Source organism: Anoplopoma fimbria, chromosome 5 (genome assembly GCF_027596085.1).
Source record: "Anoplopoma fimbria isolate UVic2021 breed Golden Eagle Sablefish chromosome 5, Afim_UVic_2022, whole genome shotgun sequence".
Taxonomy (NCBI): Eukaryota; Metazoa; Chordata; class Actinopteri; order Perciformes; family Anoplopomatidae; genus Anoplopoma; species Anoplopoma fimbria.
In genome coordinates this window covers 8,661,481-8,929,862 of record NC_072453.1, presented here as the reverse complement: position 1 = coordinate 8,929,862, position 268,382 = coordinate 8,661,481, and the positions used below count along the sequence as shown (strand labels likewise).

At 40.0% G+C, this 268,382-nt stretch overlaps 7 protein-coding genes and 1 long non-coding RNA gene across 11 annotated transcripts; 5 read left to right on the top strand and 3 right to left on the bottom strand.

Moving 5' to 3' along the window:
- Window positions 1–23,136: 23,136 nt before the first annotated feature.
- Window positions 23,137–32,153, top strand: pdk2a (pyruvate dehydrogenase kinase 2a). Its single transcript, XM_054598429.1, has 11 exons — window positions 23,137–23,358; window positions 24,229–24,370; window positions 24,937–25,008; window positions 25,458–25,642; window positions 27,218–27,307; window positions 27,529–27,606; window positions 28,017–28,096; window positions 28,205–28,303; window positions 29,669–29,779; window positions 30,583–30,696; window positions 30,854–32,153. The coding sequence occupies exons 1-11, from the start codon at window positions 23,241–23,243 to the stop codon at window positions 30,995–30,997; spliced, it is 1,233 nt and encodes a 410-aa protein (XP_054454404.1). The 5' UTR covers window positions 23,137–23,240; the 3' UTR covers window positions 30,998–32,153.
- A 5,092-nt stretch (window positions 32,154–37,245) lies between these two features.
- myo1d (myosin 1D) lies at window positions 37,246–140,631 on the top strand. The gene is made up of 22 exons (XM_054598522.1): window positions 37,246–37,688; window positions 58,509–58,717; window positions 59,720–59,813; window positions 61,928–62,093; window positions 62,916–62,969; window positions 63,427–63,522; window positions 64,148–64,264; window positions 65,336–65,539; window positions 65,893–66,038; window positions 66,956–67,070; window positions 67,614–67,784; window positions 81,579–81,649; window positions 83,610–83,684; window positions 84,959–85,091; window positions 85,180–85,346; window positions 88,693–88,900; window positions 99,273–99,496; window positions 100,314–100,452; window positions 101,570–101,674; window positions 101,863–101,976; window positions 111,400–111,554; window positions 135,538–140,631. Exons 1-22 carry the CDS (start codon window positions 37,594–37,596, stop codon window positions 135,692–135,694), a joined length of 3,015 nt encoding a protein of 1,004 aa, XP_054454497.1. The 5' UTR covers window positions 37,246–37,593; the 3' UTR covers window positions 135,695–140,631.
- A 5,284-nt stretch (window positions 140,632–145,915) lies between these two features.
- On the bottom strand, window positions 145,916–146,824 carry cdk5r1b (cyclin-dependent kinase 5, regulatory subunit 1b (p35)). Its single transcript, XM_054599387.1, has one exon. The coding sequence runs from the start codon at window positions 146,822–146,824 to the stop codon at window positions 145,916–145,918; it is 909 nt and encodes a 302-aa protein (XP_054455362.1).
- A 3,575-nt stretch (window positions 146,825–150,399) lies between these two features.
- psmd11b (proteasome 26S subunit, non-ATPase 11b) lies at window positions 150,400–159,571 on the top strand. Of its 2 annotated transcripts, none has more exons than XM_054598697.1 (13): window positions 150,400–150,540; window positions 152,051–152,152; window positions 152,257–152,453; window positions 154,543–154,600; window positions 154,878–155,072; window positions 156,406–156,550; window positions 156,647–156,707; window positions 157,051–157,113; window positions 157,383–157,508; window positions 157,949–157,984; window positions 158,096–158,147; window positions 158,258–158,400; window positions 158,499–159,571. In XM_054598697.1, exons 1-12 carry the CDS (start codon window positions 150,450–150,452, stop codon window positions 158,398–158,400), a joined length of 1,269 nt encoding a protein of 422 aa, XP_054454672.1. In that variant the 5' UTR covers window positions 150,400–150,449; the 3' UTR covers window positions 158,499–159,571. The 2 variants fall into 2 exon arrangements, with proteins under 2 accessions (XP_054454672.1, XP_054454670.1); XM_054598695.1 differs by having other exon boundaries at window positions 150,401–150,540; window positions 158,494–159,571.
- Window positions 159,572–161,216: 1,645 nt separating this feature from the next.
- On the top strand, window positions 161,217–189,337 carry LOC129091093 (vesicle-fusing ATPase-like). Its single transcript, XM_054598557.1, has 22 exons — window positions 161,217–161,324; window positions 164,533–164,618; window positions 164,722–164,818; window positions 165,566–165,605; window positions 168,458–168,624; window positions 168,841–168,948; window positions 172,328–172,403; window positions 173,353–173,508; window positions 175,344–175,543; window positions 178,021–178,186; window positions 178,298–178,372; window positions 178,547–178,734; window positions 179,940–180,035; window positions 180,508–180,664; window positions 180,795–180,928; window positions 181,178–181,244; window positions 181,340–181,419; window positions 183,092–183,226; window positions 183,431–183,544; window positions 186,987–187,042; window positions 187,193–187,259; window positions 188,764–189,337. The coding sequence occupies exons 1-21, from the start codon at window positions 161,313–161,315 to the stop codon at window positions 187,215–187,217; spliced, it is 2,235 nt and encodes a 744-aa protein (XP_054454532.1). The 5' UTR covers window positions 161,217–161,312; the 3' UTR covers window positions 187,218–187,259; window positions 188,764–189,337.
- Window positions 189,338–193,004: 3,667 nt separating this feature from the next.
- Window positions 193,005–213,559, bottom strand: wnt3 (wingless-type MMTV integration site family, member 3). 2 transcript variants are annotated; one of them, XM_054598613.1, is made up of 4 exons: window positions 213,480–213,559; window positions 200,143–200,384; window positions 197,116–197,381; window positions 193,005–193,484 (listed from the first exon to the last, which is right to left on the bottom strand). In XM_054598613.1, exons 1-4 carry the CDS (start codon window positions 213,557–213,559, stop codon window positions 193,005–193,007), a joined length of 1,068 nt encoding a protein of 355 aa, XP_054454588.1. The 2 variants fall into 2 exon arrangements, with proteins under 2 accessions (XP_054454588.1, XP_054454589.1); XM_054598614.1 differs by lacking the exon at window positions 213,480–213,559 and adding an exon at window positions 209,338–209,357.
- A 10,886-nt stretch (window positions 213,560–224,445) lies between these two features.
- On the top strand, window positions 224,446–230,815 carry ormdl3 (ORMDL sphingolipid biosynthesis regulator 3). Of its 2 annotated transcripts, none has more exons than XM_054599206.1 (4): window positions 224,446–224,692; window positions 225,496–225,738; window positions 226,868–227,019; window positions 230,397–230,815. In XM_054599206.1, the coding sequence occupies exons 2-4, from the start codon at window positions 225,565–225,567 to the stop codon at window positions 230,530–230,532; spliced, it is 462 nt and encodes a 153-aa protein (XP_054455181.1). In that variant the 5' UTR covers window positions 224,446–224,692; window positions 225,496–225,564; the 3' UTR covers window positions 230,533–230,815. The 2 variants fall into 2 exon arrangements, with proteins under 2 accessions (XP_054455181.1, XP_054455180.1); XM_054599205.1 differs by having other exon boundaries at window positions 225,493–225,738.
- A 5,347-nt stretch (window positions 230,816–236,162) lies between these two features.
- LOC129091699 (uncharacterized) lies at window positions 236,163–245,772 on the bottom strand. The gene is made up of 3 exons (XR_008531231.1): window positions 245,698–245,772; window positions 237,884–238,015; window positions 236,163–236,904 (listed from the first exon to the last, which is right to left on the bottom strand). It is a non-coding gene; the product is annotated as an uncharacterized LOC129091699 (long non-coding RNA).
- Between the last annotated feature and the right edge of the window lie 22,610 nt (window positions 245,773–268,382).

The window sequence follows — 268,382 nt, the reverse complement described above, 5'->3', positions numbered from 1 at the left end:
TTTATGTAAAAAAATAATCCAATCTCATGCAATAAAAAATGTAATGTAAACTGAGCATGAAGCTGCAATAGACGGAGGTTAACTCCAAGTCCAGCCTCTATTATTATAAGAAATAAAGATCTATGAGAACCTGCTTAAGAGAGAAGTGTTTAATTGGCTCCCAGCGCTGATACGACAATCTGTGTCTGCTGATTAATTAATGCTGCTGCTGCTTGTTGGACGAGTCCAGAGACGAAATTATGTGTGTGTTGGGGGGGGGGAGCACTAGCTTGGATCAGAAAGAATATATGATCAACATGAGCAGTGCATTGTGGGAGCAGAGCGTGTGTCCCCCCAATGTGTGACATCATCTGTATACAAAAGATGTACCTCGGATCATCCAGGTGTCGTTAAAAAGACAATATGTGTGACCTCTGAATGAGTATTTGTGTGTGTGTGTGTGTGTGTGTGTGTGTGTGTGTGTGTGTGTGTGTGTGTGTGTGTGTGTGTGTGTGGTGTGTGTGTGTGTGTCCTCCTCTTTCTCGAGGCTTTAGCACATCATGTTAATAGAAGTCAGTGTCCTTGGCAAAGGACATAACCGCTCAGCCAGTGAAGGCCACTTTTCTGTTCCCCCTGTCCACACACACACACACACACACACACACACACACACACACACACACACACACACACACACACACACACACACACAGTCTGAGGGGAAGGGAGGGGGAGTAAAACTGAATGTCACACATAAGAAAAACAAACTAATAACTGAGAGAACTTTTTATACACAGAGACATTCGGACACAAGTAGATATTTGTACCATGGTGCTGGTTATCGTTTAACAACCTGAAATTACGTTCCAGTATAACGTAACTGTGCTGTGAATTAGGTTTCTGTCACAGTTCTTCCTCCATACTGCCAGTAGCTCCATACTCCCTGTCACACTGTCTCACTCACCTAATTGGCTCACTCTGTTCACCTGCCTGTCACTCTCTCTCAGTTCACTCCGGCCACTCCCAGTTCCACTTCCAGCTCTCAGCCCCGCCCCCTCTCTCTCTCACCACACTCTCCCTCACTCACCTAATCAGCCTCATGCAGTGCAGCTGTCTGCCACACCCACCTCATCAGCACAATCCCTCCCACCTGCTCACTCTGCTGCACCTACACCCAGTCAGTCACGCACTCGCTGCCAGATCGTTCGTTGCGTTTATGTCAGACCTTCCAGCAATTTCCCGTGGACTGGTTTCCCGTTGCCGACCCTGCCTGCCTGTCTGGACTTCCCTGCCTTGCCTGTGCCCCGGTCAACGACTCAGCCTTCTGTCCCCGACCACCGGATTCCCCTACCTTGCCTTTGCCTCGGTTAGCCACCTTAGCCTTCTGTCCCCGACCACGAGTTTAGCCTCCGCTTCCTCTGGTTTCCGTCTGCCTGATCCCCTGCCTGTTTCCCACTGTGAGCCTGACCCTGCCTGTCTGTCTGCTGTGTGCTCAGCTTTAAATAAAGCTCCAGAACTTTATCTGTCTCCTGGTCGTACTGCTTTTGGGTCCACACCACATCTGTGACAGTTTCGAAGGAAACATATTTTGTTGAGGATTACGTTTGCTTTTGATGTTTTACAAATCAATTTCAAATGACTCAGTTGATGTTTGCGTAGGGAGGAGATCTGGATGGAGGATGGGTTGAAAAAACACAGGACTTTCACCCAGGAGACTGCTGTTATTGACCCAAGTGCTTTTGTTGCATTTTTGTTTTGTTTCAATTTTGTGTTTTGTATACTATATATATTTAAAGCTACAGTATACAAACTAAAATAAACACAAACTTAAAAAAAAATCCAGCAGTAACATGCACATGAATGCAGCATAGTATTAATTCAAGAAACATCATAAATGAGTTATTTTACTTTTGATGCTTGACGTAGACTTTGCTCATACATACTTCTTCTTAAGAGGGGTTTTGAATGCAGGACTTTTACTTGTAGTGGAGAATTTCACAGTGTGCTATTAGTACTTTTACATAAGTAAAGGGTCTGAATACTTCATCTATCATCAGTCACATATACTATCTGACTGCTGAGAAGATTCTTATGCAGCTGCCAGCAGAGAGAGAGAGAAACAGAGTAAGAGAGGCATGCAACACTTGTATTACTTGAGGATAAAGCAAACAACTACAGTAGATTACAGCACAGCTGACAGGCCGAACAAAGAGAGAAGAGGGAGAGAAGGGGAGGATGAGAGGAGGAAAGAGAGGGTTCGTTTGCTCTGTTATTGGGAACATGTAGAAGGGCTGCATTCAAAAACCAATTATTACACAGCCACAACAACAGACTTGTTATGGAATTGAACCCACATGTTACGGTTCACCTGTCTCTGCTCACTTCACACGTACAGACCTCGCCATTAGCTGGAGGAACACCATTCATCCACCGCACAGAGAAAAAAGGCTCCCAGTTTGTTCTTTGTAGGAACATAGTGAGCTTCTGCACACATGTAACACCTCTCTGTCTTTGAATCGCCTGGCGTGGAATAAAAGATGCACAGGGACGCGTTGAAAAGAGGTCTTTGAACGTAACATCAACCACACAATGAAAGAAGGTGATACATGAGACAAAATGAAGAGGACAGTATGGAGATGGATCCTAGTGATTTGTCAATATCATTGTGTTGATTTGCACAGGGAAATCATTGTCTGCCTCCTTTGTGTACAGTTCATCTGGTTATTGGCTTTCAGCACCACGGACAGCAGCCCACACAATCAGAAACACTACCAAGGCTTTTCTGCAGGAGACACAAAGTGCTTGTACACATTCTTGGACCCAGAATAGGTGTGATATTGTTTTAATGAAACAGAAAAGTCTATTAGTCTGGACTCACCACATTTTATGAAATGATCATGGATGTTTTTTTATTATTCTTAAATGTTTCTTCAGATTTCTGTTCTGGAAAAGTATGACAATTAGCACATATTTATTAAGATACTTTTACCATTTCAGAAAACTTGTAATACAAAAAAACTTGTCTTGATGTAAATAATCAACTGGGAAAGTTTAATGTTGACATCCTGCAGCTACACTTGTTTACCCGGTTCACCTGAGGTGTCTTCCCTTCAAAAGAACTGTGGAATAATGTCACAGCATTGGAATAGCAAAAATGTTCTCACAAAACACTGTCGGGACATTTTCAGACCGTGAGTAGATATCTTTAGGAGCACCAGAGGGAGTTTAGGCAGTCGAGTGACAAGCAAGTGGGTAACCTGGTTTTTCTGAGACACAAAAAGAACCGTGTGAATCCCCAGAGGGCATGAAGACAAAACGGACTTTCTCCTTCTTTCTGGAACCAGGATATCTCCACTGTTTCACACACAGAGGCTACTTCCCTCTCTTTTTACTACAACTCTCCGTAGGTACTTCAGAGCCCTTCTGTCACACACACTCACAGTCATCGTTGCCTTTTACTCCACATTATGCCTCCGCGGTCGGCTCGGAGCCTCGCGTGGGCCGAGAGAGTGAGTGGTCACATTACACTGCAGTTACATCACATTCCCTCAGTCTCCTAAGCAACCAGGTGTCCTCCACAAACAAAAGCATCAACATAACTCGGTTGTGTCACCACCGCAGTTGTTGCACAATGCTTGCACACACCAAAAAAACGCGTCATGGCGATCCTGCTGTGCGAAAAGGCGGTGGTGGCTTTTAGTGCAGCCGGTGGGGCTAAAAAGGAGCCGGGCCGGGCCAGTGGGAGGTGTGAGTTTGTTGCTTCTGAGAGCAGCGAAGCAGAGTTTGGGAAGAGGTGAGGCTTTCTCTTCTCTTAGAGAGAGAGAGGGAGAGGGAGAGAGAATGGCAGAGTGACTCATCTCAAGCCAAAACTCTGATAGAGAGAGGATGGCCTTGATGCAGGTAGGCCGCCCATGGCTTTTCTCAGAAGCAAGAGAAAAGAGAGACTCAGTGGTCACTGCCTTGGCCCACAGATATTACAACACAGTTACGTAAAAAAAAGAAGGTAAAGTGTGGTGATGGTCCTGAAGCATGAACATGTTCACATATTCTTTTACTGTGTTCAGGCAGATATTAAAGCACGGTTTGATTGCATGCAAAGGCAATGCGGCAATCTTTTATAACCTGATATTAAAGTTGCAATACGCCTGTACAGTTGGAGCATTGGCAGGTTTGGTTTGAATTAATACAGACTGCACAAGCGTTCAAATTAGCGCAAGGTGAATGTCAGGTGATATCTTTCTGATTACCGTAATGGCCAAGAATGCATCAATTTTAAACAGGTTTGAATTTGTATTACTACTGAGGAGCCGCATGAAAAGAAAAGTCTGGTTTTTAATCAACTTGGGTCCTATTTTTGTAGTTTAAACCATCATTTCTATCAGTTACGATAGTATTGTTAAAACTGACGGGCATGAAAAATGAGCAGTCAGACAATCAGTGTCGCCAGATTATCTGAAACACTTTAATTAGAGGTAAAACTGAAGGTGTAAGCAATGACTATGGTTAAGTGCACATAATGTTGTTTATCGCCCATATTCTGAAACAGACGATATTCCCCCAAAATGATTATTCCACTCATATTTGACGGTGAAAACGCAGCCTCCCTCTTTCATTCCTTCAACCATCTTCTTATGAAGGTCAGGCTTTGCAATATTTGTTCATATCAAAAAACTGTTTACATCAAAGTCTTTTATTATATTTAAAAGTTGGTGTGTTTCTCCTTCCAACCAGAAATGTGGGCTTTTATTTTGGGCAAGCATCTCTGCAAACTGTTGGTATATATGTCACAAGAATGCTCCTAAAATATATCCCACGTCTTAAATGGAAAATGCTCCATTCAGAATCAGACCTACTTGGTATTGTCCAAACGAAATAGGCTGTTTACATGACCAGTTTCAGAAATTGTCATAATCGGAATTATAGTGGAATATTAGTGTGTGTGTTAACGTGATCAATGTCATTGAAAATCCCTCATTGTACAACAAAACTGCTCATATCAATTACCCCTTTTGTATAATTTGCACGTTTGTTGTGTTGTTATGTTGTTAGCTTGTGTTTGTTTTGGCATGTTGGACTACATGCATGTTATTGCCGACAGAATTGATGACCAAAACTCCCTTACACATGTTCTAACATCACATGAACACAAGCTGCCGGCTCCACACTAGATGTCGGGAACATCAAACAGGTGTGTGTTTATGTCGATGTGTGTGTATGCACCACAGGGATTCGACCTTGTTGTCTCCTGAAGGTAATGGACAACGCCTCAGAGGAGTTGTTTCCTGGAATTATCAAAAGCTTTGATTTGGCACAGAAACGTCCTTCAGGTGTAGCCGGTCTGGCAGCGTTTTGCAGCGTGCCATAAAGCAGATTAGCCCATCTGGCTGGACTTTACCTCCGTGCTGCAACAGCTGGCTGTCTGTCACTGACTACACTTTGGCGGCTGTTTACTTCTCTTTATTTGGGGGATTAAAAAATGAAATGAAATTGACTCAGTTTGCACTTTTATCAACCGCACTTCAAAAGGAGACTGTTGTCTCTGCTTTAGTGCTGGGGAGCCTGAGGACATATTATGGTTAATTGGATTTCGGCACTAGCTGTATAGTAATGAACTCACACTTAGTCAACGGTCGTGACTGGTTTGCATCTTTAGGAAACGGTCATTACTTCCTGTTTTCGCCCAGAATGATGATTTTAAAATGATAATTTCACAGAAACCTGCTGCACCGACTTATGAAGCAAAACATCTGACACACTGCAATCTTTTGACTTATTCAAGAGCCGTTCCTAAATTGAAAAAAATGTAAATAATAATCTGACAAACAATAGGGACAGGATCACAGCACTCTCTGTTCTCTCCCCCATCCTTTACCCCTGGTGACCCTTTGAAAGCCGTCTATGAATATTCCATCAGCCGCCAGCGCCTCTGCTCGCCCTCTTCATTTAATGATGCGGTCTGCAAGCGGCTTACATAAAAGTCCATATTTATATATATGAACATAATCACAATTTAAGTGTGTAGCTTACGTAAAAGTCCATATTAATGTTTATGAACATAATCACAGTGTAAGTGTGTAGCTTACATAAAAGTCCATTATAATGTATATGAACATAATCATAGTGTAATCGTGTAGGTTTCGCAGCGAGAGCAGAGCAGGAAACATTAAAAATGAGTATGAAAAAGTGACAAAGACATTGGAGGGAGATGGAATAGGTTTTGCATAAATTAGCACTATGTGAATTATGTCAGCACTGTTACCAAGCAGGACACTTCCTCAGTGTGTGTGTGTGTGTGTGTGTGTGTGTGTGTGTGTGTGTGTGTGTGTGTGTGTGTGTGTGTGTGTATCTGGTCTAATATATGCTGCCCACCGGTGAAGAGCCTGCACAGTGAGATAAATGACCTCATATTCTCATGTCTGGTGCTCCGTGAAAACTACAGCATCATCTAGCTGCAGAGTTATTAATGCAACTTTTCAGAGCGCAATATTTACTGTAAAATGTATTCTTAATGATCTTAAGCTTGTTTTTTTCGTGGTTAAAGTGATTACATTTTCCAGGGATAAGAGATGGATTGTAGCATCACAACAAGCTTCACGAGCAGCCTGGCGGTGGGTTAGTCATCGCAAACTTTGTTCAAACACACAGAACTTTATTTTGTAGTAGAGTGTAATGAGTCCTAAACCCTGGAAATAATTCAGCATGTTTGCACTTCCTGTTCCATCGTCTCGAAGTCAATGTGATGTTGGTTAGATGTCTGAAATATAGTCTGTGTTTAACACAAATCTCTCTGAAGAGATTTTAATTTTGTTCTACAATATATAATATGTGAGTAAATATCCCTCTGGTGAATTTAGAAGCTTTTACATGATTAAATGTCCTCCTTTAGCCTAGTGGTGATGTGAAGTCATGTGACCGTGGTGTAGTTACTTTATAGCCTAACGTTAGCTTTTTACTTCTGCTGATTGCATTCATGCTTCAAAAATAATAAAAGTGGTGTTCATTTGTGAGTAAGCATCATAAACATTTTCTTTGCAACAGAGATTATTTTCTGCAATAATACTGTTGTTTTTTTTGTTCGAGGGAAACAGTGTCAAGTTTCACTCTCAGTTCACTCTCCTGTTGGAAAGGGTTGACTGACGGCCAGATAAATCAGTGAAAATATTCTAAACATAGCGTCCACTTAAACAGATATCGATTTTTTTAGGTGGGTCTTTCTTTTAAGTGGCTAAAATACGTTTTGCAGCTTCAAACCGCCAGTTACTCTCTGACAATGGATAAGTACCTCATACAACCCCTCTTCAAAACACCCTTTACCCTCATCAATGAAGCTGCCCCAACGTCTGATTAAGACACACAATGCAGCTGATGATCAGTAAACTCTCAGCAGAGACAGGAAATAAAGCACACGTTTTTTTAGTAATTCAAATCCAATCCTGTTTTGAAGGCCGGTTTGAAAAACACAACCTTTAGCTCGAGCAGCTCTTCACTCATAGAGCTGAAAAGCCGATGCTTGCACCAATTAATTCTTTTTTTTAATCCAGTCCCTTTGCTTTGGCAGAATCTTTTCCCCCCTTTTTCTGAAAGAAAGCAACACATCTGATGGTTTGGTATTATGGTCTGTCCTTTGTTCCGTTGATTGGCTTCAATCTTTTTGGGAATGTTTTGGTGCATTATTATGTCAGAGCTGTCTCTGAAAGGACCTTTTTAGTGAAAGAAGATGAACACAATTATGTAAAAACGTGATGTTACGACGTGTTGCTCTCAACAAGTTGACAGCTCTAATTCTCAGATTCTGTCAAAGAGGACAGTCACATTCAGGGAGGGAAACAACAGAGAGTGCTCATCCAGGCTAGAGGTGTCACAATACACCAGTATTGACAGTTACTGTAATTCTTAAAGCCACAACAAAGAACTTTCATTTTGTGTTGATTTTGGCGGTCCCTGTGGACAAAAGTGGTAGTGTTTCTGTGCACCAAAGTCCTTTTAGAAAACCTATTATTTTACAGTCTTCCCCGCTTGGTCCTGGTTCTGGTTTTCTTCCCGCTGGAGTCTGATCTGAAGGAGTTTCTGGTGAACCTGCATGATTTCATCTGATTTCACCAGAATCCGACCCGGTGGCTTTAAGAATAACTTTATAGAAACAGACGATCTTCTCTCTGATGGTTTTGTTTACTGATGGAGGTCACATAGAGGATCAGGACTAAACTGAGACTGATTCAGAACCAGTTAAAAGTTCCTCACTGTTACTTTAAATTCTGAATATTGATATAATGTTAATAAAACACACATGATAATAACAGTACATTTCCGTCCCCTGCTCCCTTCAAGTGATTTTGTCTCAGTTTACAATATTTTTTATTCATCAGTTCATCTGGTTGCCTTTTCACTTACCATTAGGGTAATTGCTCTTTTTGTGCAGTTATGGTTAAATAATCTCTGACTCATCTGTTGGTGGTCCAATTTCATTGTGGGTAATGTAGGCTCCAGTTTTGACAGAGGAAAAATTTGTGGAATAAACAAATGCCATTTCTGGTTCTTGTCTGCTGCATCGACTTTGATTTTTTTTTCACTGTTAATCATGAGTTCAACAAAATCATAGGAGTGCAATGCTAAATTGCTGAGTTCAATGTAGTTTTTCTGCCTTCACCAAACCTTAGTATTGACAGATCAAATATGGATCATTTGTTTAATGATTTTGGAAGCTACTGACATACTGACAACGTCATTTATTGTTTAGTTTGGAGGACTTATTAGACTCACAGCTGCAGATAGTCAGTCTTATGGGCTTTACATTATATATATAAAAAAGTCCAATAAATGCTTACATTTGACATCATTTATTTATTAATTTATTCATGGAAATAAGAAAAATAACAAAAACTGAGCCTTGCACCATTCTGTATGTAAATGTAATGAATGCCATCGTCCATGTGTTTGGGAGAAGAATACTGCTAATGATAAAAATTTAAAAAACACATTTATATATATATAAACTTGACAGAATTTATTGTGCAATTTGCAGAAGAAATGCAAAGTGTGCCACTTTCTTAACAAACCCAACCCTAGTGCTGAGGCAACACTTTGCAAATGCTTCCTTTTTGAATTAAGGGTTAAAAAGTATTTTGTCAGATTACCTTTTTTGAGTCTCTACAGTGCAATCTTGTTCTATTAAATAAGATCCACCTGGTTTAATGTACAGATTAGATTCTCCAGATTCAGCAGCGTTATCCATAACATGGAACAAGTGGTGCCAATGGCGGCTGTTTAAGCTGTGATTCATTTACTTCTGCCAGTTAATTCATTCAACAGAGAAAAACACTTCCGCTGTTCAATCGAAGGTGCCAATGTTCTCAGTCTGACTGCGTCAGTACAAAACTCCCCTACCCCCCCCACCCCAAATACGAAGGTATACACACACTGACACACCTTCTTACGACACTTTGCTGGAGTTACTCCAGAACAACACTGCTCAAGGTCATCTGGAACAAAGCAGCTCTAAAGAACACTCTAATTAAATGAAACAAACACTTGACGTCTGTGTCTGTGATTATGAATCATCCGTGATACCGTAGCCGAACACAACCTGTTTGAATATTGAGGCGCGCTCCTGTAATATGTGCTGATACCATCAAACTAAATAAAAAACAAACACAAGGTATAATGTATTGGACTGAGTCCTCGGTAGTAGTCTAATACCTTTTAAAACAAAATCACACCAAGAGGCCATTTCCTGTGAATATAATCACTTGCATACTCATAACCTCTCTTCACAGCGCATCATGTTTCAGGAAAAAAACAGCATCAGCAGCGCTCATCAGCAGATAACAAAGCACATTATACAACAGCTTCAAGCATGGAGGAGCTCGCTGGGATCCAATTTAAAAAGTGCGAGAGCCCAAAAAAAAACACATGATTAACGAGGGTGAAAATGCAGAAAAGCAAACCCCAGACCCATGAGAGCCTGTAGAGCAGTACACCAGCTATGTGATTGGTGATTAGCAGGTAGGCTAAAGCCATGATACACTTCCTTAAATTAGCTCCTTTGGACACGATGCCATGGGAACTGATGAGAAGGAGGGCCTTAATGCTTAAAATGAAAGTGGTGGGAATCAAGTGAAGTGGAGACGGTTAAGATCAGACTCTTGAGTTCCTATTGCAACCTATTGACCTCTCTTAAAGGCTACTGCAGTGACTCTGACTGACAGACGACGGCTTGGAGCTAACTATCATCAGGCCTGTGTGAGCATGTGAAATAATGACCTGAATCAGAGATCTGAATGCCAACAACATGAGTAAGTAGTCAGAGCTGCTCTTTCACGGCCAGAAGTGATCAGCCCTCCATGTTTCTCTCAGAGACCGGCGAGGATAAACCCGGCGGCATTTCAGCACCACAGCGCTGTCCTCTCTTAATCCACTACAGGATTTCTTTGAGGACAATAACTGGCCTCCTTCAAGCATCACTTCATACCACCAACCCTGTGTGTTTGCTATAGAAGCAGGACTTGAGATTTGCAGCAATCTAATCTGATGTAGATCCAAGACAGAAATACTGCCCTCCCTTTATAATATTATGGCTTTTAGCCACGTTGATGATGTGGAGGTTAGTCGGTCCACCACTGTTGTGCAGACTGAAATATCTCAACAACTTTTGGATGGATTGCCATGAATTCAGCACAGAAACTCAAAAAGCATTCTTACCCAGGAGGCTGCTGTGAAGTATCGTCACTTCTGTAGTTATTTTAACCCAAAAGTTGCCCTATTTGTCACGCAGTTTAAGTACACACAGCAACCTCCGGTTCTGAAAACTGGCTCTGATGTGAAAGTGCCTTAAACTTGCATTCCTTATAGTCAGCAGTGGGCGACTCCTCTGGTTGTATAGAAGTCTATGAGAAAATGACTCTACTTCTCTCTTGATTTATTCCCTCAGTAAACATTGTAAACATGAGTTTATGGTCTCAATCTCTAGTTTCAAGTCTTCTTCAATTCAGCATGATGTTCATTTAGTAAATTATGGTCCATTTAGAGTCAAATAGACCATAAAGCAGAGTATGCTTTAGGGCGGGCTTACTTTGATTGACAGGTCGCTACCAGAGCCATAATCAGCTTCTTCACGTCACTCCTCTGCAGTCCAAAAATGGTCACTTCTGTTTGCTGGTTGCACAAAAAACAAGATGGCGACGGCCAAAATTACAAATTTGAGGCCTCAAAACCGCAGTCCACAAAACGATGGGTAACACCATGACGACTACGTAACTCCTGAGTAACGTTGCTGCAGTAGTTATTTTAACCCAAACTTATGACTTATTTCTTAGATGTCTTCCGCACTTTTTTCAACTCAAATCACGATCTTTTCCTAAAGTAGTTTCCTGTGAAGACGGAAGTTTATTTTGAAAAGTCTGTATGGATGTAACGAGCGACGTCAATGTCAACAAGTGTGAGTGGGCATTAGTTGGAGAACGCATATAAAATGTGGAATAACTTTTCTAAAGATACAATTGTATGAGGATATAATCCCTTAACTTTCCCTTTAGCGCCACCATGAGGTTGACACGTTTGTTTTCTAGGGAAATGACTTTAAACTTTTGGATAGACTGCCATGGAATTTGGTAGAGATTCATTCTCATTCTATTTTCTATTTTGGGTATTATCACATTAATATGATATTTGGACGGGATGACATACAGCACAAGTTAGGTTGTGATGCCTGTTTAGAGGCTTTTACCATAAATAATCATAAATATTCATTTAAAACATTATCATGCAGATGTTGAGCCAACATGCAAGATGTCCTATTATAAGAGCAAGCATTGCAGCTTTTTCTCTTTCATTCATCTGAAGCCATGATGCATGATGTGTTTTTATTTCTAAGCCCGAAGGGTCCTACAGCCCACGAGCACTTTTCACTTCATTTTTTTTTATGTGTGTTTTAAATAAATAGATACAATTTCAGATTGAAAATTAACTACTGGCCCTAATGGTCCTGAACATTCTCACCGGGTCTTTTATTTTTGCTGAACAGTAAATACTTTTTATGGTTATATCATCAAGCTGTCAGCCTTATTTTACTATTGTTATATCACTAGCATTCAAATCATAATCCGAGGGAGTGATATACACTCGAAGTTCAAAGCTGTGATGTATTTATAAAAAGGCTGAGAGCTGGAACCACTTTCATATTAAAAGGATCGCAAAACAGCATAATTTAAGATATCTACATTTGCATGCAAGCTTTTTTAATATAAGGAGAAAAGATGAGTTGTATATCCAAGACAAAATGTTCCAACAGCCCTGTGAGCACCTCCTTTCCTTTCCCTCTGTTAACCTATTGTGTCACAGGAGAAATTAGATAACAACCGAGTTTCGCTCTAAAAAAAAAGAAAGGGGGGCTATATATATATAAATATATCCCAGTGCAGTGTGCACATAACCTGATTTGTTTTTTGGCTGCACAGTTCAGCCGAGCTCACCTATTGTAAAACTGTCTTTCCTTCCCTCACTCGGACACTATATCATGCAGGGATGAAAACAAGGCCAGAGAACACAAGCAGCAGACAGATGTGGGCTACTTCTCTCTGACCGCTCTCCACCAGCTCCGAGCTCAAGTTGAAGGTTGCCCGCGGCCGTGGCATCGTCCCTCTCTCTATGTGCGTGTGTGTGTGTGTGTCGTGTGTGTGTGTGTGTGTGTGTGTGTGTGTGTGTGTGTGTGTGTGTGTGTGTGTGTGTGTTTGATGCTGCTGATGTTGCCAAAGCCCCCGCGCGGCTCCTTTAAGGAGATGTACGCATCAGCTGTGGCCGCTGCAAATAAACACAGCGAGATTATGAGTCTTTATTCTACCTGATAAATAGTGTGTTATGGCTCGTGTGGTAGTGATGGTGTCGATGACTAAACCCATTGGCTGTGACATCCAGCGCGCTCTGTATCCAACACAGGAAAGACACTGCACGGGTTTGTGTATATATGTATATATGTATATATATATATATATATACATATATATATATAAAGAGGGGGAAAAAACTCACGCGCTCCCGGTGATCGATCCGTAAATGCCATCGCTCGGGAGTGTGGGAGGCGGGGGAAGAGCACACACCCCCACTCCCCCTATAAATAAAAAAAAAGCGCTCTGTTTCCACGCGTGAAAAAAAAAAAAAAGAAGCCTGCTGGTCCGGTCCTGCTCCGGTGCTCCTGCGCTCCGGTGCTCCGGTGCTCCGGTGCTGATGGGTAAGACGCACGCCCTCCTGTAGCTGCTACCGTGCAGCACTGAGCATCTCATCCCACACCGTGGAGAACCTCACTAGTGTGGGATGATGATGTCGCGGGAATACGAGCGTCAGTCTCTCCTCTTTAACGAGAACATCTATGTCTGCTGCTCGAGGAGGCAGAGCCAATGGCAAAACAGACAAAGACTCCTGGATGCAATATTCTCATTTTAAATGTGTGGCCCCCTCCAGATTAGAAGAGCCAAACCCAAGAGAGTCCTCACACAGAGGGGACGAGGATGCATGGCACAGACAAACAGTCCAACAGCTTACATTTAAAGCCACATGGCATGCACCAATGGACATATCCGCTTTACATGAACACTTCACACCTTCTGTTTTACAGACTGTGAGGAAAACAAGTGTCTGTAGTGTCTTGAATTGGCAACAACTACATGAAGTGTGAGGGAGATGCCATTTAACTCCTCTGTCTCTTATGGCCTTGACCCTGATTTGGGTTGATGCCCCACTTCTGTGGTGCACAAAACTGAGATATGTTGTTTCACTGATATGTCTTTATTACATATTCAATTAACTCTTTAGTTTATTTGGTTTTGATGTTCACAAATAATTGTCTTCCACCTCTTCTTTGTTACTTTGTGAGGTTTTTTTTTTTTTACATGACTTTCTTTTTCAAAACATTGAAAATGATGTAGGTCACTCTGTGATGCAGCTAGATGAATCATTGTGTTTTTTCTTTCATTTTTAACATACACTTATTTTTATTTCCACTCCACGGCAGTCATGATTTCTACACTTGACACCTTCCCACATTTAAATGAATAATTCGGTGACGCTCTCTATAATGGAGTGTCTTTACTGCAGTATAAACATCCTAATAATACATTATAAACTTCTTATAGCACTATATAATTATAGTTATAAGCACACATAAATATTCATTATGCTTTATAACAACACAACATTATACAACATTGTATAATGATTTTTAAGGTGAAGTATCATACCACTTTTTTGCAAGGATTATAGTGTTTTATAATTCCTATAGTTGTCGTACATTATAATCTTTTCATAATGCAATATACTCACTGTAAAAATATATTTGACAATGTTTTGTGTGTTTTTCTTGCATTAACTTATATTTTTTATCTTTAAAAGTGCACATGCAGTGTTGTCTACATACTTTTGCCCAGTGTAAATAATTGTTATGGTTATTTACTTTCTTTGTTTCCCAACAAACCAAATATATTGAATAAACAGATAAGTACACCAGTGCACTTGCAGTTTACATACAGTCCACCGCACTGACCCCTGAGCCTTTTGTTCCACATATAGAACTTCCCCATATGACCTTTATTCTCAGAGCTCAGATGGCGTAAAAGATTATTTCAACCAAGATTAAATAGACCAGAGCCTGATGAACAATGGGATATTTTGGGTGCAGAATATGAGCTTGTTATGTTATAAAATATCATATGCATATGCTCCGCTCCTATAATCTTACTACTGTCTGCTTTGGGCTTTTAGCTGCACAGTAGGGTCACTGAATGAAGTGAATCACATGACGCTCCTCAGGAATGTGCAGCTCCATGAAGCCACCTGTGAGAGAAATGCAGTTTTTACTGAAATCATGAACAAAAGTTTCCTTCGTGATGGATAACCGCAGGCTTTACCTTTGGGATGATGGTTTTTATCACACCGTTTCACAACTCTCCCCTTCTACTGATCTGGTGCTATTCTTGTGAATTAAGCCAAAGATAGCTGCCTCATCTGAGAGTTTGATGACACAATTATCAGGATTCCTGCTTCTACAGGCCTGTATGTGACTCGAGCAGGACAGGAGAGCAAACACTGATAGCAAAATACTAGATACATACAGGATGTGGATTTACTTTTGATTATTTTCATTCATGTTGAGGCTCACAAATATTTATATATGCATGTATGTATATACGTATATATGTATTTTTTGTATGCATGTTTATGTTAACTGGACAAAAGGTTATATCAAGGTTAACATGTCAATGGAGTGATTGTTAAATGGCCCCTTTATGTTCAGCTGGAGGCCAAAAGGGCAAAAACAGTTCAATGTTATTGATACAACAGTGCTGTTTTAACTGATACCAATACTTTTGTCTTTACTGCAATTACACATACAGAATGTTAAAAATATTTTGTCTGTATTCAAAATGTGTTTGATTGTGCTGTTAATGGGATTGAATTGCATATTAAACTCAGTGGACATATGAAGACAAGTATTAGGTTTTCTCCATTAAAAGGGGTTCATACTGAATGCTGTTGTGCAAAACTCAAATTATTCTTAAAAACTGGATACTTTTAGGCAATACATTCTGGCGGAGCATCAAGCCGTGCATGTGCACTTCTGAGGAAATGGCCTTTAAAAAATCCTTCCTTCGACATCCCTACGGCATTAAACAGAGAAGATGAGCTCAAGAAACAAAGCCTCCAGATCAAAAACGGGGATATTACATTTGATTTTCTACCATCACTTTCACCCTGGGGCCGTACGTCATCAAATAAATAACATGCTTGTAGGTGTTTCTTATATAACATACCCTCATTTGTTGTGAATAATCTACTGATTCATTCATTTTTTTCCACTGCAATTTATTCATTCTCCCTCACAGCGGATTGAAACCAATCCAGCACACAGTGGGCAGAACGAACACAGTTTGATGAAACATCAACATTGATGATATGGAAAACATATAATGTTGAGTTCAGTGGAATGTTGTTGTGTTTTATGAATGTTGTTGTGTTCAGTGGAATGTTGTTGTTTTTAGAGTAATGTCGTTGTGTTTAGAGTAATGTTGTTGTGTTTAGAGTAATGTTGTTCTGTTTGGAGTAATGTTGTGTTTAGAGTAATGCCGTTGTGTTTAGATTAATGTTGTTGTGTTTAGATTAATGTTGTTGTGTTTAGAGTAATGTTGTGTTTAGAGTAATGTTGTTGTGTTTAGAGTAATGTCGTTGTGTTTAGAGTAATGTTGTTCTTTTTGGAGTAATGTTGTTGTGTTTAGAGTAACGTTGTTGTGTTTAGATTAATCTTGTGTTTAGAGTAATGTTGTTTTATTTAGAGTAATCTTGTTGTGTTTAAATTAAAGATGTTGTGTTTAGAGTATTGTTGTTGTGTTTAGAGTAATGTTGTTCTTTTTGGAGTAATGTTGTTCTGTTTAGAGTATTGTTGTTGTGTTAAGAGTAATGTTGTGTTTAGAGTATTGTTGTTGTGTTAAGAGTAATGTTGTGTTTAGAGTATTGTTGTTGTGTTAAGAGTAATGTTGTGTTTAGAGTATTGTTGTTGTGTTTTGTGAAATGTTTTGTGTTCTGAAATGTCGTTGTGTTGTATTACATGTTTTGTTTTGTGAAATGTTGTATTTTTTTTAAATTGTCTGCCAACCAACAACACAAAACTTTTGTTGACATGTAGTTCTTTGCTACGTGACCTTTGAAAGGTTGTTAAATCAGGCCTTTGCTTAAGTTTTCTGTATTCCACTTTTTTCATTGTTCTCAGTCAGCAGTTCCTCTCAAAATGATTACAATGACTCTCTAAAAGCTCAATTCAAATGCTTGATTAGCAGAACGTCTTCTTTAATTCCCATTTATGTAGTGCTGCCATTATCATTTGTTTCATGAATAGGAACTAAACACGCTGTGAATGTTGTACTGATTACGCCGACCAGACAAATTAAGGATTGGATGTGATTTAACCTTTAATCAGGGGGAATCTTTTGTTTTGAAGAAGTTGCTCTCTGTGCGGTTGACCACTGGTATTCAAATAAAGTTTCTTACTAAAGTGACCCCAGTTCTGCCTCGTGGGCCATCATCAGCTCCTTCCGGTTATCAGCGAGAGGAAATTTCCACTGGAGTTGTTGTTGTCCAGTTTCTGACTCTTCAACCGACACGGCACCCACCGAATGCCCAAACATTCTCGCCTGATATGCCCGGCTGTTTGTTGACAGAGGGGGAATAGGAGCTGACTGCTGCCAGGAATGTAAGCTGATGGAGAGCGGAAAAGTACTGGGTGCAGCCAACAACTACCCCCCCGCACCCCTGCACCCACGACCGGTTAAGCACTCTCCACTAGATGTGTCTCCAGGGCCAGTTTTTGAACAAGGGCAGCCGGCGCTTTAAGGCTTCAACTGAATCAAATCAAACTTATAGACTGGAACGAGTTCAAATCTGTTGTAGGGTTCATAAAAAAAAAGTATGTGCTGCTACTCTTAGCGACAATTAAAGCCATAATGATGAGGAAAAAACCCACTCAGTGGTTTCAGCAAAATGTGCTTTAAGTATCAAAAAGTGAAATTGCTCACGATGGAACCCTGAAAAGGACCCTCGGGTCTATAATTTAAGGGCGTATCAATCGGACCGTTTCTCTCCCAGTACCAAAAATAAGGCCATCTGCTGAGTATTTAAACTCTAACAGTGCTCTCCTTTTCCCACATTTAGAATCAGTGACAGCCCAACGTCATTTAATAAATGTTGCTGATATTGGACCCAAGACTTTTACAAGATACTGATAAAGAAACCATTCAATGTGGATCAGTCTCCTCAACTGATATTGTTACTATAACATTGTTATTGCTGTTACGATGCATTCGTGTGTAAGTGAAGTAGTACTTTAATGTTGTTGTTTGTCGAAGTGGAACTAACTTTTAGTTTAATCACTAATGATGCATCAAATTTAGGGTTTCAGCATATGTTTTAAGTTTTTAATCTGCAAAGTAAGTTGTATATATAGTTGTCCAATATTTCTGTCTTCAACTTAGTAGAGTCAAAGTGTCAAGTTGCATTAAGTGGAAATACTCAAGTACCTCAAAATTGTATTCGAGTACTTTGCTTGAGGAATAGTTACACCACTGTATTTGGACTGAGGGATTGAATACAGTTCTGACTGGACCACCTGATGCCCATTAGACCTCTGGGAATTGCAGTGCATGTAAAACATCATAGCATGTACCTTAGATAAGATAATCCTTTTTTAGTCCCGCAGCAGGGGAATTTGCAGGAGTTAGCATTAGTGTCACAAATATAAATCCAAAGAAATTCCAGAGTTTACCACTTCACAGTTTAGAAATGTCCCTTCAGATGACAGAGCGTCAGGTGATAGAAGCATAAATCATATCTCCAACGAACTTTTAAAATTCAACATATATTTGTTCCCCCTAAGAGAAACACTGTTTGCTCTGTCAGCACTGTTGTTTGCGCTGTTAGCTTCTAGCCGCTGGTTCAGCTGACGCCATGTTGAGAGCCGTTGAGAGGCAATAGAAATGCTCAATGCTCATGTATTGAGCATTTCTAATTGGGATGAACAAGAATGTTTTTAGAAACATTAATTGACATACAACTTCTTTTTCATTCCTAATTAAACGGCAGTAACAAAGATGGCCTTCTTGGGAAATATGAAATGAACTTGCCTAAATAACTTGTAGATTACTGCCCTCAATTTTTCTGTTGGCAATCTCAAATAAATCTCCACAGGTAATATATCTACTGCTGACTAAGCGCTTTCTCTTTCCCAGCAGCATCTCTTTCAGTTGACTGACATACTTTTGGCCTCCTGTACTCTCTTTCAAAGGACACATTGTCCTGAAGGACGACATATTTAGCTGTGACTGGCAGATTTTAAAGTGCTGCGTGACAAGTGACACATTCTGTTGCAAACTCGGAGGTGTTTTAATCCAGACTACACTGCAAAACATAAAGAAGAAAAAAACACCTTGATGCAAAAGATGCTGATATTTTGTATCACTGATGTCGTGCTCAAAATATCTTGAGCTGAAACAAGATTAAACCCTGTATCAGTTCTAGCTGATATAGTAGAACAACTACTAAAAAGCCAAACAACTGACATTTGAAAAGAATATGACTATCACTCTATGTTACTTTCAGGTTGCTATTGCCTCCCACATGCGAGAGTACAAACTGTGTGGGTTTTGATGGAGAAGCAGGACAGACTGGCTTTTATAAAGGACAATCCCGACTGCACAGACACCGCTGCTTATATAACGGGAGATTTGACCAGGACACTGTGTTCCCTGACGGAGGCAGTTTTATTCAAAACCAGAGGCGGCCAGCCTCCGGCGATCCGTTCACAGAGGGTGAACTTCTACCCAGCTGGAGAGGAGGAAGTAAACACGGAGCAGACGGCATCTGGGCCCAATATCGTCACGGTGACGATGGAAGTGGAAGGAATTCCCATGAACTTTAAGATGCATCACCACCTTAGCTCCAGATCTGTTTGAAAATGACTCCTGATCTCCACTTTAGGGATTGGCATCTTTAGTGTGCTTTCATAAATTCAATAATATAATAATAAAAAACTGGTAAATCAGATAGACCCACTTAAAACCTGGTCTTATGCATGTCAATTACACTGTAGTCACATGCTTTTATACGCTTTCTCTGAGTGCTTCTGACTATGCTCTGTGGGGACAAAAAGTGAGTAAATCTTTTTCTATGCATATAAAGTGGCAAATAGTTAAATCACTCATATAGTCGATTACCCTAAAACACCAAAATATTCACTGCTGTCATCATATATTTTAACTTTTAATGCACACATTTTATATTTGAATACATTATAAAGACATCTTTACATGTGCATACTGTACTATATAATCATCCAGTCCATGCGTGTCCTTTCAATATTAATTTATTTGCCCTATTTGTATTGTTACCAACTTATAGAACACTTGACTTGACATTTTATGTTGGTACTTTTTCTTTAAATGTATATAATCTTGATATATACACTTATTTTCATTACTTGTATTCAGTCCTTTTCATTACCCTTATTTCTCAAGCTTTGTTGTCATTGTCACTAGCTGTTATTTCTGTTTCTGTGTAAGTAATTAAGGATGCAAAATAACAGATTCCTTGTATGTGCACACATACAGTACCAGTCAAAAGTTTGGACACACCTTCTCATTCAATGTTTTTTCTATATTTATATTTTTATTTGTTTCTACATTGTAGATTAATATTGAAGACATCCAAACTATGAAGGAACACATATGGAATTATGTGGTAAGCAAACAAATGCTCAACAAACCAGAATATGTTTTATATTTTAGATTCTTCAAAGTAGTTGAATAAGATAAGATAAGATAAGATAATCCTTTATTAGTCCCGCAGCGGGGAAATTTGCAGGCTTACAGCAGCATAGAGTTAAAGTGCACACAAGAGACATAGTAAAGAAAGACAAGATTAAAAAAAAAAATGAAAAAAAAAAAAATGAAAAAAAAACAAGTATTATAAATAAGCAATAAAAACAGTAGAAAAACACAATAACTGAAATATAATATTTACAGACAGAAAAAAAAACTATTTTAACTATTATTGCACAGTGTTTTTATTGTCATGTGTCATGTGGTCTGCTGGGAGCAGAGTTGGTTGTGCAGCCTGACAGCAGCAGGAAGGAAGGACCTGCGGTACCTCTCCTTCACACACCGGGGGTGAAGCAGCCGGTGGCTGAAGGAGCTGCACAGAGCTGCCAGGGTGTCCTGCATGGGGTGAGAGGTGTTGTTCATCAGGGATGACAGCTTGGCCATCACCCTCCTGTCTCCCACCACCTCCACCGTATCCAGTGGACACCCCAGCACACTGCTGGCCTTCCTGACAAGCTTGTTCAGTCTCTTCTTGTCGGCTGCTGAGATGCTGCTGCTCCAGCAGACCACTGCATAAAAAATGGCTGATGCCACCACAGAGTTGAAAAAGGTCCTCAGGAGTGCTCCCTGCACTCCAAAGGACCTCAGTCTCCTCAGCAGATACAGTCTGCTCTGACCCTTTTTATACAGTGCATTTGAATGATTAGTCCAGTCCAGTTTATTGTTCAAGTGAACACCCAGGTACTTATAAGATTACACAATCTCAATGTCCTGTCCCTGGATGTTCACTGGTTCCGGAGGACAGTGTTTACCCCGGCGGAAGTCCACCACCAGCTCTTTGGTTTTACCAGAGTTGATCTGGAGGCGGTTCCGCCGGCACCATCCTATGAAGTCCTGGTTCAGTTCTCTGTATTCCCTCTCATCGCCGGCGGAGATGAGGCCGACAATTGCAGAGTCGTCAGAGAACTTTTGCAGGTGGCAGGTAGCAGAGTTATATTTGAAGTCCGATGTGTAGATGGAGAAGAGGAATGGAGCCAGAACGGTTCCTTGTGGGGCCCCCGTGCTGCAGGACACCCGATCTGACTCACACTCCCTTAACCTCACATACTGTGGACGGTTGGTGAGGTAGTCCAGTATCCACGCAGTGAGGTGGTGGTCCACCCCGGTCTGCTCCAGCTTGTCCCTCAGAAGCAAAGGCTGGATGGTTGAAGGCACTGGAGAAGTCGAAGAACATGACTCTCACAGTGCTTCCAGCCTTTTCCAGGTGAGAAAGGCATCTTTGTAGTAGGTAGATGACAGCGTCATCCACCCCGATGCCAGATTGGTAGGCGAACTGAAGAGGGTCCAAAGATGAGATCACCAGGGGCGGAGGTGCACAAGGACCAGCCGCTCCAGGGTCTTCATCAGGTGGGATGTTAAAGCCACCGGCCTGAAGCTGCTGAAGTCCTTGGCCCCCGGGGTCTTTGGGACTGGTACCACGCAGGACGTCTTCCATAGCTGTGGTACCCTCCCCAGCTTCAAGCTCAAGTTAAAGATGTGCTCCATTATCCTGCACAGCTGGTCTGCGCAGGATCTGAGGAGCCTTGAGCTGATGCCGTCCGGACCCGTGGCTTTTCTCACCTTTATTCTCTTCAGTTCTTTTCTCACCTGGTTAATTGAGAGGACAAGTTGGGGGAAGGGGGCTGTGTGCTGTAGGTTGTTGGAGTGGGGGTGGGGGTGGGGTGTTGGAGGTGTGCAGTGTTTGAGGAGTGTGGAGGGGAGCCGAGTGTTGTGGAAAAGGGGGTGGAGGAGGAGGAAGAAGAGGGGGGTAATCCACAGGGGGTGCAGACGATGGGGGCTGAATGAGAAGGTGTGTCCAAACTTTTGACTTTTGCATCTTTAATTACTACTTCTCCATTTAAGTTGATTTTGAAATGCAACAATAAGATTATTTACAATATATGGACAAATGAATGGCATTCACATTTGTGTACTTTTTGTTTTGGAGCTGTTTTTCCATGTTTGAGAAATCTCCAAATGTGTGTCTCGTTCTTATTTTAACATGACAATGATAAAAGTGTTCCCAGTCTTCCACAGAGCTCTGATGACCAAATTCAACACAACTGTGAGCCACATTTAGTCCATAACGTGGTGAGTTAATCACCTATTAACATACAGTACCAGTCAAAAGTTTGGACACACCTTCTCATTCAATGTTTTTTCTTTATTTTTATTTTTTTCTACATTGTAGATTAATATTGAATACATCCAAACTATGAAGGAACACATATGGAATTATGTGGTAAACAAACAAATGCTCAACAAACCAGAATATGTTTTATATTTTAGATTCTTCAAAGTAGTTGAATGAGAAGGTGTGTCCAAACTTTTGACTTTTGCATCTTTAATTACTACTTCTCCATTTAAGTTGATTTTGAAATGCAACAATAAGATTATTTACAATATATGGACAAATGAATGGCATTCACATTTGTGTACTTTTTGTTTTGGAGCTGTTTTTGAGCCATGTTTGAGAAATCTCCAAATGTGTGTCTCGTTCTTATTTTAACATGACAATGATAAAAGTGTTCCCAGTCTTCCACAGAGCTCTGATGACCAAATTCACTGTGAGCCACATTTATATTTAACTCACCATAACGTGGTGAGTTAATCACCTATTAATGTATGTAAGGAGAAGCTGCCTCTCTGCAGGAGACTCCAGACTCTCAGCACCATAACTTCTCTAGCCCCGCCCCCAAAGACTTCCCATTGGCCAGCCTGGAACGTAAATAACAAAATCCCTGCCTCCCCATTGGCTGACGCTCGCTTCTCTTCCTCGGGTCCTCTGCAGGGTGTAATAACAGCTCCGGTGGTCAGTTCGGGTCTCTAAGCTTTGCATCGGACGTTCTGGACCAGGACTCCTCCTCAGCCAGCATGAAGTTCGTCAGGTTTATCATGAAAAACGCAGCTTTGGCCAGCGTGCCCAAACACATCGAGCACTTCTCTAAATTCTCTCCCTCACCGCTCTCCATGAAGCAATTCCTCGATTTCGGTGAGTATTGATCCGCGTTTAGACCCAGACTGATCATTTCTAATAGAAACTAACCAAGTGATCGATGTGCAAAAGGTCTGTTTGATTATGTGCTGCAATTCAGATACATAATCTCCATTAATGCATGTTTGTAGAGTCACCATATGCCTGAAGCAGCACAGTGCTCACAGTGCAGTGTTGCATCATTTCTCTGCATTTGGGCCCGAGTTGCCCCTTCTAATAATTAACATACTAGTTGTTGTTGTTGTTGTAATAATAAAGTCTTTCAGTGGATTGCAAATGAGCTATCGTGCAAATTCTGCAGAGGAATCCAGTATTATTATTATTATTATTATTATTATTATTATTATTATTATTATTATTATTATTATATGCAGAGCAAAATGCTTTTATCCAGTATTTAATAATACTTATTCTCATTGTTAGGGCTGTGGCTAAATGTTATTTTCATTATCTATTAGTTATTTAAATGATCAAGTAGTGGTGTGGTCGAAATGTCAGATTGTATAGAAATTGCTGTAATATTTTAGTGCCCAAATTGTTCAACCATCAGTTCAAAATCAAGAGTGCTCCTTGTTTTAATATCAATAAAGTAGGGCTGAAACTAATGATCACATTCACTATTGATTTGTTTCCACTTTGACTCCGTTACTGTATAAAATGTCAGAAAATTGTGAGTAAATACTTAACATTTTTTCCAACCAACAGTCCAAGACCCAGATATGTTGAATTAACTATCATTTAAGTCGATAAAATCAGAAAATCTTCACATTTTGCTTGTTAAATTATTAAACCATGAATTTTCTCTCATGATTGGCTAATCAATAAATGTCCCCAGCTCTGATTATCATTCTCTCTGTGCTGATGCAGGGTCCATCAACGCCTGTGAGAAGACGTCCTTTGTCTTCCTGAGACAGGAGCTCCCTGTGAGACTTTCAAACATTATGAAGGAAATCAACCTTCTGCCCAACAAACTGCTCACAACCCCGTCTGTGCAGATCGTTCAGAGCTGGTAAGTCAAACCGGGACAGTGTTTTTTTCCCCGTGTTGTTGTGATGTGAAGTAACAAAACATCTCAAATGCTGCACATGATCCCAAAACATTACATTACATTACATTACATTACAGTCATTTAGCAGACGCTTTTTATCCAAAGCGACTTACAGGAAGTGTATTCAACATAGGTAAAACAAAAGAGCAAACTGGGACTCTCTCAGCCTGAAACCAGATTCCCCCCCCCGTGACTATAATGCCGTTTACAGTCACAGCTGTTGACTCTGTTTATGGCCATGTAGTAAGACTGTTGGTCAAGTTGAACTCTTTCCAACTAGCTCTGTGAAGGGGAGAGGCTCTCAGCTCTGAACTTTACCCTAGTTTCCTCTCTTTGGGTCACATGACCTTGTTCTCAGGAGCTGCTTTTCTTTCCTTTGTGAGAAATTAACTACGGCCTGCAAATATTTGGAAATCATCACCAGGAGCTTTCACTAATAAAACTCCTGCAGGGCTCACTCAACGTTTTTCTTGCATTTTACAACAAATGTGTTTGTGTGAACATCTTTATTTATGTTTTGTTGTCAGGTACATCCAGAGTTTATTGGAGATCCTCGAGTTTCTAGACAAGAATCCCGATGACTTCAAAGTCCTGGGAGAGTAAGTACTTCATTTTGCTCGACAATCTCACATTTGTTTATTAACATTCGCTCACCCTTTATATTTAAAGTTACTGTGAGGAACTTTTAACTGCTTATGAAACAGTCTCAATTAAATACTGATGACTCTATGTGACCTTAAAACAGTAAGGCAAGAGAGAACCAGTACCAGGACTGAGAGGGGAAGACTGTTAGACCCTGCTGCGGTTAAATTAGAGGTTTTCTAAAGGGACTCTGGTGCTCGGAAACACTACCGTTTTTGTCCACAGGGACCGCCAAAATCAACACACAACAAAAGTTCCTAGTAGCTTTAAAGGAAGCCTGAAGTTGTTGAAAGTACTTTTTGTGTTCAGGTCACATTCTTGAGAAAAGGAAGATGTAACTAATGATATTTTTTTAATGCTCTTAAAATGCTTATTTATTTGCTAATCTTCCTCCTGTACTCCCCAGGTTTGTTGACGCCTTGGTGACCATCAGAAACAGGCACAACGATGTTGTGCCGACTATGGCTCAGGGTATCATCGAATACAAAGAGGCCTTCGTTCATGACCTGGTCACCAACCAGAACATCCAGTACTTCCTGGACCGCTTCTACATGAGCCGCATCTCTATTCGCATGCTCATCAACCAGCACAGTGAGTGACATTCAGTCTTTTACATTTCCCTTTATTGCAGGTATGCAATGAAAACAGCTAGAGAGATCAACTTTTTTTAACCTTCACATATATATATAAGCTAAATAAAATGTCTAAACACTTAAAGCCGTAATCTGGTTTAGTCAAAAGTTGTTTTTTATTGTTCTTGCATTATGTCTGAAATGATTATTTTCATACCTGAAAATATGTCATTATTATTTTACTCACTCTGCTCACTGTCACTTTCTCGACACCCAGAGGGAAAAACTAAGTTTCTCCACCCTGAAATAATCTTTCAAAAAAAGTGTCGTCTCACAAACTTTTTTTTTTATTGTCACATCCATTATAGATTTTCTCGTGGGATGTTTTTGTTTGCCCGGGGAGCAGTTTGAGTTGAGTCAGGCTTCACATCATAAAGGTTATACTTAGACATGCAACATGTGGTGCTAAATTATTAGGGGATGTAAACAGAAGCAAACAGGATGTGAACAACTTCCTTTAGTTAAGACTATTGGTAGATGTCCCCTCCTCGTGTCTAAGTGTCCTTGTCTAAGACACTAAACCCCAAATTAATTCCAGTGTATGTGTATACAAAATATCTAAATTACTTCGGATAAATTAAATCTACCAAATTAATGTATTTCAACATTTTTAAAGGTACAGCATGTTTTTTATTTAAGGCAGAAATAGAATGTTATATGAATACTTTTTATTGTGTATAATCACCTGAAATTAAGTTTAGTTTCGTTACCTTAAAATAAGATGTTTATATCTACATACGGAGCTGATCCTCTTCACAGAGAAGGCTGCCATGTTTCTACAGTAGCCCAGAAAGGACAAACCAAACACTAGATAGGAACATTCATGTTTTCCCTTCGTCCACCTACTAGCTTAGCATACAGAATAAGTTTCAGGTGGTTGCAATCTGCAACCTTGCCGCAAGATGCCACCAGATCGTATACGCTGGCCCTTTAACTAGCTGTTATCTGATTTGGCTTAAAACACACATTTTATTGTCTTTTTCTTTCACTTATTCCATTGATTTCAGTTTTATTTTATTCACATCATATCATCATAAAAGACTCAAATACTTGACCAGCAGATTTCCTGCTCTATGATGATGACAACATGCTGTTCAGAGTCGTGTTTGTTATTTTGAGTTATCATCATCAGTCATGTGGAACAAAGATTATTGATGCATATCATGTTGATATAGTGTAATCTACTACCGTTATGTAACGTTATCATTTAAAGAATTTACAGTAGCAGCTCATATTTGTCTTGCGGCATGTAAGACTTTTCTTTGCCCTTATGTTATTATTATTTAAGTACTTCTTGTGTTATTAATGTTACTGGCCTGGGTATCAACATACTTCAATACTTTCTGGGTACCAGAAGAATTAAAATCAAAGAGCACTAAAAGTTTGACTTGTTTTTTCATGTAGAAAAATAGTTTTGTAGGGAAAAAAAGAGATATTCTTCAATGTTTCTTATTAAAGAAAAAATTACAATCTGTGCCTCTGTGACACACTTTGTTCTTTCTCTTCTTAACTTGGTTCTTTTTGTTCTCTGCAGCTCTTATTTTTGATGGAACCCTCAACCCGGTTCACCCAAACACCATCGGGAGCATTGACCCCCAATGTGAAGTCGGAGACGTAGTCCAGGGTAAATATGAAATATGTTTGGAGTTAAATTGATTAAATGAGCTATGGATAAGCTAGTTTGTCTTCTGAATAACAATATGTTAAAATTATATTTCTTTCTATGCTTTTGATTCTGGAGAACCTCTCTATTTATTACTACTTAAAAACCAAAGATGTACAGTTTTTTGTGTTTTTTTGATCATAATTTCTGACCTTATTATTCTTCTTTTTTTTGGGGGTCAGATGCTTTCCACAGTGCCAAGATGTTGTGTGACCAGTACTACCTCCGCTCCCCTGACCTCATTCTACAGGAGATGTGCAGTAAGCTTACAGTCCTTTAATCTGGCAGTTTAAGTAGGAACCCAATTTCTCTCTTAATGCCGACATCTCAAAGGGCAAAAGTCCTCGTTGTTCATTCACGAGATTTTAAATGAAGGACAAACGGAGCCGAGTCCTCTGGGTGTACACACAGAGTGAGTGTTTGTATGTGTGTTAGCGTTCAGACAGATGGACCTGAGAGGCCTCTAATTATAGCATTGAAGCTCAAGTAAAAGGCTAAGTGAGCCCAGCAGACTGCATCAGACAATATTGACACGCAGACCCTCTGGAAGTGTTAAAACCAGAGCGTAGCAGAATAATTGCTGCTGATGGAAAACATCCACAAGAGGTAACAATAATGCATTTTTAAATAAAGTGGAATAAATTAAGAAAGTGTTTGCTTTTTTGTGCAGGCAAGAAGAAGAAGAACCTTCCCATGAGCATCGTGTACGTGCCCTCTCACCTCTATCACATGCTGTTTGAGCTCTTCAAGGTGAGTCATCCTCCAGTTTGGATTTACAGACAAATTAATTATATGACAATGAAAAAAATGCATTTAAAAAACTACTTTTATTATGCTATGTGTTCCTTTTTTTTGTAGAATGCCATGAGGGCCACAATTGAGACTCATGACAACAGCAACAACCTTCCACCCATTCAAGTCATGGTGTCTCTAGGAGACGAGGACATGTCTATCAAGGTGGGTTGCAATTTAAAAGTACAGCTTCTTGAAATAGGAAAAAAACAACTTGTGAATAGCAAAGGGTGTCTCCTTCCTCCAGGGAGCTTCCTCCCATAATGTCCATGTACTTATTAATAGCAGTCGGATGGAGTTTTAAAATTGTCTGTGGGTGTAAATGGGTATGTGGGTGTGTTTTTATGTTTGTGAGCTCTGTGTGAACCAGCATATTTTTAACGAGTTTAATGAAGCCTGTAAAGATGAAACGCTTTCACTGAGTTAATCTTTTACACTGATGTTAAGCTCAAATCAGTTTACTATTAAATGAATTGATTAAACAGCCCTGTTGAACACAATGCCTCTGCTTTCAAAGCTAAGAGTATCACCTCTTTTTGTTGTTGCCACTCAAATCCTTCTATAAACCTGTTATGTAACGGCTTCACCCTCAATTAATCACAGTGCTGATCAGAAAAACAAAGCTACTAAGCTCTGACAGGATTAACTACATGGGTTTTCATAACTCGTCCTAATGACCGTGTTGTTACCAGGACATGTTACTGCTTGTTGTGACTCATTCATGAAGTCAATGATGAACCACACAGTTGGAAAAATATCAAAATACTTGAAGCTGCACTAGACTAAATTTTTATGGATTCAGTTTCTGTGTGTCATGTGAAAGGTGAAGAAATCACTGATAATCAACAGACTTCCCCTAAATTTAACCCTTGTTTTAATATCTTTAAGCTCATTGTTTTGGTTTTTACTGCCCACAACTGGTTTGGTTCTCTCAACACCATTCCAGCTGTTTTCACTTAAAAAGCTCAAATGAACCCCTAGTACACTTCCTGCTCATCACCAAACAACAGACAGACACAGTTAGAGACTAGATATTATTAAAGTGGAGCATTTAACAGCTAAAGACACACATATAGTTAGTGGAGTTACAAAATAACAGAGCTAACAATAGAGTGAATATTGGACTTGGCTGAGTTTAGCTTCGATTTTAATCAATCACATATTTTATTTTTACTTAAAAAACAAAACTATAGATTGACATGAAAACCTAGGATTAAAATGATAGCAATAAAGCCGTTATTGATTTAGTTTGCAATCCCTTTTTAATGAATCTTTTTTGTCTGCACTTGTTAAATCCCCTTATTATTATTTTTTCTCTGATGTACCTCCTCTACCAGTTGACCATTTACCACATTTACCACATTTACCACATTGATGATATGTGCACTAAACTGTCAGAGGGCCACTGATCTTCTACCGATGAGTTGAGGAGCCTCGACCTCTTCATGGCTCAGCACTGTTCAAGGACCTCACGTCTTTCTCTGTCCTCTCCCCGTCTCACCTCTCTGTATCTCCCCCCTCCGTCTGCAGGTGAGCGACAAGGGTGGCGGTGTCCCCTTTCGGAGGATGGAGAAGCTCTTCAGCTACATGTACTCCACCGCTCCAGCTCCACAGATAGGAGAGCGCACACGGCCTCCACTGGTACGTAGAGATGAAGGCGTTTTCACTCCTACATATACTGAAAGACAATTATTATATGTGTATATATATCCATCTATCCATATCTATAAATGTTTCTCTCTCTCTCTCTCTCTATCTATCATCTATCTTTATATTTGTATATGGATATGTGTATATACTAGATAGATAGATAGATAGATAGATAGATAGATAGATAGATAGATAGATAGATAGATAGATAGATAGATAGATAGATAGATAGATAGATAGATAGAATGAAGGATATACCCTTTTTTACACATTTTGTATTTTAATTTGTTCCTTTTCTTTTTTTTGTATTTGTCTTTTCTTTCATTTTGCACCAGTTGGCATTTTTGTGTTATTTCTCCCTTTTATACACTTTTTTTGCACAATTCAAATTTTAATTTGCTCCTTTTGTTAAACTTACACTTTGTTTTGTTTTCAACTCTAATGTGTCTTTTTCTAAGCTTATAGACCTGTATCTCTCTCTCTCTCTCTCTCTCTCTCTCTCTCTCTCTCTCTCTCTCTCACTATATATATATATCCTATTTTATTTATTTGCACCATTTGGCATTTCTGTGTCATTTCTATACAGCCTACAAGCATCAAAATGCTAATTTAGCCTTTCATTTAGACTCTCTTACTATTTAAAGATTTAAATCCTCATCGTTGAGGATCCACAAAACACAGAGCAAACTTGACAAAAGACCACGTTTGTTCCACGGAGGAGCGCTGCTGCTCGGAGAACAAAGCCTTTCTAAACCCTTGATTCCCCCCCCCTCTCCCTCTCCCTCTCTGAACAGGCTGGCTTCGGCTACGGTCTGCCCATCTCCAGACTCTACGCCCAGTACTTCCAGGGGGACCTGCAGCTCTTCTCCATGGAGGGCCACGGCACAGACGCCGTCATCTACTTGAAGGTGAGCCGGACGTTGTGACGAGACGCCAAAAGAGTTTGAGAGTAGAGAGAAGAACTGCCTTGAGGCAAAAAAAAATACCGAACTCTGCAGACCTGTAAAGCCAGGTGTGACAGGATATTTGAGATAACAAGGCGTCTCCCCTGTCTCCCCCTTCCAGGCGCTGTCCACTGACTCCATCGAGAGGCTGCCGGTGTACAACAAAACCGCTCTGAAGAACTACAAAGTGAGCCTAGAGGCCGACGACTGGTGCATTCCCAGTAAAGAGCCTCTAGATCTGAGCGTCTATAAGGTTCCTAAGTGAAAACGGCCGGGCGCTTGGAGCCTTCACACCAGGAAGCCTTCACAGTTTCTGTCTTCATATTCCCATGTCATCATCTGTCAGTGCAGATGCGTGCACCAAAACCTTTTTTCCAATGAGAGGGTCGTCTCCAGACTTATCTTTTTAGTCAGGTTTTAGGAATCTTCATGCTGCTTTCAGTACCAGTTGCCTTTTTGGGTTCTTCATAGGAAAATAGAAAACGGCTACTAACGGAGGAGACTTTGGGAGATGCTTCAGTGTCGCATCGTCTGCAGGTAGAGACAGAGAATGTTATGGGTTTGTCGTTGTGGCTAAAGAAAAGTGGGAATATAGGAGGACAGATGCGGAGGTGGGTCTAAAATATTCCAGTTTTAAGACACAACACATGCAGCAGATGTTTGATCAGCGACATATGGAGGTATTCAGTTGAACCAGATCCTGTAGGAAAAGTCACTCAAGCCTTATCGTAGCAACCTCACCCAAAGGCTCATTTCATCAAAGTACTTGGACCTTATTCATTCTGAATGTATTGTAACGCTGTTGGATCTGTAGATTTGAACAAATGTACGACTTGTAAATTGAGTTGTTTGTGTGCTCTCTGCATGGATATTTGTCAAAGCGTTTGATATTCCCGACTTTCAATCACAGTATTCGCGTTGACTGATAAGATACGGCGTTATCTGAGCATCAGTTTTCTGGACGGTGCTGAATGTAATCCACTCTTCTTCTGTGCATTAATTTGCATTAATTACGGAGACAAAGATGGGAGTGAAAGAGCAGCTATGGGGCCCGTGTTCTCTGCGATGTAGCAGGCTTTTAGAGCCAGCCACCAGAGGATCTGCCATGCTTTTGTTTGTGAGCTTTTTCAACGCTTTCAGCTGAGTTCAATAGAGGAGCAGTATTATTAAAACCCCCAGAAGGCAGTGCATGTCATGTTCGAGTGCTCTGTGATCCAATAAAGCAAGGCCAGTCTCAGATTGTGTTATTACACAGTGCTATATGAGGAGAAAAGTGTTCCCCGGTTCCACATGTGTTGAAAATGTTTTCTTTTGTATTAAATTTATCTTCATCATACAGTAAGTTAAAGGTTATTTTTATAGCTATGTGACTGAAATGATTGTACATAATGTGAATACAGTCCAAATATAAAGAACAACTTAAGTACAAAAATGCTTCTCTTGTGGTTTTTTTTATCCTGGTGTGTGTGTGTGTGTGTGTGTGTGTGTGTGTGTGTGTGTGTGTGTGTGTGTGTGTGTGTGTGTGTGTGTGTGTGTGTGTGTGTGTGTGTGTGTGTGTGTGTGTGTGTGTGTGTGTGGATTCATTAGGTGGACAGAGGTGATTGATGATATTGATCAATGGAGGTTCTTTTTACCTCTGTGTCACTGGATCTGTTCTGAGATCCAGAGACTCTGCCCTGCAGCCATTCCAGCTCCAGACCCTCAGGCACAAAACAAAAAAATCTCACCACCACAGAGAGATTTATGTCTGTAGAAGTTTCCATCCCGCTGGTGCTCCTCTCCGCCTGTGGGGATAAAGAGTAACAAGGTGGATCAGGTTCCTCAAACTTGGCCTTTTTTGGCCCAGAGCCCAATGAGACAGAGGTCATCACGGGGGAGACGGACGGGTCACGGTCTCGTGGTCGTTTGGGCATGTGAGACTCATGCAGCCAAATGGGTGAGAGTTTAATAAGTGAGTTCTAATAATAGATAATAATTCAGTTCAATAAGCTGCTCTGCACTCTATGAAAAGAGATGGAGGTTAGTGTGTAACTGCATATTTACTTGTTGCTGTACTTGCTTTTGAGGTACTGCCTTTTCTTCACTACATAATACACATATATATACGGTCCGGCAATTTCTGTGTATACGTACTTTGGCAGCCCTTTGTGTGTGTGTGTGTGTGTGTGTGTGTGTGTGTGTGTGTGTGTGTGTGTGTGTGTGTGTGTGTGTGTGTGTGTGTGTGTGTGTGTGTGTGTGTGTGTGTGTGTGTGTGTGTGTGTGTGTGTGTGTGTGTGTGTGTGTGCTGCTGGCTGCTGGTTGTGTACTATAATTAATGGGTTTTGCTTTGATTAAACATTAAATGAAAAGTTCTCAAAATCATATATATTTTTAAACTACCCCACAATATATAGTTGAAATAAGCTGCAACTGAACCAGCTACAACATTAAAATGCTTTCTAGTTAATTGATAAATTATAATATAATAATATTCAGTATTTCATAATATATGGAATAACATGACATTCTGAAAGAGGGCATTTTGCATAATAAGTACTTTTACGCAAACTTCACATACTTTTACATACTTTAAGGGAAGTTTTAGAATACTTCCTCCACTGAGCAATGATATCATTTGCACTGTAAACTGATAAACTTAAAGGAAAAGGATCAACAACAACAATTGGACTATTTTATTTTATTTTATTTTATTTTATTTTATTTTATTTTATTTTATTTTATTTTATTTTATTTTAAAGAAAGAAATAAAAAATATTAGAAGTCAAGAGTCCTTTTGATTTAAAAAAAAGTACAAATTTATCAAATAACAAACAAAAGCAAATGCAAATTGGGTAAAACGATCCTGCAGGTGGCAGATGTTAAGTGAGGCTCATTTTACAGTCGATCTCATTTACAGACCGACCGTTCAGCAACAACAACAGCTGATCTTTATATACGACCAGAGAACCAACATGTTTACCTCCAGGACACCACAGCTACACGGAGGAGTGGAAAGAATCCCACAGTGTCCTTCTCCTTATCTCATACAAACAAGAGGCTGATAGACTCTCCATAGCAACAGGGACTGTGTGTGTTAGTTAGTGTGTAACTGCTGTAAAACATAAGGTGAGCAATGTTGTTAAATAAGACTCTCCTGTAAGATTACACCTTTACATCTTATTTTAAAGACAGGTTTACTCTGCACTCATTTGTTAAGTAGCCTGTTTATTTGGATAATTTATTCTGTTCAGCACGAGTTGGAGTCTTCACATGCTGGTTTGACCATTTTCACCATTCATGCACAACAATCACCGTACTAATATTTATCTATATTTGCAACTAGTCTTTGAAAAGCACCTCTACTGAGTGGGAAAAATGCTGTTAAATGAAGTCAAAAATGATTCCACTTTTAATCCTGTTAACATCACACTATAAGTTAAAGTCAGACCAGATACTTTCAGAAATTGACCAGATTTTTTTGGTGTAGGTCGTCTTTGGATGGTGCTTAAGTTTCTCATTATGCTGAAATGAAGAAGAGTAACTTTGAACATTGAGTTAACAGTGAAACATACTCCCTTACATTGGTCGATGGTAAAATCTTCAGATATTCGGTATTTGAAAAGGCCAGGCAGTTATATTTAATAGGATTTATGATGATATTGATGTATTTTTCTTTCAGCACTAACATGGCCTTTATCCTGTGAACTGCTCTAAACATGGCCTGGTCAAGGTAACACACATTGTCTGCTTCCTATTTAAAAATAATGTATGTTAAATTGAGCTTTTTTTCCGAAAATATTGCTCATTTGATATTCTATTCCATGTGTTCAGTGATTAGTGAGCCTGAGACTGAATCAAACCGTATAATGTTGATATAATGTGTTCTTTTCATATATACACCCTTATTCTATAGTCCTTTATCATTTAAAATGTTCTGTCTTCTTTTTTGTAACATTCCCTCATATGATGTTGTTCCAATTAAACATCTACCATCTACATTTGTTTTTCTCATTACAGTGACAATGTGAACTTTTCCGCTGAAGTAATTCATCCCCAGTTAAAAATTCACAAGGCATTTTGGCAATCCTCAAAGAAATGCTGATACTAATTCAGTAGTTTCATGTGATTATACAATAAGTAAGTGAGAAACCATTTTTTACATAACTATTGTGCATCTGTTGTTGTCCCCAGATGGTCGTTTTAGCTGAGGCTGTTTGAATCGTTGTCATTTTGAGCAGTTGGCGTCTCGTGGAGCAGAAAGTCTGTGAGTACGAAGTCTGCTCTCCGATGTTACGAAGCCAGAAGCTTTAGATTCATACATTATGCAACAAAAGCTTTTTCTTTCCCCAGATGTTGTTCTGCACAGACAGAACTGTGCTGAGCTTCTGTCACACTGAGCGTATAAAGAGAATAGAACATTACATTATATTAAAGGCAATTACTTATAAAGTTGTGTCACAACTTAAGTTCTGGTTGACATGTCTTTTTTTTTTCCCAGGCTGAGCTGAAGCTTTGGTGCAAGTTCAAAATCAACGTACAGTATGACTGTGCAATAGCTTGATATCATTTAAAGAATTATATCAAACTTTCTCTGGCTCCAGCTTCTGAAATGTATTGCTTTTTTTTGTCTTCGTGTCCAGAAATTTAATATCGTTGGGTTTTGGCCTGTTGGTCAGAAAAAGATTCATTTTAAGACATCAATTTGGACTTTAGGAAATTGCCACTATACCAAAAATCTGTGTTTTTCTGACATTTTATAGATCAACGATTTTAGATTAATAGGGAGAATATTTGTCAGATTAATCGATAATAGAAATAGTTGTTATCTGCAGCTATAGCTGTTAAAAAATGTAGTTATGGATGGTATGCATATTGTCATTTATTATGAGGCACCTCAAGCCTCAAGTACAACTCCACCCATTAAAGAAATGATGGTATAGCAACCAAAAGAATATTATAATTTTTTGTCAAGTTAATTTCCCTAATGGTCTTAATGTTGTTTTAAAGCAAGGTACTAAATATTCTCATATTTTTCAATTGTTTGTCTCGTCCTCATGCCTTTACAGAAAGTAAAGGTTGTGTATCCGTCTGTTCTGGACTTGACATAAGCTGCAACATCTAAATCTCTCATTATTATGTTAATCATATAATATATCTGCAAGAATTTCTAGAATTTGAAATCTAAGCTAAAGAAAAAAGTGCTCAGTCTTCTGTTTTGAAGGAGACGGAGAGTCTCAGGAATAGAATGATTATTTGTGTTCTGAATCCTGCTGTACTCTGGAGACTTCATCCTTCATCTATTAAATTAAATTAAATTTATGGTTAAGTGATGACAATAATTTTTTATCTAGGTTATTTTATTATTTATCTATTATTTATCTATCAATCTATCTATCAATCTATCTATCTATCTATCTATCTATCCATCTATTAAATTAAATTTAGATTTACTAGCAACAAAAAACAAAAGTTAACAATAATATTAATATGAATTATCTATCTATCTATCTATCTATCTATCTATCTATCTATCTATCTATCTATCTATCTATCTATCTATCTATCTATCTATCTATCTATCTATCCATCTATTAAATTAAATTTAGATTTACTAGCATCCAAAAGTTCAATAATATAATATGAATATAAACAATCTATCTATCTATCTATCTATCTATCTATCTATCTATCTATCTATCTATCTATCTATCTATCTATCTATCAATCTATTAAATTAAATTTAGATTTACTAGCAACAAAAAACAAAAGTTAACAATAATATTAATATGAATATAAACAACTCTATCTATCTATCTATCTATCTATCTATCTATCTATCTATCTATCTATCTATCTATCTATCTATCTATCTATCTATCTATCTATCTATCTATCTATCTATCTATCTATCTATCTATCTATCTATCCATCATCCATCCATCCATCCATCCATCCATCCATCCATCCATCTATCCATCTATAGTACTTGCCTGTGTCACCCACCAGGTGGCGCACTAACATCAGTGTAGTGATAGGGCTGGTGTAGAACTGGTCGCAGTGTGTTCTCGGTTTGTTCAGCTTCTCGTTCAGACAGGAGGCCTCATTCAGAGTCAACACCGAGCAGAGCCCCCGCCTCAGAGCCGGTCAGCGGATCGATCCCAGCTCACAGTCCGCAGGCTGATCTGAGACAGACACCCTCCCTACAAAGCGTCCCTCTCATTCACATCCCATTGAGAACAAAAATTGTGATGATTTATAATTTTCCCTTTTATGGTAGCAGAGGGCAATCACACAAGTCATTACGTTTTTCTCCCTCCGACTGTTTTACAACTTAGAGCAGAGGCGCGTCATGGCAGAAGTATGTATGAGGAACAGTGGAGCTGTGGTCTCCACAAGTATTTGACCAGTCCGACCAGCACCTCTCACCACAGCGGGGCGGGGTTAGGAAGAGGCGGCTTCAATCTGATTGGTGGATGCTTCAGGCCGTGGACGACATGGAGAGAGAAAGTCCAGGAGAACGGACGGAGCGCACGGTGTAACGGGAAGGTTACGTTTGTGTGCGTAAAAGGGAAACTTTGTATGGACCCGAGGATATTCTGGGATGTTTTACTGCTTCAGATTGAAAAGCCGGACTCATTAGGGAAAAAAATACTATTTTTTACTATTTTAAAGCAACAGGGTATTTTTTAAACATTTTTTTTCCAGCTTAAAATGAATTTACAGTTTGACGGATGAAAATGCGCAAAGAGCGCGCAGCCGTCCACTGAGAGGACGCGTTCAGGGTCAGTCGCCACTTCAGAGCGACTTGTTAAAACTTTTTTTTTTTTTTCCCACTTCCCTCGAGCTAAAAAAACAAAACAAAACAAACAAACAGGTATCAACATGGCAGAGCACGAGAGCCTGGAGTATGGGAAGGCGGATTTCGTGCTTTTGGACAACGTGTCTCTGGAGGAGTTCATGGCGAACCTAAAGCTCAGGTAAAGAGGACATTCACCTTTTGTAAAAAAAAAAAAAAAAAAAAAAAATAAGAAAAAGAATCCACCCATGCTCCGGAGAATAACGAGAGACAGGTGCTACATGAGGGTTTCTACTCTCGTTTTGTTCGAAGTCGGTCGATTAAGGAGTGAGCACAACCTGTCAAACAACCCCAGAGAGACACCTTTATGGTCGGTCTCTGTCTCCACCTGCACACACACTGCACACATCTGACCCCTCCTTTCGATCAAACCGGTAATTCTGTTAGGAAACCTGCTGTCTCCACCCACACACACACACACACACACACACACACACACACACACTCACACACACACACACACACACACACACACACACACAGTGTTCTGCAGACGGTTTCTATCAGCTGTGTTGTCACACTCACAGATCAGTTGTTGGTTTCAGATTGTCCTTTTTCTACCTCTGATTCTGAAATGAAAGATCAAAGTGATCCCTGATGTCAGGCAGCGTTGATGTTGGCTTTTGTGAATGAACAGATCAGTTGTTGGTTTCAGATTGTCCTTTTTCTCCAAGTTGCTCTGATTTCTGGTGTGGATGATGAATGATCAAAGTGATCCCTGATGTCATCAGGTGAATGGTGAATGATATGTAATATACTACTGATTGTGATGTGGATGAGGAAAGTAATGTAATGTTGAGGACAGTCATGGTGCAGTAGATGACATCATTGGTGTAGGTTTCTACTGAAGGAAGTTAATTGGAGAAAGTTTCCTTTTATACTGTGGTGGGTCTCTGAGAGCACAGTGGAAGACGATGGAACAGTATCTGGTCTGACTTTAACTTATGGTGTGATGTTAACAGGATTAAACGTGGAATACTGTCCAAGTATGTATGCATAGAAAACCAAAATATGTCCCTGAATCTTTTTCTAGAAGCTGAGCTTATTTGCATTTTTGGAATTTATTACATTTGTGTGGGGATTTAATTGTGACGTGGCTTCAACCCGAAATATTCTGGAATGGTTGTTTTGATTTTCAATATGTTTGAGTTTGATCACTTTCGCTCCAAAGCCTGGAAAAGAGAACAAGATTTACTGTTAAATTAATCATTACCTTTTATTTTTCTAGAGATTCAGCTGTTACCACATCAGTCCAAGAAACAGTGATAGGAAACAGATAACAAGATGTAAAAAACAGCAAAGTAGGAAAATGAAGTAATTTACATTCTAAAGCTAAAAAGATACATTACAATATTTAGGCCATATACATAACTAGTGATGTAAATCAAAAGTTTCTTACCGTATTGATTCTTTATATATTTGCTGATGTCACAATTCAGGGGCCTGCGATTGATATGAGACGATATCTTTTGCCCATATTACACAATCTTTTTTTATTCCTATAAACTCACAAAAAGCAGCTCAAATATGATTTGACAGTTTTGTTACTGGGCTCCACAGGAAGTGGGTGCCATAAAAATATCACAATAAGGGTGTTTCTTAAAGGTGATGAAATGTGTCGATGTTGTCACTTTGCACCGATGATACTGGATGGATTGTCGATCATTGAATCAATATATAGATCCGGATTGATGTATCTATGGCCGCCTCCTCTTAGACGATCAGTGGACTGAGTCGTTTAGTTTTGGTCTCAGTCGAGTCTGATTTCTTTAGTCGATTTGTCATTTTTTAATGCTTTTTCATGCTGAATGACATATTTCCTAGACACAAATGTTTCGCTTTTGTGTGATTCTGTGTGGAAAATCTCTGCTGATTAAATAAACAATTCGATTAGTCGACTAAAAATTTTGCGGACAGCTCTACATGAAGGTGTGATAATCTGATTGTGCACGGCATCTATATTTTCTGATTCTTAGTAATGGATCTGGTTGGTATTAATTCTCAGTGTCTTGTATGCTCATGCAGGCTGAACAAGCTGCAGTTTCCCTATGAGACCGTTAATAAAAACCTCATCACCTCCAGTGTTCTAGACGCAGCGGTGACCTGTAGGATAAATATTTGGAGGGTTGAAAGGATGCAGGCTTCTCCTGTTGGCTGCAGGTTTTCCCTTCTATGGCCGCGTAGAGAGAGCTACAGGACTTATATTTATACTAACAAGAGGGAATGTTTCCTCCACACGAACATGTTTGTGTTTCCTTCCCTACCATCAGGGTTTTAAACATGAAGATAATATTCAAACTGAAAGTTTGTGTCAGCATTTCTTCATGCCGCATACTTTGATTTGGGTTAAACAAGTTTATTATGGTCTGTTTGTTTATGTTTGAGGTTCAATTTAATGCTTGGGAATTTGGAGCATTTAGGTTAAGAGCAGCCTGTGTGGACATTTTGTTTAAAAAAAGATTAATATGTCGCAGCAGAAAGGGTTTTGTAAGAGAAGTTCTGGCAGATATTCCTTTGTTGACAGACTCTATGATACAGGAAACAATATTCATCTATTAGAAGAAGTTTGAATTCTAACTATTCGGTCTTTCTTTGGGATATTTTTGTATTTAGTGAGAGATAAGAGTCCTAAGATGCCAAACTTTTGTTGCTTCCATCTTCTTAAATGGGCAAATATGCTGCTTAACCATTTCTTACAATACAGTAACTTTAATATCTCTGTGTTTTAGATTGTTTGTTGGACCAAACAAGACATTTGATGATTTAAAAAAATAGTGAAAGACATTTTTCACAGTTCTTTTTAGGTTTTCTAGAGGAAAATGATCAGCAGATGAATCGATAATGAAAAGAATCATCACTCGCCGCTCTAGACTTCTATGTATACCTCTGTTTAACTGTAGAAATGTGAGGCTGAACATGAAGAAAGTCAAGTGTGCATGTTTCCTAGAGGTTAAGGCCGTTCCGGTCAGAAGTGTTTTTGTTCCCAAACCATAAGTTTAGTTTGGGTGGAGCGTACAGAAGCTTCCAGCTGCCCGACATGAAGACCTGAGAGCAGCCAGACAGCACCAGTCCTCCTTTTCCCCTGTTTGTTTTCCCTCCTCCAGACGGTCCCGGAGGTGGCGTGTGCAGATTGTTATTTGTGTGGAGGGTGTGACCGTCCAGGAGCGCTTCCTTTCCCACTCTCGTCCGAGGGCGTGTGTTCTGCCGAGGTGGAAGTGGACCTCTTGAAGGAGGGATCCAGAGGGCACGGAGCTTCTAATGGTCTCCATTTGTCCTGGAACAGTTATCCAAAACATGCAGGGCCGGAGCACGTCTGCACATCTCTCCTGGGTCTATTTTACGCTACAGTGCATTGTGGGAAATGAGCCTGGCTGCACAGTAAAGCCCAGCTGCAGACCCACTTAACAGAACGAATGTTTCTGAATTTTATTTACAAGTTCTGGAAGAGCAAATAAAGCACTTTGTGTGTGCTTCGTCAGGCATGCTCACTAGAAAAGTGGGACTATTTATTTTTTATTTGAAGTGGGTCAAAAAGCCAAAGTCTCGTTGGCAACGTGAGTCTTCATTTAGCGACTCTCCCGTTGCCCGAGTTTGCCAAGCAACCAGCTGAAGTGCTTGCCACGTTGAGTTGTGGTAGTAAATGGAAGTTGCTGCATTTGGAAAAGATCTCTCTCTCTCTCTCTCTCTCTCTCTCTCTCTCTCTCTCTCTCTCTCTCTCTTTTCCCTCAGAATCGTTTGTTCAAGTTGACATTTACTTGAGTTTTGCTTTTGAGGTTGAACTGGGTGGCCCCGTCCCAGAGAGCCTCCCAGTCCCTAAATAGAGCCCTACAGATGCCCAGGCTCTTTTATAGAGATGTCTGGAAGGATAAAAGTTCAGGCCAAATTCCTGTAGCCTCTTGAGAATTTGCCTTAATTGACCAGTCAGCAGATAAGATGTCTTGGGCTGAATTCAGGATCACAGCATGTCACAAACTGAAGGGTAATACGGCATCACAATACATGTTCGAATGGTGATTGCTCTGATTTTCTAGATTGATTTTTCATGGATGCCCACAGGGATGCCACAAGTTGGACAAAGCTGCAAACTTTGCACAATATGAACATTTCAAGTCAAGATTATCCTCGGCCAAAATAAATGCAATTTACGATATTGTCCCGATAATGACCAAATAAAGTATGGACACTCTTTCATTTGGCTCTGAAACATTCTGGAAATCCCTTTACCTCATATTCTGTTAAGAAACAAATATTTTTATTGCATCGCAGATAGGACGCATTTATTTTCGGTGACAAAACAAACTAACAATCTTAAACGAGGTAATCATAAATCATGAGGTCCCCCTACAACGATAAAGGATTAAAAAAATATATATAAATCTAATATTTTTATTTTTCCACCCTTCTACCAAAATGGCGAGCTCGGAAGCTTTTTTCAGGTCACTTGTGACGATATTCACGATAAGTATTGGAAGTGGTTTTGTTGCATTCAACGATAAAGTCCTATACGCATCATGAGCTTCAAGTAACAGCGATTCAGTGACTTTCTCAAAAGCTGTGCAGCAGGATGGATGCCACAATGGCTTCAGTCTAGAACTCGTAGTTTAGTAAAGATAACTACAGACTAAATAGCGATACAGGAAGCCGTTTCAAACAGACGGCGGTGAGGGAAGGCTCTCTGTAGGTCTGATGGTCCTGTGAGTTTACAGTTTGTGTGCCAGCCTCCGTCTTCCTGCAGCTGAATGTCTTTATAAGGAAGCGTTGTTTTGTCGGTCCTTTGGAATCCAGGAAAAAAAACTTCCCTGCCTTGTGTTTCCCAAATAATTATGGAAGGATTTCCTTAATTCTTCCTCCAAATGGTTGTCTGGAACACGACTGCACTACACAACTTTTGAATCTTCTTTCTTTTTGTGCAGATGAATGAAACTTGTTCCAAGAGAACTTGACATCAGTCCGAGCTTCACAGGACGGGATGTTTGTTTTAATCATGCTGGAGTGCGTGACGGGTGGGGTTTATATCCCAAATCAAAATACAATGGGAGCACAAATATGTGCACTATTTGAATGTCAGGGTAGCACATAATGGTCTGCATTGCCCAGATGTGGAATGCACATCTATCTGCTGCAAATATGTTCAAATCAGAAGCTAAGAATGTTTAGCTCAGGACCAAACCCTCCTTTGGTTTTTCCACCGGAGGGTTATTTTAAGATAATATCAAAACTGAATAAATGTAAATACATTCTGAAAGCCCCCCTGTGTGTTTGACTGTATGAACCGCTCTGAGTGATTTAACCTTTGAACTCATCTATGGGGAGTTAAAGAGGCCTTTGAACAGGAAGTCTCCAATAATAGGGAGCAGGCAGACGGAGCAGGAAAGCTGGCATTTCCCCTTCGCCTTACCTCCTCGCATTTCATTGCTTCCTGCAGCTCCTCTTCGTAGCCCAGTTGGGAATCCTGTGTGCAGAGTCAGAAAGGCGTGTGTGTGTGTTTGAGATCTGAAATTGTGGAGATATAATGCTAAAGTAGCATTGATGCATGCTCTTAAGGGGTTATATAACTCAAAATCAAAGCGTTACAAAGTTTAAGTCGTCACTCTTTTTGTGGTGTTCCCACCTGCTGTTTTATGGAACAATGGTTCTCCTGTTTAACTGGTAGGTAGAGTAGAGGAGGTGTGGTGATGGGACAACCCGACTCTTAATAACCAGAGGGATCAAAGTACCCATGTGGCTCAGGTAGAGCAGGGATTGCCAGGGAGAAGGGTCAGACTTTGTACTCCTCCTGTGAGATACGGCTCAGTAAATAAGCCCGATACGTAAATGTTTTTTTATGGCGTAGGTTCCTTAAAAGGTAGACTCCTATCTGTTTTCATCCATGGATTTCAAATAGAAACGCCCACTCAGCAAAAAATGTGTGAAATAGGTTACTAGAGTAAGCTAATCAATAAGGTTATGATTAATAACTCAGCTTATGCTAGCGTTCAGCTCGGAACAAAACGTTTGGATCACAAACAAACGTTTCCGTTGTGGGTAACGGTAGCCCAGCAACTCCCTTGTTCTGCGAGGTATTAGGTTTTTGAATATTAGGGCTAAAAAAAATACTTTAAAAGCTTAAATAAATAATAGTAATAACAACAATGGACCTGCACCTTTTTATATTTTAAAAGTATTGGCATTCAGCCTCAAAGCATTTTGAAGCCAGTGTGCTTTTCCTCAGCTTGATCTCACATATTTGCTTTCTGTCATGCCTTTTGTTCTTTCCATCTTCAGCAATAAACCCAAAGTCCACGTGCAGAACGCAGAACACACAGTTCTGGCTGACATTCTCACCCTGCACCAAAGATGGAAATGGGCGATACTGTGCAGCAAATGCCTCTAAGAATATTTAATCCCAACCTGCTTATTAAAGTTATTTTTCCCTTTTTTAGCGGCGGTCAGTGACTGGAAGAGAAATATTTATAGATGAACGCTCAAATAGACGGCGGCTTTCTGCTCTTTTGTCCAGTAGCTCTTTTCTGTAAAGACAATAACAGTCAAAGGTTTAAAATCCTCTGAAGCCCAAACAGTCTCGGGGCGTCTTTTTCTCCTGTCACATTTGAATCTCTGTGGCAATATTTAAATCCTGTACGTCGATGGAAACGGCAACATCATGGCTAGAAGTAGAGAGAACTCAAACGTGTCCTTTGTGCAGAATATCACATTTGCAATGCCATAAATCATAGAAAAAGAAGAAAACAAAAGTTGAATTTCTTTAAAAAAAAACAGATTTTACAAAAATGCGAAACAATGGAATCTATAAAACCAACATTTTTCCAAGTGTCCACAAGTTTTATTAATGTAGGAAACATTTGAGGTTCCAGGTGACGTGGTTGGACATGGCTTCCCAGTTGCGCCAAGAAGCACAGATTTTAATGTTTTTTTACAGGATCTGGTTACAGCAAAAGGTTTATTTGGGGCAAAATCTGAAATGAAACATGCAGAATAAAGTGTTTTTTTTTACAAAATATCCCAATTTGAAACTTTGATATGGTTGCTAATTCTGACGGAAGAGTTTGTCGCACAGGATGTGTTAAAGGACCGTCGGAAAGAAGAAAATCTGAAGATATTGTTGTTTTTTTTAGCCACTTCTGGCGCTGATCAACGGTGTTGTGTTGGCGTTGGTAGAAGAAAACATGCTTTTCAATCCGGCCGGCAGGTTTTGGGGTTCAGACGGAAGGGATAGAATATGAGGAAGATGATGGTCCATTTTGGCTACTAAAATATGCTTATTTTATGTCTTAGTAGTCAAAATTCTTTATGCAAGTGTAACTTCAGTTCTCCAGACTCTCCCAGGACTGCAGAAAAAAAGCCCGGTAGACCCGCTCCCCTGCTATCCGGCAGTGAAAAGTCCAGTCTCGCCACAAGAATTTCCATACGAGCGTCTGTAATCTGAAACACATTACCGTCCTTACATAAACAGGGGCTGCGCTCGTTTAGCTTGATTCCCCCTCTGAAACAAGTTCAGCAGCTCACACAGGCGTCTCGTTTGTGGACTCGCAGGCGGGGTCGGGAGCGGGACATTCAGCTCAAACTCCAGTTCTTCTTCTTTTGGTGCCTCTGTGTCACAGTTTCCGACCATTTTCTCGTCTAACTTTATTCCTCTTATACTTATATATGTAATATGGGCGTCTGACGTACACGTAGTAGGTTTCATCACAGATATTTTAAGCTGAGACGTGGGGCTTTATGAGACTGGTTATCAAACATCAATATTTCAGACCTAAATGGGTCCATAAAAGTATGTTTGGTCAGAATATTGTTCATTATTCTTCGATATGTTCTGATCTTAAAATATAACATTAATAGCTGAGGTTCAAAGTTAATTCTAGATGTTTGAAAACAGCAGTTGAAGAAACAGTCTCACCACACAGTCCATTCAGAAGCTGTTCTTGGCCTTTTCCATCACATCACATGATCTTCGTTGTTTGATGGAATTGTTATGGATTCGTAGATGTTTGAATTTCTTTATTTTGTAACAGATTATTTACGTGTAGACTCTCTGTGTTCTCTCTTGTGATTGCAACTTTACTAATAATAAGAATTTAAGAAACCTACTGCCTAACGGGGCCCATAGGGCGAGAACACTAGTGTTTTCTTTAACCCCGCCCCCAAGCCCTCGTTGCAGCCTCCTTTTCGTTCTCATTTACATAAGCGGAGAAAGGAAAATAACTCTGGATTCAGCTATTAGTGCATTTTACTTCTTTCGGACCTAAAGATTTAAATGAGGGTTATTCATGTGTTCGTACTGGGAAGCTGATTTACCTATGACATCACATGATGGATCTGGAAGTTGTAATTCTACCATTTGGCCCCAAAATCAAACATATTGTGATGTTTAATCGCCATTATAAATAAAACTGACTTGACTTGTTAAGTTATTGCTCCTCAAAAGAAGAAAAAATATTCTGGTATCAGTACCAAAACTCAGGTATTGCTTTGCCACCTGTCATGATCATTTTAAACCTAATACCCGATAACCCTAATACCCTAATCAAATATTTCTGTTCTTGGATTATCTTTTAATATCGTGGTATTTAAGATAAAGCGTAATCTTCACCCTAACTGTTGCTGCTGTCTCACTGGAGGATTTAATGCTGTTGGGCGTCACATTGAAGCTGTCTGGCTCATGATTTAACAAGAGACCTCCTCCTCTGTCTGCAACATTACCCCCAGACACAACTTCCCAGAAGCCTTGTTCTCCCCCACACACACACACACACACACACACACACACACACACACACACACACACACACACACACACACACACACACACACACACACAGGAGACATGGCACTATTATCTCATATCAGAGCCTCATTCACTAAATCAGCTCGCATGTGGTCATGTGAGGGAATCCCTAACGATACATGTGACTCATATGGCCGATGATGCACATATGTGTGTGTGTGTGTGGGCGTACGGATGTTTTCTTTGTGTACTTGTGTGTGTGTCATAGGCAGCTGTGATGTCATCCTCCTGCTTCCTTCAGAGTTGCATTGTTCTCTTGTCCACCTGTTGGAGCTGAGCCCTGAGCCGCGGTGGGGGAGGAACAGAGTACTCACTTTCACAGCCAGAGCCTCACCTCACTTCACACACACACACACACACACACACACACACACACACACACACACACACACACACACACACACACACACACACACACACACACACACACACACACTGGGATGGAGTATTTACTGACACTAGACAATGCACACCTTTTTACCTTTAATACTCTTTAGACAGTGGTGGAAAGAGGTACTTGTAACTTACTTGAGTAAATCTATTTAATGATTCTTCATATCTTAGATCAAATGAACATAAAAGAAACATGATAATCTAATAAATAAAATGTAAATGTACATGTTGTAAATCTAAGAAAGTTGTAGTAATAGCAAAGGGTGATTTATCCTCGAAAGAATCAAATGTGTCTATCAAAACTTTTTAAATTTATTTATTGCTCCTTCCAAGTTCAAATGATCCGATACCATTTTTTCCTTTCCCATACCGATCCGACACCTGAACTTGGGCTTGGAGTACCAATCGGATACCAGTGCGTGCTTAATATATACATATATAAATATATACTATTTTAACATGTCAATATTCCCTCTGTGAAAACATCTCCTTAAAACAACTATTTATTCAAGTTTCTCTCCAAAAACTACAGTTTACATTTGCATTTGAATACATCACGATAAAGTTCTAATTTACCTGAGCCCTTGAACCCATCATAATGTAACTCAATGCAACCTCCTCTCTTCTTGTCACTTTCAACACAGTTTTGTTGTTCAGAATGTAGCATTAACAGGGATAAATAGTGTGCATGAAAGTGTTTAAACACAAAAAATGGTGTGTTGTACTAGTTTGCACATGTGCAGTAGCGATCCATCCTGTCTGTTCTGTTATTCTTCATCCATCCTTCTGTTTCTGTGTCCTTCTTTTACCTCAGATAGAAATCATAGTGCCTCCCTGAAATAGAGCCTTGAGTTATGTCTGCTTCTTGTGGATAAGTTTACTCTCTCTTTCTCTCTCACTCTCTCCCTATCCATCCAGTCATCCCTTTCCAAAGCCGAGGTCACTGATTTTCACATCAGTTGTGTGTTGAAGCGTAAACAGGTTCTGCATCTTGCTGCACTGGTGAAAGCTCTGTTATTGAATTTTGGGGGATTTAATCAGATTCTTCTGGAAATACATTTTACAGTAACAGCTCTGTTGGCGCCGTGTGTGTGTGTGTGTGTGTGTGTGTGTGTGTGTGTGTGTGTGTGTGTGTGTGTGTGTGTGTGTGTGTGTGTGTGTGTGTGTGTGTGTGTGTGTGTGTGTGTGTGTGTGTGTGTGTGTGTGTGTGTGTGTGTGTGTGTGTGTGTGTGTAAAGGGGTGTGGTGGACGGGATGGCTGTGATCTCAGTCAGCAAAGAAAGGAGCGTCGGTCACCTGATCTGCAGCAACAGGCTGTTTACACATGGCTCCCATTTCCCATAAGTCTCCAGACCTGAAGGCCTCATGGGAACATCCTGTAGCGTGATGTGAATGGGAGGAACTCATGCTGCTCAGCTCTGTTCAGGAGTCGCCTTATGGCTTTGCCTTTGAATCTGCTTGATGTCGGAACAAACGAAGCATGCACGCACCGGCTGGACTCAAGAAAACAAGCATATCGCATGTAATCTGTGCACATATTTATGTTCATATATAGGCAGAACAGCAGGTCACTGGGCATTATGAAGACGTATTTGCATCGGTACGAGTAAAGCTACACTGATGACTTTTAACTGGTTCTTAATCAGTCTCAGTTTAGTCCTGATCCTCTATGTGACCCACATCAGTAAACGAGACCATCAGAGAGAAGATCGTCTGTTTCTATATAGTTGTTCTTAAAACTCGTCATCGGAGCCACCGGGTCGGATTCTGGTGAAATCAGATGAAATCATGCAGGTTCACCAGAAGCTCCTTCAGCTCAGACTCCAGCAGAGACCAGTCCACCGTGGACAGACCCAGATCCAGCAGAGACCGCTCCAGAACCAGGACTGAGCGGAGCAGACTATCAGACCCTGCTGCAGTAAAATTAGAGGTTTTCTAAAGGGACTCTGGTGTTTGGAAACACTACCGCTTTTGTCCACAGGGACCGCCAAAATCAACACCAATTCGAAGTAGCTTTACATAAGTAATTATTTAAGGTTTCACTTACAACTTACTTACAACATTATGTAAAACAATATGATCATTTCATCACAATGCTAGGTTGCACTTCAATCTGCTTCTATATGGAACATCCACATATCTTGTCATCCACAAGATAAACAAAGTGTGTTGTTGCATGAGATACAGTGGTGATAGTGGAGCCACCTACTACAACATAAAGATGATGGTGTTGGGTAAAAAAATCAACATGTCATTTTTCCTGCTTCAAGTTAAAGATGGCTTGAGATTGCACTGAAATAGTTTTGCTTGTTGCAGTGATGAATGTGATTGCATGACATCGTGCACATCCTCATGTGTTGGCTTATTGTTGCGTTGACAGATGGGATGCCTGCCTCTCTCTCTCTCTCTCTCTCTCTCCCCTAATTAGATAACATTATATGATTTACTCTCAGACAGACATGGCATCATTACAGGGCAGGAAAGTGGGACACAGTTTTGTCTACGTACCTTATGTCTATTTTTAGCGTTAGAAAACGTCTCTGTAGTGAAACTCTTGATTCAGGATTTAACAAAACCTTCAGAGTGAGCACATCAAGAAGTCTGGATCCGTCTCCAGCCTCGGTGCAGGCCAGCTGTGTTGGATAGCAGGGACACTACCTCTCCTGGTCTTGGGAAGAGATTGATGGAGGCCTTGGGGAGGGTGGATGTGTTACGTGTTGGCGGGCTGCGTCTCCTGCAGACAGTCCGGGAGCTGCTGTTTAGCACTAAGCAGGCTTTACAAAGCAGCGGAAAATCCCCCCTAATGCAGAGTCCAGATGTCTGACGGCTGCGGACCGCGAAGGAGGCCGCCGTCACTCTGTACTGTACATATATGTGGTGGAGAAGAAGGTGGAGCAGAGCGACACTTGACTCACGTCTGGTGGGTTCCCCAAAATACAAACGACAGTGAGATGAGGTTAAACACCAACGTTGTTCCTGCCGCAGAGGAGATCTTTATTAGACACCAAGGAGCAATATCTGTCACAGAGAGCTGATGAATGGACGTCACATGACCCGCAGCGACAAGCAGAGTTTACACGTTTATCAGCAAGACCTCGTCTTCCTTTCCTCCGTCAGCTGCGTGGGTCTGTCTTGCTGTTTCTAGGGAGCTTTCACAACCTGTAGTCAGAATCAGAGCTATACGTTTGGTTTGTTTTTCTAGTTAGTCTGAGATTAAAGCAAATCAAAATCAGAAATGATTTGCTGACGGGCTCGTATGAAAAGAAGCAAATTTATCTTTTTTTGTCTCAAGAGCTGCCACTTCTAAGCAGAAAATAACAGAATTTGAAATATTGTTTAAGGGTTTTTTACTTTAACTTCTGGGTTGTATATTTTAGTACTTTGAAGCAATTTTGAGTTTGAAACTCCTATTCAAATCAAACTTCATAATCATTTTGACATTATCCTGATTTACTCTGTAATTAGACTCATAATTACATTTTAAATGCATTCATTTAGCCTAATGATATTAGCATTCATTTTAAATTGGCTATTGATACTGACACTATAACATCAATTTAAACATCTTAAACTATTTGACTTTTCACATTTCACTCTTCTCTTGATAGTGTTTTAAAATAAAGACTTTCCTTTATGGATCTCCTAAAGCAGGGCATACGAGGAAGGAGGTGTAGCTTTATATGGTATTATTGGGGCAATAATTATGCTCATTTACAATTATCATGAACACACGGTCATCACGCACAGGTGGCATTCTTCATGTTTACACTGGTCATTTACACATGTTATCTGATAACGAACTAAAAAAAGTAAAGTAATAAAGAAAAAGTTATCTGAGAAAGTGAAGATAAGAATACAAAAGTGTTAATTTTTCTGATAAGAATGTGGTCTTTCAGAAAACCACTTTTTTGAAAGGCGAGCTGTCCTTCACCCAGCAGCAGTGAGGATTAGCTCTGAAACAAGCTGCTGTGAGACCAAAACAAGAGCAGTGATGGTAAATGAACTCTCAGATAAAAGTGGAACAGACACAGATTATCTCCCTACCCTTCATAATGCCTACAATGACCCCGAAGGACGGACACACACACACACACACACACACACACACACACACACACACACACACTTTACATTACATTAAGCAGACGCTTTTATCCAAAGCGACTTACAATCAGTAGTATATTACATATCATTCACCCATTCACACACTGATGACAGGCTACCATGCAAGGTGCCACCATCAGACTCTAACTAACATTCATCATCCAGTCCACACCGATGGCAAGCCTTCAGGAGCAACTTGGGGTTAAGTGTCTTGCCCAAGGACACATCGACTGCCGAAGCCGGGTATCGAACCACCGATCCTCTGAATGGAGAACTACCTTGCTCTCCACTACGCCACAGCCGCCCCTTTACGCACGCACGCACGCACGCACACACACACACACACACACAGGATGACGACGTGTGCTGCTTCAATATGGGCCACAGATTGCTCCGTACAGACCCGATATATGACTCAGTAAACACTTATATGACACAGCACAGAAACACTTCTTGCATCTTTTATGGCGTGAATCAAAGTCTATTTAAGTCTTGCTGAACTTTCTCTGTTGAGTAGAACTTTACAAGCAGAAGCTAACAGGCTGATGAAGTTTTTACAACGCTGCAGCCATGCAGTACTTTTACATTTTTGGAATTGCTCAGCACATCTGTCCTTTTTTAACTTAGGCGACACATTTTAGTGTGTGTGTGTGTGTGTGTGTTAGAGGCAGATAATTAAACAAAATGTCATAATTACACCAGTGTGTCATGCCTCAGGGCAGAAATGTTGAGGGTGGCATTCTCACATCATTATCGAAGTCACTTTTACCTCTGTATTTGTCTCAGAAGGGGGAGGGATTGTTGGTGAGAAAATGTCATAAATGTCCCGCGCTCCTCCCAAAGTCAACCATAAAAAAGACCCACCCAAACAAGATTGGAGACAGTGGTTGTGCTCGGCTTTGCTCTGTAATTCACATCTGAAGGGAGTGTGTGTGTGTGTGTGTGTGTGTGTGTGTGTGTGTGTGTGTGTGTGTGTGTGTGTGTGTGTGTGTGTGTGTGTGTGTGTGTGTGTGTGTGTGTGTGTGTGTGTGTGTGTGTGTGTGTGTGTGTGTGTGTGCATCAGTGTGTGTGTGTGGCATTAGGGTTCCTCTGGTATTTTTGTTGCAGACGAGGTTCCTTGGTAGAGTGAAAAACATCGGTCACATTTCCCCCTTTGTTCTTGCGTAAGACAAATCTTTGACGTAACTTTTTTTTAACATCTTTGCCTCGTTGTCTGTGTCTGAGTTTGTGAGTGTTTGTCTGAAGGACAGGGGGGGGCAGAGATGTTGGAGAAGATGGTAACGATACCACCAATATTTTTATATCTACTGATATCGTCATTTCAGAGGACATTATGAGCTAGAACTGATGTAAATTTCCCCGCTGCGGGACTAATAAAGGATTATCTTATCTTATCTTAACTAGAATTCACAATATTATCGTGATATTTATCGAAAGTAAAAATAATAATAAAAAATAAAATAAATATATATATTATTTTTATTTATGTATTTTATACATTCTTTTTATAAAATTATATATATATATAATTTTATATATATATAAAATTAGGTAAAATAAAAATAAATTAATAGAAATAAAGAAACACATTTTTACAAATGGTCTCTCTTCATGCCGGCTCTCCATCCTCCATCTGTCTCCGTCTTATCTGTCCATCTCTCTCTCTCTCTCATTTCCTGGCAGTTATGGGAGGGGTCCTTTTGGGAAAGAGATCACACGGCTGCAGGTCAGACCGGTTCAGACTCACTTCCCCTCACAGACAGAGATGAAGGATGATGAAGGATGATGCAGAGGGAATCACTCTGTTGTTGCACCTTGGCTTCAAATGACCTATTTCAGTCTGAAAATGAATAAACAGACAGATGACAGTGTTACCAAATTTAGTTCTGATTCCATGTTACTATAAATAGTATTTTCATGACCCATGAGGTTCTCTAATCTCCTGTGTGTCCATATAAATCCTCCCTAATGAGAGTGGAACAGATGGATCAGTATCTCGGTTGACACGCACCGACTGATTGATTTTCTCCAGTTTGTTTGTCCAGTGTGTAATGTTTTACTATTGGGTGGGAAAATGAAACCCACAATGACAGACTGACACTCCCCTTGACGTAAGCTTGAATGAGGTCATTATTTGATCTGAAATGCTCCGTCATTTTTGTAACTGAATCTTGCAATATTAATCTTCCAATAACTGATATCTCTGTGGTTGAGTTGGGAAAAGTCTAACTCATTATTTTTGTAGATATAAGTCGCTTACCTGTCGCGTTGTTCAGGAGGGTGCTTTGAGTCAGTGTTAAACAGACATGGACCTCATGAGATCAACTATCAGACACGTTAGAGGTATACCTAACTTTAGTTTGACATTTTAGTTGAAATGACTCTTCGCTAAGTCCCGCCCCTCGAACACAGACTGGCCAATCGTAGCGTAACATCGGCCAGCTCTGACCATGATACGACAACTATTCAGATCCTTGATTTATCCTTAAAAACATTTATTGTTGACCTTTCTGTGTGCTTCTCTGTAAAATTGCTTTTTCTTTTTCCCAAAAATTGGATAATATATATTCAGTAAAGTTAGTGACAGTGTGGGCTCCATGGTAACCTGGCTCTGACGGCTTGACAGAGAAGCAGCAGGGGGCGGGGCTTAATTAGGAGTCAATTAACTTGAATAAAAGGCAAGAAGCTGCTTCGGTGAGCTCCCAGGGCAGCAGGCAACATTAAAAGCAACAAACCAATAAAAACATCATAACTGACTTTTTGCTTTATATTGCTATATCAACTTTGTCAGAGAGTTTATACCGGTAACGGAAAGAAAAGTGACGACAAATCATGATTATGCAAATGCACAACATGAAAAATAAAACTTGCTATTCAGGACAACCTCTTCAGTGATTGTCTCAGTGCTCGCTGCTGGTGGTGAACTAAGGGCTTATATTTTGGTTAAGTCATGTATATTTTTTATTTTAATTACAACCATGGTGAAATGAACAGAAGATATGGATTAAATATTTGTAATTAGACATATTAAAATATACAGATGGGTGACAAGTGAGTTTTCAGGCTGGTGTTTTATCACATTGATGCAAACATTCTGTCAGTTTATAATTGCCATAAATCACTGCTGCTCATTTGTTTATATCACTGCCCACAATGATGTAATAATACAAGCAGATACTCAATATTAACAGTTTAGCTAAATGTCTCCTCATTTCACTCATTATTAGTGGCATATTTAAATTCCATTGGAATAGTATAATTAGGTGTTTATTACCCATGTTTTGTTCATGTTGGTGAACATGTTCGTTCCCTGTAACACCTCTTTGTATTTATGTAAACTACCTGCATGGATATCAGAGCCTGTCTCCTCCTCTCTCTATGCATACCCAGCTGGGACTTCAGATAAAACCCCCCATCATGTAAACCATTGTTCAGGATCCCCCAGAAGCCTCTACACATGTGTCAACAAGTGGGTAGTGTTGTGTGTGTGTGTGTGTGTGTGTGTGTGTGTGTGTGTGTGTGTGTGTGTGTGTGTGTGTGTGTGTGTGTGTGTGTGTGTGTGTGTGTGTGTGTGTGTGTGTGTGTGTGTGTGTGTGTGTGTGTGTGTGTGTTACGTCTCAGACGTCTCAGACAAAGACCTCCGATTGACATCTGAACAATGGAGCAGGCACACTGCAGCCTCCTGACTGATATGAGGGTGGGGGGGGGGGTCACAATGGGTCTTTTTCTAAAGCGCCAGGGGAGGACGAGCTAGCACGTTAGCTTAGCTTAGAATAAGAATTGAAGTTGACCTGCTCATTCTATGCAGCTTGTATTAGCATTTGAAGTTTGCACATGTGACACTGACAGATGGTTGTCTTTATCTTTTTTCTTGTTCTTCAATGTGTTTTTTTTTTTAATGTAAACCCACATAAAAAGTAATTCATAAACTTTTAACTATACATCTTTGGACAATATTTGCAATTGCAAACCTGTAACTGTTGCAAGTTTAAGATTTCAAAATATGAATAATCTTCATGTTTCTTGAGAATTTTTTGGATGCATGCTGCAGAGATTAGATTTTTTCGAATTTATGTCCATATATTCATTTAATTTGCAACTTGCTTGAGTTGTGTAATCCGTCACAATGAACATCAGATTTCTATCGCTCTGTACATCTTAAAACAATATTCAGGTGCCCATATGAACATTGGAACAGGTTTTGCTTGCTTGTTCCTCTTGTTTGCTCTGGCCATTAATTATCACTTCCTGATGTGCTTCCAATGTAAGTGATTGGAAACAAAACTGTACTTGCTCTGTGCAAAAGTGTCATCAAAAGTCTATATGAGTCCTCAGCAGGGTGAGGGAGTCAAATCAAGTGGACTGAACTTATCCTTTAAGTGGAGACTGACTCAAGTCCTCATAAAGTAACATTGACAACAATTAATGCAGAATTAAAGGTTTAAGAGTCCACTTGACTTTCAAAAACATGGAAACCATCAGCTGCCTGAAATAGATGATGATGAAAAATTCAAATTTTTCAAAAACGACGACGCATAGTTTGTCAAACAATGCAAAGTGCACATGATTTGTGATAAAAAGGCCGTAATATACTGATACCTATGTCATTATTTTTACACTGAAGCCTCTTGTGCTCCATCTTCATGATCCAGTCGTCCCACTCTGTCCGGGACACATGAACGTCTCATGTCATTGTGGACCAGTATAGTACCAGTTTGTGCTCAGCTTTACATACAGTATGAATACATGAACTCAAGATGAGCTAATCGGAGCGTGTGCTGCTGTATACGTTGAGTGTGTAAAGCATTGTTGTGTCTAGCTATACGTATACTGTAGAGCGTGTAACCCCAGCCAGTAGTTACTCTTATTTTTATCTATTTAAACTCTGAAATACACATATAAAGTTTATGCTGCATGAAAAGGTATAGGCTGAAGGCTTAGCTCCCTCTTTCTCTTGTGAATGTACTCATTTTCAATTAAATCATTATCTTTCTATGATGGTATGAAAGCTTAACTTACTTCTACAATTCTCTACTCTCTTTGTCCCTATTTTGTTCGTCAGTGTGAAGAAATTATCATTCATCAACATCCAATTTTTATTTCTATATAGAGTGACTTAACTGTCATGACACTTTTTTAAAAAAGAATACAATTTAATGGAAGGTTATTCTTTAAAATAATGCCTTCTTTTTAAATATATGTTAATTTTCTAGTATATTTCTCTCTGTATGTGCATTTTACTTTTGATATAGTCGGATGTTTTAACAAGAAGCATTTACAGTTTGAGAGAAGATAAGATGGAGTATGAAGTCAAGGTTAGAGAAACACTGATAAACAAGAAGAGTGTCATGGTCATCCATCATCAGCCTCCACCTCCGTGTTTGTGTCGATGCTCAACGTCCTTCACGTTTGACAAATACTGTCCTCAGTGCAGAAACGTCAACACTCTTCTCCTGTGAGTTATTTTGTAGTTCTACCAGCGAGTCAGCATTTTAATTTAAACAAATGTAATCTCAATATGTGGCAAGTCTTTAAGCAAATATGAGAGCTTGATTTATTTTATCTGGCAGTAGCTGCAAACCCACAATCATCAGAAATGCTTGACGTGGGCCCGTTAGGAGCGTTTTGGGATAATACGCTTCTGGCCTCGTTTGAGAGGCAGCGGTCGAGGGTTTGGCAGCGGTGAAGAAAGAGGCCATTCTTCTGTGGAGAGACGCCGGGATCCAGGAAGGAAGTCAGAGAGAGAGAGAGAGAGAGAGAGAGAGAGAGAGAGAGAGAGATACAATATATGTCCAAAAGTATGTGGACACAGTGTAATAGCATTAACAACATTTATTTATGTAACGCTAATCACAGATTACAGTTACAAAATGCTTTAAAAGACCAAGTAAATAAAGATGCATGATGGTTTTGACGAAATACATCGATATTGATATTGTTGGGTCGTTTGTTGGTGCTTTTACTAGATATTACTAGAGTAATGTGGATATAATGACTAAGTGAATCTTCGCTGGGCAACATTTGATCAACGTTGTATCTCAATGTATCGCATCTGAACCCCTTATTTATTTAGAAAGAAAAAAATCACAATGTAGAGTAAAAAAAAAAGTACTGTACAGTACATAAACATTACAAAAACAAAACGTAAAACCTGGTAAGTGTACTCCAGGACGGGACTACTTCCTGAATGTCTATGGCATTTCACACTGCAGGAATAAGCCTAGCGGCTAGCATGCTTTTCCTTGGCCATAGCTCTTCTACTCTTACTTGGTTTAGGTCACTGCATCTCCAGACATCTCCAGACTCTGCAGTGAAACCAAAGATCAGGAGAGAGAGACTGTCTAGCAGACAGTAAATGACAGAAGAACGCAGTAAAGACTCACAATGAGCTGAAATGAAATCAAACTCCTGATTATGTTCTGTCCTTTCATCTGTGCAGAATCGTTCACGTCTGCACCGCGATGCATCTTAGAAAATCGAGAAATTTCTTTACTGAAACGGAGCCTTTAAAACCAGGAAAAGACAACATTTATGCCACATTAGATTATCTAAAATCTAAAACAGTATTTAGTCTAATATCACAATATCTGATTTATTGCCCACAGCCCTACTAAACATATGAATTCACACATAAGCTCACAGTCCAGTTCATCCTGACGCTGTTGGATGGTTGAGGTCAGGACTCTGAATCTACACCAAACTGGAAAACCACTTCTTAATGGAGCTGACGTTGTGTTGATACAGGAGAGACTAACACAGCATTATGTGGGCAGGGAGAGAATCATAAATGATATCCAACACAAAAGGTGTGAAAAAAAAATCTCCTGTGAGACTGTAACATGCAAAATATTCCCTCAGACAGATGGGACGATTGAGTTTAGTATATTGGCTTATTTACATTGTGGTGGTGTGAATATCTCATAAACTCATTTATGATGGGTAATGTTTAGCTTATCAAGTCCAGTGTTGTGATCACAAAGGCAAAAACAAGATCACAACAATATTTTGTATACTGTTAGTAAAGGTAATGTAGTTTAGTTTAATTAAAAAAAATACACAAACATATCACAGTGCAGGAAGAGGCAGGAAACCCAATGGGCTTACTTCAAGCCTCCACCTATATAATATTAAAATGTCACAATATTATAAAGAACGCAAAAGGAATATAAATAAGATATGATTACGTCATATTGAGGACAACGTATTTCATTATTATTTTGTCCCTGAATAACGCAGAGTCAGTTTCCATTCAGCTACACTCAAATGTAAAACCGAGACGATTTTTACATGAAATGAAATTGCAATTTTGTATTTTTAATAATAATTTGTTATTTAATGATTTAATACAAGAGATCTGCTGAAACTACTTTTTATTGTGACTCATTTATCAGATAGAACCGTCATTGGGTTTGCGTGATCGTTATATATATGATTGTATAAGTATGTATAAATATTCCAAGACAATGAACTGAAGTTTGTTCTATATGAATGCTTATTAATAAAGGGAAGTGAAGTGTTGTTTTTACCTGTTTGAACACAGACAGACAGAACAGTTACACAGTTAAAGTGATAATAATTCTGGAGTCAGTGTGGTAACAGATGATAAAAGTATATCTGATATTTGATTGTGTTCCTAATTGTCCATCCTGTGTGTCCTCAGGTTCGAGAAGGGGAGGATCTACAGCTACATCGGGGAGGTGGTGGTGTCCGTCAACCCGTACCGCGCCATGAACATCTACGGCCGCGACGTGGTGGAGCAGTACAAGGGCCGCGAGCTGTACGAGAGGCCGCCGCACCTGTTCGCCATCGCTGACGCTGCTTACAAAGCCATGAAGAGGAGGAACAAAGACACGTGTATCGTCATCTCAGGTAACAAGGGAAAGCCCCCCCGCACCGCCACACAAAGAGCACAAAGGTGTTTTACTCACTTGTACGATTCAAAAGAACAATAGTTTGGGAACCTATTTTTTCTGACCACTCTTTGTCCTATTTCCTTATAATAAAAGTATACATTCCTGCTTTAATAATCCTTTATTTCCTGTTAATGTTTATATTGAAAGAGGTATAGGAGGAGAGACTTATCAACAGATATTGATTTAACCTCTGCTAAGTTGATGAAACCGATCCAACTTATTGTTCCTGAAACTAATATTGTTTGTGGTCTCAAGCTGTCTGGCATCATGGAGAAAAAATTCAGAGGATGAGGCACCACCTAGTGGTCAGATAAGGAACTGACCCCCTCTAAAACACCCCAAATGAGGCTTTAGTTATAAGTCTAAATCAGTTTCAGGGTGTTTTTCACAATTCTGCGTTCTTCAGTGCTTTTATGAAGCCATGATTGCCTCAGCTGAGACCAACAGCGACATCACAAAAACTCTGTGAAACTTTAACTGAACTGCAGGCTGAACACAGAGCAGAGGAGGTGATAAGTAGAGGTTGTAAAACTGTAAACAGTTCAACATGTATAGCATGTGGAGCTCTCATTTGTTTCTATTACTGGTAACACTTGTGGGCACTTTGAAAAATGTTGGATGGATAGAATCCTTTTTTTCCAATTTTTGAAAAAGAAATAGTCAAACAATTCAACTTGTGTTTTATTTCACAGTTTTTGGCTTAAATTCTGTTGTTTTTCCTGAAAGAAGCGTTCATCACACATGAGTAGTTCAATGACTGTTTTCTTTGTCTATGATAAATGGGGTATTTTGGCAATTTATTAAATAAAACATTCCTGTTTAATGAGAGTTTGGTTCCAGAGGGAAAAATTAGCGACTTTATTTGACATTTTATTACATCTGATGTTTGGTGGTTTTAATTTGAAGGGGAAATAAAACATCATTTTTGCTCTGTGTGCTTTTGTTTTTTTTATTGCAGGAGAAAGTGGAGCAGGAAAGACAGAAGCCAGCAAGTACATAATGCAATACATCGCTGCTATCACCAATCCCAATCAGAGGGCCGAGGTAGAACGGTGAGCTGCTGTTATAGACAGTAGAACCTGAACGCTGCAGAAGCTCTGCAGACTTTTGTTTTAGTGTCTAACCTGCAGAATATTATCAGTTGTTTGTTGATGCATCATTTCTCCTGCTGCAAAACTATTCTCTTGAGATGTTATCAAAAAAACCCAGTCAGTAAATAGAGATGTGTTGTGTTTATCCTAATGAGCCAAGATACACAAGATATTTTGATGTGAGGTGAAAAAATCCTCTTCCTAAAAGTAGAGTTTCTCTAAACAAGAACAATCTATGTTGGTGCCTGACACAGCCACACAAACTTCATGACTCCTTCTTGATTATTTTCTAGGTCAGCTTTATTATCTTATCTCAGCTGTTGTAGTTATCAGTAAGTCATTGTCATATTTCAGGAATTAATATGTAGTCAAAGTCTCTTAGATCACTGTGAGATATAGTTACAGCTTAACTAGGCTTTATAACATATGACTGATACATAATGGTCCTATTTAAGTGTGTTGACATTGATGGAAATTAAGAGTAAAGCACAAGATAAGCTTTGCTTTAAACTAAACTAGATGTAGGTCAGACAGAAGATAAGAGTTGTGCAGGGAAAAGGTTTTTTAGGTCGACTTTAAATACAAACTGCTGCCGATACATTTGAGTATATAGAATCTACTGTTTACAAATTGTACACTCACTAAATAATCATTAAACACCAGAGAGGACGTACTAGTGTAGAATGTATTTCATCAAATGTAGGTCATCATGATCTATTTGGGGTCACATGTCAGTCTTATGTTTGAACTCTTGCATTGTAATAATGAGAAAGTTCACTTTTAACCCTGATGCATGACAAGAGACAATTTCTTTTTTTGTTTTTTATTCTTCTGGTCATCTTGGCTGTGTTAACATACATACATTTTGGCAAGAGTGGAAGTCTTGTTTTGGAGGTTGAACCTCAGCTCCTATAATAGGTTTATAATAAGCTGTGTAGCCAAAACACAGACACTCAAATGAGACACAAGAATGTCCCCAGTGAAACCTATTAAAAACAAAACTACGGTATAAAATCATACATTTTGTTATATGAGGCTTTGAATCTGTAGTTTTTACTATTTGACACTAGTTTATGGGGCAAATAAAATGCTATTTTCGAGGTCTCAGGGTCGTTTCAACTGTATTTTGCAGCACTACAGTGTTTGATGCAATGCAACATAATATGCAGCATAACATATCTAAGACTTAAAAGCTATCAGCATGCAGAATATAAAACAATAAAAAGGTAGTAAAAGCCAAAAGACATTACATAACCAAACTGGCATTTAAAGGGTTCAAATTCTGAAAATGAATGCATATTTGTTGGTTAAAAGATCCAGCTCAGTAAAAGTAGAAAATTAGTTTATTATAAAATGTCATGACAGTTTTTTTAGACTTTTTTTAAGAGTATGCACAAGAGTTAAAGTACTTTACTTCTTCTACGAGCTTAGTTTTTACAACACACTAAACACACATCCAATCTTTACAGCTTATATTGGAAAGCAGTACAGCTTAATCGTAGTCCAAGAGATTTGTGAGATTGTTGTTTGAGTCTTATCATTATCCTTCAGTTATATAACTCATCGTATTAAAGGTCACACTTTATTATCCAAAAACGCTGAATTGATGCCGCAGTGAGAATGTAGCAGAGGGTCACATTGTGAACAATGAGTCCTTTTAACTCCGTTATCCAGACATGACTGCTCCCAGAAGATTACTGTCTGTTTTCTGTCTGAGTTCTGTATCATCTTAGATTGGCCCTCTTCCTGTTCTGGTATTAATGGGTGTCAAGAGAAACTTCTGGTACCACTAGTGAATGGAAACATATCAGCAAAACTCCAGCTGTGTCTGTTCAAATCCTGACCTGAAGGAGAGTTTTATGTCTCTCTCTTTTTCATAAATCTGTTCATGTAACTTCTGTCTCCTGCTTTATTTATCCTTAATGGCCACTTGGGGGCAGCACTGCAAGGTATGAACACAACATTGGCCTATCATTGTGTTATAAAGTTGATATGGTGAACGTGTTAGCAAGCAGTTACTGATCTAGAATGCCAACCTCTTTACCCGTCATGTCATCCTTCCTTCTCCCCCTCAGGGTGAAAAACATGCTGCTTAAATCCAACTGTGTCCTGGAGGCCTTCGGGAACGCCAAGACCAACCGCAACGACAACTCCAGCCGCTTCGGCAAATACATGGACATCAACTTTGACTTCAAGGGGGATCCCATCGGAGGCCACATCAGCAACTACCTGCTGGAGAAGGTAAAGCAGCGTCGGCTAGCCTCAGAGGTGGAGAGAAGGGTAGTGTTACCATGTGAGGGCAAAGTCAGTGATTTAGTACGATAAAGTTTGTTTTGTAAGTGCAGATACTATTTAACCTATTGTAGCTTGTTAAGATATTACATTAGAGTTTGTATCTTAAAGGGGAACTTCTGCATTTTTCAACCTTGACTCTATTTCCAATGTATTTGTGTCTGAGTGACTAATGGGGAAAACATTTTTTGAAATTGGTCCAGTTTTGAAGGAGCAGGCTGCAGACAGCTGCTAAATGAGAAGTCTCGTTCTGGAGTCTCGCTTCACATCTACAATTAAAGAAATCATCTAAATATTCAGCCGTGATGATGAAAATCTTCTAGATTAACACGAAGTTTGTTCCAACACAACAAACTCTGACAACACCGACACTCCTCTCTCCAACTCTCACTCTCACACCGTTTTCGCAATAAGAAAAACCAAGCGAAAGGTAAAGAAAAAGTATTTTTCTCTCTAAAGAGTTCTTTTCATAATGATGTCAGACACCTATAATAACAATCTTAGTCTGTCAGTGGAAAAAAATAATAACTTTTAGTGGACGTACATTGACGGTGAGGAGTTGCTAGTTTAGCGTCTGCCGTCTGCAGTGTTCTCCTTTAATACCAGACCAGTTTCAAAAAGAGTTTTCCCCATCAGACACAAAAACACATTTGGAATGCTTGGCCGTGGTCATAATATTGCTTTTGGTTTCAGACAGCAGGCAGACACAACTTCCCTCACTTTGCTTAAAGACGAGTCTTAAGTTACACTGTCTTTATTTTCCTCCAACAGTCCAGAGTAATTTTCCAGCAGGAAGGAGAGCGGAGCTTTCATTCATACTACCAGGTAAGTGTGTGTGTGTGTGTGTGTGTGTGTGTGTGTGTGTGTGTGTGTGTGTGTGTGTGTGTGTGTGTGTGTGTGTGTGTGTGTGTGTGTGTGTGTGTGTGTGTGCGTGCGTGTGTGCGTGCGTGCGTGTGTGTGCATGCAGTCATTTTATTTTAGTCTGAGCTTGTGAAAGTCTGAACTTGGCAGCAGGAAATACGAATCCATGCAGAATTTCTGAGTCATCAAGAGGCCTTTTGTTCCTACACCTAGGAGTTTAGAGAGTTGAACGTGAGGCCACAGTTTGTATTGGAAGTAAAGATGCTTTAAATTCAAACATGATGGGCACTTAATGTTCATATTGTGTAAGTAAACATGTCGGAAATTACAGTTGTATTTAGATTTCAATGTGTTATGATGCACAAACACAACAGATGTACTGATTAATGTGTTAATGTGTTGATGTTTTTAAATCTTCTAGCTGCTCAGAGGAGCTCCAGACTCTCTGTTACGCTCTCTTCACATCCAGAAGGATCCGACCGCCTACAACTACATCAAAGTCGGAGGTCAAATCAAGGTGCTTCTTACATTTCAACTCACAGACGAACAAATAGAAGTAGCAGAGGAAGAAAAAACCCAAAATAAATGTCTGAGAGAGTAACACAAAGTTTGTTTGCAGAGGGATAAATATAATTAAACACACGACTTACAGAAGTGTGTTTCCTCGCCGCAGTTTACCCGTCTCTGAAACAAACCACACAAAACTCAAGTGTAAAGTATGTCATGTAGAAAAAGTATCTCTGTGGAGTGTTTTTCCATTTAGACCTCTGTTGTGCTCCGTCGTCTTTGCATGAGCTTAATGGGCAGGAAAAAATAAACCGCTTGACAGCAACAAACAGCCTGATGTCATGGAACACTATGCGAGCAAACAGCAGAGGCGGCGTTTTTTTCGCTGTATGCCACAGAGACACATCACAGTTCAGCACCGGTTTGTGATTTAGTTAACTTAGATTAACTGGAAGAGAAAAGGAAAAAGCTGTGACTCCGGGACAAAACACTCATCCACTTTTAAATATGCTTCAGCAGCAAAAAAACCAACAAATTCTCAATCTCTTTTAAAGACAAACTGTTAAAGTATCTTGCTTCAAAATCTAAAAAAACATTACAATGTTGATAACACGGTTCCTCCTTTCTCTCTCCAGTCTTCCATCAACGATGGCGCTGATTTCAAAGCCGTGGCCGACGCCATGAAAGTGATCGGCTTCACGGGGGACGAGATCCAGACTGTTTACAAGATCCTGGCCACCATCCTACATCTGGTAATCCCCCATAATACCAAAAGCCCTGCTCGTTCTCACACCAGCTGCGTCCCAATATGGGAGATACTGTGAATAGTTTTTAGACAAATGAGCGCCGTCTTGGCAGAGTGGAGGAGTTTCTCTGCCAAGATAGTGAGTGTACAGATTTGGAAATGTTTACTTTTTTTGTTTCTTTTTCCTGCTGGAGACTGTGTCCAATGAAAAACAAGCTCACAATTAATCCTACAAGGAAAGTCAGTCAGGGATTACTTATACTACTCGATAACAGAGGAACTTTCATGTTAAGAATTATGTTATTTCTTACTTATTTTAAGGAAATTAAAAACAACATTTAAACACATCTTTTTGTTTATTTAATTCTGTTAACTTAATAAGCATATATCGATTTTCAGATTCATTTCTTTATTTTTAACATATGTTAAATTGTTTGTTTGCCTCTGGGAGAAAAAAATCAATATTTTTGCAGCTTAACTGCTGTTTACTGTATAAAAGACACTCCAGGTTACATTATCCAGATAGTTTATGGACCAGAGTGTTTTTAATAAGTTGTGTAAATTGTGTCGTGCCAGCTAGATTATCACCGAAAATGATCTCTAGAAATTGAAAGTGATATGCACTGATGAAATAAATCTAACATTAATGTGAATGCAATAAAACTTTCTACTACTTTTTAAATAGCATTGAAAATATCTCTCTCAATATAACTTTTCTATTATAGTTTCTATTAGGCATTGGTTTTAGTATCACTTCTTATACACTTTATATTTTTACTCTTTGTTGTTGTATTTAACTTTTTCTATTTTAGATGAATTTTTGAAATGTTTGATTTACCTTGATCTTATTGCTATTGTGTTTTATTTTGCAATGGTGTTGTTATTATTTCTTTACACTCAATTATTGTTATTCTATTGTTCATACATGTTTATATCTTTATTCTATTGTTACTATTCTTCTGTTGTTAACTTAATGAAACTCTGGCACAAAATTTCCCTTCAGGATTAATAAAGTTCTATCTTATCTCATCTCATCTCATCTTATTTTATAATCCGTCCTCTCTGACTTCTCTTCCAGGGTAACCTGACGTTCGGGGTGGACGGCGATGTGACCTTGATAGAGAACAGAAAGCTGGTGTCGGTGATCCGGGATCTGCTGTCCACCAAAGAGGAAAACGTGGAGAAGGCGCTGCTCTACCGCACGGTGGCCACGGGCCGAGACGTCATCGAGAAGCAGCACACGGCGCAAGAGGCCGGCTACGGACGGGACGCCCTCGCCAAGGTCATTGTTGGGAAGACGTAAAATTACAAGTTTGTGGTCAACTGTCTTTGTAGTGGGAGGCACAAAAAGAAACAAGAAACAAAAACATTGGCCAGCTGTTGCCTGGAGCGTTGTGACATTCCACTTAGTGTTGGTTTTTTTCACACTGATTCACACAAACATGAGTCACAATGTTGTGACTCCAGACACAGAGGAGAAATGTGTGTGGGCCGTTTTCTAAAGCTGCACTGTGGGCTGTGAACTGAAGTCTGACTCACTGATCTATTGTGACCGTCTCTTCCAGACCGCTCTGAGCCCTTGAGCAAGGCAGCGGATACGTCTACCACACACTGTTAACTTTTTGTCGTCCACAGGCCATGTACGAGAGGCTGTTCTGCTGGATTGTTGGACGAATCAATGACATCATCGAGGTGAAAAACTACGACGCCAGAGTCCACGGGAAGAACACCGTCATCGGGGTGCTGGACATCTACGGGTTTGAGATTTTCCAGAACAACAGGTTTGGATTTTTTATTTATAAACCCATATTTAACAAGGTAAAACCTGTCGATCAAAGATCTATTTTGTGAACTGGACGTGGTAGAGACAGAATATTGCTCCAATATTAAAAGCATCAAAACATCTGCATCTTCATATAAAACATTTAGCTTTTGTTTCTATTTTGGGGTGAAAATCTTTCGGTATCTTGTGTTGCCATTCACTTTTGGTTATTGATTATGCAGTAATAAAGAGGCGGCTGTGTCTCAGGAGGAAGAGCGGGTCGTCCATTAAACACAAGGTTGGCGGTTCAATCCCCGGCTCCTCCCCTTCATATTTCAAAGTGTCCTTCAGCGAGAAGGACTTTTTATATTTGAAAGAATCAATCAACTGATTGCAAAAATGTAATAAGACAAAAATGTAACACTAATATTTGCTAAACTTGCCCAAAAAAACTTCAAGAATAACAAGTTTACTTTATAAATTATAGAAATAATATGATGCCTTTTACTTTAGATAAATATAATTGGTATGCGTAGGATCACTGCCTTTTTTTTCTCAAAAACTTGTTGAACTGATATTTTGTGTAATTTTTCAGTAAATCACTCAATGATGCTTGACTTTGACTAGGTGTGTAGGATTGCTGTCCATCAGTAACAATAAAAAATAAAAAAACAAAACGTTTTACTCATGTAGGCGTCTCTGCATACTTATGTGCATTGGTTTATCTGATCACTGTCCATGAAAAGGCAAATTTTTTTTATTTTTTTTGAAGTTGTGAATCGATACAGAACTTTCTTGCATTAATCAGTTTTTCCTGCCCCCACTAGTCTACATATTAACACATGATTTTATTTGTTGTAACACACAGCGATGATTACAACAATGAGTATTTCACGTAGCTGCATCCATAACTTTCTGTCTCCTCTGTTTCTGCAGCTTTGAACAGTTCTGCATCAACTACTGTAACGAAAAGCTGCAGCAGCTCTTCATCCAGCTGGTTCTGAAGCAGGAGCAGGAGGAGTACCAACGAGAAGGAATCCCCTGGAAACATGTAAGGAGGACGAGTTGGGTCTGTTTTATGTCTCAGGGTATCTGTTGTCATGTCTAATACAATTTGTTTAGGCGGATTATATAAAGGATGCTGGATGTCTCTCAGTTTGTCCAAAAAGTACACAGACAAATTTAAATAGCTTTGACTTTCTAGAATCACAAAGATTTAAATGAATTAATCACTGCATTTATTCACTTGTATAGTATATAGCCTTCTGTTATTAATTAATACCATGTGCAATATTATTTTTTATTCCTTTTTCAATATCACTGCCCATTTGCCTATTTTCATATCTTAGTTTACTAACTTTACTACATTTTTTTTATTCTAATGTTACTCTATTTTTCTCTTATACACATTATATTTATAACTCTAATGTTTATATATGTTTTGATTTTCTACTCTGTGTTTTTTTCTTATTCTTTTGTTGTATTTTTTGATCAATCTCTGGCCCAAGAATTTCCTTCTGGATTAATAAAGTTCTATCTCGTCTCATATTTCTGTCATCTTCACCCAGTGTCTTTCTGTCCTCTCTCGTGTTAGATTGATTACTTCAACAACCAGATCATCGTGGATTTGGTGGAGCAGCAGCATAAAGGCATCTTCTCTGTGCTGGACGAGGCCTGCATGAATGTGGGCAAAGTCACCGATGAGGTTTTCCTCCAAGGACTCAATATGAAGCTGGCCAAACACGTCCACTACACCAGCCGCAAGGTAGGAAACAATGAACACGGATCTGACTTCTTATCAGTTAGACATGAAGTAATAGAGAGAGGACAGGACTTTCTTCTTTCTTTCAAGCTGATCTGGGATCTGTATCATTCACTGGATACTCTTGTGTTAAATAGATATAATTTACAATATTTTCTATCCTACTTTAAGACTAATTACTATGTCAGTGTCTCAACTAGAGAAGTAATATTCAAATTATTCCTTTAACATAGCAACTATTTTCATGATGGTTTGAGTCATTTATCAAGCAAAAATGATATAGATAATTTAATGATTCTTGCGTCTCAAATGTGAGAATTTTATGCTGGTATTTGTCTTAACAATATAGACCAATCCATTAATCTATAATAGAAAAATAATCATTTCTTGCAGCTTGAGTCTCAGTGCTGAACATATAAAACGTTTGATCTGTCTTTTACAGTTGAACTGTCGATTTAACAGCTTTTTTATTTTCAGTCCCAGCCGTGACTTGCAAAACAATAAAATGAGCAATAAACCTTCATATAAACATCAAGCTCTATATGAGATTGTGTTTGTGAAGCTGTAGTAACGTGAGAACAGCAGAGGGCAGATTACACCGTGCAGTAAGTAACCATTACTGTCTGAACATGATCCTGTTAGCTTTAATAATCAGGAAGCCTCACAGTCTAATTCACTAACGGCCCGACTGAACACACAACACGCTTTCTGTTTGAGATCAGATGATTGGATAAGGTGAAAGTCACTCTGATCTGGGGTCAGTGTGTGTCAGTTTCTCTGCAGATGATGTGTTTGGAACAGCTGATAAGTGAAAACAAAGCAGTTTTATTTTTAAATAACTGCAACTCTCTGCATGGACACAAGGGGGCGTCCGCTGTCAGAGAGAGAGAAAGCAAGCAGGAGTCTGACTCAACACTTTGCACAAGTGATGTCACTGCCAGCCAATGGGAGTGTACAGTGCTGGTGCTCTGCTGTGTTTATAACGGGGTGATGGAGGAGGGAGAAGGAGGAGGAGGAGGAGAGAGGAGGGAGATGAAACATATTTATAAGGAGAACCAAGTGGAGAAGAGAGAGGGAGAGATGGTGATGCAGAGAACATGAGTGATACATTTTTTAACCAGTGAAAGCTAATGCCTGATTTAATACTTATGAGTAAGATCTTGTTGTTTTGTTTTTCGGGTTGTCTGTCCGTCTTTACGTATGAACGTCCATATCATTCTTAAGAATATCACGATATCTCAGGAACAACTCGAGGGAATTTCTTCAAATTTCCGCACAAATGTCCAACTGGATTCAAAGATGAACTGATCGGAGTTTGGAAGTCAAAGGTCACTTTGACCTGACCTCCTTCCCATTCTTTTGACAGCGATATCTAAGGAACGTCTGGGGCCACAAACGTCCCCTTGGACTCCAAAGGCAACTGGTTAGATTTGGGGGAAGTGAAAAGTCACTGTGACCTCACAAAACACCATTTTTGGTCAAAACTCAATACATTTTATGCCAATTGTGACAGTTTACACAAATGTCTAATATGATAAAACATTTTAGATAGACACATATTTAAACTGCAGCTTGACTTGTTGGTGGAGGAAAATAACGTGAGGCGTTTAATCTATATTTTTCAAACCGTGGAGTCTAAATTTATAGAATATATAGAAGTATTGAATCAATATAATCCATCAAATAAATCAAAGACTGCCTGACAAAAGATTGATAAACTACGGGTCAAAATCAAATAAAAAAAATGATATGCTACACCCAATCAGTCGCAGTTCCACATCCTCACAGAACGCACATTAAGTATAAATGATGGAATAACAAAAACTTTATGTTCCAATAAACTGCAAAGAAACAATATTGAGCCTTTAGAACACAGTTTAAAAGAGACTTGTGAAACTTGAGCAGTGATTCCTGGAACCAATATTTGTATGAATCAATATCAGCAAGGGATCCTTTTTTCTTTCCTGTCTGGAGTCCTGTTGCCAGGCAACATTAACATAATGGACTTTGTGTGAGGAAGTAGAGTAAATTGTCGGGGGCTTCAGTGGATCTCCGGGGATTCTTTTTGGATGGTGAAATAGACGGAGTGTATTATTATTTAAATTAACGTTCATGGAAGTCGAGGCTCCCAGTTTAAATGTTGGGATTGTCTCAACAGAGACGGAAAGCTTTTATTAGCACTAAATAAACATTACTACATGATTTGTAACACACTATGATGTGGCTGTAAGCAGCAATAAGGACATATTTTAATGTGTTTCATCAAATTCCAATTCATGATCTGTTTACACACCAGAGTTCTATTTGTTGACAAATGCATTAATAAATATCTCTATGCAACTGCAATAGAATTATTCATGGTGTTGCTAAAGTTAGCTATAATACAAGATATACGAGTTGCGTACGAGAAACTATGATTATATGAAATATTTCATTTTGTACTACAGGGAAACAGCTTTTCATTGGATTGACCCTGGAAAGAGACTCTTAGTTTCCATCATGAGAACCAACATAATCTTAAAAATCAGAATATAAAGGGGTTCATTTCATAAACATGGTTCTGTTCTAAATGTATTTGAATAGAAAAACTAAGTCCTTGCATCAGAAGTGTCTCACTGGATTCATACAATGAACACAAAGGGTCAAATGAAACCTTGTACTTTTCTGTTTTTCTTCATTCTGTTCCTCTTAGACTGCTTTAATTTGACTGATACAATAACAAGCCCCCTTTTCCTTTGTAGTTTACAGTGATTGATTATTGTCTTGTGGGTTTTTGCATATTAAGACTTTGATTGATATCTGTGTGATTCATTTTGAGCGTGAGTAATTGTCCCATATGGACATTAATTGAAAACGAGTGTCAGGAGAACTGTTAGTCATTCTGTTATCAGCACCACTTAGTGGTCATAATAATGTTTGCAGTCTTTTCTTTGGAGATTTGTGAATTGCTTTCAGCCGAATAAAACAAAAAAAGAGCAAGAAAATACCCTCCCTGTATATTAGTGTGACCCAAAATAAACATCCTAACAAACTCTCATGATGCAAATTAGCTTTAGGGAAAGAAACTTTAGAGGCTGTGAGGGTACAAAGTGTGCTCCGGCTCTGCAGACTTGAAACACCGACTGTGGCTCTGCAGCCTCGTAGCTCAACCTCCAGTCTTTCAAGTGTGTGTGCCGGGATGAAAAAAGCATGAAGGTTTGGGAATAAAAAGATGAAGTGCAAGAGAGAGGAAGAGAGGTGCGGAGGGGGAGACTGGGAATAAAATGTGAGAGGAAGTGAGATATTCACATCAAGGGAGAGGACAGGCTGAGGTGTGTAGGGGGAATGAAAACCAGAAATACTGTGAAATAGGACGGATGCAGCAGCTGTATGAGTGGTAGATTCATGCATATTCTAAGGTCCTCTCATCAATATTTTTCAACAGTGGATCAAATGATCGGTTACAGCTCCCCTTGTTTCTACTTCTTCTTTCTTGAAAACACAATTTCTTTATTTGACGCATTAATACGGATTACAGTTTACTCATGAATATTTAAATCAGTTGTTAACTATCAATAACTGCTCCCATTAGCCAATAGATTATAATTGTACCGTTTTTAATGCATTCTTTTTATATATGCATATCCTGTGCAATGTCCATATAAATTCTACACGCTGTTTTTACAGTATAGAGACATCTTTACACGTTCATATTGTACATAATCCTCTTGTCCATGTACATCCATTCAGTATTTATTTCTGTATTGCTTACAATTTACAACTTACAGAACACTTGACCCGGCATTTCATTTTATTGTTGGGCTTTGGTGCTTTTGAGATATATATTTATATAATATGTATATATATACACACCTACTTGCATACACAACCTTGTACAGTAGTTGAAAGCCTCAGAAACAAGTTATTATAGATTGGACTGTGAGTTGAATTTCTTTGTGTCAACTTGCTGTTTTTCGTGGTCAGTGAATGAATCTTGAGTCCTGCCAACGCCCCGTCTCTCACCGGCGCCACCACCACAAAAAAACCCACAGCGTTCGTATTGAGTTTCATGCAGAACAGCGTGAAGCATGAAACTGACCAGAGCTTTGCTTCCAAGAGTTAAGGAGCCATGCATCGGAAGAGTCTGAGTCAGAGATCTATTCTAGGAGATGTTCCTGTAACACAAGCTGTGCTGCCGGTCTGCGGTTCAGACTCTTTATTCGGCTCACCTTGTCCGGGCTAAACGCTCCTCATTCATTCATCACTACATACTGCATGTGCACAGCACCCCATGTCTGAACCTCAAGCGGTTTTTAGGTGCACCTGTCACATTTAACTATCAGTGGCCTTGTTTTTCACTGCAGTGTTTAAGTCCTGCACCTCTATGGAAACAGCACAATCGTAGCTATAAAAGCAGAGAGGACTCATAAATGTCTTTAATGCAGTATAACACAGTTATGATGCCATAAATCATATAAAAGAAAAATATGCAAATGGAATTTCTTTGATAATATATTTTACAAAAATTGGAAAACAATGGAACCTATAAATCCAACATTTTACAAGTGCCCGAAAGTGTTTTGGCACTTGAACAAAATCTATTAACAGCCTCTCCTGGCCTCTTATCAATGCTCTGTGCTCAGCAGCATGCAATTTAGTCGAATTTTCAAGGAAATTTTGTCACGTGACTGCCGGACTCGAGTAAGTCAATCATGGCTTCCTCATTGCGCTGAGGAGCACAGAATTTAATGTTTTTTTAAGTATCTGGTTAAAGCAAAAGGTTTATTCAGGGCGAGCATTTAAATGAGACTTGCAGAATGAAATGTTTTTGATGAAATATCACAATTTTAAGCTTTGTTTTGGTTGCTTTTTCTGACTGAAAAGTTGGTCGCACATGTTGTGTTCAAGGACCATCAGAAAGATGAAAATCTGACAAAAATGATGTTTTTTTATAGCTTCTGGCTACGATAACCGGTGTAGTAAAAAAAAAAAATATATATATATATATATATATAGATATATAAAATCCCGCCCACAGTTTTTGGGGATCAGAGGGTTAATGACTTGTGGCACAGAGTAACACACATGTCGTTAAAAGGAGCTGCTCACAGATTAAAGCAGAAGAGGAGAGGAGGAAAGCTTACATCGCTAACAGATGCTCTCTGTTGTGGCTTCAGCTTCTCAATATGTCATGTTGCTTTGCAGTCTGGTGAAGATACATTTATTTCTACTGGCCTCCAGGCTTCTCAGCCTCGTTATGAATTAATCAGATGCTTTTGATGCACGGGAGTCACGGGCTTGTTTACAGAGACGTCTAACCGAAAGAAGAAACGTTTAAATATGATGATAATGCATCAGTGGGATTTATTATTTCTTTTCTTGCTTCTGCGTTGGTGCAGTAAAATCAGACTGTCTACAGTTGTTTTCCATCAAGTTTTGCTTGTGAGTCTCTTCACTTTCATCACACTGAAATTGAACTCGTTTCATAAATGTTTTACTCCTGTTTACTGCCAGCAAACTGCATCCTTGTTTACTCGAGTCATACAGTGTTTTATGCTATTTTTAGGTCACTGCAGCACAACCAAAACTAGCTGGTTATTTTTCTTAATGTCTTATTCTCTGTTTTCCTCCATCATAAAGCTCCAATAATGATTTAACCCATAATTCTGCACCCACAATGGGTGTATGTGCACAGCTGTTCAGCAAACTGAACACAAATAGTTGAAGACAGCAGCTGGCCTTTGCAGTTATTATTTGCAGTATTGGATTAAAATAACAACAGATTAAGTTATATTTATAACAAATCTGGAAAATTTTGTGTGTTTATAATAAAACATTGACTATTAAATATCTTACATTTTCTCCCAAACTGCACCAAGTCACAGGACGTTCTCTCAATCCCACTCAAACAAATCTAAAAATAAAAGTTAAAAAAGTTAATACTTATTGAGCTATTTATCACCTGATTCGTTCCCCTCAGCTCCACAGAGCGTCTTTTAACTCGTAGTTTAGTTTTTTACGACCTGCAACTTTTGAGCGTCCAGTATTTCAATCTTGTTTCTGCTGACCTCTAGTGGTCAAAATAAAATCACTTCCTGCAGGTTTGAATATTTACATAGCATCTTTAAGATATGTTTGATCCAATGGGGTTTGTAGCTGAATGACAGACACGGGATTGGGAAATCAGAATATTTTAAGAGAAGGAATAACTCAATTTATAGGATTTATTTATTATATAATATAACCTCAGCCTTTTCCTTTAATCAGAACTGACCAACATGTGCCCTCGCTGTTAAATCTTTCATCTCTGTTCCCTCCTCTTAGTGGATGGTTAAAGTCTCCCCCCTTCCCTTCCCTCCCTGATCCCAACTCTCTCCTCATCTCACTGTACGCTGCTTTGATCTCCTCAGATGTGCTTTTCTTTTACATTTTATTTAAAATCATGCGCTGACACAGTTGTTTCTTTTTGGAGCAGCCATCCCGGCAGCTTCGTTTCCTGCCTCTCCCTGTTCTCTCCTCAGTTATTTTTATTTCACCATCCCTCCCTCAATAGCTCTCTGTTGCCTTCACTTCCTTTACCACCTTTTTTTTTTCTCAATTTTCTCATCTGCCTCCAGATTTACTTTTCACAAGAGCCTCACAGCACTTAGCGTGTACAGGTGCAGCATACTAATGGGAAGTGATGTCAATATGTGTGTGTGTGTGTGTGTGTGTGTGTGTGTGTGTGTGTGTGTGTGTGTGTGTGTGTGTGTGTGTGTGTGTGTGTGTGTGTGTGTGTGTGTGTGTGTGTGTGTGTGTGTGTGTGTGTGTGTGTGTCCTCAGCCTGCTGCCGCATGTATTTAATGCATGTAGGGGGTCGGCACTAAGTGGTTAAGCTTTCGAAGGGCCATGTGTACGTGATGCTAATCACAGAGCTACTCTGTTCATTAGCTGCAGGGAGGCACAAGGTCAACAGCAGCAGCAAGGACACGGAGAGAAGTCCAAGAGATGGAGAATAAATGTAGCAGCCAGCAGTTTATATGATGCAGAAGTGTCTTAGAACCTGCATTCTCTCTACTGACCATCAGGGGGCGACTCCTCTGGTTGTATAGAAGTCTATGAGAAAATGACTCTACTTCTCTCTTGATCTATTCCCTCAGTAAACATTGTAAACATGAGTTTATGGTCTCAATCTCTAGTTTCAAGTCTTCTTCAATACAGCATGATGTTCATTTAGTAAATGATGCTCCATTTAGAGTCAAATAGACCATAAAAGCAGGGTATGCTTTAGGGCGGGTCTTACTGTGATTGACGTATACGGCGTCTCTACGTCACTCCTCCGTTGTCCAAATGTCAGAATCTGAACTAGAGTCAGAAGGTGTTTATTGCTAAGTCTGTTACACATACAATGTGAAACAGTAAACACAGTGCAATAGTATAAGACATCATTTTTAAATATAAATATGAAAATGTGCAACAAATATTAATAAAGAAAACACAAGATATGGTAATTTATTTTCATTGGTTGCAAAAAACAACAACAACATGACAATGAGGCTTGAAAACAGCAGTACTCAAGCCAATGGGTGACGCCACGATGTCTACGTCCACTTCTTATCTACAGCCTGTGGTCTACAGCGAGGGTGTAGCTCTGTGTTTTAATACCCTGACAGCTGCCACTCTGTTGTCTGGGCACAATCCATCTCCTCATCTGCCGCCTGGATCAGCTCCATCGGTACCCACTGTGAGTCCCTGACGGGTCTGCAGAGCGTCAGACGCCGCTCATCAGGAGGTCTGGCCCTCGAACCGGAGACGGCTGTTTGATCCCGGAGATGGAGAGCAGGAGGGCACAGGTGGCAAACGGGATGGTAGGAGAGAAGTGGATAGTTAGGGGGGTCAATATGACCCACCAGCACACAGGTTTTATTTCTGTCTTAGAGGGACTGCTGGAGTGTCAGAAGCTGTTTGTGGTGTTTTGTAAAGCTGTCCTCACACTTTTTAGATTATAAATTCTCTGGTACAGCAAACAGTTGAGTTTGCCAGACCAAGTTCAGGGACTGGAGGCTGATTTCGAGTTGTACATAGAAGTGCTGGTTATCAGGTTTTGAAATAACCGTTAAGTAGAAATGTAGTATTGAAACTTCTCCAGTCAAAAGATACCAGCAAACTATTTTTTGGCCTAGATCGAGAAAAATTTGTTTGGTTTTGCCTGCAGGAAATCAGTGCAAAGTTACTTTACCTAAAATTACTGCAACGCAGAAAAGAGAAGATCTCTAGTGTAGATACAATGCGGTAAAGTATAAACCGGCCTAAATGATAGAAACCTGGTCATATTTGAAAAGATTTAGATGGGAGCCCAGTTCACCCAAATAACAATAACATATTTTTTAATTGCGTTACACATATAATAGTACTGGTAGCAGTAGTAGTAGTAGTATCCAACCATTACTAGTGGGCAAAATTGATATAATCTTCTACCTCTGAGAATGTATAATTTTTTTATTGCAATATTGAAAAACGTCACGATAGTTTATTTTCTGGAAACGAGGTTACGGCCGGTAATCGAATGTTTGCGACACATTTAATGAACGCATGTCGTGTTTCTGCTTCTTAGTCAACAAAAGGTGATCAAACACCTGTAATTTGTGATTATTTAAGCCTTTAGTTACGTTCAAATGCTGGAATATGAATTCTAATTTCATAAGTGGACAATACTTAATATATAGACTATTTTTATAAAAGTGGTTTTGGTGATCTGAGTCTTTTATCTGCAAACAAAATCTCAAAGAGCCGTCCCAGTAGTGTGAGTTAAAGGTGAACTGAAGCTTCTCATCATCACTTCCTAACACTTTGACACCTCCAGTGATTCTCTGAGCCGGTCGGTTCCACCATGTTCCTGTTAGTTTCTGTCTCTCGCCTTCTCACCTCACTTTCTCTCTCTGTTCACATTTCACCTCCTTTCCTTTTTTCTATTATTCCTGCAGTTTCCTCTAATTTAAATGTTCCTGTCTCCACCCTGCCTCTGTCTTTATTATATTTGATAAAACTAACATCACGTCACTCTTTTGCTGCATCTACTGTTTAAGCTAATTCATTTTTTTATCATGTCACCTTGACTCTCTTTATGTTTTTGCCTCAGTCCAGTTTTTAGAAACCCATTTCTTTCTATCTCCTTAATTAATCTGTTTATTTGACTATCTGGCTATCAGTAATTTCTACTTTACAGTCAATCCAATTTCAAATGAGAGGAGGGGGGTGAAGGCTAAGGAGGCTGTAGAAAAGATTGCTTCATACATATAAAAGATTATATATATATTATATATATATATATATATATATATATATATATATATATATATATATATTCTGATTAATAATATAAGTCATTTTAAAAAAACATGCTGGTTCCAAATTTTCAAATGTTATGTGATGCTGCTTTTCTTCATCTTATATGATATGATAAATTAAATAATAATCCTGAATTAAATCAAGAAGTAAATTGAATTGTTTCGGACTGTTGCATCTTGATGACCTCAATCACCTTATTGCTTTTAAGAATTTTAAAACTGCAGCGTTTTCCAGCGTGTTCTAACATTTTAATAGGTGAAATGATTAATCTGAAAAGTGATCATGCTAGTGGTATTTTATTTTGTAGGGATCGATGGTCTCGGTAAAAGCTTGCTGAGTTGGCTGTTTTTCAGCACTTTTCCTGCTTTACATTCATGGAGTCGTACGCCTGAAGCTGCCCAGCAGTCACTCTGCTTTACTGCATTTCCACGACAACCGGCATTAAGTTTTGTTGCTCTCCAGTTAATCTTAAAGGGACAGTCATTACATCATTCTGCCCCATCAGATTTGATCTGCTGGTGTTTCGGCTGCGTATGAAATTTAGGCAAGAACAGATATCTGATTATAATACCAATACTAAACATTTAGAATTTAAATGTTTTGCTTATCCAGTATATTTGCTGTTCCATAGGTTACATGTTGTTTGTTTTGTTCTCATTTCTCTTAGAATTTTCTTTTGTGAATGAGGAGAGGAATACAACATAACAAAAAATAATCGGTTAACCAAAGCATGTTTGTGCTGTGACAAAACAGACACTCACAACTTACATGAGTTTAAAGTAAAATACTGTGAGACTTTCTTAATAATAACTACTTATTCTACTGGCAGCATTACTGACATAAATAACGTTGAGTGCATCAATCCATCCGTATATTTGTCCACCCATTCGTCCATCTGACCATCCCCCTTTCCATCCATCCAATTCATCCATCCAATCATCAATCGGTCCATCAATCCATCCATCTAAGAAACAGCACAATACATCTTATATCTATCTAAAAATGACATCTACCAGTGTGTCCTGGAGTGATTGTGCCCGTGCTGTAGGTTATAATGAATATTGGAACGTGTTTATTTACCCTGTCCATTATTTATCTGAACTGTGTCTCTCTCGGCACATCCTTATGTTCCTCCCTTCCTCGTTCATTCTGACCTTGCTCTGTTTATATTCGTGTGCCTTCCCTTCTCTCTCACACACACACACACACACACACACACACACACACACACACACACACACACACACACACACACACACACACACACACACACACAGACTTCTCCATCACACCCTCGGTCTTAACACTAGGCTGAGTCCCAAACACAGAGGAGGTGTTAAATATAAAGCTGCCAAGAAGTGTGTGCATTGTGTGTGTGTGTGTGTGTGTGTGTGTGTGTGTGTGTGTGTGTGTGTGTGTGTGTGTGTGTGTGTGTGTGTGTGTGTGTGTGTGTGTGTGTGTGTGTGTGTGTGTGTTGGAGTGTAACTGATTGTGATGGATGAGGGGCTGTCTGTCTGTCTGTGCATCTGTTTCTCTCTTTATTCTCTGTGTTTGTTTTTGTTTGTGTGCATTCATTTATTTGTTTCCTGACAGTGTTGGAGGTATTTATCTCCCTAAAATGTGCGTTCTTGATTGCCAAATAGATCTCTCATACTCTTGAGACGATTAAACTCCATACAGGCTTGAAATTAAAATCTTGGTTATTGAGACCTTATTGAAATGATTTAAAGTGTTGCTAACAGGGTGCATTAAATTCCTCTTTTTTAATAACATTTTTATTTCCTTTGTTTGCTGAGCACTTTACTGTTGGCAATAAAAAGAAAAACCTCCAGACTATTACTGGAAGCGCCGATGCATCAGTAGATCTCTGAGGTGGCGGGGAGGTAAATAGTTTTGTGATTTCAGTGAGGATTTTCACTCGGCTGTGTCACAGATTTAGCGCCGAGTCGCTGTGTGGTTTTCATTCAGGCCTTGAATCAACGCCGGTGATTCATTCAGCTCTCTGATGTAAATCTGTCGGTTTCTCTGTGAGGTTTTTATTGTGTTTTCCTCTCAAATGGGATTGTTCCCTCTTTCATTGTGTGTGTGTGTGTGTGTGTGTGTGTGTGTGTGTGTGTGTGTGTGTGTGTGTGTGTGTGTGTGTGTGTGTGTGTGTGTGTGTGTGTGTGTGTGTGTGTGTGTGTGTGTGTGTGTGTGTGTCTCTGAGAGCACTCCGATGAGTCAGTCAATATTTCTACAAAGACCTAAAGTAATGGAACGTTTTGTGTTCGGCTCCGTCGACAGAAATAGCAGCCAGGTGGAGGCAGTGGGGCTGTAAAAGTTTTATTTGTTGGCTGTGTTTTTCACTCTTGCTCTCTTTTTTTCCCTCCATACCATTGTCCATTTTTAATGCAACTCTGAGAACATTTCATGGCCAAAAGAATGTGGACACCCACCCATTAAACCCATATGTTATTGGTCGAACATCTCATTCTAAAACCATGCTCATTATTCTGATGCTATAACCGCCTCCACTCTTGAGGGACGACTTCTTACAAGATTTGCTCCCATTCAGCCACAAGAGCATCAGTTAGTCCAAAAGTGATGTTTATGATCCAGTTCATGATAAAGTTGTTGGATGGTTGAGCTCAGGACTAAGTCAAGTTCCTCCACAAATGGGAAAACTATTTCTTTATAGAGCTAATTTGGTGCACTGTCATGTTGAAACAACCAAACACAAACTGTTGCAAAAGTTGGAGGCACATTCATATGTAAAATCTACATGTATGCTTGCATTTTGTTTTCTTGAAATTAGAGAAATAGTTCCACAATCTGAGAAATGTGCTTTTTTTTAATGCTTTGTTGAAGTATGGAGCTAGAGTCCAGATGTGGTTAGCCTAGCTTAGCATAAAGCCTGGAAACAGGGGGTGAAATATCTAGCTTGGCTCTTGTATTTCGTTTGTTTAATCAGTACACAAACAAAACAATATAAACAACAAGATAGAATCTTTGCTGTGAGGTTGCCAGGTTTGATATCACTGTGCCTGTTCAGAGACTAAAACTTAAGCTCACTGACTGAATCTGGCAACCACCGCTTCAGCTGGAGACGCTGTTTGCAGCCACTTCGGAGTCTTTGTGTTAAAAATGTTGAACTATTCCTTTAAGAGCTCCTTTAAAAACCACAAATGCTTTTAGCGCATTGTGTGTCACATTCACTTTAATCTCTCCTTCCTGTTCTCCTGCTACATGCTAATCACTTCTCTCTCTTTGGGGTTGTTGATGATGAAAGCGTGGGATCCCACTCTCCACTCCTCTGTGTCCTATGAATCACGCACACACACAACTTTACCCTGAGCAACACGTCATAAACTGCAGCTTTGCAGATGTGGATGAAACAGGAAGCTTAATCGTGGTCATCAGAAGCGGTTGCCAGGCTGTGACGGACCTTTCTGCATTTCCATTCATGCTCCTACACTCCCTGTTCTCCTGATCACTGGCCTACATACAGCCATCAGCCGTCAGAATCACACTTTAACATTCTTTTTTTCCCCTTTGCTTGCACTGTCTCTTCCCATCACGCCACATTCGTCTCTCTTCCTCTTCCTCAGTCCTCTTGTCAACTTTTCTCTTGCCCCCATTCTAGATTTTTTATTCATCACTTCTTCCACTTTGCCTCCTGTCTTCATTCCTCTTCCTCTTCCTCTCTTCTCTTCTGTGAGGCTTTATCCGTCCTGACAGTGTTGAGTGTTTTTCCGCATCACTGCATCTGATCTGCGGTTGCTCCTGCAGTTTTGCAAATCGTTCTCAGCATTTTGGTTTAACCTCTTTAGAGAAATAACAAAAGGGCTGCTAATGTTTGAAATTCAATTATGTGCATACATTTCTAAAATGGACAATTTACCCAAACTGTCCCGATTTGGAAAAGCCACAAATCTGAAACTTCAGAAAACATTTACTTGCAAATTTAATTTAATTTAATTTTAATTAATTTTAATTAATTTTAATTTAATTTATTTTAAATGTATTTTAATTTAATTTAATTTAATTTAATTTATTAGATTAGATTAGATTAGATGATATTAGATTATATTAGATTATAGCCATCATTTATGAGGAGAGACTTCTTCTCCTCTGCTCCAGGGTCGCTAGTTTAGAATCAGTCACTGTTTATTTGACTGTGTCCTTTGAAAACATTTTAAAGTAATGGGTAGAACTGCAGACTTCATATTTGGACTCAAATCACACACATTTGAATTTAAGACCCTCTAAAGACAAGAGGTGTTTCCTAAAAGCGTTACAACACTCTTTTAAATCATCAGTGATTGCCAGAATATGTGACAGTTGATGTAACGTTAATGATCATGTTTACATTTGATCACATTCATGGTCCTTTTGTCGTGGAGGTATTCCTTTTAAGTATACAGTATTATACTCCTTTGCTCTGTTAATACTTTCTTCTGAGATGATTCTGTATCGTTGCTCACTCTCTGCTCTCTGTCCGTCTCTCTGCAGCTCTCACCGACCGACAAGAGTTTGGAGTTCGACAGAGACTTCCGCCTCAGACACTACGCAGGAGATGTGGTGTGAGTGTCTTAACGTTTTATTTATTCAGGAGAAGCTCTTACCGGTGATTCATGCTCCTTTTCCCACATTTGTTCATTTTTACATATTCATGCATCAGAGCTGCACACTGAAACCACAGTCTTGTACTTCTGGCTGCTTCAAGAGCAGATGGAATTAAGAGTTCCTAAATTAAACTTGATGGTTGTTTGAATATGTGGAAGCACCACTCATGCACTCGTTTTGACTTGATTTTGACCCTATATTCTTTTCATAATCCATTTGACTTTTTCTATTTAACCCTCTGTATTTGAATAGATTGCATAATTGCATTACTTTAGATAATGTCTTGGATCAGTTTTTGTAAAATTGCACATTTCCATTTCTGTGCACCTATAAAACGATAACGTAACGACGTCTATATAGACCCCAGACCCCAAAATATTTTGGTTAACTGCACTGCAACATTTATTTTGTCTGCATTTTTAATGTTATATTTGATTGAAATAAAAGAGCTAACGTTGACAGAATACAAGTCATCTCACGGCTCTTAACAGCTCCATTTGACACTTTCATGTTGGATTTGAACATTTTCTGTAAAAATGAGGCACAACATCAAATAACCCAAAATGAATCTGGATTAAGTTCTCAGCCTGGGTGCTAATTTATTCTGTGTGCACAGACGTGTGCCGAATCATTCGGGGGGGGAGTCCACATCGTAGTCTGCAGCAGTGCAATAAAACCGAACTGAATCACATCCAAAATATTGTAATAGGCAGTGAAGGACACTCGCATGCACACACTCAAACATTCAAACGACATCTTCATTGCGCGACGTCCCCCCCAAAACAGACAGCACCACTTCCCAATCCCAGAAGTACTTGGGCGCCATTCAAATGAATAAATCACACACGCTAATCCCCCAAAAAGTGCTCTCATGGAAACGTGTTCAGCCCATTTGTGAGGGCTAATTGTCTGCCACCCGGGGGAAGGACTCGGGTTTGATTGATCCCTGGACCACTTAGACCGGGCAGGAGGCAGAGTGCAACGCCCATCTCACAGCACGGCGCTTTTTATAGCAGCTTTAACCCCATACATTAATGTAAAGTGTATATTAACATACAGATGATCTTATATTTAGATTAAACCACAGTTTATACACTTTACTAGGTACATCTGCTTGCTCATGCTGTTATCTAACCAGCCAATCATGTGGCAGCAACTCAATTGCAGACTTGGAAAGAAGTTCAGTTGTTGTTCAAACCAAGTATGATCTAAACATAGCTTGTATAGAAAAAGTGGACGTAGTCATCGTAAAGTCACCCATTGGTTTGCAGACCAAGGTTTTAAAGCCGTGAGTTTGTAATTTTGACCGTCGCCATCTTGGATTTTTTTGCCTTTAATGCCTGTTGCTCTCTCCTCAGGTCTCTTCCTTGCCTCCTCTGCTAGCTTCTCAGTTGGAAAGAACTAAGACGTGAGGAGAGGAGGCGAGGAAAGGAACAGAGGATGTATAAACTAAAAAATTAGAAGAGGGGATTGATTCTACCTTGTGTCAGCAGTTCAGACTGCTTGGCTGCTGAGCACATTTTAAACGCCGCTGCCTACCTGAGTATTGGATAACGTTCCATATCACAAAGCACACATCACCTCAAGCCTGGTTCCGCCAACATGACAGTGACTTCAGGACTTCACAGTCAACCAGATCTCAATCTGAATAAAGCACGTTTAGGATGTGGCGTAACGGGAGACTCACAGCTTGAATGTGCAGCCGACAAATCTGCAGCAACTGTGTGATGCTATCACGTCAACACGCTGCAGAATCTACCAGGAATGGTTGCAGCACATGGTTGGATCAATGCTTTGAATGATTCGGGCTGTTGTGGGGTCAGTAATAGAAAGGTGCACCTAATAAAGAGGCCAAAGGTCAAAGTGATGGAGTAGTTATGACAGTTATTTACCCCCCTCCTTGTCTCCTCTCCTCAGGTACTCGGTGGTGGGTTTCATTGACAAGAACAAAGACACCCTGTTCCAGGATTTCAAGAGGCTGCTGTACAACAGGTACGACACACACACACACACACACACACACACACACACACACACACTGAGTATTACGCACTGCTTCAATCACCTCCGCACACTGTGTTCCTTGCAGCACTTTACATGACACCCCTCCAGAAAGAACAGAACAGGACTAGTAGCACTAATCTCCTCTCAGCTGGCTTTCATCCTCCTCTGCTTCCAATCCTCTGGCGTGTCTCCTCTGCTGAATATAAATGTGAGGTCTGGTTATCTGCGACCTCTCTAATGTGCTTTTGATGATACTCTTTACTCGGGTCGAAAAGCACAATGTTTGGAAAGCAGCCAAAGATGTTTCAACGTGTGTTTTAAGGATCTAATGGAAATACTTTTTTGGGTTTGTTCGTCAAAGTCTACATTAATATTTAAATTGTCTAAGGTAGTAGCCATTCAAATAAAGGCTGCACAATTAGATTGAGATTCTTATAAAAATTGCAAAAGTCCTACTGCAATTTTTACTCACAAAATTTGTTACAGGTGAAATATTGGACTAAAAAACTATTTTAGTCCTGGCCTAAAAACATCTTTGTTTGGTACAGATCCCTGCAAAAATCATCAATCATCAATCCTGTTTTTCAATGAAAATGAGACAAATGATGTAAATATTATAGATTCAAATGTTTTTAATTGTGAAGCGTCAATTTACTAGACTAAACAAGTTATTACCATGCGTCTTTTCTCTACAAACTAACACACGTTATGTCAAAAAACACTGGAAGAACACATTAAATAAATAATTACTCAATAAAAAGTAAATAGATAATGCAATTAGAATATTCATAAAAGTAAATAAATAACAAAATAGTAATTATAATAATAAATAAAATAATAAAAACAATGATAATTATAATTACACCATAATTATTAAAATAAAGAAATAATAAAATAATAATATTGCTTATATCACTTCGTGCTTAAAAATGTTATTGCCTACATATCAAAGAAAAACAAAAAACTTCTAACGTCTGTAAAAATAATTCCCTCAAATTTCGCAATTGGAATATCACTCAAAATAATCAAAATTAGATCATTTTTTAAAATCTTTCAGCATTAATTCAAATATAATAACAAAATAAATGCTCATTATAGTGTTAAACCTGAAAACATAAAAAACAAACGTCTTTAAATGATCCCTGATGAACATTGAACAGCAAAAATCTCTGAATTGTGCTGTGATTGTTACCCGTTTTTACTCAGCAGTTATTTAAGTGTTGTAATCTCTATTTGTACGACTCTACCTTTCATGTTTCCAGTTCTAACCCGGTACTGAAGGCGATGTGGCCCGAGGGCAAACTGAGCATCACCGAGGTCACCAAGCGTCCTCTAACAGCTGCGACGCTCTTCAAGAACTCCATGATCTCGTTAGTGGAGAACTTGGCCTCTAAGGTGAGCAGTCTGGACGGATAAACCTTTTTGTTTCTTTCATGTGGAATTCAGATGAATGTGGTTGTTAACGCGGCGTCTCCCTCTGCAGGAACCCTACTATGTCCGCTGCATCAAGCCCAACGACGTCAAGTCCCCTCTGCTGTTCGAGCATGAGCGCTGCCGCCACCAGGTGGAGTACCTCGGGCTGCTGGAGAACGTCAGAGTGCGGCGTGCCGGCTTCGCCTACAGACAGACCTACCCTCGCTTCCTACAGAGGTACCTCCAATAATCACTTTAAACGGCTTTGGCCCCTTTCAATCATTTTGATTATTTCATGTCGGGCGTCAACTACCAATTATTTTCTTCATTGATCAATCAGCAGATTATTTGTATTCCTTCTTGTGAATGCAATAGCCCTCATTTGGAACATACCTCCACTTGAACTCAAGGATGATCTGATCAGTCAAAGTGTAGGGATGCCCCCTGGAACTCGGTTCCTAACTGGAACCGGCTCCAAATTAGTAAAATATCCAAGTAGCGATAAGGTCTAGGGTTAACGGTTCTGCTATCGGTACTTCACTTGAGTAGATGCTGAGAACTGTCATCCTCACAAATGCAATAAAACCCTCACGTTAGCGATGCCATACAGGGATTTGCTAATAAGAACAGGCTAATAAATGTAAGCTTTTATTCTTTTCTTAAATAATCATCTTTTTTTCTCACAGTATAATCTAAAATAACATATTAGAGTATTGATAAGGAACCGAAATGATAAGCAGTAATGATAAGAGTACTATTATTAATGTTTCCCATCTCTAGTCGAAGGTCACTGTCACTGTGACCTCATCTCCATCCCATTCTCGTGAACGCCATATCTCAGGAACGCCTTTAGGGAATTACTTCAAATATTTGCACAAACATCCACCTGTATTCAAGGATGAACTGATTAGGTGATCAAAGGTCAATGTGACCTCACAAATGATGTTTTTGGCCACAACTCAAGAATTTATATGCTAATTATGCTAATTCCCACAAATGTTAATAGGATAAAATGATGGAAAGATGACATTTGCACACATGGATGGATGTTATCTGCATGTTCACTGGTTGAGGAGGCAATTAATCATTGTCATAAAATGTCAAAAAATAGTGACCATTATAAACCACCTGCACTTTTGAATTTAGCCTTTAAACAACAGCAGACCAGGTCAATGAAGTATATTTATTGCTACTGATCATGTATGCAGTTGATTGGTGGATTAAGTCAGGCCTACAATTATTCACATTATAGGCATATTTAATAATTAGATGTAAAGTCAAATCATAAAAATATTTGCAGAATATAAAATATTAAAATATTTTGAAATAAATTTAAATATTTAAAAAAAGAATTAAATTTAAATATTTTGCTCATGGGACTAGCTTTAAAATCTGGGTCAAAATGCTGAAGCTGCTCACTGGGCAGCCATGAATGATTTAACCAGACTGTTTCTAACTGTTGGGTGTAAATGTGTGTTGTGTAACCCTCATCATCTAATTTTGCAGCTAATCAGCTACATCTCCAGCAGCCATCGCAAAACAACCCCTCATTTTGTCTGTTTTCCTACAAGCATAATATGTGTTTCCTCTGACCTTGATTCAAAAGCCGGCTGGATTGTTATTACTAGAAAGAGACGTGGTTATAAAACATGGTGAGTAACATGGTGAAGAAGCAAAACAACTGCCAGTCGATGACCTGCGTTAATAACTCATGTTTTATTCATAAAAGAGCTCAAGCACCTGATATTACAAGTCTGTTTACATAACAATCAGCACTAATTCGCTTTCAAGCGTACTATTAATGGCCGACATCTACATTCATTTTGTTTTGATTCAAATTAAATATCTTTGGGTTTCAGACTGTTTGACATCTGCAGACATCACCTGGTGCTCAGAACTTATGATGGGCATATTTCACTATTTTTGTCATATCTTATAGCCAAAAACTATTAATGAATGAAGATAATCGTTGGTTGCAGCCCTAAATATCTATAATCCTGATCATGTAAAGTGTCACACACAGGGTTTAAATTATTGCTTTTTGCAGGTATCACGTGTATTTATCAGGCAGATTAAATAATTAAAGGCCAAAATGTCCTTTTGGGAAAAATACCAAATAAATAAATACATTCATAAATAGCATATTTAAAAGCCTAATATTGTTTGACCTTACACTTTTTGTCAAACTGAGCGATATGGGAAACAAAGTCATTATGTAGTGATACTTTTTTTTTCTTTTTTCAGTACACTTTTGTTGAAGTTTTCAAATGAAGTTTAGAAGGTCGTTAAAATATCGTATTTTATGACTTTTTTTGACTGCAGTGAAAATGTTGTTTTTGACCACCTTTTGAAATATAAATTAAAGTACAATATTTTCTTACATAAATAGAGAGAATGTGGACTATCTCATGCAATGAATAATTTTTTTATAATAATTCAAATGCCCTTAATGCTATTTTAAAGTTGACAAAACGGAATTCAAACCGAATATCCTTTTATGTAAATGTTTGGACTGCCTCTCAATTGAACTTATTTTCAAGTTGTGTTAAATTTATGCTTTTAGATGGCTGTTTAAAACAAATGTCCGGTAGTTCTTCTATATGGACGTAACTCTGGATTATCAATGGACATATTTGCCGTCAAAAGTCTAGCGTGAAAAAAACCATCTTTCATAAGAAGCTCTCTCAGAGCAGAAAGAGTCCTTCAGGTCAGTTCTGGACTTTTAGAGACTAGTAAAGGACAGACGTGGATCCTTGGAGTCTCAAACGTCATGCTTCCCCCGCAGAGGACGATCTGGAGTGATATAACAACACTGATGTCGCTGCATAAAATCAGATAAGACCCAGAAAGCTCCACTTACACACATGTGATGCACATTGTGTAACAGATGAGATCTTAATTGGTTTGGCTCAAATGGTTTGATTTCTTTTCCTAACAATCATACAAAGCCCCTAAGTCGTAACATATCTCTCCAGATTTTGATCCAAAAAGCTTTTTAATAATCATCAGATCCTTTCGTAATGGTCCATAACACAATCGCACACATTAGACTAACCAACACTCGTCCAATATTAAACGCACACACACACACACACATACACACACACTTGTTGTAGCCTTGCCCTTATTCCCCAGCTGTCACATTTGCACACAGCCCTCGTAGAAAGCGTCGTGTTGGACGGAGGATTAGGTAATGAGTCTTTTGCATAACATGCTAACAGGTCATCAAACTCTTGGCACTTCAATCCTCCGCAATGATGCATTTGGACTTACGTCACCGCCGTGTCAGTGTGTCGGCTGTGAAATGACTCTGAATGTCTGTTGGAGAAGCGTTGGGATCTCTGAGGACGGATAATATCACTGCTGTCCTGAAATATCCTTTCAGGACAGCAGTGAAAGAGACAGACGTCTATTTTACAATGTGAACTAAGGAAGAAAATGCAGTTTTCTTATTGTACATCCATGGTCTTTATGTACAGTTATCCAGTACAGTTAGTCAAATCCTGGTTGTGCTCCTTCCTTTAGCAATCTAGATCTTAACCATCTACCATTTCCTGACCCGGCCATTTTGTCCCTCATCCAGATACAAGATGATCTCAGAGTTCACGTGGCCGAACCATGACTTGCCATCGGACAAAGACGCGGTGAAGAAGCTCATGCATGGGTGTGGGTTTGACCACGACGTGGCCTACGGAAAAACCAAGGTCTTCATCCGCACGCCACGCACGCTCTTCAGCCTGGAGGAGCAGCGGGTGGAGATGGTCGGGAGAATTGTCCTCTTCCTCCAGAAGGTGAGAGTCTGACCGCCTCATGGTCGATTACGAACGAGCGAAACTCTGACCCCATGGGGGGTTTATTACATTTCTTTCTTTCATTAATCTTAATTTTCCCTGATTTGGCCTCGACTCTAAACCAGTGAACCAAATATACAACATCTTTTTTCAGTGTTCTCATACAAATTCATGCATACAAATAACCTTGGAGGCTAGAAAAACTCAAATGTTTATACAAGCGCTAAGGTATTTTGGAACTGATATATTCTTGTATTATGAGCGCTGGAATCTTTTATCGCTCAGGTGAAAGGCTTCGCCCACACAGCTCAGATTTATTATTATTTTTAATATATTGAGTATGGAACAAGGAACTATACGTTTATTATGTTTTTTCCAAAGGTATTCATGTTCTTGATAACATTTTTCACCCATCTTAAGAGGATTTAAAAACACGTTGATGTCCACAGTGCATACAAAGAGTAACGGTATTTTTACTACCAGAACTTTTTTCTTGTTTTGGCTTGGGTGTGGCCACATGATGTGTCTCATTTTATATGAATCATTTTTATCAAATTTGCAGTTGCTCATGTTGCTCTGTGACAAGCTACACCTTCAGGAGAGGGAACGCCAGTTTCCCGGTGTGATCCTGTTGTGTCGGATCGGCGTGCAGAGCGGTTACTTTGACAGATGGAGGCATCGGTTTGTGAACCTGGTTCTCTGCTCTTCCCCGGCTGTCAAATTTCAGATGCACCGTGCAAACCGCCTGAACGCTATCTGTGAGTGACAGGAAGGGAGCTCAAAAACGTCTTGAAGCTCTATATCCTCCACAGGGGAACCATGTGATTGACACCTATACATAACCTTGTAAAGTCATTATATCAGAATCATGTTTGCAGATTCCTCCACACGCTCTGCTTTCATGTCCACATTTCTCAAGGAGTACCTTTCAGACTTGAAAGGGCTTTCAAGCCAAATTAACCCCTGTTGCGGATTGATTGGTCGACCTTTTGTATTGATCCGTGTGACCTTCTGTTGGCTCTTCCCACGGAGTGTTCCTTCCACCTCTCCCTCAGGAGAACCCTATCTTGTATCTCCCAGGATAAGCAGGCCTTGATAGCGAAGGGAAACCTCAGAGGAATCGCCAACAAAAAAAACAAACATCACAGAGGTGTCGGAGCAGGCGTCTTTAATCTCGCCCTCTATCAATATTGAGGCCGAGCGTGCAGTATGAGCTGCATGCACTCACTGACACAGGAAATCAAACAGCGCTGTGACAGCAGCACTGACTCCTGTATCTATCATGCTGTTACTCCAACAAACATCCCCGCTGAAGTCGGATCTGCTGCGCCAAGCAATCCCCCTTATCAGCACCGGGCACACCACGCAGCCTGATGCCAGCCGGGCCACGGCGGTGCCAGGACTGTCCGTCAGACGCTGACTGAGGCTCAGACACAGTCTTGTCCCTCCGTTCGCCTCACAGATTAATAATAATAGCAATTAGTTTGCCCCATAAGCCCACTAAGAAACACAATTTGTGAATCGGCACACTCTTTGTGGTACCCCTGCCTGTCCAAATTGAGAGAACATTGTGTTTTTCTGTCTCATTTTACCCCCATTTTAAGTGACCTAAACCTCTCCTGCTGGAGGGGAAGGGGGGAGTAAACCAAAAGCATAAACCAAAAGCAGTACTCGCCTCATCTCTCCACTCTTGTTGAGTGACCTGAGATGTATTGCAATCAGGCCCGAGTGCATCAACAACACCGAAGCATCCACCTTGCACAGACCAATCCAAATCATTGCCTCTTTAAGAAATGGCTACCAGAAGAAGAAAAAGAGGCAGAAAAATCCAACATAAATACAGATGTTATGAATTAAACATAGGCCACCCTCACCTTTCGTTCTGTGTTAATATGAATATTTCATAAATTCAAGCTCAGCCATCCACACCACAATAACTGTCGGCGCTTGTCAGAGTGGCAGCGATGACGAGAACAGACCCCCCCCCCCCTCGTGTATTCTGAGTTGCACCTTAATTGCTTTCCAAAGCTCTACATGGTCTCCGTGTAGCAGTTGGTTTATGAGACGTGGAGAGCGTTGTGTCTTTGGGTAGTCAGCTTTCACAGCCCGGGGGGTTTGTCTGAGCAGGAGCTAAAATAAATGTCTTAAAAGGATAAAAAGTCCTATTTTGTTTTGTTTTTATTGTTCCCAGTGGACAACTCTTGTCTTGATGCAATGAATTGTTCTCTAATAAATCAACTCTTGTTTCCGGGGTGAATCTGACTGACATGCAGTGGATATCTGTGTGCAGCCCTCTTGTGAATATCAGGCTCCTCGGTGTAAAGCCAGCGCTGCCGCCCTCTCTGCTTAACGGTCCAGAACTGATCCGTCTCCTGCTAGACCTCAGCAGAAACATGATCTGTAATCCTCTGATCCCCCTCTGAACCTGCAGAGTGTTTAAGTTATCATCTGAATATATCACCTCCATAAAAACACTCCCCCCGTGTGAGAGAACACTGCAGCAAATCAAAGGAGCGTGGTTTAACTTTTTACTGCTGGATTAAACAAAAAAAAAGGAAATGTGCTTCCTCTGGTCTCAGTAAAAAGCGGTGATGTGGAAACTGACATTTCTTTTGTTTTCTTAATCAGTAAATGAAGGCTACAGAATCTGTGCTTTCTTTTAAATGCTGCATCCTAAAAAAATATCCTGCAGTAAACAAAACCTTTGGCAAGCATAAAAACTCTAAAAGACTGTAACCGTGGGTCTTTCTCCATGGCAACGGATGTGTGGCTCACAGCCAAAGTTCGCAGGTTTTTTTTGTTTTTTTCAGACTGCTTTTTACTATTGTCTCCAGATCCTCACAAAATGTATTTTATTTTAATAATATATAAAATAAAAAATAACAGTTTACATAGAAAGGTGAGTCTTGGTCTGAGACATCTGTTTAAAAAAAGGCTAAAAATATGAAAGTAAATAAATAAAATATTAAAAAAGAAGAATTATTCACAAAGAAACTCATAAATATGTGATATTTATCTTGATTATGAAATGTCTCGCTATCTCACACCAGGATGAGGCTCCAAAAACTTTAAGAGCACTTTAATCATTGTACAGCAACCCAAACCAGCTGTGCAAATATTTAGAAAGCATATTCACTATAAACATAATGCTGATGCTGTAATTACTAGCTGTCATTCTTCCACATGATGGATCATATTCTGTGTGCATTACTTCCTCGATAAGTTGATTTTATTGTGTTTGAATAGTGTATGTGTGTGACTTCTGGCTTGTACTGCTGACCATCAGCAATATTCTTCCAATATACTTTGTCCAGTCCCATCTCATTGATGGATGAGCCGTTCAATATAATCATCAATACTGTCTCTTTGTGTTGGTCTCCTTTGATCACGATCACTTTGAGCACATTTGATTCACATCGTTGAAGTATTAGCCCCGGAGCTAAGACTTTAAACCGACATATTACTGCGAGATATGATTGAAGGAATGTTTAGTGGTGTTAGTGTTGCTGTGTGTGTGTGTGTGTGTGTGTGTGTGTGTGTGTGTGTGTGTGTGTGTGTGTGTGTGTGTGTGTGTGTGTGTGTGTGTGTGTGTGTGTGTGTGTGTGTGTGTGTGTGTGTGTGTGTGTGTGTGTGTGTGTGTGTGTGTGCACCGCTCACCAGAGCACTTTATTGATTTATGATAATGACTGCTGGCCCCGGTGTCCCCCGTGACGGGCTGCAGTCAGAGCACGTTGCAGCCTCACTGAAATTGTGTCGCACGCTCTCCATCCCCGCCTCCCCTCCGCCCATCCGTGTGCATCGAGCATGTTGGCGAAAAGAAAAAAAAAAACAGCTCGATATCCCCAGAGGATGTGGAAAGTCAGGCGTTCAGCAGCAGTCGAGTGTGTCGATGGTGCAGAGCGGCCTCTCTGTCGCTCCATGTCGGGATTTGTTTTGTTTTTCCACAACAAGGTGAAGGGTTGTTTTTGCGGTGGACCTTTTTTTTTTTTTTTTTTTTTTTTATTGCCAACACTGCAGTTCAGTTAATGACCTTTTATTATAGCTGCAGTCCCAGTACTTTTAACAAACAGGCCCTATAGGGCTATTTTCTGGGTGCATCTTTTTATCTCAAGTTACAGTTACAACATGTTTTCATGCGTTAATGCTCATAATCCTCCTTGTTTTTCTCATCCTGGCTGTCCTGCAGCACTTCTTCTCACCCTCTCTCTGAAACGCTCCGTTGTAGCGCTTGCTCCTCCCTCCAGAAAGCAAAGTCTGCTCTGATTGGTCAGCTAGCCCGCTCTGTTGTGATTGGTCAACGATTCACATTTCCAAAAACTCTTCTTCTGGAGCTTCAGCTCCGTCTCTCTCTTTTGTTGTTTGAGGGCCAAACTAACTGGAAGGAATTTTACGTTATGACCTCATAAAGTTACATTATGACCTCATAAAGTTACATTGTGACCTCATAAAGTCACAGAGCTGAAGGAGAGAATTCAATGGAGCCGTTTCAGGAGCTCAGGAGCTTCTGACGGGGAGGGTAACTCCTTTTAGGCGTGGACTTCAGGTTTTACACTCTACTTTTACATGTACAAAAATATATATAACACACTAAAGAAGAGGGAAAAAGTGGAAAAGCATAATAGGGCCACTTTAAAGACCTTCAGTAGCCACTAATGGGGTCCTCTCCCCTCCTCTCTGTGTTCTGCTCAACATCCCAACCGAAACCTTTCCAGCTCTCCACAGTTGTCCTGGCTCGTGTAACATGTGTGCACCCCCTCCCCTCTCAAGTAAAACCCCAGCAATCTGTCCCGCTTTGTTGCGACCAAAGATCCCCAATCTGGCTTTGATGAGCTCGTAAATCCCGGGGCCCCGGAGTGTGGAGAGGGCGGGCTCCATGATGGCTTGAGTGTCTAAAAAAAAAAGGGGATGATCAGATGGCTTTATTGGCCGGGAGGGTAAGGGGGCGGACCGTCTGGGGCCTTGTTATTGGCTTGATTTATCCACAATCCCCCCTGAGTGTCATCTTCATCAGCTCACCAGCGTCATCGGATTTGCCGGGCAGAGAATGTGTTGATGTTGTGTTTGTGCCCCGTCGTAATTCTAACCTCTCGCCACTTTCCACCTGTCACACACCTTAACGAGGCTCCAAGGACGGTGGAGACACTTTACGTCCTCTCTTATCTGATTTATGGTTGCTTTATGGTCCCTTTATTCTCTCTCTCTCTCTCTTGCTTTGCCTCTCACCTCCAGCTCCGGGCGTATACGTAACGTAATTAGTGATTTGTTGCTTAGATAAACACAGTGGTGGATCTGGCACCGAGGCCGGGGCACCATGTGGATGTTATCCTGGCAACATCTTAACTGAGCTCTCACTGGAAATCTGATTTGGCCCATTTTCTGCTTTGTGTATTATGTGAGCACATATGGGGTGGGACACTGTCTGTGTGGGGGGGAATATACTGAGATTGAATATACTGAGACTGAATATACTGAGACACTGTATTAGAATAAAAAAAGTCCATTGTAGGGATGTTTTCTGGTTAAAATATAATTAGATGAATCTTTAATGCTGTATTTAAAACATGTTCTTAGATTTTCTTGTGTATCAGTTTATTAGTGTTATAATATGTTAATCACCTTTTTTTCTGTAAATAATAAGATAGGAAATACAAAAATAAACTATTGTTATCAAGATAAGTTGATTTGGATGTATGAAATGCAGATAACCTTAAGATAAGATAAGATAAGATAATCCTTTATTAGTCCCGCAGCGGGGAAATTTGCAGGCTTACAGCAGCATAGAGTAGAAGAAAAACAAAAAAATGCTAATCGTTCCGCGCAGCTCAACCTCTGCATTCTATCAAAGTAAATGAAAGTAAACACGATGACGTCAGCTGTATATTGCAATAGAACAATAGAGTCACATTCAGAATGTAAACACAATTACTGTGGATTATACTGTGTATTTATAGGATTGTACAGGCAGATAAAGAATGAAACATCTCTCTGTCATTGTGACGGTGCTAAATCGATAAATTCTACCTTCAGTCACATCTTCCTGTACAATCTACAAAGATCCTGTTCATCCTCATAAACGTGCAGCTATTGTCCAAAATGTTAAATATCATACAGAAAATAAGATTTCTTTCTGGTAATAACTGACCTTTGTACACAAAAAACTTCTCAGTGAAGGAATGTTACATGGTTTATATAAAATGATACTGTGGAATCATCAGCTAGCCACAAAAAATAGCTATTTGAGTAAAAACCTGGCAGAAATTAAATGAAAAAGCTGCACATAATAGAAAATGAATTAAGAATTGCTTAAACTATGATATGCATATGAAATGGAGCTCAAGGATGAAAAAGAGTTCCATAAACAGTTTGACCACTCAGAATATATATTGGTGTTTAAATCAGGATGGTTGGATATTCCCACATCTTTTCTATTTACTAACTTTAAAAGTTTAAAATACCAATTTAAATGCACTCACAGTGGAGCATTAACACCAGGTGTTAGTCCACAGTTATGTTTGACCCTCTGAAAGCTCTGCCTAATTTACCGTAACACTCTGAATATGGTCTGAATTTAAATGAAAGAACCTTTAAACCTTGGACACAGAGATTACTAACTAAAAACCCATTCATTCCTCCCACCGCTGTCACCCTGAGCATGTGGGAGAATCATCTCAGGGCTCGATTAGTGATGAGTAACTGTTCCTCTTTCTTCTTATTCTCATTCATTACGTATTAAAGGAAACCGAGGATAAGGTCGTCAGCTGCCATTTTGCCAGAGAAAAGCACCATTTGAGACTTAAAATATAACCGCGGATTAGAGGAGCTATTTTTGTTCCTGAATAGATGTTGGTTGCTTTGCATAAGCATGAAGAAATGGCAGAGAATATACTGAATGTTAAGATGTAAATACACTCTGTTCTTTCTGTCTTTATAGAGGAACCAACGCAAAAATTTAAAGGGTGGTTTAATTTAGCATAAGCTATAAAAAAAGCCCTTTTTTCAGATGTAAGACGGTGTTTGTTTTAGTTTATGAAATGTGTTTTAAATAGTTTTGTGATGCTTTACTTTGAAGGTTCTTATAAGAAGCGTTATGATCATAATTCCTTATAGGATGCTTATTAACATCATGTGTTAAGACTGTGAAAGTGTTAATAGTAGCATTATAAATACATTCATTGTTTGATTATAAGACATTTTACAAGCAGGTTATAGTCTGCTTAAGAACAATGCTTAAACGCCTTATGAGTTTCTTATAATTGCTGCATTTTGTTTTTATCTGTGTCTAATAAAGGCCCAAAATAATCCTTAAAAACCTGTTAATTAGTGTATAATAAAGGATATATTAACCTTAATAAGACATTGTTCTTGCTTTATCCGGTACCTGCAAAAACATAGTTAAATGCTAATATATTCGTAATAAAGTATGTATTATTTTTGATAAAGCAAGAAAGTTTAGAAAAGGTTTACTTCCTGTAAGTCGCTTTGGATAAAAGCGTCTGCTAAATGACTGTAATGTAATGTAATGTAATGTTTAACAATGATATAATAGATACATAAGTTAAACTTGTTAAATGTGTTTGTAATGCTATTATTAACAATTATAAGAAACTCATAAGGCTTTTATTAACATTCTTAAGCAGCATATAAACTGTTAACAATTTATTTTAAGTGCATATAAATGTCTTATAATCTAACAATAAACATGTTTATAATGCAGTTATTAACACTTTATTAACACATAATGCTAACAAGCATATTTTAAGGACTGTTTAGAGCTGTTGTACCTATAAACTAACATTTATTACAGAGACCTGAATAGAAAGCATTACAAAAATGGATAATCCTTCAGATTTTCAGAAAAAATATTTAGTTTTCGACAGATAGATGTGACAAAAAATACATACAGTGAGACATGATTCCATTAGAAAGACTACAAGACAAAAACTATTGACATAAGACTTTTTTTATCTGCTCTGTCATTTCTAAGCTTGTAATAATTACATAAAAACAAAACACTATTCAAGAACCAGAGATGTCATGCACATAAACAAGGCCAGGAGGCTTTAGTCTGTATCAGATAACATCCTCGGGAGATATTTATCAACTTTTTAGTCTGAAAAGGCTGATCTCAGATTACTGGACATAACACATGGTTACATAAACTTTAGGGCTTTAAAGCTTCCCCCTTTCTGAGAAAGACGGTGTGACCAGACTGTCTGGATTTCTGTCATTGATCTCAGTGTGATGCAGATTTCTTTCGGATGGCCGTCCTGTTTACAATTCAGATTTAATGTTGTGGACGAATCACGGCTCTGAAATATATCCTTCAGTTAATGCTGTTCAAAGGATGTGACAGCGTGTTACATTCCTTTAATTAAAAAGTGACATTTCACATTAAAACAAAATGCAACAGAACATCTTAAACACAAATTTGCGGCCGATGTGGATGCAACGTTATCATCTTGAAAGGACATGAATTAATCTTCTGCTTCCACGTTCCAGTGGTGCATGACTTCTCTTCTTCTTGTGAATTATCACACCGCCAGTCTCATCAGGTGAAAAAAAACCGACGGCCACCCCCACGCTCTGAAAGATTAAATATTCATGATCTCCGTCATTACTTTGCATTGCTCTTCCATGATATTCAGGAGTGAGCCTCTAATGCAGTACTGCCTTTGGTTTATGGCACTAAATGAACTCTTATTGCTGATTATTTAGGATTATTTTTGGTACAATGTATCCAGATAAATGTATGAATAATTTAGGAGTTATGTGTAAGAAAGAGGGAGCAAACAGTAAAAATAAGAGAGCATATGGTGGTGGTTTTAGTGAGGGCGGATCAGGAGTTATGGCTCCCTGGAGTCCCACTTCCATCTATTATTCATGTTTTAGAGGGTCTGATAGCCACTCAACCCATGTTTGGTTACAGGCAGGCTAAGGGCTTCTTATTTTAGTCTGAATGCATATTATTCAACCATTACGAGCACTGGTGCATAACAAATAAACAATGGTTAATGAATTCTAATGATGAGTAATGAAAAAACAATTTATCTCCATCATTGTAAATGAAGAAAGAGGCTGTATGACACATTGAAATACACATTTATATATTAGCTTATTTATTCATATGCAGCTGTATTTATAGCTTTTTTCCATACTTTTATTTTGATTTCGTCGTACCTTTTTATAGTCATCGTTGCATAAGAGTTTAAAATAGCCGAGTTAGCGACGGATATTCTGCCAAATAAATAATTCAAATCTAGAATCTGCAGTTAAAGATGTCCCTTCGTTCCTTCCTCCGGTGCTAAAAATGGAACTTCACTTAAGATAAAGGTCAGTGGAAGTCATGCATGTTGAGGTCTATATGAGTCCTCACAGTTATAAGTAGCAGAGATGGGGCAAAAATAGGATCCCCGTTTTATTGCCGTGCATCATGGGTAATGTAGGAACCATTGTTTCTAGAACTTGACAGATTAAAGGGGGACACTACAAGCAAAAAAACATAGTTTTTAATGCACTGGTCAATTTTGAGATTTCTCACTGTTTCACTTCCATAACATGTCTTATTTCAGACTAGTGGATAGAAATTGTCCATAATACAATTTGAGGTGTTCATTTTACTACTTTGTCTATTTGCTTCTTTAGATTTCTCCTAAATTCACCAAAAGTTACCATTAAATAATGCCTAATTTACATATTTAAACATAACCTTTCAGAAAACTTGAAATACAAAAAGATATTGTCTTAATGTAAGTTATCAACTGGGGAAGTTTCATGCTGATATCTATTAGTTATTTTTTTTTACCCTATTCACCTGTTGTCTCTTCAAAATGTATGTCATTTCACAAAACATATCTTTAAAGGCCGTTTTCTCTAAATAAGTTTTTTTTCAGACTCTGATCCAGAAATCTCCACTTCAGTAGTACTGACATAACCCAAACTTTACAGTCATATTACCATCTATATTCTGAAGGTTTTCACAGAGGGGTTTGTTCATATATCATTCAAATCCTGATTCTTACAATATTGAATTTCTGAAAACATGGCGAAGATTTTGGTTATAGCTGTTGACAGTATTTTCAGATTTATGGTGTTTCAAAGAGAAATCCAAAAATTCCCTCTTTAAAAACCTTTATTCTTAATATGTCAACAAACCTTTTTTTACCCAATTGTCTCTTACAGGGATTAAAAGTCTTGTTTGACTGTTTTCTTTCTGTCTCTTGTGAGTCTCTCATTTGTCACTCATGGCAGTGAAGTATAGTAATCATTCCTCAAGAGCCATGCACAAGTTGTGTTCTACGCATGTGAAAATACAGTGATGAGGCTTATTGATTGCAGTTACATAAAAGCTCATCATGTTTCCCCGTGTCTGCAGGTGTGGAGGGGCACCATAGCCAGAATGCGATACCGGCGGATGAGAGCGGCCCTCGTCATCCTGCAGGCCTACCGACGCTACAAGGTGAGATCGTACGTCCGCGAGGTCAACCGCCGCTTCAAAAACGTCCGGTCCATGAAGGACTACGGCCGGCATGTGAAGTGGCCGACGCCCCCCAAAGTCCTACGCAAGTTCGAGGAGGCCCTCAGGAGCATCTACAACCGGTAACATTACTTTATCTTTAAATGTTATGTTGTGTTATCTGCCACCATTTCAAGATTTAGATAGAGGTTTATGCTTTTTAAACGCAAATAACAAACTGGTTTTTTTTTAATGCTGTTTGTGGTCCATTCTCTTTTATTTTGAAATGTTAAAATATAAAGTAAAACTGCCTTTAAATGCAAAATAATGCACCATCCCTTCTCATTCAAACCGACGCAGAGGATGAGCCTTTGTTGAAATAAATGTTTTTTAAATGCTGTCTGTTGGAGAGAAAAGCATTTTCCTGTATTGGCTGAACGAAAAGTGGGTCTGACCCCAACAGCTGGAGAGAACGCGTGGCCTCCAGTGTTATTTTACATCCAGATGAGTCCGTTTGAAGCATCTTGAACACACGTTTCCTTCGGCCCTGGGCTCACACTGGGCTCATTGATTTTTCTTCCCCTCATCAAAGACTCATCGCTGCCTTTCATCCCGACGTCTGTTTGTTTGCTTCTCTCTATTTGAAGCCTGGCACCGTAAGAAACTAGCCTTCCCAGAGAATGATGTTGGCTGTCAGGATGTGTGAGTTAAGGGCCAATAAGTACAGTACAGCTGGGGTCCGATTCTGTCCCGCTGACACAGCTATCAAGGCCTAATGCTGTAGTCTCAATGGAGAGGGTTGGTTTTCTTCAGCTCTCAGTTCTCTCTTTGTATGTGTGTGTGTGTTTGTGTGTGTGTGTGTGTGTGTGTGTGTGTGTGTGTGTGTGTGTGTGTGTGTGTGTGTGTGTGTGTGTGTGTGTGTGTGTGTGTGTGTGTGTGTGTGTGTGTGTGTGCCTCCAGGTGGTGGGCATGGACGCTGATCAAAGGCCTCTCTCCGGAGGAGGCCCTGCAGGTGAGGGCCAAGGTAGCCAGCCTGGAGGCTCTGAAGGGCCAGAGGGCCGACTTGGGGCTGCAGAGAGCCTGGGAAGGAAACTACCTGGTGAGTCGGGGGGGGGTGGCAGGGTTGGTGGGGAAAAGTGATATAGACATGGGACGATATGAAACAATAATGTCATCCTTATCCTAGCAAAAACAATTCAGATTCACCATATTATCCTGATAATAAAGTATCAAAATATGCTTGAAATGGCACTAAGACATAAATATCACTTTCCCTTACATGTTGTTAGGAAACAAATATTTTATGCTTTTTACCATCTTTTTTTAAGAGATTTTTTTCTTTTTTTTGTTTGTTTGTTTATCATAAATCACCAGGTTTCCTTGAATCTGTCCTTTATAGCACGATAACTGTATTTTTTAAAACATGCTTTATTTATTTACATCACTGTTCTACCATGATAAGGAGCTAGACAGGTGGGTTTTTTTTACGGTATTTACCATTATTCCGATGATGGAATGGATTTTTTTTTAATAATCATCCGTGATAAACTCCTATATCGTCCCATCACTAAAGTAATGAGAGTGTCTTTATATGTTTAAAGGAGAAAACTAAACACAGCAACAGTGGAATTTTTTTAATATGTGTCTTAGTGTGTGCAACTGTGTCAGTGTTGCTTCTGTCATCAGCTGTTACTTTATGGTATTGCGTCTCTTTTCTGAACTTAATGTTCAAAGAATATTCACATAAATTTGATGAAATAAGTCACTTGATTACAATTTCTATCTGCTATCAAGTTTGCTTACATCAGTAGCAGTAGGCTAGCAAAACACAACAGATTTGACATTGAACACAGAAAATATCCAGGCCAATTAAAGGCATTGGGAGGGCTAGCTGTGTCCCCGTTTCCAGTCTTTGTGCTAAGCTAAGCTAACGAGCTTCATATTTACTGTACAGACGTGAGAGTTTAAAGTATCAAAAACGCATATTTGCCAAAATGTTGAACTTATATATGTGACAAATGTGAAATATTATTAATTGAAATCGGCAATGAGAGTAAATATAGTTAATTAGGAGATTCGTAATGTCAGTAATTTGACAGATTGAGTTTATCACACTTCCTAGTGAGAGTGTGAATAAGATAACTCTTTCTCTGTCTGAATTCCTTTAGATATTTTGAGTGTTTTAACAGGTTTTCTGTGTGTTTTGTGTCCGACAGAAGCGAGACAGCCCTGATTCGGCCTCGTCGTTCACACTGGTTTCCAGCGAGCTGCAGCGTAAAGACAAGTTCATGAGGATTTTGTTCTCCGGCAACGTTCGTAAGGTACGAAGAAGACTTTTAAAGAATTCATCCACTCCTAACCGCATGCACTCACAGTCACAACATGCATCCGTCTGCACAAACAAGCAAACCCCAACTGCTCGCGGTTTCCCTCCGTCTCCCTGCAGGCTGTTTGGATGTGTTTCTTATCCTGCAGGGTGAGTAATGAGGAGCTTTTTGTGTTTCCACAGATCAACCGATTCCACAAGGCGGAGGACCGGGCTGTGCTCATCACTGACCGCCACCTCTACAAGATGGACCCCCTGAAGCAGTACAAACCCATGAAGAGCATCCCCCTCTACAACGTATGGCACTCTCCAATTCCTTTTCACAGCTTCTTCTATTACAAACACAGGCCGGGAAACAGAGGGCGGATCATTATTAGACACAGTTCTAAACAGCATTTTAGTGCAGATTTCCAAAGAGGTTTCATATTTTGGAGATATCTTCTAGATGAAAATCCATAAAATACTGTTTCATGTGAAGCAGGTCAGAATGAAAAAGGGTTTATGTAGAACAGCTTTGGATTTGAATGACATGTTACCCACTTCAAAATGAAACCATGATTCATATAAGCTCAAGATAACGCTTCGAAAAAGCCCAAGAGTCTTATTTTGATTAATCTAAAGAGTCAATTTAATATCAAAATATTTATTTATGAATGAGGTGAGCATTCATTTAGCCTCTGTTTAACTTCTATAAACAGAGACACAAAGAGAAACAACCGTCTCATCACATCTATTCTTTCACATTTAACTTTTTCGCAATATACCAGAAATGGCAATAACCATGATATTTAAAAATGAAATATTTATATCGTGTCGATGATGCACACTTGGTGATGTTGTGCAAATACTCCAGCGCCGCATTAATCATTTTATACATAATTTTATGGTAACAGACTCTCTCTTCACCTCCTAACTCTCATATTTTGAGTGAAATTCATTTGACAAAAACGAGGCAAATCACTCATTTAACTAAGTTAAAGATGCATTTGACTGATAGCATTATTATTATTTACATAGTTTTTAATTTTCTATAATTATCAAGATATTATCGTGAATTCACTTGGCCAAGATAATCTGATAGTTTGACAGCTATATAATAGGGAATAATAAAAATAAATTGCTTTGTAGCCAGTAGAGGTAAAAAAAACAATAAAGATCATATTGGGAAAAATGAAAAAACGCTTCATACTATAATGTGTTTAACACATGAAGGAATAAAACCTGTTGAAACCATTTTAAAATGAATTTAAAAGACACAAACTCACGATAAGCAGCAGTAATTTGAAGTCTATTCCTGTTAACTATTTGATAAAGACTTCACTACTGCTGGCCAACTTTAATTAAAATGGCTGCCTCATTATACAGAGACCGTAATGTATAGCAGAAAGAGCACTCTGAAAGTCTGCCTCATTAGAATAAAATGTATTAGTTTAATTATTAAAGACCCAGTGCAGTAATAGGATTATATTGAACAAGCTTCTCATAATGTACTTCGTTTAAATTTCCATAAATGTACAGTAGAGTACTACATGTTGCCTTTGAAACACTGACTCATAAAATCTAATTATATATTTTTGGTAAGAGGTTTCAGGGAAGTTGCTTTAAAGTGGTTTAACAAATTATATAAATTTAAATATGTATATATGGATTAGAGTGCACAGTATATTGGTTTCACAGTCATCTATTTTTACCCTGCAAGGCATTTTTATTAATAAGAAAAAAAAAATCCCACATAAAAGCTTTCTTAAGACTTAAAACAATACATTTATTACGAATTAAAAGAAAATTAAATTAATTAATTGACCGTTAAAGTCATTTATTTAGCAAAAATTGTAAATATTTGGTTTCTTAAGCTTCTTAAATGCGAGGATTTGCTTATGTTTTCTTTCTCATGTCATCTTTAATTGAATATCTTTAGTTTTTTACTGTTTATTTTACAAGACAACTTGACATTTTGTGACATTTTATAAACCAAACGGTTATTTGATCATGAAATAATCATGAGTTGCAGCCTTTCCAACATACATGTTAATTTTATGCAACAGTGAGACATAGACTCTACGATATTCCTGCACTCCTAGTCGAGGTTTACATTCTGCTGGATGTGACAGCAGCTGTATTATCGCTGGTCTCCACATCTCACCAGCCTGTTACCCTGTGGCAACATGTCAAAATGCAAAAATCTCATTCAGCTCTACAATTGGCTGATTTTAATTCATATTCACGCTGTGATAGGCCCATTAAAGCTGCTACATGCACACAGCACATGAGGCTGTTTCCATGGCATTTCTGTCCTGTGTGTGTGTGTGTGTGTGTGTGTGTGTGTGTGTGTGTGTGTGTGTGTGTGTGTGTGTGTGTGTGTGTGTGTGTGTGTGTGTGTGTGTGTGTGTGTGTGTGTGTGTGTGTTGACATCATGCTACTTGTTTTTGTCACTATCACTGACAGAATCTGTTGCATATAAGGTGGAATTTATTTATTGCTGTCTTGTTTTCATCAATTTTTCTCACCAAATGTAATTCATTTCTGATTCGGAGGCTGCAGTTGTCATTTAGTTTTCAGGAAAATACTGTATGCTTATTTGCTTTCTTGCAAGGCAACAGCAAAGAAGACAAGAATTTTTTATGCCCGACCAAGAAATAGTCAATCACAAAACACTTTACACTACAGTTTTAACTTGTTTACGTGTTTCCAGTCTTTATGCTAAGCTAAACTAAGCTAACTGGCTGGAGCTCTATATTTATTTACATTTATTTATATTTAATATTCATCTCAAGGATTTAACACTTTTTTATTACTCTTTCTTTTTTAACATTCTATACCATATCTTTTTCGAATTACCATACTATGACTTTTTTAACATACTATACTAAACTATACAGGTGCATTCTCATGTAAAAGGTGCTATATAAATAATGGCCAAGTCTAGCTGTGATGTGGCCTGCATGAAAAAAGAGGGTAAAAAAACATTTAGACTAAAACCGAGTCATAAAAATCCAATAGATCTTCACAAACGTATTTATGCAGTTAAAGGTAAATGGACCGCAAAGTCTCCTTTTAATGAAAACAAAGAGAGAACAGAAAGCAGCATTTAAATGAATGTGTAAACAAACTACTGATGATTTAACCAGCCCTGCTGTTGTTCTCTGCTTTGACACATGTATTGCTCACGCTATTTCCTTGCACCACTGACCCTGGAGGTGAATCAGGAATGAGACAGGAAGTAAAGAAGTAATGCGTTACTCTGTGAGGGTGGAAAGGCCCCCGTCGTTTGGTGAAATGAGTGAGATATGAGGTTGGTGTGCGGTGACAACTGTGACGAGACGCCCCAGTGTTCAATCTGACAGAGTGACAAGAGGGAATTAGAGGAGAGCTCGGAGACGGACATCCAAAGCCTGTAGCGCTGCATCTGGAAGTGAGATGGGGAGGTGGAGTCGAGACAGATGGTGGAAAAGATAGAGAGAGAGCTGCATGATTTTTAATTATTGTTCATTCAGAGAGTCACACACACACACACACACACACACACACACACACACACACACACACACACACACACACACACACACACACACACTGAGCCGAGTCCCATACACCAGGCATATGGAGAGCCATCAGTGTTGTAGAAGGACACATAGTAAGGTTTGCAGCTTTCACACTTTGAGAGTGACACAACAAGAGTAGAAGAGTAAACAAACACGATAACCAGGCAGCAACCTCCAAGTATGAAGAGTGAGGCAAATGCTGGAGTGCATTTAACCTGCATTCTCTCTAATGTCCATCAGGGGGCGGCTCCTCTGGTTGTATAGAAGTCTATGAGAAAATGACTCTACTTCTCTCTTGATTTACTCCCTCAGTAAACATTGTAAACATGAGTTTATGGTCTCAATCTCTAGTTTCAAGTCTTCTTCAATACAGCATGATGTTCATTTAGTAAAGTATGCTCCATTTAGAGTCAAACAGGCCATAAAACAGAGGAGAGACATTTTTTTTGTCTTTAAAAAAAAAAAAAATCTAAAACAATTAATAATTTGTTGCACTGTTAAAGGATAACTCTTGTGATATTCTATATTTTTGTTATAGTTAACAAATCCCATCAAAACATGAATTGTTCCTACTAACGAGTCTGTGTATCTAAAGCCTGGTATCTCTTCTTCCTCTGAGCCGTAGAGCTCCATTAAAAACACATCAGTGATCCTCTCTGTTGTTCCTTCATCACCATGAACACACACACTGTAGTTTATTCTGAATCAACCACAAATACACTGTCCTGCTGCCAGAAAATACTAACTAGACTAGAGCACCAAATGTGGATTAATCCGCCGCTGAAAAACAAATGCACTATTTCCTACTGTGTGAGTAATATTTCTTAAGAACTACAGTGACTAGCTGTTTTAGGAAGCTACTGAGCCTTTTAAACAATATATTTGTGGTTCCTATAGGTTCCTGCTGTAGATGTGCATCTTCATTTAATTTTTTCTATTGTTTTTGTTTTTATTGTGGATTTTGTTGACAATATGAGAAATATAGACAATTAACAGCCTCTCTATTTTAAAGTCATTCATCCTTTTAGTCCCAATCACATCCCTGATTATAAACCGCTGCCCTGCTGCATCCATCACAACGGGGCCTTTTTATAAATGTCAAGCTGAGTGAGCGGGTGAGTGAGTTGGTCAAGGTGAAAAAAGTGCACATGTGGGTGGGAGAAAAGACATGTAGAGAGGAAGAGGGGTGAGGAGGAGATGGAGATGTGCTGCAGGCTGAGAGCCACGGCAGGGTTACGCGGCGCTATCGATCGGAGGAGGAGGTCACACAGAGGGGAGAGCAGTTAGCTCGTTGTTGATTAGCACTGATAGGCTAACACCACACCACATCACTGCCCGATACTGTGTGTTTACTGCTGCTCCTGCAGGGCAGCATGAGAGCTGACAGATGGTTGGTTCTACAGTAAAGAGCCGACTACTGTCCGCCAAAACGATTTACACGCCAATTAATGCCTGTGCTGCAAAAGAGACATCGTTACACTCTATGTGTTCTTGAATTAAACGTATATACGGATGAAGAAATGGTGAAATATCCGTTCTGCATCAGTGACTCGTCTCCCTGTTTTGCACCATCTTTTTTTTCCTTTTCATTTTCTACTCCACACTCACATCCACCCACCCCCACCTCACCCGTCTCCCTATCTAGTGCTGTCTTTCCTCTCCTCTCCTCCTCCTCCTCCCTCTCGCTGCTGCTGCTGCCGCTTCTCTCCTCCCGTTGTTGTCATGCCAACTTCCCAGGAGACAGCGTTGTCATGGATACGGGGCGGCAGGGCAGATCAGCTGATGTCTGGTGTCGTTCAGGCATGTGCACAAATCGCTCTCCTGTATGTGCACTCTTCTACTTCCCTTTTTCTTTTTCCCCAGCGAGGCATATTTCTGATCCCTGCGGCTCTTTTTTTAATTTATATATATATAATATATATATATATATATATATATATATATTCACCCGTTGATCTCTTCACTTCAGTCTGTTTTTTTCAACACTTCCTACCCCCCACAGCTGCATTTGTTTGTATAGATGAACGGTGTACATTTGCAGCCTATTCTTAAACCAGCGGGTAGAAAAAATAATGTCTTAAATTATGCAAAATATCGCAAACATGATCAGGTTAAGAAGGTGATGACGCATAACTGTGTTAATAAATTCATACATGTCAGAGGCAACTTGCAGGCAGTTTTTTTGCCCTGTAAACATCTCTGTCTGGTTCGCTGAAGATCTCACAGCAGCTCATTATATCATATTCATTTAATCACCCGTTGTTCCTGCTGCTTTTTTCCCCTTCTATCTTTACAGGACTGTGGGGATGTGTTATATAACCGATAAGTTGATCCCGTAAGAATACAGCGTGCTGTTCTTGTTATGTCCTCATGACAACTGCAGAACCAAAACCATAGTGGTCTGGTCTGCACATTTACAACCACACATTGTAAAGTAGTTCTATTACAAGTGCTTTCACCAAAATACACCCACTTGTGTGCGTACTCTGGGAACATGGCATTTCTAAATGCAGCATTTTGGTGCAGTCCTCTTCGTAAAAAAATATGTAAATTAATAATGTCCTCCTTGAGCCAATCAGTGTGATTTTAAAAAAGCAACATAGCAGAGCTGTCAGATGCATAATATTCCATATTTTTTCAAATATATTAGTGTAATAGAAAGGAAAGAGAAAAGAAGCGTCATGTAAGTTTTATTTATACAGCCTAATATCACAAAGCGTCCTTTAGAGATTGTATAATCTATACAACACACAACACACTCGATTCAGAAAAAGGAAAAAAAATCCTTCAAAAAAACAGGGAAAAGGTGGAAGAAACCAGGGAGCAACCCCCAGGTCTAAAGTGTGAGCCAATGCTGAAGTGCCTTAAACTTGCATTCTCTCTAATGTCCATCAGGGGGCGACTCCTCTGGTTGTATAGAAGTCTATGAGAAAATGACTCTACTTCTCTCTTGATTTATTCCCTCAGTAAACATTGTAAACATGAGTTTATGGTCTCAATCTCTAGTTTCAAGTCTTCTTCAATACAGCATGATGTTCATTTAGTAAATGATGCTCCATTTAGAGTCAAACAGACCATAAAGCAGGGTATGCTTTAGGGCGGGGCTACCTACCAGGTCTCTACCAGAGACGTATACGGCGTCTCCACGCCACGCCTCCACAGTCCAAATATGGTCACTTATGTTCACTGGTTGCAAAAAAAACAAGATGGCGACGGCCAAAATGCCAAACTCAAGGCTTCCAAATGGCAGTCCACAACCAATGTGTGATGTCACGACGACTGCGTCCACTTTAAATATACAGTCGATACAGAAACCTCCCTTCTCTACAACTGACAGACATGCAGTAGATGTCGCGTAAACAGGAAAGACAAACATAATAAAATGACTGCATGGACTATCAGAATTACATGGTTTGTTAAATGTTTGTAAACATATATGAAGAATACGGATCCGGGGAGACCTCAAGCAGCTTGGGAGTCTTCCAACACTCACTCACCTGGAAAGAGGACAGACCACACAAACACACAAGAGACAAAGCTCAAGCATTCACACAGTAAGGAGGAAGAAAGACATGCAGAAGTAGAGACAAACAGAGAGGCTGAATCTCCTGGAGGACAAAGATCCAGATCTAACCAGAAGTGTATAGAGGCTGCACACTCAACCCGTCAACATATAATCAAGGGTTGTTACGGAAATGTATGCCCACCCTCTAGTTCCCTCTTAGGAAAACACTGTCAGCACTGTTGCAGCTGTTTGCACCGTGAAGGGCATCCCACAAACACAATCATACGTTCAAACTCATCATCTGGAATTCAGCACCTTTTAAGCTCCATCTCTAAAATACATTATAATTTTCAAAACACAATGACTTTTGCCATTTGTTAGCTTTTTTTCCCATTTGCACCATAATTAAGACTTCAACTTAGCTGCTGATTATTTTCTCCATAATTATAGTACAGTTGAGAACCCCAAAATATTCAGTTTACTATCCCATAAGACAAAGAAAAGAAAAAACCCGACCATGTCTGAAATATTTGCTTGAAAATCGAATATATTACACAATCTAACATTTGATGTTCTATAGTTTGACACAAGACCCCATCTTGCATTCATCAAGCCTGCAAGATCCCCATTATCTCAGTGTGTAGGAGCCTTTTAGTTTTCAACACAAATTAGTTGGACTGCACTAATGAAATAAATCCTCCTCCTCAAGTTTTCTCAGATTTGCCAGACGAACACTTGAACAGATGGCTGGGCAGATAAATGCCTCCAACACATTTCATACTCGGGGTGAAGCTGATTTGGGGAATCAAGACAAGAAAAAAAAAGAAAATGAGACAAGGAAACGAATCAGAACGTATCATTACCCAACTCATTAGAACACTGTCTGTCGTTCCAATCAATTAGGCCTTTAATATAAATGTAAATGTAATCGGCTCCATGTAATTAACTGCGGGTGGGTTGCTAGACACAGAGGCATGGCTGTAGGCTTTAATTCATGGTGATTAGGTGAAGTGTTTGTTTTTCGAAGTCACAGGCGTCATGTTGGAGCTAAATAAGTTAGCTGCATTGTTTAGCCGGCGGAAGCAACCTGTCTGAGCCCGTCCTCTCCAGATGGAGAATCTGTCTCGGCGTTGCAGTCTGGTGAGTGGATATTAATGCACCTGACTGGTTGGCCTGAGGCTGTTTCCTCAACACGTTCAGCTCAGAGAGACAAATTAAGATAGAAATAAATGGATAGCTAAAGGCGGAGAATGACAAAGGAGACGGAGGAGAGCTAAAAGGAGGAGAGATAATGGTTTAGAATACAAAGGAATGGGGGTTTAACGAGCTCCTTCTCCTCCTGAGATGTGTTCACCTCTGAGGTTATCGGTTACTTCCTGTTGTGTCTACTCTGAAGACCTGTTAAGCTAAACAATCCAACCGCAAAACTGGGATTCCCCTTTCAGCCATGGCCGCTCTCCGTTGGTGAGTCGTTTGGGGGCTCTGAGAGGAGAAAATTCGATTGGACCTTTGGGATGCTGATCAATAAATCTTTACTGCAAGTGCTGATTTAAGCTTTGAGTGGGAGAAAACCCCCCAGACACCAGATACTGAGAACACCAGAGCAGTGTTGTTTGTTTGCTTTGGCTCAGTTTCAATGTGAAGATCTCTTCACACAAAAAGGTATATTTAAAGTGAATGCAGCATGCAAAATAAAAACAACTACATCCATAATGCTTCAAGTTAATCGCAACATTAGGTACATGTTTATCATTGAATTTTAATGCTCTAAAGACTATTGTACTGTATATGATTTGTATGTTCTTTTAGGAATTGTAATGCCCACGCATAGGTAGTCGATTGCATGTTGATATCGTCAAAGTTTGTTTATAGGGGGAAAAAAGGGCGTTGACGAACATATTGACATCATAATTTTTGTTGGACACTGTTTTTTAATCAAGGCTTTTAGTCTCCCATTTAAACCAAAGATCTGCTTGATACTCCAAATGCCAACCTCCGATTCTAAAAAGTGTAGCCAATGCTGTAGTGTCTTAAAGCTGCATTCTCTCTACTGACCAGCAGGGGGCGACTCCTCTGGTTGTATAGAAGTCTATGAGAAAATGACTCTACTTCTCTCTTGATTTATTCCCTCAGTAAACATTGTAAACATGAGTTTATGGTCTCAATCTGTAGTTTCAAGTCTTCTTCAATGCAGCATGATGTTCATTTAGTAAATTATGGTCCTATGTAGGGTCAAATAGACCATAAAGCAGGGTATGCTTTAGGGCGGGGCTACCTTGTGATTGACAGGTCTTTACCAGAGACGTATTCGGCGTCGCTACATCACTCCTCTGCAGTCCAAATATGGTTAATTATGTTCACTGGTTGCAAAAAGCCACCATGACAACAGACAAAATCCAAGATGGCGACGACGCAAATGCCGAACTTGAGGCCTCAAAACCGCACTCCACAAGTCCACTTCTCGTAAAGTTAAATGTGATGAATTAGCATGTAGCATCAACCCGAGTCAGTTCACATCCTCTGGGTTTACACCAGCTCAAACCCCCTGATATATGCATGCCTCTATGTCTGTATATGTGCATTATTTGTGTTTATCTACAGTACAGGTGGTTATGTACATGTTTATCTGTGTTTAATCGTGTGTCCTCCCCCCTCTCTCTCACTCTGTCCCAGGTGACCGGAGTGAGCGTGTCCCCTGGGAAGGACCAGCTGGTTGTGTTCCACACCAAGGACAGCAGGGATCTCGTGGTGTGCCTGCAGGGCATGGTGCCCGCCAACGAGAGCCGCATCGGGGAGCTGGTCGGCACCCTTCTCAGCCACTTCAAGAGGTAAGCGGTCGGGGAAACAACGGGCAACAGATAGAAGCTGAAGTACTAATTTATCTACCGATACCTTGGTATTTTCAACTGTTGACATGGTGGTGAATCTCTTGAAGTGGCCCTATTATGCTTTTCCACTTTTTCCCTCTTCTTTAGTGTGTTATATATATTTTTGTACATGTAAAAGGTCTGTAGAGTGTAAAACCTGAAGTCCACGCCTAAAAGGAGTTACCCTCCCCCTCAGAAGCTCCTGAGCTCCTGAAACGGCTCCATTGAATTCTCTCTTTCACTTCCGTAACTTTATGAGTTCATAATGTTACATTATGAGGTCATAATGTAACTTTATGAGGTCATAATGTTACATAAGTGACGTAAAACTCCTTCAGGCAAGTTTGGCCCTCAAACAACTAAAGAGAGAGACGGAGCTGGAGCTCTGGAGGAAGAGTTTTTTGAAATGTGAAACATTGACCAATCATAACAGAGCGGGCTAGCTGACCAATCAGAGCAGACTTTGCTTTCTGGAGGGAGGAGCAAGCGCTACAACGGAGCGTTTCAGAGAGAGGGTGAGAAGAAGTGCTGCAGGACAGCCAGGATGAGAAAAACAAGGAGGATTATGAGCATTAATGCATGTAAACATGTTGTAACTGTAACTTGAGATAAAAAATATGCACCCGGAAAATAGCATAATAGGGTCTGTTTAAAACATGGACTGTAGTTTGCTGATTAAAATGACCTTTGGCACTAAGGGGAATGTAGAGGCATCCTCATATTTTTACTTATTTATTTACTGCAAGAGCATATTGTCCCCTCTTTAACCCAGTGCATTTTATTTAGTTCAACTTCCAGCAGTATTACAGAACAGCATGTAGTCTAAAGTAACAAGGACATCTCTGTACAAGTGATAAAAACCTTCTCTCACGGTGTCAAATCCAACAGTATTGGCCCAGATGTGTGATATTGACGGATTTGACCTGTTGCAGGAGGATTATGGGGCAGATAGAGTGCACTGTCCTCACTTGAACCCTAATATTATTTTAATCTGAGCTCTGCGATCTCTCCAGGACAGGATACTGTGAAGGCCGGCGTTCATAAAATAGTTAAATGCATAAAAGAGACATATTACATGTAAAATGTAATATTTTTTTAAATATACTTTTACCACTTTAAGACATTTTAAGATTGGGCACAAATAACAACCAATTGAATTCAATCTAATGAATATTTAATTTGTTGTGTAGGTAAATCTAAAAACTGAGTGAAACTACGTTGTAAGTGTTTTGTGAAAAGAGACTCTATGCATGTAACAAGAGGAAGACATACCTTAATTGTGACCATTTAAATTTATTTTGAAAGGAAACTATAAATGGAAAATTTACATTAACTCCTGACAAGCCCAAAAACTGACGCTAGAAGGAAACTTAAGCATCAAAAGTTGTAGCGTAGGGGCACTGAACAAGCGTTGGTATTTGACCAGTTGGGAGTCTTAAGATATGAGGGAGTATCTCTTCTTTGTGTTCAATTTATTTTTTATTTGAGATCAGTTCACATGAGGTTGGTCTCACTGCAGTAAACCTGCACGTCTTTCCCACTCACCATCAGGAAAATATTGTCCTTGTTGTCCTCATTTCACTCTTTCTTTGTACGTTTTAAAGGGTTCAAATGATCCTCCAGCTCGAGTTAAGTAAGAAGCTGTCACATGCTATTAATTGTGTTGTATAACAATATTTAACCAGTGTTAACGAGTACCGTTTCCTCTCAGTACAAGCAGCTTACACATGGTTTATAGCTATACATCAGCAGGAAACGTTTGACTCCTTGAATTAAATATTTCTTCTCACAACCTCCCTAAAGAAAAAGTCTAAAACGGTAGCTCCAGCAGAAACGTGGGTGAATGAAGTGATTTCATGCATGACTTTCATCCTGTGGTTTAATCCCAGGGGAGGATGACTCTGTCACTTTAGCTCACATTAATATACACACACATACCCAAAAAGGAAACAAAATGCTCTTTAAATGTTAAGAAAATCCCCATAATATTAAACCTGAGGAGGTACATAAAAGCTGTGGGTCTGTCTGATGTTTTGTAGAGAACTGTAAGTCCTGCTTTAGTGCTTCAGGGTCGTGTTTGTTGACTGGAAGGACCGTTGGATGTCAGAGGGGTTCAGCTTCTTTTTTATGTTTTCTGCAGACTGAAAAAGTTACTTGTGCTTGTCGAAAAAACTTTATAAGACTGATTGGGATTGATTTGTCATTAAATCCAACTGTAGTGCTAAAGATAACTAGATTCCCCTCCTTCCTGTTTCATTCCCTGGTTTATCCTGTGAGCCATACATTGTTTTGTTTAGACCTAATAACTGAGTGATTCTGTTAAGTCTGTTGTTGCACCAGGCAGAAAGCACCATAGTTGGAAAGTAAAGCCTCTGCAGAAGTGTCTTAAACTGCAGTTCCTTTGATTACAACATGATGAAGTGGCTTTAGAAATTCTCAACATCTCAACATTGTTTTGGGGGTTTTTTTCTCCTCAAGATGTAATTGTTGTCATCGCTAATTTCTATTAATTCTAATTTGGATTTTAGTGCATTAAAATACAGTTTATTACCAAGACTAAGAGTCTCCAATGATGCAAACTGCTCTGTGAGGCTTCACGCTGACAGTGACAATGCTAATGTTGCATCTCACCATTCTACTTTAGCATTTTAACATGCTAACATTTGCAAATTAGTGCAAAACAGAAAGGGGAAGCTCAAGTTTATAATTAGTTTTGCAGGTATTTGCTCATTTAAAGTCATTAAAGTCAGACGTTCCATATAAAATAACAAATGTCAGCGTCTCAGTGGCTTAGAGGCAAAGTCAGGGGCGCCCTTAAGTGATTAGGATTCATCCTCTGGGGAGCATGAACAACATTTTATTGTAGTCCATCCAATAGATGTGGAGATTTATTTCAGTATCTAACCATCTTTGCCAAACTATCGATTTCTCAGCTCCAGGAACAGCAAACATAAATCCCAAATCCACATAAAACATCCCCTCACCAAGAACAATGTCCACACCAAAACTCCTTCAATCTAAAATAAACAATCAATCTTGTTATAAAGTAATCTCACTAATTAATCTGATATTGAGCTGTGGAAGATTTCCATCAAAAACATTGCGGTAAATTCAGAATTGTTAAACTAATTTGTTGTTAAATATAATTTGCTGCTCTGATTGCAGTTTTAATGACGTGTTTGCAAATCACAACATCTCTTAATTTGACTAATGATTGAACTGATTGCACAATAGTCTGGCACATGTATTGATTTGTCTGTTTATGTGTGTCTCTCTGTGTGTGTATTATTGTGTGTGTGTGTGTGTGAGAGAGAGAGAGAGAGAGAGAGAGAGAGAGAGAGAGAGAGAGAGAGAGAGAGAGGGTTTGTGTATGCAGACAGATCTGTCTGCTTATCTTTGGGTTTGTGTATGCAGACAGATCTGTCTGCTTGTCTTGTGTGTGTGTGTGTGTGTGTGTGTGTGTGTGTGTGTGTGTGTGTGTGTGTGTGTGTGAGTAGCTTCATTGGTGTGTAGCAGAAGTGTGCCTTTGCTCGCCACCCTGCGATGGTATCTCTCCATTGTGGAGCCCATTTTCTCTGTAGGTGTCGGGCTGAGAAAGGCCCGGGCCTCCTGTAATGAACCTCCATGTGTGTCGCATGCCGACTCATCCATCACCGAAACAACACTGACAGAACAAAGAGCACGCCGGCACGTGCAGCAATGTGTGTGTGTGTGTGTGTGTGTGTGTGTGTGTGTGTGTGTGTTGTGTGTGTGTGTGTTTGTGAATTCCTCAGAGGTAAATCTACATGAGGCCGTGCTGGCGTTTTGTGTGTCGCCGCCGCGTGATCCTCCTCATGCAGCGTCCCCACCGCTGCAGCTCCCTGTTGATGTGGCTTTAACCTTTATCTCTCCTTCAACATGCTGTACAGTGCACAATATGCACAGCAGTGAGCGGGGGAGACGGGGGGGAAGGGGGGCAGCTTACAGCAGCAACAAAAGCAACACTTCATCCTCCTCTAAGTGACAGCGAGGCCGAAGCAGAGTGACGCCGCCGCCGGGAATGAACCCGCTCCTCGTCGTAGGCGGGACTGGATGCTCGAGTTTCTGACTGTTTCTAAATCTGTTTGGCGTTTTAAGCTTTTTGAATTCTGATTTCGGAGTGGTTTTAATCTTTTAATTTTTAATTTTTACACAGTGTCAAGGCCGCTTCTGTTTTTTATTCATTTTTTAAAACAGAAACTTCGCCAAGTTGCTTCGGACTGAAGTGATGCAGAGATTTCGACACAGGAGAAGATAACCCTCTTATCGACCACGACGCACCAATTGTCTAGAGAAATACAGAAATACTTCCTTCTTATTTTGCATAAAAGGGAGGCGGGGATTAGATTCCCATGCCTTCAGCCTCTCCTCCTCCCTTTCTCCCCCCCCATCCTCCTTTCTCCCTTCTCCCTTCCTTCATGCCTTTTTTTCCAACTTCCTATTTTTGACTGTTTTCCCTTTTGTACATCTCAGTCTCACGAACCCCTCGGAAACCCCCCTCCACTCTCTCATCTCTCTCTCTCTCTCTCTCTCTCTCTCTCGATCCCCCCCCCCCTTTCCTCCCCTGGCTCCCCTCCTGCTTCATTTCTGGAGAGGAGGCGATGAAATATTTAAGGCAGTGCTGCTGTTGAGGCCTATATTTAGAAGAGACAGAGCCACCACCCCTAACTCTCTCTGTCTCTCTAGTGTGTACTGTGTGTGTGTGTGTGTGTGTGTGTGTGTGTGTGTGTGTGTGTGTGTGTGTGTGTGTGTGTGTGTGTGTGTGTGTGTGTGTGTGTGTGTGTGTGTGTGTGTGTGTGTGTGTGTGTGTGTGTGTGTGTGTGTGTGTGTTGACATGCAGCGACTGCAGCACTCCCACCGCTCGCTGTCAGAACAGCAGAGCCGACACTCTCCATCTCTTCACGCACAAAAAATTCTCAAATAGTGGGAGAACATGTTCCTGTTTGAAACAGGACTTTAGAGACAAGTCTTTATTCCCAATTTACCCAGATGTTATGAATATATTCATCATGTTTTGATAAGATGTCTCTCTGGTTTCAGATCTCTTCTTATTTGCTTGTTGATGCTTTTTGCTGTTAGTCAAACTGGACTCTTCCTACATGTTAGTATGTTGTCTTTATAACCAAATCAACCTTATTAAAACAACAAAAGCACAAGGAAGTATCTCTTCTCTTGTGTTTATTTCATTTGAGATCAGTTCACATGAGGTTAGTCTCACTGCAGTAAATGCGTTCCCACTTACCATCAGGAAAATATTGATCTTGTTGTGCTCACTTCACTCTCTCTCTGTACGTTTTTAAAATGGTTTAAATTATCCTCAAATGAGCTCAAGTCACAATATTTAACAAGTGTTAACGAGTACCGTTTCCTCTCAGTACAAGCAGCTTACACATGGTTTATAGCTACACATCACCAGGAAACGTTTGACTCCTTGAATTAAATATTTCTTCTCACAACCTAAAACGGTAGCTCCAGCAGAAACGTGGGTGAATGAAGTGATTTCATGCATGACTTTCATCCTGTGGTTTAATCCCAGGGGAGGATGACTCTGTCACCTTAGCTCACATTAATATACACACACATACCCAAAAAGGAAACAAAATGCTCTTTAAAAAATCCCCATAATATTAAACCTGAGGAGGTACATACAAGCTGTGGGTCTGTCTGATGTTTTGTAGAGAACTGTAAGTCCTGCTTTAGTGCTTCAGGGTCGTGTTTGTTGACTGGAAGGACCGTTGGATGTCAGAGGGGTTCAGCTTCTTTCTTCTGTTTGCTGCAGAGAGAGAAAGTTGCTGGTGCTGGTAGAACTTTTTGTCCTTGATAACCAAACATCCTCTCTCCTGAAAATGGAGAGACTTCTTTTTTCGGCCAGCCAGCAACATGACCTAAGAAATGAACTGATCTTAACTAATAATGAGCTTATTTGTAAAGCAGATTTGAGGATAGGGCCCATAAACCGGACCTTTACAGGGTCCATGTCTGATGTTACTGAAGGATTGACAACTTGTGGGACGGCATTATCTCTTTCATCTTGTAAACGATGGTCCAGTGTATCTTTACAATAAAGAAGATTTGAAGGAAGCATTGAAGCACCTTTTATTTAGCAATTAGAGAAAACAACCACCTCTCATTCAATCGGTTAAGTTAAGATTTGACCACAATGATGACCCAATATGTTCAAATGTCTTCTGACTTCACATTGAATCTTTGAATAGAAAACTCAATCTATCATTTCTATTTCTTCTAATTCATTTTACCAACATTTCCCTTCCTCTATCGCACACTTCCCCTCGGCTTCACTAATTTCCCACTGAGATCTAATAGTAAAAATAGCTCCATGTTGAATTATTCATTCTCACAGGTGGTGCTCTGCAGTTTAAAAGATTCCCCTCCATCAAATGCAACAAAACATCAGTCTGATGCAGAAATATTCTTACTACTAAAGAATAGTGGGATGTTTTTATCAGGTCAAAGTGAGGTTAGATGTCTTTAGATCATGTTAATGTTGTGCAGAGTGTGTTGTGTTTACAGCACGTTTTCTCTCTCTCTGTTTGTGTCAGTCACAACGTTTCCCCCTGACCGACTCCTGTAAATCCCCGGTTCACATAATCTGCTCTCTCTTCACGCCGTTGTTGTGTCCGTGTTGTGTAATCGGCTGGAATTGGTTTCTTAGAAAAAACACAGGATTGTTTCTGTAGCAACAGCTAGGTTTAGGCTCCACCGACTGCTGTCAGTGTCCACAGTGACTAATGAAAAAACCCTGTGTGTGTGTGTGTGTGTGTGTGTGTGTGTGTGTGTGTGTGTGTGTGTGTGTGTGTGTGTGTGTGTGTGTGTGTGTGTGTGTGTGTGTGTGTGTGTGTGTGTGTGTGTGTGTGTGTGTGTGTGTGTGTGTGTCAGGAGTCATTGACAGGATTTTATTAACCCCTTGCTTGCTGTCCACTGTGTGCATGTTGGTGCATGGAGCTGATTTATGGTTTTAGTGCTGACATGGTTGATTTATTAAAGGTTGGACAGAACACTTTAATGAAATGAATGATCTTGGGTATCATTTAAATATGTTTATTATTAGGTACAATAGACCTGACTTTCAGTATCCTTTTTTTTTTTAATACCTTACTTTGAGAAATATTGAATACATTTTCTATAAACAATATTTTTTATTTTTTTATTTAACACAAACAAGTGTGTTGGTGTTGACCAATCACAAGCAACTGTACTAAAGCTTTTCTTAAATTAGAAGTCTAAACACAAAAATGTGTACAATTTTGAGGTACACATTTTTTTAGGTACACATACCAACTGACAAATTGGTGATGAGTGAGTTCAGAAGGGTGGTGCATTGTTTATGTTTTCATATTGGGTTAGGTAATAATGAGTGGGACTGAAAATGATAAAGTTCTATGTAAGCAAGAATAATATTGTTATTATTACATGACATTTTTAGTGTTTTATAGATATTTGACACCCAGCTTGAAACTGGGACTTTACCAGACAACAGAGAACATTTTAATGGACTTCCATAAAATAGTTCGACCCAACTGGTTCGTGTTTGGATGTGTTTTGCAACCTAATGTTGCTCTTTAAGCTGCGTAACCACACAATGATAATGTAATTCATCTCCATACTGTACTGAAAGTAATGGAGACTAATGGCTGCCTGGGATCAGGGATGCATAATCCAATATCTCCCTTCTAATGCAAACAGACACACAGACGTACTGCCATCTGTAAAACCACTAAGATTAGAAAATTAAAAACAAGGTATTTTTTGTTTTGTGTTTCTCACACCAGTTATCATTTTGTCAACTTTTTTTTGCAACCACTGGATTAGGCAATAGTTAAATAAATCAAGATTGTTGCAGCCCTTGCAGGTGATTTACTCTTGAGGCCCTCAGTGAGCATGAGGACGTTTACCTCTCTCATATCCGTCTTCAAGCGTCGGCTCGTACTTTTTCTGTCTCACACTCCTACATAACCTCTGCCACCGCCCTTTTGTCCTTCTCTGTCTCCTTCCCACACACTCTCTTTATTCCTCTCCTTCACCCCCCCCCCCCCCCCCCTCCTCACCCTCCTCTTCCCCCTCTCTACAGTATGAGTCAGCAGACGGTGCAGTACACAGGCCTTCATTGATCTGTCAGAGTGATGCGGTCATATTCTGTTCCTGCCTTTGCCTCCTGTCTTCCTTTCCCTGAAGACCTGAACGTTTAGCCTTCCCCCTTCTCCCCATCTTCTACTCCTCCCCCCCGTCTCCTCCTGACACTGCAGAAGGGATTTGGGGGAGTGTTAAGCCGAACTGCTTTAAGGCTGAGGAAGGAAAAAAAGTGTTAGTGAGAGTTTGTCAGGAATAGTGAGCCAAGAGGGAAGGAGGTGAGATCGAGGTGGAAGGACGAGATGGGAAAAAAAAAAAAGATTTGGAGATGTTGGGGATTAAACACTTGTACCTCTCACACAAAGGGACTCGCATCCGTCTGTCAGCCTCAGACATGTTGGCGTCAGTGTGCTTTGTTCATTTCTCCGCGTAACGCTTCATCATCTCCCTCCACAGATTTATAAAGGACTGTTAAATTGTTAAATGAGGACTAAACGACCATTTTCACATGTGTGCAGATTCATTATAGATTGTTTTATTTGATTTTTTCCCCTACTCTTCCATAATCTCTTATTTTGAAGGAGATGGTGAGATTGAGAGTGTGTAACTAACAGCTATGTAATTCTATGTTTACAGCATTGATTGAAGTCCCTGATTGGGTTTGGATGTGTTTTGTAAAAAATTTGAAGAGTTCCAGCACTTTCAAGCCAAAATATTAGCTGCGTTACCACACTATGATAATGTCATCTATCTCCATACTGTACAGAAAGTAATGGAAACCAATGGCTGCCTGGAATCAGGGATCCATTGATCCAACATTTTCTCTTGTGATACCTCAAGTTAAACTGAGTACTGATCCTATAACAGTGCTTGTGTGCTAAATATACATCAAAATCCTCTAAAACACAGAGAAAAATGATACGCAGTTATGTGAAGTACAAAAAAGAAATATGCTCCTTTAAATCAAATAAGGCCATCCATCCATTAATGTCGTTTTTCTTTTTTAAAGAATTACATCTGTTGCCTGAGTGTTTAAATATTTAATAGCAACAAACCGTTAAATAAATGTGTAAAGTGTATTTTCTGTTATAGCTGATGGATTCACTAACATTATTTATAACAGTAAGATAAAAGGAGGAGAAGAGAAGAGAGAGATGCTGCCTTTGTCTTCTTCACCAAGGTCACCTTTTCTGCTGAATCAAATATTTCCGAGTGATAGAAGTGGGCTCCTCTCTCTCTCTCCTCTCTCTCCTCCTCCTTCCCTCCTTCTCTATTTCCTCTTTCTCCATTAATCACCCTCCCCACTGCTGCCCCCCCCCGCCCCCTCTTGTTTTTCACTCCACACTCTGCTTCTCCTCATCCTCCCTCCCTCCTTCTGCCTCCTCCCCTCCCATCCTCTCTCTCTGCTTCCTTTCTGGGGCGCTGCGGATGCAGTTCCCATGGCAACCGTTGGATCCGTGTTTTGTCTGATACGTATGCGATCCATTAATAACCCTGTTGGCTGGAGATAATAGCGGCACATCTCGTCCCAGAGTGTAGAATAGAAGAGGGGGAAAAAACTGTGAGAGGAATGTAAAGATTAGAGAGAGAGAGAAAGATGATGAACAAGAGAGGAAATCAGCACAATCTTGTATTTTAGCTTTCCTCTGAAGGCATTCAGTCCTCTATACATTGTTCTGTCAAGAGCCAAATGTCTCTACAACTGCTGTTTTTAGACATCATTTTACATTTAAGAATTTGGCTGCTTTTGTTAATTAAAAAAAGGATTTTGTTGAACATTTCTCAATGTATGGCATCAAAAAAAGGAATTGTTTAGTATCAACAACAAGGTTAACAAAATGACAAAAGTCCCTTTCTTTGTGCAGCCTTCTCTTTAGTCACCAAAGGGTCTTGAGAGGATAATCTGTCTGCATAGTCGTTATATAACTTCCAATTTCCAAAAGTCAAGTTGCAATGCGAGTTCACAAATTCCCTCACACACACACACACACATATAAATGCGACCGGTACGCACACTCAAGAGTCATTGTTATGTGGGCCAGCGGGAGAGTCCTGCCTGTCTCATTGGCACCGTGCTGCAGCCAGGGGGGGGGAGGATGGGTGATGGATGGCGACCAGCCAATCCAGCGTGTGTGTGTGTGTGTGTGTGTGTGTGTGTGTGTGTGTGTGTGTGTGTGTGTGTGTGTGTGTGTGTGTGTGTGTGTGTGTGTGTGTGTGTGTGTGTGTGTGTGTGTGTGTGTGTGTGACTGTGTAAGTACATATTAGAGATAATACTTGAATGTGTGAGATTGTGTCAGAGGTTGTGTATGGATGAATGAGTGTGAATATGACCCACTTTTCCACCGCAGCGAGCCCCGAATCATCAGCGTTTCTTTCTCCCAGCAGAGGGTGTTGACCTTTCTGACTGGACCATGTTGTGTTTTCATTATGAGGCAGAAGCACAGACGCTGGCATACGCTTGAGAAACAGATGACTGAGTGGAATATAAGGTTTTCAGAGTGAAACAATAACTTTATTAGTCCATCAGTGACTGACTCAAACTGTTAAGATTAGTGATTCAAAAAAATGACTCATAAATATCTCCACAAAACTTCACCAGCTGGTTACTTACATTAAGACAATTATGCTTTGTATTAAAAGTTTTCTAAAATTTTAGGTTTAAATATCGTAATTAGGCATTTTGTCTTTTAAATAAGTGGGGTTTTTTATACATTACCCCCCAAAAAATCTGATTATTAGATAAAGCCAGGTTCCAAATTATTGTTTCATTTTGTTGACATATTGGAGCCAAAGGTTTTTGCAGAGGGAATTTGGATATTTTTTTTTATCATTACATAGATCAGAATATACGGCCATAAAAAAATCTAAATTCTCCATGTCTTTAGTAATAAAATGTTGTATAAATCAGGCTATGAATGATTTATCAACAAACCCCTCTGTGAAAACCTTCAGAATTTAGAGAGGGATGAAACTGTAAAGTTTGGTGTATGTAAGAGCTGCTGAAGTGGAGGTTTCTGGATCAGAGTCTGAGAAAAAACACATTTAGAGAAAACGGCCTTTAAATATATTTATCGTAAAATGACATATATTTTGAAGACACTACAGGTGAATAGGGTAAAAAAACAAAAACTGATATATATCATCATGAAACTTCCCTATTTGATGAACTACATTAAGACAATTATTTTTTGTATTACAAGTTTTCTTAAATGTTATGTTTAAATATGCAAATGAGGCATTACCTAATGCTAACTGTTGGGGAATTAAGGAGAAATCTACAGATGCAAATAGACAACGTAGTTAAATAAACACCTAAATGTGTATTTTGGATGTTTTCTATCTACTAGTCTGATAGAAGATTCTAAAAATTGACAAGTGCATGAAAAACCGTTTTTGCCTGTTGTGTCTCACCTAAATTTAATTTGGGTTTTGCAACATCAAGAGATCACCTTGGGCTCTGAGAAATTGAGATTTGTCTCTATTTTCTAACATTTTATAGATCAAACGTTCCCAGAAACCTGCTGATAGATCTGAAGTATCATCTTTTTCCCAGCAGTCATCTGAGCAGCTAACTGTTCTAAAGATCATAACATCCTCCAGCTTTGCAATAATGCGTGAAATCTCATGATACATGAGAACAAAATTGCCCTGTTGTAATTAGCTCTGACCGCCTGACAGATTCTACACTCGGGGAGAGATTCATTAAGCCTCATTTCAGACGGGAGGAGATAAAAGTGTCGCTGGATTTACTAAAGTTCACCCTCTTTATGAGGATCAGTTTTGCATGGGAAATTATCTCCCTCTGAAGTTTAATTGCAGCCTCAGTTGTTGTTATTAATATTTGCAATGCCATTAATAAGCGTTTCTATTCCAGGATCATTAGGATTTCATTTTATGAGCTTGTTGATCTCAGACAAATCCCAACTGTGAACTTTTCCTCGTAGCCTCCCGCTCAAACGCTAAACGCATTTAAACACAGTCCCAGTCGTTGATTACATAATTAGTCTCCGTCTTAGTAAATCAGACTCTCATTACAAACAGATTGCGAGTGCAAATTGAATGAAAAGCTCAGCGCAGATTTGCCCCGTGCTTTCATGTCATAGATTGAGCTTCATCGTTTCCCCAACAAACATTTTATTACTTAATTTGAGTGAAAAGTTAAAAATGGCATGCATAGTAAATGATTGTGTATTCCTACGTTAATCAATATATATGCAGTATATGGAATTGTTGCAGCTTTTTTGAGGTTGTTGATAAATGAATACTGTCATTGCAGTCAGAAGTGCTGGAATTAGAGATTAAACAATTATTCAATTAATCAATTAGTGAATCAGCAAATGAATCATGCGATCGCTTGTGACTGAGTGACTGTGCACCTCTGTGTCTGTCCACGGCTAATCTGTTCTCAATGTTTATCGTGTCCAACTCAAACAAGCTTTGAAATGTTTTTTAATCTTTTGTCAAAACAAATTACTATTATCATATTACAAGTAAATCATTCATACCCTCAGATTAATCATTCTCAGGATTAACACCCGAAATGCTGCATGTGCATGCTATGTACTATGCTATGTTTCATTCCAATTCAACCTTTCTACATATAGTTTGTACTCTGGGGATATACTGTATATATATATATATATATATATATATATATATATATATATATATATATATATAAAAGTCAACATGGGATCTATTATATATGCATGTACATCTGCTGGTGTGAGCTATATTTAATCTGCTGCTGGGCCACTCACTCTGAGTAGCTGCCTCAGTGTTCCCGTAGGAGTGTATGTGTATAATAATATAATGTATGCACTTCCTGTCGTCTACCATCTTACTGTCACGTTGGATGAAAGCCTCGGTTAAAGTGCTGATACAGTAGGAGCTCTGATATCTTATAGACCGCATCAACCTCCACATTTACCCCATAATCCGACCCCCAAACACACACGCTCCACCCGGCAACAGCACCTAACCTTCTCCAACTGTCAGACCAATTATGATCGGCCTCGGGAGACTCTCTCCTCCCTCCTCCCTCCTCCTCGGCCTCCCTCACCTCCTCTCTCCCTGTACTCCCTCCCTCGATCTGGTCTTCTGTCATTGATGGCCATTAATCTCCCCCACACCTAATGTCTTTTCATCATGCGTCCTCCCTTTACTCCCATAATCCAATCTCTTCATTACATCTCCATCCCTCCTTCTCTCCACCTCACCTTGTCTTCTCCCCCATATGCTTCCATTTCATCATTTATTTTAGCTTTTTATACGACCTTATGTGACGTCCAGCCCTGAACAAAATCAACTCTCTTGTATTATGTGTAAAAAATACTATTTTCCGGTATCTCAAGGTAAAAGACTCCAGTTGAACACTGAAATAATAACGTACGGTATACACGGACAGTTTTACAAGGACGTTGTACAAGGTAGATATTCATTATGCCTCAGTTGAAACGGTAAAACATTGCTTGAGACTCATTCTGGACGTCCAAACCTTTCCTCCTTTTGCATAGAAAACAGCAGCCTGTCAGTATAGGAGAAAATAGATGAGCCTTTGATTGACGTATTGATTGCCTTTAATAAACAGAATTGGAGGCGTAGCCACTTGAGAAGTGAGCGGTCTCCCTTCGGTAATGAGCATCTAATTGAGGCAGCCTGTCCTTCTTTTTCTCTTGTGTCTCTGTGTACTCCGGCTTATTGATTCACCTAAAGTGTTTTAAAGTCCATTCAGCCTTGAAGATGGCTGAAGAGAGTCTTTCTGAAAAGGCCAAACACACAGCTGAGCAGTGAGTAAGATTTAGCTCACTGATCAAAGACAACAACAATGAGGACCACACACACACACGCACACACACACACACACACACACTCGCTTGTTCAACACTCCAGCTGTGTGGCTATTGTGGCTCTGCAGAGTGTGATAGCCTCCACCATCTGTGGTGAAATTACAGTTTTCCCCCAGAGACCGACGACCTTTGCTTTTTACATTTCCGGTTTGCGTTTCATCTCCCACTGATCCTTTGAACAGAGAGACGTAGAGGTTTAGAAGTGTGTCCTTTTGTTTAACCAGAGCATCTGTGAGCGCCCGCCTCCTCCCAGCAGCTTGCATGAGTCGCAGTTATTGATAGCCGTCATTCACCCGTTGCCTCCTGGGAAAAAGGGAGAGTGTATAGCTCCAGATGCCGTGTGGACAGCCTACCAGCGGTCGCTCCATCTTCTGCTCTCCTCAAAGGGTATTGAAAGGAATCATGTGGCCAAAAGAGGTTAGTCTTGACCTGAAACAGCGCCGGGATGTGAGGCGATTTCTTTTTTTGCACACTCTTTATTCAAGAATGTGGAAAGGCTCGGCTTTAAAACCTATGAATACATATTTTGAGCATCACAAACACCTCCCAAAAGACTCTTTGTATTATGAGAATTTGATCCACAAGGTCCAATACAATTTGGAAACAACCAATAAAATATCTTGTCTCTCAGCTTAAACGCTCCAGAATTTGTTTTATGCTCCCCGCCAGCATCTTTATACATCATTTTTATTCATTTCATGTTTATTTGATGTGAACGAATACAATCTACATAAAGACGATTTTCCATTGCAGTGTATCACAGCATAGCTACGGCTAATTTCCAAAGGAAGCTCTTTAAACTACCAAACATAATACCTCTTCACAGACTACAGAATTAAACTACATTTTGTTGACATGCCTGTGTGTATATATAAATATATATATCCAGTATAAACACACACACAGACAAAAACACTGCACTACACATGATTGATTGGGTTTAAAAATTCCTTCATCAGTTTTTAAAAATTGTTGACAATTTTGGTCTTTTTATTATTCCATATTTTAGCTTCTTTTAAAAAAGGGACTTCTGGACAAAGGTACGATACTTTACAGAACCCTGCAGTTGTATTCCTACTGGACGATCCAAAGGCCTTTAAAGGTCTCCCCGTGTCGCATAGAGCCTGTGGAGTCTGAGGCTACATGAAAACTTGCAGAAAAGATGCCATGTGGACACCCCAGCACACTGCTGGCCTTCTGCTGAGACAGACCACTCCATAAAGATGGCTGATGCCACCACGGAGTTGAAAAGTCCTCAGTTGTCAAAACTTAGCATCTTCAGGTTTTCCAGGATGTGACAATGGTGTCTTCTTATTGGCCTTTTCTCCCTTCTTTTTATTGCACGATTGTAAAACCTCTTTAGGGATTTAGTCACTGATTTACTTTATTAATATCATTTGGACTAAATTCATTCGTTTAAGACGCGTTTTAAAGCTACATTTAGGAAAATATGATGTATTTGCCACATAAAAAGATAAAAATCTTAAGTGCAGCAGTTGCTCAAAGCGGCAGTCTTATTCCCTGGATATCTGTAGTGGATCCAATCAAACAGTGAAGATGCTATCAAGCTGCGTTATTATGGTGAAGCGATTCAGTGTTTTTGGAACTTCAACCGCACTGGAGACCTCAAGTCAAAATATTCTAAAACTCAATTTTTAACCATTCTTTTTGTTGGTCTCTTGCAAGTCTCTCAACTTTATGTAACTGCAATGCACAATCACCTGAATGCACAACTCAAACACACTTCTGTACATTCATTTATTGGACAATAACTCCTGATTTAAATCCATCTCTTGCCTGATGGGACAATTTATCTGCCGCCGCCATCAGTAGCCTTCTGTTCAGAATCTCTTATATCTTTGCATGTTGGGTGGAGAGCAGATGAAACTCTGAGACAAACTGAGCCGCTGCTTTTTACAGTTTTCATCAGATAACACAGCTTCAATATGTTTGTTTTCAGTTTGAGGGATTTCAACGAAAAACCAGAGAACTGGGAAATAAATGCGTAAAATATTTATGCTCTCACACTTGAGGATCACAAAAGGCATTTTATTCAAGACGTCTCAGGGGCCCTCGGGGGGGGCCTTGATAGTCCGCTACTGCAGCACCCCAGATCTCGCTTACTGTGCATAAAGAAGCAGCAGTACTAGCTTAGCATATTAACAAGCTTGTGTTTACTGATCCAGCTTTAAATGGAGCCTCATGGGAGTTTTGGAGACTCATAATCTTGTGGAGTCGAATGTGACCCTCTCTCACATGTTTCTGAACAAGTCGGTTTACAGTATTTTCCAGAGCTCTTCACCTTCCCTCCTCTTCTTCTCCTGCAGAGGCCTGAAGCAGCCGCTTACAGCCACCTCTGACCTTTGAACCCTCCACTTCTCCACGTATACTAAAGATTGACCTCTCTCTTTTCTTTCCTCTCTTTCCTCTTCCATACACATTTGAATCGATTCCATTTTTGCTGTCAGTGCATTCTCCCCCCCCCCGCCCCCCGTTCTTTAAATGACCTACTTAGTAATCCCCTCCCGTTGTGAGTACAGCTCTTCTTCTCCGTAGCGGGAAGAAGAGATAACAACCGAGAGAGGGAACGCAGCACGTTCTCAGCTTAGTCAATACTGCATGCAACGGCTGCCTTATGGTATATTTGATGCACCAGAACCTGCTCACATAACCCGAGACGGTTGCCGCAGAAGGTTTTTCACTGCCGCATTTGATCTGGTCTTTGGGGGGGTTTTCCATGCCTCTAAACATTTTACTCTCTGCAGCTTTCAGCCGTCTTGAGGAGCTCTACACCAAAAACCTTTTGTCAACCTAGATGTGAAATTGGAAATGTGAAGATAATAAGTTAGGATTATTTAAAAGAAAGGTAAAAAAAAAAAAAGAGATTGAAAAGCTCAAAGAATAAGTTGTACCTTAAGATGAGATCTCATGCAGAAATGATCCTCGAGTCAAAACGTGAATATAAAATCTGCACTCTTGAGATTTCCCTCCAGTCTTCTTACCTCCACTGAGCTAAAGCACCTGAATCTCACCATAATAACTGCATCTCAAATCAACACGCCCACCATGCCATCAGAGCAGCATGCTCTGCCTCCCTACTTCTCATGCAGAACATCTGCAGTTGAAGCACAAGCAAAACTTTGGAACGGTGGTGCTAATTAAAGAACTGCACTCAGAAAGCCTCTAAGGCAGTTTTCACACTTTAAACTGGGGCAGATGAGGCCAGTACGGTTTCATCCATCCAGACCGGTGAAGCTGCCTCACATCACATTCTCTCTCTGCAGTGATCGTCCAGGATAATAACTTTTCCTCATATTAAAAAAAAAAGCCAGATGCAGGCCTGTGCTTCATGTGCGTCTTTCCGTTTTCTCTGCTATGTGAATGTTGCACTCGGGAGCATGTGAGACGTGTGATGCAGCCATGTGAGACACGGAGAAGGTGTGACAGTGAGAGGAACGGAGATGATGTGTCAGGTCTGGTGTTAAATGCAAATGTATGTAGTTATGTGGGTGGGTAAAAGGCAGAGATAAATGTGGATAAGCAGCAACAGGATACAGAAACAAGGATTTAACGAAGAGTTTTTTTTATCTTCTGTTTAAAAGTAATGCTAAAACTTACTCTGACCTGAACCACACTGAACCCACACATACAAAAATATTCATATCATTACACCAAAACATAACTATCTATACTCAAAGATCTAAACATGCCTTCATAGATTCTGGCAGGATTTACTGTATGATTGGCACACATTTCAACTCAGACATTCATGGTTCCCAGATGATGGACCTCCCATACTTTGCTGATCCTCCGACTTTTTCCTTCTGTGCCATCATTTCGTTGACATTTGTGGTTACGATTGAACTGTTTTGTGATATTCTCAGGATGATTAGTAATAACGTCGGTGGTCCTCTGGTGCTGCGATCACATCAAAAGGACATTTCCATCAGCTGCACTTTGTAGTTTTGCACAAACGTTTGCATGCTAGCGTGCTAAACTAAGATGTCGAACATGCTAAACATTTTACCTGCTAAACATCAGCATGTTAGCATTGTCGCTGTGAGCATGTTAGTTGGGACGTACTACTTCGTCATTACATTGCGTCTTGAGCTTTGACCCTCTTGCTCTAATAACCCAAACACTCCGTAGCGCAACATTTGAAGCTGTCAATGAGCCGTCATCTGTCTGTGCTCTCTCTGCAGCTCAGCTGATAGTCACGTATCTTCCGCTGCAGAGAGGATTGTGGGTCAGATTAGCCAGGAAAACATGCTGACTTGCATTGTGCGAAATATGACCGGCTGCATTAGGACATCCTGGTATTTTAGCATACTGCATTTGACATACTATGTAGTGGGACATACTTAATACTTTGTCTGGTATGAATTTTGGAATTCACCCTTAATCTCTGTTGCTCTTTCCTGTTTCCTGTCTGTATCTACTGCCAATAGTGGGAAAAAAGGCACCAAAAAACAACCTGGACTAAATCACGTGTTCAAAAATCAGTTCAAAAGAGAATTTTTCTTACCATTATTTCGCCGTGTGATATTTAAATAGATATATTCTAAACCAGAGTAGATGCTTCAAAAACCCCAATTCAAATAATGAACAACCTGGAAGGTTTCTTAAAATGTAAAGATGTAATAATGCTTTCAGTCTCTTGCAGCACATCCATCGTTTTTAAATATACCATCTCCATCCATGTTTTAAAAAAAAGATTGTGTCTGATCCTGCTGTGGCTGAAGAAATGTGGAGATGTTGCTTTAATGTGCACAAAAAGTCTGGAGAAAATTCTGGCTATCCATCAATCATCCAGACAGCGTGGTTCTGTCTGCTGCCGCATGGTGCCTGGCCTTCACACACACAAACACACACACAGTGTACAGTACATGTGTGCCTACTTTCCCATCACTCCTTGCGTTTCCTTTATTCATCTCAGTGTGGTCTCACCAACTGAAATATTAATGTGAGGATACTGTAGTTTTACTCGGTCAGCGAGGCGCTGAGTCTCTGACAGATCGACAGCATGGGTTCATCTGCTGCTCCCATCTGCATCGACCTGCTGGAGTACAGGTGTGTGTGTGTGTGTGTGTGTGTGTGTGTGTGTGTGTGTGTGTGTGTGTGTGTGTGTGTGTGTGTGTGTGTGTGTGTGTGTGTGTGTGTGTGTGTGTGTGTGTGTGTGTGTGTGTGTGTGTGTGTCAGTTTGCACATCTGTTTCATGTGCACATGCTGGATGTCTTTTTGTGCACCGGCAGTCCATTCCTTCAGATTGGACGGTGTGTTTGTTCATATTCTTGGCTCAGAATCTACCCTGTCTGTATCACTGGTCTCTTATTTTCATAATCTATCTGTGTGTCTGTCGTTTTGCACTGATGAAAATATTTGCATCCTTCATTCATCTCCTTGGTAATCAATTAAATAGGATTATGCATGGAATATAAATTACCTCTCTAATTACACGGCAGAGAGAGTTGGACGCTTAAGTGCTGCTGATGCTTATTTGAAGCACAAAGGAGGATAAATTCATGATGATGTTAACTGATGCTCTCTGGTCACATGTTATACGTCATATAATATTTGTCTCGGGAAGAAAAGGAGAAAATTTATAAGTTTACCAAAACCTTTTGCTAAAACTGAACAAAAATGAAAGGCTCTGGAAGGCTGTAAGTTTAAGAGTAACGTGAATAACATTTATTGACATAAAGATGATTAACATAAATAAACCTAACTGAAACTGCATAAGTGGAAGCTTAAACCATCAGTATCTCCAAAGCCCAAAAAATAAATGAAAAAAAAACCCCCACACCATCTGGAAAATAAGAAGTTTAACTGGCCCTCCGTACCAAACAGAAAAACAATACTTAGCTCCCTAACTAACCACAAAACACGTAAACAAATAAAAAAGAGGCGTGACACACAGCTGTAATGATCTCAAACCTTTTTGTATTCATAAATACTATTTATTTAAGATGCTCGGATGCACGATCAAGCTTTCTGCCGTTCAAATTTTATGAGACTCTGTTCTAGCCACATTTCTTAATGACGTTCACCTGATACTTATGTTTTCATACTGAATGTAGGCTTTATCCAATTCAACCGCTATAATCCTGACAGGATATTTACAAGTGCAAACAGCTGCGGACGTCATGTTATTCTGTCAATAATTACATTCTCTTTCATTCAGCACTAATTAACTGCCTGTGTGTCTATGGGCGGGACTAAGACGCGAGGCGAGGAAAGGAAACGAGGAGGCACAAAATCAGGAAATGAGAGGAATATGAGGAATAAGCGCCCGACAGCAGCAGAGAGACAGCTCTCTTCCAAAAAGAGACCAGAGTAAAGACAGTGGGCGTAGCAACATGGAAATATAAGTCAGATTAAAGGTCTTTTTTTTTTTTTAGATGTCTTCAAGCTTTAGTCACAGCTCAGGGATTCTGTAAGTGCAGGAACAAGAACAAGAGTCTTCACTCTGCGTTTTAGCTTCCAAAAACGGCTCTGTCATCATGGCTGGAAGTGAGGAAAGATCATACTTTGATCACCTCCTGAAAGTCCTGAGTCTTCATGGCAAGTCCCCCCTTTCTCCCCCTCATCCTCCCCCACCTTCGGAGCTCATATATTTTTCAGCAGCAGAGAGCTTGGGGGAGAGCCAGGTACACTATTAGAGGGATGACTCAGAAGTGGGTCTGGAGGTAATCCTGGCTCCTCCACCTGAAAGTATCCCCTCATTCCGCAGCACTTTCCTTCACTACCTTTCAACACCCCTTATTTTTTACCTCAATATTCTCTCCTATAAATCTTTTTCTACAGACCCACTTTATTCTTCTTTTCGCCGACCCTTTTACTCTTACTTCAGCCTCCATCATTTTGTCCTTAACTTTTATTTTCACTTCTATTTCTCGCCTCTTTTCCTTCCCCCTATAATCCTCAATCCTTCCAAGTAAAGAGGAGGTACTTTTTGGAGCAAGTGAGCCTGGACTCGCATGGCATGAAGGGCAAAGACTCACAAAGGGACCAGGGGGGTAGGGAGGAGGAAAGAATTGATTTTCCAGCCAGTGGAGGACTAAGTCTGCCCTCGGGGCTCTGCCTGGCTCTGACCAGCTCCTGATGGGAAAGGCCAGACGATGACCTTCAGACTCAACTAATCATGTTTTTGTTTTTTAGAGGGATGCCAGAGTGTTTATTTAGAGGCAAGCTTTGGCGATGACGGATCAGAAAGGTGTCAAAGATCTGTTTTGTGTACCAAGTGGAAGCTTTGTGAGGGTGGGTGTATTTCTGTGAACGTGAGCCTCACCCCAGTTGGCCCTCCACGAGGAGCTCAGAGCAGCATCCCCTCTGGCGTTTTCGGTGAGATGGAGACGCTCAGAGAAAGGAAGAGATGTATCACAACACAAACACAGCACCATTGGCTGGCCGGCAGCCATGACAGATGGGGGGGGGGGGAGTTCAGTTCACAAGGGAAGAGGGATGGAAAGGGGGTGGGGGGTTGCCATGGAAACCCAGCATCAGCGCATACCCTGAGCCTCTCTCCGCTCCGCATGAGCCCGAGATACAGAGAAGTGCGGCGTGGGCAGCCGGTCGGTTTATGACTTGTTGTTGTTGCGCAACGATGTCGGTGTCGTCGGGTTCAACGACTCGTATTCCTCGTTTTTTGGGGGGAATCTCGGAGGGGACGGAGATCGGCGTGAAGCCAACTGTGTTTGGCAGTTAATTGGTTTGTTTGCGGGTGACGGAGGCAGCCGTGATCAGGGACTGTGTCAGAGAGAAAGTGTGTCACGAACCAGCACAGACAGAGATCCATGTGGACGTCCTGCTCACATTCACACCCTCCACCAGAGAGCAGTTATCTCCTCCATCTTCTCCTTCCCGTTGACATTTACATCATGGTACATGTTCCCACAATTTCTGCCTTTTTCCTCCTCACTCTTTAATCCCCGTCATCCATCCTGTTTAAGAGCAAACGAGGCAAAGCACCCGTCGGCCCCAGAAAGGGGTCTAACTAGATGTGACAAGCACTGAAAGCCGATCCAGCCCGGCAACGCCATATGGATCATTACTTCAGCAGCACTCCATTTCTCCTCTGTTATTCATCTTAATTTTTCTGTGTGTGTGTGTTTTGTGTGTGTGTGTGTGTGTGTGTGTGTGTGTGTGTGTGTGTGTGTGTGTGTGTGTGTGTGTGTGTGTGTGTGTGTGTGTGTGTGTGTGTGTGTGTGCTGAAACATGCACACAGAGGTTTTTAGGTCATACAGCAGCATAATCCTGCACACACACACTATTATTCTCCCACCCACACACACTCTTCTGACCTTTGACTTGCATCATACTCTTCTACATACATTGTGATTAAAAGAAACAACTAAAATGTCTTATGATTAGTACAAGAAAAACAAAAAGTGTCCCTAAACCCATTGCGGCTTTATTCAAATGATCCTTTTAGCTCAACTGGTTCTAACTGTGCCGCTAAGGAGGTACGGTCGACTTATAAAGGTTTTTACACTCATGTTGTTTCTGGTTATACCAGACTGGGTTTGATTGACAGCTTTCTCACTTCCCTGTTACAGTTGCTGCGCCTGTTAGAGCAGGAGACGTTTCTTCTGTGTTATTGGTTGTGTTTTAAAATCCAACCTGCACCTGCGTCAGTCAAGCTTGTTCCACTCCATTTAGTATCAGCGCACAAAACACCAAATACAGTTTACAGCTTATACTGACAGAAATAAAATGCCACATGAACAATACAGACTAATAAATGCATACTCCACATGGCTTGTTTTGGTTGAATCCAAATTCAAAAGAGATTACATTTAGGGATTCTGCAGCATCCACCTCCTGGCGTTTGAATTTTCAGCTGACTTGCTACGTAACAAGTGGCATACAGCGTAAACGTATCCTCATACAACGGTTGGTTTGAAGAGTTACTCCTCATTTTTCGTGCTTTTTCCTACAAAAGCCAGCAACACGTGTCAATCGTTACATGCATACAGTCTTTTCAAAATAAACATCTGTTTTGAGAGTAAACAACTTAGTTATGTTTACGCAACAAAACTACGTAGTTAGGTTAGGAAAAGATCATTGTTTGGGTTAAAATAAGGACGGATCTGCCGTTACTGAAGTACGCAAGTTACATGACCAAAAAAATCTACGTTAACTTCTTGATACCCCCGGGGGTCGATCAGCGGTCTCCTGGGTGACGGATCGGCTTTAGGTGGGAGTATGAGTCTAATCAGCCCAGGTAATTGAAAACACCTGTGTGGGTGTGAAGGGCCTTTAATGAGCTGCTCATCTCATATTCAAGTCGGAGCTAAAGGTTTGAAACATGACCGCTTCTTAAAACTGTAGTGTTTGTGCCTTCTGAGCCAACAAAGAAACCTTCACAGAGCTCAATGTAATATTCTCATTCATTAATTTTTTTTATATATAATTTATATAAAACATCACTCTGAGTCTCAGTCTGACAGTTCTACTGTAAAGGGTATAATGGTGTGTGTGATAGTATGCGTGAGTGAGAATGATTGAGTTTATTCGAAAGTACTTTTGTGTGATCATCCGTGATTTATGGCCCCAAACAATTTTATGTGAGTGATTGTAAGAGAGTATGACTGCGCATATAAAAGTGTTTATAGTAGTAGTGTGTCTGTGTGTGTGTGTGTGTGTGTGTGTGTGGTGGGGGGGTGTATTTGTGAGATTATGATTCTGTGTGAGAGCAAGAATGATTTATGGTCTAAATAGCCTTTCATACTTTTGCTTTCTCTACACACACACACACACACACACACACACACACACACACACACACACACACACACACACAAGTCACTAATGGATCTGCATATTTTATTCCTGTGCATTAAACTATGACTGAATGTAATGTGAAGCCACTGAGACAAGCTGCTTACACGTACACCTTAGGGTGTCAGTAATATAAATAAACTGTATTATTATTATTATTATTATTATTATACGCGTTAATGTTCCTTCTGCCTCTCCCATCTCTGCAGTGAGAAGAGGAAGCTGCAGGTGAACATCGCCAGTCCCATCCAGTGCAGCATGAACGGGAGGAAGTGCACGGTCATCGTCGAGCCCAAGATCAACCAATCGCAGCCGGACTTCACCAAGAGCCGGTCTGGTTACATCCTGGCTGTTCCTGGCAACTAAACCGGGCCAAATGAAAGAAAAAATAATAATAACATTGACAGCTGATTTCTAAACCAGGCCGGGATAATAATGATGATGATTCACTTCTTTTGCTGCAGAGCTGCTGACGATGTGACGATTCAGATAGCAGCTCTGTAGGAGGATTGTGCTAATTAAATCCTCAAAATGCAAAGCCATGCCAAATTTGACCTGTTTTGTAGATTTCTATGCAATGTTACTATAAAAAAAAAAAAGGAAGTGTACAATACGCCTACATGCTAAACGGTGTTAGCTAAACAGGGTTGTTTTTTTGTTTAAATGCACCAAAGTGGGGTTTCTTTCTTTTTTTAAATCCAAATTTCAAATGATTTGCTTTGTGCAATAATTACTTTATGGTAGATGCAATATTGTGGGAGTCAAGGTGACAGGAGATTATGCGCCAACTGTTCTCTGAACCTCTCGTGTTGCATAATAAGAAACAAATCCAAAGGCTCTGCAGGAGTTTATCATCCGTGCAGCTCGCTGTGCAGGAGCCCGATCAAAAGGGAAGCCTTGACACATGAAGGAAGATGATATTTATGTATGTATGACTCAGATTTTTTCAGATACTCTATTGATTATCTGCTCTAAAATAGAAGAAAACACTTTTTTGTGATATGTATTCAAAGGAATAATAACGTTATTGTCCTTGATTGAAGACTTACCTACCTATGTGGTAAATGAAAGAAAACGCAGCGTCCACTTTTGAGTTTGTGAAGTCTTTACAATCACATATGAAAAAAACAGCGAAAATGTGATTCAGTGTTCAGTCGGTGTCTGAGGCACAAACTCCAAATTCATCGTTGGTCAAAAGATGTTGAGCAGGATGTGTTGAGCATATCCTGAACATTACAACCTGCTTCATGCAAAGATATATTAATTTAAATCCTGCTTTGTATACTCTCCTACTGCAATGTTCGGACTTTATAATATTCCAATATTGCTTATATATATATTAAAGGTTAGAATATACGTCATTTGACGGCACTTATACTGCATTTAGTATAAAAAAGAACTTAAACTGAATAACAGAAAACAAATATGTACACATATTTTGGAGTTCATATTCAACCTAAAATGTAAAACTCTAGTGTCGTTTTGCAGGAAAGTGTTTCCGGCCAGTACTGTATAATCCCACGTGAGATCCAGCCCCTGAACATGGTCTCATTTTGCTGTCTTTGTGTTGAGTGAATAGCCTAATGACTTGTAGTGATCCTTCGGAGCAGACTTCCATTTGACAAATATCCCCTTCATTAGAGAGAAAGAGTGTGTGAGTAGGAGTGTGGGAGTGTTGATTAGCTCTTTATAGCTCTCCTCTTCTGGGCCCGACTAGTGGAGGAGTAAAGACAAAAGGGGTGTGATGTGTGGAATCAGACCGCCGTCCTGGTTTACCTCCCTGTATAATGACAGGAATTACTTTCTTCTGGACTGTAAGAAGCCTCGATTTTCATCTGCTCTCGCTAAACTCCCCCTCGCTGTTCCCGAGCCAAATCACACCAATCAAACCATCAGCACTCAGAGATGCTTTGTTCTGTTTCCGGCAAGCTGTGAGATGATTGGGAAGTTTTTAGTCTTGTTTTCATTCTTTGGCAAAGTGTTGGAACATTACAATATGTTCTTTTTCCAGCCGTTGCAAAACGAAAAATGTGTGGCAGCACAGACGCTCATCAGATGCCGATTTCTGGCTTCATACTGTGTGTTTAATATTAATATTAAACACTCAGAATGGTGAGATTGTTTGTCAACATTGACAAAAAAGTCCTTTTTGCTTTAAATTATCAGGCGGCAACCTCCAGTTCTGAAAAGCGAAGCCAATGCGGAAGTACTTTAAAGCTGCATTCTCTCTACTGACCAGCAGGGGGCGACCCCTCTGGTTGTATAGAAGTCTATGAGAAAATGACTCTACTTCTCACTTGATTTGTTACCTCAGTGAACATTGTAAAGACCAAGTGTCACGCTTCCACAGTCCAAATATGGTCACTTCTGTTGCAAAAAGCCAAATTGGCGATGGCCAAAATCCAAGATGGCGGCGGCTAAAATGACGAACGCGATGCTTTAAAACTGTAGTTCACAAACCAATGGATGACGCCATGATAACTACGTCAACTTCTTATGTACAGTCTATGAAGCAATTACTTTATCTACTAATACAGATCATGTGATATGGTCAAAAGATCGAAAAAAAGCAAATTAACTATTGCATCTTTAATTTGGAAGGAATGGATGTAAAGATGGATGTTTCTCTTTGTTTAAAGCTAAAATAAACTCTGCTGCTTTACTTGAATTTGCCTGATAATAGGGTCGTGACGATCGCGTGACAGTAAAGGTCACAAATTCTTAGGATGAGGAGAGGAGAGCTGCGTCGCCTCCTTTCCCACGGAGACATGGCTGTATTGTCCCCGTGCAAAGACTGATTATAGAGCATTTGACTTGGGGCTGAGGGAACGACAGACCAGGGTTACGAATCGGAGCTCCCTTGGTGTCTGGCCTAGTTGAAGTCTTGTCGACTTTACTTCAACAGGAAGGGAAGAAAAAAAACAACTTGTTAGCAATCACTTTAGCCACAGTAGCATGGCTGGAGTCGTTAATCTTAATTAGTTTGCAAGTGCCCTTTGCTTTTTGAGGAAGCAAATCTCCATTCTACCTCGCAGCTTTGTGTTGGCTGACCTTGTCCCGTCGCTTTGATGCAGAAAGGAGTTGTTTGGGGGAAACTGGTGCATCCAAAGTGTGTGTTTAGGAAGTGACACTGGTAGCGTTAATAGATGGTTTTCTAAGGAGCTGAGGGGGAACGAGTGTGTGTATGTGTGTGTGTGTGTGTGGTGTGTGTGTGTGGACTATTACACTGCAGCTCTCCATATCCTTCAGCATGGTAATCTCCCACAGGGCTTCTCCTCTCCTCTCTGCTCTGCTATTCACCGCTCATCATTAGGATGGACTCCGTGTCACTTCTCACTTCAGCGCTTCTCTCTTTCCTTTTCTTGAGGCAAAAATGGGGGGGTTGGTTGAACAAAGCCTCGCTTGGCCTCCTCTTATTCTGTACTCCCGTGCTTTCTCTCCCTCCCTCCTCCTTTTCCACTTCCTTTCCTCTTGTCAGATCACTTGGCTCCTCGCCCTGTTTGTCTGACTGTACCGTTCCTGCAGGGCAGTGAAGGCTTTTTTCATTTTTTTGTTGTTGTTATTTTCCTGCTTTCCTTCCTTGGCCCAGGAGGCGTGCAAATAAAACAGTAAACTACACCAGCAACAAGACGCCAAGTCGAACAATAGGAGTATCACGCAGGAACATAATACAAAAAAGATGAGACAAAGCTGAGTATGTTAACCTCAGATGTAAATACTGTGGTTCTACATCTTCATTATTGTCAACAATTTCCCATGAATAGACCAAAACCAACAGTACGGTGTGTCACAATTTGGATACTTACGTTAGTCCAGTTCCATGTAGTACACTGTGTACACTAAATACTTGCATACTAGGTGAAACTTTACATGGTTGAAGTACGGATGTTCAGTCTCTGGGTCTAACTTTCAATGAGAGTAGCATGAAAGCAGGGTGGAATTAACTAGCCAGCCAGCTAACTAAGGGACAGATGGCTAGTTAGCTATCTTGCTAATTCCACCATGATTTATTCCTACACATGTCACAGAAAATTAGCCGAACAGCGGCCTTGTGGTCAGCGGCAGCACTGGGTCTAACTGTACCTGCGCTACTTTAGCTACCTAGCTAACTAGCTAGAGCTGTGTCTGCTCTCTTGAAAAACGTGTGTTGTCACCATAACAGCTAACCATAATCGCCATTTTCTTTTGTACTACTCAAATGAAAGTTTCTCAGTTTGTTCTACACCTTTTCTATTGGTATGTTTGTCTCAAATCAAACACTGCTGTTGTGCACTCGATCAACGCCGGTATCTAGCTAGCTTACTAGCCGTTATCTTTTTCAGTACCAAATTAATACAGATTGCTAAATCAACCCAATAAACAATTCTGATGTCTTCTATCCGACATACGAGAGGTGCTTTACGTTTGTTTTTGTGCGTTGTTCACCAGCGCAACTGCAACTGCTGCTGCAACCCTCCCTTCCGCTACGAAGCCAAGGTGGCAATCGTTAACTATCATTAGTGTCCAGCGTTCCACACTCAACTCTTTTACCCTCATGAGTACAGCATCAGCATACTCATAGTGCAATACATTTTTGCAACACAGTTTGTGAAGTTGAGCTCAAACTCAACTTTCTAGCTTCTCTGACCTGCCTGTGGCACTCGGCACCACACTCACTGGTTCCTACTGAAGACATGAATCTTTAAAAACAGCTCGGTTGGCACAGAGGTAGAGCGAACATCAGGCTTTGACAAACACAATATTTGTTATCTTTCAATGTTTTGTTTTTGGTGTTCAAACCCAATCAGCGAAGATTTATTTTCCATTATATTAATCATTAGCCTTACAGCGAGTGTAAAAATGACAAGCTTTTCCCTAATCACTCCTTTATAAATTGTCATAAAATAAAGTAAAATAGGAATGATAATACTAGGAGACTTGTGCCATTGTGTTCTTCCCATTCCTTTTCTATTTTCCTCTAGTCTTCACAACAACACATCATTCTTTTATCAAGCCCGTCCATGTTAGCCAAAGGGTTACAAATCTTCTTTTGCATAATTTATTCCATACTCTGTTGCTAAGCGCAAAATCTGTACGTACACACCATTAATTCAGTATGTGCCTAATTTTATATTACCTTTATATTTTGCATATTTGTGATTACATATCGTAAATATCCTGTAATATCCAAACCAAGTCCAAAAGGAAACTTCACTGTTGTAATACTTATTTTGTGCAAATGTATTCTGTATCAATGCAGATTATGCATTCCACCATGTTCCACGATGAAAAATATTTCATTAATCATTTTATTAATAAATTTATTTGCATCAATGGCTGCTGCTGTTAGTCATTTTTCTGAGCTTGCTGGCGGGTGTGTGAGGGATCAGATAAAACTGTGAAGTCATTAGTCTGGATTTCGTGCCAGGACTGATGTTGTGTTGACTCTAATGTTTCCCCGAGGCCAGCCGTACTCTGTAATGTGTGACGTGGTGATAGCTGGGTAGAGCTCATCGTTAATCCACCCACCAACAGCTGTTTCAGCGGGTGACGAAGAAATGGCTAAAACCCCTGCGGTCGGCATGACAACGCCGCTTCCCACTGCCACTGCGTCAGCCATCAGCAGCGACCTCGGCAGGGTTTTTTTTTTTTTTTTTTTTTTTAATCCACTAGTTGATGGATGACTATCTGCTGTGAAGAGTGGGATGACTGGGTTCTTTCCCCACAGGGCAGTGGCTAAGTAAGACTGCCCTGACTGACCCGGTGGTGAAATAAATGGGAGTTAATGGACAGAGAGTGATCTGCAAAGAGTGAGCTGACCCAAACTAATCTGTGTGTGTGTGCATTTGGAGATACAGCACTGATTACCAAAGAGGAGATACTTCTACAGGAAAGACTCTGAATAGACATTATCTTGAGGCATTATCTTTTTAAATGTTGTTCTAATTTTCATACATTTCCAGAACAGAAATCTGAACATTGGATGAAGCTGGGTTAAAATCCTTGCTTCATTTTGTTGAAATATTAGTCAAATGTTTTTACAGAGAGAATTTTGGAGAATCTCTTTGGATCACTGTCAACAATCATTAAAAAAAATCTATTTTCTCCATGTTTAAGTCATAAATTGTTGTATAAATCAGGCTGTGAATGATATATGAACAAATCCCTCTGTTAAAACCTTCAGAATATAGATATGAATGAAACTGTAAAGTTTGGTGTATGTAAGAGCTACTGAAGTGGAGATTTCTGGCTCAGTCTGAGAAAAAACTAATTTAGAGAAAACTGCCTTTAAAGATATATATTTTATAAAACGACATACATTTAGAAGACACTACAGGTGAATTGGGTAAAACAAATAACTAAAAGATATCACCATGAAACTAACCCAGTTTATTAGTTACATTAAGACATTTATTTTTGTATTAGAAGTTTTCTGAAATGCTGGTAAAAACTGATCAAGGGTAAGAACAATTAATTATATTCCCTTGTTGTGTTTAATGTTTGCATCTGATTTTCCCCCATAGACACACACATTGGGAGCAATTTGGATTTCAAAGTCGTTGCTCAACGATACTTTGACTTGTGGTCCTGTGCAGGTGGGGATCAAACCACCAACCCTCCGTTTAGATTGGATTGAGATGCCCTTGAGCAAGGCCTTTAACCCCCAAGTTAACCAAGTGTGAATGTGTATAACTATTGATGTTCCTCAGTGAAACTAACAAGGTAAATGTCATATACTGTGTTCAAAGTGCAGTCCACATCTGGAGGCATAAAAGGACAAGTGTTGAACGATCAGTGCATTTTATTTTTCCATCACAGTACAAAAATAAATTAAAATAAGCAGAAACTAACTGAAAAAAAGTTTCAATTACAGTAACAGCTTTTTTGTCTTTTTCAAAAAAAGAACATTTTTATTGAACAGCATCGACACCCCTCCCTCCTAGTCCCAGTCCAGTACCAGTGTGGTCGGTGTTCGCTCCATGTCCATAAGAAAACATGTCACACATTCTTCTGTACAAATAAAACGCAGTCATTCCCTCTCTCTCTCACACACACACACACACACACACATGCAGTCATCGAATGCTTCCCTTTTTGAAGTTCTTAGCCACTGTTTCGTTTTTTTTATCTACAAAGTACGCAACAAGATACAGAAAAGAATTTGACAGAAATCTTTAACTACCACTTGAGTCTTTTTTTTTCATATTTCATAAGCATTTGAAAGTATTTCCTCAAACAACTACTCAATGATGCAAAGTGGGGAAAAACAAATGGCACATTTCAAGTGAATCGAGGGGAGGAAGTGGACTTAAAGAGAGAAGATTCAGGGTATCTTATTTAGGCCCTTTAGCCCAATGCCCTGTTTCTTTTTCTGCCAGAGCAGAAGCCCAATCCAAAGTGCGTGTCCCCATTATTGTGCCAGCACAAACACTCCAAATGAACTTCCTCACACTGATCTAACTCCACATGTGAAGCCACAGTCCCACAGCAGAGGAGGCCACAGGTTGTGACCATCAGAGCTGCAGGTTTTCTCTGATTCATTCTAACACCGCAGCGGAGAAGCAACAAACGTGCAAAAGAAAACTTTTTGTTGGCACTGCTAGTGAATTATGCTTTTTAGACATATTTTCAGATCACTGCTAAAGAAAGAGAGTGTGCATTATTTGTCAATAGAGAGCTGCAGAGATGATATGTTGTTGTAGGCCAACCAGAAAGTTAGCATCGCACTGGTTCCCTTAACAAAAAGCCGATGGGATTTTTCACTTTTGGATTATTGTAGAAAATAAGCTCTGTAGCAATGTTTAAAATAATTAATAATTGATTTATTCCCTCAGTAAACATTGTAAACATGAGTTTATGGTCTCAATCTCTAGTTCCAAGTCTTCTTCAATACAGCATGATGTTCATTTAGTAAATTATGCTCCATTTAGAGTCAAACAGACCATAAAGCAGGGTATGCTTTAGGGCGGGGCTACAGTGATTGACAGGTCATGACCAGAGCCGTATACAGAATCTCGACCACGGTCTCACTCCTCTCTAGTCTAAATATGGCCACTTCCTTTCACTGGTTGCAAAAAAACAAGATGGCGGCGGCCAAAATTCCAAACGAGAGGCTTCAAAACCACATTCCACAAACTGATGGTGACCTCACAACGACTACGTCCACGTCTTATATACAGTCTATGGTTAGCAACCGCCTTTGAGACAAATTTTCATGGGAGTGATATTTACTGACGTATTTTATGTTGTTGAACAAAAGCTTAATATCTTTTCAGCTTGTGTTAACTACAGACCTTATTTCAGGCATCAAACCAAAAACACACATTAAAAAAACAAAACATTGACTTCATGATGAGGGAACCTTAAGTGCAACAATGCTAACTCATTTCTGGGTTTAATGACTCATTCCTGCAGCACTCTATTATGAGATGATGATGTGAAAACCAGTAAAAACATTTCTCTTTCAATTCTGGATTGAAATACTGTAGATAGAAACTATTTACTATCCTGTAAAACATTAAAAACTGCAATTGTTCTGCATGCTTTCCTGCTTTGGTTGTCATTGCACACTGCAGCAGGTCATTTGAGTCAGGTGGTTTATATGATTGAACATGTGATCGTTCCTGTGGAGGTCGCCTCGTCTCCTACAGCCCCTAGATGAGCGTGACGTCGCCTCACATTTGATTTACACCGACGTGATGCTGACGGATCATCTGCAGTGATGCTGAACATTGAAATAATCTTTCTCTGTCTGATATGTGGGACAGCAGGTTGGGTCAGCTCCTCTGTGATGTCTTTAAGGGGCGTTTTCTTAAGTATGAGACTAATGATGTGTTATGTCAAGGTGTCCTTGATGACGTGACTTTGGTGATGGTCAGATTTAACAAAGTTTTTTTTAATTAGGTATTCGTCAATAAATCCTTGCAACATTCATTTGCATAAACCAGATCAATCTTCATTCCCACCAAAGGTAAGCACACCTACACCAGCAAAACCCCCTCCTCATGTCCTTCCCCTTACAAAGTCTCTCCTTTCATTTACATTAAATGTGCCTAAATAAATACGTAAATGGCAATAAATTAGGTGTCAGTAAGTTAGTTAGTAGAAGATGAAAATCCATCCCATCATTCAACAGCTGGACAAACAGCACAGAGTGTTCTCAGACCTGTTGGATTACTCATCAAAGATATGGCACTGTTTTAAACATTATCTATGCTGAATCATAAGCACAAAATCAAACGTCATTCCGAAAAATTGACAAAAGTACAAAAAGAATTTCCCTGGTAAACAAATAGCCTATTTTAGCAAGCAGAGCTAAATAAACTAGTGTCACTTTTTTTCACAGCATTCTCTAATGCAGATGCAGTTGGTTTACAAATCAAGTAAAAAGAAGAAAAGAGAACGTTTTTTCCTTCCCTCACGGAAAACGCTGTAAAATTGCATGGCACACGTGCAAAAACATTACATTTCTAAGTAAAAAAACAAAAGAAAAAGAGAGGAATCAAAGAAAACTTCCAGAAAAGCAATAAATAAGCCGCCATCGGTGTGAGCCTCTGGTGGAGTAAAACATCCATTAACTTGTTGTTTTATTTTTTTCTCTAGATGAAAATAAGTAGGTCTTTCTGAACACACACAGTTTGACCACTCATCATACGTCCTCTGGCTGTTGTAGTCCCACAATGCATTGCTTGCTTTTTGTCCGTCCAGCCTCCCCTTTTACAGCAGAAGTCCTGTTGTAGAGCCACAAACGGGAAAACCCACGAAAATATGGATCCAGCATCGATGGCCCCTGCTGTTCTTTCAGATATGCATTGCAGCAACAACAAAAAAATGTCCAGTGGTATCCACGTTAACGGAGGGGACGTGGCGTTCCGAAGAGCCAGAGTTTGCAGCCAGAGGGGGGGGCTGTTCATCCGTGATGCGTGAAGAAAGCCAGTCAGGCGATGGCCCTCACCCTCCTGCCGTACAGTCAGTGCACATCACATCGTCAGACAGTCAGAAGGTCACTGGTAGGCTGCCGTAGCCTCAGTCCTCTCCACATTCATTGCTGTAGATGTACGCCTCCTTTTTCTAATGTTTGTCTTTTTGTCTGAATTGTTTTTCTTTTTGTCTTTTTTTTCAAAGATTTTTCAGTGTTTCATATAGATATATATCTGTACGTTAGCAAAGGATTTACCCAAGTCTGGCATTTTTTTTTGCTTATATATCATTGTCCAAAAAAAACGCTTTCATTCTCAGGTTTTCAGAAAATCCATCCTCTGCTCGTTGGAAAATAGAATTTGGCCTTGATAATATTACACGTCTTCAAGAGGCAAAAAGAGTGCTCTTGCTTTTTGAAACCCTATGGCCTGTTTTTAGGTGACCATTCCAAATGTAATCCCTCAAACTCAAACATTGTAAATCTGTGAAAAATCACAGAGCCCCACTCCAGATTCAGTCTTCCTGGATACAAAGTTATGTCAAATACTTCCTAATTGGCCTCGTCCCACTTCAGTTTGGACAATAATGAATAAATAGCATCACAGATAATCTTTCAAACTTGTCAAAATGCCAGACTGGAGTATGCCCCCCTCCCCCGACCCCTCTGCCCCCCCCCGAAACATCCCCTCACCGGTCCAGGCCAATGAGCAGGCGGCTCCTCTCCTCCTCCTTCTGGCTCTCGTTCTTCAGGTCGGCGAACACCTGAGTGAAGTAGTGCGGGTCGGAGTTGATCTGGAGCATCTTGGCGCTCATCAGGTTGATGATGGACAGGCAGCGGTCCCAGAAGGTCTCCTTGGAGCTCTCCACCAGGAAGGGCTTCAGAGGGTAGGAGATCTCGTTGCCCATGTAGGAGTAGGACAGGTAGAGGCAGGTGAGCAGCACGGCCTGCAGCTCGTGCTCCGTGGCCACCTCGGAGGAGACCACGTCGCGGCACAGCATGTAGACGAAGACCACGTTGGCGGGGGTGATGAACCCCTGGTCCTGCCAACCCTGGAGCAGCAGGGAGCGGTCCACGCTGCGCAGCCACAGCACCGGGTCGGTGGGGGACAGGTGTTTCAGCCGGTAGCAACGCCGGCACAGGAACTCCCCGAGGCAGCGCAGCAGCTCGCTGGTGGAGGCCTGGACGATCACTCTCTTGGGGGTCCCGGGGGCCACGTTGGAGTTGGTCAGAGGGGCCTTCTTGACGGACGACACCGTGTTGTTGGAGGCCTTGGTGAGAGCCGGGGTGCTCTGATCCTGGGCGAAGGAGGACAGGTTGGCGCACGACTGCGACTTCTTCAGGTTTTCATTGTTCAGCTGGGTGACATTGTTCTGGTAGTTGCCGTTGGGCTGCACCTTCTTGGAGCCCTTCTTCTTGGCCGACACCGCTACGATCCGCTTCCACGGCAGCACGTTGATGAGCGAGTGGCGCTTCAGGTTCTTGTCTTTGGCGTTCTTGCTGTTCTGGACGGCCGTGTAGTGGCCCACGGTGGCCGGCCCATCCTCGAAGAGGGCCGCCTTTCGGTAGCTGGGTGACAAAGACAGCACGGTTCCCATGGTGACTGTGGGGGGGGCGTCCAGGGGCTTCAGCCGCACTGGGTCAGAAGGGGTCTGCCAGGGGAGATCCGGAGGGTCTCAAAGCCTCTATGTGCTTTTGGGAGCTGGGAGTCCCGAGCTACAGGCTGCTGCTGCAAGGCCTGGGAGGAAAAATGATCCTGTGAATGTCTCTGTGAGGGGATAATGATCACCTCCACTCAAACCGTCTCTGCTGGATCTCTGTCTGCGTCTCCTGATGGCCACTGCTGGAAGAAGAAAAGACCAATAATCAGAAAGAAAATAAGCAGTGAAGCATCTCAGACCTGTAGTTATCCACGGATGTTTGCACATAGCAAACAAAATGTATTTTTCCTCATATTTGATCTTTCATTCAGCTTAAATCAGATAACATCAGCTCTGTAACGTTCTCATGAGTGTGTGCCTGAGTGCTGTATCTGACTGTACCTCAGCCTCATTAGCACCATTGATCTGACTCAGTAAGTGGTGGAATGGATCAGCCTATAGCTTATACCAATTAATTCAAACAGTATAGATCCCTCCTTGCTGCAAGTGATCAATGTAATAAGCAACCCTAACATTATAAACATGTTAGAATAAATCTGCAGCAGATTACAAAGAAAACAGAAAAACAACACTATTCAAAAGGATTTCTGCTCCACATGAACATTTTATAAGGAGAGAGCCATTCATGGGCAATGGCCGACGAATCAGAGTGAACCACGCGCCAGCCCTCATCGCTAAAATGGAAGACATAAACACCTTATTAACAGGTGAAGGTCGCGTTCACTGCACGTTAAAGCACGAATCCAAGGTCAAATTAAAAATAGAACATCAAAGAGATGTGTGAGTCTTTATTACGCGCGACACATTTTTCATCCTCGCTGCGGCAACAACACGAGCGTCGATGGATGGACTTTGGATCCAAGCTGCTCGAGCCCTCATTCCATCACCCTGTTATCAGCCCGACCATCAGCTGGAGGGGGACATTCCACAACATGAGCTCTTTAATGTGACTCATCTGGGCCTAAAACAGACTGGATGCCTCGGTGTGGTTATGGGTTGTGTACATCGGGTGCTCTCCGTGGTGCTGAAGCTGAGAGTCTGCGTCGAAATGAAAACGCTGGCCGTGATAGGCGGTGGCTTAGAAATGAGGGAAAATCCTCATTTTATCCTGTAATCCGTTGATATCTCACTATAAATCTGCAGATTTAGCTGTCTGTTACTTTACATCCACGTTGTTTTCAATGTTTTGACATATTTTTCCACATTAGACAAAAGATGCGCATTATCTGTTTTTAAATATTATGGAGTCACAAATCTGAACTCCTGCAATTTCAGCACCAATATGTTCAAAAAAAAATAAAAATGGAAAGAGACTCACCAGATCTGCTGCTCAGTGAGATTATAATAACGCTGACACGATGATGCTCCGCGTCCAGTGCTTGGTTTTGTTTCCCTTTCAGGACCCGATTAAAAACATAAAACCATCTCCGAGGAAAGATGAATGCAACAAAGAAAAAAATATTCCGAGTCGAGGCACACACCCCCCCAAAAAAACAAAAAAGGAAGCAAGTGTTGGATGAACGCGCCTGGTGTCGGCGGTGCGCAGACGATGGGAGGCAGTTGTGGAATGGATGCTGAGATGAAGATGTGCTCCTGGTCCTCCCGGCCGCCAGAGATGCGGATGCTGCGAGGGCTGCTGTTGTGCTGTAGGACCATAGACGTGTAGGACTGGCTGTGTGAGGAGGAGGGTTGACGCAAAGGCGGTGGTGGAGCGCCGCTCTGCGCTCAGCCAAACGCACAGCATGCAAACATAAACCCAGTGAACTCCTACGCTGGTGTTTTTCCCCTTCATGACACCGTAAACAACAGTCCAATCAGCATTATTCATAAGCACTAAGCATCGTTATATATAGGCCTTTAATACCTCTGCATCACATTGTCTTATTTTACATTACATTACATTACATTACAGTCATTTAGCAGACGCTTTTATCCAAAGCGACTTACAGGAAGTGTATTCAACATAGGTATTCAAGAGAACTACTAGTCACCAGAAGTCATAAGTGCATCTCCTTTCTTAAACAAGCATCTCAAAGTATAAGCCAGAGCAAAAGTATAGTGCAGAGGCAGATTACTACGAAAACAATAATTGCAACAGACTAATCCGAATATAGTAAGTGCTACAAACTACTACGAATAGGATAAGTGCAGTAAACAAATACAAATTCAATCTCCATGTGGCTTTTACAGTGATCTCATCTCATATGTTCCTGTCAGAGGGGGCTTTTTTCTCTGTTAGTCCATTATGAGTAATGGCCTGACCAATGATTCATTTTACCATTAGGGCAGATATTGCTGCGTTATTCATCCATTATAAATATGAATGGGATTTCCCTTGAAGACCACACACATATTTTGTTGCCAATTTCTAGGTTGTTTTTCATTTATTGTCCAAGTTTTATATTTCTACTATCCTATATGGACTTGATGCTTCAGTTTGATAATGTAAGCCTATTGTTTCCTGGGAGGAGATGTACTGTGTTTTAAGATAAGATAAGATAAAATAAGATAATCCTTTATTAGTCCCACAGCGGGGACATTTACAGGATTACAGCAGCATAGGGTATGGTGCAAACAGGAGACATAGTAAATAAAACAAGATGAAAAATAAGTATTATAAATAGCAAATAAGCAATAAAAACAGGAAAGAATCCACAATAAGTGAAATATTATATATACAGACAGAATAACTATTATAACTACTATTGCACAGTGTATTTTTGGATGCTTTCCCACCAAGAATACATAATAAATGGATATTGTCTCATTCTCATGAACACGATTGAATAGTGGCACAGCAATATTACATTACATTACGTTACATATTTGTATATATATATATATATATAATATATATTGGCTTTGTAAACACATGAGGGGCATGGCTCTGTGATAAATGTGCATACAATAGGAATTAAATGTTTTTTGGTAAGTTGTCCAAGCATAATTTTACTTTTGTGACAGAAAATAATTGTTTCCATTAATAGCATGCAGAACATTGATTTGTTATTATAAAAATAGCCTATTAAAAGATAAGATAAGATAAAATAAGTGGATATTGTCTCATTCTCATGAACACGATTGAATATTGTCACAACAATATTGGCTTTGTAAACACATGAGGGGCATGGCTCTGTGATAAATATGCATACTATAGGAATTAAATGCATCATTCTTAATCATATTTTTTTGTAAGTTGTCCATAATTGTACTTTGGTGACAGAAAATAATTGTTTCCATTAATTGCATGCAGAATATTGATTTGTTATTATAAAAATAGCCTATTAAAAGCATGCCATTGGGTCTAAATTAATGTTTTAAACCAGGATAAGCCTATTTAGTCCAATTACCCATAATAACAATAACTATTTAAAACATAATTTGCATATATTTCATTGTAAACAAACGCCTGATATACGTTTATCACCTATTTAGTCAATACGACTACAACTCCCACAATGCCTTTAAATCCCCCCAGCATGCAACACGGTGACGTCACGGCGCTAGGCGAACGTAGTCGGCGCACGTCACTTTCATTCAAGCAGCGTTTTGAATAAGCAAGATGGCGGCCGCAGCAGTGGTTGAGTTCCAGAGAGCCCAGTCTCTCGTTAGCACGGACCGCAACGCGTCCATCGACATTCTCCATTCAATAGGTAGGTAGTTACGGCTGTGGGGGTTTTATTTGGAGGTGGACGCTAACGACCACCGTAGTTTGCGACTTCCGGTCAGTGTTAGCATGCTAGCTAGCTAGCTAGCTGGCGTTCAGTAGAGAGAGCCGGCGCTGCACCGTGCTGACTCACTGCTGCACGGCCGGTAGCGGCGGCTGCTAGAGCATGTTAGCAGCTATCCTCCCTTTTATTCCAGATTGTGAAATGTTAAAACACATACCTAAGTTACGTGAAATGTTTTCTTTTAAAACGCTGCGTTGCTCTCGTGTTGTGTCATTGAAACAGCTGCGGCTAAGCTAACCACATGCTAGCTCGGCTGGGAACTGTCATGCTAGCATGCTAGCTGTTGTGGCTAACATGATTAGCTTGTTGTCAAAAAAAATTAAAACATTTTTAAAAAAAACACCCCTTTTTGTCAACACATTGACAGGCAGCTCTGTGACTTCTACTTGTTTTAGTTATTAATTGGACACGTGTTGCTAATTGCCCAATGTTTACTTGTATGTACATTGCATGACGTCACAGCGGCTGACGTCACTGTAAACAGGTCCTGTGTGTCCCATAGGCTCAGATGGCCCCACTAGCTGTCAGTGTAAAGTATAAATGTCCTGACAGAACATTAAACCTATTGGACAGAAAGGTGTTTTTGATTTGCTGCTTCTATCTGCTTTGTATATTTGGGTTTTTGGACTTCTGGTTGGACATATAAAGCAATTTAAAGAGAACTTTGTGATCTATGTTTGTCAACTATTGTTTTTGTAGATTGGTATTTACATGAAACTTAATTGTTAGTTGGTTCCAAAGTTGTCAGATTGTTGCGTGGATTCCAATATTGAGTAATACTGAGATGATTCAAACAAAACAGATGATGTGACATACATTCGTTCATTTTACGTAACCTGCTTATCCAGTTAAGGGTCGCAGCTGTCAGTGGGTACACCTGACATATATAGACAGACAACCATTCACGCTCACATCCACACCTACGGGCAATTTAGAGTCTTCAATGAACCTAAGCTGCATGTCTTTGGACGGTGGGGAGGAAGCCGGAGAACCCGGAGAGAACCCACGCTGACACGGGGAGAACATGCAAACTCCACACAGAAGGCCGTCCAGCCCGGGAAATGAACCCGGGCCCCTCTTGCTGATGAAAACAATGAACCACCCAATAACATCCAATTGTGACATTAAAAAAAAACAACAACATTGCCCTTCAACTTTTAGCAAAGATTTGAACATTTGCTGTTCCCACCATTACAAAAAGTGCACTTCACATTGCTCTAGCAGACGTTGAATGAAAGGGACCAGAACCATGATGTGACATCTAAAACCATAAACCAGGACTGAGTCAGAATATCCAAAGATTAAATAGTCCAGTACTCGTACTACGTCTCACGTCGCCATCCAGACTGTTTAAATATTTGCAAATTGCATCAAGCGAGGCTAAAATTGTAAATTGGTTACTGATGCAAACTTGTTGCCTTTCCTTTAACAGTGAGGAGAGATGTCGGAGAGAACGATGAGGAAGCTGTCAGGGTTAAAGAACAGAGTATCCTGGAGCTGGGGTCACTCCTGGCCAAGACCGGACAGGCTGCAGGTAATGATCGCTAAGTGTACAAACAACCTAATGGAGCTAATTATAGCATGTTTGTTCTTTCCAAAACATTTGTCTTCTTCATTTTTTTTTGTGGCTGTCTCTAGAACTCGGGGGTCTGCTGAAATTTGTGAGGCCTTTTCTGATTTCCATCAGCAAGGCCAAGGCGGCCCGGCTGGTCCGCTCCCTGCTGGACCTGTTTCTTGACATGGAGGCAGCAACAGGGCAGGAGGTTGAGCTGTGTCTTGAATGCATTGAGTGGGCCAAGACCGAGAAGAGAACCTTCCTACGACAGGCTCTGGAGGTATGGAGGTCTAAAATACCCATGTGGATGCTAGCAAATGAAATGCATGTAGCCATTCCATATTTTCCAATACTGAAGTGTTTTTTTTTTTAAAAACAATGCAATCTCGGCATGCCTCAGATTATGACATTAGGGGACATTTCTTTGTGGCCACCATGACCCCTTTAACTGGGAATAGCTCATGTATATGGTAGAGGAAACCTGCAGTATACAACTGATATCACTGAGCTGCAAATTAAAAGTTTGATGACGTAGGCAAAGTTATAAGGCTATTAAAGGTTTTGCAAAAACTTATAGAGCATCCATTATGATGTCAAAGGGTTTATTATTCGCATTGTTTGACACCTTGGTTGCAAATGAGGCAAAACTATTTGATTAAAACCAGCAACAGCTGATTTATTCGCCCTCTCACCCAACCCTAGTTAGCGTTGACATACAACACCCTTTATGAATAATGATAATGAAAACAAAAGGCATATTTCCAAACATAACCTGACTCATGGAGTGGAGACGCTGTGATTTCAAACAGACTACGGTGGAGCTTTAGGTTGTTAGTAGATATGCAGCACACTACTTTGGCTTACTACTTTGGATAAAAACCAAATGATGACCGGAAACTTGACAAATGTGATGAAGCAAAGTTGTAAACCTTAAGAAAATAACAAAGAGAGACAATTATAGTTACTACACACTGCAATCTATGATGAGGTCAATCCCTGCTATAGCAGCCAAAATAGGGTTCTTGGCAAAACAGCTGCCATCAGGTTCACACTCACAGCCAGGAATATCTGGAGCTTTTGGCTGAATTACAAAACCCAGGAACAACAAGATTCTATGTACAGTTCTATGTATAAAGTAGAGAAGGAAACCATGAAATGGAACTGGGGCATGTACGAATGATTACAATGATTGAAAGCTGAGAAGAGGGACGCTCTTCAGACAGGCCATGGTTTGCCGCAGGACAACCATTCTGAGTAATGTGATAGGAGTAAAAACAATCCCAGGAAACTTTGTTAATACCGTGAGCTCAGGCTGAGAAAGAGAGAAGTCTTCATGTACTAACATCCACATTAAAACACTGTTTTGAGGAACAGCTGTTAGGAACGTATTTGTGTTTTGACGCCTATGTGTAGACAACATGTTAATATGTAATGAAGTTTTACATTTTTCCAAAGCATCTCTTTTATGCATCACCCTCCTAAAAACAAACGGCAATAGTTTATTTTCAGACTTACTTTTTAGCACCTTTTAAGGAACATGTTTGTCTATTTTTTTTTTAACACTAGCCTCAGCAGGCAATAATGTAATGCTGCATTTCAAGTACAAATGATTATCACTTCTATGCGTTGGTGTTAAGTTCCACCTTTTGAGAACAGTTGGTTCACCTCCTCTCTTTGGCACTTTCTGTAAGAAGCAATTCTAAGAAATGTAGGACATACGTCTGTAATTTAGCACGTTCTTCCAAGAAGTGTGCCAGGGGCATTTCAACATCTTGCTGTTTGCGATGCTTCATAATGGATGACATTTTGAAGGGCCATGACCTAAAACTTATCTTTTCCATCTTGAGGGACCAAATGTCAGTGAAATCACTTTTTGTTCTGTCTGTAAAGCGTGATAAAAACCAAGCATCTGGTCCAAACAGCAGGTTTTATGTTTGCTTCTCTTGCTCAGGGACTGAAGATGGAAATTAGTAGCTAAATCTGGTACAATACATGTCTTCTCTTTGTATGAGATTAATGGGTTTTTTTTGTACAGGGTCCCTGACAATGAATATAATAAACTAAACTTTATGTGTATGTTCCAGCCTTGATTTCTTGCAAATGTATTTTAAGCAAAAATATGGATGTGTGGGTGCAAAATCAAAAGGATAAACTGGAAAATGCTGCACTCTCTAGGCCTTTTAATATATTCTACAAAGATGCCTAATAGAAATGATGATATTTCACATGCTGTGGCTTTCTAATGCTGAGTTTGTCCAAACTAAAGTGTTATTTCCAAAGTTCCTTTAAGTGTTTTCTAGCTTTTATATAAGACAATAGATTGGCACAGCTGCTCTCTGCTTGTCTAAAGAAATGCTCTCTTCTTTCAGGCACGACTGATCTCGCTCTATTTTGACACCAAAAGATACCAGGAGGCCTTGGCACTTGGTGAGTGTTTGGAGACGAAACATTGGTATCTTTTGGTAAATGGAAGCTTCTGTTTTCTGCTTCAGAGACTTTACAAAAAGGCAGGACGGGAAGCTTATAAACAAAGGGGTTTGCAAAGCATTAAGATGTGTTTTACTTATAATAAGAGGAGAAAAAAGAGCACATATCAGGACTATAATTGCACATTTACCCCCCCCTAGCTGTGTAGTGTTGTACAAAGTTATTGCAACAGTTAATGTGCGTGGCATTAACTCTCCTTCATTCTCTTTCCCCTCAGGCACCCAGTTGCTCATGGAGCTGAAAAAGATGGATGACAAAGCTCTTCTGGTCGAGGTTCAGCTGCTTGAAAGTAAGACGTACCACGCTCTCAGTAACCTGCCCAAGGCCCGCGCAGCCCTCACCTCAGCCAGGACCACCGCCAACGCCATCTACTGTCCTCCCAAGCTCCAGGCCGCCCTGGACATGCAGTCAGGTCAGATGTGTTCACTGTTCTCACCTCCAAAGCTTACCTGGGGGTTGGGTGGTTAGCGTGTGCGTGTGTGTGGTGTGGTGTGTGTGTGTGTGTGTGTGTGTGTGTGTGTGTGTGTGTGTGCGTGTGTGTGGTGTGGTGTGTGTTGGGGATTACGGACCGGTGGCATTTATGATACCTGTGAAATGGAGAATTAAGCTCCCACAGTATAAGAATTAATATTTGTACAATAAATGTCACAGAAAATATACAATCTATTGAAAAATAAGTTTTTTCGAAAACATTTAGAATTTATTTGCAAAGATTTTTTTATTACTGTTTGACTGCTTTACATCTGGTACCTTTTGTAGGAAAAACAAACCACTAGTATTTGTAAAACTACCACTGGGGGGCGCCAGGCAAGTCTGAAACATGTATACAGAGTTCAAACTGTACAGTGCCTTGTAATTTGATGGTTTCACACACTAGTTAATACTCTTCAATCCACACTTTTATCCTATGAAAGCATGACAGTGTTGTTATAAACTGGTGATTTTTATTTTTTTATTAATCTGACCATAGTGGTGATCAATTTCATGGTGGTTTATAGTAATTAAAATGGCAATAGACAAGTTTTTTGCTTTAACTATGAAGTAGATTGCACAATGTAATGGCTATAGATTAGAATAATGACACCAAGTTGTTTAGATTGGTTACGCTTTAATGTCACTTTGGCATTATTAGGAGGCATCGCCCCTGCACAAAGTATTAAGATGGGTTTAAGATAAGATAAGATAAGATAATCCATTATTAGTCCTGCAGTGGGGAAATTTGCAGGATTACAGCAGCATAGAGTAAAGTGCACACAAGAGACAAGATAAAATAAAAAACAAGTATTATAAATAAGCAATAAAAAAACTGTAAAAAAAAATCAACAATAACCGAAATATTATATTTACAGACAGAAAAAAAAAAAAAATATATATATATATTATAGTTAATGTAACACAACACTGTCAATGAAGCAACTCTTACAGTTGCTTGAAAATGGCATATGTGGTGTTCTGCAGTGACTCGGCTCATTTAATACTGATAACCATCTCAAAGTCACGCAGTTAGTGTGACTTCTGGCTAATTCTTCTGACAACGTTTTCATTAAGCGGTCTTTGCTATGAAAACACACTCGCACGCTGGTTTTAAGCTTTTCATTCCATCGTACAATCACATAGCAGCTGTTTGTCTCCAGCCCAGCGAGTTCCCCCAGTCTTTTGTTGGTGTTTCACATTTCACGGTGGCTTAAAGCGGTTTGTCTTTAGCCATAGATCGTAACCGTTATGTTTCGTCTTCTCTGCTGCAGGGATCATCCACGCAGCAGAGGAGAAGGACTGGAAGACGGCCTACTCCTACTTCTTTGAGGCCTTTGAGGGCTACGACTCCATCGACCACCCCAGAGCCATCACATCGCTCAAATACATGCTGCTGTGCAAGATCGTCCTCAACCTGTGAGTAGTGCTTAAAACTTTGCCGTTTGAACTGCCAATACCTTGACTCATTAACATTACTGAGTCTATATATAAATAATGTTATTAATGTTTCAGACCAGAGGAAGTTCAATACCTGATCAGTGGGAAACTGGGTCTGCGACATGCCGGCCGACAGGCAAGTACCAAACATTTTCTACTCGAAGCCGACTGGCCAAAGCAGCGATGTTATTTGTTTCATTGTTTGGCAAAAAAAATCTGTTGTTTTTCCTGACTATCGCTGCAGAAAGTATGATTAAGGATGAATCTTTTATGATGATGCATACTATTTGAACTAAATGAAGTACAAGCTCTTCTTTTCTTCTGAAACACCTTGTGAATAAAACCAATTTCTGCCTCTTGTCATCATTAACAATATTCTATTTCTGTAGGACTTTTTAAATAATTTCAGTTTTTTCCCCCTCTTGTTTCTAGTTGATTCTGTAGAATGTCATTAATCTTTTTTGTTGTTGTCCATTCAGACAGATGCGCTGAAAAGTGTCGCCCAGGCCTGCAAGAACAGATCATTAGCGGACTTTGAAAACGTAAGAATCAATTGTGTGTTAAAGGATTTCCATGCAGATAAAGCAAACCTCCAATTAGTCTTTTTGGTCTACTGCTGAAAATCTGCAGCACACACACTTGTGAACTTTTGCTTCTTGACTTTTAATTAGTGTGATTATACCGGCTTATAATAAGCTTAAACCTTTCTTCCAAGTGTTGCTCAATACATAATACATAATGCATTTTAATGATGTTTTTGTAGTAAGCTTGCACACAAATTGCCTGACTGTTGCCGTTGTGCGTCCTCCAGGCCCTAACAGAGTACAAAGCAGAGCTGAGGGACGACCCCATCATCAGCACTCACTTGGCCAAGCTGTACGACAACCTTCTGGAACAGAACCTCATCCGAGTCATCGAACCCTTTTCCAGAGTACAGGTACGGAAGAACTAGGCTTTACAAAGGGAACTTCTCATAATAGAATTATTCAATAAAACCTTGTTTTCTATGCTGCTGTAAGCCTGCAAATTTCCCCGCTGCGGGACTAATAAAGGATTATCTTATCTTATCTTGTTGCATTTTTCTACCAGGTCCTAAATCTTTTGTTCCCTTGTTCCTCAACTTTGTACAAAGACTATCTTAAGCCCTATTGAGACAAGAGAGGTTTAAATGTAACTATCAACATAGTATCTTAATTCTTTTTTATTTTCTTTTTTGCACAATGCAATCCCACTTTACTAATAATCATGCATTCTGCAAATACTGTGGCTTTCTTTCCATATTGTAGGACTGACATGAATATCAACTTATGTTCTTGTTCCTCATCATTTTAATAAAGAATGAGTGATTATTTAATCTTCCTCTGCTTCTGTTTTCAGATGGAACACATATCAGGTCTAATCAAACTGTCAAAGGTATGCATATTTGCAATTAACCAATTTTTCCTTTGTGTTAAAATCATTATTTATATCTCCATAAAATGTGGGTTTTGTTAATGATTTCTTTTTTTCTTCTTTTTTTTATAGGCGGATGTTGAGAGGAAATTATCACAGATGATTCTGGATGAAAAGTTTCACGGTAATTTGAATGATCTGATCCTATAAAAGCACATACCCATGTATTTGACAGGCAGATTAAGAGTCTTTTAGTGTGTTTTGATCGTATCTCTGTGACTCTTTGTCGTGCAGGAATCCTCGACCAGGGCGAAGGTGTCTTGATCATATTCGAGGAGCCACCGGTGGACAAAACGTACGGAGCAGCCTTGGAAACAATTCAGAACATGAGCAAAGTCGTGGACTCACTTTACAACAAAGCCAAGAAGCTCACATAGGTAAAAATACATGAATAATAATTAAGAGACACAACGTTGCTTTCATGCTCTTTCTTCAGTCTCTCTAATAGATATTTTGTCTCCTGTCCTCAGAGCAGATTGCCACGGCAGTGCGATGGAGGATCTGTGTGTGTTTGACCAGCGTGCGTAACATTTTTAAGACGTGGGGACAACGGAGAGCAGCGGAAGAGTCCCACAAACTGCAACAAACAGGATTCCCCATCGAACTCCCCCCTCCTTCCTCCCTCCTCCCACCCCTCCTCTCCCTCCATGGACAATTTCATCACTTCTCTTGTATTTTATTTCTTTTTTTCTCCCTCCTTTTTAATTTTGATATCTCTTCAGGATTCTGTATAACACTCAGCGGCCAAATCAGGCCATCAGGGAATATTGTACAACACACAATAAAAAAAACAAACAGATTCAAAGGTTTAAGAATACATATATGTTTATATCTGCTATAAGGCCGGGGCTATCCGAGCTTTAGCTGACTTCACTGCAACCTCAACGGTGCAACTTTGACCTCTGCGGCCTCGGACTCTGCTGCCGAGGCTTTTACTCCTCCTTCTCTTTGTCCACATCTTTCAGAAGCACACTGTTCAGTTTTTGGAAGATTTAGGATACTCCTTGGGATACTGAATTTTGGTCGAAGAGCACCCCCCCCACCCCCACCCTTAACTCTTATTTCTTTTTTTCCTCACCATATCAATGCCAACAGTTAAGTCCCCACTGTATTTCAGATATGTATTAAACTCACTTCATTTGTTTTTTTTGGTTTTGTGTTTTGTTTAAAAAAAAAAAAACAAGAGAGAGAATCAGATGGTTGCCACATGTCTGCCCGCCCTGGTTATCTAAGATTAAAAAATAAATAAAATACAGACAGGATGCCATTTCACCACTTGTGCCACTTTTTGGGCGCTTTCTGTTTGCCTCAGTGTTTTGGGTGCAGTATGAAAAAACAGGAGGGCAGAGGTGGAGATGTAATTCATCGTCCTCTGAGCATCTGTGCGTTACCGCTGACTGAGCGATTCTCCATTGTTAGTTCCTAACTAGTGCGGTATGCTAGTAACCAAACAATTTGTATGGTTTTGATTTGGTTTTGATTTTTTTTTTCTCCTTTTTGTTTTACTCTTATAAAAGACATTTTCAAAATAAATATTTTGTATTTTAAGGATTTTGTCTTGTCTCTTGCAAAAAACAAAAAGAAAAGTGCTGATGGTAATTCGATGTGGTAACTTCTTTCATCGGCCACTCAGCTATGTTTGTTTAACAGTACGAGGGTGAGAAGACAGGATTTACGTGTTGCAATGTGTTTTGAAATGCAGTCGAGAATGGCAGTGTGACCCAGAAAATGTATAAAATAAAATCAAAGGGACGGTTTCTATATCAGGACCCATTTTTTTGGGACACTGAAATACAAATATTCACCCGAGAGTCTCTGTTCCTCCTGCTGCTATATTTGTCACTAATTTGAAAAAAAGGCAACTCACATCAAAGGGCATTAAATCAGTTAAACGGACAGCTTTGGATCGTCTTTTATTTTGATTTGTACACAAACAGCATGATAAAAGCTCCATTCATGAGAACAGACATGTTTTTTTTTTTTTTACTGTAACACTTTTTAACTACTTTTATTACAAGAGATACAACTTCTGTGAACAGCATCAACAGGCTTAGTTCAAAAACCTTTTCTTATTTATCAGATTAAACATTCTTCACATCAGTGTACAAACAAATACCACAGAGTGCAGGATTTATTTCTTCCTTTCCTTCTAAGTTTAATAAAAGCACAAATGGAAGCACAATAATGTCAAAGATTTCATGCTCAGTTTTTTGTCTGCAAAGGTGCAGCTTTTCACTTTGACCCTTGTAGCATTCAAAATAAACTACAACTTCAAAACTACATTTTTTTCTATTACATCAGCAGTTTACATTTTAGAAATATTAGTGCATGTCTTGTTTTATGCACTGCATAGTATTATAAGTATAAAACTACAACATCAGCTTCTAACTCAAATACATTATTTATCTGATGAACAACAGAAGTATTTTATGTACAAACAATTAGAGATAAAATGTTTTCTGGTGTATTAATCTTTATAAGTGTTCCTCTATCTTTATTGATAAAACATTCAAAATATACAAATATTACAAACAATTAATCAACATATTGGTACAATAATTTAAATAAATAATTAAAAAAATATTATAATAAATAGAATCAATTACAATATCAGTCAAAAGTTTGGACACACCTTCTCATTCAACTACTTTGAAGAATCTAAAATATAAAACATATTCTGGTTTGTTGAGCATTTGTTTGTTTACCACATAATTCCATATGTGTTCCTTCATAGTTTGGATGTCTTCAATATTAATCTACAATGTAGAAAAAAATAAAAATAAAGAAAAACCATTGAATGAGAAGGTGTGCCCAAACTTTTGACTGGTACTGTATATCAAATTATAATGGGAAAATTTTTCAAGAATTCACTGTACAATTTTACAGTTTTATTTTTTTTTTTGTATTATTTGTATATATATATATGCTTTCAATTCACATAAAAATCCACTGAAATTTGGGCTAACTTTTCTGATTTTAAATATATGTACAGTTTGTGAAATGTAAAATTATGCAATAAATAACTTATACTCAATAAAGGCTTAAATCGTAAATCTAACTTGACACAGATTTCAAAGCAAGAATTTGGAGAAATCTATATTTCTTGGATGTCATATTTTATTGTGGTATTCTGCCAAACACCAGCGTTACGTCTCGTTGTGTGCGTGATGACGTAGTAACGCGTCAGCAGGTCCCGCCCCTTTACACGTCACTTTCTCATTTCTCCAGTCTGTTCTGTCAGCAGAGCGTTTTATGCTGAGTTACACTTGAGCAGAAAAAAGGAGCAAAGATGACCGACCGGGTGAGTTTATCTGAACCAAAATGTTCAAACCTAACTGCACCAACCAAATACTACTACTAACGTGTACTTAAAGTACTAGAAACTTTGTTTTTGTACCCGTAAAGTGAGCCAGCGTAGCACTTCGCCTGTGTGGCAGAATCAGATGTCATTCAAAACAACCCGGAAGTGGAATGGAGTGTCACATGACCAGCGCTACATTGTAGCTCTGCTGCTTTGTTGTTCTACATTTAAACCCATATATGTAACAGCTACAGAGCATTGGTGTTAATAGTGTTATTAACTTGGATATAAATAATGTTTTTAAGGGCTGTAATGATGTATATAGTTAGTTAGGTCCGGTTTAAAAGGTTAAATAAATAGTGGTAATGAAGGAAGTACAGCTGCATTTAAGGAACAAGAACAGCACTAAAACATCTGTGCAATATAAATTCACTGTGCAATATAAATACACTGTGCAATATAAATACACTGCAATATAAATGCACTGTGCAATATAAATACACTGTGCAATACTATAATCACTCTGTCTGTACATTCAATACTTTTTAGTTATTGTGGATTTAATTTAATTTTAATTAGTTTTTACTTATTTAACAATTCTTTCCTGTTTAGTACTTTTATTACTTATTTATAATACAGTTGTTGTTTTTTTGCACTATCCCTATGCTGCTGTAATCCTGTAAATGTCCCCGCTGCGGGACTACTAAAGGATTATTTTATCTTATCTTATCTTATCTTATCCTTGGCTGTTTTCAAGAACTGAAGTTTTAACAAAGTGATCATAATTCAGTAAGCAGCTGTTACACCTACACACAGATGTCAGTTGTGAAAGTATTGTAGTTTAATACAACATCCCTATAATAAGTCCTATCTTCATGCAGGCTATTATGGCTACAGTTCATTCTTTTTTATTATTTTCTTGATTAATCGTCTGTTTATTATTATTAAATATAGAAAAATGTCCATCATAATTTCCCAGAGCCAAAAGGGGCGTTTTCAAAATTCAGTCTAAAATCTAATCCAAATTTGGTTTAATATCACAGAAGGTTAATCAAAACAGTAAATGTTCATGTGGAAAAAAAAAAAGCTGGAGCCAATAAATTCTAATGAGTCTTGTTTTGAAAAAAATCACAATATTAAAATAGGTGCAACTGCAATATTTGTTTTGTCAATTGACTAATCTATGAATGATGTCAGTTCAATTTTTGTTTAAATACTTTAGAGAGTCCGACAAAAACCACGTCTCACTTTTCTTCTTCAGGTTATGGAATAGAGAATGGATGGTATGAAGTGGACCTTTAGTTATTTTTTAACTACTGTTTATAATGTCAAAAATGAACTTTCTTGCATTTCAATGTCTTAGAGTGGTATGTATTTAAAGTTGTGCCATACAGAGAGGTGTTTCTAATATTTTGCCCACCCAATTTATAGAAATGAGGGTAGTCTAAATCAGCTTAAAGGGAAAATTCTCCAGCTGTTATGTGGATGTCTAATCAGTATTGATGGTAAATGTAGTCACAGCTCGGCGAGAAGATGAACTCAGTTTACTGGGTCAATGCTGCAAACAGTGAAGAATTTATTGCTTCAAGCGGCGACATTTACCATCAACACTGATTGGATGTCGACATCAAATTTGAGGAATTTTCCCTTTAACCTTAATACAGAAAACAGCATCGCACACTACAGTCTCCGAAATGACCATTTACAATAACTGAACATTGTAACCTTCATGATGGTACTTTGTATTAGACTGCATTAGTTGTAGCTAGATAACAAACTGGTAACTTAATAAACAATTTAGCATGTTAGGTTTCGCCTTTATAGCCTTCTAATGTGTATTCAAAGCAACACTTTTCTTTTCAGCATACTCTAATGAGAACGTTGCCCTTGTCTTTTATTCACATTTTACATTTGAGCTGATTACGTGGAAACAATGCAAGGAATGTCCTTCACATAAGCTCTGATGCATAGAAAAGACTTAAAGGCAGCATATTCATAGTTCACGTTTTCCAGTTTCAAGTTAATGCTTATTATAGTGTTATTCAAATAATTACAAAAATAGAGCTGAAATGAAAAATATCAGTTCTGTTAGAACCAGGAAGACAAAACATTTGCTAAATATGCAAATTTGCTGCCATCCAGATTTCTATATTTTGCTGTCGGGGCTTGTGTCTCTCTCTGTTTGTCACAACACATTCCTACAACAGGCGATATAATCTGTATTATCTTTGGCTCTAAAATGATCTCTGGAGCCCTGATGGTTGGCCTGGATGCTGGAACTGTGAAATAGGCCAATTTAAATGTTTTTGAGATGCAGGTCAGCATGTGATTCTGTCTCGGTTTGCTGCAACTTAATTAGGTCGTTGGAATGAGAGTAGGTTGATTATTTTTTGTCTTCATAATTTGACAGGGCTTCTCTTAGTTTCTCACTTTAAAGGAAAAGTGTGTAGAAGTTAGTGGCATCTAGTTGCAACCAACTGAACAGCCATGGTGGCCTTCAGGTAACCTTAAAACGTGAAAGACTCTCTCTAGTGTTTGGTTTGTCCGCTCTGGGCTACTGTAGATTCATGGCGGTGAAAAGGACCCCCTCCCTATATAATAAACATATTTTTCTAGACTTACGAAAAACACAACGATTTTTAGTTTCAGGTGATTTAACTATTAAAAATGTCTGCCAATAAATTCCCGTTTTTCCTGCACACTGTTCCTTTAAATGGCGGAGCTGACAGTATCCTCATAAATACTTCTATTGGATTGTTGGCCTTCTGTAATATGTCTTTATTGGTTGATTTTTAAAGAGTATAAGGAGTTCTGTGACATGTGTAACCCTGATGAGGGCATCTGCCAAAATCACATTGGTTGTATAGAATCTTCTATTTAACACTAAGCCCATTATGCATGGAAAGGGAACGACATGCAGTACATGATGGTAGGCCCTGTCCTGAAAAAAAAACACCTGTATTTCCACCTGTTCTTGAGTCATAAACACTTAAGAGAAACAATTTAGGTCAGTCTTAGAAAATGTTTCACTAGAATTGTTTCTCACTTGCCTCTCAACGCTTCCGTATAGCTTTTAGAGGACAAAAAAATAAATAACCTTGAATGGCTTATTTACTACTTAATACATTTGGAGTAGCAGCTTTAAAGATCCCAAAAATACTCTTTATTTCTTCGTTTGAGTAACATTTTTTCTCTGCTCTCCTTTCAGATCATGCAAGCGGGTCGGTGCCCAACAGACGAACTCTCGTTGACTAACTGTGCCGTCATCAACGAGAAGGAGCCCCAGTTTGAGCAGTGAGTGGGATTCCCTCTGGAGGAACAGTTACATCTGGGGTCACTCTAGTTCTCTCCCACACTAAATCCTTTCTGGTTTTTTTGTTTTTGTTTATCTCTGCAGACATGTGACTGTGCGCAATTTAGCCCACATGTATGTGTTCACCTTGAGGACGCATCCCAGCGTTAACTCCGGGACCATTGCCTTCAGTCTGCCACAGGTAGGTTTAAGTGTTTTGTTCTCAATGATTTACTGTTTGACCTGTGCATCGCTGCTAAACAGGTTTCTGCAAGAGTGACATCAAGAGTGATTGATTTCGTCATAACTAACTAACGTTTCTTATAAAATGAAATGGCACTATGTCTGTATTTTCTGTCAAACTACTTTATTTATTTGATAGGGGATTTTCATTAACAAAGCACCTGTGAACACTTGCATGGTGTTGAATGTAGGCTTCAGTTTGTTACGCAAACATTGTATTGTTTAAAAAGAAAATAACCGTATGTGAGGTGATATTTACTAAAGTCAAAATGTTCTTTAAGTGTTTGCTGGTTTTCTCTTCGGGCTCTTTGTTTGTCTCAACCTGTCTGTCACTGCTTTTTCCCTTTTTTTTGCCTTTCTCTGCCTGCTCTTCCTCCGTCTTTACGGCAGCTGCCACGACACACAGGTACTACTGTAACCTCCTCAAGACGGTCTTATTTTACCACCAGAATACATTGACTCATATTTGACATTTCAAAAACACAGCTTGTGTCATAAAATGCAGTGTTGTGAAATAAGACCATGTTGCAGAGGAACGTTGCACTGATGTCTCTGGAACGCGTAGTGTATAGCTGTCCTTTTGTTCTGATAACTGTGCTCTTCTGGTAAATGTAATGGCCTTATTGATGGCTAACTGTTGTCCTAATACAAAAGGAAATAATGAGACAAGGAACTAAATCAATCACTTGCTTTTTTTTCTTTGCAGAGAAAATGGGCCGGCCTATCGATTGGACAAGAGGTTAAAGGTAAACTTTACGTTTAAAGACTGCTTATATTCTCGATTTTCCTTATCATCAAATCCAACTAAAGGAGCAAAAACAGCAATGAATTGATCCGACTTAAAAGTGTTGACTTCGTCTCCGAAACCTGATATATCTCAGTCCTCTGTGCCATTGAGCTCCATTTTCAATGAGCCACATTTACTACCTTTACATGCACAAAATAATCAGTTTTTTATTCAGTATTCCTCCAAAGTTGTTTATATGCTAACGAAAATGAATATACCACAAATATTCCTGTTTGCATGCAGTCCTGCATACTCTAATTTAAGTCAAACTAACATAAGTGTGCATGTAAAATAGTCACTGTTGCACTGGATGACATTTTCCTTCATCAACACTCTCTGTAGTTTATTTTGACTCAATCCCACATACACACCGTCCTGCTGCCACAAATACTCACTACTGCACCAACTGTGGATTAATCCACTGCTGAAAATAGTCCCCAAGAGAAGCACCATTTCCTCCTGCTGGAGTAACATCTGCTAAAAAACTATAGTGACCGGCGTTACATGAAATTCGCATTTTCTAATAAAATGAAACTGCATATTTGTGACCTATTTTTTTAACAATTTACAGATACATTCACAGTAAAATGCCACACAAGGTGGTAACATTTTGAAAAAACTGAATTTATTTTTTAATTTCAAGCTTTAGAATAAAAGCAACCTTTCTGATTTTTTTTTTTTTATTATTTTTTTTTTTTGTGGAAATATGTATAAATATTTCAGCTACTATATTATATTTTGACTTAAGCATCTGTTTGCAGGTAAAATAAAAAAAGTTAATTTATGCTACTGGTTGCTATTGCGTACCTCACGTGTATCTACAAGCTGCACAGACTTCAGATTTTTCCTACAACGTCCTGTCAGCCTTTTGTGATGACCGCCATTCATTTGTCATCTCTTTATCACCGAATGCCTTTTGAGTCAAATACACCACGACACGTCAGAAACACAAAAACATCAAACCTCAGACTTTGAAGGATTCATGCATCTCTCATGTGACTGACTTTAAAGGCTGCAGAGAACCATCTCACTGTGCTGACTTCTGACAGTCATATACTACAGATTACCAGCTACACATGGGGGTCAGGGGGTTTAGCTATTATCCAGGTGTCATGATCAGGTGGAGGGAACATGATTTACCCGGCGTAGGGAGAGACAGTCCAACAATATGGATGGGTGGTGTCACTGCACATCTGTCTGAGAGGCTGGCCGGCATCCAGAGAAAGACAAGAACTCTTCTTTGATGAAATATTTTCGCTCAGCTCCCTGAGGCCAAGCGATGCCCCAAATGATGGCCGCTATTATGATACTGTCTGCATATCAGACGGAGTGAGAAGGAGGAATGAAAATATAATCCACCGGGTGAAAAGAAGCCTCCAGATACCTTCATCTTTCTTCACATGGTCTTTTTTTTATTATTTGATCAAAGAAAAATCTCTGTCTCTCTGTTTTATAACAACAGAATATCTGAACATGAATGTATTTCCATGGTTTGGGTGGAATGTTTTCAGCAGGGTAACTGTGATATGAATAATTCGTATGTTAATTGTCGGCTGTAATTTTCCTAATTACATGGCAGCGGTGGAATTATCAGACCAATCTAGAGGAGAGCCATTAAACAGTATATCTCATTTCCATAATGAGGCATTAGCAGCAGTTTGAAGACATGCAGACAATTTGAATAGAGCACCGCAAATCATGTCAAATCCACGAAATGCCTTTTGTGTTGCTGATTTGTTCCTCTTGTTAAACGATAAAGGAATCACTGTTTGATGCCGTCTAACAAGGTAACCTCTCAGACTGTACTAATGAGCTGAGACCCTGCTGTTTAGTTTGTGTCTGATTGGGGAAAAAATCAAAACATAAATGCCAGAGATGTGATTTACAGCTGTTTGTGATATTCAGAATATTGGAGGATATGGAGCTTCACTATGAAGCAAATGTGTTTTTAAAAAATGATTCACCGTTTCACTACATATTTGACTGTCAGTCAGAAATGGCGACATCTGCTGGCCAAGTATTGGGGCATTTTGTCTGGATGGATTAAATGTGAGAAACGGTTGTGATGCGCTGGTGGTTTTACTGCTTTAATTTATCATTTTTTCGTTCTGCAAAGCTTGTATTATAAAAACAAATTACCTTTAAATACTGTGCAAGATTCACAGGAGCATCGCGTATTCAAAACCAGTGCAACACCTCCTGTGATGTAATGTTTGGCGTGGTTAAAAGCTGATGAGTCAGATGTTGTGCCACAAAAATCAATGAATGCAGCTTTAATTTCAATTAGACAGCAGTTCAAAGGAAAGAGGAGGACAGTAAGAGAACAGGATACACAATGTGAGTTGCACAATTTTTGAGCTGCTGGGCTCCGAGGAAAACCACCACTGAGGGGCCGCTGCTGTAACGTCAGATTGAGTGAATACATACCTTAATTGTCTTACCTTGACGTTCAAATCTGGACAGGAACAATTGCTCACCCCTAGTGGTAACAAGATTGAAGCAGTTGTTTGATCACTTGTTGCCCCTACCGGTTGGTTAAGAGACAAAACACGATATAAAACAGTCAATAAAATAGTTTTTTCAAAAATTGTGGATCACCACAACGACAAGACGTCCTTGAGCAAACAGTCATAAATGTGCACCAAAAATATGAGGCGACTGGGTCCAGAATGATGTGAGATAAGCTGCGGACAGACAGACTCACACACACGACCGAACGCATGATCCCCTCAAGTCTTAATGCCTGGCGGAGATAATAATCCAGATGATGTTGTCTAAACTATAAACCTTTTTCTTTTTACCTCCTAACAGTGAGCAACTACAACTTTGACAAGTCCAAACAGTGTATCAGCAGCATGACGGTGGAGATCGACTTCCTGCAGAAGAAGAATGTGGACAGCAACCCGTACGACTCCGACAGCATGGCCACCGAGTTCCTCCAGCACTTCAACAACCAGGCCTTCAGCGTCGGACAGCAGGTGCTTTTCACTGACAAGATCTGACATACTTATTAAAATTATAGGATCATAGGATATTAAATTAAAGACCTGGATGTGTGTTCACAGAGATTGACTCTATCTTCATTTTTTTGTTAATTTAATGAATGATATCTACTCTACTACTACTATGTTCCATTTGTTTGTTGTAATTTAATGTTTTTTTTCTGCCCTTATATCTTTTTTATTTTTTTCTAGTTTGTGTTTAGTTTCTGTGATAAGCTGTTTGGTTTGGTGATAAAAGACATGGAGGCCATGGACCCGAGCATCCTGAAAGGAGAACAAGCCTCTGGCAAGAAACCGAAGGTATGTGGAGAACAATCTGTCACCGTACATTGATCATTTTATTGATCAGCTTCAGTTTTGTTAAAATCACAACTTAAACAGATACCAGTACTACTACTTTATAGTCACTATCATGTCATATAATTGTATTTATACTGTATACACTCAATCAGAAAGGCAGACACATTGAACATTTATTTTTTAAATGCATTTTTTATTATTCATTTAAATATTTTTTGGGGGAGAAACCTGAGCACCAGGAGAAAACCCTAACATGAATATGATTGATTGAAGTTGATAATTTGGAGTTTCCAATCAGCCTAAAGTGAATATTTTTGGGATTTTGTGGGAGGAAACCTGAGTACCAGGAGAAAACCCAACGCAGACACAGGGAGAATATAGAAACTCCACACAGACGGACGGGTGGAGGTGTCTCTGTGAGGCTGCAGTGCTAATCACTGAGCCACTGTGTCGCCCTGATTGAGGGGGGGGGGGGGGTGTTGATGGAGGTGGTGATGGAGAGGGATGGTGGATACAAGGAAGGGGATAGAGAGGTGGGAGAGAAGGGAGGGTGGAGAGGTGAAAGGGGGAGGAAGATGTAGCTACTGGTGTTCAGCCTCAGCTGAAGAACCAGCCTCCTCCACCTTTCTGTCGCCGTCACACGTTTTCTTCTTGTGCATCCGGCTGAGAAACCCCGTCTCCATCTTCTCCTCCTTCTCTTTCGTCTTCATTTCCTTCTCCTGCAGTTTTCTTATCATTTTCTCCAGCTCGGTCTGTCTGTCCTCCATCTTCTTGCCAAAGAAGCCTCTCCTCTTCTTCTTCATTTGGAGACAGATGTCCTCCAGGACCTTTTTTTCGTCCTCCACCTGTTGGACTTTGGTCTTCCAGCTTTGTTCTTTGTGGTCCAGGTCTTTGGTGGTCTTCTCCTCCAGACCTTCGTATTTGTCCTGCCAGTCTTTCTCACACTGGAGGAGTCCAGCTTGTTTGTTGCTCAGCTGGTTTTTGGTCTCTGTGAGCTTCTCAGAGACATCGTCCTTTATCTTGATGAGATCCAGGATCTCAGTGTCCCTCTGGTGGATCTGTTTCTCCATCTGGTCCACGTTCCTCTGGCACTCAGCCTGAAGTGTGTCCAGGCTCTGTTGTTTCAGGTCCAGGTCTTTGGAGGTCTCCTCTTCCAGGGCGTCGTATTTCACCTGCCAGGCCTTGTTGCTCTGGAGGAGTTCAGCTCTTTCACTGATGAGCTGGTTTTGGGTCTCTGTTAGTTTCTCAGAGACAATTTCCTTCTCTTTAATAAGATCCAGGATTTCAGTGTCCCTCTGGTGGATCAGGTCCTCCACCTTGTTCAACTTGCTCTGGTGTTCATCCTGAAGAGTTTTCAAGCTCTGTTCCTTCTGGTCCAGGTCTTCTGTGACCTTCATCTCCAGAGCCTCGTATTTCTCCTGCCAGGCTTTCTCGCTCTGGAGGACTTCAGCTTCTTTGTTGCTCAGCTGGATTTTGGTCTCTGTGAGGGTCTGAGAGAGACCCTCTTTCTCCATGCAGAGATCCAGGATTTCAGTGTCTCTCTGGTGGATTTTCTCCTCCACCTGGTTCACCATCCTCTGGTGTTCAACTTGAAGATTCTCCAAGCTCTGTTGCTTCTGGTCCAGGTCTTTGGTGACCTTCATCTCCAGAGCCTCATATTTCTCCTGCCAGTCTTTCTCACTCTGGAGGAGTTCAGCTTCTTTGCTGATGAGCAGGGTTTTGGTCTTTGTGAGGGTCTGAGAGAGACCCTCTTTCTCCTGGCAGAGATCCAGGATTTCAGTGTCCTTCTGGTCGATCTGCTCTTCCACCTGGTTCACCTTCTCCTTGTATTCGATCTGCAGCTTCTCCCAGTTCTGTGTCTTGGCCTGGTTCTTGGTGAACTTCTCCTCCAGAGCGTTGTATTTAGCCTGCCAGGCTTCCTCGCTCTTCTGGAGTTCAGCTCCTTTGATGCTGAGCTGGTTTTCCTCCTGGAGTTGGAGACTTTTCTTTAGATGGGAGATTTCTGACTCATATTTCTTAATGGTCTGTTGGCTGTTTTTGTTTTCAGCCGTGGTCACCGTCTCTTTGAGGACTCGAAGACTCTCCAGATGATTTACTCTCTCCTTAGTGACCTTTAGAAGTTTCTCCAGACGGCTTGTTTTGGCTTTACCTTCTCTGACGCTGCGGCAGAAACTCTCCCTTTCAATCAGAGATTGTTTCTTAAATACCTCCAGTTCGCTGAGCTGAATTGTCAGACTGTAGAGCTCATCGTTAGCTCGAGTAAGAGCTACTTTGAGGTGATGTACCTTTTGGTCCTGATGAGCCCTAGCCCCGTTTCTCTGGTTGTTTCTTCTGTCCATGGCACCGTCTGTAGCAGACTGTAGGTGTGTGAAGAAGACTTTGGTGTCTGTTGAAGACTGTGGTCGTCTGTTGAAGACTTTGTTCGTCTGTTGAAGACTGTGGTTGTCTGTTGAAGACTGTGGTCGTCTGTTGAAGACTTTGTTCGTCTGTGAAGACTGTGGTCGTCTGTTGAAGACTGTGGTCGTCTGTTGAAGACTGGTTGTCTGTTGAAGACTGTGGTCGTCTGTTGAAGACTGGTTGTCTGTTGAAGACTGTGGTTGTCTGTAGTAGACTGTGGTTGTCTGTAGTAGACTGTGGTCGTCTGTTGAAGACTGTGGTTGTCTGTTGAAGACTGGTTTTTCGTAGTAGATCGTCTGTGAAGTAGGTCGGACTGCTCTGCAACACTTGCGTTGATACGAATGAAAGAATCTCTGTTGATCAGGAACTTAAAGGTTTTCAGTCACAGAGTTCTAGAATTCGTGATCAGAGCCGGTTCCCTTGATGACATCACAGAGTCAAACCATGACAGGAGATGCATTCCATCCCCATGGTTACGACAAGGACTACAAACCCAATATGTCGTCAAGTATAAAGACTACAAAATCGCAAAAAGTGGCTGAACAATGGCTGAACAATGTTTATCCAAATAAAATATATATTTTTAAATATTTTGCACACACTGTCATATAAAATCTGATATAATTGGTGAAATATATTCAATCCATATTGTCCAGTTCTAATCTGGAGGAGAAAGTCAACTACTCCATTATATATGAGGTCTTAGAGGCCTCTGTCTTCAGCCAATTTCTGGTAATATCATTTTTTACTCATCATTAACATACCTTTTAATATATTTTTGTCTCCAAATCTTCATGTTTATTTCTCCCCAAATATAATACCTCAATGTAAGTGGAAAATTTACCCTCAATATTTTCTCCATATGTATCAAATTAATTGATTTTAATGAATACAATTATTAAAATCTCATCTAAAATGAAGTTCTAAGTGTTGCAGTTTGATGTCACTGTACCATTGTCACATAGACGGTTTTTTTCCTCAGATTCAGATCGGTTTGTTGCTGGGAAACAGTCAGGTGATTTTTGAGAAGGCCGAGAGCTCGTCCTTGACCCTGATTGGTGAGTATCAACAATACTCTACCTTACAACCGGTGCAGATGTTGAATACAGCCAATAAAGCTGACATGATTGTAAAAAGGAGATTCTAAAATCATTTAAGGCACACACTCATTTCTAAAGAAATAAAGGTGTTTTTAACAGCGATTCTCCACAAAACCACAAGGTGGCACACTTTACTCATTTTGCTCGGCTTGCTTTTCCTTCCACATTTTGTTGGCAGTGTCACAACATCAGTGGCCACCTGATGGGCATTTTACCTCCTTAATAAGGTTAACATGGGATATATTCTGGTTATATGAATATTGAGATAATCTATTTAACACATCAGTTAAAATAAAAGGCTAAAAATGTGTACTTGCCTTGTGTAAAATAAAAAAGCAGCTGTTTCACCATGTTAATTACACTGCATACATTTGTTTTGAGACACAAAACAACTCCTGTAATGGTTAATTAAAAAACACTGCTGTTTCCTGTGGCTGGGCAAAATCTATATATGATAATATATCGTCTTTCAATGTCCTATCGTGATGAAATAACATAACGAGATATATATGACACACAAGTCTGTTGTCTAAATTTATATTAACAAGCACATAATAACTCAGTTTTTTCCCAAAAATCTGATAATTTTGCACTTAAAAATAATAAAATAGTTAATTTGACAAGTATTTAATTCAGACAGGAGACTACAAAAATAGGTTATACCATGTAGGTATTTCCTGTAGAGTATTTATTTATTGAATTACCAAAAAACATGCTATATTGTGATATACATTGTTATCTTCATATGAAATTACATATTGATATAGAAGATTTTGTCCGTATAGCCCAGCCATACTGTTCACATAAGAGTAGATAGAAGTGCTTTTTCCAGTTAATACTCATACAACTTTAGGCTCTTCTTTTGGAGCTAAACTTTGTATTGTTTGTTTTTGTGTTACCCCTCCAGGGAAAGCCAAAACCAGAGAGTCTCGGCAGTCCATCATCAGCCCAGACTGGAACTTTGAGAGGATGGGTATCGGCGGCCTTGACAAGGAGTTTTCTGACATCTTCCGCAGAGCCTTCGCCTCACGAGTCTTCCCTCCAGACATCGTGGAACAGATGGGTGAGTTTCTCGCTCTTTAATCCCGCCATCACTTCTTTATTTGCCTTTTTGAAAATATTTTATAAGATTTGCGTGTGTTGGTGAGGACATTTTCATTTTTCACGTTTTCATCCATGACTTCTCTGACAGTCTGGCTCAAGTGTGTTTAAATATATTTATGGGTACTTCTAAGTGTAATTATACAGTGCGGTAAGCAGATCATAACGCATTAAAAGTATGCTTCTAATGCATTATATACATGGGCGTCATGGAAAGTTCTCCCAAAATCACCATAAGGTTTTGAGAAACACTGTTGTCTGTCTTTCAGCATTCTTCTGGTGGAACAAATTAAAAAATACCTGCCAAAAGATAATCACTGTTTTCACTTATTATATTCAGATTGTGTTGAATCACTAAATCAACAGTATGACAAACGAATAATTCCTTTGAGGGAATGTTTTGCCGGCTGAATCACAGAGAAACCCAACGCTCAACGAGTAGCCGACAAGTTAGCGTCAACCACGACTTTAAAACCCCGACAGTGATCCCCACACACACTCATTCATCGTTCTTTGGCAGCTGTCGGATAATGACGGTGACTCACTTTTTTGCAAAGGCCATCAAGGTAGTCGTCTTTGTGACTCATGCACAAAACCCTCTCTACCCACACGCACACATCAGTCATAATCCTTTGCTCCCAGACCTCATAGTCTTGTGAAAACCTGTTGTAAAAACCATGCATAATTGAAATCTGGTGCACATGCCCACAAGCGCTCCGGGGGTCTTGTGGCAGCGTCCAGCGGCGTGCGAGCTGACCTTTCAGCCGGGCCGCTTGTGTGCGGTGGTCGGCCTTTTGTTGCGGCCAGCTGGCTCCCGTAATGAGATGCCGAGTCCCGATAGAGCGTCCACAGCTAAAAGGTAGAGCTGTAATTGGGAGCCGCGGGGAAGCAGGTGATGACAGTTTTTCTTTTTTTTTTTGTGTGGCGGAGCAAAAGTCTGAAAGTTTCACCTTGTCTCCCCTTTGCTCCCAGAGAGGTGAAGCAGGACAGACAGATTCTACTGTGCTTTCTCTTCCAAACACAACCACATGACTTTCAGACAGACCCCCCAACCCCCCACCTGTCATCCTTCAGCACGCCAAAATGGCAGCTCAGATGGTTATCATGGGCCTCTCAATTAGTCTGGGCTAAATGTCATTAAGCAGGTGCAAAAAGGCCATTAAAGGACCTACAGTGTAAACTTGAGCAGAGCTTTCAGTCTCCACACTTGATCTTTAAGGAGACGGAATTAAACGACAGAATACAGAGAGGAGAGAACGGGGGTAATAATTGTCCATATTATGCTGCTTTGTAATTAATGCACGAGTAATAATACATTTTATTTAGTAAAAAACACTTTACAAAAGGGATAAAATAGAGATAAATGTTTTAAAACATACATCACAGAAATAGACAATATGAGTAGTTTATTTAGAAGTTCCATCAGTCCGACTTCACCACAACAAGATGGAAACGGCCGTTCAACGTCCAGAGTGGAAGACGCATAAAACACAACAACAGATAAATATGCCAATAAAAAATCCTGCAGTTACAACGTTCTGTTTTTGTAGTTTTCTTTTCAGTTGGTGATTTTGTTTTGTCCCTTTTATGCCTTGTGTAATAATAATAAGAAAAAACTACAGCCAATATTAAACCAAAGGAATAAGGCAAATAGTTATGTAAGACTTCAGGATTAAAGGTCTTCTGATTGAGCTTCACTTAATGAACATTTGAGCTTCATAACTAACAGAAGCATTTTCTGTGAATTCGCTTCGTTTCACTTCCATCCCTCTCCCCCGGTCCTGTGTCTGTCTCCAGGCTGTAAGCACGTGAAGGGGATCCTGCTGTTCGGACCCCCCGGCTGCGGTAAAACCCTGATGGCGCGACAGATCGGCAAGATGCTGAAGGCCCGCGAGCCCAAGATCGTCAACGGCCCCGAGATTCTCAACAAGTACGTGGGAGAGTCCGAGGCCAACATCAGGAAGCTGTTTGCAGACGCAGAGGACGAACAGAAGAGGGTGAGTGGAGGAGGCGTTACATCGTATACAGCATGCACTTTAACTTTTATTATAGTACATTAAAAACTGCACTTAGCTTCTTTTTGACTGCATGAACTTCCTCATGGACTAAGAACCTTTTGAGGAACTCATTCCACCGCACAGGCCAGAGTCTAAATGAAGTTTTGAGGACATTTTGACCCCCCAAAAAAAGTCCTGGTAAGGCTCGTACTTTCTGAGAGCACAGGAACTTTCGGAGTTGAGTTTGCAGGGATGACCGTGACTGATTGGTCAAACACATACTTCAACTTGTGTACGACGAGGATAGAGCATTTCTTGGTGTTTGATAATATCAAAAGTAAAGTTTAGCTTCGAAGACGGCTCCCCCATCGTTCTGAAAAAGAAAGAGAGTTATTTTCTGATTGTTTCACGGAGGTCACGTTCTAAAGCACAAATAAATAACCATCCAACACTCAACAGATGATTTATGCTCTTATCTTCTTTTTCCTCTGCTGCATTTCATACATTACATCCCACCTGCATCAGTAAATAAATACTTTGCAGCAGTAAATTTCGTCACAGTGAGGCAAACCCTAGGTATATTTCTTATTCAACGTGTTCTTCAGATGAAACTGGCGGGCACACTGAGCTGTGTTTACCATCCGACTATTAGCAGTCGAGGTCTTAAGACCACCAGGAACTTCTTGGTGGAGACGCGTCTTAAGTGAACTTTCAAGAGAAGTAGAATTTAAAGCAGAGCCAAGCAAGAAACGAAAACCCCACATGTTAACGTTGATAAATGAGTCTGTTTCATTACAACTTCCAGATGCTTCACTTTACCTGCGATACTTCACCTTTGCTGAACTTATTATCTACTCATCAGAAAAAAAGTCTGGTTTCGTGAAACACAGATAAGCATGTCATCTGTCAAAACAGCAAAAAAACCTCATTTCTCCAGGAGTGGAGAGATCTGCCCTTTAGCCAGACGTAACTGTAATAACTCTGGTAAAGTTCTGTGTGTGTGTGTGTGTGTGTGTGTGTGTGTGTGTGTGTGTGTGTGTGTGTGTGTGTGTGTGTGTGTGTGTGTGTGTGTGTGTGTGTGTGTGTGTGTGTGTGTGTGTGTGTGTGTGTGTGTGTGTGTGTGTTTGTTGAGGGTTGTGCAGTGATAGTCGGGTTTGGATGGGGAGACACTAGCGTCGAGCCGCCTCACTCTTCACCAGCTAATGAGGGGCTGGGCTGTCTTTGACCTCCTATTATACCTCCCTACACACACACACACACACACACACACACACACACACACACACACACACACACACACCGTCCAGTCCAGTGTGTAATAAGGACAGCTCCACACCTGCTTTAAATGCTACGGCTGAGACTGACGGGTCTGTAGATGGAGAGATAACCCCCCACCCTGCTGCTCTCTCACTTTTCTTCCATCTGTCTCTCGGTTGAGGGTCAATGTTTTTGGGACAGGATGAAAGATTAATCATTGGCTGTGTCTTTGTCTTCTTTATGTCTCTGAAAGAATGCATTAGAGGAAAATATTAACATGATTTTATGTATTAATTAGAATTATGTGTGGAGCCACTACTTAAGGTTAAGCACATTTGTAGAAATAATTATTTCTGTAATTTGTAATAAATTCAACATTATGTTTTGTGTGTCAAATTAATTCATTACTTTGGGTCCAGGCTAAATAATTATAAAAAGGAATTAAATGTTAAAAAATACTAATCAGCCTCTGTTTGGAGAGCCAGTTCGTGTTTTTTTCTGTTTCTCTGTCTTGCATGAGCATGATAACAAAACCTGTAAAATAGTATCATTTTATTTTTCATTCAAAAGTCTAAAAATAAAAAATTCATTGCATGTTTTGCTGATACAAGGGTAACATTCACATGAATCAAAATCAGTGGATTTATTGCAATTTAATAACTTCACAAGGCCCAAATTAGAAAAGTTCCAGCTACCAAATTGTCGAGTTTAATATATTTATTGGTGACTCTCAAATCTTCTAAAAACTTACAAGAACACATACAAAGATATCTGTTATATAAATAGAATATAACTATATAAAATATATACATTTTCTATTGTAAAATGTTCTATTTTATCTCTTGACTTTCTTATTGTTTTGCACCAAAACTCCGAGACAAAAACATTTTTATGTGCAAAATATACAACTTTATGTTTTCTTCAACTTTTAATTTCTTTAGAGAATAAAATCAACTGAATTTTGGACCAAACAACTATGATACATTAAGACCTTGAAAATATTTGAATAGTGCCCAATAAAGTTTGGGAAACACTGGAAGAACACATCCTGGAGGTTTAAGCAAAGTTTTAAGTAAATAACATCAACTGTACATTTGTATCGTGCGAGAGGAGCTCATTATGTGTATAAGACAATAGTAGATGGCTCATATTTCCAGTTCACCCAGTAACCTTTCTTTCTTTCTGTCATTTATTTCCCTCCTCGCCTCTCTGCTGCACAGCTCGGTGCGAACAGCGGCCTTCACATCATCATATTCGACGAGATCGACGCCATCTGCAAACAGCGCGGCAGCATGGCCGGCAGCACGGGAGTCCACGACACCGTGGTCAACCAGCTGCTGTCCAAGATCGACGGAGTGGAGCAGCTCAACAACATCCTGGTCATAGGTGCTCAGACACTAAATAAACACAGAGTAACACACAGGCTCTCTCCCTTGAACATCTGCACTCTTAACTCATCCCTCCCGTTCATCATTTTTCTCTCTGTCCCTCTCTCAGGTATGACCAACAGGCCTGACCTGATAGACGATGCCTTGCTGAGGCCAGGAAGACTGGAGGTGAAGATGGAGATTGGTAAGAAGTGGAGAACGCACTGATGGGGTTTCACTCTGCTGTTAACTCTGTACAATTTATCTCCGTAGACAGGAAAGGGAGTTAAAACCCAGTGTCAGAAAAAGCAGTACAGCATGTCTTTTACAACTTTTTGTTGTAGCTTACAGTCCCGTACGTCCCCTCTCTTGCTTCCAGGGTTACCGGACGAAAGAGGCCGCGTCCAGATTCTCCACATCCACACGGCAAAGATGCGTCAGTACGAGCTGCTGACGTCCGACGTCGACATTAAGGAGCTGGCGGCGGAGACGAAGAACTACAGCGGAGCCGAGCTGGAGGGCCTGGTCAGGGCGGCGCAGTCCACTGCCATGAACAGACATATCAAGGTATTTATTATATAAATGTGTCCATGTCCGTTTACTCTCTTTGATTGGAGAAGAGGAGTTCTATGAGTAATCAATTACTCAGTCTACTATTTTATTCTACCGGGTTCGAATCTGACCTTTCGCTGCATGTCGTCCCCCTCTTTCTCCTCCTTTCCAGTCTTTTTTCAGTTGTACTATCCAACAAAAGGCAACAAAAAAACAAAGAATAGTCTTTTTTAAAGAATAAAATATATCAGAAAATGCCAATATATTAAAAATGTTACATATTTAGTCAGATCAACAATCGCAAAATGCAAAGATATTGAAACAAACAACAAACACATCTTCACATTTTGAAAAACCACAGTCAATGAATGTGACGCATTTTTTGCTTGACAAATGTATCACGAATGAATCAGTATTAGTTGACCATTTGATTTATTCAACACGTTGTTTCAGTCGGATGTGCAATGAAATGTTAAAATCTCCGTTTTTTTTTTGAATGTTTTTTTAACCAAAAACTTATTCAAAAAAACACTTCAAGACAAGAGATTCAATACATTTCTTTATTTTAGGACTCATTCCTGCAGCACTTCTGCAAATCCATATTACAATAAATAAATAAAATCTTTGACTCTTTTTTAAAAATGCTTTAAGTTTCTTTTTTTAAAAGCACTCACTGGATTAATGCTTTGTGTTGCTAAGTTTAAGGTTAAAGCACCTTAAACCTATCAACACAAAGCATTAATCCATGCCCTCACTTAAGTGTTTTATCAGGTGCATAGGCTCAAATCTACACAGCTCAGTGGGACGTACAGATAAGGTGAAGTTCTCATCTGTTAAGCGTTCACACACACACACACACACACACACACACACACACACACACACATATGCAGCAGCAGATATTAGAGGGTGATGATAAACGACAGACAAGGGCCTTACACATGTCTGATGGCTGTGACGTTGCTCCTCACTCCTCTAAACACTTCTTCTTCCCTCCTCCTCCTCCTCCTCCTCCTCCTCCTCCTCCTCCTCTCGGTCCGACCTTTCTGCTCTGAGGGAGTACATTGTCTGCTGACACATTGTGCAACTAATCATGCAATACTTTGTGTAATGGGTTTCATTAACGGGGTTGGGGGGGGGGCATGGAGTTCATCTTGGAACGAAAAGTAACTCATCATCTGCTTGTGGTTCATCTTGATTTGTGTTTGTGTTTGTTGCAGGCCACTAACGTGGTGGAGGTAAACATCGAGACTGCAGAGAAGCTGCAGGTCAGCAGACTTGACTTCTTGACCTCCCTGAACAACGACATCAAACCTGTAAGTCGCTCCACGTCGCTCTCTCTATCTCTGTTCCGTGTCTCCTTTTATTTCAGTTTCAGATATGTTTTAATTTATAATAAAGTATAATACAGAACACATGAAAATAAAGCTAGAGTAATGCATTTCTTGACAATGTTGATGGTTATATTTGTTGAAATGTTCTTTTACATCAGGACAGCAAAAAAATAAATCAAATGTTCTGACAATTGTTTTGTTTTTAATCTGGTATATTTGGTTGCTGCATGGTTGTAATAAGCCTGTCCAATCCTTTAATTTGGCCCAAATTACTTGAAATTTGTAGTGCTGCTAGCTGCTTTCATTGGAAAAAGTTTCTCAAAATGACTAACCCTATCTTTAAGCTAATTTAGAGAAATAGACGAGGAAACAAATCACATTTAAAGTTAGTATTTTCTTTCTCACTTGACACAACACAGCCAAACAAAAACCACAACCTAAACTCTTTCTCCAGGCCTTTGGCACCAACCAGGAGGACTACGCCAGCTACATCATGAACGGGATAATGCGGTGGGGCGACCCGGTGTCGGCGGTCCTGGAGGACGGGGAGCTGCTGGTGCAGCAGACGAAGAACAGCGAACGCACGCCGCTGGTGTCTGTGCTGCTGGAAGGTAGGACTCACACACACAAACGTCACGCAACGTCCACCGTCGGCATTGCAACAGTTTAACGCACAATGAAAACTGGAAGGTTTTTTGTGTCGCTACAAACAGCTGATTAGTGATTGGTCCCCTTCCTCAGGTCCACCTAACAGTGGGAAAACAGCGCTGGCCGCTAAGATCTCTGAAGACTCCCAGTTCCCCTTCATCAAGATCTGCTCCCCCGACAAGATGATCGGACACTCGGAGATCGCCAAATGCCAAGCCATCAAAAAGGTAAAACTCACTTCACAATGAAAAAAGGTGAGTATTTAAAGTTATAATCTTGCAGATTCACATTTTCACATTTTCAAAGTGACTCTGGAAGACATTTTTACATTGAAAACATTTACACACGCCCTTCTGGAGTCTAAACCAACTGAAACAAATCTCTCACTTTTTTAATATTTTCAGGTTATGCATAAATACTGTGTTGCCTATTTCTGCTGATCTAAACCTGTCTTGTACTTTTATTCGCTTTAATAGATATTTGAAGATGCCTACAAATCCCAGCTGAGCTGTGTGGTTGTGGATGACATCGAACGTTTGTTAGGTAAGATTGAAAGTCACTGTTTTGTTGCATTATTTTTTATTTGGAATGGGCATTAAATTGACAATTGCTAATAGAAAAATGATCTCTCTCATCAGACTACGTCCCCATAGGCCCTCGTTTCTCCAACCTGGTGTTACAAGCTTTGCTGGTGCTGCTGAAGAAACCTCCTCCAAAGGTAACAAACGCCGTGTCGTGGTATTCATTTGTAGCACGCTCACTGACCGGTTGCTAGTCCCTTGGTGGCAGAAAGAGGGCAGCAGATCTTATGGATGCCAGCGCACAAGTCTTGTGAGGAGTTGTTGGAGGTCTCTGGCTGCAGCCGGCATGTGTGTGTGTGTGTGTGTCTGTGTCTGTGTGTGTGAGAGTGTGTGAGAGTGTGTGTGTGTGAGTGTGTATGGTTATTAGCGAGTGTTTTGGTCCCGGCCCCGTTGTGCTCTCAGTGAATGGTGGTGGTGGAGACCCATTTCTCATAGTTTCTTTGGTTTGTAGTGTGTGTGTGTGTGTGTGTGTGTGTGTGTGTGTGTGTGTGTGTCTGTTGTTGACGGGTTCGTGAATGAGAGTATAGCCCACTATATGGCTGCATGTGCATGAGAAGTGGCGCGGGGCCTGGCGCTGAATGCCTGGCTCTGCAGTGCTCCTCTGGGGTTGTAAAGCGCTGGGCCCAGCGGGGTGCCTGGGGCCGGGGGAGGCCGGGGGAGGCCGGGGGGACAGGCAGGAGAAAGGGCTCTGTGAGAGAGCCAGGACCTGGCAGCGCCGCCGCCTGTGTGGCACCTCATCTGCATGCAGCATCGCAACCCCCCACGCCATGGGGGGGCAGCCGGCAGCCATAATCCCCCTGTCTACTCGCCACTCCTCTGCCTCTCCTCCGTTCGTCTTCTCCTCCTGGTCCTCCTCCAACTTGTCGGCTTAGCGGAGCTACATTTCTCTGGCTCCTCTTCTTTCTCCTCTGCTGTTTGTCTTCTGTTGTGTTGTGCTCTGTTCCGTTTGTCCTGTTGTTTTCTGTTCCCCCCGTGCTCTTGTTGTGACTTAAAGCCCCCCGTACACTGTCGAACCTGAAGTCGCACAATCATGAGAGAAATGTGGTGAAACGGCGTTTTCTAGATCTCACCGTGAGACACGTCTACCACCGGCCGAGGAGAGCGTTGGCGATGTGATACAGCCAAAATCATCTATCATGATATAGGCTGTTTCATATCTCGATAACAGCATATATCACTACATACCATGTTTTCTGTTCATTCAATAAATAAATAGTCTATATTATACAACCATATGGTTTTGTAGACTCTTGGGATAATCAAATACTTGAAGATTGTTGGCAAATGAGTACTCTCATTTAATTAAGAATGTTATTGCAAAATTATCAGATTTTCTCAGAAATTTGAGTCAGTATGTGCTTGTTATCATAATTTTAGACAATGTAATCTTGTATCACAGTATCGAGATTTATGGCAATTCATTATAAAAGACGGCTTGCATCAAAACTCAGATGACGGCATCATAAATTCAGGACCAAATTCTCAGTGTGACAGCTGTTATTAGCCAATTTATTGGAATAAAACCTGAAATAATGCGGAAAACATTTGGATATTGTAAGGCCAAATGCTGTTTTTTGTTGTTGATGTCCTCTGCTTGCACTTTTGTTTCTAATTTAATCAATACACTCAACATTAATCATTGCACATGTACTTTATTTGACGCATTTCACACAGTCACCCAGCACAATAGCTGTCATCTCACAGCATGTGGTCCACAATCCATATCCAAGAATCTCCATTTATATCCACACAACACAAACTTTTAATTAAGGCCACGCAACTGTTAAAAAAAATCTGCTTCTCTTTCAGGGTCGTAAGCTGCTGATCATTGGCACCACAAGTCGTAAAGACGTCCTCCAGGAAATGGAGATGTTGGACGCGTTCAGCACCACCATCCACATTCCCAACATCTCGAGAGGAGAGCAGCTGGTCGAGGCCCTGGAGGTAACAGACACACACACACACGCACTTGACATTTACTCCGTCAGTGAAGGTGTTAAATATGTTTTAATGTGTATTACTTATAAGTTGACAAACTCAGGCGAGTCAACATTATTGGCTGATACTGTTTGTACCGTTTGAATAATAAAATCACCTTTTTTTTAATCCCATGCTGAGTACTCTCCTCTCTCCGTCTCGTCACTGCAGCTGTTGGGCAGTTTTCAGGAAGTGGAGCGGGCCAGCATAGCTAAAGCTGTGAAGGGCCAAAATCTGTGGATTGGCATAAAGAAGTTGCTCATGCTGATTGAAATGGCCGTGCAGGTGAGGAAGAGAAACTTTCTTTTAGTCTGTAAACCACTTTGGCTCAGACTGAAATGTCTCAACAACTATTTGATAGATTGTAAGGACATTTTTTTTTACTGGTATTTAGGGTTTTCAAAAGATTGATCCTGAGGAATTTGGTGATACCTTAACTTTTGTTCTTGCGCCACTTTGACGTTAACATTTGTGGGTTTTAAAGGTGACACATCATGCTAATTTTCAGGTTCATATTTGTATTTTGGGTTTCTATAAGAACATATTTACATGCTTTAATGTTCAAATAATACTTTATTTTCATTGTACTGTGTGTCTGAATATTCCTGTATTCACCCTCCATCTGAAACGCTCTGTTTTAGCGCCTGTCTCTTTAAGAAAAAAGCCCAGTCCGCCATGATTGTTTCAAGCGTGTCAGAGAACTACGGTGACCTTGAAGGAACATAAAACTGTGAAAGACTCCATCCATCTCTAGAGCCAGTTTTTGGTTTGTCCATTCTGGGCCACCGTAGAAACATGGCGGACTCCCGAGATGGGAACCGCTTCATATGTAGATTTGAAGGGGTCATATAAGCTAATGAAAACACAACAATTCTTAGTTTCAGGGAAACACAATTATGAATATATTAAATTCCTGCCAAGTAATCCCTCTTCATCCTACACACTGTGCCTTTTTAATGTTTTGCGTTTTACCAAATCTTAACTTGCTAAACTTCGATGGTGAACATTATACCGGCTAAACAGCATGTTAGCATTTTCATTGTTAGCCTGTTAGCATGCTGACTGTAGCATAGAGTTCAAAGCCCTGCGATGCTGAATAACAGCCTCACAGATCTGCTAGCAATGCTGTTGACTTTTACTTTTGGTTCTTTCCAACATCAATTTTTTTTTTTTTAAACTAAACCATGCTCTTATGGGAAATGTAGTGCTGGTTTAACTCCATGTGCACTGGTGGTATTAAAAGATAGAAAGGTCAAGTGGACTTGTGTGAAGGTAAAAACAAATAGTTGTTTTTGTAATAGTGCAACCTGAACTCCAACAGCCTGTCCCTCCTCTTCCTCGACACATCTGGCCGGCATTCTCAACAGTCAACATCTGTCTCCGTCCCAGAAAAACTGTCATCTATTAGCTGGAATGAAAAAATAAACTGGGTGGCTTTCACGATGATTTGTTGAGCAGGAGGATCCAGAACATCTCTAGTTCACAAAGCGTCCTCCAAACGGTTTGGATTCAATACATTTAGAGTTATGAAACCGTGTTTTCTGCTCCGGCTTTCCAAGTTACATTCACATGTTCTGAATCAGAGGGAAGCGACTCATAAGAACAAATCATGCACACCTCGTGGTTCTGGTGCTCCTACAATTTAGAGAAAAATCAATGAAGATCAGTCATCCAACACATATGGCAGGTTAAAAAAAACCTGCACATTAAACTCATCCAACTGTGGAAACAGAGAAAAAAAAAACAGACCACCAACTCGCTGCAGATTCTTGGCTTCTTTTCAACACGTCGATTGTATGAATGGAGATGAGTCGAGTAGGTAAAAGTCTACTCACCTTCTTAAAGTTGTCTTTAGGGGTTTTGTGGTTTGGCCAAGGAGTTTTTTATTGGTTAAAAGTCCCTGTTGACATTTGTGTAGTTATTTCTGTTTGCAGTGTACCCAAAGGATTTACTTGCAAAGCCTTGTAGGGGTCATGACCCTGTCCAAACACCAGGATAATTTTTCTGTAAAAAGTTACGGACCAGTCATACATCACTGCCTGAGACGCAGTATTCCTGGGAAGTTTAGGCGGGTTTGCACCAACAAGATTTAACTTTTAAACCTGTTTAAATCATGGTTTAACTTTATATCGAGTTGCATCAAACTTAAACTTGCTGGAAATTAAGGATTATATAATTTAAACCTCTAAACCTAGATTAAATAGAATTCTGTTGCACCAAAATTTAAACTTTAATTTGAAATGGGATCCAGTATTAACTTGGACACTTTAGAAGGTTACATTTTTCTAAATTCTTATTTTATTTTGGTTTAAACTTGGATTTCCTTTTCTGAAATTAGTTTTTAGTTTTTCAACAAAGCTCTGCTTGATTTCAAATGTACTCATTCTTAATTTAGTTTAGCTAAACTCTGATCAAAACTAAACTTGGATTAAATGAATCCTTGTTGGTGCAACACAGCATGTGATTAGAATGGGAGTCATAAGGACTAGTTTTTACAGAATTTGAAGTAAATAAATGATTAATTTTGCTTAAATGAAAGCTCCTTTTTTAATAGTTTTACTGCATAAACATTGCACCTCCATTATAAAACAATGTTGCATCATTCTACATTATTCACCTACGCACACAGACTTGACAAGCATGTGGCTAACATTTAACTAGTTCTAACCTATTAAATAAGAACATCCTGGTAGGGTTCAGTTCTGTGTCAGAGGAGGAACACGTTGCTCCAGAGGATGCAACCTGACTGCATACTGAACCTTTTAAACTCTGCAAAGGACCAGATGTCGTGTCTTGTTGTCGTATCTGGATGAATTTCATGTGTTTGGTTTGGATACAAATATGCTGTATGTGTTGATTTATCATGGGAATACTATAGTTGTAAGTTCAAGCCATAGTCAGATAGGATTTAAAGGCTAGCTAGTGAACACCTGTTGCTGGTTGGCTAATGGCTAACACCAGTCACAAAAGCTTTCAGAGCTCTTTTTTTAATTGATTATTGCCAGCAGGCCTCCAAATATTGTCTGTTCATCAAAACAGGTGGCAGACTTTCAGCAGCAGAAAGTGACCTAAAAAGACAGTTGGCGGATGTTAATTTCTCCCCCTGACTTTGTGTCTGTGGTATGTTGATGAGGTGCACGGCCTGTTTGTTGAGGCTGGATGCTGTGTAATTGCTATGGTATGCACAAATGCAGCCATGTTTGCCCCCCACCCCCACCCCCTTTACTCTGAGCCTGAAGAAGTATGAATGTGTGTTTGCCGAGACATGCTGCAAACAGCCGCACACACACACACACACACACACACACACACACACACACACACACACACACACACACACACACACACACATTCGTACTCAGTCCTCTTCTCTTCATCTTTTTTCCTCTCATTCCGATGCTTCTGACTGCTCTCATGTCTTCACTCTAGTAGCTACAGGCGATTCCAGACGTACTGTAAGTTATTGCATAGGTTGCCATTAATTTTACTTCCTCTCCCCCCCCTCCCCTTCTCTACAATCCCTGTGTGTGTGTGCACACTGAAGCGTGAACTCCAGGAACCCGCCGCTGCTCCAAACTGCTTTCATGTTTCAACACCTTTGCTTCTGAATTTTCAAATGAAACAGATGCTCGTACAGAAAGAAAAGAAAACCTGCAAGTAAATGTACTTTAATTTCATTATAAGCACTAAGAAGTATTCTGTCTGTTTGTGTTTTTGTTTTTTTTAGATGGATCATGGATACAGAGTTAGCAAGTTCCTGAGTCTACTGAAGGATGAAGGAGCGTAAGTATTCTTTTCCTGTTTCTAAACCAACTCTTCAGTGACACTGAACAGGAGAAAAAGAAGTAGTTAGAAGCACCAAATGTTTACATTTTCATCATTGTATCAAGTGTGATTAATAATATACATTTTGTCTTTTTTTCTCCTTTGCAGACTGGGTTCTGATAAGTTTATCTAGACTCAGTGGAGCCACATAGTGAAAAAGAGGCATCCTTCAACGGTAAGACTGCAGGGCCGTCATCAGGCTGCATGGTCGCATTTACTACTCAGTATGTCCTGTCCGGGGTTAAAGGAGCTAACGTTGAAATCTGTAAACTGTATATGTGTGTAAAAAATGAATTATACACAAGTCGTGTCAAGCAGAAGTCCGACCAAAGAGTAATAAAGGCTAACTGAGTGTTAGCCTTATTTAAATGTGTTTAGCCTCTAAAAACAGACCAGTCTACTGTACAGATCGTTTAACACTGTACTGGTACAACTCTCCTTTATGGGTTAATGTGCATAAAATTAATTCCTAGAAAACTGTAGACTTGCATTTAAATTAAAATCAACATTCATCATCAATATATCATTTTGTAATGCAGATTCTACTATTTAATGCTGTTGTTTTGCAATTTAATGCTCCAAAGTAGTTGTATATTGCTGCTGTAATCCTGTAAATTTCCCCGCTGCGGGACTAATAAAGGATTATCTTATCTTATCTTATATTGTTGTAAAAGTCACAAATTAGGAGGAATAGCTTGGCGTTTTGGGAGACACACTTATTTGCTTTCTTGCCGAGTGTCTGATGAAAAGATCAAAACTTTCATGTCTGTTTGATAGATACGCTAGGTTAGAGCTAGCCACAAGTTAGCTTAGCTTAACACACCAACAGCTCAGCTTAAAGGTCTTTAGACACTGAGTGTTTTTTTTCATGCGATTAATTTGCAACAAATCACGTTGTGGCATCAAAATGTTCACTATATTGTACAACAACGCCGCTAAATTTATTACTCATTTCAACCCTAGACTAAGGCGGCGCGGACCAGATCCACTCCGTTTGTTTTTACCTTTCACAATAAAAGACTTGTACACTGTGTAGTTGTTTACCAGACGAATAATTCACAGTGTATTTTTCTAAAAAGGAAATTCAATTAAATATCTTACACTACCTTAGGCTGTACATAACCTCTCTACTGTTTCCAGTCTTTATGCTAAACTAAGCTAACTAGATGCTCTCTCTTGGCAAGAAAGTAAACATTTCCCATTAATAGTGTGGCAGTCTATCTCTTGCCTGTTTAACTGTATGGAAGTCCACAGTGGGTTTCTTTATTGTGGGCACCATAAACACTTAAAACAGTAAGAAACTTCACAAAACAGGATTAGAAAGTTCTTCAGATAACGGTTAAACTATTCTCCTATATCTGCGTGTTGATCATGGCAAAGTTCCAGAAGACATTCCCTCTTTTTTAAAAGTTATCTATCTGGCTAATCCTGCTCTGTGAGATGCGTCCCATGAGGACAGGCTGCCCAGGGTGACGATCGAACAACAACAACAAAAAAAAAAAAAAACTCTTAGCAACTTTTCCACTTGCAGCCAGAGCTTTGCATCTTCTCGTCTCCGCCTCGAGAGACGAACGGTATAGCTTAACGCGCGGCGGTGCCTAAAAATAGGTCGACTACACAGGTGCTCTCTTGTGGCGGCATGTCTCTCCTCTCACTTTTATTTGTCTCTGATCACTCAGCTGCGGAGGAACGGAAGCCTGAAAGAGGCTGAAAGGAGGAGGCGAGCGAGAGACGAGTTTCCATCCTCCCCCCCCTCTCTATCTCTCTCTATCTCTCTCTCTCTGCATCTTTTCCCTCCCATCCCTGAAGCTCTGTCTACGCTTCTCTCTGCACTGCAGCGTCTCTGCAGCAGCCACCAACCGGGCGAAACCTCCTCCTCTTCAGCACCATGTGAACATGTAACATAACACACACACACACACGAGCAGTGTTTGTGCTATCTGTGTATATTGCATTCTGCAGAAGGATAATGCTGTAACCTCCATGTGATGCCCACAGCACTTCTTTGGGATTTTATAGATATATATATTAAAAAAAAAAAAAAAAAAAAAAAGAGTCCAGGAAAAAGATTTTGAAACATTTCTATGGAAAGTAAATGTGCATTCACAAACACTAATCACAACACAGATTTGTAATTTGATCATTCCAGGAACTCTTAAAGATCTCCCTTTGTTCTTATCACCTTCTGTACTTGCTCTTGTTTGACCTTTTTTTTTATTTTATGAATAAATTAAATCTATTACTACTACTTACAAGAAACTCTGCATTATGTTTTATGAATGATGGGATGAATGACCAGCAAATGTTATATATTAACATACCTCACACCAAAGTGTTTTCTATGCAAAAGTATGTGAGTAAAATATCCACAGAAGAATACTTACTTACTCTCTATGAAAACCTTTGTGCCAATCTACCACCAGTTGTTTTGATTATCTTCCTGGCACGTTGAACTCCTAATGTCTTTATAATTATGATTTAGTGTAATTATCTCATTATTCGGAGAAATTTGACATCTCGTAATGAGATGAACCTACTCAGACATTTGCGGTTAACCTCCACGGAACGTTGTGCAATAATCACCGTACACTTTAACAAGAAAACACAGGCGACTATTTCACCAAGAAGCTTCTGCAGGATGTCTGTTCGGGCGACGGGGGGACTTCTCCCTCGGGTGCAAAGTAGAAAATATAATATTTTTCAGGAATCAGTAACATGAGCACAAATATAAATCCTGTTATGCTACACTGGTGGTATTTCCTTCTTTAATATACAAGTTAAACTAAATCAAATTAACGAGAGCTGATGATTTACTAGCAGCGACCACAGCTCTCATTTCTGTTGTTATTTTAAATGCCATAATCCTACATTTTTAATGTGTTTGATGATTGAGATGTGATTGTGTCAACTCATCAGTATAGTTTATCCTCTAAAGTGTAACTACTGTACACTGCCAATAACAGCCAATTATTTGATAATGATACATATTTATGCTTAAATTTATGACTGCAATTTAAGGCGAAGGCTAGCGTTATTTTATTGTTATCCTCATTGTTAACAAATCCCGCAAAAATAACAATAAAAACAATGTGTGTTTACTGTCTCACAATACAAAAATAAAGTCTAATTTCGTGTATAATCTCAGTAAGTTTCCTAAAACAGCTGATCACTGTAGTCTTTCAGTAAATGTTACTCAAACTGGAGGAAATGGTGCATTTTTTTAGGGACTATTTTCAGTGGCGGTTTAATCCACATTTTGTGCTCTAGTGGTTATTTCAAGATGCAGGATGATGTATGTGTGATTGAAAATGAATATAGTGTGTTCATGGTATTAAAATAACATTATTTTTAATAGTTTTTGGATAACATTGGAGCTCAAAGGCACAGGAGGAAGATATGTCGCTGTTGGTTTTGTTCAAACCAATAAAATGTCCTTTAAATGCCTCATTTTAAAATGAATGTCGAGTATGTAACTGTAGAAGAGATGAATGTAACTAGCAATGAGGTATGAGGTATGGTTGAGGAGTGTGAACCTCTGGGCTACAAATCAAAAAGCACGACACAGTTTTGTTCTTCAAATATATAATCTTAGTTCAGTCATACAGATATATACATCGTATAATAAATAATATTTATAAAAACAATAACATTTACGATTATAAAATAAAAAGGGAATTATTCACTTTAAAACATTTTGTACAAAACTTTGGATATAGCGGCGGGAGAGGTGGAGGGGGTGGGGGGAGGAGGGAGGAGGGGCTGCGTGGAAGATGACACAAATGCTAAGCTACGTCACAAATAGAGAGGACGGCCTAAACACTACTGGGTCATTTTTTTGTTGTTGTTGATTATAACTAATAGGAAGCAGGCGGGGCGGTCAGAACATGTTGTGTGGAAAAGCTCTCACAGTTTGTTCCACCGTTGTGAACATCCGTCCATTCGTTCTTTCCATTTGTTTGTTTTTGTCACTGGCAGACATCATGCACACACACACACACACACACACACACACACACACACACACACACACACACACACACACACACACACACACACACATATACACACATCTTGCACTGCTTAATGTTCTTAGAATCTAAATTAACTGGAGGTCTTTTCTCTCCACCCCCAAAAAATCACAACTATTTACCTCAATGATCGTAAAATAATGTCCTTTTCTTTAAAAAACAAAATGGGCAGACATCAAATTACAGTTTCTTGTTCTTCCAATATTTTAAAAACCAAAACCATAAAGGCAGTCAATAAATCAGGCCTCTCAAAAAAACCTCAACTCTAGGGGAAATATGGAGAAAAGGAAGTAAGGAAGGAAGGGAGGGCGTGAGAGCCAATCAGAGGCTTCTCTGGTCTCCACATGTCTTCACAAGTCCTCCTGTTTATTTTCTTTTTACAGTGATAAAAGATTTGCTTCAGACAAAATCTTGACTTGATGAGTGCATGAAGTGTTCGATAAACAGATCTCCCCGTCATCACTTTGCTCTTAAGACCAGAATTAACATTAAGCATGCTGAAGCTTGACTCACTTTTTGATGCATCAAATTCATGTATGAAAAACAGCCACAAAATGATCTCCAGCTCATATAATTTGAATGAATCAATCACTCCTTGTATTGATTATAATGCACGACTGTGTTGCATCACACGTTTGTCCCAATGCAGGAACAGAGTCGTCAATCATAAGAACTGCTAGATTGCAACGAGGAAGAATTTGCTCGCATAAACAATGCTTAAAATTTTTAACCGCCTGCAGTGGCTGAATAGTGCACACACACACACACACACACACACACACACACACACACACACACACATATACACGCGCATGGTTGTTGGTGGAATGGAGCATGCTTGTTCACACACATGCCGCATACCTCCAGTCCCAGCCCCAAATGGTAATATTTCAGAAATGCAAGGGGCAATAAAAATCAAGACTGTAGCATATAAATCTATTAATAAATCTTTTTCGGTTGACTGGTGCGGTGGAGTCAGTCAGCAGGAAGAGAAGCGACACATGAGGGTTTTTTTTTTTATCAGCTCAGTAGTTTAACAAAAGAACAGGACCGTCTGCTCAGTTCAGTAGTCACAAAGTGATGGTTTTCTGGGAGGCTGCCGGCGTGTTCAGCATCACCGACGGCGTGGAGGTTAGTTTAGTTTCAAAAACGATAAAAAATAAAAAGGTAGACCAGCCAAGAGGGGCCGGAAAAGTGAGGTGTTAGTTAGAAGATGCTTTTTTGTTTGTTTAAATTCAAAAGCAAAGAGTCTGAAAGTTCTTTTTTTGTTCTTTTTTTTTTTTTTTTTTTGTTTCTTTACTGCATTATCTCAACAGGTATAAAAAAAAAAAAAAAAGTGTTACTGTACATGCTACACAAACATTGTGCTGGCATGGAGGGGGGGAAATAAATAAAGACGACGGGGAGGGGAGGGGTCCGATGCTGCAGGGAGAGGAAGGGAGGAAGGAAGGGAAGGGAGGAAGGAGGGAGGAGAGGAAAAAGTGGCACAACTCTGGCTTCTTCCCTTGAGAGCGGACTAGAGGTCACTCAGGTCAACACGGGGATGTCATGGAGATCAGGTGGTTTGGAGACGGACTCTAAAGCAGGGTGTTTAACAAACAGAAAAAGAAAGTATCAATATCTGAAGTGCCATTAGGGCCTGAGAGTGTGTGTGTGTGTGTGTGTGTGTGTGTGTGTGTGTGTGTGTGTGTGTGTGTGTGTGTGTGTGTGTGTGTGTGTGTGTGTGTGTGTGTGTGCTGATGAATGTTTTAGTGTTTGGAAGCAGGTGAAGTCGTGCAGGAGAGGTGGAGGTGGAGGTGGGGGGGTTCAGGGGCGGGCGGGGCAGCACTTGTAGTCCAGCAGTCACTTTCGTGCTCTCTCTCTCTCTCTCTCTCTCTCTCTCTCTCTCTCTCTCACTTGCACGTGTGGACGTCGTAGACGCGCACGCACTCCTGGCAGCTGACGTAGCAGCACCAGTGGAAGATGCAGTGGCACTTCTCCTTGCGCTTCTCAGTCCGCGTGTTGTGTCCGCGGCCGCAGCACAGCAGGTCGCAGCCCTCGATGCCGTGCGACGACACGTTGCAGGCGCGGTCTCGAGTCCCGAAGGAGCCGGTCTCCGGGTTGGGCTCGCAGAAGTTGGGCGACCCCTCGTAGTAGACCAGGTCGCGCTCCGTGGGGTGCTTGAAGAAGTTGTACTTGACGCGCAGGGTCTCCACCCAGCCGCGCGACTCGCGGTGCTTCTCCACCACCATCTCCGAGGCGCTGTCGTACTTGTCCTTCAGGTAGTCGCCCAGCATGCGGAAGTCCGGCTGAGCCCACCAGCAGGTCTTCACCTCGCAGCTCCCCGACAGGCCGTGGCATTTACAGCGCAGGTGCATGTGGTCGAGGATGGTCTGGGAAGAACACAAGAGACACTTTAATGGTCACTTTTTAGGATTTTTTAAAAGAAAATAGACCCTTTTACAGTTTGTAAACAATGATGTGGTTCGGGAGTTAATTGGAGAGCAATAAGTTATATATAAGGGCATTAACCACCAACAATTCAAGGATCATTTATTGTCATTATGCAAAACAGTTAAAGCCCATTTTCAAACAAAACAAATTTACAGTAGTACATTCCTGTAGTGCATTTTTGGAATTTGCCTCACAATGAATGTAAACAGCAGCAACATTAACAATTCTCTGGGTAGATTATATGGCCGACATCTTCGCATTAAAAATGAATGAGGAAAACATTGTCCATCATCTTTGACTAATGTGTTTAGGTTGGCAAAACTGTTACCAGACATTTTAATGCTGGTAACAGTTTTAATTCAATGTTTGAAGCTTAGTAACTCGTTTGGATGGCTGGAGCAAACAAAACAGCACTTCCATAGCCAACATGAACACACATAGTTTGATCACTTCTGCTGTAAAAGGGTCTATATATATATATAGTACCAGTCAAAAGTTTGGACACACCTTCTCATTCAATGGTTTTTCTTTATTATTATTATTATTATTATTTTTCTTCTACATTGTAGATTAATATTGAAGACATCCAAACTATGAAGGAACACATATGGAATTATGTGGTAAACAAACAAATGCTCAACAAACCAGATATGTTTTATATTTTAGATTCTTCAAAGTAGTTGAATGAGAAGGTGTGTCCAAACTTTTGATTGGTACTGTATATATATATATATATATATATATATATATATATATATATATATATATATATATATATATATATATAGGTTATAAACTTGACTTGCTTTCATTCCTTTTTTTTAAAGTATGTACAACTTAGTAAAGCCTGGCAAGGATCCAACAGCTTTCTTTACCCATTTTTACTGATCCCTTAAAGCAACAATCCACTATAAATATATATTTAAACTGTTAAGAGTCACTGGCCCAAGGCTTGAAAGGTAGCTCCACCAGCTTAGAGTCACAGCAGTTACAACCTTTTTCAATAGACGGATAAATATAGAATAGATACAGAAACTTCTTAAAGCACAGACATCTTATCTGCGGTTCAGTGTGCCCGAAAAACTACTTTCCCTTACCCAAGACATCTCTAAATGCACTACTCTTGGCAGAGCTTTGGAGCTTTTTCTACGAATGTTTTGACATTTGTTTGCTGTGTCTCTCAGTTGCCACTGTAATCCACTTTGAGGCTGTGAATGATTACCCTTCAGAGCCACCTGTCATGGCCTACAGGCAGTGAGAATCTGATACTTTAAAAAGGTCGATTTAAAAAAAAAAAAAAAAAAAAAAAAAAAAAAAAAAAAAAAAAAAAAGCGTAATTAACTCAAATATGCTGGTCTTAATTTGATAACTGACTCAGTGCTTGTGGGGACAGTGAAGTCAGAAACCACTGAGCAAGATCTGTCGGAATTTTTATGGTCAGAAATTCACAGGAAATTAAGTAATGCAGATTAACAAAACCGCCGAGGACTCGCAGAGCAGGCCAAGAAAAACAATACGCCACTGACTGCAATTTATTTAAGTGTCATGCAGCTGTGAAGTACAGAGGCTCAGTACCGCCGCCACTGCTGCTGCTTCTCTCTGAAGTCACTGGCTCACACCGTGAGTGCGCCGCCCACGGGGCTTATTTCACCTTTTGTGTTTTCATTTTGTTGTGCTTTTAATTCAACAGCTATATTTAGCTGCAGAATTCCCCCAGCTGCGGCGGAAGGCAGGTGGCTGTGGCACCTCTGGCTGAGGGAGGGGAGCGTTGAGGTGGGGGTGGTGGAGAGGCTAGTGACATCACTTTGTGAGCTTGTCATGCCAACATCAAGTCCCAGAGGGCCCCGGGGGGCTAAACACTGGAGCGTGAGAGGGCCAGGTGGAGAGCAGAGGAGAGTCCTGACAGGGCCGCCGCTCACTGAGCTCCTGTGGTCTCCCCGGCTGCTCCTGTGCGCTCACATCAAAGGGCCGTCTTGTTGCCGTGTGGTCCCTCCATTTGCCCCTCAGCGAGCAGCCGCGGAGACGATTTCTTTCTCCCCGAGCGGTGACAGCAGACAGTGATGTTTTAAGTCTGAGCTGATTTCCCCTTAAACTCACTCGGGTTATTTGACTGTCAGGGAATTTTTTCATTGGGATGCAAAAAGGCATGAAAGGCGAGGTGTGTTGCTTAGATGAGTAATTAACCAGTCATTCAAAGTCAAGTGCTCATTTTTCTGGTTGGAAACTCAGAAATGCGCAGACAAGTCAAATACCGAATCCCACCGCCGACACATGAACAATCAGTTATCCCCAACAGTCATGTTTTCTGGATACATCCTCTCCTTTTTGCATCACAGTCAGGTCCCTGTCTATCATTTCCCTTTTCCCATTTTGCTTCAATCCGTAGTACAACGAGGGCAGAGTTCATCTAATGAATGTCTTATATTACGGTGAGGTGGAGTCCACTGTATAAAATGTGCTCCACAATGGAACCTGCTTTGTTCTTGCAGAATCAGTCCTTCAGTCCATCTTCCAACTGCTGATCAGTTTAGTGTTGTGGTAATCAATATGAACACTTTCTGGCCAAAAGTATGTGGATTCTCCTGTCCACTTCTGTTTTTCTGTGCTCAGTTAAAGTGAAGGCAGATCTTAAAGGTGCCAAATGTGATATTCAGAACATAAATATAGCATCAAACAACTATTATCTGTGGCAACCTCCCCTTGTGTGTTGTAATCAGAGCGTATCTCTGCTTTGTTTACGTTGTCAGTCCAGCTGCAAGTGCATGCGAGACACAAAGCGCAATGTTCATAGCCTTGGTTACACTCCCAAACGGACGTGTACACGGACACACGGTCTGTTTGGAGGACGCGTCAGCACTGTTGCCATTGTTTGCCTCCTTTGTTCTGTAAGCACTGTTAGCTGCTAGCAACTATCTCAGGTATGACCATGTTGAGAGCCGTGTGTAGGCAATCCCTCAATCATGGATATGCTATGAATTTTGAATTGAGCTCTTTGCTGCAGCATGGTGCTTTTAGTGTGTAAGAAGTTGACTGGCTTGCACAGAGCTCTGATGTTAACCCCATCCTACACCTTTGGGATAAACTGGAACTCCAATCTTAGTCTATTAGGCAACTAATCTGTCCTTTTAAATCAATTAAGATTTTTCTGCTTTTTTTCATGCTGAGTGACTTATTTCCGAGAAACTTTTCTCTGATAAGCACAAGATTTAAAGTGGTGCTTTTGTGTGATTCTTCGTGGAGGAAACTCATTTTTCCATATCTGTTAAATAAATCAACTAATCCATTAGTCAACAAAATGGTATACGTCGACTAAGAGTTTTCTTTGGTTGAGGTAAGCCTAGAGCCAGACCTGATCACCTAACATCAGTGTTGGACCTCAGTGATGCTTGTGTGGCTGAACTGAAGCAAATCCCTGCAGAGAACTTTTATGGAAAGCCTTCCCAGAAGATCGGAGACCATAGCAGCAGATGACTGCACATGAATTTGGACCAATCATATATGAGTGTTAAGATGATGATTAATATGGAACATCTGTGCACATTCTCCTCATACGTCTCTAAGTGTGTTTACCGATCGTCCCGCCTCGTTGTTGTGTCGGTTCATCGCCGAGCGTGCGTCGGGACGATTCTCCCTGGCGTCGGCGAACTCCCTGGACACCAGCACCCCGAACTCTGCGTCCTCGCTGCAGCCGCCCCACTTCCAGCCCTCGCCGGGGGGCCCCTTGTGGTGGGAGTCGCAGCCGCACATGGTGGACGTTCCCTCAGCGCAGGAACGCGTCACTGCGAACGCCACGCCTGCTGAAGCGATGGCGTGGACAAACGCCGACTCTCTGGTCGCTGAGAGAGAGACGGACGAAGACAGGGAGAGAAAAAGAGAGAGAGTCAATCTTGTGCTTCACATGGACGATCCTAACTGCTGCCAACATCCGGACAGAAGTATTGAAAGGGATTTCTCCAGGCAATAACCTTTAAACACAACATTTCATCTTCTAGAAGTCACATTTATGCACCGCTGTTTGCCACTGTGAAAAACAAGAACCCCTTTGGAAAAGAAAACTTTAACCCTCTATTATTTCACAATATGTAAACACTGCTGCCAGTATTTCCCATATGATCATCGTCGGCGATGAGGAAGCACACACGACATGAAGGAGCCTAAGAGCAGAGTCCCTGCAGTGACATCAGCCCATTGTGGCTGTTGTCAGGAGGGCCTAACGCTCAGTGGGATCTCAGTGACCTCCTGTCATCCCTGAGGTGTGCTGCTTTGCATCTGGATAGTGTTTCAGGAATGTTGTCACCCCCCACCCCCCAACTCCCACCCGTCCCCCTGTTCAGGAGCCCAGGGCCTTCTGGTGAAACCTAGCAGTGTGTCGGCCCCGTTTCTTTTTCTTTTTTTTTTTTTACACCGAGGGATGGAGTTACGCCTCCTTTTGAAGGCAACAGCTTATTATGTAACCAGACACCATTGTTTCACAATCACAGCACACTTAGCGTGGCTCACCCATTACACTCCGCTGGCTGTGTAACACACACACACACACACACACACACACACACACACACACACACACACACACACACACACACACACACACAGAGGCAACTACTACGTGATCTGAGTTTTGAAATTTGTACGAACACGACCAGAGAATTAAACCCATATTTTTGCGGACCACAGCGGCTACTAAAGCCAGAAATTCCTCAAGCTTTTCTGCTGCCAATGAGGCTTTCGAGACTCGATCAGAATCAAGTTAACAAGCCACAAACACAGTTTACCGATGTTTGGCTGGAGGCCGGTCGTATTTTCCCACTCTGAAAGCATCTGCAAGCAAAGTTGCAAAACAACAAAATATCGTGGTTTTTTGCCTTTAGGGCTAATACGATTTTTTTTTTTTCTGACATTATGCATGCTAATACTGTACAGGGTGAAATATCACATGGATCATTTCATATGTTTTTTTGTGTTGTGAAAATGTAATGCAGATGCTGAAATACACAAATATATTCAGTAATATTTGCAAAATACCAATACAAACTGAACCCATGTGTTATTTTACATATATCTGATCCAAACAATGAAACTGTGTCTCTATAAAAACTGTATTTTCACCGTTCATTCCCCGTAAAAGGATACAGTTTTGCTCTAAATCCCCAGCGTATGATTGGATGACACTCCGTCCTCAGGTTTCGGGCATCCCTGCTCGCCCTGGCAGGCCTAGCCGGGCCCTCCACAACGGGGGCCTGTGAGCCCTGGGCCCCTGGAGCTCTGGCTGTTAGCCATGGCTAGCGCTGCTTCTGCTACCTGCTGGGCCCATCAATCCGCCTTTGTTTCCCTTGTGTCACACTGTATTATCCGCACAAAGGGCCCAGCGACTCGCGCCCCCACAGCCCCGCTCTGCCCGGAGCTGGCATTCCCTAAACTCCCTAACCCCCTCCACCACCCCCTGTCTCTCCCTCTCTCCAGCCACCCCTCCGCCCAACACCCTGAGCTGAAATCCCATACACCACCACGGGACCTCAACCCCCCACTTCCTCCAGGCGTCCACCGACAGCGACGCCAACGCCAACGCACAGCTTAAGGTGGCTCGGTCTGCTGGTTGGTAGCTCATCCTTCCTTAACTCCCAACTTTTCCATTCATCACTCCCAAAGTGAGACTCTCATCCTAGCCTCCTTCCTTCCTTTCCTTCCCCATCTCAAAGTGCACACCCGGGCTGAGGTTGTTAGAGATCCCCTTTCAGCCTGTTTTCATGACAGAGTCAAAAGGGCGTGTGAATGGGGCGTCCGTGGGAGCTGGACTGTGTGAGGCGCGCACTGGTCTTCATGCACAGTAGGGGTTGAGCGGAGCCCCCCGGCCCTTTTCTATTGCCTGTAATCTCATTTGGCCTCCCCTCTCCCTTTTATTTGACTGAGGAGCTTGGACTGCTCACACTGCCCAGTTCTGCCGGGATTCCTTCCCCTCTGACACACAGGGTAATTCATCTCCAATCAGCCAGCCCCGCTCACGACACATAAACCTCTACCTTTTATAATTAGGGACTCCAAGGTCGGGACACCTGTGCCTATTGCCCCCCCCCACCCCCTCTCTGTCAGGTTTCTCTAAAAGTACACAGTTTGTGTGGAAATATCGTACAATTAGTATTCTGCGTGTGAAGCGCCTGATGGATGCTTCCAGTATATCAGCTGTCGCTTGTCAGGTTTGGTTGATGGATTTTCTCCGCGCTGACCCTCTTTCATGTACGAGAGTGTAAACATGGTTGGGGGAAAAGAAACTCCAAAGACAAACGCGTTACTGGAGGTATGGACGGATGGATTTGAATAATGTGTCGGTGCTTGTACCTGCTCCCCATTTCTCACTGCAGAGCAGGAAAGGTGTATATTATTGTAATTGCCCCAGTTAGGCGTTTGTCAGCAGAAGCCCAGAGAACAGGCAGTGCTCAGCCTAAGGGGCCACGTTTTGTAGCAGCTTGCAAATAGCCTCAGACATAGTTTTTAAACAGTAGCAGTTTGGCATAGATTGTTTGAATCATAATTTATTTTAAACGTTGAGCCTCGGATAGATATGTACATGGTGAGTCAAGCACCTGTAGATTAATTTACCTTTATCCAGCACGGGGCCGAAGATGGCCAGGTTGTCCTTGATGGTGGTGCAGTTCCACCGCCGGCCCCTGAACTGGTGCTGGCACTCCTGGATCCCCAGCTTGACCCCCTCTGCCACGCTGGGCATGATCTCTATGTAGTTGCGGCAGAAGCGCAGCTGCTTGGGCACCAGGCCGGGGATGGAGCCGCACAGGATGGGTTGCGAGCCCAGGGACGAGTACTGCTGCCCAAGGGCCAGGGACCTGAGACAGGGAGAGAGAGAGAGAGAGAGAGAGAGAGAGAGAGAGAGAGAGCGAGAGCGTCGTCAGGACATGAACACATCCGTGCATCTGTGTAAAGCATGACAGCGGATTGTGTATACAAAGAGGTGCAATAGGAGATAAGAGTTTAGCACAACAACCAAACACCTACAAGCCCATCACTTAACTTACCTTTTAAAAAATCATATTTCTTATTCTTTGCTTTTTAGGGTTTGTATTAGTTGAACTTCAGTACATTTTTGGTACAAGCTAAACATAGCACAAAACTGTCAAGTAGTGAAAAAAATGTGTATGTTTGGACAAATTAGTATTGTTTTTAAAAGATAAGATAATCTTTATCTTTTTGTTCATCCAGAGGGATGTACATTCTTTGGCCAGATTTATAGTTCCTGATTTATAGCAACATTTAGTCTGTTTTGGGAGGATTTTATTTTCTACACATTCTCATTCCAGCTCATCAAATACTGACGCTTTGTCAGACGCACTGGGTGGCCCATCGCACATTCCCAGTTAACATGTGGTTTAACGTTGTAAATTCAAACAAAAACACTTAGTTTGGTTTAGGAAAAACATAATGTTTGGACTTAAAATAAGATGGGAAATTACGTTACATAAGTATGGAAAACAGGTCACAATTACCACTGACCTAACTTTAAAATAACTCAACACAAGTTTCGAACATCGTCGACAATTGTAGTTACTTGACAGCCCAGGACGTCTAATACAGACGCTAAAGGGTGTGTTTTGCGTGGGTATCAGACACCGAGGGTTGTGAAAAAAAGTTAGTATTTGATGCTGTTGGAATGAGAATGAGTTTATTTAGGGCTAAGCAAAAGTTAAATGAAATGTAATCGTTTTGCAGAAAAACAAGTATATATATATATCTCTCATTGTAAGACATCAAGAAAAGTATTTTGTATTGGTTTCATCTTTTAAAACCCAACCCCACTGCTTTAACAATTCCATAGGATGTAGGAAGTGAGACTGCTTGCCTCACAGTAGAAGTCTGTACCTTCCTTGAACTCACCCCTACGATAGCAGAGATGGTTGTTTTTCAGGGAGGCCTCCGTGAAAGACAACCATCTTTTTGAGAGATCACTTCTGTAATTCATTAATCTCAGGTTTAACTGTAAGCGTAGCTCTGTGACAGCACAGTGATTTATACCGGAGTGTTTTATTGACTTATCTGATTAATGTAGTTTATACTAAGAGCCTGCTGTTTATTTTGTCTCTTTTTTTTCAACCAGGAGGGGAGGGGTTACAGGCCCACTTCAGGGCAGGGATACGAGCTATTAGTTCTGAGTCTTCAAAGTGTTTCCACTTGTTAGTATACACAGATCTGCTGATCTAACAGATAACACACCAAGACCTGTCTGCTCGGGGAAAAGCCCCCTCTCTCTGAGAATCAAACACCTGCCTCTGCAGTCCCATCACTGATTTGCGGTTTTCCATCTGTAGCTGAATTTTGATAAGACTGACAGCTTGACGTTAATAAAAACCCCCAAAAAACAGTATAACTGAAGATATGTGCCTTTACCAGAAGACTGGTGCAGATGTGCCCAAGCAAGGGATTAATCACCACGACGAGACAGCCAAGATCAGCTCGTGATGCCAGAAACCATTATAGTTTAATTCAAGTAATTAATTTTAATTGCTTTTATTTCTCTTGAAATAAAACAGTGTGTGAGAGAAGGGAAAACATGTTTGCTTCGTCCGTGTTTTAACATGCTTTTTGTGATGACAAGCTCAAACGAAACTGTGCAGTTTCAACCCGAAGGTCGTGCATTTGCCGAAGGACGTTGGACTCGAAGTTCTTGTTAATTTATATCTGAGCGTACAACGCATCACCCCGAAGACGTGTTGTTTCTGTGCAGGGCTGCTGCGTTCTCAAGAGGCGATCGCTACTACAATAGATGTGTCGGCTGCGTCTGTGTCCGACAACGTGGCGCTGGAGGCCGCAACGGGATCACGGGGGGGGGGACAATTGACGCCGATCAGATCAGAGCGCCACTCAGGATGACCTCAGGACCCCCGCAGGGTGCAACCCAATCGTGGCGGCCACTGACTCTGACAGATGAGTGCAGCGCCGTGCCCCACCCCAACACAAAAGTCAAGCCATTGAAGTCACAGGAGAAGAAAAAAAAAGAAATCCCCCCTTTGGTTCCCAGCTCATGGGCACTTTTGCTTTCTACACATGGCTACTACCAAAAAAAAAACAAAAAACCTTCCCCCACCCTTCCCTCCCAAACACTGTTTTTGATCTCAGGTGAACGTTGTTACAAAAGGCTTCAAGGTATCACGGCTTACACACTGAGACATGCGAGTTGTTTTGATTTAACAGCTGGTGTAATGGAATATATGACGATTACATAATCAGCTAAAAGACACTTGTGTTGTTGGCTTCCTCGCAAACACTGACGCACAACAAACAATTCATATGTTTGAGAGTGAAAAGCCTTTCCGCTCGCAGCTCCTCAAGGACAGCACGGTTACATAAACTATTCAAAGACTCTTAAACACTGCTATGCATGAGGAAGACTAAGTCTCTTGTTTCAAATTCAACTCAATAATTCAAACTTAAAAAATGCTGTTTTGCCCGATTTGATGTTCCCATGCAGTAACTGGATAGTGCTCATCAATCTCATCCATGTTCTTGTCTCAAGTTTACCGAAGCGAAGGCGGCCACATGAGCTCATCCGCCGGGTCCCCCATCCCGCCAACATCGCTAAGTTCAAGCGTTGCTGACTTCACTCCGTCTGGTGACTGAGTGACTAAGGGCCCTTAATTACACTGTCTGCTAGCGTGGTTTCTGCCCATTAATCTCCCAGTCGTGAGACGGACCGGAGTGGGCGATGCCCCTGCACACAGAGCTTGAGTTTGAACCCTCGGCTGTCACATGCTCTGCAACAACATCACTCAGTTCACTCAAAAGGAAAATCCCTCCTGCCCGAGTGAGATATCTCTGTGTTTAGACCGCTGTGCCAACCTTTGCTACATTTAAGGCTCTGCTCAGGACGGCTAAACCGCTTACCCATCGCTCCGATACCGGCTTTGGGATTTTTTTGATGGAATCAATTACCTAACCACATGGGACTTTGTGGTGGACATAGAATGTTTAGACTACAGGCTGTGGATCCACCAGCCTATTTGTCTTTGTTTGCAAAGGATGTGCCTCACTTGATCCATATGGACAGATGAGATGAAAGGGGATATCTTTTTGGCTAGGTGCTAATGAGAGTCTTAACCCTGAGGGTCTATAAGGCGTATCGTGCAAACAGACACACACACACACACACACACACACACACACACACACACACACACAGACGCATGCAAGCAGGCCACATGTGAGCCATGCTGATCCTGCCTGCTTTGCCTCATTTCTGGGAAGCCACGAGCAACGTGTCTCAACCGAGTGAGGGAGCAGCAGACGCCGAGACCTCCGCAGAAGGCAGAATGCCGGGGGAATCTGCTGCAGGGGCCGAGCAGCAGCGAGCGGCAGGGCTTGGCAGGTGCATGCCCGGGCAGGTCCGTATGGGGCCTCTACTGGCCTGGGGTGGGGTGGTGGGGTGGGGGGTTTACGGCTTGGTTGGGGGTTTTCTCCGTTTTTTTAAACAGGTCTGATGTGAGAGTATGACGGGCCGCTGGAAACCACAGAAATGAAGCAGAGGAAACAAAGGGATTCCACCACACACCTCGCTGAAGAGTGGAAATTCACGCAATCAAGACTGTAACGCCGTCAACAAAAACATTTGACTCAACCACTCCCAGTGCAATACAACCGTCACTACACTGTGTGAGAAAAAGTGGCAGCATCTTGCAGATTGTTTTTATTTTTTCCGTGAGCAAAGAATCTTGTACTGTTAGAAATCTGTTGCAGCTGTTATTGTGGGAGGTCTGCATTACAGGGGTCAGTGTGTAGCACATGTCTGTGCACAGATGGGCTTCTCTTTGTGTGACAGACTCATGTGTCCAGAGGCACAAAAAGTACCAGGTGACCCTCTGAACCTGTTGAGCAGAACATGACACCTGACCTCACTGCCTTTGGCCTGATGGCCTACAGAAACAAGTTCATGACCAGGCTCCCGTGTACAAATATCTAAGAAGATCTCCGGCTTGTTTTCCCTCATTATTCAAAGCCATTATGATCAGGTGCCAGCTCAGATTCTACGATCATGTAATCTTCAATATATCTTGTCAGAGTTGCTGCTCATCTTTAAGAGAAGAGAATAAAACAAGTACATTTATTCGGGGAAACCCAGTGTAGGTCTTTTGCAGTGTTTTGGTCCTGGTCCTAACCTCAAGTCTTGAAAAAAAGCATTACATGGCAAAGACCTGAGTTACATTGTGATGGTTCAAAATGGTTTTACATTACTTTTGTATAGTTGAGAAGATGCTCAGCCTCAACATTTGCTTCTCATATTGTTTTTACATTTGATGTTTACAATAAAGCCACACTGCTTAACATTTACTGTTCTCCAAAATTATTAATTTTGATTATTAGGTACAATTATCAATAATGTTACTGTTATTTGTAATAATTGTATATTTTCATGTTTTACAAGAAATATTGATATTTTGCTTCAGTTTGAAAAAAATCGAGGAGGTCATATGTCACTTCCGGCGGCCATCTTTGATCATAATGCGATAATTTAAATGTATTGGATAACGTTAGAAGAATCTTTGAGGAATCAGCACGTCTTCAAAATAGTGGCAGGTGTTCCTTAAACGACCTGCTGACATCATTAATCAACATATGACTTTAGGATCCAGAAAGATGGAAAAACAGCTAACGTTAGCTAGCATTAAACGTTAGCACGGTGTCTTCCAATATCACGTTTTATCTTAAAAGTAAATTATAATTTATGCGACACGACAGCTTGGTAAAACAGTTCTACTATGTCTTTAATCATTCCGCATTTTAATGGAGTGAAGTTATTTTATCGTAAAAATAGTGTTTCATATTGTTGTTCTACTCCTCAATACGCTCGCGCACCCAGCTCATAACGTAAAAACATTACGTACATTTACGTAAGTCACGTTAAATACCATTTTGCTTCCGAGTCTCTGCTCCTTTGCTTAAGTACAAGTTAGCAAAAAGTTGAAATAGTCCATTACAAGTCTTAATTTTAAGATTTTATTGAAGTAGAAGTACTTATTAGCATAATGTACTTATTGTACTTCACTAGTAAAAGTACCGAGAGAAGCAGATTAACAGATGTACATATTATTGGTGAATGTTATCAATAATAGATGAATATATATGCATCATTTTAGTGTTGAAGCTGGTTGTGGTGCAGCTGATGGTTTAGTTGATTAAAGTGCACATATAGCTGTACAGTAAACGTAAATATAGCTTTTAAATAAACGCAGTTGAGTGAAAAGTACAATATATCCTTCTAAAATGTATTGGGGTAGAGGTATAACATAACAGATATTGGAAATAGTCCAGTAAAGTATAAATATCTCCAAACTGGACTTAAGTAGAGGCCCAAATTGAAAATATGTTTTAGGTCCATGTTGTTTTGACTGAAGTTTTTAGTGGCTTGTAGTTCAGAACAAATTGGAGTGTTGAAGTGGCCCAAAGTATGAGGAAGAGCGAGGGATTAGAGAGCCTGTCACAATCCATCCCTTCATGCATTATTCCTCAGGCGCTGTTCAAAGAATCATGGAAACCTGCATGCATGTATGAAGGCAGAGTGAACTGCATGGCTCTGTTGCTACTTGTATGTTCCTTCTTCCAACAAGGTCATTGCTTAGATAGATAATGGCAAGAGGTGGGATGCCTTTGTTTGTATTGCTCATTCTGGGCAAACATTGTTAAAGAGTTTAATTGCGGACATGCTGAAAACTGCTAGTGGATAATGACATAATTGAAAGTTGGAACAGTCTTGGGGCTTTTGCTTTCAGGTCAAGAGGAGACTTGGATCTGATGATGTATTCATGTAACTACACCTTGTGGGTGCAGAATTAGGGTTTCTAAGTGAGTAAAATCACCAGGATTTGTTCTGTTCTGATTCTCTAATGATTCAATGATCCAAATTTATATCTCTCTTCAATAGAAAACGTTTAGGTGAGTTCTTAAATATGAACTTTATTATATTTCCTGTTACTCTGCATTTATTTAACAGCTATTTTACAGCTACCTATGTTGTCGAAAGTGGGATTTCTGTGTATTCTTCTTAATAATAAAACAGGTTTTGCTGCTGTGAAAATTTCAAAACACTCAATCCATCTGAAATTCAGAAACTTTGCTTGTCCCTGGCTGCAGCAATGCTAAGAAGATGGCGGCATTGGCGTTGCAGGAAATTAGAAACGCTGACCAATCAGAGCAGACTGGGCTTTTTTGGGAAGGGAGGCTTTGAATACAGGTATATTCAGCCAGACAGAAAGAGAAAAACAAAGTGTTTTTTAACGTTAAATCATGTGAACATGTTCTCGTAGAAACCCGGTTTAACATATTTGATCGCGGCTTCAGATTTGATAAAACTATCACATTCCAATGGTTTTTTTTACGATTATTGATGATGTGTTCCCTGTCTGAACAAGTTAACTTATTTCATTAAAGAGAAATTAATAAAGTCGGCTTATGCTGAGTTTGTGCCTGAAGCGTTGAGTCCTAAGTGCATTCTGTCACCTCGTCTGTGAGAGTCGGGCTCCTGAAAAAAACACCTTCTGCGGTAACAGACTGCGAGAATACTGTTTGCATTAAACTCCAATCTACCTCTAATTTACCTCTATATGTTGACGCCGCAGCTCAACTTGTCAGATTTGCCCGGAGGACATCGTGCTGCTAACCGAGGCCCTGGCAGAGCATTTCAGAGACGTGCGCATCGAGAACATTGCCGTCGGAATATCATTTATAAATCCCACAGCAGAGTCCGCAGAGAGACAAAGACACTCAAAAGAGAGTAAGTGGGCCAAGGAAAGTTGCCGGCTTTGCCCGAGGATGGGACTTTTTTTTTCCTGGTGGAAGGCTGGAATGCAAAGCTGCTGTCTGTGTTTTGTTGTCTTCCCTTTTGCTTTGGCACACTTTTGATTTGTAGTTGGACAGCTCCTGGCTGATCAGATAAAAAATGACAGGACCCCTGAAAAATGTTCCAACCTGTTCTCTTTCTGCCTCCCTTCCTCTCTCCTCTCTCTCTCTCTCTCTCTCTCTTTCTCTGCAGACTGTTGCACAAAGTGTGGAGTTGGGACAAGGAGCCCCTGCAGTCACAAGTATGCAGACGTGAAGAGGGAAACTGAACAGGGTGTAAACTTGTGAACCTGCCCGTCAGAAAGGGAATGAGAGCTGCAGAAGCTGACGAATGCACGACAGACTTGAGAGCTCTGCGTCCCGGTCTGTCCATAAGTGGACACACCAGAGTCTGATCTGTTTGTCTTGAAGGGACAGAGTGAATGAGAGTCTTTTTTGGGGCGACTGTGTGAATGAACCACAGCTCAAACACTGCCTTGTTCCCGGCCACCGCTCATTAGGGGCAGCTTGTTGGCACTGCTGCTTGAATTGTCAGCAGTAATGCATCCTATGCAAATCATAACTCGCAGTGGATTGTCTGGAATCTTCCCATTGTATGTCTGGAATTTCTTGGTGGCAGCATTGTGTGTTTTTAAAAGTCGTTAAAACACCTAATTGCTGTTGACTTTCGCATGCTTGGGTAATTTGGAAGGAAAAAAAGCTGTGGTGTGATTGTTGGGGTTGAACTCGGTTAACAGAGTTTGCATGTCTGCAGATGTTGCACTCAGACTGTTTGTGTCTTCTTAATGAAACCAACTCCTTTGACGTTTTTATGTGTAAGGCTGGGTTTTGTACATCGATATGTTTCGGTGCATGCTCAAATGTACCGAACTTTAAAGCTGGCATCGAACATCTGGACAGATTTGCAATCTTTGACCTGATTATTCCAGATTTTAACAAAAAAAAAAAAAAATACATTTTATTTTGGGAACTTTCTTGTAAGGCTGTTTGTTTTTAGAAAAAATATTGAATAAAATGTCAGACCTTTGGCTTCTTGTGTTTGTAGAGACAACGGTTATATGTATCACTTAGAATTATTGCGAAAAAGATACCTACCCCTACAGGGCTGCACAATTAATCAAATATTAATCGCGATCATGATTTGACTGCGATAGTGACGCTTAAAATTCTCTGCTAATTGAAAACTCTGCAGCGATGCAAATCAAGCGCTTCCTAAACTAACAGCCAGCCACTAGGGGGCGATCAAGATGTGTTGGCTTCACCAATCATGACGCTGTGCACGCAACTTTCTTGAATGTTGCTGCTGCAGTCCAGCGGCAGTGTAGAGGAGTATTAATATACTGTATTTACTTGTTTCTGCAAAAATGCACTGATTCAGGTGAAAAATAACCTTAGTTACACTCTTATTATGATGCAAAGATTTATACTTTAACAGGAATGTAACATGGGAGTAAAAGAAGTGTTCTGTTTATTTAAAGTGCAATAAATATTTTGACCTTAAAATCAATTAAATCTCAATATTGAGCAAAATAACAGTTTTTATCATCTTGGCAATAATCGTACAGCTCTGCCAGCAATAAGCGTACATTTCTGCAAATATTTTCACCAAGTCATAATTATTTATGTTTGATTTTTGTGATCGCAAAATTATGGCATTGTTTTTTTTTTTTTTAAATGCGTAAGCTGAATTCCTTACAATAGAAGAGACATTGAATGATCGTCCTCTCTTCTCTTCCTTTCCCTCACTGCATCCTGATTAGTTGTTTGGTTGACCCGGTCACTGACCTGAGGGCTTTGGCTGAATACAGGCTGTACAGGTGTGAGCAACACATCACCGTCACTGACCCCTGTGTGTCAGAGAAATGGCTCTCTGCGCATAATTAACCTCTGTAACAAGCCACGCAGGTCAGGTCCAGCCAGGTAATGAAGACTTTAAATATCATGTGTGTGTGTGTGCGCCACCACACGTGTCCCCTAATGATCCGTCTGCCTCTGGCCGTTTGCCGTTCTCCCTTTGAGGAACTGCCCCGGCCTGTGTTTTAGTGCAGCTAATAGCTGTGCACCAGGGGGACTTTGTCATTTCCTACCAGAGCACACTGTCCTTTGATAGCGTTTGAAGATTAGAAACTCGCCCTGGCTGCTTTGAAATACCACTCTCCTTTGAACCTCTCCGCCTATAGCTGGAGTTTGACTGGATAATGTCATCCCGACATGCTTGTTCAGTGACGACAGTCCCGTAAGTTTGTTTTGTGAAATGAAACGTGTTGGTTCAGCACATGAAGGTAACTCTCACTGACACGTGCAGTTAAAGGCCGGTGCATTTATTGTTCATTGTGATAGGTAATACTGTTTAAAGTCAGCATGTTAAAATGCATCTGAGTCGTAAAAAAGGGTTTTGCATTGGCTAAACACCTACTCTAGGACATGTCACATAATCATACATGTTTTTGTAGAATTTACTCCCTCCATATGTCCCTGTGGATGTCACTTTCTGAGACATTTCTCTTTGGCTTGAGCCCAAAATTGCCTTTGACCCTGGCCCTATGGCGGCCCTCAGCCATTCATAATGGAACCCTAAAGTTTCATATGAATGACATTCTTCTGGCCTTTCCTGCTCTTTTCTGTACCTTCCACCACACTGCCGAGAATAAAAGCCGAACATCCTTGATCTTTTCACACAAGGGCGGCGGACGGAGGATTTTCCCGGCCGTAAGAATCATTTAAGTGATCCCTCTGCCAATGGTCTGGGTTTTTTTTTTGGGGGGGGGGGGTTGAAGATTGGATTGAAGATTGGAGGGGGGGGGGGCTTCACAGTCAGATAATGACATTCCTGAGACCCAGAGATGGACTCTAGAGCCCCATTTAAGCCGCTCAGGTTGAACTGGAAAAAGGTCTGTGTGTAGACTGGGCAGTTTGAGGAAACCTAGATGGCTCGGAGAGGTGCGACACTGATATTATTGAGGCCCAAGTGGTTCCCGAAACCTCCACAAGTAGTCCTTCAAACAGCAAACACACATTTAGACAGGAAGCCGTATTTAGGGATTATGCATGCTCCAGATTTTAATTAAAGGATGATAATGCTGAATAGAAGATTAGTATTTATATGTTTAATACATATAAAATTATTGTTATTTTAACTATAAATCATTTATAAATGGTATTTCTTGCTTTTTGTTGAGATACAGTTACTTAAAACTTGCATTTTCTTTTGTTTCACCTGAGTGGAAGTGAAAAGAAATCCCTGTCTAGTGCACAAATTCAACGAAAGATTGATTGATCAGGACGGCATCGGTTGCTCATTACACACATAATCGTCTTAGCACTGGCAAAGTGTATGCTGATTTATAAAACATTTTCAAAATGTTATTTTTTCGAACAATTTGCCATGCAACAGCGCAGTTTCTTTATCCGTCTTTGTGTCTCAGTTTCCTCTATCCCTCCCTATTATTCTCTGTTCAATTTCATAACCACAACAAACCACAAAGTTTTCCCCCCAAACATTTTGGGGGGAAAAGTGGAATCAATATGAGAATATTCTCTACTTGAAATTGCCAAAAAAATTACATTGTCTCTGCTTTTCTAATGAACTGTATGTGGAGTAAGAGAATAACACTTATTGGATTTAAATCGTCTCGTGGCTGTGCGGCGAGATATGACGGCGTTAAACCGATAATCGCTGCTGATGCCTCGATGGCTCATGTTGGAGCAAATTCAGCTGAGCTAATTCCTTGCTGAAAGTGACTGTCATCGTTCACTTACAACCGCCGCTGTTTAGGTAAGGAACACAAACAACACAGCCGGCTTAAGCTGTTGAAGAGTTAAGCCTCGATACACAACACTACCACCTCTGTGTTTGATAAGAACAGAACATTATGTCATAGTTCTGAGATGTTGGTGTTCTTTGATTATTAAACGTTGGTTAAATGGTGAAACCAAAACGCAGCAATAAGTCCAACAACAGATATTTTTTCATGGATGGCGTTGTCAGATAATTGGACAGAGTCGCTGTGGGACCTGTGGAGTACGTGGCGTCACAGCAAAGCCTTAAGCTGTCATGAATTCTTTCAAACTTTGTTTTTTTTTGCCCATGTTGTGCAAAAACGGCTGTTCGACCAACATTCTTGCAATTCACCGCTCCGTCTCGCCTCTCTCTCTCCAAACCCACCTCATTAGTTTGCTATGTCTCTCTACTGCACCTCATCTTCGTCAGTGCATATGTGCATATCGGCGGAGTTATTTATGCTCTGTTTTGTTTTTCAACACCCCGTCTTGTAAAAGCAGTGCTGCCAGGCATAAAGCAGTCAGAACTGCTCTTCCCCCTCAACCCGTCCCACCTCGGCTGGAGAATTTATGGCCGAGTCGTCGCCCCTGAGACAGAAGCCTGAGAGGAGCCTGCTTGGGCCCTCTCTGAAACACAGCACCCAGCTCATTTTGTCTCCCTTCTTTTGACGTGTTGGACACCGAGGGGTGATGCCACTGACGGTGCTGTTTGACACCCATTCCTCAGCACCTTGCACCCCAAGTCACCTGGAGCCACGGCTCATGCTTTTCATCTTTCCTGGCCTTTTTCCCCGGCCCGCACTTCAAAAAATGTGTCACCCAAATCAAAGGTTGGTGCGCATTGTTGAGGTTTCAAACATTATACCAGTGTCATGTAAGCTCCTTGAACAGAACAGCTGCAGGTAATTCACACAGAGATAGAGGGAGAGAATCCCGGGCTCCTTTGTCGCTGTTGTCTGATGCTTCATGCTGAAGCCAGGAGTGGGTGTAAAGTCCTCTCTGCCATTAACACTTCAGCCCTGTGGCCTGTGCGCTTGGCAGCCGCCTGCTCTGTAAATGAAACCAGAAGATGCTCGCGGTTTTGGACGGCGCTACGGTGGGACCACATGCTAGTTTGGGCTACTAAAAGTGCAGTAGCTCTGACAAGTATTGTGTCGCGAGCCAAAAGAGCTTTGTCATACACCCACGCAAAAATATCTCCAAAATAGAAGCTTTATGTTACAAAAAAGCGAGACCAGGAGCTATGAGGTCAGCTGCGTGTAGCTGAATTTGTAATGAGATAAACCTTTAAATTTCAGTCGCTGGTGCCAAAAGCGATCTGGGATAATTTAACAAAGAATAAAAGCCCTGCGGCACCTAAACATATTGTCTCCTGACAAATCCGTAGTGGAGGGGGTGAATTGTGGTACAATTGAAAAGCAAAATGATATGCTTAACTGTTAGAAAAAGAACAAATTCATTTAATTGCAGCTGATGCCTCATGGCAAACCGCAAATTTGTAGTATTTTTTAAATCATGTACAAGTTTGTCAGCGGCAAGGATTTTGTATTCAACGCATGTCATACATCTAACAACAACAAAAAAGACAAAAACAATTCAGATTCAATTCACGGCATGTTTAAAAGGGCCGGCAAACGAATGGAGAACCGGTGACGCACAATAGCAAACAAAATGACGCTGATCTTATAAGTCATGATCGTTGAACTCCCTGAGGCGCTCCTAAAATTATATGGTTGCACTTCAAGAAAGAAACTGATTATGGTGTAGAAACAGGACCTTCTTTTGAGGCTTTGTTGAGTTTTGCTGAGCAACATCAGTGTTGTCATCGTCCTTCAAAATCCACGATTTATGTAATAATGATTGATCTCACTGACTCACACTGTTGTGGGGAAATGCCTCCCAAGACCTTTCACTGCTGTTGGACAATTCATATCAACATGGCAACCTTTTTCTGTGTCTATTTACCTTTTAAAATTTAAATAAAATAATATATTTTTAATCATTAAGTGGTTCCCAAACTCAAAATTCAATCTCAATATGATAAATGGACCTGAGTGTGGAGGGGGAAAAGAACGGCAAACCTTTTCCGTTACACTAGTATTTTGAGGTTAAGATTCTTTGGACTGGGCAGGAGAACATTTTTCCACGCAGTCAACTGAAAGTGCACACTCTGCCCTCTCAGAAATGATCATTTGACCAAAAATCCTCACTCTCACTCTCTCTCTCTCTCTCTCTCTCTCTCTCTCTCTCTCTCTCTCTCTCTCTCTCTCTCTCTCTCTCTTTAACAGGGTCTGATGCTGAAACTGTGGATTTGTACTCACCACCAGATGGGATAGCCTCCAAGCACCCGCGAGCTGGACAACCACACACACATCAAATATCCAATCAGGTACAAATCCATGAGGTAAGCCTTGTAGTGTGTGTGTGTGTGTGTGTCTGAGGGTAAACGGATCAATACATAGAACTTCCAGCAGGCAGCGAAGAAGAGTTTCCAGACAGAGTCGCTTTAGGGCCGCTTGATTGTTGAATGAAGATTAAAATGATATTGAGAGAAAGAAAAAAAAAAAAATCTTCCTCCTGTTTTCCCCCCTTCTTTGAGTCGGGCCAGGAAAGTGTGTCTGTCTCCTAGTAGTTAAGAGAATAAGTGTCTCTCACACACATGCACACACGCTCCTACCCGTCCTCTCCTTCCCTCCCTCTCTCTGAGGTTCTTCCCTAAGGTAGATATCTTTTTCTCTCTCTCTCTCTCTACTTTTTTCTCCCTCAGGATGCCTCATCCACAGGCCCAATATTAAAGGGGGGGGGAGAAGCAAGGAGGGAGGATGGGGTGTGCGGGGGGATGAGGTTTGGAGATGTCAGCTGGCAAGCCAATCACAGAAGATGGCCTTAGGTTACGAAAAAAAAAAATTATTATTCGTTCCCATCTGTCAATCACACGCCACCCCCTGGTAATGTGGAAAAGAAAGGAAAGAGTGAGAAGAGGGGAGGGAGGGAAATGAGAGAGGGAGGTATATGGGGAGGGACAAACGAAGAAGAAAAAAGGTAGAGTAGAGTAGAGTTGTTACTCAACTTGTTTCATGTGTGATCATTGAGAAAAAAAAAAAAGAGAGTCCTCCATGAAGGCCAGCTTCTCCCTTCAGAAGTCTCGGGGGTTTAGCTGACGTTCATGTTGACACATTGATTTTTTAGGGGTTGTGCCCTGACTAATTGATCCGGATATACGTGAATACTGTGCTCACACACACACACACACACACACACACACACACACACACACACACACACACACACACACACACACACACACACACACACACACGTCAACACACGCATAATCTCCGTCCCGCTCACAGGGACATATACAGTGAATTTTCTAAATTGTTGTCCGCCCACCCCAACAGGGGGAAAAGGACATAAAAGGGGACACAATAAAGCCATAAACTGCGGCGGTGGCTGGGCCAGGCATGCAGGGGTTATGTGGCTGAGCGGCCCAAAGGCGACACATTTTACATCAATACTATTGTCATTCTGATGGGGCTGTGGGGCGAGCAGCCGCGGGACGGGGAGGGGGGGAGACGGGGAGAGAGAGACAGACAGAGTGAAGGAGGAGGGTGGGACACTTGTGATGGACTTAGCCTGAAGTAAGCATGCGTTTGATTCACACACAAGGAAACTGATCAGGACGAATACAAACAAGATACCGAGCAGAGATCAAACAGCCGGCTGTAGTGATAAACATCTAGTTAAGGGTTTTGTCTCAAAGGATTATCGGTCGGTCGGGGAAACAGTGACCGCCACTGACCACTGCAGGAGACATTTGTGAAACCAATAATGAAGGGTTTCATCTGTGTAATGTTCATACTTCACAGAACATGACTTTTTAAGAAGAGTGAGGCTCTGAAGTTTCTCTGACATCAGGATTATTCAAATCTACCGTCCAGTTTGCTGCTAGATTTGTAGAAGTCTGTGGTAGGATTGTAGTTTCTGTAGTTGAATTTCAGGACAATTCACTCATTTGTGACATGATTTAATGAGCACAAAAGTATTTTTCTTCTGTAATTTAGATTTAAGGCTTTCACTAAACTCATTGGAAATATATTTACAAGAAATGAAAGCAGATTGATTACCTGATAGATTTAACAACATGTGTGCAAGCATGTGTGAGGCAGCATTTAGGAGATCTGTTTCCAAGTAAGGAAGTTCATAATAAGTTTTATTGATTTCATCCTGATTTAATATTGTCGCAAAAGAAAAGAATGGAAATCATTTACGTGGCCCAGATACAATTACAGACATATGATACGTGCGTTTCTTTAAGTCGTATATTACATTAGAAGGCTTTTGAATATCACACTTTAACTGTTGTCATGGACTGTCTTTCTGCTGAAGACCTCCAGAGAGCGAGTGAGCTCGGAGAGGAGCGAGGGGGCTGGAAGGTCGCTCAGCAGGGGCTGGGAGCGTGCACTCTGCAGAGAGGAGACCCCAGTGCCCACCGCAGGGAGAGAGAGAGAGAGCACAGTGACCACAGTCTGGAGGTCAGTGGAGTGGAGTGCCCCCCCCTTCACCCGCCCCTTCTGTGTTTTTATTCCTCCATAACAAAGAAGGTAGGGAAACAGGCAGTGACTGAGCAGCACTCGACCTACCGCCCTGTTTGAGGGGGGGGGTTCCTCCGAGCCTCTAAATGTGACAATTATTGATAGATATCTTTGTGAAACTTGTATGAAGCCCGCTCTCCTGCCAGTCGTGGTGGGGAGTCCTCCACATAATACCCCCCCCCCCCCCATAATAAAGATGGCTTTTCAATGCCTAGAGTGGAGTATGTCAAATCGGTGTTGACAATGATGCAGGTCTGTTTTCCATCACCAACATTGTCATGTGTTACGGCATCGCCAGAAATGTGCCTCGCTCAGCTCTGGGCCACGACAGTGGTCTGATTTACGAGCGCAGGCAAAAGGAATCAGTCTGCGGTTTGCATCTGAACAACATTGAAACCACGTTTTCCCAGGTCGAGGCCACAAGTGCAACGCGACCCGTCTGGGCAAAAAAAAAAAGGCAGCAGCAATTTTTGAGTTCAAGAACATTGGAAGCCCATTTTGAAAATGTCTTGACGGCACTTGTGGTGGTGTTTTTTATTGTTGTGCAAACCTCAGTAGGTGCACAGGAGGAGAGAGTGTGTGTGTGTGTGTGTGTGTGTGTGTGTGTGTGTGTGTGTGTGTGTGTGTGTGTGTGTGTGTGTGTGGGGCGCACAGCGGTCCCCTACCGGGCCGGTTTCTACGGTGACCTGAGAAAAGGCCGTAACCAGGTCCGGCTCTTTCTCAGGCCTAATCAGCGTATTACCACAAAGAAGGACATGTGTTCAAACCTCCCCCCCCCACCACCATCCACCTCCGCCTCTCAACCCTCCCTACTCAATCCGACCAGCATGGCTGGACACAGGCAGCCAATAAAACCAGGATTAGGAGGGTATCTACACACACTGGGCTGTAGCGACAAAGTTTCTGAACACGCCCAATCCCGCCCTGCTCCCTTCACAAACTTCTTTTCATCCCTCTCTGTCTCTCATTCCTCCCGTCCTTCACTTTATTCCACTTGCTCTCCCATGTTCATATCCTTCCCTTTGCCTCCTCCTTTTCAGAGCCCTCACACCATAAGCTCTTCGCACAAAGAGGCATCCAGAAATTACTCATTTTGCCGGAGCAGTTCGGCAAATTCACAATGAATCTTTGCCCGCCTTCTCCCTTTATGCTTTTTTTTTTTGCTGTTATGATAATGAAATGTGCTCCATCACAATGACAAAGCTGTGCATGAGTTAGGTATTTGTGCATGGGTGAATTTATGTGAATTCATGCTGGTTTACATATTTTTGCATGAATGAATGCTCTACATAAAGTGAAAAATTGGAAATCTCCCATTCGAATTTCATGACCGCGGACCTGATTTTTATCTACCTCCATCTGTGAAGTGATGGCCTGATAAATTGATACCAGATAATGACGATAATAAGGTCCCGGTGTCCTCCGTCTGCACAGGAAGTGCATCGCGTTTACCATCATAATTTGTCTGGAGAACTTTGGAAGTCATGCGCCTCTAGCCGCCTCACCTCAGAGTCCCTCGCTAATGTGTCCTGGAAATGGGAGAGTGTCGGGGATAATATCAGCGCCTTTGTCAGGACTTTTTAAGACGGGGGACAAAGACGACAAGGGCTCGTCTCCCCCCCACCACCCCCAAATAAACCTTTTTCATTAGAGCAGCAAACACTTCATCCCTCGGCCGTGTGAGGGAAGCTCTGTGAGCCGCTCAGCGAGGTCCCACAGGGAAGAGCCTAAAAAAGACCCTCAGCGGTCTTCAGCCGGACACTGAGGCGGCCTAATTAAAGGGCACTTAAGCCCCACAATGTGCGGCGGCGCAGGTTGGAGTTGGTGGGGGTCCCCGCCGAGAGGGGGGGACAGAATTCATGGCACTCGTAAACAAGGGAAGTCCAGGACAGAGGGACAGAAGAGGGCTATGTGCCAGAGACTTTGTTCACACAAGATGAAGAGTCAACAGCCTCCCCGTCCCTCACCCCTCCTTAGCCATCCCCCCTAATAACCACCTTCTTCAGAGGAGCTGCAAACACAATGCCGTCCCACTCCCCTCCTCTTGCTCTCAATCACTGTTGGGACAATGAGGGGAACCCCCCCAAACCACCACCACACCACCACCATCCTTGTGCCCCTCCCCGACCCCCAAACAGACACTTCTTTTATTGAAATTCTTTGGTGTTCTAATCCTCAGCTTCCTCCAGGGGCAATAATGGACTCCCTGCGTCAGCCTTTTCCAGCTAGGCTATCATCCAAGCCGGCCTGGGTCACAAGTCCACCTCTCTACAGGCCATACAGGCCCCAACGCCACTGACCGCAAGAACGTTTGATATTAATAGCCGTGCATATTTCTGTATTATCAAGTATTCTCTGGAGCAGTGTTTCACAAACTTAGTTTCAAAAACCATCAAACCATCGCGACCCAAAACACAACAGGCCTTATCTATAAATTGTGAAAAAAGCGAATTTGGGCGTTTAAATGACCATTCCTGACCATCTTTACTTTCAATATTTATCAGCTTTGTTGAATTTTAAAAAATCCCCTCTTGGTTTCACTTCATGTTAATTCATCTGTTCACAAAGAATAAACATGTTGGTTGGTTGATTACGGCAGCTATTATTAGTACAATAAGTGCTAAATATTATATTGTTTATTGTGAGTAGACTGAAGTCAGATATCTCTTTGTCCTTTTTAAAGTCTTATTGACATTAATGGACAATGGAAATGGACGGAATATTAGAAATACCTCTCAGACGGTATAAAGTAACTGAGCCACGAACTATAGCCTCAAAAAGGATCTCGAAGTTCAACAAAAACTGCACATTTTAACTATCAAGATGAATGAATAAATGTCGGAATATGTTGCATTGAGCCAGTTGTACAAATCATAACTGTGCACTGTACATACATCAGGACATAAACATTCAATTAGCATGCAATAGCATTAAGCCACAGACAGACTACAACCATACTGCTTAGTTTTGGTTGGTGAATTATCATTCTTCTTTAAATGAAAAGACACGCTGTCACATCAAAAATATTCACTTCACAGTAGCAATGTAGATACTTTTATATAAAAAAAAAAAGTATGTACAAGTAGAAGCACAGTGGATGAGCATTGCTTGAATTTAATACCTTTAATCTTGACTACACCACTGTGCGTGTGGTAAAGTTACTCTACTGAAGGTGTTTTACAGTTAAACGTGTGTTGATGGTGACACCTGCTGGTCAAACAGAAGCAGAAGCTCTAGATTGTCAAGTACATGAATGAAATGTGAGAAAGTAATGTGATATGAAGACTATGACGACTTCTTGATCATGCAACAAAATGTCATCAGTTGTGACAAATGTCCATCATAATATACCAGAATCCAAAGATGATAAGTTGTTTGATTTGATAGAAGATACATCTGCACATGGAGATCTGTGCAGAGTAAACTTTATTTGAGCTTTCGGTTCATCAGAGCATTCAGGATTGAGTATTGATTGATCAAAATGTGCGAATATCTCCTCTCTGCGTTTGAACTTGAAAGATCAAACCAGGTGGAACGGTGGTTATCCTGCAAGTTGTTTAATTTAAAATGATGCAAAACAAAAAAAAGCAAGAAAATCTTTGTTTTCCAAATCTTGTATTTATCTCAAACAGGAGCAGAATGTGAAGCTTCTACTTCTGTAAAACAGATAATTTTGCGCACTGTACATTACTATTGTGATTTGTTAAATTAAGGCTTGTTGTTGAACAAGTGGACAGCTTTTCCCTCGATGGGTTTGGCTAATGTCTAGGATTAAGTTTCTGCACTGACAGAATTGCAACATCGCTGCAATCTCTGGTACTCTAAAGGATGTAACCTTAAATCACACAACCAAAAACGTTGCTATTTATGCCAAAGAGTAAAGTATATCATTTCTGTCCAACAATCTTTTAGTGCCAAAATAATATAAAGTCTATACAAGTTCAAATCTCTAGTAAACCATAAGCTACAACCAAGGGAAGATGTATAATGCTGGTTCTGTTAATGAGCATTCAAAAGTAAAAGTAATGTTGCAACAACGACTTTTCGAGCAGTTAAATGATAATTAGTTAATCTAATTAAAACAAACGAGTTTAGAGTAAGCATACAGTCCTTGTCCTATTCAAACAAAAGTTGTAAAACTGTAGTTGATAATAAGATGACAGGTTTATGGTTTGTCAGATATGCCTTGGTATAAATTCTTTATACATCATTAGCAAAGAACGTTTTTCTATTTCACAGCCACTGATGCCAGAACAAAGTTCAACATGAAATGCATCTCATCATTAAAAGCTTTCATCACTGGCATGAGTCCTATTAGCCAACTCACATTGCGTCTGAAAGGCTCAGCCAGATGACCTGCAGGCTTTAGCCAAAGTGTAGAGAAACGTAGTCCACAGAGGAATGTATCTAAACAGCTATTAAATATGCGTTTGTGAGGAAATGGATACGACTGCAGTACTTTGAAGATTTGATTTTATCATCGTCCATGGCAGCCAAAGTGCAAATTGCTTTTTTTTTCAGCTGGGTGCTGTACAACCAAGGATAAAAGCAACAATGTAATTTAAGGAACTGATACAAACAAAAAAATTAGACAGCTTATTTTTCAATAACACTCAATTTTAAAATAATAACTTGTTTTCAGAAGTGATACAGTGTGCTCAGCATCTTTGTTCTATTTCATTATCTCCTCCAGGAGAATCAAGCAAATGCTGACGTAGGTCTGTGGGTGCGTTCGTTCCTGAGTGTGCACCTCTGTGTCTGTCCTCGGCTAATATCGAACTATGCTGCAGCAAACTGCATGATATTTTGTGTGTCCAGTGATGGCTGAATGCTCAGTCATGGTGACGTCGGCCATTGGTTTGTGGACTGGCGTTGTGAAACCTCGAGTTTGGCGATTTTGCTGTCGCCATCTTGGATTACAGCTGTTGCCATGATGTTTTTTGGCAACCAATGAACGTCAGTTACCATAATTGGAATGCGGATGAGTGAAATGCCGTATACATCTCTGGTAGCAGCAGCGACCTGTCAATCACAAGGTAGCCACGCCCTAAAACATACCCTGCTTTATGGTCTGTTTGACTCTAAATGGACCATCATTTACTAAATGAACATCATGCTGTATTGAAGAAGACTTGAAACTAGAGATTGAGTCCATAAACTCATGTTTACAATGTTTACTGAGGGAATAAATGAATAAGTGAGAAGTAGAGTCCTTTTCTCATAGACTTCTATACAACCAGAGGAGTCGCCCCCTGATGGTCAGTAGAGAGAATGCAAGTTTTAAGACATTCCGCATCGGCTTCACATAGCAGAACCGGAGGTTGCTGCCTGTGCTTAGTACCTCTCGGCTGCTGCTCGTTGCCCAGAGAACCAGTGGGGGAACATGGTGGGCTCACTTTTGTTGTTTTGGACTGTGTGTTTGGCTAACGGAACAACATGTACACACATTGTTGAGTACATCGCCGCCATTCAGCTGGCATTCTTTTGCCAAGATGGTATTATTTCTTAAACAACAACTAGTTGCCGCTTTTTTGGGGGGTTTGAATGAAGTGTGTTTTACGACGCTTTACAGCCCATTGGTGTCTAGACTGGGAGGTTAGCCAATTGTGGGTTGTATCCATTCCATCACAATACAGCAGTTGTCATTGTAGACACACCTGGCAAGATCTACTCAGATGGGTGAAACTTTCTAGTTACTTTTTCCGTACAGTATTCGTCCTACTCAAAGGCCTGAAAAAGAGATTACTTTCCCTTTAAAAACCTTCTTTGTGTCCTTCAATGTCAAAAATATCCAGATGACGTCTTGTTGATGTGACATCTGTAGGCGTCACCATTTACCCCCCCTCCCCTCCTGAGGTCTGTTTTATCAAAGTCATGTATTTGGCCATTGTTCCCGAGCCAGCGATGATCTCACAGCTCTGTCATCCATAGTTCGCATATGAACAGAGCTCTAGGTTTACATAGCTAACACAGCCATAGCACCCAAGGCCATGAGCAAAAGAGAGTTCACTGTCGGACAGCCAAACCTGTTTCATGCCACTCATCACAGGGGTCCCCTTAGAAACAGTGGGTGTCATGTAACATCGCATGCAAGTAGAACACAGTTGACCCATTTGGCCTCGGGCTACTGTGAGCCTAAATTAGTATTAGAACTTATCTTGGGATCTAGAACATGACACTGTTGATCTTTGATTTTTGGGACCAGACTATCAGCCCCGTCAGTCATACCATGTCTCTAGCAATGTCTCCTCTCACCTCGGGTACATTTGTACTCAAGGACTTCCTTTTGAAGAATCTTGATACACACATAGCAGCACATGTCGGTCTGTCATTCTGATGGTCGGTGGGTTGGTTAAGCCACAGCTTTGGCCAAGACTTTAATATTTCCAAAATGTTTGGATGGATTGCCATCAAATTTACATAAACATGGCCCAAGGGATAATTCCTACTGACTTTGATGATTCCCTGACTTATTCTTTAACGCCACCATGTTTGCTGAGATGTCTCAACAATTAATGGATGGATTGTCATGAAATTTGTTACAGATACCTATGGAACCCTCAAGATGTAATGTAAACACTTTAGCGTTCTCTTTACTTTTCTTAGTGTCACCATTGGTTCATTTATTTTGGGTGGGGATTCATCCAATACTTTGGTTTATGACCACATACCTACAGAGCTAATGGCATTCCCATAAACTTCAGCTGTACTTTGTGTTAAATTCTTAACATCACTGTGTTAGTTATGTGATTATGTGAACATTATATTAGCATTTTAAGTACAGCTTCACAGATCCGCTAGCATGGCAGTGTACTCTTAGCCCTTTCTTTATAATACTATATTGCAAGAAATTAGAGTTAAATTGCTTGCACTGCATATTTTTTGCAGTATAATAATATTGTTAACATTAGCTGTAAAAGTAAAAGAAATAATCGTTGGATCATAATCATAGGATTTAAAAAATATATATATAGTAATATATAGTAGTATATATATATAATATATATAAACTATATTAAACACAACAGGCCTTATCTATAAATCGTGAGAAAAGCAAATATTTGCATTTAAATAAACTATATACTACTTTCTCTTTTATTTATAAATATATATATATTGATATAAGATAAGATAAGATAATCCTTTATTAGTCCCGCAGCGGGGAAATTTACAGGATTACAGCATAGGTTATAGTGCAAACGAGACATAGTAAAATAAAAACAAGATAAAATAAAATAAAAACAAGTATTATAAATAATCAATAAAAAACAGTAAAGAATCCACAATAACTGAAATATTATATGTACAGACAGAAAAACTATTATAACTATAATTATAATTGCACAGTGTATTGTATTGCACATAATATATCATAATTGTATTATTTGATATATATACAGTACCAGTCAAAAGTTTGGACACACCTTCTCATTCAATGGTTTTTCTTTATTTTTTTTTTTATTTTTTTTTCTACATTGTAGATTAATATTGAAGACATCCAAACTATGAAGGAACACATATGGAATTATGTGGTAAACAAACAAATGCTCAACAAACCAGAATATGTTTTATATTTTAGATTCTTCAAAGTAGTTGAATGAGAAGGTGTGTCCAAACTTTTGACTGGTACTGTATATATATTTATATTTTTTATTTTTATTTGCAGTTGCTTAAAAAAATCATATAGAGAAGAAAAGAATCACATACAAAAATGTGGAAAATACATACAGTACCAGTCAAAAGTTTGGGCACACCTTCTCACTCTTCAATATTAATCTACAATGTAGAAAAAAATAAAAATAAAAATAAAGAAAAACCATTGAATGAGAAGGTGTGTCCAAACTTTTGACTGGTACTGTATATAATATATATAAACTATATTAAACACAACAGGCCTTATCAATAAATCGTGAGAAAAGCAAATATTTGGGTTTAAATAAACTATATACTACTTTCTCTTTTATTTATAAATATAATATATCATAATTGTATTATTTGATATATATATACAGTACCAGTCAAAAGTTTGGACACACCTCATTTTTTTATTACAAAAATGCGGAAAATACATTATTTCGCAAAATATATTTTTTTGATTTTTCTTCCATTGTCTTTTAAATGAATATGAAAATATCACAAAATAATACTACATTGTAGATTAATATTGAAGACATCCAAACTATGAAGGAACACATATGGAATTATGTGGTAAACAAACAAATGCTCAACAAACCAGAATATGTTTTATATTTTACATTTTTCAAAGTAGTTGAATGAGAAGGTGTGTCCAAACTTTTGACTGGTACTATATATATATATATATTTATATTTTTTATTTTTATTTGCAGTTGCTTAAAAAAAATCATATAGAGAAGAAAAGAATCACATACAAAAATGTGGAAAATACATTATTTCGCAAAATATATTTTTTTGATTTTTCTTCCATTGTCTTTTAAATGAATATGAAAATATCACAAAATAATATTTATTTCCTCATTTAAATTTTTTGATTTTATTTTGCCATTAACAGACCATGCTGTCAATCATTCCAGTTTCCTCTAGCCCCGCCCCCGCTGTGACGTCAACGGGAAAAACGCACTACGCACCGATAGGCCAGCCTCGGCCACGTGACCCGCATCAACCAATGACTGCGCAGTGTGAAAGAAATACTGAAAATGAATACTGGTGACGTTCCATGGTGAACTCGTGTGCACTGTTGTCCACCAGCTGTTGTCTGCAAGACGAAGGCGAGAAGTGGACGCGTCCCCGTTACGCACACGCGCCTGCAGAAAAGACGGTACCGGAGGACCGATGGGAACACCGGCGCGCCTCCAGAGTCCCGGTGCGCGTTCCAGTTACATAAGATGAGACCAACACTGTGATATCGAACTAGAGCCAAGACAGGTCGGAGTTGAAGCCATTTTTTTTTTCCCTCTTCTGTGAGTATAAAGATTTATTCCCTCACTTATATATATCTATATATGTATATGTATGTATATATATGTGCATAAGTACACAGTTTTTGCAGCAGGACTAGGTAGTGCACTTGTAGATCTCTGCAGCCACGTTTACTGATTATTATGCAGACAGTTAAATATGCATGCAACTTGCAAGGCAGCATGCTGGAATGAACATGTTTACTCCTGTAAATCAGTTACTGTTGACCAGGCTGATACTGACTTATATGCAGTTTTTATTTTTTTTTCCCTTTTTTTTTTTACATAAATATCTTAATTTAACCTTAGTTAACCTTAGTTGCAGGTTACTTCCATGCATACAAGGGCCATATATAATACTGGTGTCTGATTGGCTGAACAGGTGCCCGTTATAGTCATTATTGATTTGTATTAATTGCTATAATTAGGTGCTTTTTTAGGTTTGAATTAAAAGCACATATGACAGGTAGCACTTGGTTTTTAAAAAGCCATTATTATCACAGGAATGATGATAAATAAGTTGTATTGATACATCATGATAATTCAATTGAAGTTAAGTGGCCTACAAACTGTAATTTTCAGGTGAAGTCTAATTAGTTTCAATCAATGCACTTTTTTTGGTCATGTGTTTTTACAATAAACATAAATAATTGTATTGAATTATCGTCCAGCACAACATAAAAGTGAATATTTTAACTGTTTCAACATGAGTTACAGGGAGTAGTTCATATAATTAAAGTCACACTTCAGGTAATTGCCATAAATCTTAATAATCCACTAATCATTCTTGTTTTATTTCACAGCAGATATATAGTAACACCAGAACTGCGGTTCAAACTCTTTGATCCCTTGGTGCCGAGGTCAGAGCCGCCGTCATGAACGTGGGCACGGCGCACAGCGAGGTGAACCCCAACACCCGGGTGATGAACAGCCGGGGAATGTGGCTGTCTTACATCCTGGGTATCGGCCTCCTGCACGTCATCCTGCTCAGCATTCCCATCGCCAGCGTGCCCGTGGTCTGGACCCTCACCAACCTCATTCACAATCTGGTCAGTTGAACAGATGCGGTTTCTTTTTTTTTCTTTTTTACATCTCATTCAAATTACGTTGAACCAATCGGGTCACTGGAGGACACATGCAGTGCAGACTGGTGGTGAGAGAGTTTGGAAGAAATGAGTCAGAGGTGAGAAGAAGAAAGGGAAGTTGAACTTGTTTCTTCACCGCTCTTAGTCATGTTCTTTGTTAATAAGTAAGTGGGTGTAAGTATTTATCAACCAGCATTTCATTTTAAGGCCTGAGGTAGTCTTTCATCATAAACTTTGATCACGCTTTCTGTTCTCGAACACAACAAACTCTGACAACATCAATACTCCTCTCTCCAACTATTACTCGCGTTTCTACTGTTGTCCTCGGCAACAAGTCACATGACACAATAAAAAAAACAGACCGGATCAAACTAAATGTGAAGACATTTTATTAAATCCTAGAGAGTCTTTTTCATAATGATGTCAGACAGCGATAATAACAATCTGAGCCTGTCGGAGGCAAAAACAAGCACTTTTCGTGGACGTACATTGACAGTGAGGAGTTTAGCGGCTGCTGGCTGCAGTGTTTTCACTCAATACTGGACCAATTTCAAAAATTGATATCCTCATTTCGCACTTAGACACAAACACACAGAGAAAAAAGGGCTGGAAAATACAGAAGTTTCCTTTTTTATTGAGGTACAGTTAGTGTTATGCACCTTAAACACCTTTTATGTTATGGTTCGGTAAAGATTGTGTTCATGGTTGACCATAAGGCAAATATTAATTGCAGTTCTGGGACGGGATTCCTGACATATTTACACTTTTGTCTCTTTATCTAGGCATTGAACTGTCCATTGACTGCTGTGTAAGTTAACAGGAGCAGACATAGTAGTCTCTGACTGCCAGTGTGTATTGAGTGTATTTAAATGGTTTGTGTTTTCCAGTTTGTGTATTTCATCATGCAGTTTTTAAGTTCTCTTTACTCTTTGAATCCTGAGAATACCTCCACTTGTTGCTTGTGGGCTTCCTGCTGTTTCAGGGTCTATAAATCAAAAATATACTCGACAAAAATCTGTCCTCCACCATGAAACTTATGTTACAACAATGCTTTTCTTTTCATCTCTGACTGTGCCTCTGTTTTCTGTTGCAGTGCATGTACCTCCTCCTCCACACGGTCAAAGGGACGCCCTTTGAGACCCCGGATCAGGGCAAGGCTCGCCTCATGACGTACTGGGAGCAGATGGACTATGGCGTGCAGTTCACTGCCTCACGCAAGTTCCTCACCATCACACCGATTGTCCTGTAAGTGGCCCCTCCGAACCCAATACTAAGTGCTCAGTTTTGTAAAAGATGGATGGAACAGTTGATCATTAAGAACGGATCTAAACGTGAATACAAACTCAGAAACAAGTAGAGCAGAGCTTAACCTTGTGTGGAAGCAAAGCTTTGCATTGGTATAACTTGATCCCTCACCGGCTTCCCACCCATCAGCACCTATTGTTTCTGTGGGTCTCTATGCAAGTGGGTGAGTGATTTCTCCCCCCCCCTGCTGCCTTTTATGAGGGTGCTACCTCTTCTGATTTGTTTTTACCTTTAGCTCAGACAAAGTGGTAGAAAGTTATACCTTTGCTGACTTTACTTTGATGTAAATCAGCAATAAGTGCTTTTAATTACCAAATGCCCTCCTCTTGTATCTCTATTTTGGAGTGTTGATTGATTTGCTTCCCTTTCGTTCCCTTATAGCCAAGCTCACACATTGTTAAAGGTACATTGTTGAATGCCTAATCAGCTGCTCAAGAGAAAAAAGGGGTGCATTTTGCATTAAACTGGGTCCATACAATCTAAATATACACTTAGCAGCCAACTTCTAGCTCACAGTAGGGCAATATTATGCAAAATTCAAGTGTGCCGGTCAAAACAACCCTGCTTTTCCTTGTGGCCTCGGCCTGTAGTTTACTTTAGCCATCCGTCTGTTTATTGTGACACTATCCGGGGCTGTACGGTCCGTGTAAACTTTGAAAGTTTTGTTTATTGGGTTCGGTCCGGGGTGAAGGGAACAAATCGTATTTTGGTTTCATTCTCCGCGCAGACGGGAGAGTGTTTTTCTTGGGAGGTTAGCGTGCAGCGGCTAAGTTTAGTTGCCGTCTCGGATTTGGCCGGGGGTCTAACCTGTGTGACTGCAGCAAACAGAAAGCTTGCTGATCTGGGGGGGGGGGGATTCAAGCTAACTGCTAACTGAAGCTCCGTCTGTCTCCTGGAGCTGCTGCACGCTCTAATCCAGGCAGACAAGGATGAGGCGAAGGTGCCACTTTGGATTTAACACAATAGACAAACTCTCAAAACACGAACGCTACAGTGACTCACTATCGGCTCTGGAGGTGCAAGTAGACGGGCTGGGGATAGCTGGTTAGCATGCTCGTTTCCTCTTCATATTCTGTTGATAAGGCTAGCTCAATTTATGAATATTTTAAAGAAAGAATACTGGACAGATCTAACACATTGCAGAACCCCCTTCCTGCTTTCATTTGCTTCTTTTTTTTGTCCATTTCAAACAGCAGAGTTCAGTTTACAGGAAGCACTCAGGTTTCCTGGGGTTTGATTCACCAGCTCAGCATAAACATTGTAGTGAAAGCAGTTTTTTGCAGGTGTACACCTTTTTTTTTCCCCACACAAGGCCTCGTAGCCATTTTGTTTTACGAGCAGAGCCAGCAGCAGGAGACTGGTGGTCAGCCTCTCGGCTCCAGAAGGAAAAGCTACACATCTGTGGGAGTCTCCAGAGAGCCTTCATTACATGCCCTTGCTTGTTCGCCAGAGAACAGGACGTGCCAATCCCTCATTCTAAGCTCACAAAAGTCCCTCAGTGGTGTGTGCTGTTTTATCTCAAAAATGCTGTTTATATCAGATCGGCGTAGTTTCTTATTGACTCTCGTGTCCCACCAGGAACATCTGTGTGTCCTCCAGCCAGGATGTAGCACACAGGCAGGGTTCATGCTCACTTCACAGGCAGCTCTGAGTGTTTGTTGCTCGGGTCACTCTCCCTGTCTGGTAATTGTGTCGTTCTTCATAAAAGTTGAGCTATTAAAGACACATGGCAGAATCTTATGTGCGTACACTTTAGTCCAATGAACTGATGCCGCAATCTTGTTTTTCGACATGTTGAAACAGTCTCGACGATGAAACTGCTGGCACTCCGTGAGTTATGAGTGAGGAAACATCTTGCTGTGCTTTTTGTGAGGAAAACAAGTGAAAGGTTATTGGATGCTCAAAGAGGGTACAAAGGCCATTTCTTTAAATTTGATATTATTCTGAAAACTATATAACATGATGGAAGAAATGCTGCAATCTTCTCATGTATAGAAACATGGGAAACAGGAGGTGACAGCAGCATCATCATCACATCGCTAGTGGCTAGAATCCAACAACATTTTCAATTTAAATAAACATTTAGTCTGTTTCTGTTAATAAACACATATAAGACAGGGAAACTGTGTCATAACTCTCTGACTTCTTTCATCTTCCGGTAGTTATAGTTTATGTGAGTGCCGTCCACTGGAACGGAGGAGGCCATGACAGGATTTGGGGATCAGATAGCTTGAGGTTTCCACAGTGAGGAACAGCTCACAAGGAAGGCATCTCGGACTACTCCCATCTGTGCTCTACTTGCTCAGCAAAAGTCTAGTGTTTATGGAACTAGCTAAAGCTAATGCTTATTTTCCATCCAGCTAGCTAGCTACCACAACCTCTTATGTGGAACCGTCACAACATGGGCTGAAATCCTGTCATGGATTTCTCCGTTCCAGTGGATAACACCTGCATGAACTATGAACTACTAGAAGACAAAAAAAATAGCTAATTTTTCCTCTCTTCCAAGTGTTTATTGTTCACATAAAATAGATTCAGAAAGTGACGGCATGTTTGTTTATATTTATATATTAAATGTTTTGCAAATTACGGTAGATTATAAACGGTCCTTTGTTGCAGAATCAGGATAATTATACAATACGGTTGTGCATTAACTGTTGTTGAATAATAGGTTTGCGTTATTATTGCATATCTAATAACGTTAGCAATATTTTCCTGTTACCCAGAGTAACATTAGTCTATATCAATTTTTAAGGGCTAAATACAATTGAAAGTCTTTATTGATTCTTTTTTTTTTTTGTTGCATTGAAATAGCCCGTTTTAAGTGATCATATACTGACTTACTAATCAATGCTATATGATGATACTGTGTGCTAATAGATAAAGGAGTGATGATGTAGTACTCTCTTTACATTTTTAAGATATGTTGGTTCTGAGCAGAGTGGATGTCTGATGATATAACCCTCGTTAAATGAACACAAGAGACTTGATAATTGACTTGTACTCCATCTCAAAGACATAAATCTTGATTTCGACTTGCACTAAATGACCTGTGAGCCGTGATGACGCTGCCGGCTCGTAGTTTCCTGGCGAGCCCTCACACAATTCTCGTACATGTAGCCTCTTGAATAAAATCTGTGTTTAAAAATATGTTTTGACAGCTATAATTTGAATCTATTAGTTTTAGTTTTTCTCTACCAAAGATCTTGCTTTGTTTCTATGGCTTGAGGGGGAAATGCAGACATGAATGCAATTAATCTATTACTCATTTTTTCCCTCTTAATCATAACTTCTTCTTCTCTTGTTCTCTGATTCAGGTACATACTAACCAGCTTCTACACCAAATACGATCGGGCCCATTTCGTGGTCAACACGGTTTCCCTTCTCACCGTACTCATCCCCAAGCTGCCCCAGCTGCACGGCGTGAGGATCTTCGGGATTAACAAGTACTGACAAGGCGGAAGAGGACACCTCCTTCCCCTCGGTCCCCTGTGGCCTCGCTGAGAGCACGCAGAGTATCAGGCCTCCGATTTGGCTGCGGATCCACGAGGATCTGTGGCTCTCTGGCTCTCGACTCTGCTGAGCGGAGCTTTAAATGAAGCCCACTGGGGATACTGCCACGGTACCAAACCCCAGGTAAGGAGACACAATACAGAGCACACAAAGGGAAGGTGTGCTTGTTCGTGGCTGTTCTCCTTTCTCAGAGACACTTTGTTTAAAAAAAAAAAAAAAAAAAAAAAAAAAAAAAAAAAAAAGGGAGTATTATGATTTTGTCTATTTCTGTAGAAATGTCTCGTTCCTGATGTGACAGGTGTCAGAGGGAGAGGACAAGGTAGTCGCACATGTCACATGCCATTTTACGCCCGAGGCTGTAATCAAAAGTTATTTTGTATGTAATGATACACTGCTGTATTTATTCAGCTGCACTCTCTACGCGAAGCTTCCTCGTTCTTGAGGTTTTGCTCCGAGGAGAGAAACAATACTTTAATGACATGGTGAGGGACCTGTGAGCTTCTGCAGAGGGCGAAACACGAGAAACCACCAGGTTCTATATTTAGCCCTTCTCGGTTCTGCTCAGGGCCAAGATCGCGATAAAAGATCTGCAACTCTTTTTTTTTTTTTTTTTTTTTTTTTTTTTTATCTGACCATTTCCTTATTTGGATTCGTCTTTGTCCTGGTTTGTGTCACAGTAAGCCTGCTGTCTGCAGAGCCGTTTGGCCTGTGAGCAGAAAGAATGACCAAGAGCACTCTGGTGTTTCAACAAAAGTCCTGCAACACAAAGTTAAGAGAAAAGTGTTTCTGAAAACGTATGCGTAGTTACATGTGGGGGCTCATGCTCACTAAAGGTACTCATGAACAGTTATGTTAGCATCAGTCTGTTATGTTATTTCTGCATCTCAGTTTGGAATCTGGAGGCAAAAAACACTGAGTTGCCAGTTTGTTAGGTACGCCTGTGTGATGTAATCCCACATTGTAGCCTCGCAGTAAATCCTGGAATACTCAAAGCGTGTTTCTAATGTTTTTTTCCCCCCCTCATTTACATATATGAATGGGGCAGTATTTTTGAAAAACCTCAAAAGAACTCTGATCCAGATGTTTTGAATTCTCCCTCTTCAGTTTTAGGATCCAAGGAAAGAGCAGTTAGACTGTAGCATGAGCTAAAGGGATTCTGAGTAAATGTTACAAAGCCGCTTTGTATTAGAGTAAGAATGTCTAAATATGTCACTGTTCATGTTTAAAAAATAGGGAACATTTTATTTTTACATATTGCAAGTCTACTGCATGTGTGTGATCTTTTTTTAGAAGTGGAGGGCTGAAGTCTCCTTGAATCATTTCACCATGGCAGTTCTCATTTTGAATCAGTATGTTAATGAAATGATATTAAAGGGGACATATGATGCTCATTGTCAGGTACAAACATGTATGTGGGATTTCTACTAGAACATGTTTACATGCATTAATGTTCAAAAAACACATTGTCTTTCTCCAAAATTCTGTCTGAGTATTCCTGCATTCACCCTCTGTCTGAAACGCTCCGTTTTAGCACCTGTCCCTTTAAGAGCCCCCTCCAGAGAAAGCCCAGGTGTATTCCAATTAGGATGTTTTCTAATCATGTTTTCTGATAGAGGCAGCCTGAAAAAATTACTTGGTTATCATTTTTTACAGTTTGTGGGTTGGTAGGGACCCCAGTTACCAATTTAAATTATAGGTAAACTACAGTTTGATTTATTAATCATTAGCCAAAACTGTAAAGTCAATCAAATCAACATGATAATTCTGTTATTTCTCCTACAAAATGAAATACAGATAAAAGCAGAATACAACTGAATATCAGAATAATGTTTTAAAAACATTATTCCGCAAAAAACAATGTTTCTGCTCTTGATAAATGTTATGATATCAAAAACTGTTCAGTGCTGTTGAACTGGAAGACGGCTCTTAAAGAGACATTTGAGGATGTAATATTTTCTTTCCTTAATTGAAAATGTATTTTTAAATATGCGTACTGTCTTACTCAGCAGTAGTGTTAGCAGTAGCCATAGTAGCATAAATATTAGTATTACTGACAGTGGCAGCGGTAGAAATAGTAGAAATGACAATATCAGTTTCATCTTTTAAAGAAGACAAAGGATATTAAATTAAAGTATTGTTATTAATGCTGTTTATGTTAATTATAGCTGAACCCAAAACTGTTATTTCTTTTAGCAGATTGATGTACTTAATTGGCATAATTTGACCAAAAGACATAAAAACGTGTACCAAAGAATCATGGATTTGTAAATACTAGTTGATCTTCGGCTCCTTTCACTTCATCATCATGATGTCTCTGAGATATTGTCACCATAAAGGGCTTTACATCTACAACGTGCTATAATATTTAATAACAAAAAAAGTGATAATGTTTTATTTTTACTGGACTGTTTATTTCTTTTGAAAGAACGATGAATTGAATGTTGATAAAATGTGAAACAGTAACTTCTGTTTGTTGATCAGTGTACTCGTGTGCTTTTTGAAGGAAATGTCAATGTGATCTTCTGTGAGAGTGCTTGACCCAAAATACAGTATTTTTAAAGTATTATCTCAAAATCCTTTATTGCTTCTTGTGTATTGTTGTTGTGTCTGAGTATGTTGGATTCATTAAGACACATAAAGCTATTTTTTATTTGTTCTAATGGTTAAATGACGAGAAACCTGTCGGATCCTCTGCCTTCTTTGAGGCTTTAATGATCAAAAAGTTGAGAAGTTTGAGCATGAAAACTAAATACAGATTTAAAGATCAGATATACAGTGGGTACGGAAAGTATTCAGACCCCTTTAAATTTTTCACCCTTTGTTTCATTGCAGCCATTTGCTAAAATCGAAAAAGTTCATTTTTTTCCCCATTAATGTACACTCAGCAACCCATCTTGACAGAAAAAACCAGAAATGTAGAAATTTTTGCAAATTTATTAAAAAAGAAAAACTGAAATATCACATGGTCATAAGTATTCAGACCCTTTGCTCAGTATTGAGTAGAAGCACCCTTTTGAGCTAGTACAGCCATGAGTCTTCTTGGGAATGATGCAACAAGTTTCTCACACCTGGATTTGGGGATCCTCTGCCATTCTTCCTTGCAGATCCTCTCCAGTTCTGTCAGGTTGGATGGTTTTGGACAGCCATTTTCAGGTCTCTCCAGAGATGCTCAATTGGGTTTAGGTCAGGGCTCTGGCTGGGCCAGTCAAGAATGGTCACAGACTTGTTCTGAAGCCACTCCTTTGTTATTTTAGCTGTGTGCTTCGGGTCATTGTCTTGTTGGAAGGTGAACCTTCGGCCCAGTCTGAGGTCCTGAGCACTCTGGAGGAGGTTTTCTTCCAGGATATCTCTGTACTTGGCCGCATTCATCTTTCCTTCAATTGCAACCAGTCGTCCTGTCCCTGCAGCTGAAAAACACCCCCATAGCATGATGCTGCCACCACCATGTTTCACTGTTGGGATTGTATTGGGCAGGTGATGAGCAGTGCCTGGTTTTCTCCACACATACCGCTTAGAATTAACGCCAAAAAGTTCAATCTTGGTCTCATCAGACCAGAGAATCTTATTTCTCATAGTTTGGGAGTCCTCCATGTGTTTTTTGGCAAACTCTATGCGGGCTTTCATATGTCTTGCACTGAGGAGAGGCTTCCGTCGGGCCACTCTGCCATAAAGCCCCGACTGGTGGAGGGCTGCAGTGATAGTTGACTTTGTGGAACTTTCTCCCATCTCCCTACTGCATCTCTGGAGCTCAGCCACAGTGATCTTTGGGTTCTTCTTTACCTCTCTCACCAAGGCTCTTCTCCCACGATTGCTCAGTTTGGCTGGACGGCCAGGTCTAGGAAGAGTTCTGGTCATCCCATACTTCTTCCATTTAAGGATTATGGAGGCCACTGTGCTCTTAGGAACCTTGAGTGCTGCAGAAATTCTTTTGTAACCTTGGCCAGATCTGTGCCTTGCCACAATTCTGTCTCTGAGCTCCTTGGGCAGTTCCTTCGACCTCATGATTCTCATTTGTTCTGACATGCACTGTGAGCTGTAAGGTCTTATATAGACAGGTGTGTGCCTTTCCTAATCAAGTCCAATCAGTTTAATTAAACACAGCTGGACTCCAATGAAGGAGTAGAACCATCTCAAGGAGGATCAGAAGAAATGGACAGCATGTGAGTTAAATATGAGTGTCACAGCAAAGGGTCTGAATACTTATGACCATGTGATATTTCAGTTTTTCTTTTTTAATAAATTTGCAAAAATTTCTACATTTCTGTTTTTTTCTGTCAAGATGGGTTGCTGAGTGTACATTAATGCGAAAAAAAATGAACTTTTTCGATTTTAGCAAATGGCTGCAATGAAACAAAGAGTGAAAAATTTAAAGGGGTCTGAATACTTTCCGTACCCACTGTATTACTTTTAATCTGAACTTCCAGGCTTTACTAAGGACACAGAATACATTGACGTCAAGTGTTACAAGACTTCGCCTCAAGGGTGATAGAAAAATGCATTTCATCTCACTATAGTCAAGTTTTAATTGAAAGTGTTTTTGTATATGTATGTTTTTAACAGTTAAAAATGCTTAAGAGTTTTATTTGATACAGGTTCAAGTGTGCACAAAGCATGCTGATTGCCTTGCAGTATAGCAATAGCAGTTTTGCAAAAGAAAACCAGGCAGATAGCTTTAAACTGGCTGCTTTGTTCTCTCTGCTTCAAATCTAAAACTTAATCTGAGGTCTTTATTTCGGCGTTGCAAGCTGATACAGGTGCTGCACGGAGCTCGCTCTGTCACACAACACCGGAGGCTTGTTAAACATTGATTAAGTGAAAGTAATAGACGAGGTATTAGAGTGAATAGAACCGTGTGTCACGTCGGATTAACTCACTTTCTCCCATGTGAAGAACAATAACTGTAGTGTTTCTATTTCGTGTGATATTGACGATGACGCTTAGAGGTGTATTAATGTTTTTATAGTTTAATTTATAATCCTAGTTAATGAAACTTTTAAAGGTTGTTTTAATTGATTTCCTTTTTATTTAATGTTCCTGGTGAAGAAGTCTGAAATCATAATTCCATCTATATGAAACCAGGTTGGTTAATAGAATTCATTAATATACAATCTAATGAAAGAAATGTCATCCTGTCTGTTGCTGTTATTGTAGTTTAATACTGTTATTTTGTGTTCAAAAATGCAGTCAGTGTGTTTTTTAAAGGTCATATTGATACTGTAATGTCGGCCATGTTTCTCCAGAAATTATGAATTCTTCAGTATTAATAGTGCAATATGCACGAAAGACTTACATTTCAGTATTTCCACTTAACATAAAGAATATCAGAGCTCGGGACTTTTACCTTATTGCACAACTTTTAATCCCCATAATGAAGTGACTGTATTAGATGTTGTTGCTTTTGGACAAGAGACAATTATTACAAATGCTCAACTTTTGCAAGAAAAGAAAAAACATCTTGTTGGAGTGAGTGTTTTTTGGTCCTTTTAGGACCTTTATTTTTGCCACATTTTAAAATCAGATCACAGTACAGTAAAAACATGATACAGTGGAGATTAAATGTATTTAAACTTTGAAAATCTCCTCGACAAAAATATAAAGACTGTCAGGATTTAAAGCCTGACATTTAATTCAACGTTTCCAACTTTGAATATAACTAAAAACAACATTGTTGTCATTTTTCTGTAATCCCATTTATACAATGAGCATTCAAAGAAGGACAGAGAGGCATGTTTGTGTGATTATCTCTTTGTTGAATAACAATATGTAATTGGATGGATTTTAAGCCTGATTACTCTTCCCCCTCCAGATGCATGGACACAGTCTTACATTTTCATATTCTTATTTTCATGTCATATGAGCTTTAAGAGACAGATGCTTCCGGCGTGGGTGGATTTGTGAAAGTGAGTTCATGGTCCAATTAAGTGAATTATATTCTGTGCCATGTGAAGATTATAGTGCATGATAATGGATGTGTAGTGTAGCAGTGTGTATTCTTAATATTAACTCGTAAAAGCTTCTATTATTCTTGATAAAAGTAAAAAATGAAGGATTAGGAGCTGATTCCCAGAATACTGTAGTTTCTAAACATATACTACAAACTACAAATTATCCCTTTTCCAGCAGAGGGCAGCAAATGTCTGTCGTCGACCTTAATGTGAAGCGACATTCAACCTCTATAAATAGAAACGCCGCTGTAGGGGAGAGATTACTGGTCTATTTCTCTCTTGTCTTTTTGTCCAGAGGTTTTCTCTGCTCATTCACTCGTTTATGCTCATCCACATTTACAGTCTCCTGCTCGTCACTGGAATAGTCCTACATTTAAAAAAAACACATGATGAGACAATATTTATACACAAATGCGATTGTGTAAAAATGAAAATAAGTTATAGCACAAATAGTGTGTTTTCTGTTCATTCATAAAGAAAAAAATAAACATGTGGACTTGGGTTTATTGGTAATAATTGCCCAAACATATCTTCAGCATTTTTATGCAGGGTGAGTGCTGTAACCTACTATTTTCTCTACTCATAACATCTTCACTCTTGCACATGATTTCTATATTTACATCATATTTGTCCTATACAGTTCAACCCCCACTTTCACAACCTCTCTTTGCTCCGCCCCCAAACATTATATCAGTGAAATGCATGAGTCATAATAAACACATATGTAATAGTAATAACACTCACTCACTGTCTGCATCAAATACTTTTACTTTTCTTTCATTACATTTAGGTAATTATACATTAACTTTAACCTGCAATATTTTGTTAAAATGTATAGGATAATACTCCAATACTGGTCTTAGTTATTATGTTGGCTTTCGTTATTATATATATTCTTTTCATTGTGATAATTTACTTTAATTTTTTTTTTTTTTTTTTTTTTTTTTTTGAAGGACAATGACTTTATAATTTGAAACTAATTAGTTTAATTTGATTTGTTTGTCTTAATCAACCCAGATAAGCCTTTTGATCTTCCTTTGCGTATTCTTTTTGTATTTATATTGTTTTTTTAATGCTCTTTTTTCATGTGTTATTAAATAAATCAAGTACTTCTACATTTTTGTATTGGTACTTTTACTTAAATACATTAATTAATGTTCCTCCACCCCTGGTTATACAGCTGTGTAGCTGCAACTATGTGTGTTATAGCACATGTTTAATGAAAGGAGTCAGAGAGAATCTCATATCCATATCATCCTCATATAAATCTGATTAAATGTTTTATTTTCTTTCATTCTGACTCCTACTGTAACTCAATGAAAAGTTTGTATACATCCTGCATGTACCATAGCTCTGCCTCTCGGTTCCTCCTGCATCCTGTGACGTTGACACCACAGGACCAGATAACGATGCGCCGGGTCACAAGTGTTTCATGTGGGAGGGAAGAAAGGCGGTGTCACCGTACGGATGAAGGTTCACTATAAATAGAACCAAACAAGGAGTGAATCAATTAATCATGAGCTCTGGATACTCCGCGGGTTTTTTCTTTTTGAACTAACTGAGGAAGCCAAAGTGGAGGACTGACAGGAGACACAGCGTCCTTCTTGAAGCTGCTGTGCCGGTCTCTGAAAAGCACCGCTGGGCTCTCAAAAGCAGGGAAATCATAAGTGTTGTAGTCTCGTTAAGAGTAGGAATAGATGTGTGAAGCAGACAGTGCTGATTATATGTTTGTCCGTGGCAGAACGGCACGGATGTTTAAATGTGCATTTCACTCTTTTCCTCTGCAAACTATGCCCCAAAACTTTAAATGGAATGCAAAAATTAGCATAATCTTTTCATCTTTTCTTCTGCTGCTGAAGTTATCTCTGTTTAGAACATTCCCGACTTTCCCAATTCATAAAATCCCATTTGTCTCAGAAAGCTAATCGACTTAATCTTGTGAGAGAGATTTGTAAGGATGTAGGTTTGATTTCAGAAGAGGAGGGGACACAAGAAGGCTTTAATGTATTATGTATTCGTATAACGTATCATGCTTTCCATAGTCTAACCAAAATAATAAGAAACCAAATGATTGTTTTCATTCCCTCATAAGTTCTTAAAGACTACTCTCTTGTTTCAAACCAGTGATTTACTCAAGCCTCAAGTTTGGAGGTTTCCCAGTCGCCATCTTGGATTAAGGCCGTCGCTATGTTGTTGTTTTTTTGCAACCAATGAACAGAAGTTACCATATTTGTAATGGGGAGGCGTGACATAGATATAAATCACTGTTCCTTGGTGCGTCCTTGACGTCAATAAGCGTCATAAAAACAAAAAAAGGCATTCTGGTCTACTGGCAATGGGAGAGGACAGTAAAAACCTGCATATACGTGCTAATTTTGGTTGAAAAAAGCCACCAAATTTTGATTTAAATCTGATTGGTGCACAGACATATGACATCACCTTTTTCCAAAGAAGCCCCACCCACTTCAAACCATTTAGAATGAAACAATGAATACATAATTCTCTTATATAAAACAACCAATACTCTTCAAAAGTTTGCAGTAATCTATGAGTCCATGAAGGATCCCATCGCTCATAGTGAGACGCAGATCAGGAAAACTGGTTTTCTGTACTTTAACGACCTATTCCATAGCAAAAGTCAGCTCTAGTGACCAACTTACCAATTTCCAAAAGTGGTTACTTGTGTTACCCCTTTAAAAAACTAGAACAAACAATTGAAAATGCAAAACGTTGTCGGACGCAGAGCTGTTGGAGACTTGCAGAGCTCCAACTGTTTGACAAAAAATCCACTTAAGTGCTTTTACAGCTAAAAAAAAACTCTGCAGCGACACCTTCAAATGAAGAATATCTTCCAGGAAGGAGCCGTCTGCCGAGGGGCGGAGCCATGAGACACCTCACAGCGCCTCACTCAGATCTATCACAGGGGGACTATGAATATTCATAAGCAGCTCTGGTTTTACATTATTAACACACTCATTCCACCCCGACAATAAGATTTACGACTGCTCTGTGACATCCAGAGTTCGAATCCGGCGGCGTGTAATCCTCCGGTCACCGAGGCAGAGTCGCATAAATTGAGAGGACGCTCCAGAAATGCATAAATAAAACACATCACGGCTACAGAGACGGGCCTAATTAGCTTTCACTCCGCAGCTATTTAGCAGTGCACTGCCGGGGTATTAGGCCATGACTAAATCTGAACACTCCTAATTAATTACCCACGGCTTACTGAGCATTTAGTTCTGGTTTTCTCTTATTTTTTGTTTTTATTTCCCCTCTCTTCAAGGATATTCAGCTCTATTGTTTCCCAACAGTAGTGTGTGTGTGTGTGTGTGTGTGTGTGTGTGTGTGTGTGTGTGTGTGTGTGTGTGTGTGTGTGTGTGTGTGTGTGTGTGTTAGTTCTTCTGTGCTGTTTTATTGTCCCACTTTGTGTGAGTGCACGAGGAAGATGCTGAGAAGAAGAGGTGTGTGCGTACATCAGGGCTGTGGTCTTGACTCTGACTGTCAACTGCTTATGAGCCGAGGTTGAAAGCTTGACAGCTCTAGCAACAGTAACTAAGGGGAGCGGGAGCCATGCATCACACATGGTGGGTTTTGAAGGCTGATTCTGGTCTATGTCATTGTTTTTAGAGTTAAACAATGAAACAATACTTACAGGAAATATTACTGAAGGGTGCACACATTGGCGTACTTTTTATTTATTTAATACGAGGCCGTTCTTGGGCTGCTCTCCCTATTTATGTTTCACAGAAGAGTGCTTGACAGTCTTTTTTGTATTCATAGGACTCTCATATGTCGTCGTATACAGAGAGGAGGAAATGGTCTTTAGGTCTTCTGCACCCTCAGACTGGAACATATTGCAGAATGTATAAAAACTCCATGATATGATCTCTTTGAATGCTTTTAAATCATTTTTGAAACAGAATACTTAGAGTTGTCGGTGCTTTAACTCATTTTAGATGTATACATGTTCGGGATGTTATATATCGTAGAATTTCCTGTTTTGTGTCTGTTTAAAGTCAGATGTTTGTATCTTGTGTTGCTGTTCTTGGCTAGAAAAACACATTTTTTTAAATCTCAGTGGGTCTTTTCCTGTTTAAATAAAGGTTAAATAGAGTTAAAAATGAGGGGGAAATGAATACATGTTGTGTTTTTGATGTCTAATCAAACATTCCTTTGAGCCGTGAGGGGGCTCTGGAGGATTTGGATGAATGACATCAGCACTTCGTTCTCCAGCACTCATTAGGAGAAGCTCCTGAAGGATAATTTCATCTGCTCCACCACAAACACAATTACTCTCTTGGACCACTCTGAGCGAGCTCAGGGATGAACACTCACTCTGTCAGACATGTCCGAGGTGTTAGTAAGACACATGACACTCAGGTGTTACATGTGTCTCTCTGACTGACGCTCTTGTATCTACCTGACCTTATAGTTTCTTTTTAATCTACTTGAGTGGTCCGGGGCGGAGAACAGCACATCTATCAAATCGACCCACGGTAAGATTACATCAGGGGTGGAGGAAATACTCAGGTCTTTTCCTTAAGTAAAACTAGGATTACTACAGTGTAGAAATACTCTGCTACAAGTTAAAGTCCTGCATTCAAAGTACAACTACAAACGTATTAGCTTAAAAACATGTAGAAAAGTAATTAAAAGTACTACTTTTGCAGAATTGCATTTTAGAATGATATATACTGTATATTGGATTATAATCATTGATGCATGAATGTGTAACCAGTACTTTTCCAACAAATTGGTAAAGGTAAAGCTATTTTTTATATATATTTTATATATATATATATATATATTTTATTCATTATTTTATGCTGGGTAACTTGTGTATTTCACCCCAGGGGATTTGTATCATTGATATAATAATATCATTATTACATTTTTTATAATTGTTTGGGGTTATTAATCTGAATCTGCAAAGCAACTAAATATATTAAATACATTTAGTGAAGTAAAAAAGTACAATATTTGCCTCTGAGTTGTAGCGGAGTAGATATTACCCAAATAAAGTACACATTTTTACTTAATTACAGTGAATAACTTTAGTTATTTCAATCACTGGATTAAATCTACTGCCAGTGAATCTCTTAGTATTACTTTGTGCTTTATTCAACAGAAATTGCCTTTTAACCACTATAATCACAAGATATATTGTTATTTGTGCTTTAGTTCAACATAGAAATTCTCTCCTTTTCAAACCACCATAAAACTGAGCTTTCTTTCCTGCAGCTCTGCTCCACAGAGTTTCTTCACATCTCTTCACTGCACCGACCAGCAGAGTGTGATCTAATGGGTGGGATATATATTCTACAGAATAGACGAGACGGCAGCCTTGAATGTAAATCATTTAACTCAAATCATTCTTAATAATGTACTATAGATTGGACCAATTACTACTGCAAAGTTGATCTCCGCTTTGCGCTGAGTGACAAAGTTCAGAGCTTCACTGGTAAAGGAAGCCTCTCCAATGGGTGATTATGTAGAATTTGAATAATATAATCTATACTGTAGTGTTATTTTTTAATTAAACCATTCAAGCTTTTCTATCCCTTTAACATCAAATGTAATGCTTCTTATAACAGAGTCTCACTTCCAGCTGCTGCCTGAGGCCATGTTAGTTCTAGAAATAATTAGATGAGATGCTCATACTTTGAACTTTGGACAATTGCTGCAATCAAACTTTTTAAAGAGGCTTTTATGTATATATATTTTTATATTTCTATTAAGATCATGAGAACAAGTGATCTTTCTTTGAGTGATATAACAAAGAATTGTATTTTTTTTTTCTTACTGCAGACTTCTGGGAAATCCTATACAATCAGGTTTATTCAAGACTCTCTGGTTGAGAAAAGGCTCTCTGAGTAGTTTCTTCATAAAAGGACAATCTTTTTCTAAAGCAACCTTGGAGATGAACAAAAGCCCTGAGAGGCAAGTGGTAAATAATTAATAAAGGGAAAAGATTTGATGTCTGATATCTAACAGTTGGACTAAAACCTTATATTTTCCATCTGTGAAGCTGGTGAATAAACAAAGTTCTGCAAAGATATTTTTTTAAAGCTAAGTAATTTCTTCTTCTTTGAAAACAGATGGGGAAAAAAATATTAAATGTTTGTTGTTGTAATATTCATTCTGGCCACAAGAGGCAGAAGTACACCACAAGCTCATGTTTCAAACAGGACTAAAGCATTCACGTTTTCTTCCAGGAATGTTTTAACTTGCTAACACCCAAAATATGCAGATTTTGTTTGGGTTGCATGGAAAAATTAAAGCTCACCTGAAACAAATATGTGAAAATAGGTCTATTGTAAAATATGCTGTGTCCCAATACCATGCTCCATATTTATTATTTTATACAAGAAAATCAACATGCTTTACCATTTGTACCAACAGGAAATTATATAAGACTAGACATTAGAAATCTACACAAACCGTAAGTTTTTTTAAAGTAGTTTTGTTTTCCAAGGAAGTTTAGGGTGTTTAACCAAAATCCACGACCTGTTGAAAAAGTTTCACAGCCTTTATTAAATTCACTATTATTATTATTTTATTTTTTTCTCAGTACAAACATTTAGGCTATTATTTTTTTGGAATAACACACTATTAAGTAATGTGCTACTTTCATACTGTTTTTATTTTGTAAGAGTTAAAGAGAGAAAATGTAATACAATTTAAATAAATAAAAAAAACATTAAATGTGCAATATACAATAAATAAATACAAATCTTTCCATCTATGCATTATGACAAAAGTAAAACGCAGCCATTAAGACGTTTTATTATCATGCTATATTTTTTATTTGTCAAACCCTGGGCCTTGACGGTATTATTTTGAACATATGAAACTAAGAAAACAGACTAGTTTGATATATAATACTGCAATAAGTTGAGATGTACACATTTCCTAAAAGTATATAGACACTAAGACAGCAACTTGTTATTAGTCTTTTCCTCTTGTATAAGCAATATTAGGCTCTTATTAAATGTGCTTTAGATTATTTTTATGATTGTATTATTTTTTAAACAAAACTATAAGGGTAAACATAAACAGTATGAAATCAGTATGAAATCTAGTACAGAATAAAACTGAAAGAGCATCCAGAAACATATCTTGACCTTTAAAATTAATCTAATTTGATTCAACCTTTATTTAGATTTTGTGTAATAAATGAGGGCATGTCCCCGTTTTCAATGATGCTGAGAGTACCATTAAAACAGAATAAAATGACACAAGGAATGATAGCTTTAAGAAGATAAAAACCAACTAGATCACGTACCGTATTTTCCGCACTATAAGGCGCACTTAAAAGCCTTTAATTTTCTCAAAAAACGACAGTGCGCCTTATAATCCGGAGCGCCTTATATATGGATTAATTCTGGTTGTGCTTACTGACCTCGAAGCGGTTTTGTGTGGTACACGGCGCTCTGTCAACATGTTTTAGTTGTAGGAGTGTGGGAAACAAAAGGGCTGAGAAAGGCTTTTTGTGGACGGAGTAAATAAACGTCGGCTTTATTTCACACTCTGCATTCGCTCTGACAACACAACAAGCGCTCCCCGATCCCACATCATTAACTCATCAACCCGCTAACGGTCATGGGTAATGTAGTTGAATAAACCTAACAAGTAAATATAACGTCAACAAGGCTAGCTCGCTGTGAATTCTAACCAATATTGTCCTGCTAGTGAGTGGTCACTACATAGTAGACTTAGTAAACTACAAAGCCGCACCGCAGCAGCATCACGGCCACCGTAGTCAGGAGCGTCGCGGAGTAATACATACTGTGCTTCACCATCACATTACAGTGTGTGTGTATAAGGACCCAACATGGCTCCTGTCAAGAGACACGCTGACGACGCGGACTTCAAACTCAAGGCTGTCAGTCACGCAGGAGAACATGGGAATAGAGCAGCTGCGAGAGAATTCAACGTTAATGAATCAATGGTAGGAAGTGGAGAAAGTTTGACTGACTGACTGTTTTGTTTCGCTTAATGCGCCTTATAGTCCGGTGCGCCTTATATATGAAAAAAGATCGAAAATAGACCATTCATTGACAGTGCGCCTTATAATCCAGTGCGCCCTATAGTGCGGAAAATACGGTAATCATGCTTTTAAATTGACCTAAAGGTAAAAAGAAAATTCAGGTGTGTGCAGTAGAAAGACTTAAAGTCGATTTCCCAAATGTTCTGGCTTAATTGGCTTAATAATGGAGGCATGTGGTTGTTTTTTATTGAGAGGCCACTGTGTTAAACAACTGTTGGTCTGTTGTTGTTTTTTTTATCGTGAATTGCTGCTACAGTAATTCGACCTGGTCTCTTGTAACAAAGATTTTCTGATCTCAGTGGGACTTCCTGGTAAAAATAAATACCATGTGTATGTTATAGTTTAGCATTGTGAATTAGGGAATGGTACATTTAGGGAATGGTACATTTTTGGCATAGAATATATCATATATCAATATTTAGTTTTGCCAAATTGACAGCCATCCTGCCTGTGTGTCATGAAACTCCAGGTGAAGTACAAACCCCAGAGCTGAGAAACTCTCCCACAAGTTTACGTGTGTGTTAGTGCTGCAATACCAGTAAATGTTCTGTTTATAGCAACATAAACCCAGGGTTCAGTTACTGGAAGGCAGCCAGAGTTGTTTGTGGTTTTTTGAATGACTAACAGCCTTTGACATTATTCTATTTGAATGTTTTACGCTACAGATGGAAAACAGGAACGCAACGTACATCTCAAAGCACCGTACTAAAACTGTGCACAGCAACAAGACTCGGTAGGGAACCAGAATATTATAGTTCATAAAGTGAGATTAGACCTCCTGGCCTCATCAGCCTCTAGCGTGTCACACCTGGATCCAGTATATAATGCCAACTTCATATCAACATATCTTAATGAAATGTGCTATATACAGTGGGTACGGAAACTATTCAGACCCCTTTAAATTTTTCACTCTTTGTTTCATTGCAGCCATTTGCTAAAATCGAAAAAGTTCATTTTTTTTCGCATTAATGTACACTCAGCAACCCATCTTGACAGAAAAAAACAGAAATGTAGAAATCTTTGCAAATTTATTAAAAAAGAAAAACTGAAATATCACATGGTCATAAGTATTCAGACCCTTTGCTGTGACACTCATATTTAACTCACATGCTGTCCATTTCTTCTGATCCTCCTTGAGATGGTTCTACTCCTTCATTGGAGTCCAGCTGTGTTTAATTAAACTGATTGGACTTGATTAGGAAAGGCACACACCTGTCTATATAAGACCTTACAGCTCACAGTGCATGTCAGAACAAATGAGAATCATGAGGTCGAAGGAACTGCCCAAGGAGCTCAGAGACAGAATTGTGGCAAGGCACAGATCTGGCCAAGGTTACAAAAGAATTTCTGCAGCACTCAAGGTTCCTAAGAGCACAGTGGCCTCCATAATCCTTAAATGGAAGAAGTATGGGATGACCAGAACTCTTCCTAGACCTGGCCGTCCAGCCAAACTGAGCAATCGTGGGAGAAGAGCCTTGGTGAGAGAGGTAAAGAAGAACCCAAAGATCACTGTGGCTGAGCTCCAGAGATGCAGTAGGGAGATGGGAGAAAGTTCCACAAAGTCAACTATCACTGCAGCCCTCCACCAGTCGGGGCTTTATGGCAGAGTGGCCCGACGGAAGCCTCTCCTCAGTGCAAGACATATGAAAGCCCGCATAGAGTTTGCCAAAAAACACATGGAGGACTCCCAAACTATGAGAAATAAGATTCTCTGGTCTGATGAGACCAAGATTGAACTAAGCGGTATGTGTGGAGAAAACCAGGCACTGCTCATCACCTGCCCAATACAATCCCAACAGTGAAACATGGTGGTGGCAGCATCATGCTATGGGGGTGTTTTTCAGCTGCAGGGACAGGACGACTGGTTGCAATTGAAGGAAAGATGAATGCGGCCAAGTACAGAGATATCCTGGAAGAAAACCTCCTCCAGAGTGCTCAGGACCTCAGACTGGGCCGAAGGTTCACCTTCCAACAAGACAATGACCCGAAGCACACAGCTAAAATAACAAAGGAGTGGCTTCGGAACAAGTCTGTGACCATTCTTGACTGGCCCAGCCAGAGCCCTGACCTAAACCCAATTGAGCATCTCTGGAGAGACCTGAAAATGGCTGTCCACCAACGTTCACCATCCAACCTGACAGAACTGGAGAGGATCTGCAAGGAAGAATGGCAGAGGATCCCCAAATCCAGGTGTGAGAAACTTGTTGCATCATTCCCAAGAAGACTCATGGCTGTACTAGCTCAAAAGGGTGCTTCTACTCAATACTGAGCAAAGGGTCTGAATACTTATGACCATGTGATATTTCAGTTTTTCTTTTTTAATAAATTTGCAAAAATTTCTACATTTCTGTTTTTTTCTGTCAAGATGGGTTGCTGAGTGTACATTAATGCGAAAAAAATGAACTTTTTCGATTTTAGCAAATGGCTGCAATGAAACAAAGGGTGAAAAATTTAAAGGGGTCTGAATACTTTCCGTACCCACTGTATATGGCCTGCAGTATAAGTCATGTGTGCACAGCAGCAGCAGTAAACATAGAACAATGCAAACAATACCTTATGAGGACTGTTTGTACTCCAGTGCTTGCTAGATTTTAGGCTTTTTCTCTGGCTGACGGGATGATCCGGGTGGAAACTGACTTGGAGCCAGAGCTCTTTGGTTGTTATCAATCAGTGGGATGTGACACCTCTAAAACCATGAATGTGTGCAATAAAAAACTCCTGTATTAAAAGGAAAAACATATAAATGTGTTATATGTATCAGATCAAACTTTATCATTTGTTGTTGTTGTTAATATGACAGTGATTTTAATGCTTATTTAATCATTTTTTTACAGTTATGGACAGATGAATGGAAGCTTCTATGGGCCAACGTGGATCGAAGTCAAGACAGCAGCATTACGGTTATATGTCATTATTTCACAGGTTCAGTAGAGGAAATATAGATCGATGAACTATAACATTCATCTTTTCTAATAATGTCGGACTAGTTTCATTCGTTACTGTGACGTTTTTATGTGTTTTTTGGGGAGGCGAGATAGCACCAGTCGAGAGCTGACAAAAACGAGAGAGAGAGATGCAACAGTGGTTCATTGTTGTCGCCTTGATCCCTCAGCCACGTGGGCACCCTGTTATAGTAAGAGCGTAATTACTGCACCTCATTAAAAGGCTCTTACTATAGAACCGCATCATCCAGTTCTCATCGTTCTTTCCTTCCTCATCAAGCCTCCATCTTTCCAGATCCTACAGAGATTGCCTTGCTCGACAGGTTTGGTGTTATGAGCCGTGTGATGGACTAGGAATCGGTGATAGCACAAAATTGTGTTTTGATCCAATACTTCACCTGTACTTTTTTTTTATCAGTGAGTGATGCTCCTTGCAATCAGTACTATGTGTGAGTGTTCTCACAAGGTGATCAACAGCAGCAGAGAAGCTGGTTTAACATCACACTTTTGTCAGAAGGTGACAACACTTTGTGCAGCCTGTTCTCATTCACCGTTCGTACTTATAATGCACCTTCATTCGTATATATAGACCAAGTAATCGTGAGCCAGGACGTGCAGGGCCTCTGTGAAGAAAGTCAGGAGACCTAGTATAAAGAGTGTCAAAGTCCACGTAGGGCGGCGGACAGATGGCTCAAACAAACAGGACGTTGAATCAAAAGTATGCTTAGTCCCGTGTGAAACCAAAAGTCAAAATTGACTTATTTACTTACTTTTGTTACGTAACTTGAATACTTAAAGGTGAAGTGTGCAGGATTTTGTGGCATCTAGCGGAAAGGTGGCAGATTGCAACCAACTGAAACTTCTCCAGTGTGCCAAGCGTATAAGAGTGCTACAGTGGCCAACCTGAAAATGCAAATGTCCCGATCTAGAGCCAGTTTTGGTTTTGTCCGTTCTGGGCTGCTGTTGAAACATGGCGGACGGCTCCTTGGAGAAGATTGGCTCAGTATGTAGATACAAACATCTTCTTCTACGGTATCGAAAACACAACAATTCTTAATTTCAGATGATTATACACTAAAGAAAACATACTTATTATAACATTTCTGCCAATAGATCCCCCTAAATACAGCTACACACTGGCCCTTTAACTAACGCCACGTACGCATGTTACACCACAAACATACTTATTTAAACCCAAACACAATCTTTTTCCTAAACCCAACCAAGTGGGTTTTGATTGGGGAGCTCACCCCTTTACTTTATGGATTATCAGACCCACAACTCATCGTGTTAATAATTCATGGTGGTGATGGCATGTAAATGATGATCGCTGTAAGTCACCCTGAATGAATCTGGTGCTGAGACGATGAATAATGTAGACTAGACCCCCCCCCCCCACTCCCCTCCCCTCATGGTCAGCCTCCCTTTCTTCCATTCCTCCTATTTACTCTGACTTTATGTATCGTCACGCTCCTCTTCCTCTTTGTCTCCAGTTCTTATTTGCTCTCCGTCTCGCTATCATCGGTCTTCCTCTTCTTCGAACTTCTTCTTCGTTTCCTCTCCTCTCTCTCTCTCTCCCCCTGACCCCTCCCCTCCCTCTTTCTTCCTCTGTGAAAGCATTAAGAAATTATTCACAGTGATTTTTTTCCCCCGCCTGGACTTGAGCTGAGTGCTTGGCTGATTCGTGAGGAGCACTAGGGTCAGCCACAGTGGCTGCTGCAGCGAGTACATCGCTCCCATTACCTCCTACAGTACATACATCCATGTAGGAAAATTGCCGGCCTCCATGGCCCGGAGAAAAAGCGTCCGGCATCAAACTTTAAATAGTTTTTGGCTGTAACCTTCACTTTACAGTTGTTTGTTTCTCGTCATCGTCTTTTTGTACGTCAGTGTTTTTCATAACTCCCTCTCCTTTATGACGATCTAAAGGATTAGTTAGACGATGCCACAGTCACACACAGTTCCCATCCCAAAATATAGCTCACATTTTTCCAGAAAATTTGCAAAATAGAACTCAAATAAATGTTGTTTCTATCCACAACTGTTTAGGAGCTGGGTGCGTCACGTTAAACAGTTGGTGGCGCTAATTCTCCAGTTGGGTGCCATTAATCATTTGCAGAAGAAGAGGGCGCAATGCAGTGAAGTAATTGTTAAGTCCAAGGTTATTGTTATATACTATACAAAATTTGGGGGGAAAATATTAAATTGACTGACTGTCTTAAGTGAGTTAAAGATCGCTTCTGCTTGTTTCACTTTCAGAGTCAGTCAGGATGAATTCTCACCAGCCAATTGCAGAATCAGTAATCAGGAATATCACAACAGGCTGCATATGAACAGTTTCTTTTACTGCATTTACCTCAGTGCTCAACTGAGACTTATCCGTCTATTTTTTTTTATATATATTTTATATATATATATATATATATATATCTATATCTATATCTATTGATATAGATATAGATATCAAGACCATCTCACATCCACTGCTGCTTTACCTCCTACTCTGTCCCCCTCAATCTCACTTTTTCTCTCTCTCTCTCTCTCTCTCTCCACCAGTTGCAATGAAGTGTTTTGTGTCTTTATTATGTCGCTCCATCTCCTTTTCATTCCCCATGAAGCTCGCCTCATATGACTCATGTGACATTTAATATTGTAACTCAACTGCCTCTCTCCCTCTTCCAGCCCCGCTGCAGATTCTGTGCCAACTGGAGGGTTTTAGTTTCAGATCAAAGAAATTTGTCAAAGACATACAAATTGGGTCAAAAGTCTTAAACAGTAATCTGCACTTGCCCTAAGGGGGTCACAAAATAGATCTGAGGGGTCACGAGATGATTAACAGTATAGGAAATATTTATCCTCCACAGAATTAGATTTATTTGTAAATATGTTCGTCTGATATTTGTCTATTTTGTACATTACTGGATGATTTTGCCTCGTTAGGCCTCTGAAAATGATGCAAATAAATAGGAAAAATTGTAAACAGTTGCAAATCTTGGTCAAGTTGACATTGCTCTGTTTTAAGGGGTCACAAGACTAATCGTTTGTGGACTACTTGTAGAAACCAGTGTGCAGTAGGGATGAGAATCGAGAACTGGTTCCTAGTTGTCCGATTTCTTGGAATGACATGCTCCTGTGACTGTCAATTCCACTAATCACTGCTTTTCGACAGTTGTGCATGCACAATGACATAACGCCGTAAGCATGCTGTATCATGTTTCAGCTTCTTTAGGACAGCAGCCATGACCGATGACGCGTTCAAGTTCTATCCTGTAAAAATCAGTTTTAGACGATGTTGTTTGAAGGAGATGTTTTCACAGCAATATAGAATATATATAAAGGGGAAATTATGACCTGTTTGACTTCCAAACACTTAGTATCTTGTCATACATCACTCAAACTACTTATGCCAATAATTATCTTTAATCAAAGCAAAATACAATGATTTATTTCCTGATCATTTGATTGATAACAGTGACTTCAGGAATGTTTAATTTATTTTTCCTGACGGTGGTGATAAAAGTTAGTCTTGAGCTTTGCCTGTATGTACTCTTTTTTCATCTAACAATTTATCAGAAATTGATAAGGGAATCAATAATTCAAACGATGAGTACTTGAGAGTTTTCAATACCGTTATGCTACAAACTAATTGAATTTGGTACCAAAAAGGATTTATTGATTGATTATGATTATAAGTGCTCTAGTTCATAATTGTCATTTTCCAGTGCGTTAAAGCCCAACGTATTATGTAGGTTTACTTTATTAACACGACTTGAATATTGCTGATTTGTTCAAAAGATTAACTGACTAAAAAAATATTACTTCTCTACATGATTGATTGAGTTGATCTTATCTGCCACCTTTTCAATATTGAGGGAAGATATCATCAGTAGACAGACTGAGCAGGGATTCTTTTAATATATTACTTCAACTGAGTGGAATATTGCCTGGACTATTAAAGTCAATAAATCCTAAGAGCCTATCCAAATGCAGATGATCTATAGTTGTGGGCAGTGTGTGTGCCTGAAAACGAATCGCGGCGCTGCACCAAAAAGGTGCTGGTGCCTCAAAGGGGCCATACGTTTCTATTATAAATGTATGTGCATAACCATAACTGCATCACTTAGCCATAACCGCAGCACACGCCCTGTCCCCTATGGGGAGGAGGATGGAGAAGAGAGGAAGGGTGAGGGGTGGAAATGTATGTATTTATGGCACGCCGATTAGCTGTCAATGAGAGGACGAGTGGTCTGTCCATCTGCTCTTGCATACATCATGCAGACGGGCCGCAGACTTTCTGCTTACATTTGCAGGCCCCATTAGGGAATCAGGCCTCAGTCATATTTCTCAGATCCGGGGCTGAGCCCGATCAATGAGACGAGATGGACTCGCTGCCAACAGGCCACTTGTGCGAGCTCTGCCTCAGCACTTTGCCTGAGGGGGTGAGGAGGGTGAGGAGGGTGAGGAGGGTGAGGAGGGCGATGAGCCACTTCCACAAGTTGTGTATCGATCGGCCGCGGGGCATTATTTCTCAGTTCTCGTAAAGAGCGCCGTCTGCTCGTCTGCTCTGCGTTTTCTTGATGATCCTTGAGACTCGCCATGTTCCCACTGTTCAATCGGTTATCACGGTGTCAAATGAAAGAAATGAAGCATATGACGAGGGATCAGAGGTTTCAGTGTGTGTCAATTGGGGCAGGTGCATAGTTTATTCTATTCAGAATTAGTTTTGCCTCGCTGGAGATGACATTTCTCCTCTGACAGATATGGGAAAGTGAATTTGTTTCACGCAGAGCAGTGAGAGATTTTGTTCCAAGAAATATATGTGTGTGTGTGTGCGTACAGAACTATGTGTGTGTGCCGCTGCCTATTAAAATTCCACATGAACAGCCGCCTGCTGCAACGCTATCACAATCTGCTCAGTCTCACTTTGTTCCATTTGCACATTTCCTCAAGAGATTAGCCATTTGTTTGAAAGGCAAAAATCTCTGGAGGAGAGTGAGAAGGGACGTATGCAAAATTGAAAACCCGTCCTTATGAGACAAACAACACCAATGGGAAATGCGGAAAATCTGAATTTGCTGCAAGGTGTTCAATAAAAGTGCTGATATGAAACCTAAAGAAATACTTGTTTTGTACAAAACCCAGAAGAAAAGCTCTCAAATGTTGTGTAAACACAAGCAGCCGTACAGTAACTCTGCTGAAATGAAATGGTCTAAAAATGGCTTTCAAACATTTATCTTCATTCTGCATTCAGCTCCCGGAGGAGACGTGGTTCAGGTCATGGTGAGGCTGGCAGGCAGTGGGTAATGTTCAGTCATCTGCACCAGGGTAGAGCCTCTCAACATCCTCTTTTCAACGCTTCGTTGCCCACTCATCTTTGCCCTCAGTCTTTTCTCTAGACTTAACTTAATGTGTGATTTTTTTCCTGTGCGACGTCCACACATTGTGACGCTGCATGTGTCCTGCAGCTGAATGACACCGGGATCCCTGTCGGCAGAATGCAGGCGTAACTCACAAGGGATGGTGGACAGCAAAGATGTTATACTGTTGGAGCTTACTCAGGGCACATAGCTAACTTTTAAAGTTAAAGTATAAATATAGTTGCCTTTTTTTTCAAATAATTAAGATGCTATGCAGTTATACGTCAGCTTAATAATAAAAAAATCTTTATTACAGTAATTCTTCACAACCTACAATATCATTTTTTCATCCAGCTCAAAGTTGCAGGGATGCTTTGCCTCTCTTTTGGTTCATCTGGTTATTTGTTAGCTAATTCAATTTGCACATTCTTTTGTTATGTTGACGGGTTAGTTGTATTTTTCACTCCACAGTCAAACAATTTATTTTGCTTCGCCATTGTCTGTTTTGGGTAAGCAAGTAAACCCACATGCAGCTTTGTCTGGTTCTGGTTCTGTAACAGCAGTATTTGAATATCACTTAGTATTAATGCAGCAAATATTAAATATTGTGAACGTTTTGCTGTTTGCTGTCCCTATGTTTATGTTAAAAGACCCAGAAATTGGTTGTTAATTTCTCAAAATGGTTGCCAATGACAACCTTGCCTGCAACTGTTTAATTTGAGCTCTGTACGTGTACCAGAGCTAACATTGGGGTTACAGTATAAATAGAAAACTGTATACGTAAAGGTTGAGTCCATTATTTACTGTTTTTTTTAGGGTTTTATATGAATCTGTAGCTTCTCAGTGGTGTTCCTTATGTATTTAAATCCGAACATTTTGGTCGAAGTACGTATGTTTTAGTGTCACAATGCTATTTACACAAGAGAGTGATATAAGAGTTTTAGCTCCCCGACAGAAAGGTAAAGAAGTGTAAACATTCTATATAGAGCGTTCATGTCAGCCAATTTAGATTTTTTTAGGTGTCCAAATTAAGTGTTGCTGCTGCCCCTGTCCACAACGGTACATTCCTTTTCTTCCATGCGTCAGCGCCTCTTACCTACATCACTGCATTTGTGAGTGGGCTTTGCCATTTGAAAACCCTGGAGAAAAAAAAAAAGGCAGATTGTGTCGACCTTTAATGAAAAGTGCATAAAACGTCTACCTACACTTCACTGTAAACGTCTGTGCTTGGAGCTTAAACACTCTTAGGTTTGATTCAGAGCCAGTTTCTCGGTCATTAATGTGCAGCTGAGGAGAAATGGAGTGTTAAGAACTGATTTATTACAGTGTAGGCTGGCTTTGCTAAGTGTTATTATCCATACCACAGTATCAAGTATTTTATTGGTCGTATAGGTCGAGACAGGAAGGTCTGAAATCCTTTGCTGGCTCCATTTCGGCTTTGAAATGCAGTGTTATGTTCTATTTCCAGCAGAGACTGATGCATGCACACACGGCGTACTGATGACGTTAGCAAAGCAATCCCTAGCACTGCGCTCTGTGATTCATTTCAGTTTAATTAAGCATGAATACAAGTTCTGAACTAGAACTGTGGCTGAATCAAATTCATTTCAACACAAAGCTGCAGCATAAGAGGAATAAAAATATACAAATAAATAAGGCCATGAGACAAACACGTCTGGAGATAAAGAGGGAGAAGAAGCTTCATGCAAATGAGTGTGTGGATGTGAAAGAAAGGGAGAGAAGAAATCCTGACTTCATCGTTTCATCGTCGAGTCTGGGTCTCTTCTCAGTTGTTATGCATGTTATTCTCCTAAAAAGTAATGCTGAACTGAGTAGTCAATTTGGTGATTACTTAATCGACAGAAACTTCATAAAAAACAATCTATTATAAAACAAAAATGTCAAGTACATCCTGTTTCTAGCTTCTTTAGTGTCTTTTCATATCACTCTAAATAGAATATCTCTCAGTTTTGGACACTTAAACTATTTTGTGAATTTCTTAAAGGGCAACTGCACCAATTCTACTCATAAAGTTTCGATATAGTATGCAGGATACTTACAGAAGATGTGAAAACACTTCATTCAGAGAGTTATTTGCATAATGTGAAAGTAAGATCCAGTGTTTTTCGGAGCTCGATTTACACTAGATTCTTAAAGTGTTCGTTGTTAAATCTCTCGCAGGCCTCCAACTTTATGTAAGTGCAGTGCTGAGTCTCTCTCAACCATTCTAATCAAAAGATAATAATCAGGAAGCTTGTCGAAAAATAATGAAAATAATCATTAGTTGCAGTCCTACTAGAGAGATGGTTTGTTACTGGAACTCCTTATTTCTTCTTGCTCTCCTTTCAGCACTTCTCCTTCTCCTCCCTTCGTTTCCTCCGACGTCTCCCCTGTCGTCATGTCCTCTCAGACCTCTGATGTTATTTTTTTCATGCCGCTGTCGTCTCCATCCTTCATATTAAAGGGTTTTAACCCAGAGCGCTGACATTAATAGAGACAGAGCGTGGCAGCCCACATATACTGTGAACCTTTGAGCATGCTCCCAGCTCCGTCTGTGTGCTGTGAGTGTCTGACCTCGTGTTAATGAAAGTGTGATTCAGTGTGAATGTTTGAATAAGTCCATGTCCGGCAGGCAGTGTGTCTGGTTGAGATAAACGTCTGGTCGCGGGGGGGGGGGGGTGTATTGGACTTTCTGTTTGTGTTTGAGTTATCAGTGAATGCTTGAATCTGAGGTGTTAGACGGAAAACATACAGTTTAATACAAACTGCCTACACACTTACATCAGGGTAAATACATAAACACAGTGCATATCACTTATAGTGATCACGTCTGTCAGGTCAAATTGATCACCATAAAGAGGTGAAGCCCCACCCCTTTTGGCGAACGACCACGGGACCATATTTCCGGAGAACCATGTACGGTAGTCAAAGGCCAGAAACCAATAACTTTTCGATCTTGTTTGAATTGTGCCATTAATAACGCATATGAGTCCCATTTTTGTTGCTGGACAAAAACACATCAGCTAAGATAATGGTTTATTTGTGCATAACATAGCTAAGTTAGCTAGCTAGCTAACAAGCCAAGTTAACGGCCATATTGTGTTTGAGACCAATTTATACTATGACAAACTGCGACTTGCAAAATTATCTTTTAAACTGCCAAACACATGTGTAAGATTCAGACGGGATAGTAAAAATAATTGTCTTTTCCCATTGACTAATCTAAATATGTTTTCCGAAAAAAGATCCCATTGAGGAAAACAAAGGGGAGGGACTTCGGATCTCTATAAGAAGATATTCATTATCACAAAACCCTTTCTTTTTTCTTTATTTCTTATGCAGTATACCATCTTATTGCTATTTGTGTAAATAGAACGTGAATAAAAAATGAATGAAACCAGACAGCAACCCTCGGTTCTGAAAAATGAAGCCACTGCTGAAGTGCCTTAAACTTGCATTCTATCTAACGGCCATCAGGCGACGACTCCTCTTTGCTGCAAAACGTTATCTGATTATATAGAAGTACGTTCTGAACATCATCTAATCAATTTATTTCATTTTCCAACGGACGGACATTAGCCAGTAGCAGCTTGGGTGGTGGAATAACCTTTAAATCCTAGCTGGGTTAACTTAGCTTCCATCTCGCGCTTCTGCAATAAAGACGAAAAGACCACAAACTTAGAAAAGAAATGTAGCAAACTCTATGGGAAGCATGTTCATGCACCGCCATTACCATGGCAAACATTCTGTACGTGTCTGTAACGCTGCAGTGGATATGAGCTGCCGACTTCATTCTTTCTGGCTCCCCAATAATTAATATACAGCACCTGTGATGATTTCTGCCCCTTACTCAAAATTCATGATGTTCTTTGTGACTCCCGGCCGCCTTTGTTCTGTTTCCTGCTGAATTTTCAGCGTGCAGCTCACAGCACCAGAGCAGAGCAACACCTGTGCCATCACATTCTACCGTACCCTTTGGGCCAATAATTGCTCTGGCTTCACAGCGAGCGGGTGTTTCTTGGCTGAAGTCATTCAAGAGGCTAGATTAGCCCATGCAAGGCAGCCAAATTTCCTGGTTTCATTGCTAAGCAACTAATGGCTACTTTTTTTTCTTCCAGGACAAATTGCCTTTTTTATCCATTAATGGGTAGTGAAGGTTTCCAGGAGTGCAAATTAATTGTATGAAGCTATAGTACCAGTGTTCATTCTGACCATTACAGTTGTTCTGCAGCAGGTTAGATTTTTATTATGTATTCTTTGAGAAAAAAATCAATACTCAAAGAGGCAAATTTAAATTGTTGGGTAGTTATGTCATTGTTCTGTCACAGTAGGGCTGTAATCCAATACTAATGTTGTGGCTTCAAAGTTCAGTGAGAAGTATTTGAAGCTTCATCAGGGGCTTTGTTGACCAAGAGCTGCCATACTTTGCTCTAACTTGCGGCCATTATACTGTACTTTATGTTGTTATTATTTTTGCTAAAAATCGGATTAACCTTTTTATTGAAATAAAACCGGTTACTAAATATGTAATAATCACAACAAATAGAATTACATCGACAGTCCATGAATAGAAATGTGCTCATATGTAGACCTATAAACAAATATAAGTAAATGGACTGTCGCCTATTGAGACCTTCATTGAGACTGTCTGTCAATCGATCCCCTCTGCTCCATTTCAGTACCCGGGACAGAACATCACCTACACACACACACACACACACACACACACACACACACACACACACACACACACACACACACACACACACACACACACACACACACACACACACACACACACACACACTTAATGCACTTGGCCCAATTTGGTGTCACCAAACTTTACAGGTGTGTAGTTGAGATCAAAGATAGATGTGGTAAGGGGTAGTAAGTGGGGAAGGAGCTCCGGTTTTATTATTATTATTAATAACTTGAAATATTAAACATTAGACATTTTTTTTTGACTGCAAACATCAATAAATAACTATAAGTTAGACTTTCAGTCATTAACGATGCAGTAGCTTAATTTGTCAGTGTTAAATAGACTTTAAAATGTCAAACAGCATTTAACTCAAAAAATGTTGATTAACATTTTCTTTTACAGCAGCAGCTTGTTTACAAACCAATCTGTTGTTTATACTAATGAGGTAATAGATGAATAGCTGACACATTTATAATATTTATGATTGCTAATGAGAATTTATGAGGCTCACTTGAATGCCAGATTTCAACTCAAACACTCAAAGTCACACGGCTCCATTTGTTGTCATTGAAGCAGCTGCAGAGTACTGTTTCTTTTTACTTATATATGTGTTGAAGCTCTTTCTCATTGAAGTATGGTATTTAATATCAATTGTGTATTTTTATGATAAAGCACCTTCTTAAATAACAGATAAAGAAAAAGAAAAGCTGAGTGTAAACTGTCTCCTCTAGAATGAAGTGAACTGTGTTAGTTTAAGGCAGATTGTCTTCCACAGGAAATTAATTCTGCTACAGGAGTAAACTGTCCTAAGATGCACCACTGAGATACAGACCATAATGACCAAACACATGACCAGATAACATCTAACATAATTTCAGTTAGGTACAGCACAATAAAGAAATGATAAATATGTAAAGTTAAACAAAAACATACATCCCCCCTCTGAGAGAAAAATGTGTTTGAGGAAATGGCAAGAGCATTTCTCCTGAGAATGGGAAGACCCAGAGGGTTTACATCAAGTCCAGAGAAGAAAGCAGCCGTTAAGAGTTAAAAAAAGAAGTTTCAGCGTGAGCCAGCTGCCTCTTCGTATGGATTAAGAGTGGAGCTCTTTGATGGGGTTTGCATTTTTTAAGATGCTCTCAATCAGAGGGCTTCTGAATTCATCTCAAGGTTTTTCCCTTTTTTGCTGCTGTATAAAATATTAGCTCAGAAGAGCTAGTTTCACCAGAAAATGTCCTTTAAAGTTAAAGAGGTAGAGGGCGAGCGGGTGCTGAGCTGTGTATGAATATATACATGGAAACACACACACACACACACACACACACACACACACACACACACACACACACACACACACACACACACACACACACACACACACACACGTGCTCCCTCTCTATTACGTAGATTGCATTTCTCATTCCCTTTTCACCGGCTGTCCTTGTGTGTCCCGGCCTTTTTTTTTTCCTCCAGCTGTTGCTTTGATATTAGCTTCATGAAATCCGTGTGAACACCACAGACGCTGGTAATCTGCACCACCGAAAAGGGCTCGTTCAGAAAGTCTCTCTCATTCTCTTCTCATCTTCCTGCGTCCCTCTCAATCTTTAATCCTCCCGCCCTCGACCGAATACAAGAACTTTCAGTCATTGCTCTTTTTTTTTTTTCCATGACCCAGTGCAAGTTGGGTGAAAGGATGTAATGCTTTTTTTTCATCATTTTTCAGTGGACATCTGACTGTGTAGCTTTTAATAAGGTTTTTCCATACAGGTGTCCTGATAGTCAGGTTCAATGTTTTGTCCTCTGCTCGCCCATTTAGCACCGAGGCTGTAGGGGACGGAAATAGTTTCTTCCAAAGCCTAAGTGCCATTATAACCGGGATCCTAAACTGACCTTGAGCATATTCAGCTTTAAATAAAAAAAATGTATATTAACTTTTAGAATATTAACTCTCATTTTAAACAGACCATATTATGCTATTTTCCGGGTGCATATTTGTATCTCAAGTTACACTTACAACATGTTTACATGCGTTAACGCTCATAATCCTCCTTGTTTTTCTCATCTTGGCTGTCCTGCAGCACCTCTTCTCACCCTCTCTCTGAAACGCTCCGTTGTAGCGCTTGCTCCTCCCTCCAGAAAGCAAAGTCTGCTCTGATTGGTCAGCTAGCCCGCTCTGTTGTGATTGGTCAACGTTTCACATTTCAAAAAACTCTTCCTCCAGAGCTCCAGCTCCGTCTCCCTCTTTTGTTGTTTGAGGGCCAAACTAGCCGGAAGGAGTTTTACGTCACTTATGTAACATTATATATAACACACTAAAGAAGAGGGAAAAAGTGGAAAAGCATAATAGGGACACTTTAATGGAAATCAGCGTGAAGGCATCTGTTCTCAACTCAGATTTAATACCCTCTGGTTCCTTTTAATCTCCTGTATGTAACATTTTTAATCAATTAATAATTAGATGTGCTCTGGAAATTGGTGTCTCGTCACAGTTGGACCTGAGTTCTGAACATCAATACTTTTTCGGTATTGAAGCAAAAATGTGCCAATAGCAGCCATGAAAGGGGCTGCTATTGACGTATTTTGTTTACTTCAGATATTTCTGGATTTATTTCCTTTTTCTTTTTTGCCAGACTGTATATTAATTAATTAATGTTTCTGCATGTTGTAATTATCATTTTGGTGTTGATACACTACTTCACCATTGCAGCATTCGCATTAACAGCAGTATCGAAAAGTCCAACAATGCACTGGCAAAGGCATGAGCCGCCACTCTGCATCGTGTTACTCGTTGCCTTTGTTGGTTTGGTTTGTTATATTTAGTCATGTGGAGTGAGATGAGTTAGGTTCAAGGGGAGAGTATCAGGTTAAACCAACCAAAGGTAGAGTAGGACGGGTCTTGCCATTGCTATGTTTGGAAAAAATATATATTTATAAACATTTTTGCATCTAAATTAAGCATGTACTTCTGTTAGTTGCACTGAGAGATTGTATTAATGGAGCAATAGGCTTTCAGAACAATTGGCATTTGTTTTTCGGACTTGGCTTGTTTAGTCCAATTGGGCATTTTTCAGATTATTGGGGGTTTAGGAATAATTGTCTGTCAGACTAATGATACCCAATACAAAGCACAACAGTGAAATAATGCATGCAAACTGCTGTACAGATTTAATGTGTTAATTATTGTCCAATGACTGAAAGCAGTGAACATTTTCCCAAATAATTCTGTTCAAATTAATCATTATAATAATTTCAGTAACTGGTCTTGACACATATATAAACACAGATATGCTTCAAATATTACAGCAATGCTAACTGCTCTGTGGGGCTGTATAGGCACAGGTGCTTTGAATGGAATGCTAACATCAGCATGCTAACATGCTAACAATGACATAATTTTAACATGCTTAAAAGACGATGATCCCTAGAGCCACGCCGCTAACGTGGCTACAAACAAACAATCAGTTTAGTTGAGTGAGTTGACGTAATAGGTAATAGTGATGGTTTGTTTATATCTTATAAGTTGTTGCTCTGAAGTTCGGTCAAGCGCATCGTGTCGGATGTAAGCTGTATTGATCCAGCGGTAAACGCCTTGAGCGTGCCCCCAAGGGCCTCCCGGGGTCAAGACCCTATGACAGGCTCTAACAAGGCTGTTTACAAATGAGACACCCCTCGCTGGTCAAGAGACTTTCCCTCAGATGTGTCAGAATCGAAGCATTGATCTTCTCTATTGATTTCCGGCTGCAACTACTTTCAATTTTCGAGCGTCAAACGTGATAATGAATGGGATGCTTCGGACCTCATTATGCTATTGACCACCCGGTGGGACTCCGTTCTGCCCGGCTGAAGGAGGGATGATGAAGCTCACGTGGTCTTCACTCGATAAGCTGAGGCAAATAGAGCATGTTGACTTGAGTCGTTAGGGACTACAGATCATTGTTATTGATTTGGTATTTGGTCTGCTTATGGTGTCCAATTGATTTCATTTAAATTAAGATATGAATTATACTGCTGCTAAAATGACACTACCCCTCATTTTTCTGTTGATTTAGAGGAACTGGACGGCACGTCAAAGCATCTCCAGGTTCTGCTTTAGGAATTTCAAATTGCAGAAGTGACTGAGATGAAAGTGAAGTGATTTAAAAACCCGAGACACACCGTGACTAGACATTTAATTTGAGGCTCTGCAGAGACCTCAACAGACGCATTCACCATTCACATGCACGTAATATTCGCATCCAGAGGCAATATATCTCAAATGTCATTAATCCAAAGAGACGAGTCACATTGTTCCCATGAATGTATTCAATGAGTCTATGCGGTGTGTTGCAGCAAGCAAAAATGATTATCTGGCTGTCAAGGATGATCACTGGGTATCATAATTAATTTGAGTCATTATCATCTGTATGAAAATCCCATTTTATGTTTTAGAAGATCTGTTCCTGGCAAAAAAAAAAAAAATCCCATTTTCTTAATTTGAAAGCATCTATTTCTCCATCAGAACGCTGTCAAGAAGACACATGAGAACTGTGACTCAGACTAATGGAGTCTAAAGCAGCGGATTAGCGTCTTCCTCTGGTTAACACGCCGTCGTTTGTCTCTTTCAGACGTAGCAGTTCTGTGACCACTGCTCTGCTAATATAGGCCATCCCCCAAAATCACTCATTTCTGTATTGTGTAGCAGTAAAAGGGGTTTTCCATGAGTGCAGTGAAGGACTAATGTTGATTGCAGGAACAAGTTTGCAGGCTTTGAGGAACAACAAACAATTTAGTACTGATACCTTTTTATGACCTTCATTAGTAAACAAGAATAGAGAAGATTGTCTATTTCTTTGTACCAGAGATGGGGACTCTCACACAGTGACTTGATGATCGTCCTCAAAGGATTTGAGTCTCAATCTTGAGATTTGGGACTCGTGAACAATCATTAATAATTACATCAATACATGATTTTCTGCACTATCAATACACCACAGACAGACAGCTGATACACCCACACACACCTGCCACGGATTCATAACGAATTGAAAATATTTAACACTCGTCGGGTTAGGGATAATACGAATAGTCTTCGTTCGATGTATTGTATCTTAGTTAGAAATTCCATCATTGTGACAAAACTAGTACTGACCCTGTATGCAAATAGGTAAATATTACAGTATATGCTTTGAATTCCTTAGATATAACGGTCATTACAACAAAAGAGACCAATCGTAATGCATTTAAAAAACAAGAAGATTTAATGGATATTTTTGAAACTAAAATTGATTTCATGGAGCAGAGGCTTGTGGCTCCTTTTTTCTGCCCAGAGTCTCAGTTTGTTGAGCCGATAAGAGCACAGCCAAGAAAAGAGGTCTAGCATTTTATTGAAAAATCTTTTATTTTAAAGCCATTTTATGACCATATTTGGATCATAGAACCGGTTCGACAGGATTTGCTGAACAGATTTCTTGTCAAAGACACGTTAAAAAATGAAATCTTTCACATACATATAATATAATGTATACATAACTTATACATAAGGTTTACAATCCATGTGGATACGTCTATATTTGTCAGTAATCTTAAAGTATTTATGGTGTTGAGAGGACTATGAGTAAAGTGTAACAACAGAGTTGTTAATTTCACTATCACTCTTTGAAAGAAATTACTAATTGGTAGCAAAACACTGAGGTTAAAAGAGGTTATTCTAATTAAAATTGAGTCCAAACAAAGTCATGGGTTCGGATTGTAGTTTGGATGAATTGCTCACTGCAAAAAAAACTGCTGCTGAAATGTCGCATGGTAAGTTAAAAGACCCTGCAAGGAAAATGATGGTAAGAAGCAAAAAAAAAAAGTAATCCAAGCAGAATTTGTTTTATTGCACTCAGCATCCCATTTTCTAATCAATTCAATGTTTGAATAGTTAGAGCTATTCATATAATGTAACGCATGAAAGAAAGTGAAAATAACAGCACAATAAAGATAACGCTTAAAGCATATCGAAAATAATTTTCCTGCTCGCAAAAAGAGCAACAAGATGGTCTCTTAGCACTTTTAAATCCTGTTCTAACCAATAAATGGAGGAAAATACTGATTAAGTGAGCATCATAAAGATTAACCTTAAAGACCATCTAATGACCAGTCAGCAGTATATCTCTCCTGAGCTGCTTGTAATGGTGAGAATAACATAAGACACACAAGTCTAAATCACTGGTATCTTCTCTTTGAAGCAGCATGAGCTTTCCTCCGGCTGCTTTCCTTTCTCTGCGCCCACATGCTTTTGGGTTCTCTCCCTCGCTGTGCCCCTCCACTCCGTACGTTCTCCCATGAACTAACAGACGGCATTTGATTTGAGAATTTCCTGTGATATATGAAGACTTTTGTCGAAGCGTGGCTCAGATTGAAAGAGTGTGTTGTTTGGGGGCGGTTGTGTGGAAGGGGGGTTCATGTAAGCCCTGAAGACCACACTGTTCTGTTGAAGTAGATCTGAGTCAGAAAGGCAATTTTCAACACTGTGTTGAAAACTCTATCTGGAAATGTCTTCCAGGAAATTGCACTCAAACAGAAGACAAAGCGGTAAACACCACAGCAAAACACGGTCACTAGTAAACACATCCGTATAACATTAACTTATCTATTTTTTCATGTGTGTACAGGTCATGCAATATGTTGGATAGATTATATAAATATATATCAACCTATACAGTACCAGTCAAAAGTTTGGACACACCTTCTCATTGAATGGTTTTTATTTATTTTTATTTATTTCTACATTGTAGATTAATATTGAAGACATCCAAACTATGAAGGAACACATATGGAATTATGTGGTAAACAAACAAATGCTCAACAAACCAGAATATGTTTTATATTTTACATTCTTCAAAGTAGTTGAATGAGAAGGTGTGTCCAAACTTTTGACTGGTACTGTATGTGCTTGAGTACATTTGTAATCTCCAAATTATGTGTTTCATCTTCAAAAATCCGATATCGTTTGGGATATAATGTTTCACACAAAACACGTGGTTCATGTGCAGAACATACTTTAGGACAGATTGACTCGTTATAAAGTCCTTCTACATTCAGTCTTCATAATTCAAAAGGATTTTTTAGTGAATGAGTGAAACCTTTACTGCCCTTAGGGGAGTTTTCTTTGCACAAAAAGCTCAAAAGAATATCAAGAGAACGTCAAGAACCATATATGACAGCACATAATATAACATAAAGCATGAGCATGATAAAAACATCATAGAAAAAGTGACAGGAACGGCTGCATTTGAAATGTCTGGAGTATGTATATTCAGTATTACAGAATTACCTGTATTACTTTGTCACTCTTAATATACTCACAATGCAGAGAACATATTAACCGGATGATGCAGACATGCAGCTAAACAAAAATGTCGACCAAGATGACGTCCTCAGATGTCATTTTTTTTGGCCCATACTCAAAGATATTCAGTTTACTGTCATATAAGAGTAAAGAAACATTCACATTTAAGCAGATGCAATCAGAGAACAACTTATAAATGAATTAATCGTTGCAGCTCTATTAGAAATATAGCTATTATATACAGAAAAGAGCTTAATTATATTGTTATTATCAATATAGGCTACAGTTCAGATAGTTATTATGTACGGTATGTATTGTGGAACAAGCAGCACAAGAGTGTTGAAATAATTAAGTTACACAGAGGTTTATGTGCATATATTAAGAGTATATGTACAGTAGTTACAGTCAGTACAGGATATTATGTACCTGTTGTTGCACTGTAATATACAGTATATAATAGGTTTGGAAGGTTTTTTTTACGGGAATGATTTTGTGAAATAAATTGGTTCACCCAAATTACAGAAAGCATATTTTCTCACCTACCTCAGCCTAGATTTGACCTAGCTGTCTCTTAGATTTTTCTACTAGAACTATTTATTTTTACTAAAGTATTCCCCAATAAAAACTCACAGCAAATCCTTTGGATTATTCAGACTCCCTGGGACATTGATTCTCCAGGAGATGCAGCTGTGAGTACCATCAATAACATTTATTTCACCTTGAATTGACAGCAGAAATCCCAGATGGCTATCTTTATAACCTGCACAAATATAATCAAGACTATATTGATGGTTAGATGTCATGAATAATGTTTTCTCATAATATGAAAGCACCAACTTTTTTACCGTACGTGCATCATATAGATTATGCTATACTGATAAATTATTCTTGCACCGTACTATAAATGTTCCATTATATGACCTGCAATGCACTGAGAGAAGCTACTCCAACAACCTGTGACTCCTACTCCTGCTCCTGCACCATCTGTAGGCAACAATTCCGTCACCGTCTTCGCTCCGCCGATTTAATCAGATGTCGTTCGGCACCTGGAATGCCAGCTGAATCCATATAATTAGATGGCAGAATAGAAAAAAAACGGCAGCAGCCTGGGTCAATTACCAAACACTTAACCCCTCAATGGCAACTCATCAGTCTGCCGAGATGAAGGACAGAGTGGATGATTCACGGGTTAATTGAGTGCAGGCCACCCTTGTTGTGGTAATGAACCTCTGCCGATGCTCCGTGCTCGGTGAGTCTTGACTTACACCTGCTGTAGTGGCCCTCATGTGTGCTGTGTTCATTGACACGGTAGCAACACAGAATGTGAACGGAGTTGACCCTCTCTCGCTGTCATGTGCCGCATGATGCAAAGTGCTGCTTCACAGTGAAGGACACAGAAGCAACGACTGAAGGACAAAGCTGATATCCTCATCCCATATTCATGCTCGGGGGGGATTTACCTTTGTTTTAATTTGCTTTTTACATTTACCCATTGGTATTCAGATGTTGTCCTTCTGTCCTCAGATAATCAATTCTCTACCTCAAAAGGAATTAACATTACAAATTGTTCCGACATTACAATCAGCTCGCTAACCAGCCAATGCAATCAATTATCTTAAAAGTGATCAGTTATTTTGATTAAGAATGGTTAGTAGACATTATTTAAAATATTGTATGCACTTATTGTATTGTATTTAATGGTTTTAGTAATCTAGTATTTATTTCACACTGTTTTACCAATCCAGTCTTCAGTTTAAATGATGGCATCGAACGTTCCTTCAAACTGCAGATATGAATGATGATGTTTCTGAGTCAAAAATGGGAACATCAATATGTTTCATATCAGCCTTGTATCACGCTTGCAGGTTTCTAGTTTTGCATGAATAACAACCGCCCTTAGCTGTTTTTCTTTCTCAATGTTACCTAACAGGATTGAAGTCAACGGACACCAACAGCGGTCTCCTAGGTGAAAGTCCTGTGTTTGTTTGACCCATTGTTTAACCACTGTTATCATATGTTTTAAATCAGTTTTTCTACATTTTCATCATTTCTATTGTCTTGCGTGCATTGCTCTCCAATTGTTAAATTTGTTTTCGTCGTTTCTGTTGTTTTCACGGTTTACAGTTGTGTCTTTTGTGAAACACTTTGACCTGCAGACACATGTATGAAAGGTGCTATTCAAATAGAGTTTCATTGGTTGGTTTATTGATTGAATCCTTTTTTTAAGGCTTGTTTTAATATGGTTCCCCTCTTAGCCAGAAGAAAATAAAGAGGACCGATAATGAACAAGGACAGAAAAGCTATTCACAAGCTTAGAGATGATATGAAACTCTCATACGCTGCAGTAGAGATTTAGATTAGGAGAGGCAGAATGAGCACTGCACCCACCATTTAGAAAGTTATTAGGAGATAAGTCTAAATCTTTTTCAATGATAGCGACAGTGTAGAGATGACAATTGAGTTTTAAAATTCAATGGATTCATACAGGTTATACTGGTTAAAATGGAGAGATGAATAATAATCTACAGACTGATTGTGAACAAACCATAGAAACCATTGAAGCTTTAAATTAAATCTATTGAGTCCAGGTCGTCTGTCTGGAAATGTTTTAGGTCTTTCTTGTAAAAGGTGGGAATAAATTAAGGCTAAATAAATAAAAAAAAGAGTTAAGTCTAAAAAAAATGGAAAGTGGAAGTAAGGTTTCGAGCTTAAAGTTACTGCTTTATGTTAAGTCACTGGTGAATCTTGAGGTTGTTTTTATTCTAAAGCAGCTACGGGTAATGTACATTGTGTTTAACACTTAGTGGTCACTTAGAGGTTAGTGGCCACACAACAAAACAAAGAAACATATGGAAATTGTCAGATTTTAAATATCACAGTGAGGAATGGAACAAGAAGAAACGACCACAGCAGCTGAAAAACAGACAAACTGGCGCCTACTGCATTAAAAAAGATGTGATTCGTCTCCATCACGTCAACAAGGTAAACCACTGCTTTTACCATGCTGACTTGTTGTATAGAGAAACTTTCTCCTTCTGAATATAACTTTTGAACCTGTATTGTGGTGTCGCCAAAATAACCAGGACTAAAATCAAGCAAAATCAGTTCGCAGGTTTTTTGCATTTCTTTGTTCCCAAAGTCAGAACTGAAATGTGAAAGAAAGCTTTTAGATTTTTTTTCACCTACTGCCTTGAACAACATACCGATTTTTCTTTTATTTATTTATTTAACCTTTATTTAGCAAGGATATTTACAAGGGGGATATACAAGGGTTTCCTGGCTAAGATGGCTACATGAAAGTTTTATGTTAGCACCGCATAAAACACAAGCAACAGACTTAAAAAAGAAAACAGCAAAAAGTTAAAATCAACGTAAAATAATTTAAAAAATGATTCACATTAAAGAGACAACAGACCTAAAACAAAGAAAGTTACATCAACTGAATACTTGTTTACTCACTGATCAAATAAATGGGTTAA

Coding starts and splice junctions, on each gene's coding strand:
- pdk2a (XM_054598429.1), top strand. CDS start 23,241: ATGAAGTTCGTCAGGTTTATCATGAAAAACGCAGCTTTGGCCAGCGTG. Junction 25,643..27,217: donor CATGCTCATCAACCAGCACA/GTGAGTGACATT, acceptor TGTTCTCTGCAG/CTCTTATTTTTGATGGAACC. Junction 28,304..29,668: donor ACGAGGACATGTCTATCAAG/GTGGGTTGCAAT, acceptor CTCCGTCTGCAG/GTGAGCGACAAGGGTGGCGG.
- myo1d (XM_054598522.1), top strand. CDS start 37,594: ATGGCAGAGCACGAGAGCCTGGAGTATGGGAAGGCGGATTTCGTGCTT. Junction 59,814..61,927: donor CAGAGGGCCGAGGTAGAACG/GTGAGCTGCTGT, acceptor TCTCCCCCTCAG/GGTGAAAAACATGCTGCTTA. Junction 111,555..135,537: donor CTTCTCAGCCACTTCAAGAG/GTAAGCGGTCGG, acceptor CCATCTCTGCAG/TGAGAAGAGGAAGCTGCAGG.
- cdk5r1b (XM_054599387.1), bottom strand. CDS start 146,824: ATGGGAACCGTGCTGTCTTTGTCACCCAGCTACCGAAAGGCGGCCCTC.
- psmd11b (XM_054598697.1), top strand. CDS start 150,450: ATGGCGGCCGCAGCAGTGGTTGAGTTCCAGAGAGCCCAGTCTCTCGTT. Junction 157,114..157,382: donor CATTAGCGGACTTTGAAAAC/GTAAGAATCAAT, acceptor TGCGTCCTCCAG/GCCCTAACAGAGTACAAAGC. Junction 158,148..158,257: donor TCTGGATGAAAAGTTTCACG/GTAATTTGAATG, acceptor TTTGTCGTGCAG/GAATCCTCGACCAGGGCGAA.
- LOC129091093 (XM_054598557.1), top strand. Junction 178,373..178,546: donor GGAGGTGAAGATGGAGATTG/GTAAGAAGTGGA, acceptor TCTTGCTTCCAG/GGTTACCGGACGAAAGAGGC. Junction 180,665..180,794: donor GGTGTCTGTGCTGCTGGAAG/GTAGGACTCACA, acceptor CCCCTTCCTCAG/GTCCACCTAACAGTGGGAAA.
- wnt3 (XM_054598613.1), bottom strand. CDS start 213,559: ATGGATTTGTACCTGATTGGATATTTGATGTGTGTGTGGTTGTCCAGC. Junction 200,385..213,479: donor GGAGGCTATCCCATCTGGTG/GTGAGTACAAAT, acceptor TCCCTGTCTCAG/GTCCCTGGCCCTTGGGCAGC. Junction 197,382..200,142: donor CGGCCCCGTGCTGGATAAAG/GTAAATTAATCT, acceptor TCTCTCTCTCAG/CGACCAGAGAGTCGGCGTTT.
- ormdl3 (XM_054599206.1), top strand. CDS start 225,565: ATGAACGTGGGCACGGCGCACAGCGAGGTGAACCCCAACACCCGGGTG. Junction 225,739..226,867: donor CCAACCTCATTCACAATCTG/GTCAGTTGAACA, acceptor TTTCTGTTGCAG/TGCATGTACCTCCTCCTCCA. Junction 227,020..230,396: donor ACCATCACACCGATTGTCCT/GTAAGTGGCCCC, acceptor TCTCTGATTCAG/GTACATACTAACCAGCTTCT.